The sequence below is a fragment of the Ceratotherium simum genome, chromosome 9 (genome assembly GCF_057802395.1).
Source record: "Ceratotherium simum simum isolate JZ-2026a chromosome 9, ASM5780239v1, whole genome shotgun sequence".
NCBI classification, from domain to species: Eukaryota; Metazoa; Chordata; class Mammalia; order Perissodactyla; family Rhinocerotidae; genus Ceratotherium; species Ceratotherium simum.
Window position 1 is genome coordinate 58,057,136 of NC_141908.1, and position 288,358 is coordinate 58,345,493.

The following is a 288,358-nucleotide window of genomic DNA, read 5'->3' on the forward strand; positions in this document are numbered from 1 at the left end:
CTCTCTGTTCTCTCACTCCAATGTGGGCTGCACGGCCAGTTACCTGGGAGTCCTCTTTGTTGCTTTATTGCGTTGGTTGCATTTTTCCTCACATTTCATATTTTCTTCTTTTTCGTTTTACTCCCTACTTTTGCTGGAGCCCATTCTTCAGTGGCTCCTTTCGAAAGAGGTCATGGAAGGTAAACTATATTATCCTCTGCATATCCAAATATATCTTTATTCTATGCTCATCCTTGATTGATAATTTGGGAGTGAAAATTATTTTGCTTCATCATTTTGAAGGTGTGGCTCCATTGTCTGTTAACTGACAACGCTATTTCTTGAGAATTGAATGCCATTCTCAGCCCCAATCTTTTTTATGAGACCTAAAGTTTCTATATTGGAAACATTTAGCATCTTCTCTATTCCTGATGCATTGTTGTGGGTCTTTTGCCATTCAATGTGTCGTGCATTTGGTGGCCTCTTTCAATCTGGAAACTCATATCCTTTCATTGTAGGAAATATTCTCATATTGTTTCTCTGACTATTCTTCCTCCACAATTTTCTCTGATCTCTCTTTCTGGAATTCATCTCTGTCGGCTATAAGACTTTCTAGCTCTATCTCTATGCTTTATCTTTTTTCTTATGTTTTTTTACCTTTTTATTTCTTTAACTTTCTGAGAGTTTTCAATGACTTTATCTTCCACTTCCTTGAATTTTGATAGTAATATTTTTAATTTCCAATATTCTTTGTCTTTTTTTTCTTTTTCATATAATTCTTTTCTTGTTTTATGCATGCACCATTTTCTTATTATTTTGAGGATTCTAATTACAGGTTTTGATTTCTTTTTTCAAGTTCTTTTTTGTTCCCTGCACACTGTTTTCCTTACACATTTTTTTATTATTTTTATTTTATTGAGGCCATAATGGTTTATAATGTGAAATTTCAGTTGTACATTATTATTTCTCAGTTACCATATATATGTGCCCCTTCACCCCTCGTGCCCACTCCCCAACCCTTTTCCCCTCTGGTAACCACTAATCTGTTCTCTTTGTCCACGTATTTGCTTATCTTCCACATATGAGTGAAATCATATGGTGCTTGTCTTTCTTTGTCTGGCTTATTTTGCTTAACATAATACCCTCAAGTTCCACCCATGTTGTTGCAAATGGGACAGTTTTGTCTTTTTTTTATGGTTGAGTACCTCATACAATTTTTTCAAATGTCTGTTTTTAATTTTTTTTTTTTTTTGGAGATGTCTTAACTGGTAATCTTTTAGCGTTCATTCACATTTAAGAGTGAGGCATTACAAAATCTGATTAAAAAGTTCTAAAAATGTACGCCCTCTCTTTTGGCAGGTTTTACTTTGTTAGATTTGAGCAGAGATCCAGCCATTTTACTGAGGGACCGCAAAATGCCAGTTCTCTGGGTCTACGTGGTTTCTTTCGTAGAAAACTCCTATCTCCTTTGTGGGATGGGATATTCAAGTTGCCAGCGTTCTGCAGAAAGATGTAATGGGAAGGGGTGTTGGGTGATCCACATAAAGCCTGTCAATTAATTCCCTAATATCAATCTCATATCTCATCTCTGCCTCTGGCTGTCTGTGAGACCTGAGAACCTCTCCTCCAAGTTCTGTAAAGAAGGAAGCTTTAGTCTCCTGACTGGGGATTGTGGGGGGTGGCTGTGTGGAAATGAAAGATTTCTGGAATTCTGCTTGTGAGCAGTCAGGGGTGATTGACCACTCCGTATGTTGACTTCAACCCATATCTTTTCTTATATCTCCTCACCTTATATCCTTTCCCTCATTCATGGCAGCTGATTTCAAGTCCTTCCAGATATTATCACTTTCTGCTCACTCTTTAGACTTTGACTTTTTCCAACCAGATCATCTGTTTTCATTTCTCCATTCGTTTTTGCCTTCCAAAATTTTATTAAGCTCTGTCATCTACTAATATTACTTCTTCCATTCTGGTGATTTTGGTCAGTTTATTCCCTTATCTTAGCGGGGTCTTGGGAGGGAGAAAAGATAAACATGGGTGCTGAACCCCATGTCTTTAATTGAAATCTTACACCGCTTGTTTTCCATTTGGAAAATTGCTTCCCACCCTTTCCATCTGCCCCAATTTCATGTGGCTCTGTTGGGATCACCAACCGTAAGAGGCTTCCTCCTGACCACAGAGGTGAGCATGTAACTCAGGGCTGGTTACTTATAGACTCTACACCTTTGCAATGTAATATTTTCAGGTGTAGATATGACCCAGGAAGGGATAATCAGATGACTTGGCACTGGAGGAAATATAGCCTTTCTTCTAAAGATCATAGAAACTTGATCTGGATGCAATTCTGGAACTGTTGGTGGTCACATTATCTCCACATGGAGAAAACTGTCTGAGGTCAGAGAAAATAATGTCAAGCTGAAATGAGGGATTAATGGAGAATTAGTGTGGTAAAAATAGTGTTTGAGTTCTGTGATCCAGTCATGCCTAAGCTTGCTTCACCTCTGAAACCTTACAGAGATCAGCAAATAATGAGACAGTTCCTTTCAACTTAGACAAGATTGAAATGGGTTTCCATTCCTCGTAATCTAATGTGTCCTGACTAAGGCAATGTTGTTCTATGGGGCATATTTAGGATTTTGGTAGTAATATCTTGCCTTTTTCTGAATGGAAATAAAATATTTTAAAACAAAATAAGGTACTGAAACTCCTATATTTATACAAAACAAACGTGATTCAAGCTGGTCTAAGCAAATAATTACTTTCACAGAAGTGGAAAGTTAAGGGATTGATCAGGCACCACTGGATCTAGGTGTTCAAAAAAATGTCTTTAGAATCTGTCTCTCTTGCTCCTTTTGCTCTGTTCTCTTCTGTGGCTGCATTGTCCTCAGACAATCTCTTCCTGTGTAGTGGTAAGATTCCACGAGGTCTAATCTTAAATCCTATCCACCTAGAAAACCTGAAAGAAGGCGAACTCTTTTTCCAGACTGACTCAGCCTGGATCTTGTACCTGTCCCTGGACCAACTACCGTGACTGAGATGAGGGGTGGTGGTGGAGTCAGCCCTGCCCGAACCACATGGATGCAGTCAGATATGATTTTGAATGGAGCTAGAAAAAAGCATAAGCCAAATGTGGCTTAAGAGGTTTAGACATGGGAAAAAGCCTAATAAGGATGAACTGATAAATGACTGTATAGAAAGGCTATTAAGAAAGTGATGACAAAGTAGTAGAAAGAACAAAGTAACGAAAAAAAAAAAGGAGACAGCGGAAGTGCTGAGCTGAGGCAACTCCCGTGTTAAAGTTATTAAAAAAGGCAAAAAGAATTTTGTGTAGAGAATAAAGATAGGCCATCCTTGCTTGGACGTGTGTTTAGATCATATATTGAATATAGACAATATTTTGATTGAGGTTAATTTCTTCTGTAAGATGCTTCTCTAAGATGCTTCTCTGGTCTACCCGGAAATGGATACTGAGGGAAATTTATAATTATATTTGCTGATCCATCCAAGTGGCATACATACGAATGATGGCCAACTGGGGAAATTGTGAACTAAATCACAATTTATTTATAATAGAGAAGGGAAATATTCAATGAAAGAAAAGGGTGAATATTTCCAGTGCTCTGGAAATAGAGTTCTAATTAATTTATAGATTTAAAAGGCCACTCTGACTCAACCTCATAATTTGAGTAATAAAACTCTTCTAATGGCTTTACAACAAATTTATAAAATAAATGAGCAAACTTAATCAAACCACAATGCTTGGTCAATACAAATGTTTCTGTTGTTAGCAATTTACTCTGTCAATTGAGAGATTTAGCTGTGAATTTGGGTGGATACATGCCTCATCTTCTATAAATATATTAGCTGGACCTTCATAAGTGCATTCCCTATAGTAAATTAAGAAAGGCATATCCTTAGCAATCAGCTGAAATAAAAAAAAAATTATTCTTTCTTCTTTTTTATAATAACGAACAACAATTTCTTTGAAGTTCCATAGAGATATATAGTAAATGAATTTTTTAAAGACTCTCTAGGATATTATACTTAAAGGAGTTAATGTTCCACCATTTACTATCATTTCACTTGAACAAATATACAAAAGTGTCCATTTATTAGATGTTTTATGTATCTGTGACTTTAACTTAGAAACACAAAGGCAGACAAGGTTATTGATTTATAATTTACATTTAAAATTTATAGACCAGAAAGATAATTTAATCGTAGTCTATAGTGTGTAGTTGTTTTGTTGAAGAAATAGAGCTGGACAGTGCAAAGGGGCTATCTATAGTGAGGGAGAGTTACCAAGGAACCCCTCCTGCTCATCAGGCTCCAGTGGGGCTAACTTTGTCCATATATACCTAAAATTTGTTCTATAAGTAAAAAGTTCCTGATACATTATTATGGGGTCGTGGACTTCTTTGAGAATCTGATGGATGTCATAGACCTTCCCCCCAGTAAAATGCACATATGCACATACACAGTATATGTGATTTCTGAGGGTCAGCTGTGAAGCCCAGAATCTTTGAATCAGACTAAGTTCTTCTATGTACAAAACAAAGGATATTTCCTCTAGAATATAAGTGTCTAAAGGAACATGTAAAACAAGACCTTTGGTGAGAACACATAGATTAATGTATTGATTTAACTTGGGAAGTCACTTGTGTAAAAATTTGAAGAATTTTATTCACAAGAGAATTGCCTTTAATAAAAGAGCTAGAAAAGGAGACAAAAACTACATTTATTAGTCAGTTGGGACACTTACCTCCATTGATTCAAGGGGAGGTGGGAGGTAGTAGAGCCACCAAGTACTCCTGCTGTCCTAGAGGCTTTCAGGCTGCGGGAGTAGAAGACCTGGAGGATGGTGAGAAGACTGTGTGGAGATCTGGGAGTTGGGACTTGAGAGGAGGAGAGATTATTTGGTGAAAAGGCTGCAGTCCATGTGGAAGCTGAGAGGAAAGCAAAGGGGAGAGAGAATTTGTGGGGTGTTTACCGTGCATAAAAGAGGCCCTACCTGTAGATTTTATACAGCAACTTTGAATAAATTTGTTAATTTTTAGTAAAGCTAAAAATGCAAATGCTCTACAACTCAGCGTATCTACTCCTACAGAAACTCTCGTACACATACACAGAGAAATGTTTATAACAGCTTTGTGAATGGTAGCAAAATAATCAGAAATATAAATATCCATCAATATGAGAATGGATAATTAAATTGTGAAATGGCCACAACACCAGTGAAAATTAATGAACCAGAGCTGCGTATATTAACATGACGCAATCTGAAAATATGATGTTGAGTAAAAGAAAGCAATTTAATGTGATATTATACACACCCGCACACATACACACATATAAAGCTTAAAATATGCACAATCATGCCATTAGGATATTTAAGTACGTAGTAAAAGAACAAAAGTATGCATAAAAATAATCAACACCAAATTCATGAAAAGGGTTACCTCTGGGAGGGAGGGTAGGGTCTTCCATCAGAGATGAGTACACATGTGGCTTCAACTCTATTAGTACTTTTTTCTTAAGGTGGATAGTGGATACATTTGTGTTTGTTGTATTAGTCTTTGTTCCTTTACGTATGCATTAATTATTTTATAAGAAAAATTAAAGATAAACTAGCAGCACCCATAAGACTGAATGAGAAGTAAAACGTAAAAAAGAAAAAAAAAAGAATTCATTGATGAAACTTCTGCCAACGTTGTGAACTAAGTTAACATGGACGGGTTCCCATAACATAACTCATAAAAATGTTGAATAAAAGGTACAGTTAAAAAATTTGTGAATATATAATCAAACTCAAAATAAAGAAAGGGAAGTCTTTAGGTGGCAGACACGAAGAGAAAAATCAACGCTAAAGCAATAAGCAAAAGCTGAAGTTATTCTGGAGCTGTGGGCTGGGATTCTGAGTCTCTATTGGAATAGAAGTGGCCTCAGTCCTGAGAAGATATAGAAAATGGAACTGAGACCACTGAGAAAGGGCTGGACTTTGGATAAACTGCCTCATTTGTTAAAAGGGGACCAAGGGGAAGTAGTGAAGATGTTTTTATTTGTCCTGTGCCTTGAGTGGAAAAGAAAAGCCATACATAAGAAATTATAATTCTAAGCTTAACACCACCCCAGATATGGGGTACAAATTTGTAATACTTCATGGCTCAGGAACTCACAAGCTGAGAACATCACATAAAAATGTATTTAGGATCTTTGAAATCTGTTTGGTTCTGGGAGAAACAAGTACAAAATGATTATGTAAGACACTTATGACAAAAGAAACTCTAAAATAAGATAATAATAATTCCTTCTATAGATTAGCTCACAATAAAAAAATACACATCACACAAAAAATAAATCAGTTGAGTGAATATCAACAAATGCAACAAACAAGATAATTAGTATCCCGAGAATTGCAAATAATAGAACAATCTAAAAAAATTAAATAGGATTGTTCAAACTGTTTAAAGAGATTTAAAGAAAAAGGAATTGGAACTATCATGAAAAAGGATACTATGAGAAAGAAAAGAGAGTGATTTTTTTAAAAGAACCAAGTAGGACATCTAGAAATTAAAAATATAGTCATACGAATGAAAAACTCAAAATACAAACAGCAGATTAGACACAAGTGAAGAGATAATAGTAATCTGGAGATGAAAAAACAAGGAAATTATTTGAATGCAGCACAAAGAAAGAAAAATATTAAATGGAAAGTAAGAGAAATGGAGTGCAGAATAAAAAAAGTACAACATATACTGAATAGTGAGAATGTTCCTGAAGTGATAAAAAACATAAATTCTCAGTTTGAAGAAACCCGACTTGTGACCAGAATAAATAGAACAAATTCACCCAAGCACATGGTGAGACTATAGAATACAAAGAGAAAATTAACCTGAGAGAAATCATAGATTATTTATAAAGGGCTAAAAATATGATAGACAGCAGGCTTCTTATCAGCAACCAAAAATACTAGAAGAAAATGAAACAATATTTTTAAAGTTCTAAGGAAAATTTTCTGTCAGCCTAGAATTCTATACTCATCAATCATTCAAAATAAATAAATACATAAAGATATTTTCAAAGACAGAGAACGTATTTTAAGAAGAAAGAAATTAAACCCAAAAGGAAGGAGTGGAATAAAAAAGCAAATACAGTGGTAAGTCTAAAGGATCTTCAACTAGAAATAAAAAATAAAAATAACAATTTGGAATAAAATTCTAGATAATAGTAAAGTGGAGGGAAAGTTGTCAGTGTGACAGTATTCCAAGATCCTTGTACCCTTTGGAAGGAAGACAGAGTGATTAATTTTGAAACTTGTTAACCAAAAAAAAAAAAAAAGCACAGACATAAAATGTATTCCTTTAAGCCAGTAAACTAAAAAAAGGAAATAAAATGCTACCAATTCAATAGAAAAGAGCAAAGAAAACACACGATTACAGAAAAACTAAGATGTTAGAAATAAGTTCAAATGTATCTGTTAATGCAACAAATGTAGAACATGATTTTTAAAAGATAGAATTCCTTATTTAGTTTTAAAATTTAGCCATATATTCTTATAAGAGACATATCTAAAACATGGAAGTTGAAAATAAACACGTGGAAAAAGATATATCAAATAAATTCTGATGAAAAGAAAGACAGTAGTAATACATTTTTTGGGGGTAAAAATATACTTGCCCCACTTCGTCTTGGCGCTGGTGATATACGCATAGATTACCTGTCCACCACTCTCCTGCCCTAACAGACACCAAATTACCGAGCATGTTTGCTAAGTGATTACTTTCACACTTGAAAAAATGATATGCTTGACATCAATATAGTTACTTTAGTTTTTTAAAAAAGACAAGTATCTAACGTGCAGCTTACAGTTATGAAAATTCTACATTTACACTGAAAGTAGATTACACAGCAGTTTTAGAAACATCGCTTATTTTCAAACAACAAAATGACAATGATTTACAACTACAGTTGAAGGCATGTCAGCGTATTTTAAAACAAGAAATAGACCAAGTTCTAATGCTGTTCACGCTTTAATTTTCAATTTATTTGAAAAATTCCTCTCATACCTACATACAATCTAGACTTCGTAGGTTATAATTTCCACTGGAGTCATTACACATGTATCCTGTCAGTGGAACCAAGACTTATGGAAGCTCAGACTTGACAATTTCCTGTACTTGCAAATGGCAAAGCAAAGGGATCTGAATGGACAGTATGGGTAGGACCACGCAAAGACAGTATGACATGGGTTGATAACAGCTGAAAAACCTGATTCAACAGTTTCTATGGGAAACACTCATGGATTTGTCAAGAAAGTGAGGAAACCAAGTCTATTCACTTTAGGTGCACAGATATGAAAAATAAGTGTTACTGCTTGTGAGATGACAAAGCAAAGAAAGAAAGTAAGTAACCTATGCCCAGCATTATGTTAAATGTTCCCCTGGTTGAGTTGCCCTTTCTGGACAAAACTTTGACCAAAAGATCCTCAGCTGGGAAAACACAGTCTCTGAACTGCCAATAAGTTCTCACAAATGTTTTTCCATCACATCCTACTGCACATACAGCTGTTATGGGTATCTACAGTCCAGAAGAAGCAAAAAGATGGTCGTTAAGGTTGAACAAAGACGTGGGGAGAGGCCAGCTAGAGCTGTCTGGCAAAAAAAAGAGGTGATCACTGCCAGCAGTTGGCATGAGGGAAAGACCATTAAACCAAGGTCACCAAAAAGATTAAGCAGTCATAAATGTAGCCTAGCATAAAAATTTTTTTCCTTTTGATTTTCTCCAGTGGAAGGTAGTAGTTTCTCATTCTAGCTTTATTAATATAGTCAGAACCGAGGGCCTTCTGTAATACCCAAGGGCACCCACAGTGCAGAACACAGACTGGGATGTCATTTCTGAATGCTGTATTGATATCAAGGAAAAGTTGAATTTATGTGTTTATGGTGAAAGATAATAGTAACATTAATATCACACCAAGTAGGTCCGGCCCTGTGGCTTGGCCGTTAGGCGCGCGCGCTCCGCTGCTGGCGGCCCGGTTCGGATCCCGGGCGCGCACCGAGGCGCCGCTTCTCCGGCCATGCTGGGGCCGCGTCCCACATACAGCAACTAGAAGGATGTGCAGCTATGACACACAACTATCTACTGGGGCTTTGGGGGAAAATAAATAAATAAATAAAAAATCGTAAAAAAAAAAAAATATCACACCAAGTAGACTTTAAGACAAAAAGACTGCCTTTATTAGGGCAAAGAGGGTTATTAGTTTTCTTAAAAACAAATTTATTAATTTATTTCTTTGGTTGTACAACATAATTGTTTAACATGTACAATGTGCTGATTTAATATACATTATGAAATGATGACCACAACCAATTTAATGAACTCATCTGTCCCCTCACATAATTACCATTTTGTGTGTGTGGTGAGAACACTTAAGACCTACTAAAGAGGGTTATTTATTAATGACAAAAGGTACATTTTGACAAGAAGCTGTAAGATGTCTAAGACTGTATGCACCCCAGAATGCCTCTCTGCTTTGGTATAGTTTCCACCGATTTAATGAAGATTTAGTATGTTTAATTGCTTTTTATTTGCTGACTATTTATTTGAACGAGACATGGCATTATGGTTGCTTTTCTTGGGGCTTCTTGATTTATTTGTACTAATTTTAAAGGCTCTCATCTGAGGTTTTGGACTTAAGGCAGCCCTTTGGATTAAAGTCATTATCCATTTCCAAATGAAGAATAAAATTTCACCACATCTATTTTAATTACCTTTTACATTCAAGTCTTTAATTCATTTTAATGGATTTTTGTGGGCACTGTGAAGTAGAGATAAAATTTCTTCTCTTTTAAAGTGGATATCCAGTCACCGCAGGCTCATTTACTGAATGGTTTATTCCTTCTCCAGGCATCTGTGATACTAACTCTGTCACGCCATTTCCAAATATGTGATAGGTCTGCTTCTGAGCTCTCTTCTCTGTTCCACTGCCAATTTGCTAATCATTCTTTGGCTTTATAAGAAATCTTGATAGAAAAGTCTTCCACCGCCTCCCCCTCTCCTCATCCCCCTCCCTTGGAACATCTTGGCAATTCTTGGCTTTGGCCTTTCCATAAGAATTTTAACATTTGTAAAATTCCTAGAAAAACCCTTAGGGAAATTTGATCATAACGCATGGATTCTATACATTAATTTAGAAACACTTGGGACTTTTAGGATTTGAGTTTTCCTACCTATTAAAGTATCCTTTTTATTTATTTAGATGTTCTTTAATGGCTTGCAATAGTTTTATAATTTTCTTCATAAAATTTTTAAACATATTTTATTAGATTAATTCCTAAGTACTTTATGTTTTTGTTGCTACAGAAATTAGCATCTTCTTTAAAAGGATGTTTTCTAACTTTTTGGTTTTTGCTGGTGTATGGAAATACAGTTGAAATTTGAATATTGATTTTATATCCAGTCACTTTGCTATATTCTCTTATTAATGTGAATAATTTAAAAAATATTTCTATTTTAATATCACTTACGAATAAATTGAATTCAGTTTCTTCCTTTCCAATCCTTATATCTTTTTATTTATTTTCTTCCCTTACTGTGCTGACTAGGACAGGAGAATAGAGGTGGGCTAGGATGGGGTAACCCAACGCACAAGAGCAGAAGTACCATGTTGAATATGTGGTTATAGTAGTTCACTTTTTCTCAATGTTGATTTTTAAATGAAAAATTTCTAAAATTTCTCTACTAAGAATGATACTGCAGTAGTTTTTGCTAGATACCCTTTATCAGATAAGGAAGTACAATTTTTTTACATGAATTTTCTAGTATGTGGTTGCATTCTAGTGGGGGCAGGTCTTTAGCCAAAATGCTTGAACTTTTATTTTTATTACCCGAACACCACACTCACCTAGTTCTTAAGAAATAGGTTTCATTTCTGGAAAGGAAAAGGAGGTCGGTGACTGAACTGCTCTTGTAATTCAAAGTCTGTGGCCAGCCCTCTTGCTGGGGACTAGATCTCCTAGATGCTTAGTGGTTGACTAATTGCTACTCAGAATTTTTTGCAAGAAGTAGCATGCCTGGGACTAGAGAAATAGACTTTCAGTGGGCAACAGAAAGTTCTATAAATAACATAGTGATGGAAGATGCCGGTGATTGAGAAATACCATCAGCTAAATGAGAGTCTAAACTTCCTAGTCTATGGCAAAATACCTCACTGCTCTAGAGAGGGCATACATTGGGGGGGTCAGTTACTGGGATTAATATATCAAATCAATAACCAAGCTTGGAGAAATACTCCAACTAGGTGTTCAGCATGGAGAAGCTATTACATCTTGTCTTCCACCAGAGGGCAATAGTGTGATGCTTGGAGCCCCCAAGTTCCTGAATGCTAGTGCTGAGAAGTGGAGTTGGGTTCCAAGCAACAGTACCACCTTGGAGCACAAGGAAGGCCAGTCCTCTTCCCCTCCGCTTGACATGGGACCCTCAGGTAACAGCCTCAGCCCTCATCAGGCTGACAGTGGGGCAGGACGTGTCACAGCGGGATCATACATTTCTTCACTACTCATTACTGGGCATCTTTTAAACTCTTGTATGGGAAGAAGAGATTCGTTAACCACTCTTAGGCTGCACAGAACTTTAGAGGTGGGAAACAGTCCTAAGTTTGTCTCAACTGTGAAGAAAAACATGACCTACAACTGTAAGGAAACAACCAAATCACTTTCTAGACAGGACCTGTAGGGTGCCAGGATTGGGTCCTCATGATTGCTTCTTGGGAAGTTCCCTTTTTCCTGGCTCTAAAGTTTGTGAGTAGGGCGGGCATACCTGAGAAGACTCTGGCTCACCCAAGAAGGAAAAAGGAGAGGAGAATGAACAGATATAGCGAACTTCCCTCTCTGAAAAGAATCAGAAAGGTTTAACTGGGGCACACAGTATTTAATTCACTAGAAGTTAGAGTTTTAGGCTGGGAGTGAAGGTTGGTTCTTGTTAATCCCTACAGTAGGTGTGAGGCAGGACAGGAAGGTATAGATGGCTGGGATGGAATATCCTAATGTGCAGAAACGGAAGCCATGAGAGTTTTGTTTCCTTTTCTAGTGTCTAGTGGGTATGAGATCAAAGGGTCTGTTCACATCCTTGTTAGAATAATCCTAAAATGTAAATTTAAAGACATTTAATCTACTTATTCTTTAAAACAAATCAATTACTTTAGCATTTCAGCATTAATTTTGTGTTCTAATGCGTACTCATCTCTCTTGTTGTTTTCCCTTCTACCTTTTCCAATTCTTCAGTAACAAGTTGAAACTTGGTGACTGTGGAAGGATAAAAAGCTCTAGATTGGCAAATAAATAAGGAAAAAACTTTTGTCACAGTCAGAATAGGTAGGAAACTACATGATTTGTGAGGCTTGGTGCAAATAAAAATGCAAGCCCATTGTTCAAAAAGCAGGAAAAACGTGCTGTTAAAAGTATGAATATATAAAGCTTTTTCTTTTAAAACTATTTTATTACTTAGACATAATAGGGCTAATCACCATGCTAAATAAAGAAAAATTAAAATTTTGAATTAGCATGAATTTTACTATTCATCTTTATATTGTACGGTGCCAATTTTAATAAGTATTTAACTCATATGTGTAATCATGAGTATTTCACAGTTCATAGGTGCATATGTATCTCATTCTTGCCTGAACAATTGAAATCACAAAACTGTTTTATTCATTTCTTGTTACCCACACATTCTATTAACACTCTCCATCTTTTCCTTACTGATAAGTAAGGAAGAACTGAAAGGAAAAGGGAATATGAATTGTTCTATCTTTCCTTTTCTTTTATATCAATTTTTAGCATAAATTTTAGCTAAGTAGTGTGACTAAAAAAGAATTTGATAGGGTTCTTTGGATATTCGTGTTTCTTGGAATACCATTACTTTCTTCATTTGAGGCAAATTCTGGTTCAAATGAAAAGCATGACCTCTTGGGGCTGTCAGGGTCCCCTCTTATTCAATCTTAGGTGTGTCAGTATAGAATGAGCACAGAATTCTGGTGGACCCGCGATGCATGGGAATTCAGTCACTCAAAAACTAGGGCCAATAGAGGATCCCCACTAAGTTCCACTAATTGTGATTAGTTGCTGTGTCTTATATGTCTCCTTTAACCAATAGGTTTCCCATCAATCTTATTTTTTTCGTACAATTTATATGTCATGGTGAAGAAACCAGATTATTTTATGTGAAAGTTCTCACAGTTTGGATTTTGCTGATTGCATTTTCATGGTATATTTTAACATTTTCTTCTGTCGTCTCTCTTTTTAGTAAATTGGTAGTTGTTTTCTTGAGGCTTGATCAGATGCAGGTAAGAAGTTTTTGACAAAATTGTTTGGGTGCAAAACAATTTATAGGTGGAGTTTTGTGGTTCCTTGAGATGGCAGGTAGTCACTGGTTGTCTCTCTCAACGCATGTTCAACTTGTCATTTTTATCCACTGGCAGCCAGTGATCTGATCCACCAGGACCCAGACCTATTCTTTGTATTTCTTGCTAAGGGTCAGACACTTTCTGCTGGAGATATTATCTGTGTTCTGCCTCCTCTAGGCTTCTTTCCTTGACAGTCTTTGCCCTGTTCTCTATGGTGACATGGGCTCTGGAGCTGACTTTGATAGTTTTATATGTTTATTTCCTAATTACATATGTATTAATGCTTACAATATTCTTTGACTCATAGTTATGCTGTAGGCATGGGTTATGGGTGGTTTCACTTCGTTTCCTTGTTGATTTTTGGAGAATATGAGAAGAGATCTGGATTTAGGTGGCCCTTATAATGCAATGTTCTGTAGAGTTAGTTGGTCTAATCTACCCCCCAACCCCCCCCAAAAAACCCCTACTCCTTCTTGCATTTTATTCCTTTCTTTTGGATTCTGTTTCTTTTTTGCTGAAGCACATCAGTGAAGCTCATGTGTCAGTCAGGGTAGGCAGGGTTATGATGAAGTAATTCCCACGTGGACTTAATACAACAAAGATTTATTTCTTGGACAACCATGTTCAATGGAAGTCGGAGGGAAGCTCTGCTCATTGCAGTCATTCAGAGATGAAGGCTGATAAAGTCTCCGTCTCAACATGCTCTTGCATGATTATGGTGGCAGGAGAGTTGCACACAGGCTCCTAAAAATTCCACCTGGAAATGACATCTATCGTTTTTTCTCGTATTTTATTGGTCAAAGCAAGTTACCTAGCCATGACTAACCTCCACAGGGTTAAAGGAGTGAATCAGGATAGTTGAGAACAGTCCTAGTGACTTTCCTTGTCTGTACTTAAGTGTGTATATCATTAACGAGAGTTCAATATTTGTTTATGTTTTTGAGGTAAGATTTATATACAGTGAAATAAAAAAAATCATAAGTGTACTGTTTGGTCCTTTGATGAATTATGATAAATGTATAAACCCGTGTAACCCAAACCTCTAGCAAAATATAAAACATTACCATCACACCAGAAAGTTCTGTTGTGTCCCTTCCCAATTAATTCTGCAAAGGCAAACGCTGTCCTGACATTTTTACCACCATAGATTAGTTTTGCTGATTCTGGAAATTCATAAAAATAGAATTATATCATATTTACTCTTTTGTGTCTAGTTTCTTTCACAAAGGATATTGTTTTTTTCTTTTTTATCTGTGAGGAAGATTATCCCTGAGCTAACATCCGTTGCCAATCCTCCTCTTTTTGCTGAGGAAGATTGGCCCTGGGCTAACATCCGTGCCCATCTTCCTCTACTTTATATGGGACGCTGCCACAGCATGGCTTGACAAGCGGTGTGTTGGTTTGCACCGGGGATCCGAACCTGCGAACCCCGGGCCGCCGCAGCAGAGCGTGCAAACTTAATAGCTATGCCACCAGGCCGGCCCCCAAAGGATAATGTTTTTGATATTCATCCATGTTGTCGACAGTATCAGTAGTTTGTTTCTTTTTATTGCTCAGTGCAATTTTGTTGTGTGGATATTCCGCAATTTATCTATTGTCCTATTGATGGGAACCTGAGCTGTTTCCAGTTTCTGATTCTTATGAATAAAATTGCTATGAACATACCTGTGAAGATATTTTTGTGGACACGTGCTTTTATTTATCTTCCCTTAAGTACCTTGAAGTGGGATTGCTGGGTCATATGGTAGGCATGTTTAATTTCTAATGATATTTCCAGATTTTTTTCCAAAGTTACCACACCATTTTACGTTCTATCAACAATGTATGAGACTTTGGAGTTGCTCCACATCCTTGCCAACATTTGGTATTTTCAGTCTTTTTATCTTTAGCTGTTCTGGAGTTGTGACTAAGAGGAGTTTTATATTTATTTTATCCTATTTGGAACTTGCTGCGCTTTTTCAATCTAAAGACAAGTTTCATCAATTCTGCAAATTCTGTCATTAGCTCTTCAAATATTGCTTCTTTCCCATTCTCCATAGCTTTCCTTTAGAACTTCTACTAGATGTATGTTTAAACTTTCCATTCTATTCCATATGTATAAATTTTCTTTCACATTTTCCAACTCCTTATATCTCTATACTGCATTTCAGGAAATGTCCTGAGATCTATCTTTAAGTTTACTAATTTTTTATTCAGTTGTGTCTTATTTTGTTTAACCTAGTCATTGAGTTTTCTCTTGTTTTGACTCTTTTTCCTCTGACTTTTTCTATTCTAAAAGCTACATTTTTTTTTTTAAGATTTTATTTATTTATTTTTCCCCCAAAGCCCCAGTAGATAGTTGTCTGTCATAGCTGCACATCCTTCTAGTTGCTGTATGTGGGACGCGGCCTCAGCATGGCCGGAGAAGTGGTGCGTTGGTGCGTGCCCGGGATCCGAACCCGGGCCGCCAGCAGCGGAGCGCGCGCACCTAACCGCTAAGCCGCGGAGCCGGCCCTAAAATCTACGTTTTTAAAGTGTATTTATTTTTAAGTCTCTACCTATGTTTGTATTTGTTTTGCCTGCTGAATCTCACTCAGAGTCAGTTGTTTCCCTTTTTGCAAATTTGGATCTTGAGCTCATCGTCAGCAAAACCTCATCTGTGGGAATTTTATGTAGTTTAGTTTGTTTACTTTTCCTGTCATGGAGGTTTTGTAATTTTTATGCTAGATTCCCCAGGATGTCACTGGGTAGGGACCACTTTTTATTTTAGTTTCCTGTCCAGGAGTCTCTGGACGTTACACAGAGTATGTATTTAACCCCAGATTCACATTAGGGCTGGCCTGAAGTTAAAAATTCTTGGGAGAGATTTTATTTCTTGCAGAGCTTGGAAAGAGACAGTAAACCTGTTTTGTCATCCTCCTGGATTGGTGTTTTCCAGCCTATCCTCTGAGGGTGAAGCCCTTCAAGAATCATGGCTTTACGTGGGATCTCACTTGCAACTTCCTACCTTGATGGGACCCCAACATCATCTCGTATGTCCATGTTGTCATTAGATCCAAGCTCCATGTTGCTGGGACTGGTTATTCTCCTTGTCCTATGGCAGCCACAGAATCATTACATTAGTTTTCAATTTCTTCTTCGTTTTTTGGCTTCTAGGGTTTTTAGTACTTTGTTGAGAACTCAGATCTTCATTTAAGTAGATGTTTATTATGTCTTACTCTGTATTTCTAGGTGTTATAGCAATTAGGAGGGTTTTAAAAAAAATGTTATAATGGTACATAATCTCCAAATATAGCACTCAACAATTCTTTCTGTTCCTGTATGCTCATGCTGCTCCTCACATCAAGAAGCTGAGTCCATTTCCCCTTCCCTTGAGTCTTACCAATAGGATGTGGTGGAATAATATTCTGGGACCTCTGAGCCAAGGTCTTAAGAGTTCTGGCAACTTCTGTTTTCTTTCCCTTGGAGCCCAGCCACCATGCTATAAGGAAATCTAGGCTAGATTAATGAATGATTAATGATCACAGGAAGGGAAGCCCTGGGAGACGGGAGTGCATCTTTGGACATTTCAACCCCAGTCCAGCTCCCAGCTAAACGCAGGTACATAGTAACCCTAATTGACATCATGCGAAGCAGAACAAACCAGTTGAGCCATGCCAAATTCTTGACTCACGGGATCATGAGAAATAACAAATTGTTGTTTTAAGCCATTACATTTTATGGTGATTTGTTTCACAACAACAAATAATGAGATAGTGTTACTTGCCAGAAAACATGAAGGATCTTTCTAACATGCAAATCTAATATATTATGTCTTTGATGCATCTCATACCTACAGTATAGTGAAAAGGGCAGACATGAACACATATAATTTAAACATGATTCGATAAATACTATAACAAAAGCATGCACAACAATACTATGTAGGTCACCCAAGCCAGCCCTGCGGGAGGGGAAAAACGGGTCAGTCACTTGTAGAGTTATTCATAATCTTGTGTTTGACTAACTCTCCTGTTTCTTTTCAATGAGTGACTACATCTCATCATTGTGGAATGCCCATGTCCTAGTATGGCTTTGGGTACATAGTTGGCGTGTAATTGGTGAATGAACTTAATATGGTCTAATTTGAAACACATGTAAGTCACTTTGTTCCTAATCTCAACTTACTAAGGGTATACAATTGATAACAGCATTAAAATAAATTTTCCACAACTCAAGGCTTGACGACCCATAACTAAATAGTGACATGATGTGATTTCAAGTGCCTTATGAAATAAAACCCCTAGTACTCTTTCTCATCCTCTGACTGGAGTCTCAAATTTCAGTGTAAGTACTCTATTCCTGTAAATAAGGGCTTTGAGGCTGGCCAACAAACACCTCACCATTCCCAGGGGAAGAGTGTCACTTTAAGCTGTGATGAGTTATCTCACCCAATGATAGGTTTCATATCTTTCCAGAGAGCTTGTTTGAAGGAAAAAAAGAGGCAGAGGAAATCTTAGAGTATGAAGGTTGTTGCTACAGATGATCATTGCCTACCTACAGTTTAGCTGAGGGACTGGTCCTGACCCTCTTGTTAAAAATGAAACAGAGAAAAGTAGATAAAAAGACAGTGCATTTTGTCACACTCGATATACCCACACATCTACCCAAACAAAGGACAGAATATTCATTTATCCTAGAGTTTAAAATCTATTATTTTGTTGAAAAGTACTCTGCATACTTTTTCAAAAAGGATGTATAGTTCTTCTTTGTACGTTGGTTTTTAAAAAATTATTTTAAACTAATTAAATAATTTTTAGAAATTGTGGTAAAATACATAACATAAAATTTAACTTTTTAACCACTTTTAAGTGTACCGTTCGGTGGCATCAAGTACATTCACGTTATTGTGCAACCATCAGCACCAGCCATCTCCAGAACTTTTTTCATCTTGCAAAACTGAAACTCTGTACCCATTTCGCAATAATTCCCCCATTTCCCTACCTCCAGCCCCTCCAACCATCATTCTACTTTCTGTCTCTATGAATTTTATTACTCTAAGTACCTCATATGAGTGGAATCATATAGCATTTGTCCTTTTGTGATTGGCTTATTTCACTTAGCATAATGTCTAGAGGTTTCATCCATCTTGTAGCATGTGTCAGAATTTCCTTCATTTTTAAGGCTGAATAATATTCCATTGTATGTATATACCACATTTGGTTTATCCATTCATTCATTGGTGGACATTTGGGTTGTTTCCACCTTTTGGCTATTGTGAACAATGCTGCTATAAACGTGAGTGTATAAATATCTATTCAAGTCCCTGTTTTCAATTCTTTTGGATATATACCCAAAAGTGTAATGGTTGGATCATATGATAAGTCTATTTTTAATTTTTTTTTTTTTTTTGTGAGGAGATCAGTCCTGTGCTAACATCTGCCAATCCTCCTCTTTTTTTGCTGAGGAAGATGGCCCTGGGCTAACATCCGTGCCCATCTTCCTCCACTTTATATGGGACGCCGCCACAGCATGGCTTGCCAAGCAGTGCGTCGGTGCGCGCCCGGGATCCGAACCAGCGAACCCCGGGCCGCCGCAGCGGAGTGCGCACACTTAACCGCTTGCGCCACCGGGCTGGCCCCTATTTTTAATTTTTTGAGGAACAGCCAAACTATTTTCCGTAGTGGCTGCACCATTTTACATCCCTACCAGCAACGCACAAAGATTTCAATTTCTCCACGTCCTTGCCAACACTTGCTATTTTCTGTTTTTTTTGATGACAGCCATCCTAAGAGTGTAAAGTGGTATCTCATTGTGGTTTTGATTTGCATTTCCCTGCTATGTTGGTTTTTATGACCTTCTTTCCAATGTTTGTTATTACTTCTTCTAAAAGAGTCAGACATCTCAAGACATAGAAAGTTAATGAGCATAGAAAGAAAGATAACCCCTTTATATGAGAAAATCAAAATGGGTGTTGGTGCCTGATGGTGAAAACTTGAGATATATATTTTTTAACTTTAAACACATGTAAAAGTGAGGTTCTAAATCTCCCTTTATAGCCTTTTAGAAACTGGAATTCCTTGCATGAAGAGGTACTGTGCTGGCAGCCTCCAGGGAGCACCAGAAGGCTGTGGGTTTGCTTGCCTCAGGCCCTGGCCTACAGTCCTTGGTGGCAGGTAAGGAATAGCAGGTTACTTGGGTCCTGTTTTCGGTCCCATTGACTCTCATTACTGCACAGAATTCCTAGCTGGCGCATTTGAGGAAGGAAACAATTTCAGGGGTTCCTGTTAATTCTGCTTGGAGGCCTGGAGAGCAAAAAAGAAAATTATAATTCTCTTATATCCTTTGAACTCAGCTTAACCCTCAAGAGAATGATGTGAAAAACTGAGGGCTCTAGGATCACACCAAGGTTATAGAATCTTTCACCACAGGGCCAGAGGAGAGGACATACTTATTATGTGCTAGGCATTGGGTTAGATACTTTTCACATAATAGCTTATAAGTTATGTATACTTTGTTTTACTAACAACAACAACAGAAAGGTTAGCAATTTGTCAAGGTCACATAGCTAGTAAGAGCCAGAAACAGAACTAAAATCCAGGTTGAATTCTAAGCCATGCTACCACTAGGAATGTCTATTTTGCATTGGGCATAATTATGGTTATTTTTATTATATTCCCTTTAATGACTGAAAGGAGACCATCTTTGCAATTCACAGATTAGATGACTTTGGTATCCTTGGAAGTATTATGGAATTTTGAAATACTCTAAAAACAACCCAGCTGAGAAAGGATGCTGATTCTGGCTTGATGCTTATTAAAAAATGAAGAGCTGAATGTTCTATGATTTACTTACAAATGCTTGAGCCTGTCTAAGTCACAGAAGTAGACTTGGCATGGCCTTGTTTATCAGAACTAGATTCCAGAAAATGTAAACCACAGAAAAATTGGAATATTTATCTTTCAAACTCTTTGTGCAGTGAGTTGACTATAACAAGGCAAGGCAAGCCAAGAGGCGATTACACCACCATTTATGAGTGTCTGTCCTGACACCACTTTGTTTACCTCACCCCACATGTTGACCAAAAAAACATTTAAAATATATTAAAAATATAAAACCTGCCCTATAATAACACTCAATTGCCTGTAATGTGATAGCAGTGCTCAGGGGCACCTTTTATCTAAGGATTTCACAGTTCTTTATATACTCATTAACTCACAACCCATCTGTTTTACTTCATTTTATAGCAGAGAAATGGAGGCACCACGGAAATCACACAATATGTTGGTGCAGTAGCTTAATAGGAAATTCTTCTGATTCTGAGCATTCAGAACGTTCATTCCTGACTCAGTGTTAATTCACCAGACATGGGGAGCAAGGAACAGAATAGCTGATATTACTGCAAGTTTTTTTAGTTCTAGACTCTGTACTAAATGGTTTATATGCCTTAGCTCATTTAAACCTATAAGAATTCAATGAGGTAGAAGCTAGTATTATTAGATAGGACAACTGAGGACCAGAGAGGTTAAGTTACTTGCTGTCAATTTACCGTAAGTGATGGAGCCAGGATTTAAACTAGGCAGAGCCCATGTTCTTGCTCATTGTATGACATTGCTTCTCACCAATAGAAGTACGTGTATCGTTAAACAAATCGAAGCTTAGTGGTTCCAGAGAAAGTGGTCATTTTGTTCTTAAATGCATAAAGCTGTGTAGTAGGGTTCTCCAGAGAAATAGAACGAACAGGATGTATGTGGATATAAATATAAATTAAAAATGTATGTGTATATACATATATATATATAGAGAGAGAGAGAGAAACAAAGAGGCAGAGAGAGAGACTGATTCTAAGAAATTGGCTTACATGACTATAGAGGCTTTCAGTCTTTGGTAAGTCCAAAATCTTCAGGGTAGGCTGGCAGGCTGGAGACCCATGGAAGAGTCTGAGTCCAAAGACAGTCTTTGGGTAGAATTCCTTCTTGCTCCATGGAGTTCAGTCTTTGTTTTATTAAGGCCTTCAACTGATTGGATGAGGCCCAGCTACATTATGGAGAGTAATCTGCTTTACTCAAAGTCTACTGATTTCAATGTTGGTCTCCTCTGAAAAACACTTTCACAGAAACATCCAGGATACTGTTTGACCAAATGTCTGGGCACCATGGCCCAGCCAAGTTGACACATAAAATTAAACATCATGATCAGATAATATCAGGGAGCAGTTTTCCTGATGATTAATAAGCCCTCGTCTGATCCTCCAGTCAGAATGAGTCAGAAGTTCCAGTTTCTGTGTGTAAATCAGCGCCCGGAGCCTTGCCTTCATAACTTCATGGGCTGTGGGAGATATAGGGCTGCTCCTAGGACAAACTGTTTGCTGTTGGCTTTACTTATCTTGAGTGCACTGTTGGAAATCTGGCTCTGCACTCAGGGTTCATCTTCCCTCAACTAGTCTATTGTCATAGCTCTGGGTTACTAAGGACCTTCACTGTGGACTATCTCAGTCGTCTGGAGCATGTGTCAGTACCCTCCTCCATCTGACCTCCCCTCTGAAACTCACCAGGTTTTGGTTTCCTGTCCTCTATGGTTGGTTCTCTCTACTTCTCAATGTGACTAATCCAAGAAATCTAGAAATTCTAAGCACAATTCCTAACTTCCAAGGGAACCAAAGAAGCAAAGCTAAGTTGTTAACTCTTTTAAATTCAGGTCTTCCATTTTAAGACCCCCAGAGACCATGCTGGGCACTTGCTGGTTGCTCAGTAAATTGAGTGTGTTTGTAACTTTGGCCAACCCTTTTAGCTTCTCTGTTTCCTTATCTGTAAAATGGTGATAATAGTACCTGGTTCTTCAGGTGTATTGGGAGGTACGCATGAGACATTCACATTAAAATGCCTTGAAAAGTAAACTTATAGTGTGTGTGTGTGATGTCTGTATTTTCTAGAAGCAGTTCCTTCCCTATGGCTCCAAAGCAGTGACCTATACCTTGGTCACCAAAAGTCACTGTGGATATTTCAGACTACATAGAAGAAGGAAACACTGACACTGGTAAGAGTATGAAGTGGTTAGAGGGATCTATTTGTGGCAGGTAGGGCTCTTAGTGCCTCTTAAGTTTCACTTGATAGGTGCTCAGCCATTTCACGTCCATGGAAGAGGAGCTATGTTCCATGTATACAGTGACCTATTGGCTGGATTCTATTTATGAACAAAATAAACTACTTAAGAAGTTATGGTGCCAGTCAAATGGTTCCATTTGACTGGTGCAAATGGGACAAAAGAATAGTTACAAATGAAATCACAATGAGTATCAGCTTCAAACAGTATCCTCAGCCAACAGTTAAAAGATGCACTTAAGTTGGCCATCACAAACTCAGATTTATTAACCATATTAAATAATTCCACAAGAGATGAAATAGAGCCAATAAAAAGATGTCTAAGAAAATAGCAAAGGAGAGAAATCAAACTAAAAATTAAAAGGAGGCACTGACCCAGATATGGATTAAATTAAAAAATAAATACAATGAACATTTATATTTATTGAGCAGTTATGCTTTACCAAATATGGTTCTAAGTTCATTATACATGACAACTCATAGCAATCATATGAGGAATTTTTATTTTATTTTATTTCCATTTTATGGATGAAGAAACTGAGACACAGAGAGGTTAATACTTTGCCCTAGGTCACACAGTTAGTAATTGGTAGAGCCAGAAGTTGAACCCAGGCAGGCAGTCTGACTCTAGAGCCTGTGCTCTGAACTAGGAGGCTAGATTAAATGAGAGAGAGTGCTTTGTGAATATCAAAGATCCATACAAAATCAAGGCATTATAGTGATGATTATGATTAGAAAGACTCTCTCAGAATGCCTCATCCAGCGCCTAAGGGAACAGGACTGGTTAACTGGCCTGCTTAAGTTCAAGGGTAGGCTCAAGCAGAATCTAAATTTGCTCTATTTCAGGCATGTATATTTTCAGCACTCCTGCAACACCGTCATCCCCCTCCTCATTATATTGAGAACGTAGATCCTCATAACAATTGTGTTGCAAATCTGTTTCTTGCCAATGCTGCCATAAGATAGTTCTATACATTGAAAGAAAGAAAATGCTGGTAAACTTGGAGTAGGGAGTTAGATAAATGAATACAGTAGCAAAAAGACAACAATCTCTCAATTACTGAGCCTGCCTTTTGGGGCAGATTTATTCCTGAGATTAGGCAAGTCCATGTGGCTTCCAGACACTGGGCTTGGGGGAACATCTGCATACGAAATGACTGCCCCCCCAATCCCACCTCCACCACTGACCTACTCTTCTACTTGCCCAGCCCCTTGCAGAGCTCTCAGCTTGGAAACGCATCCACCCATCCGCCACACATCTCCTTTCTGAGAGTTGTTGTGTTAGGAGATGTCTACTTCAAGGCCTGTGTTCAGTACTTATTTTAACCATCATGACGTTATTAAATGAAGAAGTGTTAAAATAAATTTGTTTGATAAACTGAGGTTTTGAAAGCCTCCCTCCTTTTCTCCAGAAATGCCCTTGTGTCTTTTCACTAACATTTTCCAGTACCAAATCCCAAATAATGATTAAAGAGGTAACTATTAGATATAACTTGAATGTCCCTGGGCCTCACCAGCCTGTGAGAACAAATGAGCTTACTCAAGTGTTTATGCCCACCTTGTACTGTCTCTGTGCTGGTGCCCTGGCCTGGTGGAGTCCCCAGCTCCCAAGGCTTTGGTGGGCTCTCCCACGAGTGTTCCACCTGTGGCACTCCATGTCGTCTGTGCTCCGCTGGGCACAGATGTCCAGTGCTGGTGGTTGTTCTTCGAGTGTCAGGGGTGGAGTTGGTGAGATTATCTTTCCCCCTGGAATGAAATCCAGACACAGGGTGTCAAAGCAATGTCACTTGGTGGCCAGTGTATTGTAGAACTGAGTATAGCACCTCCTGTCTGCCCAGGACCAGGCCTGCATCCAGGGCTTTGGCTAAGGGCTGCCGTGCTGTTCTCAGTCAATTCTCAAGAAGCAAGAACTCTAAGGAAAGTGCCTGAGTCCATGGAACCATAGGTGGTGATCCACAGATAGGCCTCCAGAAGTCTGAGAATACCCCCGGGATGGGGTAAGAGATTGAGTGTCGTAGGTGGGTATGTACATTTTTCTGTGGAGAGGGTTCAAAACTTCCAGCAGATTCTTAAAGGGATCCGTGAGCTGAAAAGATTACTAACTATCTCTGCAGCCAAGACGTTGCCATCAGGTTAAGCTCCTCATCCCCGTAGCTCTTTCCTCCCTCCCCAGAGGCTCCTTAGGTCCCTCTGCATTGGGGCAGGTGGCAGGGAGAGAAGTCTGTGTGCTCTGCTCTTCACATAGACTTTTCTCCCACCCCCTCCTCCAAAGCTCTCAAATATGCTCTCATATGCCTGAACCCAGTAGAAGACTATGGCTCCAAAAGACATCCTTGCTACATGAGTTTAATTAAATTTAGAAAAGGTAAGTTTGCACATTTTCTTGCCAGTCCTCCTGCATTTGTAGCAGAGGTTGTATTACCATTTTAAAACAGCCTTGGGGAAAAAAGTCCTCTTTCTTAGAGAGAGTGACAACTTATTCTGGGGAAATAGGAGGAGTGGTAATGGAGAGTATTGATTTAATTAATTTTACTGCCTATCTGCATTGCCTGAGAACAGGTAGAATAACCAAGTAAAATGGTAACATTTCATCTTCTTGAATCCCCACAATCAAGTCAAGAGGAATTTACTAAATTGCGGAAGCCACAATTGCAAGGCACAGTTCAAAGAATACTAATGAGATTTTGAGGTCCCAGGATTCAGAGGCACCCTCCATGGGCCCCCTGAAATCAAACTCCAGTGGGCTTTCGGGCAACTGGGAGAGGGCACCCTTAGGGTAAGGATGGTCGTGGGAGGGGGAGAGGGGCCAATATGAAATTTGGGAGGAGGCATTATCTCCACAGGAGCCTCATACTTCTTATAATTTGTATTGATTCATACTTAATTCCATCCTTTTCTTATTGTCTTTTGCTCCAAAGTGGTTCAATTAATTAACAAATGGCCTGATTACCTTTTCCTGGAACATCTCATTTCCTTCCAAGCATCTTTGGGGACAGTGGGAAACTGTTCCCCACTTACTTGTGGGGGCAGCAAAACCACAGGCTTTCTTCTTCCCTTGGCTCCTTTTGTTGTAATGGTTCCCATCTGCTCCCCAGAGAAGGAAATGAAAACTGCATGGCCTTCGACACGTGCTGGATCAAGGTTTCCCACAGCTTCTGTGAACAGAGCCAAGCACATTTGCAATCATTCCAGACCGTTCTCTTTATTGAACGAACTATCCTGAGGAGGGAGCTGTGTGGGCCAGGCAGGCTTCCCAGCCTCAGAGCCCTTGCAGCTGAAGTAGTGCCCTGCTCGTCAAAAATAACTTCTGATCTTCCTACAGGCCAGATTGCTCGTGACCCTAAGGATTTTGACTCATCCTAAACTGTCGAGTTCCAGCATTGCCTAAGAGCTTAGCTCCACTACCTGTGTTTGCTTGCAACAAGCACTATTTTACCTACTTTTGGAGAAAGTGACAGTGGGCGAGCAGGCCCTGGAATCAAACGCTGAGCCGAGGCTGCAGGTGATTGCGTCAGAGCTCAGAGCCCAGGGGTCAGTCCCACAGCTGCAGCTCCACCTGCCCTGGGATGCCGTGCCCATCACACTCACCCGCTTTGTTAGTTTTGCAAACCCTGCTCGCCTCCTCCCCACGTCCTCACTCATAAGTGATGGCTCTTTCCTCACAGGTGAGGGAATGAAACACGAGCAGGGGGCCCTCCATTACCTGTTGGTTTCTCTTCAGCGCCTAGTTTGGGCAGAGCTACCAGGTGGGAGAGGCAAGACCTGGAGCTCTTGGCGAGCAGGATTGCTTTTCTGCCTGCAATGCGTGCTTTTCACCTTTGGTTAGGACGTGTTGTAACAGACGCGGCAAAGGGAGTCACCCTACTGACTCTGAGGTGTTTCTGGTCGGAGCACAAGATCTTAGTCATCAGTGGCACCCATAAATGAGAAAGCCCTTTGCCAAAGGATTTGTATTTGGCTGGCAAAATGGGGTAAAATTCAAAAGAAGGAAAAAGAAAGTAGAGAGACCGCCCCCCGGATCTCTTTCTGTCACATAAAACGTGATTCCGATTCTGCTGTTTTCTCCAGCTCTGTTAAGTGCGTACGGCTCTGTGTGAGGACCCGTCTGTGGCTCACTTTACAGAATCTGATGATAATGACATGAACTCTCAGAGCAGAAATCAGATAACATTATCACATGGCAGCTGGCAAAATTCGCACTCAGAGTAGATAAAGATCCTTTATAACATGCTTAAGACTGTTCAATGTATGTCATGGTTTGGAAGCATCCATGAATTCTTAGCATTGGTGTCTCTAGCCATCGTCATTATTATTTTTATTATTTACTAAGTATGTGAGGTCATCTTTCCCCACCCTCATCATTGTCAAGATATAGCAGATGTGTCTAATGCATCCAAAAACTGCTATTTGATCTGAAAACCATCCTGACCTGAGTTTAATACACGACAATTTCCTATGGCAATTTTGGGAGCCAATCATACAGGAATTTGTGTAGACTGTGGGCAGTTAAATAAAATTATTTTGCTCTAGCATCAATGGTCTAACTGTGCTAGATAACTCTGTGTCACTTTAGGAATTGCATATTTAGATAAGCAATTTTAGAAGATTTACTTCTGGAGTTTATTCTTTTCCACCAGAAGTTTAGTAATAAATGATAAGATTCTTCTCCCCAGATCTCCACAAACACAGTGTCAGATGACAGTTCAGACGGTCTGGAGGTCCACACATAGGTGGATCAGGCAATGATTTGATTGAGAAAAAAAGACATCGTTTAACCAAAATAGTCTCCCCTCCCCCCCCAACACACAGACTTACAAAGCTGGTTTGTTTTGATCCTCGGGCTTGGGAGATGTATTTTGCCCTCAAATAATAGTGATCAGCTGGGCCGGCCCTTGGCTTAGCAGTTAAGTGCGTGCGCTCTGCTACTGGCAGCCCAGGTTCGGATCCTGGGCGTGCACCGATGCACCGCATCCCTGGCCATGCTGAGGCCGCGTCCCACATACAGCAACTAGAAGGATGTGCAACTATGACACACAACTATCTACTGGGGCTTTGGGGAAACAAAGGAGGAGGATTGGCAATAGATGTTAGCTCAGAGCCGGTCTTCCTCAGCAAAAAAAAAGAGGAGGCTTAGCATGGATGTTAGCTCAGGGCTGATCTTCCTCACACACACACACACACACACACACACAAAATAATAGTGATCGGGGGCACCAAACTCCTCTTGCTTTCATATCTGCGGTCCCTCTTCAGCTCTAAATAATTAGTGGATCTCAAACCTAGCTTCTTGTTAAGATCACACGGAGAGTTCATTTGTTTGTTTGTTTTCCTCTCAATGTCTGGGGCGAACCACTCGAGATTCTGATTCTGTTGACATGATGTTGAGGGCATGGCTCTGACATTTTTTGAAAGTTCCTCAGGTAATCCTGAGCCAGATTGAAGTCCTCTGGATTAATTCTTCTCAGCATTATCAGAAATGGAATAAATCAATTCAAGTTAAAACAGACAGACACATGTAAAAATAGACCTACTGCTTGAGATTTTACTTTCTTTGAGGGTCTTAATAATCTCCTCCAGGGCCAGGTGGGAGTCTCATTTCAATATTCTCAGCACAGTGTCTGCAACATAGTGGTTTGCAGAATGAATGAAGATGATTATTTATTCTCACGGTACAATAGTGATTCATAGTATACACCCAGAAGTCATTTCCATGACATCTTCAACTGGCAAACACTATGGAACACCTGAAAGTAAGAAAGGAAAAAAAAAATGCTGCAGTTGAGCAGCTAAAATAGATGTCAAAAAGACTATGAATGATTCTAGTCTACTTTCTTCCTGGGAGCATCCCTCAGGCTGCTCTGGGAGCCCGGTCTCGTTTTACACACAGTTCTAACAGTCTTGCTCCTCTGGTTCTCCATTCACGGAAACTGAGAGGGTGAGGAGCGATTGCTTTGCAATTTGACACTAAGGAAAATGACACATCAAAAAAGTAAACAGTGGAACTCAGAGAATATTATAGTCTGGGACTATTTAGGAGGTGGGCAAATAGTTCTACACTCCCACCATCTCTGACCCTGTGTCCATCATTCATTCATTTATTAGGATTCACTAACACAAGATACCAGGCTGGACGTGTGGAGATTACAAAGGAGAACTCTTCCAGGGAGTATGGCGTGAGACCCTACTTTATTCTTGCTCTTGAGCTGCTTAAAGAGCAGCATCATCACACTGCTGCTGCTGCTGCTTGGTTTCTGTATAGCGGGTTTCGCTGTCCACGATATTTCATAGTTTTTTTTATTACTGAAGCCCTAGTTCAGGTCATCCTTGTGGTCTCATAACTGTCTCTCTGGTCCAGATAACCTTCTCCAAATCCTCCTTTATATTTTTACCAAAAAGATCCTTCAAAAAGATCTTCCTAAATGCAAATCTGATCATATTACTCCCAGTGAAAATCCTCCAATGATCCCACAAGCGACAGGATTTCATGCAGACTTCTATGTGAGGGTCTCCATGACTGATCCACATCTACCTCCCAGCCTGCTCTCACCCCTCCTGCTTCTCATTTTAGGCTCTATGAACTGCTCAAGGGTCCCTCCACACACTGTATTTCATGCTTCTGTGCCACTGCTCACGCCATTGCTTCTCTTTGGAATGCTTTCCCTTCTTGCCATCTTAGCTCTTCTGTTCTCCAGGAAGTTTTCCTTGGCATCCACTCTCTCTGCCCATGTGCCACCCCCTACTGGTTGGGCTACTTGTCTTTCCTTTGCTCTTATTATATATTGAAAGATTGTTCACTTGTGTTATCTTCACAGCCACTTCCTCTCTCTACCGCTCCCCTCCCCCTAGTTCCCAGCAGTTTAGGCAACCTGAGGGCAGGAACCATTCTTATCCATTCACTGTCTGTCTAGTGCCTGACATCAACACTAAGTGGCTGTTAAATGGGACTGAACTGAAAGCTCTTTCCCATTCATTTTCCCATTTTGTTGCTCGGATGTCATGTCTCAGCAGGAACTTCTGTAAGTAGTTCACAAGCTCTGTGTTTCTACAAATGGATCCCAGGATGTGGATGTGGCATCTGGTGCTCTGACAGTAGTGCAGCAGTCGTGGAGAGCATGGAGGGCTGGTGGGAGGCCGTCTGGGATAAATTTGTGAGTTACCCAATCTCTGTGATTAGGTTCCTCATCTGTTTCTTGTGTATGTACAGTGCCTGTCATGCCAATAATGCTATAGCTGAAAATTTATCGGGCACTTATTATAATTATTTTTATTTGATCCTCACAATACATTTTGGTATATGCAGGACAAGTAGTATAATTTGCCTTATATAGATGAGGATACTGAGTTTCAAACTTGCTCAAGGTAACATGCCAAGTAAGGGTAGGCTCTGGGGACTAGAATTTTGGAATTCTGATTTTTGGCCCATTTTTCTTTCCATAACTATATACATCTTCTATACATGTACCACAAATGATGGTTTTATTGATGAACTTGAATCATCAAGAAAAAATTATAGCCAGCATATCATGCTTAAGAAAGCAGGATAATAGGTAATAAATTTTAGACAGGGTTCCATCCAAAAGTTTAAATAAAACCAAGAAAATGTGGTTCTAAAGGGACTAAGGTTCATGTATGTGAAAAATAAACTTGTGTTGGACATCTTATCCCCTGACTTATAAATCAAGTATTATTGTAGACATATTTTATCATAGTAGGTTTATTAGAAATTAGGATCATGGGATAGAAAGATTCCTTGAGATGTATTCTGGAGTATTCGCCCACGTTTGTATAAAGCCATGCTTTCCTAGTCCACAATAATAATGGATAAATTTTAGAGTGCTTGCTTTGAAAGCCACCCTCAGTGATCCTCTTACTTTTCTAGAATTGCTACGTAAGAACCAGGTAGCAATCTTTCCTAAACAACTAAGACCTCTTTTCTCTTATTTCTCTTCTTAAAGTAGATGTAATCTGGTTCCCCCACTTTTCTTGAATCACTAGGTCCTCTTCCATATTTACAAACTATTTCTGTTTTGTTTTGTTTTGTTTTGAAGTAAGGGTTATATGCAGGATTTTGTTTGCAAGGGGGGAAACTAGTGGATTAATTCCTAGGGCATTTACAAATCGTTATTGTTTGCCTAAAAGTATTTGGTTGTTTGGACCTTCTTGGAGTCTTAGTCTGAAGTTTGGTCTATTCAATACGATCTTTGGAAATGTTTATTGCTTTAATCTGGACTTGATATGCAGCACTGCCTAGACCCAGGAGTCTAATAGGCGTCCTGAAGCCAATACAGGTTTCTTCAGTTTTATGAGCCAAACGGTTCTCTGTCTTCTCCATGTTACACTGGGAGGGTAGGGGGAAACGTGTGAGGATGCAGATCTCTGGGTATCACTCCTGTTCTCTTGAATACTAATCTCTGGGGGTGGGGCCCAGGAATCTGAATTTTAACAAACTTTCCAGGTGATTCTCCTACACATTACCCTTTGAGAATCTGTGGTCCAGGTTGTACTTTGCACCTCAGTGAAGATGCAGCAGTCAGTTCAAGTTTTTTGCCTGTAGACAAAGCAAAGCAACCACCCTATCAGAAAAGCCCTGCTTTCTGGCTTGAGATCAGTGGTGCTTTTCCACTCTTGCTTGGTGTTCTCCTGCCAAACCAATTTCAGTGCTTAACCAGTCAGTATATTGATTTAAAATGGGCTCAGCCATGTTGCAAATTGTGAGTGAGAGTCAAAGCTAGCCTTTTGTTTTAACGAAGGCGTGAACTTGACCACCAGTGATCCCTAATGATACTGCATCTCTGGAGAGCCTCCTATTATCGGGAGCCACAAGGAGGAGCCTACTGATCTTTTTCTTGGAGAGCCAGAAATCAAAGTGCAAAGTGTTTCTTCACTACAGGGTTTTCCTATTTATTATGCAAGCTTCAATTGTAACGTTCAGTCTGATACGTGCCATGCGTTCTTATTTAGTGGAAAGTGAAACAGTTATTGGCATCTAAATAATGAATTCTCTTAGAGAGAGTGTCTGTATGGGATTCTGACTCTGACGGGAAAGAGAGTTTGTGTTTTGCATCATCCTTTTGTCATTTGAAACTTCTGAGCCTTATAGGTTAAATGCTGTCAGTTGCCCTTCAAGGAAACTTTTACTAGCTAGTCATACTTATACAGTCTGTACTCTTTTCACATGTATTTCTTCCCCACTCCCTAAACTGCAGAGAATAAAACATTAGACAAATATGCCTATGACGGTGGTCATCTCATAGAGGGAAAGAGGAAGGCTACCTTTTCTTTTAGTTGATGGCCTATTCACCAAACTCTGTATTTTATAGTAGAAATGCTCTTCCAATCAATAGTGAAAGACAAATGTGTTTTGATCTTATAATAATGTCTTTACTAGAATAAACAGGCACAATTTTTTCAGTTTTAGAAAAAATAGAGCCATATGAATCTATGCATGGGTTATGCAATTCCCAAAGAATTGGCATTTACTAATAAAAGACACAGAATTGGTTGAGCAACTGAAGAGGCCAGAACATAGGAGAGAGATGGGAAGCATCCAAGTGAGAGGCGCTGAGAATCATAGACCTCAAGATGCTATTTATAGTATTTAAGCAATTGGGTGTTTCGTTTTTCAAAGTAACCTTATTACAGTTTCTTCACATGTCAGGAAAATAGTTTTTCTCAAGGCGGGAAAAAAATCTGAAATAACACCAAAACTCTTTCCTTGCTTTTTATTTTTATAATTAACTATTCTTACTTGATATTTATTATACATAGATTTTCCAATTATAATTTCTTGGTCTTTTGAAATTGTCTCTCTGTCGTTATATAGTGGAGGTCATTTGTTTTGATTATAATGAGACAACTGATTATATTTACATGGTTCTGAAGCAGCGACATGTGTTCATTGTAAAAAATTCAAAGTATACCAAACATTATTAAAAAAATATAAAGCCATATGAAAATCTACAACTCAGGGTGACTTCTGTCAGTCTGTATAATTACTTTTATTAGACATGTCTCCATGTATGTATACAAACTTAGAGATATAGTTTTAAAATTTAGTATGAATGTGATCATACTCAACATGTTCTGTAACCTTTTATTTCCCTCACTTGGACACATATCATGGACATCCTTTCATGACAATAATTATAGAATTATGTCATCATTTTAAATAGTTGTGCTGTTTCCCACTGCATATGGATTCCATAATTTATTTACTCATTCCCTTTGGATGTACGTTTTTTCACTATTTTGAAACATACTTGTACATAAATCTTTTTAAATTTACAGGATTAATGTCTTAGGATAAAGTCTTGGACATAGAATTCCTGGGCCAAAGGCTATGGATAATTGAACTGAGGATGTGTATGACCAACCATCCTTCCAGAATTTTCATTACTACCAACAGTGCATGAAATGTGTCCATTTCCCCACTCTCACCAATACAAGGTTTAGAAAATTTATAATTTTTTGTCAGGATGCTAGATCAAAAAATGCTGATTTCATTTGTATTACTTAAGTGACGACAAATATCTTTTCACATTTATTAAGCATTTGTATATATTTTGTCTTTTCTGCATTGCCTTTTTGCCTACTTTTGTATTGGATTGTTTTTCTTTTCTGAAACGGTTCCCCCACTTCATTTTATATGAGTTTGCTGTATAATAGATATGAAAATTTATATGTCACATGGATTGTAAATATCATTCTTAGTTTTTCTGGTATGTTTAAATCTTCTTTATAGTTTTTATATTTTTTACATCAGAAAGAAGTTTTTAATTTTTTTATAACTGTACTTGCAATTTTTTTACAAGATAAAGAGTTTTTTGATTTTTTACAACCTGAAATTCTGTTTTTGTTATATGGAATTTGAGACATAAAATTGAAACATATCTGTGATATGCGAATACTCTGCATTCACTTCGGCTCAACTGTCTTATGATTACTTCTATTTGAATTATACCTTCACGAATAGGAACGTAAACTTAACAATTAATTAATTTACTATTTCTTCTCCATTACAGATGTATTATTATCTGAGTCTAGGTTAATGCTAAAGACTCAAAATTGGCTAATTTGAGAGAATCTTACTTAAAATTTAGAAATTTAAAATGAGAAAAATTGATTTTATTTATCCACTTACTATGAAAATTTGTATAGCAGCCTATAATTTACAGAAACATTTTTACATGTTTAATTTTATTTGCTTCTCAGAACCACCCTGTGAGTCGGGCACCCTCATATCTGTTTTATATATGTGAAAAACTGAGGCTCTGGGAATGTTACATAAAATCATTTTCTGACATACAATCACAGAACTAATGAGTGTTATGACATGACCAGGGTTTGAATTCAGGTTTTTTGAGTGCAAATTGTGTATTATTCTTATTTAATTCTCCTCTATCCTAATTTTACTTTTTCACTCTAACAAAAATGAACAGCAGATGCTTAGTGACAAGCTTGTCCAATCATCTGGAGATAAGTACTTCTTTAAAATGAATAATATGACATGAAGATATTTTCATTGCATCCACAGAAGGGATGTATCTGACAACAAGAGATTTGACGCAGTTTGAGCACTTAGCGAGGAAGAAAAGAGTACATTCTACTGACACTCTGCCTTTAGAAATTTTAGCCAAAGAAATCAGGGCAATTCCCTACAGTCACACTCCATAGTTGCTGAGAACCTGCATCGTGTCCCTGATGAATTCTCCCATGGAGCTGATTACCTGGAGGAAGGAAGAAGGCAAAGCTGAGTATCCCCTGTGGAATTTGCTCTTGTACTACACAGCTTCTCAACCCACCAAGGTACTAGAAACTGGTATTGTAACAAAGAGACCATGTCACCTCTGATATTAATTGAGGGCAGTCACATTAACAAAACAATGTTGGAAGGAACATCTGAAGGAGGAAACACTGTAAAGAGAGGCCAGAATCCACACAGCAGAACTACAGAGGTGAAATGAAGTCTTTCCATCTGTTACCTGAAGACACTTGTGCTTATCAAGGGCGTATGTCTCGTTGCTGACTTAATCTGTCAGAGTTCCTGGCCATCTCCCCTCCCGCCATGGTCCCTCTCTCTGATGGCACCCCAGGCAGCGGGCGCGCATTTCTCAAAACATCCTCAAACTCAGTCTCCTCAGTGAGTCTCTTTAGACTCCCAAGGGGAGTCTTAGAGCATCAGGTGGAAATCCTGTTGGGCTAGCAGCTCTTTCTTCTTTGTTTTTTTCCAATGGGAATACCCTGGTTCTCTTTCTCGGCTACATTAACTGTAGTTTTCATTAAGGCACTTTCTGGGAGAAAATTCTACACGATCGTAACCATTTCTACTCCAGAAAATAAGAATTATCTTAGGGCAGAGTAGGAACAAATCAGGGATGATGTGTTTGGTGCATAACACAAATGAAAATTTTGGTTTTTTGCTTTTATGCTAGTTTAATTTTGTTAAACAGGTATCAGTGCAGCTTTCAGTTAGAGGTGTCTGTAGCTACATTTTCCCCTGCCCTCGTCCTATCCAATGTCAATGTATCATTTGACTTTTACTTATTGCAAGTTCCTTTCTCTGCCTATTTGTGAGTGCATTTCACAATGTGCCTTTAAAAAACTCATTATTTAGTTTTTAATACCCGAGAGGTCACTTGTCTCCGGAAGAATCACGGTACTTGAAATGAAGAGGAATGCTCCTGAGACAAAGGTTGCCAGATTTAGTAAATGAAGATACAGGCTGTCTACTTAAATTTGAATGTCAGATAGACAACAAATATTCTTTTAGTATAAGTATGTCTCATATATTACATACTTATGTATGGGACATACTTATGCTATGTACAATGTCATACCAAAAATTATTAAAATATTATACTTAAAATTATTATTTATCTGAAATTCAAATTTAACCAGGTCTTTTATATTTTATCTGGCAATCCTACCTGAAATTAGTTTTCAGATTCTACAGAGACCAGAACTGGATTATGTCAGAGTAAGCAGCACATTTTTTAACTTTCCCAATTTGTGGAGGAGTAGAGTGGTATTATTTTCTCACTAGAAATGGCATAGGAATGGGTCTTAGTTCAAATATGTCTATCCCCTCAGGATTGACCCACTCTGCCACTTCCGAATCAGAGTGGATGAGAAGATATATCTGTTCAATAGTGTTTTATAAATCATTGCTTGAAGCTACTCATGGCTTCTTTTGGAGGCATGCATTTTAATTAATTGCTATTCTTTTATATTTCCTCCCCGAGGTAATTTTTAAAAATCTTAAACTCTATAAATCTAATCAGTAAATTCCTGGGTCTATTTAAATATTGACATTTAAAAATTTTTGAGACGTGCAATAAGCTTTAATGAGACAGAGGATGATACAGGAGAAATGAAATATATTTGCCATTGGAGTCCACAAAAATTAAAAAACTCCCAAGTGTTAAAGTGAAACACAATTCCTTCAGAGCATGATGTCTATAAGCTTGGTGAAGGTCCAACCAAGGTTTGGTATAACTAGTATTGGTTACAGTTCAAATGAATCATATTAAAAAAACCCCCAAATTCTGAATGTCAAACTGGAATCTTAATAGACTCTAAAACTAACCTGATTATAAGCTAGAATATTAAGGTCAACAATTTTCAAACAGTTGGATAAACTTTTTGATAGAGGAAGTCTATTGCCATAAATCACAGCTGCACTACCATCCACTGGCCTTGATGTTTTAGAAATGAGGATTTAGGCCCTACCTCCGCCCCAATTCTTCTCCTTTTAAAAAACTGACGTGGTTTGGGCTTAAGCTGGGGAAAAGGAGATCTGTAATAGCTTTGTTACCACTCCCCTCAAAATTCTATAATGAAGTGGCAGACTAAAGACGGCCACAAATTCTTTGCTTTTCTTCACATTGAAAAGTGAATGATTTCCTTCTCCTTGAATCTGGATTGGCCTTAGTGACTTGCTTGATCAATAGCATGCAGCATAAGTGACATGCTGGGAGTTTTGAGACAATTTTATAAGAAGCCTCGGGACTTCCATCCAGGCCTCTTGAAATGCTCTCTCTGGGACCCCTGAGTTACTGTGTAACTACCTAAGACCATGTAGCTGGGGAGACCACATGTAGGCCCCCTGGTAGACTGTTCCAGTAGAGGTCAGCCTTCTAGCCATCTCCATCCAGGCAGACATGAGCAAAACCATCTTGTGCCACCAGACCAGCCCACCCACCAGCTGAACACTACAGCAAGGGACCTCTCATTGATGCCTCAGGGAACAGCAGAACAGCCCAGCCAAGCCCTGCTGGAATTCCTGATCCCTGAAAGCGTGATACAATACAATGGTTTTATTTGAGGCCACTAAGTTTTAGAGTAGTTCGTTAAGCAGCGACAGATAACCAGAACAAACAGTGATTATTGATTCTTTACACTTAGAACAAGGTGGAAAAAAAGAACGATGGGTTGATCAGAGAGGGAGAAAGAGGAGGAGTGGAATAAAATTCTCTAACAAAGTGATCATAATTGCCATGGACATGAATGAAAGATGGGCTAGGGATTTAGAAGCCTCACAGCAAGTTTAAAAAAATCAGAGTCACCAATTTTTAGCAGGCTGCTACTGTGATTTTGGGCTACACTCACAACTTTGACCCAACTTCTTAGAGATTCAGAAGGAAAACAGCAGTACAGTCTCGCCTCATGCAGATGCTGTGAGCCGTAATGAATAACCATGACAAATAAATATGCTGCAAATAAGAGCTGAAAATGTTAAATATGCAAGAAGCAATCTTTGCACCTACTGAAAATCTTTCATCAGATGATTTCAAATTGGAGGTGTCTCAGGAGAAAATAACTTTGAAAATACAAACAGATGTTTATTTTTTGTACTTTTATTGAAAAGGTACATTTAAAAAAATACACAGACATTTTACCATTTACAGATTGCAGATATAGATGCTCTAAAAGAGTTCACTCTATTTTGTTGTTTTCTGATACCTTTTGCCCCCCATATCACAAACATTCCAGTCTTGTTGATATCAGCTTAGAAAGGGGGGCATGGAAGCGAGACCTGCAACATATTCAGTGAACAGAAAGACAAATTGTTCAGTTATAAATTTTTTATCTTCTGTACATTATTGCATTAGGGAGCCACAGAATTATGTAGCATCAATACAAATGAAAACAGGTTACAAATGAAGAAGATAATTGCGTAGAAATACATGGATTCATTGTCTCCTTGCAGAATGCACAAGAGGTGCAAAAATGTGCAATTTAGGAAGCTCTTCTGTTTGTACACATTTGCTCAGCAACTCAAACTGGTGAGGAAGCTACAAAATAAGTTAAACAAAAGGAGCAAACAGGTAGTAATTATAGCTATGTTATATGGCTTTCTATTTCGTTTAAATATCACCAAATAAAATGTGAAATAAAGAAAATACATTACTTTACCTTTTGTTCTCTTAAAGAGAAAATTCAAAGCTACTTTGCTTCCTAACAAACATGTACACAGCAACTAAAAATGTTGAATTCAGACAAGAAATACGGAGCTAGTACTACACAGGATACAACAGTACTGGGGTCTAGAACAGTACACAATCCCTGTCAACAATAGTACACCAGAAAGAAAACGCGGTGATCGTTGGTGAGATGGTGTCCACAAGTCAGCACTTGTGTTCATCTATTTTTGTTCCACACTAGAATGTGCCCAGTTGGATTCCAGAGTTATTTACAGACATGTGAGGAAGACCCTAGTTTTCAAGTCTGTCAGGAAAATATCCCATATTGTTTCTAAGCCAGATCACACCCATGGAAAAATAGTCAGAGAATGATATATTTATATATATATTTTTTCTGACCAATACGTTTGCAAGAAACCAAATGTCTCAGATACACAAGTTGAATGGGGTAGGGCAGGGAGAGGGACTAGGGAGGTAAAGCCTGTGCTGCTCAGATTCCTAAATTAGAGGAGCGGTCCCTAAAAGCACTCTCGAGTCGAGCGATCTGTTCTTTGGAGTCGGGCTCGGCGTGGTATGCTTGCTGCATTTTGTGGCTGCATGGGGGCACTGAACACAAAATGCTTACATCGCTGAATCCTTCTGGCTTTCCTTCTCAGCTTTCCTACTGGCCTCAACGGTCTGGGGCTTGCGGACGTTAGTAGGGAGCAAAGAGGATGGAGGCAGGCGTGGCGCGGATGGGCCCGTGGCCCGGCCTCAGGAGGGCTGGAGGTATGGCTGGAGCCTGGAAGAGCGAGGCAGACGGCCGGGGCGGCAGGGACAGCGCCGAGGACACTGCCGCCGCCGCCGCCAGGGGCGAGGACAGGAAGGCCGGGGCCAAAGGCTTCATCATATCTTTCTGGAATGCGAGTTTTGCCTAAGAGAGGGAGAAAACCGGGAATGGGGTGGGGATACTGTTTTAAACAACAGCACCACAGATGTCTTTTCGTAAGTAAAACACAAACATTAAGAAGTCAAATTTTAAAAATCTTTACTCTCGGAAATGATTATTTTCACAAAGCTGGTTTCAAAGGCTCTTGGCATACCTTTACTTTGATTTGTTTCCATTTCAACTTTTCTGGTGGTCTTTGCCCCTGAGGACTAGGACACAGGACAGCCTCTCTGGATAGACACTAAAGCTATTTTGTGCTACGGCTCTCAAGGTAAAAACAAACATAGCCAGAAGGTTTCCTGCTTAGACAATGGAGCTCACTTCAAAATTCTGACTTGTCTTTAAACCACCAGGCAGCCTTGAGAGAGGTTGCTTTGGAGAATATGCATGACCCTTCACTTCACTTCCTCGAGCACTGGGTTAGGTAACCGGGGTTCGGGACATGAGGGACCCATGATGAGTCAAGAAAACAGGCAGTTGACATCTCTCCCTTTGGCCACTTAAAATGTATTCCTTGAAAACCTGCAGCTAACTCAGATTTCTGTCATTGAGAATGACTGTAAGTGGGCTAGAAACGTTCTCTATTGAAAGGAATTCCAGGGTGGAATCTTCCTGCGAAGTAAGAAATCAATCCCTAATTTCTCTCTTTTGCAATCAGCAGGAGCTTTGCAAGCTGGATTTGCTTAATACAGGTAACACCTGCTTGGGGCATCAGATGAGGCTTTGGAGAAACTGGAAGGTAATCTCGGCATCGCCTCCAGCTGGCCAATCCCAGCTTCAACCTCAGACAGAATGCCACACGAGTCCCAGGGAGATTATGAAATCCATCCATCTGGGTGTTTATATGACATCTGTTGCTGGAGCCCCTGGGTATTTTTGGAAAGAAACTGAAAGCAGCACATCCTGAGAACAGGTAGGACAGGCTGATTACCAACATCCCCGCTAGACATGGAAAGAGAGAGCAATACAAACACCCTCCTTACTCTCTGGCAGTGCAAAGAGAGAGAGCGCGCGAGACAGAGAGGAAGAGGATATTAAATGGATGGATTTTTAAGAAAGCAAACTCTATTCCCAGATTCAACACATTCCAGAATTCCTCAGGCACTGCTTGCCCTTGTTCCTGATCTTTTTCTTTATAGGCTAAAGAAGGTAGTCTTTTTAAAAGGTATTAGCTCTTAAAGGGGTTCAGTGTCTCTTCTCTAAGGAAGCTTCCTTCAAGTGTCCTACAGCAGGAATTAAGCAATTCATTCTAAAACTTCTGTCTATGAGGGCTATTTAAATTCAAAACCTTTCAGGACCAATTAGTCCCTGGGCTCTCCTTCCCCACAGTCCCTGCCCAAGCCAGCAAGGCTGCCCCACAAAACAGGTGAGCGGGCTTGGTGAACTTACTGCTAAAATGCTTGGGCTCCGCTGGAGTTTGTTGTAAGGGCTGTATTTCGGCTTCAATGGTTTCCCTGCAACTCGATCCTTATGCCTTCGGCTAGAAATGTGCTGAAAAAAGTTAGATGCATTAGCTGAAGCTAAAAGTGAATTTTATTCCATGTAAAATGTATTTCCTAGGTAGAGGCAGCTGGTTTCTCCATTCCCAGTTCTAGGGCCACAGTTCCAAGGTGGTGTGGGTAAAATCAGCGCACTAGAAATTAGGACACGCTCCTCACTCAATTGTCACGCCTCTCCGCCTTCCTTTCTCTGTAGCACTTATCTGACTTTGCCTGGTATTCCCACTCTGACTGAAGAGTCTATCAACCTACCCAGATTTTGGGTCCTTGGAAGACAGGCTGAACATCTCACTTATCTTCCAGAAGTTCTTGCTCTACTGTAAGCTCCAGATGACCACTGTGCTCATCTGTCTCTAACACTTAGCCTGCAACCTGACATATAGTAATAGTAGGTGCACAAATATTTGGTACTTTTTCTTCCACACAGCACCTGTATATTGTATATTGTATGCATCCTGTAAAGGTTAGTATATTTAACTGTGAGCACAGTGGAGAATCATTATATAGATTAGGAGATACGCAGTCAGGGGGAGACCCCAAACATCAGTGACTACCAATTTAAGATACATTACCTGTTTGAGCTGAATTTCTGAATTAACGTGAACATCACAGATTTCACAATGAAATGTCTTGTTCTGTAGTCCTGACCCCTTACTGCCATTCTGCATCTTTAATCTTGATCCAGGTCTAGGATAGGACTTAATTGGACCAGCCCCATTACGAGCTTCAACCATGGTCTTGTGTTTAGATCCTAACATAGAAAGAGACATATATTAAACAGCTATTTAAGAACTATGTAAAGCTCTTTGTTTTCTTATCCTTGAGAAGTTTATCTTCCAGCTGAATTTCCAAGTACTTTTTTTTTTTTTTTTGGTGAGGAAGACTAGCCCTGAGCTAACATCTGTTGCCAATCCTCCTCTTTTTGCTGAGGAAGATTTGTCCTGGGCTAACATCTGTGCCCATTTTCTTCTATTTTATGTGGGACACCTGCCACAGCATGGCTTGATAAGTAGTGTGTAGGTCCGTGCCTGGGATGTGAACCTGCGAACCTTGGGCCACGAAAGCAAAGTGAGCGAACTTAACCACTATGCCACCAGACCAGCCCCCTAGTACTTTTTTTTTTTGAAATGACCATAATGCTGATTATAAATTTAACACATTTTTATTGTAAAAAATGGGAAAACATGAGTATATAAAAAAGGAAGTATGGAAACTATAGAGAAGCATGAGGAAATACAGATTGCCTATATTTTCATCACCCAGAGATAACTACTGTTATCATTTTAGTGTATTTCTTTTCAGGTTCTTTTTTTGGTGTACTAAAAAAATAAATATTTTCAAAATTGGGATTATGCTAATTAAATATCCTGAAAATTTTATGTATCAAATCATATATGTATTTTCTTATAATTACATTTTAATGGCTGAGTAATATAGTTTATCATTTTGGGTTACTATGATTTATTCAACATTTCCCTACTGAGGGACTTTTACGTTGTTTCCATATTTTTCTCTTATAAGTGTGTTGCAGTGAACATTGTGCATAGATATTTGTCTTCATTTCTGTCACATCATCATAATGAGTTTGGGAAAGTATTAGATGCTTTTGAGAAAATAAAGAACAGAACAAGTTTTATCTCCAAGCTGCTTTTGTCTTGCTGTTCCCAAAGTCATTATATCAGACTTTTCTTAAAATCACTCCTTTGAATCAGAAAACTAGAGAAGACATTGAACAAACCTAATGTTTGAAGAAAGAAAAGAGATGGTATTCTGATGGGAAAAGTTGGGTTTTGTTATAAACATTATTTAAATTCAAATGATGGCTGCTAACCTGTGTTGTGCGCCTCCAGCTGTGACAGGGAGTTCACAGCCACTTTGCATAGTGAACAATAAAGTAATTTTTTGGCCTTTTCTTCTTCTGATTCAGAAATGGTACCAGGAGCTCCATTGCTCTTGGAGGGAGAAGTGGCTGTTCCAGGTGGCAGGGGTGTTGTGCCAGATTTGAGGAGAAATGGGCCACCTTCAGAGCTTGACGGCTGACTGGAAGTGTTGACTTTTAACTTCCCTTTATCTTCTAAGGGAGATACAGAGAGACAGTGTTAAAGGCTCATATATCATGTAAACACAGATGAACTGACATAAAGGAATTAAAAATAGAAATTTGATTGCTATATGTAATTTTTACTACAGCAAGGATTTTAGTTCATTGAACTTTATTGAAAAAGAACTCCATGCCATCAGCTTCCATGGCAGGTTAGCCCCAAATCATGATGACTTACGAAAAATGACTTTGTTCTCCCACCTGCAGCAGGTAACTTTCTATCTGATGTCCTTGAGTCGTAAATTACGCTCCAGGGAAGTCTTCAATATATAGGAAAACCAGCTACCTACCAATATGATTATAGAATATGAGGGTAACATGAAATCAGTCATGCAATGGTGGTTTCATTTGACTGCTCATGTTTTAATTATGACATGAATAAAATTCAATTTTTACGCCAAGTTAAAATTTTAACTTTGGGGTAGAGGGGAGGGAAGAAACATGGTTAATTTTGGTTGTGATTAGTTAAGTTTTTGCTGCTCTTTAAATGGCAATGCAATTTATCCAAAATACAAGATGCAAAGATTCCATTCATTATACTTATTAATTACTGCCAGTCTAAATCATAAGTTTTAAATAATGACATTAACCGTAAGCACAATATGAGGATTAGCCAAATCATTTACAGACACATCTTGGCATTTTGAACATGTAGCTATTAAATGCTTATAATCCCCAAAGCCCATGTGCAGGTTATAAGAGGGGTCAGAGTGACTTGAACAGAATCTAACACTTTCGGGTTCATTTGCTATTCAAGACAGGCTCTGTTCAGTGGCTCCTTTGGGAAAGAAACTGGAACTTCTTAAGCAATAGCAAAATCCATTACATGTTTAAGCCTAGTAGAGCTGGTGCTCTTAGAAAAAGTCTATAAATATGCTGATAAACTCTCATTAAGAGAGAAAGGGAATTAAAACTGAAAATTTTTATTTGTTAATTGTCCTAGCTAATTTGGAACTGTGTACCCTTGGCCTTGATGCCCAAGATGGAAGGAGCGACTAGCGGAACAGCAACCTGGTAGTGTGTGTCTGTTCTTCACATGGGGCAAACCAAAACTTTCACACACATCAAAAATTATGGGAGATCATATTCTTACTTAATTGATTTAGGGATCAGCAGCTGATTTCCATCCCTTTCTCTGCATTGGGGCCATCCAGGTCAAGATTAGACATAGCAGGGATTCTATAGATGAATTCCATGTCTGGGTGGTGTTTGAAATAAATGAACCCTTTTTATCCTTGGGTTCCACAATCTATATTCTTTTTCAGCAAGTTTATTAAAACTTCAGGAGGCCATGAAATATATGGAAAAGATCTTAGACTTTTGCCAAACTGACCTCAATAGTATAAGAGAAGGAAAGAAAATCATTCTTCTTAAATGGTCATAGTGAATAAATTAGATTGAAGCTTACTCTAGGCTTGGAACTCTCTCATCTATAAGGATTCCTCAGACTGAATTTGCAATCTTATAGAACTCACAAAGCAGCAAAATACTTCAGTAATCTTAACATTTGCTTCTATGAAATTACTCAGTTTCTTGTGATGGAAGTTAAGTTATTGCATAACAAAATCTTTCCTTGCTTCAAGCATTTCCTAAGATATTTCATATAAATTTGACCCAAGGAATCTGACCTATTTTAGTCATTTACTCACTCATTCTCTCTTATTCATATTGCTACTTTAACGTCCCTTATATTGACTTCCTTCATATAATCTTACATTTACATAGAACTTTACAATTACAAAGTGCTATCACTTACATTATCTTATTATCTCTCACAACAAATTTGTGAAATAGATAAGGTCGAAAGTGATTATTCTTTCTTAAAGATGAGAAAACTGAGGCTCATCAAAGCTAAACAATGTCCCACAGATTAGTAGGTAGCACAAATGAACATGATGTTTTCTCTGACTATTCACTGTGTAGTGTATTAATCTTCCTGCACAAAGGGAGGACTTCATATGGCATTAACATTAAAAAAGGCATACAATAGTCACCTGAAGATGTGAAAAAGCTGTTGCTTTGTTTTACAATTACAGTTTAGTTTTAAAGCATATTTGCCTTAAGTGAAAATATCTATCCTATTCAACAATCATCTGATTCGGGTTACACTGAGAAGATGGACAAAATTATCTTTTTCTCCATATCCCTATTTTTTTAAGAAAAATTAAACATGGGCCGGCCCTGTGGCTTGGTGGTTAAGTGCGCGCGCTGCAATGCTGGTGGCCCGGGTTCAGATCCCAGGTGCGCATCGAGGCACCACTTCTCCGTCCATCCTGAGGCCAAGTCCCACATACAGCAACTAGAAGGATGTGCAGCTATGACATACAACTATCTACTGGGGCTTTGGGGGGAAAAATAAAAAATAAATAAAATCTTTAAAAAAAAAAAATTAAACAGATTTTTCATATCTCCTTTTCATATCTCCTTTTCAAAAGAGGTCATTTATTAATTAACGAATGCATATTAACAATACGCTAATTGCTGACAATGTGCTAGACACTGAAGGGAATAGTAAATAAAGTAGGTATAGACTTTAAGAAAGTACAGTTTAGCAGGGGAAATGAGATAGTCATTCAGAGATCTCTAGTTTATGATAGAAACTGGTAAGAAGCATGAGAGCATAGAGCAGGAAATGCTTACTTTTGGCTAGGAAGAAACAGATATTTTTCATAAAGGAAGTGGCATTTTGGCTGGATTTTGAAGGTCAGATTTAGATAAGCATAGAATGGGGTGAAAAAGAGTAGGAAGTGAAGTGGAAACATGAGGAAATGCCTTGGTGTTAGAAAGCTTGGGGTTTACTCGATGACATCCGGTAGTTGAGCATAGATGATGGCAACAGATGTAGTGGGAGATATAATTATAAAGGTGGATTGAGTCAAAAGGCAGAGAATATCTTAAAACTATTAAAATAGATAATAACAGTAGCCATTTCCTTTTTAAAAAATATTAAGAGGTATGGTGTGTTTAACATTTACGTGATCTAACATTTAGATAAATTATGTTTTAGTTTTTATCCCCTTGAGAGGCCAGAGTCTTAATCTTTGAGAATATTAGGGATATAGTTTGACTTTGGAAATATTCAGGGAATTCTGCCATTGGATTAATACTAGCTAGTCAATAAGACAGATCCTAAAAGCAGGAAAGTCACTGACGCAGTAAGATATTTAAATTGTGGCATCCTTTCTGGATGTGTAAACTTATAAGCTTCAAAGCCTAATTTTATTATATCTCATTTTAATTGCTTGATATTTTCATCCAAATCCATGATATTATTTCTCTTTCATTACTGGCATTTTTAAAGCCTCCTTATTTTGTGTATTTGAAAGTTTAATTAATATACTGTTTACTTCTGTTTCTTTTAATAAAGATGCATGTCATCCGGAACTTCTGGTTAATACAAATTCCATTTTCAAGTATTCCCTCACCTAATGTTAATTAGCACGTCTTGTGCCTGTCTTAATTATTTCCTGATTACTCAAACACCTTTTTAAGGTTTTATCCTACAGGATTTTGAAGCATAATTTACTCAGAACTGCCCTTTGTAACAAATATCCATAATTTATGCATCCAAGTGAATTTAGTTCTTCAAAGTGGCCTCCTTGGGAGGTTCCACATTGATTCACTTATTTTCCAAAGCTCTAAACATTTTGAAAACCTCTCTTTTCGGAAGTGTTTTCATATCTAGTTGATAACATGTGAAGGAAATCAGTCTGTAATAAGTTGTCACCTTTATTTTTTACTCCAAAAACATTACTCAGATTAACCCACCCATTCGTCAAACTTAACACTATATTACTCAAACACAGCCTCAGAGGCCTAATACGCTAACACAGAAAATGAAAAGAACATGCCAGAAGATGAAAAGAACATACCATTTCAGAAGTTCTGAAAGCAGTTTTCAGAAACTAATCCTGTTGGTAAGTAGAAGAGCGGTCCATATATAGGTCTCACTTTTAAAAACAAAATAACATCCTACATCATAGTTCTTATATTTTGAAGTAGAACTTTGGAAGCTATAATGAAATTTTTATGATTCCAGTCGTAACGTTTACTCTTGAGTTTAATATTATTAATATAGTACGTTTTTCTAACCTAGGTTTCAATGGTTTAACAGATAAGTATTTTATACAATAAATTTATGCTCAATGTAGAAAATAAAGTCAGACAAAAATTTTTTAAAAATTAAAATCACCCATGAATCCATTATCTAAAATAAATGTTGGCAAAATTTTTCTGTAAATTACCAGATGGTACATAGATTAGGCTTTGCGGGCCATACTCTGTTGCAACTACTAAACTTTGCTGTTATAGCAGGAAAGCAGCCACCAGCCTGGTTGTGAGCCAATAAAACTTTATTACATAAATAGGCAGCAGGCTAGATTCAGCCTGCAGGTAGTAGTTTTCCAACCCTTGACCTAGAATGATTTTGTTTTGATATATATTACTCCAAACCATTTTTTATGCAGTAGTAAATATGAATAGACAGAAATATATTATTCTGTAACTAACATTTCTCACTTAGCAATAAATCAAGAATATCTTTCCATGTCAATTGGATCACGATTTATAACACCAAATGATATTTACGTGTATGGATGTACTCTTATTTATTCAATTTATCTTCTTTTGATATTTGGGTTATTTCTGGTTTGTGCTTTTACTAACGTTAAAAAGATACTGAATGGGACTTCTGTTGTTTCAGAATGAAGGGCACAACCCAAAACTGAAAGCAACTGTCAGAAGTATCTCAGCAATGTTTATCAATCATGTCTGTACTCCACGAAATTCAGCATCTTAGAGAAAGTCCCCAAGGAACCCCCAGACACATACCTGTAGAATTTATATGAGGGAGTAGAACTTACCCTGCTACCAACACCCTATTACCCACATCCCTGAATTATATAAGGATTGTAGGACTCACTGGTGTGAGCTTCCAGCCTGCTTGGGAGCTTCTGAATCCAGCCAAACAAGGAAAGCTAGAAGTGCATGTAAGAAGGGACACTGGTATTCCATTCTCCAGTCAGACAACTTCTGATCTTAATGATCTGCCCCTCATAACAGTTGAAGTAGGGGGAAGGAAGGTTAGAGACAGATGGGGCTGGACCAAGAAAGGGTCAGAAGTCCAAGAACCTGCAATCTCAGTTTGGCATGTCAAGGTTGAATGAATTTTCTCTGGGTCAGTAGGACATCTTGAAAGGTAGCCAGGCTTGAGCCGTGTTGTTAGCACCCAATACAAGAAGGTTGATCACCATGACCCTGGCAGCAAGAAGCTGAGGAATGGACCTCTGGTGGCGGGGGCTGAGGAAGGATTGGAAGAACCACATGAAGACCTTACATGTGGTCTCAAGAAGCTTTTGGACACCTGCTATGCAGAGGGCATCAAAGATTGTGTTAAGTACAAAAATATTTGCCTTTGTTTGCCCCCCTAAGTCCTTCTATCGCTAACAATTGGAAAGGGCAAAATCAGAAATGATATGTTGGGGAAGAAAAAGAGAGCAGACTATGCCCCTTCCCATGGTCCAACCTGGGCCAGGAGGAAGGAAGTGTTCAATTGGATAAGAGCCTAAAGTTTCAAATAAGACCAGACTTTCTGATATCTGACAATGTCTTTGAGGAATGAGAAAGGGAGATATAGGCAGTCATGTTTGTACTCCACTGAATTCATATACGTATTCAGTAAACCAGTTATATAAACAGCATTGTGTATAGACATCTCTGTATACTTGTCTGATAATTTCCTCAGGACCTAAAGTTTCCCTAAAGAGGAATTGCTGGGACAAAGAGCATGTACATTTTTGAGCTTTTAAGGCACATTGCCAAATTGTCCTCCCAACAGTTACACAAATTAGTACCCTTAGAGCTTTGTAAGCGATTGCTGGCTTCCCTCTACCTTTACCAGCCTAATCATCCATTGTTTTTGCCAATCTGACAGATGAAATACAGTATATTATTGTTAATTTGATCTGCATTTCTTTTAATATTAAAAGGGGTTGAATATCTTTTCATAAGATTAATGATGATTTTTATTTCAAAGTAATTTTAAAAAAATCTTAATTCTGAAAGGGAACAAAACTCTTGAACTAAATGCTTTTTGGGGAGTTAAAAAATTTTACACTTACTAAGAAGTAAACTTTACCATAATAACATGCTTCCTTTTATACAAAACTAGTAATGTTAAGTTGTTTGGAGTGTGGTTTTTAGAAGCTGATTTCAGAGGCTCGATTTAAGGAAATTTGCTTTTATGTAGAGCCAAAAAATTGGCCTAATAGCTGCTCCAGGCAGTTACATCTTACAGTGATAGTAAAAGTAACAATCATAATCACAATCAATAGCAGCCACTAATTGACTACTTACTACAGACCAAGCACTATGTTAAGAACTTACATTCATTATCTCATTTATTTTTCATACACTCTAGTGAGGTAGATACTGTTACTATGTGTACCTTTGAAATTTTTTTTATTGAGGTATAACTTACATGCTGTAAGATACATAAAATTTAATGAATTTATACATATGTATACATTTGTATAAACACAAGATATAAGATATTTAGAAAATATAAAATATTGCTATATAAGATATACAGAATGTTTCCACCACACTGGAAGGCTCCCTTGAACCCCCAATAAGTTGATGCTCCCTCTCCCCCCAAAGGTAACGACTGTTCTCATCTCTATCAACTTAGGTCAGTTTTGCTTATTTTTGAATTTCATATAAATAGAATCACACTATGTATTCTTTTGTTTCTGGCTTCTTTCACTCACCATTATGTCTATGAGATTCACCCATCTTGCTGCACATAGAAGAAATTTGCTTTTTCCTCATAGCTGGATAGTATTCCATTGTATGACTATGCCACAATTTATTTATTTTACTATTGATGAATATTTGGAATGTTTTCAGTTTTGGGCTATTTTGAATAATGCTACTATAGCCATTCTTATACACATTTTTGGCAGACATAAATACTCATTTATATTAAATATATAAAAATGGGAGTAAAATTGCTGGGCTTTAAGATCTATCTATCTATCTATCTATCTATCTATCTATCTATCTATCTATCTATCTATCTTTTAGTAGATCCTGAAGACAGTTTTCCAAAATGGTTGTACTGATTGATTTTCCTATCATCAATGTATGAGAATTCCAATTGTTCCACATCCTCTCTAACACATGGGGTCAGTATTATCAGTTCTTTTTGTTTTAGCCATCCTGGTGGAGGTATGGTGGTGTCTTATTGTGGTTTTAATTTATATTTCCCTAATGACTAATGATATTGAATACCTTTGCATATTTTTATTGGCCAATTGTATATCTTCTTTTATGAAGCGCTTGGTCAAATCTTTTGCTCATTTTCTTCAGCTGGATTCCCAGCTTTTTCTTATCAATTTATAGGAATTATTTATATTGCCCAAACAAGAGTCCTTTGTCAGATATATTTATTACAAAGCATCTTCCAGGTGGTAGCATGCTTTTTTCTCTCTCTAAATGTTGTCTTATGATAACTACAATTGTTTAAAAAGAAAAACAATCAATGACAATAGTCATTCAATTAATAAGTGGTAGAGCATGGATTCAGATACAGGCGTCTGAATCTTGAGCCAGTGCTTCTTCCTGCTCTCCTGCTTTGTGGGAGACTAGGCTAAGAATGCTCAATGTCAGTAATACCTTCTTGAAGGCCTGACACTGTTGAATAAAGGTAAGTGGATAGTAGTATCTTTGTATGTCTTAGTTAAATGATGCCATACAAAGCATAGGACGTTATAGGAAAAACTTCCTGAGAACCAGATAAGTAAGTGTTTTACTACAGTTTCTTCAAAGATTGCAACTTTGCATGTAACTTAGGAAAGCAAATGACAACAGCCTTTAAAAAGTCCATTTCAAGCAAAAGTTTACTTAAGTGTTGTTATCCCTGAGTTTTCACTACTTGGTTAATTTCTCAGCAAGATTAATGGACACCCAAAGAAGGTCTCTGATTCCCTATGTGAAGTAAAAATTTCCTTGCATTTTTGCTTTTGATAACATGTGTCATGATTTATCAAGTTGTACAAATTAAAATTACTAAGAGGTATCATTTTCTGCCTCTGAGAAATGGTAAAGATTTAAAAATTACAGTAAGAGGGGGAAGACAAGATATAGCACCCATATATCCTGCTTGGTGGGGGTGTAAAGTAGTATAATCATTCTAAAACATATATGCAGTTCATACCCTTTCACTAAGAAAGTCCTCTCTAGGAACATATCCTAAGGAAATAACCATCCATCCACCCATCCATCCATCCATCCAACAAATAATTATTGAGTATCTATTATGTGCTATACACTATTCTAGGCACTAAAGTTAGAGGTGAAAAAGACCAAATCTTTGATTCAACGGAATTAATTATCTAGTGGGGGAAACACACACATATATGCTTATTTATATAATATATATATTTATAAAGTATAAATATATATTAATATAAGCTATTTTATATATTTTGTTTTATATATTTTATATATTTATATGAGAATATGTAAAATTATATATAAAGTATATGTATGTATAATATATACATATATTTTTTATATATATGTATAATATATACATATATTTTTATATATATGTATAATATATAGATATATTTTTTATATATATATGTATTCTCTTAAAAATATATATTTTATATATATATATATTCTCTTAGTAATAAGTGTGCTAAGAAGAAAAATAAAGCAAGGCATGATAATAGAGTCAGTTCAAGCCTGTCTGAAGAGGGAATATATATATTTATTTATTTATTTATTTTTTTTGTGAGGAAGATCGGCCCTGAGCTAACATCTGCCAATCCTCCTCTTTTTTTGCTGAGGAAGACTGGCCCTGGGCTAACATCCATGCCCATCTTCCTCCACTTTATATGGGACGCCGCCACAGCATGGCTTGCCAAGCAGTGCGTCGGTGCGGCCCGGGATCCGAACTGGCGAACCCCGGACCAACGCAGCGGAGCACGCGCACTTAACCACTACGCCACCCAGCCGGCCCCTGAAGAGGGGATATTTGACAGACACTGAATGAAATAATAGGAATTCTCGGAAGAAGAGCATTCCAGGAAGAAAGAATAGCAAGGACAAAAACCTTGTAGTGAAACAAGATCAAGAAGGCGAGGGCAGAAGGGGTGAATGCAGGCTGTGAGGTGGAGGAGCTGATGAGGGGCCAGATCACGTACAGTCTGGTAGAGCATGAGAGAAATTTGGATGTTATCTAAGTGTGGATACTGAGTAGGGGAGAGAGGTGATCTGAGCCGTGTTTTCACAAGATCATTTGACTGCTATGTGGAGAATAGACTGTGAAAGGATAAACACGAGGAGATCAGTTGAGAGCCTCCTGTAGTTGTCCACGAGAGAGCTGATGGTTACTTGGGCCAGGATGGCAATAGAGAATTGAGGAGTACTTTCTGAATATATTTGTAGGTACAAATGACTAGACTATTGACTGATTAGATGTGAGATATCAGAGAAAGAGAGGAATCAAGGATCACTACTATGGTTTTGGCATGAATACTTGGTGAATGGTGGGTAGGGCCATTTACTGAGATTAGAGATAATGGTATTTAGGATGCTAGCCAAACTTCCTTGTCTCTCAGCCAGGAAAACTTGGCTATTCCTAGTTCCATCCCTGACCGATTAACCTCAAGCAAGTGACTTCAGTGATTGGAACCTTAATTGTACGTGTGCAAAATACTACCATTTTCTATTAAGCTTTAAGAACCAAGAAGATTGTAAAGGTGAGGCAAAGGCTTCAGGTGGAAGACATAATGAAATGTTAATAGTTCTGGGGCCTAAGCTCAAACAAGTCACAGTTAATGTTAATGAGATCAAGGTCATGGGATCTGTTCCATACTCAGAGGCTGTGGATATCTAAATCCGTGCCTTTTGTCACTGAGGACTGAAGAAAAAAGCGGACCAGTCTTGACGAGCAACTCACCACAACTGGACACCCTCAGCTCACACCCCATGCCCTAAAGCAATGATTTTAATTTGGGGCGGGGGGTGCAATATTATTCATCCATTTGCATATTATTTTTTATCATTATGATTTTAAAAGACTAAAATTTTAGAGTTTTAGTATGTATATTTTGCTTTAAATGAAAATGTAACAGGTTCTCTGCTTATTGTGTAGTCATTTACCATTTGTCAAAAAGAGTCTGAAAAACTAGGAGCCTTGCTCATTGATACCTACTAATGTCTTTCCAAGACAAGCCTTCCAGAATAGCAAAGGAGCCCCAAAACTTGAGAAAAGTGCTCAGGAAAGAAAGGCCACAATTTCAATAGAATCATACTTTGTGCTTTCTGAGGTCACTGAAGGATACTGCTTGTCACTTTTTACAATTAAATTTCCTTTTTATACTTAATATTGCACTAAAAGAACTAGGCAACAGACGCATGCAGTGAAAAGACTCCTGGTCATATTCTTTCCTGTGTTCACAAGCAGCTTGTCCAATATCTCATTATTATTCCAAAAAACAAAGCAACGCCCATATTACTGCTTAACACTCAATAAACCAAGTTAGCTCACTTTGATAAGGAATTCTGAAATCATTCTCTTCTGCTTTATCTTCCCACTTTCTGAATAATGAGAAATGAATGGGTGTCAGTCAGAGTACCTAATTCCTTACCGGTTGTGCAGCCTTGTGAGAAATGAAGCTGAAAGGCCCATGGGGCTCTGCAGCAGATGAAACAACACTGCAAAGCTGTATGTATGCCCATTGGTGTGCTGCAGAAGACTTCTTAAGCCTTTGCCTCATGTGTCCCCTTCTTATCTACACACAAGTGATAGAAACCACCAACTGATGACAGATATTTTAAAGTTTAAATTAGAATTCCATTAAGATTTTTTAAATTTTTTTTGTGAAGACGATCAGCCCTGAGCTAACATCCATGCTAATCCTCCTCTTTTTGCTCAGGAAGACCGGCCCCGAGCTAACATCCATTGCCAATCCTCCTCCTTTTTTTCCCCAAAGCCCCAGTAGATAGTTGTATGTCATAGTTGCACATCCTTCTAGTTGCTGTATGTGGGACGTGGCCTCAGCATGGCTGGAGAAGCGGTCCGTTGGTGTGCGACCGGGATCCGAACCCGGGCCGCCAGCAGCGGAGCGTGCGCAGTTAACCGCTAAGCCACGGGGCTGGCCCTCCATTAAGATTCAAGTTAATGGATTTGGGGAAAAAAAAAAAAAGCAGCAGTACACAAGCTGCAAGATGAACAAGCCAATTTGGCACCTTGGAGTTCTTTGCAAAACAAAATGTAGCAAGAGGTGATGCTTAAGATGATGCTCGAGCATCATCACTGTATCGGTGGATGCACAAAAGAGAGGGTGTTCATTTGTAGTCGAATAGGACTGCACCTGTCTAAAGGAGCGGGTTTAAGACCAACATTGCAGATATCAGTCAGATACAACAGTCAGTTTGCGTCCCTTTATTTATTAGAAAGATGATGTGCAGAAAGATCTTGGAAAATTTAGGAATAATTTGAATGCACTATTTAAAAGATTTTTTTTTGAAAGCAGAGTTGTCTTCGCAATGCAATAAACACATACACTTATTTTAAAATTCTGTAATCTTATAGATTAGATTTTCTTAAACCAGGAACGTATATACTGAAAAGTTATATACCTGAAGAACAGGTCAATAAATCAGACAAACAAATGAGAAAAAAGTGATTCTATAAGGGGAATATACACAGCCAGTCAGCTTCCCCATGGAAGCTTTATCCTTAAGTTCCCTGCCAATACTGCAATTCTCTCATTAGCCAATGTCTGCTCTCCTATTGCTTAGAGAAATGGGGAAGCTGGATGAGTTTACCCCTGATGTTCCAATTTCTTCCGTCTGCACCTATTTTCTTGACATCGCTGAGGAAAAGGTATACGGTTCCACCTAGACTCTCTAGCCTGTAAATCCCTTCTCTCTTTGCTATAGCTTCGACTGCTTTCTTTCCATTGGGTTCTTTCTTTCTGTTTACAAAATGCTGAAACTTCCATGTTCCAAAGTCATTTCCTGACTTGGTTTGCTCCTAGAGCTTTCCACCTACCTTCTCTATGGTGCTGAACTTGAAGTGGTCGTGTGAAGTGGCTCTTTCCACTTCCTCTCTTCCTGTCCATCCTTACCCTCCTGCAAAAGCCAATGGTCTCTCTTCAGTATTCTCTTGCACTGGGCACAAGTTCCTTCTAGAAATGACTCTCCCATTGATGTCCACAACACTGTCCTTGCCTGGTCCTCCTTCAGCCTCTACAACAGCTCTTTCTAGGCCCCCTTCACCAGCTCCCATTCTTCTGCCTGACCCTAAGTGTTGGCATTCCTCAAAGTCACACTCTTGTCCTCTTCTTGGGCATTATATGATCTAATTTAGTCCAATGACTTCCTCTGCCTCACTGACATAGATTCCTAAATCCACAGGTGAAATGTCTGCCTCCCCACAGGTTCCAGACCCTTTTTTCCCTAATAGTCTATGGGATATCTATTTCTAGATGTTTCATGGGTATTTCAAACTCAACATGCCTGGTACTGAATGGATGAGCTGCTCCACATAAGGGCCCTTCCAAGTAGTCCCCATATCAAGTAATGACATTACCAGTTGAATGTTAGAACTGCCAGTAATGATTCTTGAATTCTCCCTTTTCTTATCTTCTACATTTAATGAATGACTCAAGTTTATTGATACTATCTTCTAAATATCTCTTCCATCAGCTTTATTCACCATTCTATCCAGCAGACATTTATTCCACATCTGCTATGTGCCACGGCCTCATTTTAGGCCCTCATCTATTCTCTCTGGATTACCATAAAACTTCTTTACAGATCTTGCTACTTTGAGTCTCTGAGCCCACCTCCTGTCTCCTTCTCTCTCTATGTGCTCATAGTCCTTTTCATATAATTATATTCTGATCTTACAGTAACTATAATAATTTTTTTGCACTTAAAGTTATTACCAGGAAAGAGAGAATCTTGAGTTCTGGAACAATGTCTTAATTTACCTTTGTGCCCCATGTACAGAAAACCGTAGGTGGGCAATAAATTCATTGAAATAACAAATGTTCAATTCAGTGCAGTGCTTTCTAGTCTCACAAATAAAAATACAAGAAAAATTCACTGTTAATAGCTGAATCAGGGCCGGCCCTGTGGCTTGGTGGTTAAGTGCGCGCGCTGCAATGCTGGCGGCCCGGGTTCGGATCCCGGGTGCGCATCGAGGCACCACTTCTCCGTCCATCCTGAGGCCGAGTCCCACATGCCGCAACTAGAAGGATGTGCAGCTATGACATAGAACTATCTGCTGGGGCTTTGGGGGGAAAAAATAAAATAAATAAAATCTTTAAAAAAAAAAAATAGCTGAATCATAACTAGTGAAATAAATATAGAAAGAACAGACAAATACATTTCAGCTGTTGATTATGTAAAATACGTTTATCATTGTAGCCAGAGATATATATGAGCAATAAATATTTAATGTCATTAGAGGTTGAAACAATGCTCTTAAGAATGAATCTCCTTGAGATGTATTAGGACAGTCATAACAACAAACACATTCCTTTGTGCCAAGTCCAATATTTTGATGTTTGATAAAATGAACAAATCTGTGGATTTCATTATCTCCTTTATTAGGAATCCTACACAAACTTACATATAAACAATAAGCATATACCTCTGCCAAAAAATCTAAAGCACAAGTGAAAACAAAATGTCACCAAAGTATAGCCAGTCCTTTTTGCAGTTAAACTGCTGTCCTGTTCTCTGGCAAGGTTTCTCATGGAACTATAGGTGTTCTGGTTGGAGATTCATCAGAGGCTTGTAGCCCAAAGACCCATCTTGGCAATGTTGTAAGCAGTCAGTAACAAACTATATCATACTATATTCATCTGCGTTATCAACAATTACATGGTTGATATATTTATGCAATAATACTCTTTAAGAAATTCCAAACACTTATGTCTGTGGCATTATTTAATTTTCCCCACCCTTTTGGGTAATAGATGTCCATCACTGAAGGTGTCATTATGCAGGCTTTGTGTCTTAAGTGATGATACCACTTATGACCAACCCAAACCCCAAGGCACATAATCTTTTCACCAGGTGGCCCGAGACTGACCCAGTACACCGGGAGTCCTTTAGTCACCCGTTTAGGTTTCCTCCAACTGGATGCCTCATTTTGACTTAATGTAATTCCAAGTGTTCCCAAGAGTTACCCAGCATAGTATAGTATAGGCTAGTTTATCTCACAACACCCACTCATTAGCTGACTTGCTTTATTAGTCATAGGGCTTCTTGTTGGAAAATGTCAGATCTCAAGGCCCCTCTTAAGGGTGAACTGCTGGCCCACCTTTGGAAACTGAAAGATCTCTATCTGGCTTATGCTATTTTGCAGATGTGGAAAACAAAACACAGTACCTAACTGACAAGCCTAGAAATGTCAAGTAGTCAAGGACAGACATAGAAATTAAAGCTAGTTTTTGAAATTCTCAGAGCATGAATATATCACACACTGTGCCAATCTGATGCTGGCGGGCCCTTCACATCCAGTGCCACATTAGCATGCCTCCAGCTAAATTCCAGAAGCCCTGTCTCTTCAAGAGTAGTTGATCACTGCGAAGCTTGCTAATTCCTAATTAACTGTGTTTATGTCTAATTTTCATATCTTGGCCTTTACACTAATCCTGGAAGCAGGAAAAATTCTCTATAAATTAAAATGACTCTTCACTGAATTAGAATCTGGTATGTCCTTACCTTAAAAAAACAAAAAAGCTTATTTGTTTTAAGTAATTTAGGATCCATGAAAGTCAGCTGACTAATTTCAAAAGTTCAAAACAGTTCCTGTACTGTCATTTTCTGCCAGGCTACTGGAATCCTTTGACAGGATATCCTGCTCTTTCCATTTGAAAGCCTATGTCAGTCGGGTTCTGGCCATTGGGCTACACCCTATAGTGATTTCCTGGTCCAAAGACATGACAGTCATTGCCCTCCCTGTCTGAGCACCACATGACAACTGCCTGTTCCTTGTGCCACTTTGTTGGGGAGCAGAAGCTGCCAGTCTCGCACTCAGATAAAACTGTGGCATCTCCAAATACCACCATGTTGAAAGCTGGCAGCCTACACTCTGTATCAAGCAGCTGGCACTGAGATTCGTGAACTTGCCACTTTTCTAAGCGAGCACAAAAGAGAGCTTGTTTGCTAGAGTTTGAATCTAATGAACAGCTTTTTCCAATTTTGTGTAGTTTTACAGCCATTTGACTTGTACAATAGAGAAATCATATTTCAACTTTTTCAGATTGAAAAATTGCCCCTTCTTCAATTTGTCACCAAGAGATGTGAAACAGTTATTTCTGAGGCAGCTTTATTATGGAAAATAGAATAAGTAACTCATGTCACTCAAATCAAGTCCCTCAGGGAGTAGGTCCAGTAACGATTCAAAAGCCAGGAATAAAATTAAAAACTAATTTTCTAGGCAGAATGAGGAGCAGGTTCTTTTTCTTCTAAATGAATGGCCCTTTACAGAGGAAACATAGATTCACAAAGTACAAGGAAAACATTTGAAGTCTGTTCCTCCCGCCTCCTTCTTTTCTAGATGCAGAGTTTAGGGTTAATGATGCTCCAGGCAGGGTGAGGTGCACACTGACAATGGAAAGGTCAGCCTGAGAGGTATTGAGGAAACTGAGTCTTTCTTATTCTAAAAAATGTATCTTTATTTAATAGAGAAAATTAAAAAAAAATTACTGTCAGCAAACAAGCTTATTGCCTCAGGCTGCTCCAGGGAGACAGGTATGGACTCGCACTCTTTATAGACCTAACTGGGTACTGCCTGCCCTAAGAAGACTGTGCAAACATTCAGGGGCTGGACTTCCCAGCTCTAAGAAAGCTACCAATCCTTTAAAAATATATTGCTAAAAGCCAATCATACTTTTACATTTCAAATCTAGCATTTGTGCCAAAATTCAATCTGCTGCTTTATTACAAAGTTGTCAAAGCCAGCTTTATATTTAAGACCTATAGGTTGCAGGAGAAAGTTTGTTGACCACAGAAAGTCTCCTTTACAAAGTGATATTAATTCAAGAAGCCTGGACCTCCAAAGGAGTTTGTCTGGGGTTTCTCATCATGCTAGGTCCCTTAGGAATGTTGCGACATGGGGACTTATGACTGTGACCATAAGAGAATTGAGCAAAGAAGAGATATGACATTGCAATACAGACTGTGACCCTCCCAACTATAATACAAAACAAGTGGCTAAGAGTTTCTTTCCCATCCTACCTGTACCCTGAGATATATAAACCCTATCAAGTCATTAGAAGAAGTTATTATGCAAATAACATAGCATGTGGAGAACAGAGGAAAAAAGAAAAAAGCAACGATAATACTATCAAAAGAAACAAGAGTTTTTAATCTGGGGTCTGTGGACTTCCAAGGGGCCCATAAGTTCACAGGATCCATGAACTTGGATGGAAAAAAAATGTATCTTCATTTTCATTTATCTCTACTCGAAATTTAGCATTTCCTTAAATTATAAATGAAGGCAGCAAACTACAGCAGTTTTAGCAGTATCTGTAACTTTGTTACCAATAGAAATCAAATATTTTCATCAGACATTATAGTTTTCATAGAAAACTTGAAATATCATTTATGCTCATTACCACTTCAAAATGATGGTAGATATTAGACCTGTTGCTAGATCTTGTTTAATGCATTATTGCTATATCACTACATCACAACAAAAAATTGACAACTGTATTTCAATATGATTGGTTTTCTTTGTAAAACTATAAATTTCATTTTATGATTTAGAAACATTATTCTGAGAACAGGCTTCACTAGTCATCCACTGGAATCCATGGTACAAATAAGGGTTAAGAATCTGTGTGTTTATGCCCATCACTTCATTCTGCCTTCATTTTTGTCCTTAGCCACCACTTCAACTACTTTCTTACCAACACCCTAAATTCCCTTGCTTGTCCCCAAGTGTATTTTCATTGCTTAAGTTATTTAAACAGGGCAGTCTTTCACATCTCAAGTCTGTGGAGTACGTACTGGTTCCTCTGATGAGAATCCTCTTCCCCTTCACCCCCAAACCAGGGCCCCTGTTTGTCTGGCTAACTTCTCACTCATCAGGCATAGAGAGCTTAACCCATGCCTAGGCCTTCCCTTCCTTCCCAGACTAGGTCAGCATCCTTTTCTTTTCACTCATCAAGCTTGTCATCACTTGTTCAGTATCATCCCTTCCAGACATATTCTCACGAGGACAAGGCCCAAGTCTTCCTGTTTCACTGTCATCTACCCAGTGTCTAGCATGACGCTGGGTATTCAGTGGTGGCTCAATAAATATATGCAAATACAATGCATGAATAGACCATTTTGTAACTCTTGATTTAATGTATTTTGTAACTTTTTGATTTAATGTATTACATGCATTTTTCATGTTGCTCTTTTATTTACTTTAAAGCTGCATTATATTTTATTGGGTATAAATACTTTATCTAAATAATTTCCCTAGTACTGATTGTCTTGTTTCCAGTTTTCATTAATACAAATAATGCTATGATGGGCATCTTCATACATAACATTTGATTTTTCTTGCTTTGTATTTAGGATTATTTCCTTGGTATAAATTACAGGAAGAATTAACTGGTCTAATGGAATGAACATTTTTATGGTTCTTGATTTATTCTATGACATTGCTTTCCAAAAGGGTTCTCTCAATATAAAATGCCATTAGTAATACAAACAGAACATCTGCTAATGACTTGCAAAGTACTTTCAAAAAAAGTACTTTCAAAGTACTTACTGGATAATATTCATTATGTCTTATTGATTAGTCAAAGGATTGGGTAAAATTTTGGTGGAAAAGAATAAAGTAAGTAACTTTTGCTAAACTCAAAATGCAATATGCTAGTTAATTTCCACATTGAGTTAAAAGATTTTATTTGTTATTAGAGAACTAAGAACAAAGATATTGTGCTAGGGAAGACATTATTTTAATGTAGATATGGCCAATATGCTAGTTAATAGGCAAAAATCATCATAACATTCTGACAGAAGTTCAAATATTTGAAAGCAAGGAATAAAATAATCTCTATTGTGACAAGAAATTCTAGTATTTATGTCATTTCATATTTGAAAGAAAACAAAGCACGTATTTTCTAGAGGCTAAGTAATTAATAGCAAACAAGAAATACCAAAAAATTGTACACTAAGAAAATTTTTTTTGCAAGAAGCTAGAAATAAAATATATGGGCTGACAGGTTTTTCCTTATTTACTGACATAAATGCCAGCAGGGACTTGTCAGGCAGGGGCGTCTTTCTCAGTCTGATTACACCCTCCTCCCTACTCATTTGATCTCAGTAGCCAACCTGGCTCCAGACAACTGCTTCTCCATATGTAGCACCCAATTTTCTCCCTCAACAAACAGATGGGTTATCCCTTCTTTTGATACTGTAGCTGTGCATAGAGCAGACTGTTGACCTATGAGGTGGGGCATCCACCTTATTGAATAAGAAAGAAAAGAGCTAATCAGTGTCTTCTTACTCTGATTGTATTCTAGGGAGGGCACCAGAGCTTCCCCCATTAAATTCTACTCAATGATATTAATTTAATATATGCTAACATATGACTACCATGTAGAGGATGAAGTACCAGGAGTTGCAGAGGACATGATGGATGAGATACATTAACCAGTGGGAGAATGAGTAGAATGACATTTCCTCCATTACACAAAAATGGAGGAAGACCAAGAAAGTACTTCCATCTTTAAATGTCCCACTGGGAGAGTCAGGCTCATCAAACCTTAATGTCCTGGAATGAAAACACAAGTGCAAATAATTACTACGAGGGAACAAAGCACATAAACAGGAATCTAAGTGCAGGTCACTGTTCCATGGCAGTATGGCATGAAGTGATTGTAGAGTCAAGATAAGGATAGGGTCTGGAAGTTTCTTTGAACAAAAGATTGCTTTTTATGGCTATCATTTATTGAGTGTCTGTTAGGTGATAGGCACTGATCAAGGCATATTTATTAGTTCCTTAATCCTGACAACAACCCTGGGAGGTAGCTATTAGCCCTCCCATTTTATAGATGGGGAAATAGGTCAGTGAACATGACTTGGTCAAGGTTATACGGTCAGCGTGAGGTAGGGCTAATCTGTTTGACTTCAAGCTCATGCTCTTTTTACTATGTTATACATGCAAAGTAGGTAAATGGCACTCAAGAATCATACCTTGGTTAATATATCCTTATTAAAAGCCACTAAAAACTTGATTTTTTTTTAAAAAACCAGTTGTAAAATAGGGTGGGGAAAGAAAGAACACATCTTTCTGAGATGTCAGACTTCTAGAAGTGTCACCTAGTGAAAAATAATCTCAAAAGCCTTCAAAAAGCATGTGCAGTAAAGTCCATGAACCTTCATCCAAAGGTAGCATTTCATGGTAGCAAATTTTGGGGACTGCCCAGGTGAGAATATGACCTTGAAACTACTTTCTATCTGAATGACTCTGAGCTATTATTTCCCCTTTTTAGGTCTCACATTCTAGTATTCATCAGAGGATTGTTATAATCATTAAATAAGATGATAGTATATATAAAATGTTTAGCACATTAGTACCAGGCACATAATGATCATTCAAACATTAATTATTATTAATACTACTGTTAAAATTATTTTTTGCATATAAGTGTAATAAACTTGGATCTGGTATTTAAGAATGTACTATATTAGGTGCAGCATAATGGAAGATGGTGACGGCTGACCACCACCAGGGGCGGCTGTCACCTTTCACTGACAGCAGCAGGAAGGGATAGCTGAAACAAGACACCACATGAGGACCAAAAGCAAAAAACCAAAAAACTGTAAGAACATCAATAATAGGCATTTTTTATCATGCTTTACATTTTGCAAAGCTCTTTCACAATCATTTCATTTGATCCATACAGCACTGTTGTGATGTAGAGAGGGCATTATTCCCACTGTACAGATGAGAAAAGAGAGGCTCAGAGAATTTGATGCCTTCTTTGGAGTCATAGCTAGTCAAAAGAGCAAAGAGTATCACAGTCTATAGATGTGCTGTCCAATATAGTAGCCATGTGTGGCTACTTAAATAAAATTAAATACGCAGTTCCTCAGTAGCACAGCCACATTTCAAGTGCTGACTAGCTGTATGTGGCTTCTGGCACTCATGTTGGACAACACAGATTATAGACCATTTTCATCACCACAGAGTATTTCTTTGGATAGTGCTGGTCTAGAGAAATGAGAGAGCCAAACTGTTACTGCATAATACTATGCCCAGAGTCCAGAATAGTGAACCTGATTATCAAGAAAGAAGTCAGGAAAGAGAAAATACTTTAGAAATGTTTCTATGAAAAACACTTGAAACTTTATACTCTGAACCTAAATTTGTGTGGCACCAGACTGAGCATCATCAGAATTGGGCCCAGAAGCCCCCAAAGTGCCTAGTACCAGTGCCCTGCACAGAGAATCTTCAAATATTTATTGAGTAGTTCCATTTGATCATCCGCTCATTTTAGAAAAATATGTCACCGTAAGAAAATTCTTTCTGAAGCAAATAAGTGGCATATCATAAAAATGTAAGTAATAACCTTTGTTAAAATCTCAGGGGCATTTATGGTCGGGTATTTACAAACTTATTCAACGTACATACAAAGTCCTTTTATATTCCAATATCTTTTCAATGCAGAAGGTTGTAAATAAATGTGATCAAAAGAGACAAATGCCAGTTAAAATAAACATGTCTGAAGACAAGAAAAGTTTTTAATAGTGATATAAGCCTTAACAAGGGGATAGCCAAGGTTTTGCTTTTTGAAATGGTTTATTACATATCCCCAGTAAATCATAAGTTAACAGATCCTCAGTAAATCATAAATCAATCTCAACTTTGGTTGTGTTTCTTAGAGCAACACTAGGAAATACCTTTCAGGTGTGGAGAACCTAACAGTAAATACCCAGTATTATTTTGAAGCAATATAAAATGCTCAAAAGTTTCAGAAGTCAGTTTCCAAGGATGACAAACACTTAACTACCTAACAATCTTCAGCCTCGCCTGGCAGGGTGCTGTTGTCAAATTCAAGGTGCATGGGCAAAGATGGAGGCAGTTGAATTTTTTAAATTGACTTTGAAAGTCTTAATGATATATGTACCTTTCATGAAAATATGAGCCTTAGTATAATGGTCTCTTTAGACAGATGGGACTCAATTTATGTTCTACATGATTGTAGCCCAGAATTTTAGGCTTAAGATGTTTGTCATAAATACAGTTAATCTATTATTTTATGAGGGACACTAAATCCAGGGCCTCCTGGATTTGGATAGATGAATGCCAAATTTATAATAGTGCTTGTCTATAAACGACAGATGCTGCTAAAGCAGAAAACTATCATTTTCTTCTACTCAACAGCACAAGGTCCTGTTGCTAGAGACAGAAAGGGGGGAAGAGGCAGTTATGAGGACCTTGTTGGCTAATTGATGGAGTCCTGCAGCAGTCAGAGGAAATGAGAAGTTGTCATTCGGAAAACTTGGCCCCACTTGTAACAACACATAAAAATTGTGAAACACACAGGGGAACCTATAAAAATGAGGAGGCGAGGATCTCCAATTGTATCCTTAGCAGAAAAACTCTTCTACAAAATTGAAAATACCCTTTCATAAGGTGACAGGGTGACCATAAAAAGCTGAACTGCAGCCTTTCCAGGCAAATCATACTGATCTACTAGTTAATTGCTCTGGATTCACACTCGAGCAATTGACACCATGCAAAAGCACAACCCACTGAAAACTAAAATGAGCCGTTTTGAGGTATCCTATCTTCTTTCCTTTCTTCTGTCTTTTCTGACACTGTCATCTCCTGGTCTCCATGGTGTGGTCATGGGTATAGGATAAACAAAACCATCTCCCTGTCCCCAGTGGAAACTTTCTAGATGGACTGATTCAAAAGGCTACTGAAAACATAGTGTTCAGGACAACCCAACTGGACCCTGTAGGAGGCAGTTCAAGGCTTCTGCCATACTGGCGATACCCTTCCCAGTGTTGACCTCTATCTCAGTGAGTATATTTGTCTCTAGACACATAAAGTCTACAATCGTCAAACTGGAGCACTGAGCAAATTTGTAATTTACCTGAAATGAGTGTTTTCATTCAAACTTGCCCTTGAAGAGATCTGTAACTTCTAAAGCTTTGTTATATTACAGTTAAATGCTAAGGACAACACACTGCATAGGAACTAAGGATTATCAATAAAACAAAGCCTTAATGGCACTTTCACTGCCATAGCTCCTACTAAAAAATATCAACAGTCACCAAGCAATTTAAAAGTAATATATGGTCCTACTACTAATTCTTAAAAAAGTAGTTTAGTGGTTTCTGACTTTGCCCATTGGGATACTTATATTTATTCCTCCAATCAGAGAAGTTTAGAAGTAATGGGAATAATGGAATATGCATGGAACAAGAAGCCCTGAGTTCCTGCTCTGATGCTACTGGGATATGAGTTGTGCAACTTCACGCAAGTCATTTAAGCTTTCCAAGACCCAGGTTCTTCGTTGTTACCATATTTTTGGGAGCAGCTTGAAGGTGGTGACTATATATTATTTTTCTTCGTAGCCCTAGTATCCAACACAGTGAAAAAAAACCAACACTAGCTTGGAAACTCTTTGAAGGCAAGAAAATGTCTTCCTGTTCATTGTTGCACCCTAGTATCTGGCAAAATATACAGTAATACTATACTATTTAGTATAGATAATAAATATTTGTTGAGTTAAGAAGTGGATGTAAAGTTTGTTGCATGAATGAATGAAAGATGGATACTAATTTCAGCCCTACCTGTCACAGGGTTGTTGAGAGGGTCATACAAAAACATATATGTGACTGGATTTTGTAAAGTGAACAAATTTAAGGTGTTTGTATTGTCGTATTTCAAGCAGAACATGCTGGTTCCATCGTCTTTGCTCTTAGTTGCATTTATAAATATATCTATAGTGTTTTGAATCATTTCATCTGCTTTCATCTGTTTAGACAGCACTGACTAAAGGCTGTTTAGCTCGAAATAGCTTTATATACTTTGATCTAGAAATGTTTTTTTTAAAATAATTTTATTTATTTATTTATTTCCCCCCCCAAAGCCCCAGTAGATAGTTGTATGTCATAGCTGCACATCCTTCTAGTTGCTGTATGCGGGACGTGGCCTCAGCATGGCCGGACAAGCGGTGCGTTGGTGCGCGCCCGAGATCCGAACCCGGGCTGCCAGCAGCGGAGCGCACGCACTTAACCGCTAAGCCAGGGGGCCGGCCCTAGAAATGTATTTATACCCATCTTGATATCTAATTAATTTTTTAAAAAACACCTAGTACTAAAGACTAGACATATGGACTATTAGGTTGACTATCACAATATTTTATCATTAGGTTGATTATCACAGTATTTTATTATTTTCAAGAAATAAGATTTTTCGAAGGCTCTTGTTTTTTTGAACCTCTTATGAGCGGTTAAATGCTGTCACACAAAAGCACTCAATTTGATATAAAGGCCATATTATCACAGGGAAATGTACTGTCATATGGCATTATGACACTTGAACTCCAGGGAGAAATTTGGATAGAGTGTCCAATATGTTTTAGCCAGCTTCCTGAAGCTGCCTAATGCTTGCTGTGTTTTGACCCCAATTCTCCCAAAGCACATTTCTCCTCCCTCCTACCATGTTTTGAACTCCCATTGATGCATCATTAAAAGTTGGGAGAGATCCTGGGAGACCATAAGGCCATTTCTTTGGATCTTACATTTAATTCTACCCAAACTTCTAAAAAGTAAATGGGACAGCTATTCTTATTTAACTGCCTTTAATGAAACATATATATTTTTCCAGTCATGTGGTCAGAGCTTTTTATAATAAATGAAATGCCTGCAATTGTAATTTAAACGCATTTTGTTTACTGACTTGAAAGAAAAAAAAAGCTTGCCATGATATCCTGAAATGTTTTATCTGATAGCTCTATTATAACAAATCTTTTTGTATTGCACAGATCCAGATACCAGAATCCATGAACCAAATTATGTCTCCAAAGGTGACATAAGAGAAAAAAGTATCTGTCCCAAGGGCCAAAATAGCAGGTAAGAAAGGTTTTCTAGCTCTTGGAAGACTGTTAGGCAACTTTTTAGAATTAATAATCTGTGTTCTAAGGAGCAGAGAGAGGTCATCTGAGGGTCCCATGCTCCTTGTCAGATACTCTGAAATCACATTTTTTCTTGACAGACGTTCAGTGAATCCCAGGATCTGTTCTCCCAGAAGCTCCCTCCCTTAACATCTAGCTATTTCCTCTCCCTCAGGATTTGCCCTCCCTGAACAACACTCTATTGCTAAGTTATTGATGCTAAAATATGAAAATGGAAATCAAATTAACTAATTCTATAGATGTTGCGAATGCCTGGATATCTGAAATCCAGCAGCTGAGACCTCAAGTAACTAAGATTTTCACTTTTCATATTTAAGAATCATGTAGATATTGCTTAAGCTCACTTGACAGGAGCTCTTCATTCAGAAGAAAAAGGTCAATGCTAGGGAATTTCAGTCTCATAAGAATTGCTAGTCAACCATGACTTTTCACTGTGACTTTAATTTTTGGCTGACTCCTTAGAGGCAATGTTGTCGGAAATAAAACATTTCATTCAATTAAGTGCCACAGTCACCATTCCTCCTCCCTCCTTCTTCCTCTCTACATCTCACCTAGACCATTTATGGAGGACAGGTTTTCATCTCTTCTGTTCTTCTAAAACAGTTTTTAAATGAAATAAAAAGCAGTTACCAAAAAAAAAAAAAAAAAAATCTATGACTCTAAAAAAGCTGTGGAAGATTTTCAAGGATTTAGAAATAGGTGCTTAACAATAGGTTAGATATCACGTTGTTTAGACTAGATTTCCCATCCGGGAAAAGCTTCCAATTTTCCAACTTGAATATTCTACAAAACGCATGTGGGAATTCTTGCTTAGAAGCTACCCTTCAGTTAAAGGCGACAAAAGAATATGTATCTATTAGCAAATACAACCCACTTTATTTTTAAACAGTGCCGTCTTTCAACAACTTTGGTATCGCTTTTGTGGAGATAATAGAGCAAATAAAGTATTTCATTAGTATTAATATTTATATAAAATGTGGAGAAACAAAAAAAGTAATTTGAATGACCCAACCGATGAATTACCAAATACTTTATACAGATTTTGAGTAAGGAAACATGGAAAATGAGGTAACCCCCAAATATAGGTGGTTCCATTACTTCTAGTCCAAGTCTGGACAGTGACATGGTGAGTGAGGCCAATACTGTTAGACCACAGGTACTCTGGGGGTGGATAGGGAAGTGGCAGAGGAGGCAGAGGATGCACGACTAAAGACGACCACATAGCTACTGGGGAAGAGATTCTGTGCTTAAGATTTGTCTTCCTCTCTCTCCACTCTCAGCCCCTGTGGTTCTTCTAGATCTCAGTTCTCTTTCCTTATTTATAACTCTGCTATGCTTGACCCTGCTGTGTTCCTATTGCTCACAAGGCAAATACAATTGCTTAGGAAGTCTCTCAGTTTCACAGAGCATTCACTAGCATTTGAGGGTTGAAATAAAAGCCTTGAATTCCTAAACTGTCTTTTAACGTAAGCTCATCGGGCACATGCAGGTACAATACATGCTCTGATTGTGACCTAGGCCCCTTTATTTGGATTTTCTATTTCCATACTGCTCTTTCCTTGGGTCTATCCCCTAATCTTTGACTTTCTTTCCTCTTCTTCCACACTTTTCCTTCTCTCTTTAATTGCCTTCTATTCTTTTATTGATTCTTCTCTCATTGATCCTTCTCTATTTCCATTTTTAACAGTTTTTTCTGCTCATTACTTTTACTACTATCCCTAGAGCAAACCCAATTCCCAAATAATAATACAACTTAAGGGGAGCATTGAGCACATGCAATAGCAACGTTGGAACATTTGTAGTACCTGCCAACTGTGCTATTAGCTCAAGACACAAAATAAGCTGAAAGAATAGAGTGACACTAACCTCCACTGTCGCATCATTTTGCTTATAAGTACTGCTGCAGGTAAAGAGTATAATTCAGGTAATAAAACCTTTGACAGAGTACTGTTTCACAGAGGAAACAATATTGTGTGGAAAATGAAAGGAGGCAGGAAGTCAAGCGATAATGGATCTTGTTCTTCCAAACACCAAGTAACCTCCAGCAAATAACTGCCCCAGTTATTTGCCTTGGTTTGCTATTTTGTAAACTGGAGATAATATTTGACCCTAATATCTGATCGATCTGGGTTAAAGATTAATTAGATAATGTACGTAAAAAGGCTTTGTAACTTTAGAAGGGGAGAGTGCCATGTAATAATCCAGTATTTATTATCTATTCATCACATAACATGATTTAGTAACTCTGTCATATGAAGAACAAAGAGTCTTTATTACCAAATTTGGGTTAGCTCACTCCTTCTAGGCTGTTGAGCTTTTGGAACCAGCATCTATGGGACCTAATCAATAATGGTCCCTTCCTATATCGTCTCTCTGTCTGACTAGGCTTTTCTGAAATTTCCTCTTACAGTAATGGATTTGCTCTTTTCCAAAGGCCCTGGGCAGCCACAGGAAAGCCTTCTTAAGTCTCCTCCTCAAATTCTACAATGATTTGAAGAGCAGAAGAGAATCAGAAGAGAAGGCTCTGTGTGTGCGTGTGTGTGTGTGTGTGTGTGTGTGCGTGTTTCCAACAACAGAGAGGTCCCTAAAGAGAGAGTCAAACATAAGAGAAAGGGATACATTCTCTTAGTCTCCTTTAATAGACACTGTTCCTCAATTAATCATGGAAACAAGATGACTTAACCATCTTGGTCCCTAGGGGCAAAGATGAGTGTGTGAATGCCTATTAAACATCCAATTTCATGGTATACATGGTAGAAAAATGAATTTTTTCTCTTTTCTCTGAATTATTCAGTTTGAACCTACTCAGAAAACCTGCTGAGTCATTGGAATTATGAAATACAGACTCTTCTTAAGAGGCACTTCCGCTGTAGCCCATTTCCAATTATGTAAAGTTCTTTTGTTAGTCAATAACTTTGTAAACAGTTCCCTTAAAATCCTCGAGTTCATTTGTAACTCTGAGAGGAACTCTATGAAGGTCTTCAAAAATCAAAATCTTTTATTGAACACATCTCCAGATTCATTTAATAATGCCACTCAGAAAACTTCCCCTTTCTGCCTCTCCACTACCTTTTAACTGGGGTGAGAGGATATAAAAATGCCTATTAGTAAACAAGCTTAAGAAAAATCTATAGTAAAAACCAAACATGAAATGAATAGAAAGGAATAATAAACTTGGTATTTTAGATCCATTTCTTGATTTTTGTCTAAACACATTGTGACCAAGTCACCTCTACTTATTTTCATGCTTATATACTTATATAGATATATTTACACACACACATATATACTTAAATGTATATATTTAACAATATGGAATGGTAACATATCAAATGCTTAGTTTCCGTGCAAACACATAACCCTTCCTGTGAAGGAAACATTAATATTATAAAAACAGATCATGGAGAGTAACATGCAACAGCTGAAGGGAGGAGAATGGGGTTGGGGCGGGGGACCAGGAGGAACACAAAGAATGTAAAGAACAAAAAGTGTCATTGACCTGATTTGTCAGAGCTGTTGCCTGTGATTGGAGTGATGGAGCAGCTGGGATTAGCCTTTGCGCTGTCCTTGGAAGAAACCATTTTGGGTTTATTTTTCGTTGCCTCTAGTGCTTTGACCTTCTTGGCATGTTTACTTCCTTTGTAGTGGGCCTCGGCCTGGCTCTACAAAGGAGAACAAATCAGGCTCATTTTTTGCTACTTACAAACACCACAATGGATGATCATGCAGGAGAAAAAACATTCAATCATAGGCACCACAGACATTTACAACTCAGCACTCAACTATGTTTTTGGCATTTAATTATAGACCAGCATCTAAGAGGTTTTTGCGTATTGAAACCTTCTGTACAACACAGAGGACCTGCCCTTTAAAAACCAGACATTACATGAGTGGACAACAGGGTGAGGGCAAAATTGGGACAAAGGTGAGCTTCGTCATCAGTGCCCTCCCACCACTGCCCCTTGGGGTTACTTTTCAACCATTTGGCTGGCAGCAAGCTGCTTGCTTTGAGTAACCTACCCGAACACGTCCTTCCATAACCATTCCATTTTGTTTCCTTTCAGCTACAAACCTGTCCGTCTGCATCTACTTTCTTCTGGGCTCTGCTCTGAGAGCAACTGGTGTGACAAAGCAACCTGCTAGTGAGTGGAAATGGCACTACATTTTGGAGTCATCTACACATGCTTCGTGCATCATTTTGATGATTCCAGTTCCAAGAACAGATGATATAAGCCACAAAGGAGGTAGGGACAGTCTTTGTTGCTGATCTCAGATGTGATTCTGAAGTCAAAGCTGTTAGTGTTACATTCACTCGTGCACAAAGCAGAGGTGGCACTGTGACTTCAATATTAGATCAAAAGGAAGAAAAGAGATCAAGACAAGTGACAACTAAAAATCTTCAAAAGACAAAAACAAATTACAGCAAAACAAGAAAACATTTGGTCAATTTACTGACACCTGGAAAATTCCCCTCTGCCTAAGGAACAAGGATTTTATCTTTTTGGCATCTCATACTAATGAGATATTAACAAAAGAATCTAAGTATACTCACTTCAATTTTATTTTAGATAGACCCTGAAAATATAAACATGCATTTGGTAAAAAAAAAAACAAACCAAAAGATATTTTATATATTAGCTTGGCTATAAAGGTGAAATGGAAGATAAATCTATAATATAAAATGAGTTTTTCTTAGAGGATTTCTAAAGTAATAACTTTTTTTACATCAGTTTTCCTTATACACTTGTATGTTCTTGAAGGTGATTATACTAATGTTTTCATCCATTTTCCTCAGCAAGCGGAATACAGGTGGAGTGTGTGTGTGTGTAAGTGGGTAAGTAGAAGTGACAATGGACAGAACAAGCCAGGTTTTAATTCTATACTTCAGCTAAAGATATATAAGTGATTTTCCTAGCATATAACCCCAGTCACCCAAGGTCAGTAGCCTTGTATTGACTGTACACAATCCCTAACTTCCTGAATCTCTTTTCATAAACATCGTTTTAGATCATCATTGACTTATCATTGTTCTTAGCTGGTTTGCTCAACAACTTTTCTTGTTGTTCTCTGTCAAGTTGGAAAAAAAAAAATCTCAAGGGAGGAGAAAAATGTAATATTATTTTAAGTCCTTTATTTATTGCCAACCAAGAATACTTAAATCCAGCTAATATAGTTGGGTATAATATACAACATAATACGGTATACAATATAATACAGTTTCTTAGATACAAGCTAAAAATATATACAAATAAAAATTTAAAAATTGATAATGTGAAATAATAATAATAATGACTAATATTATTGAGCCCAATGACTAATATTGAGCCTCTGCCAAGCATAGTTCTAAATGTGTTAGCTCATTTAATCCTCATAATACCCTGTGAGGTAGGTACCATTAGTCAGTACTTTACAAACAGAAAACTAGGCATAGAGAAGTTAAATAACTTATCAAAAGTCACACAGGTAGACGCAGAAGCCATTTTGTAGATCTGAAATGCTTACATGTGTACCCCTATTTAACTATATACTTATACATTTATGTTCACACACTAAGTTAACATTATAATTTTATTAGAAGTGAAAAATTACACACAAAAAAAGCACACTGCTTTTAATGACTCCGTGAAGGATTATATTTTAACAGAAGTTTGAGTAGAGAATATCTACCTAATTCATGGGACATTTACTAGCATAATACAAGGCCTAATCCTTCTGGTGAGTAGCTAAGAAATTCTCATTTTTTAGGTATATAACAGTTTCTAAAAGATATCAGGAGACCTCCTAATAATTCATCTTTCCGAGTATACTAAATAGTGCAATGTTACTTTAGTGCCCTTTGGCTAAAGAAACATATGGTTCCCTAAATAAAACCTCCTAGCACAAGATAAGCAGAGTGTCATTTCCTCATTATCATTTCCTGGCATCACTGCAGAAAGTTAACAGCGTCAATTAGCACTTGGGTTAAAGATCCTGCTAAGTGACACCTCACTGGATGCCAAGATGGAAAGAACACTGTACAGCCATGTTCCACTTCCCTTTTGAGTTCTGGGGCATGGAGAGAGGTACAACAAGGGTTCGTAGCTGCTCCTGACTGTTGTTTGGGAAAGACTGTGGAAGAAAGACAGTGGCAGGCACTCACTCACAGTGGGCATCTTTCCCATTCCCCTGTGGTATTCTTAGTAGTAGCACTTTGCTATCCTCAGTACTGTATCTGAGACAGTGTCAACACCTTCTAAATCCTGGGCAAATCTTCAAGTGAAACTGAGACACTGTTAAATAGTAACATGATTAACCTGACTTCATTATCTAGGAATCTCCTGAATAGAGGAGTGAAAGACACAAGGAGAAGAGCCAGAAAACCCATGAACTAGGCAACACAATCACGCCCAATCAACAATGGCTCTTGTGTCACTTCTAAGAGACGTGGTTGACCAAACTGACTTATTTTACACCTCAATGACTAATCAGCAGACACATATTTCTCTAGCACTAATGGCTTGCTTTCTGCTTCTCTGCCAAAAGTGCTGCTGTGCCCCCAACTGGCAGTGATCATAGAAATCACTTGCCAAGAATTGCCAGAATTAGAGTTGCCTAAATCACCATAGTGACCTCCACACAAGAATTCCTGGTTATCTAGGTTCTACTCTCAGAGATTACTCCAGTAGCTACCTGACTACCCACCAGTAGAGGTGTAACTTTGACAGGAAATTACATCCTGGAATTTTTTTCTTCCATTCACCTCCATCTTTGTTACTAAAGCCCTTCACTTTTCCAAATCCTCTACATCTCTCAGGACTCTCCTGGTCCAAACAAAAAAGATAAAGAATGAGATAATGTATTGCTTTAAAAAAATAAAAACGTAGTAATGAGAAATTCTAAAATTCACTTTGCTCTCATTTCTATTTTTTACTTTATTTCAATTTGGATTTCAGGGACATGGCTAGGATCTTGAAACATGATGTTAAACTGTGTTCACTTTGTATGTATAAAAAGAACAGTCCAAACACAGACTTACAAAGAGGCTTGGGGAGGGCAATGTTGATGGAGAAAGTCCTCCACTATATATTTACTAATAGAACTAATCTTGTTGCATTTTAAAAAGTAATTAGAACTGTTCTCTTAATTAAAGAAAGTACATCATTAAACCTATTGGCATCTGTTTTTTCTGAGACCTTAGATGTCAATGCATTAAGCAGTGTTATATGGGAAATAGTCGAGGTCAGTTAATTTTCAGAAAAACTCTATATACTAAAATGCCAAGTAAAACAGATGTCAAATGAACTACCATAAAAACGGGCTAAGCTAACAAGGGGAAACCTGATTATTTATTCCACAAAGAATTATTTAGCACCTGCCATGTGCTAGACGTTATGAAAGATTAAAAACAAAGACCCCTACTCGCAAGAATGGTAGATGGAAGAAAAGACGTGTGCAAATAACTATAACCCAAAGCAGAGATGGAACTGTGAATGAGAGGTCAAGAGCAACACAGAAGTCTGGAAGTCAGAGGAGAGCTAACTCTCTGAATTGGAAGGGATCACGGGAGCTTCATGGAAAAGGGACATCAGAGTGGGCCTGGCTCCCGGGGCAGGGTTCTGAAGTGGCAGTGTGCAGGGGAGGTGTTTCAGCAAAGGGGCCAGCATGCACCAGGGCAGTGAAGTCCTGTGAACTATGCAGTGCTCTCCAGGCACATCCACTTTTCAGTGTCACTAGAACACAGAGATATAAAAGGAACGACAGGGAAAGGCTGCCGCATCGCACTACCTTGAAAATTATTATCCCCTGTAAAACAGAAAACAGATAATAGTGTTCTACAATTAAAAGAACAAATGCTCTATTTGTAGGCATCTTGTATAGGTGGTTATGAAGTAAGATGTTGCTTTTACATCACAGATTTTATCCTGTGCTCCAAACTATAATCCTATATTAAAAGAACAACTAAATTATTTATATTGAAGCTTTAATAATTATTTGAGATAAAAGCATGGCACTTAACATACTATAGTTAAACATATTAAGAAGCAAAGTAAAATTACCAAGTAATAGCTAAATAATTACTTGAATCTTTGCTTTAAACTTAGACTATTTTTAATGATTAAAATGCTTTTTGCATATACTTGTTGCATTGACAAAATCATATACTCACAGAGACAAAGCTATAACTTAAGAAACATAAAATGCACCCAAGAGAAAGGCTTACTTAATCTGAAGATTGCTAGTAAGTCTTTCTGCTGATATTTGCAATTGTAAGGCCTGCAATATCAGTAATGACATACTCCTGGATTCGATATTCACTTTATTCAATCCTCATCTACTGGGATCTGTTGAAAACAAAGTCCAGACGAAATTATGACCATCATGAGATTTTTAGCTTAAAAAGACACAAAGTCTTTGCTAATTTCTAATTTACAGCTAAGTGAAACACTCCAGGTTCCTGTGGCACGTCCAGGGTCACCATGTAGCATAACTCCAGGGGCAGTGGAGCATCATTCACGTATAGTTCAATGCAAATGGTGTCCTCTGGATTCCTGCAAGGCCAGAGTTCTGGCTATGGCATTGCATATTTACTGTTTTTATAGTATATATATAAAAAAGCCATCAACTCTAAATGTTTCCATGTTGCTAAAGAGAAAAATGGTGGCTCTCTGGGAAGAAAATGATGTGCACTCTGGACTGCTAATTCTCTTTGGGCCTAAATTAGGTTCTATCAAATATCACAAGCCAGAAGTAGAATTCCTGGGTTGCTGCTGCTTTAAAATGTCACTTTTGAATACATGAACATTACATATATATTTGTTTATATTATAAAAAAAGTTTCATGTAGGCAAATTAACTCATTTCTTAAAATGCTTTACTGGGCTTCAAGTTAATTTTTCAAATGCAGCCTATCAGTCGGCTAAGAGTCTTGATGCTCACGTTTCTGGTGCATGATTCACTGGTGGAATTACTTTACACATTGAAACATAGAGAAGCTATAAATGAACCTAACGACGATGACAGAATTTACATGATGAATTAGAAAAACACTGAAGTTAGAGTTTAAAATCATCTAGAATATAGTAAAAAGTGGCTTTGTTAATAAAGTGCTTTAAAAAAAATTGTTTCTTATAGAGTTCCAAGTGAACAAGATTTTGCTTCATTTTCCCAATGAGGTTATATTTCAATTATGGTGGATTATTAATTTTAGATGATTTCCAGAAATCTAAGATTCTTTCCCTGGATATCCAAACATATACCCTGTTTCCAGTTCAGGGTTGAGCAGAGTGGGGCATAAGAGACAGTTATTTGAGCTTGGCTATAACAACTGTGATCTGAGCCCCAAATCCTTCCATTTGTTCAATTCTACTCTCTCCTCCTGTTCTCTCCTTATTTTCAAATTAGTCCACAATTAAAAATGATCTCCTTTTAAAAATAAATTTATCATATATATATATATATGTCAAGGTAAAGTTCATCCCAGAATATTAATTTCTTAATTCTATTCATGAATACCACAAATTATAGAGATTGTATTTCGAAAAAGATTTTTTTCCCCTACCAACCTAATGGAAGTAGATTTATGTGAATTTTTTCAATGCAGATAATAGAGTTTTATTTAATGCACAATTTCTTTAACATATCACAATTGAGCTAACAATTCTGCAAGAAGTATCTGACATGCTTACCCTAAGAAAATAAGACTGCTTACTTCTCCATTTTATATTACATTGCCATTTTTGAAAGGTATATTTACTTTGTCTTATGGGTTGGGGGTCAATATTTGAGTCAATTTAATGATAAATGTATGTGTAAACTCATACTATGTGCACTAGAGTTTAAATGAGGCAAAATGAAGTAAATGAATTCTGGTGAAATATGCCCTTAATCTCTTTTCCAAATTATTTAAGGGAGAGTAAACCATGAACTCCACACAGAATGTACTTGATAACCCATATTCTCTAGGTTATGCCCAAAGTGGGAAAATTAGTGCTCTGCACACTAACATAATCTTGAATATGAAATAATGGAAACATTTATAATTTAAAAAAATATCTAATTTTCTCAAAGAATTATGCAACCTAACCTGTTAGAACTTCTAAATCTTAGAATTTTTATGAAACACATGGATCTTTTATTTTTATAATACATTACAAAACATTAAGGATTTATTAATAATTACCTAATATTCTTGAGTCATTTATTTTACGATTTTCCCAAAGTATTCAAAAGTGGAAATTATCCACCTCTCTCAAATTAATTTCACATTTTATACTAAACTGGGAAATTTTAGTTAGTAATTCTCAGCTACCTTGAAATATAAAGAAGGGTATCTCAGAGTTTATAGTGATTTCGCAGTTAAATTCCAAGTTTCTTTCTAACATGTTTGAGAGTGCAGCTATCTTTCAGTAGGGAAATAGATTGCCATTATGTGCTCTGTAAGAGCCATTTTTGTTACTCAGTGATAAGTAATGCAATATAATTCAGGTCTACGCATTAAAGCTGTGACTCTACAGCTAACTAATTCAAGTCTTCTGATGGTCTTTTAAATTAGGCTCCCAGGCTTCCACACATTAATTTTTAATCAGTCTAGAAGGTATTACATTTACTTCCATTTCCATATTAAAGAAATTTACATAAATGATACAAAATAAATCTAAAATTAGAATTTGCATTGTGTCTCCTTATGTTTGATATATAATATGCTTAATGTAGACAACAGTGGCAAAACAACTTTGAAAGTGCAATGCTTGGAAAATTGGTTTAAGAATGGCTTTAGTAATATTTTATATATGTTTAATATATTATTTATTTATCATTACTCATTTGAAAACCTTTTTTACAAAATAGGTTTTTGTAAAATTCATACCTCAAAGCCCTAAACCAATTTTTAAAACCCAGCAGACATTTTATAATTCAAAATTAAGTGAAATATGTAAATGTGACGATTAATACTATATCTTTTCAAAATGTACATATGCATACATTCATACATTCATATAACTAAGAGAACGTACATTCATATAACTAAGAGAAAATAAAGAAACTGCACATCTTTAGTAGTCACTTAGCCAACCCGGGACATGTTAAGGCTGTCTCTACACTAAAGTACCAGATCAAACTAGAAGTTTTCACCCCAGATTAATCTGGTCAACCTTCCTCACGTATAAGAGATTGGTCTACTGGAGGCAGAACTAAAATAAAAATGCCTGTAATTTTGATTCACCCATAAACACCAAAATATTTCAATATAATTAGCAAATTCTAAGTGAACTTCCAATTTCTGATTCTGTGTGATATTGTCTAAAAGTTCTACTGACCAATAATAGTCACAACAAAGGGTATTCATACAATATACGACATGATCAGTGTGAACACTGTCTTACTCATCTTTGATTCTTCTGACGCACCTATTACGTGGTACACACTCAATAAAGAGTTGTTGAATTGAACACAATATATATGGGACAGAGTAAGAAAAATCTTAAAAAGCAGGAATTTAACACTTAGGGTTCATATATTCTTTCTTTCAACAAATATTTATTGATTACCTATTATGTTCCAGGCATCATTATAAGTGTTGTGGGATGCAGGTCCAGTGAAACTTACATTCTAGTATGGGGACATTCACAATGAAATATAAATTTATATATATTTTAGATAGTAAGTGTTAAGTGATGTGATACATTTATGAATATATTAGGCAGTGCTAAAAAAAATAAGAAAAAGTAAGAAGGGTAGACTATGATGGGATGGGGTGCCATTTTAGGTTTAAGGAAAGCCTTTCTGTTGAGGGGGCATTTGCACAGAGACCTGAATAAAGTGAAGGAGTTAACCAGGTAGCTATCTGGGAGAAGAGCATTTCAGGTCCAGGAAACAGCAAATGGCCATTGTAGGGATTTTGACTTTTATTCTGAGTATATGGAAAATCCCAGCAATGTTTTGAACAGACGAGTAAGCTTGTTTGACTTCTATTTATAAAATGATCACTCTAGTTACTTGGAGAACAAGCTATGTGTGTACAGTGGGGAGGTTGGGGGTGAGGCGAAGTAGAAGAGGAGGCCATTACAATCATCCAGGCAAGAGATGAAAAGGGTTCAAAATCAAATCCCCCTGAAGGATCAGAAAGGCTTCAAAGGAATGATTTTCTTAACCAGTACTTATAATATTTGGTAGATCTTTGGACTTGAATCATCCACAATTTCTATAGAACTTTATTTGTGTCTAATTAGCTAACCAGTACTTTTGTTTCAAGTTTTAAAATTATATTTATTTTTGTCTAGGTAATCCAATCACACAGTTCAACAGTATAAAAAAAGTATACACAGTGAAAAGTCTACCATTCAGACTCAGCATGCCTATCAAACAATTATATATGTATATGTGTATTTTTCCTTTCTTCCATTTTTAGACAAATGCCTACATACCACATATGCTGTTCTGCATTTTGCTTTTTCTGTTTAGCAATAGACCTTAGAAATTTTTTAAAATGAGTAATTAGAAAGTTTTCTAATTTTTTAAATGGTTGTGTATATTTATTCCATTATATGAATGAAGAAAATTTATTTCAATGGTATCTTATTGAAGGATATGTTGTTGGAAACAAGGAAGGTTGTTTCCGAAGTTGTGCTGTCATCCATGATGCAAAAATAGGCATTAAATGATTCAAATGATTATTTTTCTTCTTTTACAACTAGAAATGATTTTATTTTTTTAAAGTACTTTAATTGAATTGAAGCAGACATTTAAAAATTTCCTAATTAGTTTCCATACCCTAATGTGGGTATATTGTAGTTATATGTCCTCCTAAGCATATTTATGGGAATCAGGCAACAAAATGTGCACCCCTGCCCCAGGTTTAATAAAATGGTACGAAAATTGGAGGAAAGAGAAGGCCTTGAGATGGGCCTTCAATAATGGAAGGGATTCCAAAGGCAAGAGATACATACTCCCAATAAGGTGAAGACTGATAAGAAAAAAATGTTTGGAAAAACAAATTTTTGTTTAGGAAAATGTGAATAATCCAGTTTGAGTGAAATATCGGTATAGGTAGAGTAGGAGTGGAAGAAAAGATTAGAAAGGCAAATGTCATATTATTTAGGCCTTAAATGCTAGGCAGTGGGAAGGTAGTTAACAAAGAGCACACTTAATTAGTTAGGTAATGAGAAGCCACTGAGGGCTTTTGTACTAGCACAATCTGATAGCAGCAAAGACCCACTAGAAGGAAAGAAAAGACAGGAGAGTAACTGGAAGGTTCTTACCACAGCAAGTCAGGGAGTAATGCGGTTCTCAAGTACACAGATTTCAAATTTTAGGGGCACTATAAACCAAAAGCCAGAGCTTTTATAGAAAAGGAGCTATTCCTCCTATTAAGGCACGTCTCCCAGTCCAGAGATGCTGTTCCTTTTTGCCTTCCCCAGTGTCTACTATCCCTTCTCTTTTTTACATTTATATTCAACCCTCCCCCCACAAAAAATCCTTAGCATCAGTGTTTAAACAAGTGTTTTGGGTTAAACAACCCAAAATAAAACATCCCTCATCTTGAATTCACCCCTAGCTTTTCACCCTATCACTCTGCTCCCTTTCACAGATTGTATGCACATCTCCATTTTCTCTTCTCTAATCTGTCTACCTCAATCCCCTAAAACAGACATCACCAAGACGCCAGCGTCCTAAATCCTAAAACCAAGAACATCTTTTATTCCTCATCTTGCTTGATGAGGCATCAGATGCATCTGATCCTGCTGACCTCTCACTTCTACTTTGGAAGGCACTCTTTCCCAGGCTCTTTCCTAGGTTGGTGTTCCCCCACCTTCACTTCAGAATCATTTACAGGTTCATTCTCCCCTGCCCGAGTCATTGAATGTTGATATATTCCAAGGCCCAGTATTAGGCCTACTTGTCTTCTTACTCCAAACTTTCCAGTCTACTCCCTACTCAATCTCACCCACACTACAACTTCCCCAGCCACCTCTACACCAGTAATTTCCTGGTTTCTACCTCTAGTCTCGATTCCTCTTCTGAGCTTCAGAGTCCGAATACCCACTTGGATATCTCAAAACATCTTAAACATAAGTTCAAAACCAAACAGCTGGTATCATTTGTCTTTGCTGCCAAAACTATCTAGTCCTCTATCTTTTCTGCAAAGCATCACTCTACATTTGTTGTAAAAGCCAAATCCAGGGATCAACCTCATGATCACACTCTACCTCCACCACCACATTCAATCAATCACTAAGTCCTATAGATTACCTCCTAAATATTTCTCTAATCAAGCTTATTTTTTACATCTCAACCATAACAACCTTTGTCCAAACTGCCGTCATCTTCTGCCTGGACTACTGCAACAGCCCCTTTAGTGATCACCCAAAGGCCCCTCTTGCTCTCTTACAATTTGTTCTCCACATGGCAGCCAGAGTGATATTTTCAAAATGCAAATCAGATCAAGCATTAGTCCAAGTTTACAGAGACTCTGAAAAGTCAAATAATTGTCTAATATCACACTGCCGGAAATGGAAGACCCTGGATTCAGACCCAGGGTTAAAAGATTAGGCTCTTAACCACGACTCCACTGAAGCAAGCCCCAATCTCAGGGTCCAAATAGCTTTCACAGGGAAAGATCCAAAACAGAACAGACTCTCTCCCTTAGCCACTCTGATAAAAAAAATGATCTTAATTTCCTTAGGGAAGATGATCTGGAGATGGAAACAGATCTGAGACATGACCTTTAAGGTCACATAAAGTATAGTTTTCATTGTAGAGAATGAATTCATTAATTCTCAACTAATCCTTGGGTTGTCATAAATTAATGATAAAAAAATCCCCGTTTGTGGCTGGCCCGGTGGCGCAGCGGTAGAGTCCGCATGTTCCGCTTTGACGGCACGGCCTGGGGTTCACTGGTTTGGATCCTGGGCCCGGACCTACTCACCACTCATCAAGCCATGCTGAGGTGGCGTCCCATATAGAAGAACTAGAAGGACCTACAACTAGGATATACAACTGGGTACTGAGGATTTGGGGCGAAAAAAAAGAAAAAGAGGAAGATTGGCAAACAGATGTTAGCTCAGGGCCAATCTTCCTCAAAAAAAAAAAAATCCCCTTTAGGACCATGTATTCATTCAAGAAATATATATGCACTGTGCTAGGCACCAGGGAGACAGCAATGCACAAAACATACTCAGTGCTTGTCCTTACAGAGCCAACAACGTGTGTGTGTGTACTGGAAACAGATATTAAACAAATAGTTCCATGAAGAAAGACATCTTTACAAACTGATACATTTCATAGAGGAAAATTACTGGGTGGTATAAAGTTGTTATTGGGAGTGGGGCTAGTTTAGACTAGGAAGTCTAGAAAAGCTCCTCTGAGGAAGAGACATTTAAGGTGAGACCTGTAGGAGGACAAACTAGACCAAAAGTGGGAGGGGCAGACATAGCTTAGCAGATTTACGGAAATGAAAGAAAGCCATCGTGGCTGAAGCCTGGCAAACAACGGGGTGCGTGGCAAGAACTGGACTAGAGCAGTGTATAACTGGTTAGAAGCCTGCATTTTGAGGATGCTGGGTGACTAACAGAGTGAGCATTTTGGGATCAAGAGTGGACATAATCAAATGAGTCCTTCCTGCTTCCTCCAGATTCCTCTCTGACTTCTGCTTGTGATTGGAAGCAGTGGAATGAAGCAGGGGTCACCAGTTGGTATGATTTTTGGGGTCTGGCTGCTTGATTAGTCTCAGTGTGGAATGAGCAAATTCATAACAGACAAATTGCTCAGTTATTGGAAAAACAATTCTTAAATACAATGGTTTACTCACTTGTCTATCAAGATAGACCGAGGTCAGAAGACAGAATCAGTGATTTATTGATCATTCAGTTAATTTGATCAGTGTATGTAACTAAATTGGATAAATCATCCCTCAAAACAATGTCTGTTTGGCTTGACATATAAAACCTAGATATCTAAGTTGAAACACTTGACTCAAAAGATTTTCAGAAAATATTGTTAACCAAGTCACAAATATAGTCATTAGCTTTAAAAAAAAGAATAGTATTAGATATTACTAAATGGTTATAATTTCAGAAAAACCTCATTAATATAGACTAATTTGGGTGAAGGGCATAATGAAATGGTAAAAGTAGAAGTGGAAAAAGGGAACATTTTTGAAGAAATGCTGTTAGTTGATAACTGTTAGCTACCAAAGATTCTTAGGTGATTTGTTAAAATACATAAGAATTATTTTAAATTTTATCATTGCTTGTATTTTAATGAGTGCCCTTAAAGTGCTTAAGTGAGCTTGAAAAAATTGGTTCCTTTGCTATTCTAAATCTCTATGCTTCAACCTCCTTTGCAACACTCATTTGCATTATCTTTGAAGAAAGAATTTGGATCAAACAAAAGTACAATTCAGCCCATACCTGAATTATCACAAATCCCTAATTAATGTAGTCCAAATTAATAAGAATTTACTACATTTACAAAAATGGAGATTTATGCAAAAGACAATTATTCAATGTCTAGATCTTTAGAAAACTAGTTTGAAGATTGTCTTTCAGATATTCAAATTTTGTATTTTTTAATCTACATCTGCAAATTCAGTAATTCTGTTCTGGCCTTTTACAGATACAGACATCCATCATTTCCCCAACATTTACAGATGTTAATGAATACCCCTTTCTGTGGCCATCTGTATAAATGTATGAATTAAATCTTACAATGTTATAAGCCAATGTTACTGCAATAAATAAAAAATTAAAAAAAAAAAGAATTAAATCTTAAAAAGAGAATGTTGGTATTTTTAGTTTAAAAGTGCATATAGGGCCGGCCCCGCGGCTTGGTGGTTAAGTGTGCGCGCTCCGATGCTGGTGGCCCGGGTTCGGATCCCGGGCGCGCACCGAGGCACCACTTCTCCGTCCATCCTGAGGCCGAGTCCCACATACAGCAACTAGAAGGATGTGCAGCTATGACATACAACTATCTACTGGGGCTTTGGGGGGAAAAAATAAATAAAAATAAAATCTTAAAAGTGCATATAGGGCATTTTGTTGGTTTAAACAATTTAAATGACAAAACTATAGGAAATTAACTATCCATTTAGTGAATCTATCCTTTTCTATTCCTCTCAAATGATATAAGAAAAACCCATAAATATTCATGATATAAACAAATAAACCATCACATAAAAGGATTCCATATGTGTCTCTCAAATAATATAGGATGTTATTTCTTTCTAGTGCAAATCAGGTAACCACCTCAAGCTCACAGTTCAGAGATAATGAAAGCTACATTTCAGAGAACATTCCGTGGGCATTATCAAAGATAAAAAGGAAACTATTTGGTGATTCTGAGTATAAATCAGCACTATGCATCTCCATGCTAAATGTAACATGTATTTAAAGCAGAACTAGAATTCCTATTAATTGAATAACAAATGTCTGTGGTATACTGAAGGTGGGGCTGTCCACCTCAAGTGCAGGAAATAAGGAGTTGCACTGTCTATAGATAATTTAAAAACAATAACAAAACTGACTAATAATCAGTTTGCTTTTTATTATCATTACATGCTGGCAATTCTAAACTTAGTAATAAAATACTCTTCCCTGAAAAAAAAGTTGTTGGTCTAAATTCTAAACAATTGCTCTGGTTACTATTGAATTTTAATAATATATATGTAAATTTAAAATTAGTGCATTTTTGTTACTTATCTTTAAATTAACTACATGGAAGTTAATACAGAGAACCTGCAGTTATATCATCAAACTCCCAATGCACGATGACTCTGCTATAGCTACTCATTTTGAAGGTAAGTTCCTAATGGTTAAAAATCATTTGTGTTCGTTTCAGATGCAGTTCAAGTTTGTAAACCCTGTGCCACTCACGTTCTAGCATTTGAATAGTTGATTCAAAATAAACAATAATAGCACAGCGATTGTAAAGACAAAGAAACAGAACTTGAGAACCTTCAATTCTCTCATTTTACATGACTGCTTAGAATTTTTACTTGTGTTTAAGAGTGAGACAGTGTCAACTGTGAGTCTTATTCTTGTGAGACAGTGTCAACTGTGAGTCTTATTCTTGTTTGGTAAATATAAATTTTAGTGTATACATGACATATTTTACTGCCTTTGGCTAGTATCTTTAAAATTTAAATTTATGCTTTTTTTTTTTACTCTTAAATTCTTTATTACTCCTAAGAAAATCAACAATAAAGCCCTAATCTCATCTAATATTTAAATTTCCCCATTTGTTCTCAAAAGGTCTTTATAGCTGTTTCGCAAAATTAGGATTCAATCGAAGTCCACATGTTGCACATATTTGGCTATTATGTCTCTTAATCTCTTTTAATCTTAAATATTTTTATCTATCCATTTTTTTTTTTAAACAACATTGACTTTTTGCTGATCCCTGGACAGTGGTCTTGTAGAAGGTCTGGGAGTTTCCACCTTCGGGAGTTGTCTGATTGTTTTCTCGTGGGGTCATTCTATCATCATGAAATTTATGCTTTTTAAGTTATGTGCTTTAAAACTAAGGAAGGAAGAAGAAAATAAAATATCACCGGTACAATTTAGTAGGTATATAAATTGTATCTTTTGTGCAATTTTGATTTTATTAAAATTCACTTATTTGTTGCTGTTTTTATTCATTACTGCAATTACTGCAACAGAATAATACATAGGTTTAAATATTTTTCTCACATAAAAAATACATTAATGTAATTAAAAAGGGTTAATCCTTTATTTTTTTTCTTTTTTCTACTATAATATTAAGTGGTATAGTAATATATTAAAACTTTAATAAAAAGTCTCTGAGTTTCCTTTTTGGCTTTTGCTATTATTCAAGGAATTTCACAATTATTTCTGAAAATGACTTTGTCCTATAGAGGGGATATTAAAAATGATCTGCTTTTAGTGTCAAATATGTTAGGTATACCATACAATTATTATTTCTAAGAGCTAAAATATACTTCTATCTGAAGGAAATGCAAATTAATGAGTCAAATCATATTCTCCGCCCCCAAAAGTCAGAACCTTAACAGAGTGATGTATTCTTGGGAGTCCTTGTTCCTCAGATCTGTTTTCTGAGGCGTGAATACATTTATTTTCCATGTGCCCTAGAAGACAGAACTAAAGTAGAAAAAAGAAGACCAAAGTTTCTTTTCTTTCTTCTTTTTTTTTTAATTTAAAGATTTAGGTACGATGAAATCACTAAAAATGATTAAATCCGGGAACATGTTGCCAAAGGTATCTGTGGAGCATTCACTCTGCAAGAATGGAAGATTTAATCACTTTCACTATCATCTTAAGTGATCATGATTTCAGGTGTGCAGACAGGCAAAATTCCGTATACTTTTAGGGGGTTCATGGAACCCCTGCAGTCTATCCATAGGCCACATCCTTAAGAAGCCCTATCTATTTTAGCTCTAGGATTTTATAATTCTCCAGTTCTCTCTCCCTCAAATCCTGACTGTCTCTCAAGACTTTCATGGTTTCACCTCCTCCATCAACCTCTGTGCAAGTACAGAGATAACATTATGTGGAGAGTAGCTGGTATAGAGCCTGGCAGAAGAAAAGGCATCCATCAAATGCTAGCTTTCTGCCTGTGATTGTTCTAGCCCACATGGTGTCTCCTTTCCTAAATTTATATTACTCTACAGTTAACATCATATAGTTCAGCAGTGTTTCTAAGCATGTAAGTTTTGTTTCCTTAGCTAGATAATCAGGTCTATGAGGGTAGGGAAACTGTCTTATATTTCTCGAATCTTCCTTTCTAGGCAAGAAATATTTTGACACTCTTCTCCTGTCTCTGGCTAAGATCACTGCTTCTTTATTTTCCTTGAAGAACTCACATTAACCAGCAACACCATTTTTCCAACAAAGATTCCTAGCTTGAAATTTTAGAAACTGGCTAAAGCAATACTTCCTCATATGCTGTCCTTTCCCCCTCTCCCACCCTAGCCATGTATCATCAAGTTCCTTATGGCCAGTCAGTTTTTCCCCAAAAAACTGATCTTTATGCTGACCTATGATATTTAAAGTTCTTTGGCTTCCAGGGCAAATGCTGTCACTTTATTCAAGTTGCTGCTTGAGAGATGAAAGAAGCTAAAAATTATCACTTTTGTAGGATGTTCTGAACTGTATTAAATCAGCCACTTGCTTGTGATGGTGCTCAGGGCAGGCAACCCCAAGATGCACCACTCTGGTTTGTGGATTATTTTGAGCTGAAGACAATAAAGAGTCAGAAGACTCAGGAAGAACATTTTAGTTTCCCCTCCCAAACTGCCTAAAGAATTTAACATAGAAGACCTGTTTCAGGAAGGAGTTACTATCACGATGGCTGTAATATAATGTAAAATAGATGTTACAATAGGAAAGGCACCAAGCCCCTCTTATCAAAAACTCTGTCTCTCCCTGGCCACATTCTCTATAGGTGGCCCTGAAAAGAGTTGTCAGACAAACATTTGCATTTCTATCTCCATGTGAATTGTCTTCTTCTCCTCTGAAATCCCAAACCACTACCCACCCCCAACAACATCCTCGCCTTTAGCTACAATACTTAAGCAAGCAGCTTAGACAGAAGGACGAGCTGCTCATTTCTGAGTTTCTCCCATGTATACATGTTATTAAACTTGGTATTATTTTCTCCTCCTAACCTGTCTTTTAATTATTTGGCCAGCCATAAGAACCTTAAGGGAAAGGGCAGAGAGGGATTCTCCCTCTTCCCCTATACTTGAAAGCAATGGAGTAAACAAGATTACATTTTGTTGCATACAGCTTTTGTTTTATTTTGTTTTTGTCTTACATAAGCAATACTTTTTTTTTTTCTTGTTGTAAAGGTTGTGAAAATTATAGCCAATTGCCTATTTAAGCATACAAAATAAAAGACAAGCTATGGAAAACCAAACATGTACTAAATAAGCCTGCATATAAACTTTAAACAAGCAACTAATCATTTAGGACACTTGCAGGTGTTCAGCTTAGAAATTCTACCTGATTGCTAATTATATGTTGAATAAATTTTTAGCTAAAAAATCTCAAACCACAAAAACCGAGTGAAACACTATCTTATTGTTATGGATTCCACAACCAATCCTAACTAAAGAAATCCATGCCAAGCAAAGAAGAAAAATACACAAGACTTCAACAGTCTTTCCCCAACCCCCAAGTGGCAAGACAACTTTTAGATGAGAAAAATCACCAATAAAGTGAATTGAGGAATCTTTTACTTTTGTCTAAAAGAGTTATTAAAACAGGAATTTTACACAGGAAAAAAATAAGACATAGTATTTTTTAAAAGATGTTATTAATGTTTGATCAGAAAACCAATATTTAATGGAAATGTACCACAGCTTGCAGTATTGATGGTGAATCATGGATACTTAGTGGTTTTCTGTTGAGAAGGTGTTCTGATATGTGGGTGTGGGTTTTGGTACTTTCCTTGTAACATTTATATTTACTGTTCTTCACAACATCATATTAGGCTAATCCTACTAATTTTGAATATTATTGAATACATATAAATAGCTAAAGTAACATGTCATGTGAGGCATCTATGTGTTTTAAGAAAAGCCAGAAAAATATTGAATTATGTGTTGCATAGTTGCCCCATTCGTTAAATATAGGATCTGATGAGTCTTTATAAATCACAATGTTCACTTCTTTTTTAATTTCACTTTTATCCTAGTCTTTTCTTTCAATGATGAATTTAAAATCAGTCCTACATTATCCAAATTCCCATTTAAAATAAGGTAGTGCTGAGAAAGACTGTGACATTTTCGTAATATTATAGTGCTACTTTGGAGGCAAGTTTATTTTTTAATTTAATAAGTAACTACTATATCCTTCAAAAAAGCTGACTAAACTTTGTTAAGAGCTTTGTTAAACAGCAGCTATTGAAGAAAACTTTTAGCATGGTATGTTCCTTCTTCCTCTAACCACACTATATTTCTGTCATGTTGAAGCAAAAAATGTTCATCATTTTGTCAGCTCTGTCTGCAAAGCAGAGAACTACCTTCTCAAGCTCCTGAGATTTATGCTTTTAATTACCTCCTGTCTGCTTCACTACCCTCCAAACTTAAGAATCAATATAAATAGTCTTATTTATGGGAAAAATGTAAAATGTTTGACAAAAGCAGGCTATCATTTTCTAGATTCCCATTTGATGCTATTGATTCCTTCTATCTTCAGTACCTTTTTTCTTGACAGAATTAGTTGGTTTTTCAAACTTACAAAATTATTTATTTATCTAATAATTTGTACTGCTTAATAGCAGATGTAAACTTTACAACTAGCTTTTCAGTTCCCACTCAGCAATGAGATTATTATCACTGTGGAGTCTCTTTAGTTAATCATCAGCTGCAGAATTCAGTTTAAGTGTGGCTTTCTCAAAACCCCTTCATCATAAACTCACTTTTCAGTGAGGACCAACTTCCTTGGCTTATTTCCTTTCTGAATGGGAGGCCACTATTAGCATAGATGAAACCTAGCAGGCTCGGCACCAGCACTCTTAAAACTCTGCCTCTCACATTTTATCAGCACCAATTCTTCAAAAAAACTCAAAAAATTATATATATATACACACATATATACTTACACATAATTGTATGTATACAATTTATATATGATTATATAAAGATAAATATAGTATAAATTAATATACTCAAGTATCTGCTATCTATCTCAAGAGCTTTTTAGAGACATAGAGTAGATGTGTATGGGTGGCAGGCAGTGATTGTATATGTATATGTGAATGGAGGGAACGTTCAATCTGTAGAATTAACACGGGCAGATATTTGCTAGGCATATCTGGCAGTAGTGATGTAGGGAGGGTCAAATATTGGAAGATGAATGTTCAAAGTTTTCCTTGACATATCCATTAGGGTAACGTACCATCAAATGCGATGTCTGAAAATTCAGGAAACATTGGATAAACTTATTTTTTTTAACAGTATGTTGGTTAGAGTTTTAAATAATATGCTCAATATATTTTTTTTAACCTAGAGGCCTTTTCAAGTGAAGTGCTCTGAATTTAAAGCAAAGGATCCAGTTATTAACCTAAAAAAAGCTTAATAAAGACACTATGAATGTCCAAGAAAGACAGCAAAAATAGTATATTTGTTGTACTTTGTGCTGGAGAAAGAGGAAGAAGGGGAAAAGAGAAGAGTTAGAGGAGAGAAGAGAAGAGAAGACAGAATAGAGAACAAGGAAAGAGGAATGTGATGGTTTAGAAGAGAACATATTTTGAACGGGAAGAGAAACACCGATAACTCGTGGACAGAATTTCTAGAGTTGAAAGCAAGCACGAGGCAGCCAATAGCAAAAGGCAGAATCTCTTAGAAGAATGTCACATGGTGATGAATAAAAAGCCTGATCCTTTAGGAAATGCAAGCAGGCGTCCTTGCAGCTGAGTGCCTCTTCCGCTTTTGCTGCAAGGAACATCTTCAAACGTGGTGTCTAATGGGTTCCTGTTTCCCAGCTGCTCTGACTTCTCAGGGAAAGAACCACAGCTGCTGTAGGGACTCACTGCCCCATGGCAGCTGGTGGAGAGGTGGAATTAGGCCTAGTGGCCAAAGGAGATGGAGGGTCAGCCAACAGCACGTGGAAAGGGCGTTTATGTGGGACCCAAAGTTGTGGCTTTCTCCCTAATCTCCTGACTGCTGAGATCTCTGCTGGATGACAGAGAATGCCAGGGCCTCCAGCAGAAACGGCACTAAAGCCTCTTAAGTGGCAGATGGCAGATGGGGGCAGTTTGTTTATGCAACATAGAGAATTCGTACTGTATTATATAAACTGCTAAAGAAATCAGCAAGTGGGCATAAAATTAAAACTAAAACAAAGAGATATAGGCAGAAAGACCCAGGAGGGCATACTTAAATTACTTTATCCAAATGAAAACGGTTAAAATGGCAAAGATGCAAAATGCAGAGGGAAGTGGTACAGTGGGTGTATCAATTACACACTATTTGCAGTCATATGGGAATTGAAGATGATGAACGATCTTTCTGTTGCACTTTCTGAAATTTTTAGAGATTTGTAGAAAAGAATAGGAGAGTCAAGTCACCCACAGAAATGTTTACACAAATGGTTGGTCACCCTGCCATTTTAATTTCTAAGCAAACCCTTAATATCCTGTCCATTTGTACTTAATCAGTCTAATGTAAATCAATGAAATGAGGTCATCTTCTTATGTCTTGAGACATGAGGAAATAGAACATAGCAAAAAGAACAGTGGCCTATAACCAATACCCAAAACAAAGACAAAGAATAATACAACAAAATTAAAAACCTGGAGGAAACACAAAGTAAGATAAAGAAAATGTGAACTATAAGTGATTCAAAGTTTATGATGCTATTCAAAAAGTAATGGTTATGCATCGCTTAATGAAGGGGACATATTCCAAGAAATGCATTGTTAGGTGACTGTGTCATTGTGTGAAAATCATGGAATGTATTTACACAAATCTAGGGAGTATAGCCTACAACACACGTGGGCTATATGGAACTAATCTTACGAGACCACCATCCATATGCAGTTCATCATTGACCAAAATGTCGTTATGCGACGCATGATTGTACCATAAACTCAAAAAATCAAATGGGTTAGCTCCAAATGAGTAATGAAAGCCTATGGGGTCAGCCATTAGGGACACTGCATCTCGTGCTTAATCAATTGTGGTATTAATGCTGAGTATCGAAATTTCAGGGTCAATTCCTGAATTAGAGTATATAAAACTTGATTAAAAAGATCATTATGCTCTCATTTCGATTTGCTTATGAAGCATAAAGGACCCAGTCATATACTAAGGATATTTATGATTAACTGTGTCCTGAGACAATAATAATAAAAGAAGATCATCTCTATTTTTAAACAGTTAAAAGAATGAAGTTGCTCTGATTTTGTGGAAGAATCTGTTTAAAGATCAGTTTCCTTCATCCTTCTGCTACTATTCTCCAACGAATTGAAATTAATATGCAAATTGGAACTTATCTGGGATCTGCCAACTTTCAGCCTAGCCAAAAAGAGAAACGTTTGCCTCAAAAATATCTTAAAAGTGTATGTTAGCTTTAGTTTCTGGTCTTTTAGTATGAGAACTGAAAGCCCAATAAGTTTGAGAGTCTTATTTAAAACCAACTACAGAACAGTATAGAAGACCTATCTCCCCGGCAAGGCTTAACTCTAGAAACAGTATTTCTCAGCTAAAGGGTGAATTTCCAGATTTACGCTTATCAATTTATGACCATACTAAGTTGCAGTGCGCTCATTCACTGGAGAAGAAAGGGGCATTCAGGACTGGGAAAACTTCGTTCAGTGCTCAGCTTGAACCATGTTAGTCAAAAAAAGGGATGGCCAAGAGGAAACTAGGGATTCAGGTGCTGCACACATTTGTGCAAATGTCTGGGGCTCAGATGGAAAGATGTATTACTCCTGGACTGCAATGCCTGCCCCCTGGCAAAGTTAATGGTGTTAATTTGTAAAGGTTCATTTGGGAAATGTTTGTGATTAATGCTTGCTCATTTGCATAACACTGTATTGTGTAAATAAAGCTGTAGGCTTTTGCTTTCCAATAGTGGAGTTCTACTGAGATGATAAAAACTGGACCGAAGGGGCTATGGGACACTTAAACTAGGTCACATTGAATTTTAATGCATGAGGCCTGCCTTGGTACATTTTATATGGGTAGTGGAGGACTGCAGAATGCAGTCTGTTTATTGTGCAAATCTGCCTTCCAGATTTTTCAATAAACATATTTTCTACACTGAAGAGTGAAGCCAATTCAGTCTCGGGCTGATTTAAAAATGTTATTAAAGAAAATAAGGATGAGCATCTTCTTAATTCTTACATTAAAATGTAAATAGGGTAATTATAAAATAATAAACTCTCCCCCAAATAAAAAATGCTCAGTTTCAGAGCCCACTTATGCAGATTATAGCACCATTACTAAACACTGAGAACATGTATACGTCACACTTGTGAATTTGCCATACAGACTTTGTGGCTTTACTGCCCAGAGTCTAAGCATGACTCAGAAATTTAATTTCTTTCTCCATTAACGACAGAGCTTTTGAGTGGTGACAGGAAGCTGCTGGTCACGCGCTCACGTGTGTACACTCGTGCATGTCCCTATTAGTAAATACAAAAAATTACTGACTTTGAATGAAGCTCAAGTCAAAGGTGAACCTACTCCCAGAGCAATTCTGGGTGTAGAAAGAAGATTGGCACACCTCTCCATGCCCAACCCATGACACAAATGAAAAACAAACTCATAGTCATTCTTTCTGGGCCTTAGCTATTCCATTTGTCAGATGGCGGTGCTTATACCCTGTCCTGCTAAGAGAAATGCCATGGAAATGATTTTTAATCATGGAGCTGGCATGGTCCTCCCAAAGATCATGCAGTCTATTTTAGGTTATAACATAGAAGAGGACACCGAGGCCCACAGTGGTGAAGCGATTTATCAGGTTCAGAATTATGACTTAAATCATGTTCAAGGACTCACTCCAGTATTCTATACCATGTGGCCTCTCTACAAATGGAATAATAAAAATATAGAGCAGAAGACCTGGAACATGTTCTAAGAGGATCTAATAAGGTTAATCCTTAGATGTCTTCATTCACATTGTTTGCTAGAAAAAGTTGCTGCTGGACTCTGGAGCCTAGTACAGTTCTTGGCATTAAACAGGAGTGCAATAAATGCAAAGAAAATGAGTAAGGTTATTATATGAGGCAACATAATATAGTAGGAAGAGCTGTGGATTTAGAGGCAAGAGACTTGAATTTATGTCCTAGCTCTGTTACTTATTGACTATGAAAATCTATGTAATTCCAAATGATCAGAAACAATCTAAGTGTCCACCAATAAGGGACTAGTTAAATAAACTGTGGCACATCCACACATAGACAATTACACAGTCATTCCTCGGTATCCATAAGGGATTTGTTCCGGGAACCCTCTCAGATACCAAAATCTGGGGATGCTCAAGTCCTTCAGTCACCCTCCGTATCCGCAGGTTCCACATCTGATGATATGGAGGACTGACTGTATTAGTTTTCTATTGCTGTTGTAGCAAATTACTGCAAACTTAGTGGCTTAAAACAACACAGATTTATCTTACATTTCTGGAGGTCAGAAGTTTGACGTGGGTTTCATTGGGCTAAAACAAAGTGTTGGCCTGACTGTGTTCTCTTTTCGAGGCTCTAGGGGAAAATCGATTTCCTTGATTTTCCAGCTTCTAGAGGCTGCCCACATTCCTTGGTTTGTGGCACCTTCTTTAACCTTCAAAGCCAACAATGGCCAGTCAAGTTGTTTTCACATCATAATCACTCTAACCTTCTCTTTTTCCTCCCTCTTCCACTTTTAAGAAACTTTGGGCCCACAGGATAATCCAAGCTCAGCTGATTAGCACCCTTAATTCCATCTACTACCTTAATTCTCCTTTGCCACATAAGGTAACATAGTAAAAGGTTCCAGAGTTTAGGACGTGGACATCTTTGCCTACCACATCTGTATAAAAATAGTGAGGGAGCTCTCTATGTTCTAATAAGCAAAATTCTCCAGTATGTACTGTTACATAAAACATGCAAGGCAAAGAAAAGCATGACTAGTACTCTACCTTTTGTGTAGAAAAAGGAGAAAATAAGAATATATATTCATACTTGGTTATATTTACATCAACAAACCCAGGAAAGATAAGCAGGAAATATTATAGTGGTTACAGATAGACAGGGAATGGCGTGGAGGGTAGGAGGATAGGGAATAGGATGGAGTAAGATTTTTCAAAGTATCTTTTAAAATTAATTTGCTTTTGAACCACGTAAATATATGCTATTTTTTTTAATTTAAGGGATTCATAATTTCCCCCAGAGTCCCTATTACTCACTTACAGTCAAAACCTTTTATTTTGAAGAGCCTATCTATCATCAATCTTGTTACTTTTCTCTTCTTAAATTAACTCCCCTAACAGGCAGATCCTCATTTGTCAATGGCTTTGTATCAAGCACTTCTCTAACATGACATTCACGGACTTCATGAAATTCCACATCTTTTGCAAGATTTTTGCAATTTCACTTTGCAATCTATTTGCATTCTATTCTGTTTTCAACATTGAGCATTGCTGCAGTGGGAATGCTAGAACTAAGGATGGCACATGTCTTCTGGTGGGCATTCATTTGGCAAGTGGTCAGTTAAGGAGCAAACACTTTCATTTTATATTCAAAAAGTTACAGAAAGTTTAACTTCCTTATGTGACTGTAGACATTTAGATAATAGCTACAAAACTGTTAAATATATTTGGATCTATTTCAGTCTTTATTATTCTGTCTTTTCTTGCAAAATTCCTTTAATTATTAAACCTTAAATCTAGTTATAATATTGTAGTTTAATATATCTAGTAGTTATGTCTCTAGCATTAATTAGTCCTCTCTTTATAAAATATTTCATGACTCATATCACATTGACTTTTTCTAGTCAGGTTTACTGAGATAGACTTTACATCCAGTAAAGTTCTATCATTCCTTATTTAGGTATTGAGTTCTATGAGTTTTGAAAAACAAAGGCAGTTGTGAAAGCACTACAACAACGAAGATATAGAATATTTCCATCCTGAAAACGTTCCCTTGTGCCCCTTTGTAGTCAATTCTCTAACCCCACCCTAGTCCCTGTGAACTACTGATCTGATTTCTGTCCCTGTAGTTTCGTCTGTGCAGAGAGTTCTGTAAGTGCAATCATGTAGTTTATAGTTTTTGTGTCTAGCTTCTCTCATTTAGTATACCGGCTTTGATATTCATCCACGTTGTAGCACGTATCAGTACATCATTTCTTTTTATTGCTGAATTGTAGTCCATTGTACTGCTATACCACATTTTGTTTATCCATTCATCAGTTGATGGACATTTGGGTCAATTCCAGTTTTGGGCAATTATGAATAAAGCGACTATAAATGGCACATATATATGAACATATGTTTTCATTTCTCTTGGGTAAATACCTAGAAGTGGGATTATTGAGTTGTATGGGGAGTGAATTTATAACTTTATAAAATTTCTTGTTAATAACTACCAAATTCTTCTCCTGGACCTTTAACAATGTACTGTATAACAGTTGCAGATGCTCCTCATCCTTGCCACTTGGTATTCTCGATTTGTTTAATTTTCATCATTCTGATAGGTGCAGTGGTATCTGACTGTGGTTTGCATATCTTCAATGGCTAATGATGTTGAGCATCTTTTTACATGCTTATTTGTCATTCATATTTCTTCTTTAGTACAGTGCTTGTTCAAATCTTTTGCCCATTTATTATTGAGTTGTAAGTTATTTATATTTTTATACATGTCATGTGTTTTACAAATATTTTCTCTCAGTCTGTAGCTTTTCTTTTCATTTTCTTAACAGTGTAACAGGGCCATTTGAAGAGCAGAAGTTTGTAATTTTGATCAAGTCCAATATGGCAATATTTTTATAATTCATACTTTTTGTTTCCTATGGGATCTTTGCCTAACTCAAGGTCACATAAATTTTCTCCTAGAAGTTTTATAGTTTTAAGTTTATAGTTATTCATTTGAATTAGTTCTGTATTTTGTGTGAGGCAGCAGTCAATGTTCTTGTTTTTTTGTTTGCATATGGATATCCAATTGAACTATTTCTTGCAAAGATTAGCCTTTCTCCATTGAATTGTCTCTGCAACTTAGTTGAAGATAACTGACCATTCAGTTGTGGGTCTATTTCTGGACTCTCTAGTCTGTTCCATTGATCAATGTCTACTATTCTTTCACCAATATTACAGTCTTGATTACTGTAGGTTTTATGGTAAGTATTGAAAATCAAGAAGTATAAGTCCTCAAGATTTGTTTTTTCTTAAAAAAAATGTTTTGGCTATTCTAGGGCTTTTCTTTTCCACGTGCATTTAAGAAATAGCTTGGCATTTTCTATAAAAAAGCCCTCTGGGATTTTGACCTGGGTTGTGCAGGGTTTATAGATCAATTTGGAGGAGAAATGACATCTTAACAATACTGAGACTTTGAATGAATTGATACCTTATATTTCTCGATTTCTTTAGGTACATTTTAATTCTTGAATATGGAGTTAAGAAAAATTTTATTAGGTGCCAAAATAAATACATTGAACTTTTGACTTAAATTGCATCAAATATAATTTTATAAATCTTGTAATAAATGTATCTCCTCTTTTCCAATGACTATAATTTTTATTATATTTCCTATGCAGAATTATCAAAACATCATTTAATGGTATATGCAAACAAAGGTATTTATTATTTTAATATTTCCAAAAACATGAATCCTGTAACATCTTTGCAAAATAGTTTCCGGGGTGGATTAACTCAGGAAATACCACATATACAGCGTCCAGATTCAGATTTGTATTAGTCATTGGCTTTACTTGGTAATTGGGATTATAAACATTCCAATATTATTTATTTTGATTTCATGCTGTTTTATTTCTACATTTTAAAATCTACTTTCATAGAAGATTGATTTGTACCCTTTTCTTGTTATCTTTTTTTAGCAGGATGGTTATGTTGGCTGGATAAAATAATTTACAAAGCTTTCCCTTGTATTTCCATGTTCTGGGAAAATATGAATTGTATAGTAAATTATTCTCTCGGGTATTTGATATGATTTGGCACACATTTGATATGATTTGGTACAACATGAAATGTGACACTTGTTATCAAGTGTAATAACAATGTTTTCCTTTAGCATTCATTGCATTTTATTTTCATTGCATTTTAAACTTTTAATAAATATTTTCGGCTATTCAAATATTTTTGAAAAGTAAATATAATTGGTGGAATCAAGTGTAAAATGGTATAGGTAAGACTGATTACCTGGAGAAATTCCTGCAGAAATCACTGATTTTTTACATTAGCTACTCGATTGCTCAAGCTTCTAGTGTTGAATCCAAATCCCTTGAAAATCTGGTGCACTGAAACAAGTGGGCCACCTATAGGAGTGGCTGTGAGTGAGTATGTAAATATGAAGAGAGATACATATTCAGAACAATCAGACTTTCAGCTTGAAAACGACAGAGAGCAATGAAAAGGTGATACTCACATCCGAGTTAAAGCGAAGCTGACAGACATTACAAGAAATAACTTGTTTCTTCTTTGGGGGAATGGACACTCCAAATGTGTGGTTAATGACTGCTTTTTGCACAGGATCCATCTGAAGAGCAAATGATAAAATAGTCAATTTGTAACTTCAAAGGATAGACAATAGTGTGAACAAGTAAAGTAGCTGCATGATTTCTTAGGGTTTTAACTTTCAGTTCCCAAACAAGGATAATAAAGAATCTCATTCAATAGTAACATACTTGTCTCCAGGAGTTAAAAACTAAAACAAAAACAAAAAAGCTGGTGTGAAATCATAACACACACCCAAAAAATCACACGAAAATCACCACATCCCAAGGAATCTTATATCGATATTAGGAGCCTTGAAAAACCTTAAAATGATCATAAAACAAGAAAACTTAAGACCCAACGGTCAGGGTTAAAATTACCTTGTTAGTGTTTTCCCTATATTAGGTGACAATACTTAAGATGGTCTCAAATGACCTCGATGACAATTATTTACAAAATTATTTTAAATTTTTGATTTATGGTAAAGTCATACATGACAGCCTTATATCACAGAACAGAAAATATTGATCTTAATTTTAAAATAATTTATGACTTTTCATGTACTATAGATTGAAATTCATTCTACTGGAAATGCATGTCACAGTGATACACTCAAATGCCCACAACAGATTGGTTAATATGCAACTCTTGTTCAAATATTGATCAAGTAAAGTTTTGACGTATAACCTACGATTTTCCTCCCTTTGGTTTGCATGTACCACATAAATACAGAGAAATATACAGTGATAAAAGTCTTCAACCATAGAAAAAGTACGGCACAAAGCCATTAAAACGCTTGGAAAAAGAAAGAACTCTATCTGCAGGGCCTATAAAAGGAGACACAGCAGTGATTCTCTTGTGTACTCTGGATAATAATCTTGAGCATTAACATCAGACAACTGGCAGTTCAAACAACAATGCGGATGATGAACAAAGGATTACTTATAAACAGATGTAACATGAACAAGGACAGATCCACTAACATGACACCATCGTCTAGGAAATCTCCTGAGGCTCGAGTTTAGGACTGGATTAGTTGATGATATTTGGTAGAAAGGAGAAATGAATACTATCCCTGATCATGAGTATAAATCAACAAAGTGCAAAGTTAGGAATTAGAAGAACTTAAATACCTTAGAAAGGAGGGTGGTTTACAGAATTATTGAATCGTCAAGTAGCCTATTATTTGCTCTAAGTTTAAGAGAGATGACAGGACAATGTATTCCCACTATAAGTGGTTTGGGACACTTAAAAAATGCAAACAGGGGAGTTTTCTGGAGTGATAGAACTATTCTATATACTGACTGTAGTGGTGATTACACAAATTTATACATGTGTTAAAATTCATAGAACTATACACACTCCCCAAAAGTCAATTTTACATATGATAATTTAAAAAGTAAGAAAGAAATTGGTAAGAGTATTATGTTTAACTGCTAAATGTAAAATAGCATTCTTGGAAAATCTGAGGATTTATTTTGTTCAAGGTCATAATTGATTGCATTAAATTTTATTTTATTTTTTTTACTTTTTATTTTTTTGGGAGGAAGATCAGCCCTGAGCTAACATCTGTTGCCCATCCTCCTCTTTATGCCGAGGAAGATTTGCCCTGGGCTAACATCCGTGCCCATCCTCCTCTACTTTATATGGGACGCCGCCACAGCATGGCTTGACAAATGGTGCGTCGGTGCGCGGGATCCGAACCTGTGAACCCTGGGCTTCCAAAGCGGAGTTCGAGCACTTAGCAGCTATGCCACCAGGCCTGCCCCTAAATTTTATTTAATGAGGATAAAAAACCCACAACCCTTCATGGGCAAAGAAAATCTCAAAAGGTCAGAAAATAAAACCCTAGTTCACTTTCTTAGTTTACTCATAAGTGCATACACTTAAGTCTCATTCGTCCATTTGCAAAACGTGAAAGTATACTTTTTGATTATTACTGGAGATGGCAAATTGGTTTGGATAAGCTTAAAAATAAAATAGCCTAACTATATTTGCAGGATGAAAAAACTACACTGTTTTGCAAAGTTATAAAATAGGAGCATTTTATTGAGAGATTTTCTGTTCTCAGGCCCTGAAAAATATATGTTGGTTATGTGTGAACTACATGGCATAAAACTATATTAATATTTCCCAAACACCAGTTTTCTGCATGCCATTATTTCCTTATTTTTTCATATACATATACTATTGTGTTATTATTTACTTAATATTTTTTCTTTGAATAAAATTAAAATCAACTTTTTAAAAACATAGCAGTAATATTCATGAAATAATAGTTTTAATGTACATTCTTTCCTTTTACTCATTTCAAAAAATACACTGAAAATTAACATTAAAAATTAAAACTTTTATCATCTAAAATAAATACACATACCCTAGTTGTTCCCATACCACAATGTAGAAACATAGACAAAAGATACATCTGCAAAAATCTAGTTCAAAGTTTTTCATAAACCAAATCTGTTGACAGTTTCGACACAGCTCTGAATATAAATGTTCCCTATAAATTTTTGAAATTGTTAGCTGCCTACATACTTTTTCAAATAACTCCTGATATGAATTTATTCTACTCAAATCTCAAATTTGCACCGCATCAGCCTGAAAATATCCGTTTATATTCCCAAGGCTGAGAGCTCTCTGTCCTGAAAGGCGAATTGTGGCGGAGCACTCCAGATACAAAGGTAGGTGAGCTCCCATTCATCTGCTCCCTGAAAAGCAAAACAAGGAGGTTCCTTCAAGAAACTCTCACCAGAATTGGCTTCTTTACTTCACATACGTAATCCTACTCATCCTCATAAAATCAACTGAATAAACACTGCCTCTTTACCCCATTCTTTGTCACCTGTCATTAACTCTTGCTATCTTTCCCTTCTTTGAACGACCTACTGCTAATCATATGAAAATTTTATCCTCCATGTTTCTCACTTGGAACAGATTTCCTCTATTTTCCACTTGACTCTCCACATTCTTATAGGTATTTTGGGGAAAGATCCACTTGTTTTTTTCCCATCTAAATCTCTTTCATCTTCCTCTGCTGTTTATCATAGAATTCTATAATTATATTTCTTATTCAAATGTCATTTTGGGGAACATGATTTAGTTGAAAGAAGACTTTAAATGGTATAAAAAAGAATGTTCTTCTTGCCAATTCATCTCATACCTTGAAACAGACACAGTCTAGCTTAAGGTTTTTTTGCCATCTGACGCAATAACTACAAATACCTGAGTCATTTCGGTGGGATCCAGACTTGGCAATAACATAGAAAAGGTTTTCAGATCTCTCTTTTTTTTTTAAGGTGTAAAGTGGTAAAATCCTGAATTTTTTTCTTAGCATTCGTACAATATGCTAAAAGGTAGATGAAAATAATAACTACAACGTTAACATATTAACTTACATTTTTTCTTTCACTAACGCAATGGCAGCTCTCTGTAACTGTGAGATATGTAAAACTAAATCAATGGTAATTCTTTAATTCAATCACCAATTTTCAGGATGAATAAAACATTCAAGAAAAGTAAAAACATTCTCATAAATCCTAAAACGTGATAAATGCAAGTGATTCAATTTAGTATAGTTGAAACTATATATCTATATCATAATGATTTCACACGTAGAACACTCAGGAAAATTATTGGAGTTATTGCAATTATCCAACACTCTTATTTTTAAAGATTCAATTGGCATTTTATAAACATTTGATTGTTAAAAATGAACAAGTGTTTTCAAATATCTTTATTAAAATGTTTATATCACTTTTAAATGAACAAATGCCTTGTTAAATATTCATATTAAATTAGCTCATGTTAGTTCACATTGCACAAGAAAGCTGTCTGTGGATTAAGATTGTAATTCATTGGTAAATGATGCTAAAAAAGCTTTTTTTTTAAGGGAAAAAAAACTACCACATAGCTCTAGCTACCAATATTCCTTACCTGGCAGAATTTATTGGTCCCAAATAAGCCTCTTCTTTTCTAAAAAAGTAAAAGTTAGAAGTAGTCATCTGGAATTTTGAGGCTAGCAAGTACATTTATATGAAATTTTTAAAAATCCATTTTTTTTTGCTCATCTCTGGTTAAAAAGCGTGAAATGCTTACTAACTAAAAAGCAGCAAGAGTTAACACTTGCCATTTTTTCTAATGAAAATTATGTAGAAATAAAAAGCAGAACCTATTAGTGCAATTAACTGGTAGGTAATAAAAATGAAAGATGGGTTGTAGCTGTTACCAGGAATTGAGGAGATAATTGGAGGCTATGAATGGACAAATTAACTATTACATTATAGTACTTGTAAAAGGAATTAATGAAGCTGGCCTTATCACACCACCTATTTTCAATATCAAAATAAGAACAAACAGGTATTTTTGGTGTATTCACCAAGATTATGGAACCACAAATCCGTGTGAATTTTTTGAAAGATCATTGCTTTTACTGAGTATACCAAAAAGTAATTTACATCTGCACAGTGTAAGCGATCATAAAAACATGCAGCTGCAAATCAAACCTAGCCACAGGAAAAAGAAACACAAGGCAGCACTTCGCCAAAGGCCAGGATGAACGCTGTGGGAGGGGAGAGACTCTAAGGCAGAGGATACATGGTCAAATGAGTTAATACTTGATATTTAGATTCCAGATAATTTTGCTAGATGGAGCGTTAGGCAAAGAAAATAGAATTACAGACTTTTCAACTATCTCAATAATTTTCAAGAGGCCTGCAGTTTGAGGTTTTTTTTTTTTTTTTGTGAGGAAGATTAGCCCTGAGCGAACAACCATTGTCAATCCTCCTCTTTTTGCTGAGGAAGATTGGCCCAGGGCTAACATCTGCGCCCATCTTCTTCTCCTTTATATGTGGGACCCCTGCCACCTCATGGCTTGATAAGTGATGCATAGGTCCATGCCCAGGATCTGAACCTGTGAACCCCAGGCCACCAAAGTAGAGTGTACGAACTTGACCACTATGCCACTGGGCCGGGCCCTGGAGTTTTATTCTTGTAAGAGTCTTAAAATGATTTCACTAGCCCTTAAGTGGGGCTGGGTATGGGAGTAAACTGAACACCACCCAATTATAAAGCAAAAAGCTCTGCTCAAGAATTATACAAGGCTTTCTCCCATGTGGTTAAGTGACTGGGTAGCCATACTATTCTTAAAGATGGAGAAATTTCATCTTAAACTTAGCCATCTACTTTAACCAATGCTCTAAAAAGCACTTGGTAAGCAATTAGACAAGATAGTAGGCCGTACTAGCTTTTCTACTAAACAGAAGTAGAAACCAGAAATTTAAATTTAAATTTAAAACCATTTACATTTTGAATTTAAAATGTAAAAACCAATCATCCAGCAAGCATTTCTGGAGGCCTAATAAGTTTCGCATGTTGTTCCAGACTAGCTGGGGCAGGAGGAGCCAAGCAGAAGAATGAACGTAATTGTAAATGTTAAAAAGTGAAAAAGAGAGTATAAACTCTGTGTAATTGGAGGTTAGGAAAAGAAGTGACCATTAAGCAAAATAATGGGCATGAGAAGGCACATAAAGGTCTGTCTCCTCTGCACCACCCTTACTTTGGATTTTTTTTTTCTTTTCTGATTTTCTCACACTTTAAGCATCCAGATCCTCCCTTTAACAGTGATGTCAATGTGTTATCCTCCCAGGGGTATTGGGCCTTTTAATTCCTTTTTCTAGCTGTGTAATAACAATAATAAACATCATACTAAGAGCAGCTTAGATTTACAGAGCTCTTACCATGGGCCAGGAACGGTACTAAGGGATTCTCTCGTGTCGTCTCCACCATCACATGAGGCAGACACGATTATCATCCTCCTTTTACAAATGAGGAATCCCAGGCTTTGAGAGGTTTAATAACTTGTCACCCTTGCGTTTGTAGGTCTGAAGCCAGGATTCAAACTCAGGCAGGAGTCTCGCCCACATTGTTCCCTGCTAGCAGAACACTGAGCAGGGATGATGGGTATTGCATGTGGCCCTGCTGCAGGGTGTGAAATTTGGGAAGAAAGAACAAGTGTTCCTAGAATTTCTGCAGCCTGGAGGGCAGCTACTTAGTCAAACTACACATAAGGCCTACTTGGTGCTTAAGTAAAAGTTACCAGGAGAAGTAAGTCTTGGTTTTTCTCTTTCTAACCTATTTATGCCCTTCTTAGGATAAGCCCATTTCTTCGTATGCAACTTCACGAAAGCCATAAATAAAAATCGGGGCTGTCCTGTCCTCTTTCCCCATTGTAACTGTTGGGCTTGCACACAGAAAGAAAAGAAAGTTCCAGGAATACTTAGAGATTACACATAGCAAGTGATGGTCATCAATTGCACCTGGTCTCGATTTACCACAAAGAGGACCTCAACTACTGAACCCTGTGACTTAAGGCTTTCCGGAAGTTTGGCAAAGTGTCCGTTTTTTAACTGCAGTATTATCGAATTACTGTAGTACAAAAAGAATGACTATTTTTCTTTCTTTTTTTTTTTTTGTGAGAAAGATTAGCCCTGAGCTAACATCCGTTGCCAATCCTCCTCTTTTTGCTGAGGAAGACTGGTTCTGAGCTAACATCTGTGCCCATCTTCCTCTACTTTATATGGGACGCCGCCACAGCATGGCTTGACAAGCGGTGTGTTGGTCGGCACCCGGGATCCAAACCTGCGAACCCTGGGCCACCGAAGCGGAGCGTGCAAACTTAACCATTACCCCACTGGGCCGGCCCAAGAATGACTATTTTTCATCCCTTCCTTTTTCAATATCAGATTTATGGAAAAGAATGTGACAATAGGGTCTCATTAGAACTTCAATTATTCACGAAATGACATATTAAGGGTGACAGCTACGTCATTGAAGAGCAATATTTTTCTGAAGTTACTTTATAAAAGGTTTGCCTTTTGTATTTAAATACCCTGACCACATGCCTTTATTTTTGTTTTACTTTTTTCAAATCCTTGAAAACAAATAGGAACAAAACAGACACAACTATCACAAAGACAAATTTGTCTTCTCAAAGATCAAGAAATATAAACAATTGCTTATGGTTGGCAACATTAGCTCAAGCATACACCTTTGTACTGTTTCAGATTTCAAGTCAAAAGCCTCAATAGAAATAAACCACATGGAACGTTATACTGGCATGCATACTACTGTCAGTCCTGCATTTTTGTATCTGGAATGAGTAAAAACTGAGACATGTCATACTGACTCTGCTTCTCCTACCTAGAACATCCTGAACATCATCATTGTCGCTGAAATGAAGACAAATGGCATGTTACTCTCTCCACAGACGTTGATTCAACCCAGAGCCATATGTCTGGAAAGGTGCTTCCCTCACAAATCCCCAGCTCTTTTGCTAAAACCACACATTGGCTGTGCCTTGCAAACAAAATCAGCTGTACCCTTGTTCCACTGGGATACCATTACTCCACCAGGAAGTTAGCCAGTCATTCACAACACACACTTAAGAAAATGCTAGGTCACATTGTACCTATATCTAAGACTTAGACCCAATAAAGCTATTATTGTTACTACTATTACTATTTTATCAAAATGTTGTAAGCTTTTAAGTATTTTGAGGCTGGTTGACAATTAGCAGTATCTGATTGCTACAGAAATTAAGTGGGATTCCAGGATCCCTTTCCAGAGCCTTCCTAGTGCTGATCAAGATTTCCTATAGAAAATATAAGTGGAGTCAGCCTAAAGATTTGAAGCAGCCTGTCAGAGTAGAGCAGAGATTAGAATTTCCTTTTTTTTTTTTGTTTAAATGAATCTAGAAAGCTTGATATCTTTCACTCAAATTCCATACTGTCAGGCCCTCTTGAGAGCTCCGGGATTCATCAAACAAGAGTTTATATCCATTGACAAAAAAGGTGACTAGAGTAAGGAAAAAACACCTTGTGACCTATTTTGAATGGAAAATTAAACTGTATTTTCCAGTAGTTTTTTTGGAGAAATTCCACCTTGGTTTTACTTGTGGAAGAATAAAAAGAAACATATACAGGATGCTAAGAGATTTGTGTTTCTGCCATAAAATAATGTCCTCTGTCTAGAACACTCTGATAGCAAAAGATGTAACCTGTTTAGAGGTTAAATGTTTCATATCAACTTAGTTCTGTCCTTGGGAATTTTTGCTCCTTTCCAACACATCACACTTTTATAAATGCATGATTTTCAATTTGCACAAACACTATATTTTCCCTGAAAATGGATTCATTTAACAAAAGTTTATTAAGTAGCTATCATGTACTGCTTTAGGAGCCTGACATACAGTGGAGAAAAAGCCTTCAAAAGTACAATATTCTTGTTGAGGAGATCTATATATCTGAACTACTAAATGAGGTATTTTCAGAGTGTTTTAAGCACCATGAAAAAATAAAACAGAAGAACGGGAAAGAAACAATATTTTACCACAGATGATTCCTAAAAACATTTTGGTTATCTCAATACAACTGTGATTCAGATACTTTTAGACGTAAAACCATACCTAACATGTAAAAATAAGGACATTATTCTACTACTTAGAGAAGTTGATATAGAATTCAGAATCATACAACTTGTAAAAACTGTAGAGAAAGGGGCACACTCTTCAGCTTTAAAAGTGGTCTGTGAGATCTCTGCAGAGGATTTTCTTCAACTACAAAGCCCCAGGACAACAACCAGATCTCAGAGCCACCACCATCATCACCTCCCCAAGGAGAAAGGGAAACTAGAGTGATCCGCATTTTGAAAGTTCTCTAAGGATGAGTGCTAAGTGCGAGATACCTCTTACCTGCAGACCTTCCTAGTGGATTTCTGTACGGTGTGGTTGGCCTGGTACTTAGCAAATAGCAAAGTGACCATGAGTTAACTTTTTTTGTTTTTCAAATAAGTACATATTTTGTCTAAGACCTAACAGTTATTTGTGAAGATATTACAAGAAAATAATGTTTCCGTTTTAACACTTTTAGAATGTAAAGAGTTACCAATGCTAAAAGCTAAAAGCAAATGAATGGGTAGTTTCACCATCTCCCTCTTTTTAGTGGAAAACCAGTTTAACACTTTTGACAGATAATTAAATTGTTCCAAGTAGAAGGAATAATTTTTAAGTTCTTTTTCAAAGAGTAGTTATTTTGTTAATGAGAGATGCCATAAGATTAGACCTGTGTACTTTACTGAAGCTGAATGTCTAACTCTGACAGTAGATCCTTGTATGTAATAAATATGGTCAGTACAAATGTAAAATGTTCCATTTTCCTGGCTGGCTCCACATGCCTGGTGATTTTCCATGCTGCCCGGGATTAAGAGTGATGCAGCAAAGCTGTAGTTATGCCGCTGGGTAATTTAAGAAGCCACATCAAAGAGCATTTCAAAAAGTTCAGTTTAACAAATAAGACTTTCAGCTTACGTCTGCAATGGGTACGAGACGTAATTGAAGGTTCACTCACACCTCATTGCATGGAGACACGCACACCCAGCAATGTTTTGGGTGTTAATGTTCCTATTCAAACATCAGATGAGTAAGCTAAAGAACTGAAATTCAATTGCATATGTACTTACATTCAGGTTAAAAAAATGCATTTTGAAAGGTCTAATTGGTTAATGTGATGTATTATGGGAGCTCAGACCACCCTCAACCCCAATCGCAACTGTTCCTTTTTTTTTTTTTTAGTTTTTTTTTAATTTGGTGAGGAAGATTGACCCTGAGCTAACATCTGTGCCCATCTTCCTCCATTTTATATGTGGGATGCTGCCACAGCATGGCTTGATGAGTAGTGCATAGGTCCACGCCTGGATCCGAACCTGTGAACCCTATGCCACTGAAGCAGAGAGCTCGAACTTAACCACTACACCACTGGGCTGGCCCCTGCAATTGTTCCTCATAATGGAGGGAAAAAGCATTAAGGTAATGAGCTGAATTATGTCTCCTAAGGAAACTCAGTGCTTTTCTTTGTTTCCATTTTTGAACAAGCAAATGCTTAGACGTGACTGGAAGCTATTAAGAAAGAGAGGTGTTTTTCCATCAGGACACAAAGAAAGTTCCTGAAAGGATTTTCATTTTATCTTCAGTATTTGATGTTCCTATAACTAAAATAATTTTTGGCCAATGGATGCATATGGATTTGAAAGACCTGTAACATCTATCAAAGACAAAGTAACAAAAAGTTCATATGAAAGTTAGATGTTCTTTTGAGGGAACATGAGAAAAATTACAAAATTTTTACAAAAAATGAAAAACTACCTGGAATCTTTTAGGAAATTAATAAGAATTTAGCTCTATTGTAAATTTTTATAGCACAGAAGAAAAAAATAAAATGATAACAAATAGTATTAACCTTTTTTGTCTGTGGAAAAGTTACTAGCCTCGAAGTATGTATACTTCATATTTCTCAATGAAGTATATGCATATTTCAAAAAAACAAACAGCCCAAGGCGTACATAGTTGACAATGAACTATGTTACCCAAAGAAAAATACCAACAAAGCTGGTTAGAATACACTATTTAGAGTGATAGGAATAGGAACGGGATTCACCAAGAGAATCTAAAATAAATGTCAGGTGTTTCCTATGTTATTTAGTATTGTGTCTCCTCAGGGTGAAATAAAATAAGAAATAAATCATTTTGGGAATATGGACTGAAGAATAGTTTTTCAATAGATGTGCAAAATACTAAATAAGATAGAGATTCATTTGAGAATAGGTCATGGAAAGTGATTCTTCTACAGTACATTGGAAGAAGCCATCCATTCTGAAGTTTGGAAGGATGGGCTAATATCTGAGATAGAAGACAGTCACCTAGTTCTTGACCTTTCCTTTTGTTCTTTTTAAAATAGTGACTTTTAAACAACCCCCCAAAACTTGTCTCCAAGATTAAATTTCCACAACATGAAATTCAGTGCCAAAAATAAGTCTGAGAAACATCTTTTAAAAAAATAGAATTTTTTGTTCTTTAAGAGGAAAAAAAATGGCACACAAGTAACCAAAGACTACTTACTGATGATTATGAACGTATTTCTAAAAATTATTGGTGCTAAGATTCCAGATCTAAGTAAGTAAGGATATGTTTGCCTGTTTTCTGGTAAATGGGCTAAAAAATGTTAGAAGGGCTTTCTAAGAGACTAGGGAAGTAATGAGCTTTCTTGACTTAAAAATCAATACACCTCCTGAACAGCCAAATGCATTAACTTACATCCTTTCAAAACCATTCTGTCAAAGCTAAGTTTGAAAGGCTGTTCAGTAACTAATCAGATACATCCTGATGCTGAGGCAAAGCAGGTCCGTGACACAAATTAAAAAGGTATAAGATGAAAAGAAAACTCCACCAGGCAGGAAGACGTGCAAAATCGAAAACCTGGACCTGTTTGAACGTATTTTTCATTCTGCAAAGCAAATCGGAAATGAAGTGTCTTTTCCCCAAATGGAGGACAACATATTTCTTACTCTTGCACTTAGAAGGAACCTGACAGTGAACGACTGACAAGGCTTGATGCAGGGCAAGTCTGCAGTGCTCCGATCCTAAGCATCTTGGGCTCTTACTCTCCATGCCACACTCTCATTACACATGGTAAAATGTCAGAGATCATCCACATTTTCAAACTGATTTTTTAACTGTTTTAGTTTGAGCCCTAGAACCCTCCCCCCATGCTACCCCAAAACAGAATCCTAACTGGAAGTTCAATATAATAAAACACTGAAAACAGTTCTAGTTAAAGCAGGTAGGTCAGGCCCCAGATCCACCAGCCTGATTTTAGTCCAACTTCCTTACTATAAATATGTGCCAAACACTGCATAGGATATTCTTATACTAAAAATGATTTGTTGTTTATCTGAAATTCAACTTTTTAACTGGGCATCTTGCATTTTATCTGTACCCCCCTTCTCCAATTCCCATCCAAGGATGTCACAGCTGTACCGATGTTGATTCTATGATCCTCCTTCTCCTTGCAGGTTCACCTGTCACACTTCACATTTTAGGACTTTAATAAGGAAAATGGTCCCTGAGTGGTTTTGTGGACAAGTGATATCAAAATATTTTACGTCATATATTCATCTTGCTATTGCCTTTTTGTATGGATGGATATGTGTATACTCTTCACAGCAAAAAATATTTTTGGTTCAACTCTGCATTTGTAGGATACAAAATATACCATACTTGTAAAGCAAAATAAAGAGCTTTAATAAAGTGCCTTACTCTGCTGGCTGCAGTGATAATTGCTTTATTGAATAAGGCTCTGTTAATGGTAGAGCTTGACATTTAACATTTATCCTTTTGATTTACAATTATTTTTACATGATTGCAAGGAGGCTATAGTTCAAACCAAAAGTAGTTTAAGCTGAAATGTTTTCCTTTTCTTTTGAATTTGAAGGAAATGTAGTCACTTGGCAAAACTATTTTATTCATCAAATTTATTTCAAATATATACAAAGCCTTTTCTGTTTCTATATGTTCTGAATAAAGCAACATCTATATAAGAGAAAAATAAATATAGCAAATGAAATCATCAAATTAAACATGTGTCCAGTTTGCTTATATTTTGGCCATAAATATGGCATCAAGATTTCCTAATCCAGCAATGGAGAAAAACCTACATGAACCACATTGCAAGTTGTCATGAAACACAAAATCCCTCAGTGACATTCACGAAAAGTTTTAATATTTTGAAGCAAAAATCATTTGTATTTATAATCCATCTACTCCTTATGAAGATTTTCAGAAATGTTTTTGAATTATTCTGTTTTCCATTCTGAAATTCATCCTATCAGGATGCTTGGCACTTCAAAGGCTTCATAACCATCATTTGATTTTTTTTTTCACCCTTCCATCTCCCTAACCTCTAACACTTTTACTGAAATCAGACAAACACCTATATCAACAACACGAGAAGCTATGTCACTTTATTTAAATATTTCATATAATTAATCAGGAATCACCAAATTTCTGCCTCACAACAGAACAATATCACAATAACAACTGTTGGCAGTTATGAAACCACTGCAGTCCGATTGGCCTCCCGAAGCCGAGGTTAAAAGCTGGCCTCTGGAAATCAATCATGCTGTCGGCAGAGAATAATATTTCAGTGATATGAAAGCTGAAATGGAGACTATAATCTTTTGTGATTACCCTCGAGGGCGAAGCAAACGCAAAAAGGAAAGTCTATGAATTGCTGATAATTTCCTGTGATGACTGATTCCCAGGAAATTCTGATATTATTCTTGCTCTGTAACAAAATGATGGTTCCCCAGAAGTGTAGTTTGAAAGAACTCCACATCTGGGTGTCACAATGCTTCTTCAGAAGCTGCTCACCCATTAAAGGGGCCAGGCTTGTGAGGCAGCAGCCATCTCTCTGAAGACAATGGAGGATTTGATTGCATAAGGAGTGATGAGCTATGTGATACAGGCTGTCTTTCTAGAAAGTTCTTTCATGAAGGAACTGATTTAAAATGTATCTGTTTTAAACCTTTTATTCCCCTCACAGAAGTCTAAAGATTGATGCATTTCTCTGCTGTTTCTAATAGCTATGGAGTTATGAAATCTTGGCTTGTATAATTTTTAAAGTTTTATTTAGGTTGATATTTGCTTTCTGAGAAAAAATAGTTTTCATACATATGTGCATACCCTTAAGGTCTATATGCTATTTTGAGATAGAATATAAAACTAGTAATCTTTTTTGAATAATTATCAAACTTACAGTTGGATGTCACTGCTCAGAGTACAGGTTAAATGGGCCTTCTCATATGATTAGCAATTTAAATTAAAAAAAAAGGTGGGGGGGGAGTCAGGGTAAAGGGTAAACTGTAACAGTCAAAAGTCCAAAGAATTTTTAGAATAAATTTCCATTATCAATACTTGAAGGATAATTCAATATGTTGGCTAATACAACTGAGTTTAAAATATTTTTAAAAATTGCTATTTTAACTAATGTCAGTTTGATTAATGAATAATGTAAGAATAAAGGTTCTATGTTTGGAAGTCAACAGTATTTTAAACATATAACAGAAAACATTGTTATGTCTTAGGAGTCAATGACAATGTGTCATAGGTACACAGCTCTAGGTTCAAAATACCTTCATACGTAGCCTTTAAAGTCTAAATATCATTGAAAGTAAACAGGGAAAAATGGAATGCAATCAAACCGGTTGTGGTTATTCCCAACCTCCACTCAATATACCTTCTCCCCAGCCCTGCTCCAAACTCGGTTGCAGCCTCTCTTCACTGCTTTCAGGCAGTCAAGTGATTCTGATTTTTAAGTATGCCCTACTATTATCTCATTCAGCTAACATAAATTGAGCATGTGCTTAATACCAGGCACGACTACTCAAACTGAGCGTAAATTTCTTAAACTCAAGAACCAGGTCCTAGCCTTATGTACATCCTTAGCATCTACCTTAATTAGGATTGCTGTCATGCACAAAGCCAGCCCCAGGGATAAACAAAACTAGGTTTATTTAAGATAACTGATTAGGAAGAAGAGATCAATGGGATAAGAATATTAATAAAAATATTAATAATTATAAGACTGGAGCTTTGCTGTTTTAAGAGTCCTTTCATAAACATTATCACATTTGATATTCATGGATATTTTAAATTATTAAAAATAGTATGTGATATGTTATATAGTTATGATTTTTTCACAGATTCTTACTAAATTCCAGAAATTTTCTAAATATTCAGTGATATCCTCAATTCTCCATAAACATAATAAACTCAACTTTTCATGGTATAATGATATAGGCTAGGAAGGTATTATCACCTCTATTTTAAAACAAGAAAAAGTGAAACTAGGTGACTTTCCTAAGATCAAAGAAAATGAGTCCAGATATGGGTCTTCTGACTCCTGGTCCAGTGCTTTTTCCTTATGCAATACAGTAGATCGCTCTCCTCTATTCTCCCCTACACGCTGGCTCCTGCTTCCCCAGGTGGCATGAAGCAGAGTCAAGGCCAGGTAGGACTGTTAAAGGCTTACTTTGGAACAAGTCAAGCAGACTTACTTCTCTGAGATCAGACAGAGTACTCCAAGTGGCTTTTGGGAGGAGGTGGGATATAACCAATGAATGAATGACTCACTAAACAAATGAATGCCACCACCTCCTTTAGAAGGTAAATACTTCAAAAGTTGAAACTTAAGTATATACCATGTGATAGTGGCTATTAGAAATCATTTTAGCATCTAATAGCTTCAGCTCATTTTGGGAAATGGAGATTTTGCGGGTTTGATTATACTATTATGATAATGAACCATCTTACATATTATGGATGTTTGGTGTCTACATAAGGAAAATAAAGAAATTAGACTCAGACACATGTTTTTAATTATTGGAGACTTTCTGTATACCTCTGATTATTTGTAAATCATAGCCTGTGAAAGAGATCAGATATATTTTCTACCATACCACTCAGATCTTTACTTGGCTCTAGAAACTTCACAATAAGAGAAAACAAGAGACTGACAAGACAATTCTGTCTTCTAAATAGAACATACTGCAAAGGAGAGTTTTTCAACCTGACTTTAGGAGCTGCAAGAATTTATTGGGTACTTAAAAAAATATGTCCCACATGAATAACCTGTGAGAAATTCACACATTTAAATTAAGGATATGGGAGGGTGGAGACAGCTCTTGCTTGTCTGATATTTAGCTTTGTTCCTTTTCAGTGGCAGAGCTGTCTACTGGAAGAAATGAGAAGACTGGATTATACTCTTCAATCTTCTGATCTGCATAAAGGGTACAACAATGAAACATATAGCCTATTTCACATGTGGGTGTGTTAAAAGAATTAATCGTAAAATGTCTTTAAAATACGCTAAAGCCCTCTGATACTAGAATTCCATGAAAATAAGGTATTGTTCATATAATTTATGCTTTTTCATCTATTTCAAGCATCAGAACATAAAAAGGAAGGTAAGAAAACCTAAACTGACAGCTAAATCTGTGAAAAAAGTATTTTTCCAAGATTCCTACTGAGCTGCGCAAAGATGTTGAAACTTCACAGATTGCTAAATAGCACTCCCATTCATCTTTAGCACCCTCAACAGCAACTATGAAAGTAAAGGGACTGGAATATTCCAAAACATGTTCTTCCTTCCTCAAAAGAGATTTGAGACCTAAGTCTGAATACAAGAATCTAGAGGGAGAGGGGAAAAAAAAAAAAAAAAAGTCTGTGCTATTGGATGGGTTCCCAAGTTTTTGATAAAAGTTTCTCAGGGAATACCACCATCAATTAACATTTATAGAGCAACCAATTTAGAAATACTTTTTTGGGCTGGAGGGAATGTTCTGTACCATAATATTTTGCTACTTTTTTTATATTTATTAAGCTCTCCTACTTTACGACAGGCACATAAAGCCTTGGTCACTGAGAGAAGCTAAGAACAAGGTTGTTGTTGGTTTCTTCTTCTTTTAATTAACTGGAGATTTGTTAAGAATAAGATAAATTTTTTAAAGAAGTGACATGAACACTTTTTCCAAGTTGACTCTACTCTTAAAAAATGCTGACCTGGGACAGCACCAAGACTGAAGACCAGTCTTGCCAGAAAATTTGATGTGCCCTCCAAGTACACATAATCCTTGAAATTCTAGCACTGAAGATGAGGTCCCAGAGCCATGTGAGGTTGAGACCAGGATAATGAAAGGGACACACAGGAGGACATAGCATGGTGGGACTTCAGACGCCTCTTTTCACAGGCTCCTGAAACCTTATGTTCCCTCGTGTCCCCATCAAGTCTTAATCTGATGTTTCTTGGCAGCTTTTATCAACCGAATTGACTATTCACTATGAGCAGAATCCTCTATTATGTTATGGTGAATTATACAAGAAGAGGAAGCAATTTCTATCAGACAGTGAGCAGCTTCTGTCTTATTCACATAACCCCTCCTTAGCACACTGACTGGCGTATGTAGACATTCAGAAAGTGGTTGTGAATAAATGCCTTTTCCTAGACATCCTGAACAAATAATTTTATTCGCAAGAGAGGACACATAGGACCACATATTATATAAAAGTACATGTATACATACATACGTATCACACAAATAATATCTACATATTCTAAATTTCAAGAGTGAGTAGAGAAAAGGGAGATTTGAACACGAAGTCTTTAGTAGATACATCTTGAGACCTTAGAATGAGGCAAGGAACATGAGTTAAATTTAAAAAGGACACGTTTGTGGTTTGAAGAGGAGAGGGAGACAATAGTACAGATGGTCACTATGTAGTTTTTTTCCTCCCAGTGGTTATGTTAACATAATTTTTCTCTCTGTCATGTTTAATAAGGATGTAAAAATTTCTAGGCAGGAAGCTATGCTTAAATATTTGTACAAAATCTCCATTAATTTTGAACCAAATTTCAAAGATTTCCTATAACCATTTTATCTAATGATCTAGGGAGTGCTGCTGTTGACTTATCTAAGTCCAATAATAAGCTATCATCCTCCTCCTCTTCAAGTAAATTTGAGTAACCATGGAAAATTTCAACTCAGCATACTTTAATACTATATATTTCTTTAGAACATACAAAAGAATATGATCCATCAATATATTTTAAGCATATCACAAAAATAAAAATTCAACTATATTCTCTTTTTTATTTGACTGCGATAAACGTGTCATTTCAGGTAGCTAGACATACTGATATCCTAGGAAATATGGAATATATAACTTTTTAATGACAGCAAAGCACTACTAGAGAAAAAAGAAGACTCAAATGGCAAAAATTCACATTTGGGTTGCATTGGAAGAGGTAAAGTGTTTTATTTAAATTACGTTAAAGAAAAATTCAAATAAAAGAAAAATATGTATCCAAATGTTTAAATAAGGACTTCCTTAAATAGGTAAAGGTATTAAAGGCAAGAAAAAAGTTAAATGTTCTAGCTTACTTATTTCAGATTTCCTTATAACAACACCTCATGGGAAATATGGCATGAATTAACAGCAAGGTAAATGTGATTTTGATTCCTAATTTCTTTATTTTGGACCTCCTTGATAAGTATATTATTATTTCTACTACAAGAAAGGAAAATTTTAAATATTCATTGATAATTGCCAAATTATGCATGACCGAGAATCTCAAAGAGTGGAGCAGCATAAAATAAATGGTAAATATATAAATCATTTCACGGCTTGACATGGATGATTCAGAAAATCATACAGGGATTTGGGACTTTAGAAATTATCTTTATTCTGTTCCACATATTTGTTCATGTGTCAGGAAAACAATAATTTCAAGGTAGGCAGTAAAAATCAGATTATTTTTCACAAAAATAAGATCATTGAGCCTCTTGCAAGAAGCAGCAGTGACCTCTATTGTGCTTGTGCTTTCCTGGAGCAGTTGCAAAAACATGGCAGGACTCATAAAGACATCTGAAATAAATAGGCATGGAAAACACCTGTCAATCAGCAGAGAAACTGACAGGTGACTGTGGTCTTGAGGCGGCTGTCGATCAGAGCTACAGCTCTGGAGAGTCACACAAATACATCTGTGCATGTACCCAAAATATGGCTGTGGAAAAGAGACCTGACCTATGTATCATCACATACAGCACATAGGTTGCATATGTGTCTTAGTATGCTCAGGCTGCCATAACAAAATGCCATAGATTGGGTGGCTTAAACAATAGAAATTTATTTTATCACAGTTCAGGAGGCTAGAAGTTTGAGATCAGGGTGCCAGCATGGTCAGGTTCTGGTGAGAGCTCTTCTTGGCTTGTAGATGGCTGCCTTTTCACTATGTCCTCACATGGTGGAAAGACAGAAAGCTGTCTGGGGGTCTCTTCTTATAAGGGCACCAATCCCATTATGATGTTCCCACCCTCACGACCTCATCTAACCCTAATTACCTCTCAAAGACCCTGTCTCTAAACACCATCACATGGGTATTGGGTTTCAATACATGAATTTCGGGGGGAGGACACAAACATTCAGTCCATAACAGTATGTGTGTGGATGTGTCTTCTAAATGGACGTATTTTATCATATTAAATTGATGCTATCCGAGTATGCAATTTATTTCAATTCTGAATAAGTCTCTTCTTAAGAAGAATTCAACACAAATATTATCTGGGTTGAACAGAGATAAAAATTGGAGAAACAATTGTATATATTTTGGCAGCTAACAAAACATTATGTACAATAATTAAAGGATGACCATGGAGCATTTGACAAAGTTAAATAAAGTGAATAACAAAATAATGAAAATAGCTCTACTGGAATACAAAAACATTCATTCTTTCTGTCCTTTCTTGAACACTATAAAGGTCAGTAACTATCTTCACTTTGCCTATGGTTTTTATTATCTTGCCTTTTCTAATCTATTTATTCTATTTCTTATAAATTTCTTGGACACTAGGGTGTGTTTTTTATTTATTTATTTTTATCCTCTTCCTAAAACCCAATACTCTTTAGTGCATATATTACGTTTTCAAAAAAGTTCAGTAACTAATGACTTTGTCTTTTGATTAAATGCTCTTTAGAACCAAGGACAAGGAACATAGTAGATACTTGCAAAGTTTCCACACCACCCACCCAGAGAAAGATGGAACTACAGCTGGAGAAAAATTTGTAACTAATTATTACCTTTAGATTAAAAAAGGATGACAGTTCTTGAGAAAATAAATATAAAAGTAAAGACCTGGGCTTATCACTTCATATTATAAGGGGCTCAGATATGTTGATATTCCCTTTGCTGGATAGGGGAGCATCAACATTGAAAACCAAGGAACTGGAGCCCTTTTTCTGTCCTTTTTTCCCTTCCTCCCTTCCTTCCTTCAAAGAAGTTTTATTGAGCACCTGTACCAGACACCAAGCATACAAAGATGAACAAGATACAGCATTCTGTCCTCAAGGGTCTGACCTTCTACTGAGGACAGATAATCCGGTAATTAGACTATGGTGTGACAACTGCTATAACGGAGGTAATTTTGGAGTACTTTGGAAATATAGAGGATAGGCACTTAATTCAGACTTGAAGAGTCACAGAAGACTTCTTGTGAAGGAGATGATTTCTATGTTGAGCCCTGGTTCACAAATAGTTGAAGGTGAGGAAGTGAGCATTAGTGGGTAGCCAGTCGGAGAAGCCAGTCAGAAGATATAGAGATCTTTAAAAATTTGTTTTGGTTTGAACAGTCTTTTACCTGTAAGTGGCTCAAAACAACCCCTCTGTAAAGTACAACTGCTAAAGTGCAGAGTCAACATCATCATTCTCCAGACACATATAGCTCACCGTAAATTATCAGTGATCCAAACTCTATCTTCCATAGCATGTCTCTTCATAACTCTGCTTGGGCAGTATCTCAAATTATTTGCTTATTTTTCACATATAAACACTGAGAGAGATTTTGTCATTTGTAGAGTATAAGACAAGACAGCCACTAAATGAACACTGTGAGGCCTGTATCTTCATTGTATACAATTTCGTATAGAACAGGCACGTATTCTATTTTGGCATATGACAAAATCCCATTTCATTCTTGCTATCATAACATTATCATAGTCCACTATAAAAACAAGAGGAAACCATTACTTTACATATATATATGTGTGTATATATATATATATATATATATATATACACACATATATATATTTTAAAACCACTTAAAGAAAATAGCAAAACGTCGAACTTCCAGAACTTCCAGCTATGGTCTCAGTGTATAGTGTTTTCATTCTTCTGATAATAATTATGAGTTAAATTATTTCTTACATTTACTAATAATATCCCTGGTTAAAAATAAAGTGATTTTAGTAGCATTCACCTTGGTTTTCAAAGAATAAGAGGACTACTGAGTAGAATATACTTTTAAAATTTGCTAACAAGAGTTATAACTATTTTTAAAATATATTCTGCTTCATAAGTATTGTTTGTAGAGGGCTATTTTACACATTGAAAAAATCCTTTCCTCTTTATACTTAATGATTCTGCTGAAAATTGTCTAGCATTCTTCCAGAAAAGAGTACAAAAGATTTCTGATTGAGCTTTGTTCACACTGAATGAGGTGGGAGGTGACATGGACCAAAAGAGCCAAGGACACAGATGAGCCAGAACATCAGTTTCGAAGTCAGAAGATTCTAATTCAAGTCTCAGTTCTTCTTTTCCTCTCTTTCTTCCTCTAGACAATGGAAATAATAATCATGGTCTACTAAAATGTTCAAGCTCTGAGTCCTCTGAATGATGTAAAGCATCACAAATATACAATAATCTAGTGTAATTATTATTAGTGATAGAAAAATGTTTTCTCAGGAAAATGTGGACAATGACCTTTATGAAATCGCCCTAGGAAATCTATTGGGTGAGTTGGACACTTGAATTGCAAAGCCTATATGAAAAGAATTAGAGTCATTGTAACTGCAACTCAGTGAAAAATCATAGGTAACCCAATGATCCTACAAATTCATTTATTTACAAAATTTGCAAAAAAGTAAATGAATTCATCTTGAATGTTTTAGAAGTTCAACATTTTGCTATTTTTTTTAAGTGGATTAAAAATATGTATATATAAATTAATGATTCTCTCTTGTTTTTGTAGTGGACTATAATAATTTTACATCAGAAACACAGCAAAAATGAAATGGGATTCTGTCATATTCCAAAACAGAATAGGTGCCTGTTTTGGTTTGCACTGTCTTTTACCTATAGATGTAAAGGTGATAGAGGGTCCTACTTGCAATGACTTAATTTTTAATATACTACCAGAAGGGATCTCTGTCCAATAAGTGCCTTGGCAATAACAGAGAGAGAGAGTAAATGATTATTTCACGTGGTTCTTTGCTACATTCTTCACCTTAACCAAAAAGTATTTTCATTTGAAAATTACAAGTTTATTTTCTTCCAAGAGGAAAAAAAATAAACCTCATTATTAGAATTATTCTTTGGGTTTTCTTAAATATATCATAAAGTTGATTGCTATGTATAATAAGCAGAAAGGCAAGTTAATGCATCTGTCAGCTCTACACAACATTAATAAGCCATTATAAAACTATATTTTTATCTTAAAAAAATCTTATGAAAATATTTTTTCCATTTTTGTTTTATAGCCTTTAACAACAGAGAGGAATATGTAAGACATTTTGATAACTGAAAAAAGTGACTTAGAGAATAGTACTAATCAGATGATCAAAGTTGTGAAAAGACAACTGTAATTGGGTTCCTATTAGGTATGTATAAAACATACTTCTAGAAGGGGTCAGGAAGGATGCATACCAGCTGCTGAGGGCACTTTCCTCTTGCAAAGGGAGTAAGTGTGTATGCAGGGGCAGGGACTGGTGACTTTCACGTTTCGCTTTGAATGTTAATGTTTTATTTGAATCTTTGAAATAAGTATCCATGTATTACTTGTGTTAAAAAAAATACAGAGAGGTGAACCACAGTAGGAGCCATTTATGCCTACTCACATCATCAATGCTACTTCCTGACAGTGACTGGATTTCTGCAGTGGTGACAAATTAATCAAAATACAACTATCTAGTAAATGTTCTAAGAAGTATGTCTTAGTTCAATTATGTTTGGAATGTATCACCCATGTTTCAATAGAGGATACAACAGGCATGCTTGAGTTCAAGCTCTCTGATACGGCACAATGCGGTGCTTTGGGGTGGTCACTCCTGATGCATTAACGTGACCAGAACAGGCGTGATTTATCTCACCAAGCTGCTCCACCGCACTAGAAATGATGCTCATCTTTTTACACCTTTTTTTTTTAACTGTCTGACTTGTCTCTGAAAAACCCAAAGAAGACAAAAACACTCAACTGTTTACTGACTAAGTCAAGACCAGTGCTCTTTAAAAAGTTGGCTGATCTCCTACCCCCTAATTACCTTACAACACTAAGCCACAACAGAAGGCCTGTCAGCAGATTTTATTCACAACCCTTGAGGAAAAAACCTCTTGCTGTTTTCATTTCATACAGAAGATAAGTTTGCAAAAGGAAACATTTGGCAGTACTTCAGATGCTCGCTGTCTGACGGTGTTGATAATGCAACTCTTTTTCTTGATTAAGGCAGCTTCTATAACACTGTATCATTCATGTAGAGCAGCATGCCCCACCTGACTGTATTTATTGACTGAACAGATAATTTATGCAATCACCTAAACTATTTACCCTTTTCTCTTTCTATAAGCTTACAATTTGGCTATGGACTGATTTTACGCTGAATTCTATTGTTGAAAGATGTCATGCTCCACTTGGCACACCTAAAAAATATCTTTCATTCAGATAAGAAAAGGTCAGCTGACTTGAATGAAGAATATTGGTAATTATAGGTAACTCACTAATATTTACCGTATGTTTTAAAGGGAATATCAAAGTATCATGAAGACAACTCATATGTAGATTTAAAATGAGTTTTTTCTTTTTTTACTGATAGAGTCAGATTCACATAAACCCCAATAGCCTCCAAATAAAAATTCTGTTTGTGTTAAGAGTCTTTATCCAAAATATCTCTCAAATAAAAATATACCCAGGAAGATAAGTGTACACTTGTTTTCTTTCTAGTAGTAGGGAAAAATCAATGTGGCTCGATATCTCTAAATTATGTTCTTGAGCATGTGAGCAGCATCCCAGAAATGATATGGGTTCTCAAGCCACTGAAAAGTCTATCAATATTGTACAAAGCAACAGGTGAAAAGTCACCTGTGGAAATATTTGGAAAATAAACATGTTGGTCGTTGTTTGGACTAACTCCCACGGGTGAAGCAAAATCTTCCATAATACAGCTAAGAAGTGTAACCAATATTCAGTGTAAAATTACACACTTTGGAAACAGGCTACATCGATTGCCTATTCACAACTGCAATGAAAGAAAGAGATTGAGGAGGACACACATAAAATAAAAATGCATTTACTCACTGTGTTAAAATTTGGAAAGAGCCCAACAGCAGAACTACTGTCCACTGGAAAAGACATAAATGGTTTGATGTCCAGTGAAGGCTGCATCATCAGGGTAGGTGTGCGCACAAGAGCAGGAAGGGTAGTGGTGTGGCATGTACTGCCTGCCAAGAACAAAACAAAAATGAATTCAATCTCTCGCTCACATCCATCTCCCTCCCAGCCTACAGTGTAAAAACAAGACTGCTGAGCTGCAATCTGCAAGCAAGAGAGTTACAGGGGAAGTAAACAAATGGCACAGGAGGAGAAAATACAGTTGCAAAGGGTCTCCTTGCTTATTGTCCAAGACAGTGGTGCAGAATGCTTTCCTATGTATGGCAAGGGCCAAGGGCTGCTCGGACTCGGCCCGGATACATAGTACACAGATCCTGCTGGCAGGTGGGGCAGAATGAGATCATCCTGTTGTCCAAACATTGCCTCTGACTAGCCAAAAACATAGGCCAGAGGAGAGGAGGAGCCTCTTAAAGCCAGAGGCTCCTTACTATTCAGTTATTGAATGGCTAGTAGGCATGTTTTACACAAATCAGAGATAATTATGGGGGTTTTTACAAGGTGGGGCAGAAACCTTGAACTCTCATAGTTACTGTCTGCTCCCAAGAAAGTTATGACTCAAACAATTTATTCTCTAAAAAAACAAACTGAAAGTTGCCCTTACTTTGAGGGAAATAGGTAGTCTAGACATTGGATAGTTAGAGAATCAAAAGGGGTGATTACAGCCTGGGTTGGGCCAAGGTATTGGGGGACAGGGAGTAGTTGGGACAGAAATTCAAATTTTTCTCTTCAACTTTTATTTCTAATGAGCCTTGTATTATTTTAGCAACTCTCCTTTTTAATAATTATATTAGCTGTCATCTCTTTAGAGATCTGGGTTAACCCATGTGTAGGCAACTAAAGCATTCCTTTGCAGGAACGAGCATTCTTCTGTAGCCTCCACATACTGCAGATAAGTACCTGCTGGTGCAGATGGCTCTCTGGAAGGCAGGCTCTGGTGTGCCTTTTTTTTCTTTTTTTAAATATAACAGCTTTATTGAGATATAACTCACATACCAGACAATTCACCCAGTTAAAGCATACAATTCAATGGTTTTTAGCATAGTCACAGACTTGTCCAACAATCACCACAATCAACTTTAGAACGTTTTCACTATCCTTAAAAGAAACTCCAAACCATTAGCAATCACTCCCCTTTTCCTCCCAACACCCTCAGCTCCTGGCAACCACTAATTTACTTTCTGTCTCTATAGATTTGTCTATTCTGGATATTTCACGTAAATGAAATCCTACACTGTGAGGTCTTTTGTGACTGGCTTCTTTCACCTGGCATAATGTTTTCAAAGTTCATCCATGTTGTAGCACGTATCAGAATTTTATTCCTTTTTAAAGCTGAATAATATTCCATTGTAGATGTACCACTTTTTGCTTATTCACTCATCAGTTTCTGGGCATTTGGGTTGTTTCTACGTTCTGGCTATTATGAATAATGCTGCTATGAACATTTGTTTATGAGTTTTGGTGGATTTATGTTTTCGGTTCTCTTAGGTATATCTCTAAGAGTGGAATTGGGGATTGTTGGTTCATTTGACAATCACATGGTTTAACCTTTTGAGAACTTCCAGACTGTTTTCTATTTTACATTACCACTGGCAATGTATGAGGTTCCAATTTTTCCTGGCACGCCAATACAGGACCACACATAATTATATGCCTAAAATCCCCTTCTGACTTCAAGGAGAAATGAACAGTATGGGAAAATGCTCCAACTATTAAATTTTCCACAGATGTTCTTACATAGTGTCCCAGAATAATTAAAATTGCTATTTCAATGATATTTTTTTGGTAATGAATTTCCTTAATAAACTTTACATCATATTTCAAATCATTCCAGAATATTATTGGCAATAGTGTTTAATGGACTGTCATACCTCATTTACATTGATCCTAAAAACAGAAAAAAAGAGAAAGGCATCTGAAGCATTTATCTGTAATGGCAAGTCTTTAGGTCAGCTCCATCCGTTAGAGAATACACATACATTAGGACTCAGCAAAAAGAGAATCAGTCAAAAGTATAGATCAAACAGTAATTTTTTTTCTGCTGCCAAAGTAAATACTCTGATCTCAGCCTGGCATTCACATAACCACCTTGTATTTAATTACACATTATTCTTCTAATTAGATAACGTTACGTTCATTGCTAACTTCAGAGATTGTAGATCAAGATGATGTATTATATCAATACGTCAAATGCTGCAGAGGCACTTATTAAAATATTTATTTTAAAAGCTTTGCTTTAAAATTTTAGCTTCAGATATTATATTAGAATATATAGCCTTTTACAATTTACAATTATTGTTATTGTTAAAAATCTAAAGTATCAGAAGTAAACAGAACTATTCGACTTAAAGCTGCCTGATGAACAAATGTCTAACTATTTTGCCATCGTGGGGCTCCCAAAGGGAAGCAAAATTCTTTCTCTAAGCCCACAATGGTGGTTCTGATAACAATGTGTAATACATGGCCCCAGAGGGCCTGGGGAGAGTCACTTTGTACTAACAAACTCAAATCAAATAGAATGCAACATGGAACTTAACAAACAGATTGCTCCATCAACAAAGGTCAGAATGCACAATGATCCCCCTTACCCAATCAAATCTCTATGCTAATAAAGACAAGGCTGGAGAACTACTTAGCTGCCACCGTTCATTAGCATAAAAACTTAGCAGCTGTTTACCATTTCATTAGCATTTTAATGACAGACAATTTGCCATGTTAAACACAGATTGTTTTAAAGTACTGGTAGATCTTCTGAATAAATATAAACTAGGCTTTCATCAATTCCCTCACCTCAACCTTGCTGTTTTCACTTTTAAAACCTGCTTTTTAATATTGTTTCACCAAGACTGATTGCTTCAAAGGAAGTTTTTGCAAATGGGAAATGAATGGGGATAAAGTGTATTTTTTGCACAGGTTAGTTCTTACTTTGATCACTCTGTCACCTTATTTCAGATTTTGCTGCTGCTGGGAAGCATTTCTCCTCACCTAGAGATGCCCAAATCAGTGGCAGATACAAGCAGAAATTTGGCCAAAATGCATTGCACCCTGCAAGAAAATGCTTAATTTCTCTAAAACTCAAGAACTTGTTGAGAAAAAAAAAAAGGTTGAAAATATAATGAACAGGTATTTCAACACAAAAGGTGGTATAATGTATGTTTTACATTGCTGTTCTCACGGGACAGGACCAACCTTTGTCTTTTGTACGAACTATTTGGCAATATTATATAAGATACCTCCTATATGTAGTTCAGTTTCACAGCATGGGATATAATCTTGTATATATCATAATGAATCAAGCCATAACAGGGCTCCACCTTATTTGATAATAAGGCTTTTTATATGACTAGATGTATATATATTTATCAAACTCCCTGTACTAAAATTAAATACACACATACAAGCATGCATGCCCCCAAAGATCTAACAGTCACCATCCTTACCCTGGAAATTCCACATGTCCATATAGTCTCCCATAAGAAAGCAATTAACCCTTTCCCATAAATTTCATTTTGATGGTAAAATCCAAGTTGTATTCATCTAGAGCTATGAAACCCATAAAACGTGAAAGACAACTCACCACTATGATCATAAAGAAAACTATTATTTCAGCCAACTGCCTCTGTAACATAATAGATGCCTTATTATGTCAATGGATTATGTCATAATCCATCACAATAAAACCTCATTTGAGGACCAGGTGACACTTGAAATTATTGCCTTAGTCTTTAACCTTTAGAAACATAATCTTGATAGTCTATTTAGGTTATAGCTTTGAGGCTTTCTAGTGGCTCTTCTTTATGTACCATGACACAAACAAACAAAACATCTCATTCTTTAAAAGGAGAGTATGCCCAAGTCACAGAAAATCTGCATGGAGAAGCATTTACAGAATGAGATGAAATCTATATATATTCTATATCCTGAGGAAGTAGTTTCTTCTTATGCCATTATTATGTGTGTCTGCTTTAGTGAATACCGAAATAAAAAACTTAACATGTTATAAAAATCTATTAGACGAAGATAATACCAATTATAGAACTCCCAAAGATTTCTTTAAAGAAATTTAAATGACTGGCATTTCAGATTTTCCAAACTCAGTTTTCTCTTTTTATTGCTTTCCCAGCTTTGTTGTCCCTTATACTGACTAACTTTCCCTCTTTCTGGACAATCATCTCCACCCCTTACCAGCGTCTCCTTCCCCCTGTGAAAGATGACATGAGTGGAGCCATATTAAAATAGAGCCAGAGCTGCCATTCCAGAGGAATTGCCTTGCACATCTTGTTTTATCTTCCAAAGTGGACCAAACTGCCAAAATTCCAAGAAACCAGTAAGAACAAGAATATCCTGTCTGTAAGGACTGATGAAATTGCACTTTGCTGATGACCTGATTGCTAACCAATTAATGAAGTACAAATCTAGCCTTTTGCCTGATCACTGAACTTCAGGCCAATCTATGAAGTACAAACCTAGTCTTACCTTATCTAGCATGAATGAACTGTTCTTTAACACAACTCACCTCATCCTCCCTTTTTCCCATAAAAACCCTAAGTCCCTCTCCTGTAATCAGGACACTATTTGGGTTTCTAGTTGAATCTGTACTCCCTGAATTGCAACTCTTTGATCCCCAATAAACGCTTTGTCTCTTAAACTGGTTTCTGTTTTTGTAGGATGATATATGGTGTCAGAAAGCAGAACCTGAAGTGATCTCACCTTCCTGGATGGGTGTCCCCTGGAAACGGGTTCAGTACCAACAGGAGCCCCCCTGTGTGCTCAGCCACTTCCACGGACAGCCGACTCCTCCAATCATGGGACCTCTCGGGCTCAGGCCTCCCTCTCTTTGGTTGAGGTCAGTGCCTTGTTTTTGGGACGGGTGGGCCAGTGCCCAGGAGATTAATGTCTTTGTGCCCACATGACGGTCATTGCCTTGGTCGGGGGGTATTCCCTCAGCAGTTTTCCTTGGCCCATGAGAGCTATAACCAAATTAAGAGATTTTCCTATTGCCATTTTTGTTTGCGTGCTTTTCTTTACTAGGAGACTTTCATTTTCTAAAGTTTCTCAAGAAGTTCCTCCCTTGGGAACTCCAGCTGGTTTTATATTTAAGAACTATAGTCGTTCCTCTTGTAAATTTTTGTCCCAGTGGACCAATAATACTAAAGATAATTTAAAATTACAGTGGCCACTTTGGGGCTCCTTTGAGGTTCCAAAACTTGTCTTTTTGTGCACTAGATTTGAGAACCGTGGACCAGAGAAATTAAATGCAATCTTTAATTTCTAAAGAGTCAAGCACACCACCTTCCAGCACACCAGCTTAAAACTATGGTCTCAGAAGCTGTAAATACTTACAAAGAACAGCAAAATCTTACTAAGCTTGTTTTGTGTCCTGAGAGCTTGGCTTGGTAACCATCAGGTTGGGGGCCCTAAAATACGGTTGGACAGAAATGTGGGTTGCACCCCATTTGCAGTCAAATATGGCTGGACAGAAATGTGAGTTGAACTCCATTTGTAGCTAGGTCCTACCAAACTGCCACCAGCCTCAGGGGAATTACATTGGCCATTAGAAGGAATGTTCCAATTAGATAAGATCACTTAAGAAGTGCACTTAAAAGTAAAGGCTTCAAAATTCCAAAATAACATTATTGAAAGTTTCGTTGCAAAAAGCTAATAAAAAATCAGGATATAAAAACTACCTAAAAGAAACGACTACACAGAAAAGTCTGTTATACAAACTTCTGTTAAGTTAATGGCTTTACAGACACCCCCATATCTACCTTTGAAGGAGGGCTCTGTAGGAGCCCATCCCAGAGTTAACAAGATTCTGAGAGATTTCTGGTAAACTGCTGCATTATTCCCTTAAACAATCAAGGAGAAACAAAAATTAAAAATTAATGGAGTTGTTTAATACTGCCAGGAATATTTATTGTTTGTCCCAGCTGAAACTTGACAAGATATTTGAAAGGATTTAATAACTTGTGATTAGAAATTTGCCCAAATTGGAAGCTGATATTCAGAGCCTGATAGGAATTTTTTATAGGCCTTCTTCCTTAAATTAAAATAAAACCATGTACCCACAGGGAAAGAAGCAAATTGGGGATATGTAGTTGGACAGGTGGATCAAATATGATAGTTACAACCCAATTTCTGAGGAACTGATAGCAACTGTCCTTATCTTACAAATCTTTGCAAAACTGGAAATGCAGCTCTAGAGGCAGTTCAGATTTCACCCATTCTCTTTCACCAATTCCCAAAACCTCCCCTATAGCTTGTAACCTCACGGCAAACTGTAATTCAGACCATCACCAATTCCTAAGACTGAAGGAGGAAAAAAGGAAAAAAGAAAAAAATGGCTATAGAAGAAGCTTTGCCCAAAATCTAGCATCTTAAATGTCTTCTCCACAAATATTAGTAGACAAAAACCTTTACCCATCTAAGCAGTTAACCTTAATTTATTTCATCTGCCAGAAAAAAAATTGGATTCAATTATTCTTTCATAACTAGTGAGCTTTGTATTACTGTACCTGATTCACGGCAGTAATTTTAAAACAATAGCTATGCGGTCTCTATGTATGTGTGTCTATATATATGTATGCTATATATGTGATATTTTTCTACCTCTGAATGGTATAATTTCTAAAAGAGCTCTATTTAATTGTCTTAAAATAAGCACTTCTATAAATTATTTCTAAATATAATAGAAATTAACTCAAATGAATTTCAGGACCACATGATTTATGAGAACATTTGGTATTAAAGCTAATTTAAGTTTGTTGTCTTTAGAGTTATAAGCATTAAATATAAAACTTTTGTTCTACCTAGGTTTACTAAAAGCCAAACAAATTTATATTATCTCTGTTACAAAATTTGGCAGCAAAAAAAGCTGATGGCTGACTTTGTCTAATGACTTATGAAGTTTTTGTAGGTAATCTAAATATAATTATTGGGAACAAGTAAAACTAATTAGATGAAAGATTAAAAGGTTTTTAGGTGAACTTTTTAACAATAATTACTTGTTATGGTATATGTAGTTCAAAATAACTTGAAAACCTTTTGGTAATTTGAAACCTTAGACTTTTGCTAAGTTAAGTTAAATGATGGAAAGTCATTAAGTATCTAGATCATTTCCAAATAAGATAAAGTATTAGACATTAATTACTAAACATAGGTTTATCTACTTTTGGTTTCTTATTATAGAAAGTTAAAATATCTGGGTTTATTAATAAACATGTTTTGTTCCACGCTGAAAAATATTCTATGAGAAAGCACATTTCTAGAAAGTGTTTATAAGTCTGCCAATGCACAGAATGCTAAAGTAAAAGACAATTCATAATTGCTTACTTCTTAGTTTTCAGTAAAAATTAAGGCTTCTAAGGGTTAAGAATTCTAATTAATATATGAGGTTAAAGCTACTAAAAGTTTAAAGGAAACTTCTCTACATACAAGGAAAGTAAGATGCATGTTTTCAGTAAAGAAGGTATAAAGAATGGAGATATTTTTGTTTGTTTGTTTTGTTAAGAAAGTATCCTAAAGTACTAGGAAGGAGGGAAGCCATGGGACAAATTCTGAATGTAAAAAAGAAAGTTATAGAAAGTTTGTGGAAGAGGAACCCTGAGAAAAGAGTTTTGTGCGTGGTCAAGTTGGCTAAGATTGAAATGAATTGAATTAAATAAATGAGTTTTTCTTTTTCTTTTTTAATTGTGGTAACATTGGTTTATTACATTATATAAATTTCAGGTGTACATCATTGTATTTTGATTTCTCTGTAGGTTATATCACGTTCAGCACCCAAAGACTAATTGCCATCTATCACTGTACACAAGTCCCCTATTACCACTTTCACCCTCCTCCCCCCCCCACTTTCCCTCTGGTAACCACCAACATAGTCTCTGTGTCTATGTGTTTGTTTGTTGTTGTCATTGTTTGTATCTTCCACTTATGAGTGAAATAATACACTGACCTTCTCCATCTGACTTATTTTACTTAGCATAATACCCTTAAGGTCTATCCATGTTGTCACAAATGGCAAGATTTCATCTTTTTTATGGTTGAGTAGTATTCCATTATGTGTGTTTGTGCGTGTGTGTGTGTGTTTGTATGTACACATCTTCTTTATCCACTCATCCACTGATAGGCACTTAGGTTGTTTTCAAGTGTTGGCTATTGCGAATAATGCTGCACTGAACACAGAGGTGCAAATACCTTTTCACATGCATGTTTTTGTGTTCTTTGGATAAATATCCAGAAGTGGAATAGCTGGATCATATGGCAGTTCTATTCTTAACTTTTTGAGAAATCTCCATACTGTTTTCCACAGTGGCTGCACCAGTTTACATTCCCACCAGCATTGTCTGAGGGTTCCCTTTTCCTCACATCCTCTCCAACACTTGTTATTTCTTGTCTTGTTAATTATAGCCATTCTGATGGGCATATGGTGATATCTCATTGTAATTTTGATTTGCATTTCCCTAATAATTAGTGATGTTGAACATCTTTTCATGTGCCTGTTGGCCATCTGTATATCTTCTTTGGAGAAATGTCTGTTCAGATCCTTTGCCCATTTTTTAATTGGGTTGTTTGATTTTTTGTTGTTGAGATGTATGAGTTCTTTATATATTTTGGATATTTATCCCTTATCAGATGTATGATTTGCAAATATATTCTCTCAATTGTTAGGCTGTCTTTTGTTTTGTTGATGGTTTCCTTTGCTGTGCAGAAGCTTTTTCATTTGATGTAGTCCCATTTGTTTATTTTTTCTTTTGTTTCTCTTGCCTGGTGAGACATGGTATTAAAAAAGATACTGTTAAGACTACCTATGTTTTCTTCTAGAAGTTTTATGGTTTCAGGTCTTATGTTTGAGTCTCTAATCCATTTTGAGTTAATTTTTCTGTATGGTGTAAGATAACAGTCTACTTTCATTCTTTTGCATGTGGCTGTCCAGTTTTCTCAACACCATTTATTGAAGAGACTTTCCTTTCTCCATTGTATGTTCTTGGCTCCCCTGCCAAAAATTAGCTGTCCATAGATGTATGGGTTTATTTCTGAGCTCTCAATTCTGTCCCATTGATTTGTGTATCTGTTTTTGTTCCAGTACCATACTGTTTTGATTATTATATTTTGTAGTATATTTTGAAATCAGGGATTCTTTTTTCTCAGGATTCCTTTGGCTATTTGGAGTCTTTTGTTGTTCCATATAAATTTTAGGACTCTTTATTTTATTTCTGTGAAAAATGTTGTTTTGACTTTGATAGGGATTGCATTGAATCTGTAGATTGCTTTAGGCAGTATGGACATTTTAGCTATGTAATTCTTCCAATCTATGAGCATGTAATATCTTTCCATTTCTCTAAATGAGTTTTAATGTCAAAAGTAAGCTAGTGCAAAATTAGAACTTGGTTTACTCTCTGTCTTAAAAGAATAGTTTTCTTGGGCTTTTGGTGTGCTCTTGATAAAGAGATTATGGAAGATTTTTTTCTTTACCTTTGAGTAGTCTATGAAAAAAGGCAGGGATTTTATGTTTTATCAAAATAAATTTCCTGTATTGCTTTCAAAAAGTCTTTAATCACAAGAGATAAAGTTTTTCTTACAACTATATAAATTTCTGTATTTGACTGAAAATCTTTAATTGTCGCCATGTTTAAATGGATAACTAAGCGTTGTTTCACAGTGATCTGTGATCCAATTTAGTCAAGTGTCCAAACTTTTTGACATTTTTGACAAACTTCCCAAAATCCAAATCCTAAATAAAGTCTTTCTTTTGACCTGAAAGTAAGTTTGAGAAGTTTTACTGGGCCCCTGGGACTTCTCAAGGAATTTAATCTCCCTTATCAAAAGGGAAATATTAAACTGATAAGGTTTATTTGCATGTTAAACTGCATGGAAAGCGTTGTCAAATAAGTGATGGTAAGCCTTACTTATGGATATCCTTGCATGCATATATGTTATTAATATGTGTTCTAAAAATTATATAAAATTCTTAAAAAATCTGATATGTCCTGGTATAATTCTAGTCATTACCTTAAAATGTGTATTATAGAAATAAATAAATTTCTTTGTCAATTGCATTGTAATCAGATCTTTAACCATGCCATTTTAAGTCTTTTGCCATTTACAGACAGTTATTGTTTTACTCTGATGCTTTTGCAGATATGTTTCATCTTCAGAGAGATTCATGGCAAGGCCTCTGACACTCACTCTAGAAATCAGTTTTATGATAAACTTTCAGATCATAAAACTGAGCTAGGTAAGAAATTACAGAACTCTAATGCAGAAACTGATGGCTTCATAAAACTGCTAACAAAAGATCGAGATCAACAATTAATAATACATGGGACTACATGAATCAAGGAGTATGCTCTAATGTTTTACTTTTCCAGATTTAAAGAAGTCTTTTCTCTTAAGCTATCAACAATCTGGTAAGATATACCTTTATGAACAAAGATGAGATATTTACTTTTTCTCCCTACCTGATCTCTCCAGAATTCAGAAACTCCCAGTGAATACTCTTATTTTCACTTACATAAATAATCAGCCCAAGTTTTTAATATAAACAAATTAGTTTCACTGTGATTATCTTTGGTAAAAAAATGAGGGTAATTGTGAAGGGAAAAATTATGTTGCAACTTGGTAGATGCTGGATTCCAGTCCTGTTGTCTTTGAGGTTTGGACTGGGCTCCCCTGGCCTAAGGCATTGCCTTTGATCTTGATGACTGCTTGCAGTGCCCTCTTTGGAAAACATGAACTGACTTTCACATGGGATGGTCACTGGCAGATCAGTGTCTGTTGGTATACAACCTTCTGCTGATCCCTTGTTGTCTTATGCTACTGTAAGTCTCTCATGTCTTATGCTTGAGCCTATCATCAACAGGTTAAAGAAGCTTCCCTGGATTCCAATTTAAAGGATTCTGTTGGTCGCAGTCCAGAGTCTGGTGACTGGGTATTCTGGAAATGACATCAGAAGAAGACAGCCCTTGATTCCCATTGGAAAGGACCTTACCGAGTGTTCCTAACCACTGACACTGCTGCAGAACTAGAAGGCATTTAACTGGAGATACATCTCACAGTTAAAGAAGGCTCCACCTGACATCTGGCCTAGTACAAATGCTGGAGGCTTCCAAATCAAAATGACTAGGAAGAGAAGCAACAGACATCTGAGGCAGACGGCTTTCCCAAGATGGCTGCACCAGGCCTGTATACTATTTACTTGTTGTTGCTTCTTACCTCATTTTCTCCCTCTCTTTCTTGGGAAGACAATACTCTTATCTGCATCTCCCAGTCTATTATAAAAGGGGGAAATCTTTCTGTCAAGTTTGTCATCAGAAGCCTCATAATGTACATTAATCTAGAAAATCTTTTAGTACATTTAATTACCAATCTCTCCTCCATTCCCCCTCTAATTCATTGTGCTAAGTGTCTAGAACTTTTTGACTAACCAATCAAACTTCCAGAGATTTAAGAGGTAACATTTGTAACTGTTATAAATACCTCTTGTTTTACTTGGGTAATCACATCTGGCAAGGTAGAGACAGAACTAGATAGAATTTGGGCACAAGCTGAATGGTTAAATGCAGTGCCCACTGATGCCCTCTGGTTCTTTGATTTCTTTAGCTGGCTGCCCTCATGCATTGCCTGGTTCTGATCTATTCTCCAATTTGGGCTTAGCATTTTGTTTGTTATTATAGGAATTCTCGTTGTTGTAAAACTTTATCTCCTTTACATTGCTTGATGTTATAAAAACACCACTTGGATGATAGTCACACAGCACTTTGAAATGATTACTAAGGCTTATGAAACTTCACATGAAACTTCAAGGAACTGCAGAAAATGCTTGCCCTCAAAAGAACTTGACAGTAGAGCCTTCCTCTGCTCTGGCACTCTTGTTGCTCAAATGTGGCCTAAAGGCTCCTAAGGAAACCACTTTCCCTCCTGTGTGGGACATGACATACCAGGAATGACCTTCCTGGCAATGAGGGACCAATGGTGCTTTGATAGCTGATCAGCAATGCTTCCCAGTGTCTGATCAGCGATGCTCTCAGAGAAAGATCTTGATCAAAAGGGGAAAAATGTGAAAGATGACATGAGTGGAGCCATATTAAAATAGAGCCAGAGCTGCCATTCCAGAGGAATTGCCTTGCATGTCTTGTTTTCTTTTTGTGTGTGTGTGTGTGTGAGGAAGATCAGCCCTGTGCTAACATCTGCCAATCTTCCTCTTTTTTTTGCTGAGGAAGATTGGCCCTGGGCTAACATCTGTGCCCATCTTCCTCCACTTTATATGGGACGCCGCCACACAGTATGGTTTGCCAAGCGGTGCATCGGGGCACGGCTGGGATCCAAACCGGCGAACTCCGGGCCGCCGCAGCCAAGCGTGCACACTTAACCGCTTGCGCCACCGGGCCGGTCCCTGTCTTGTTTTCTTTATCTTCCAAACTGGACCAAACTGCCAACACTCCAAGAAGTCAGTAAGGACAAGAATATCCCATCTGTAAGGACTGATGAAATTGGACTTTGCTGATGACCTGATTGCTAACCAATTAATGAAGTACAAGTCTAGCCTTTTGCCAGATGATCGAACCTCAGACCAATCTATTAAGTATAAATCTAGCACCAATGAACTCTTCTTTAATAGAACTCACCTCATCCTCCCTTTTCCCATAAAAACCCTAAGCCCCTCTCTTGTAATTGGAACACTATTTGGGTTTCTACCTGAATCTATGCTTCCCAAATTGTGGTTCTTTGATCCCAAATAAACACTTTGCCTCTTAAACTGGTTTTTGTTCTTGTAGGTTGACACCTTTCTCTCATAATTTCCATTCTTTTCTCAGTCTGCCATGTGAGGAAAACAAATTTACCAAGAGACCATCAAGCATGGTCAATGAGAGGGGGCTATGTGAATAGGGGTTGTGACTGATACAGGGTTTTGCTTCTGAAAAGGTCACGTAATAATAATAACAGAGATAAGATTTTTATACTGCATACTATGTGCCAGGCACTACCCTAAGCACATTACATATGTGTGTACGCATGTACACAGACATATAAATATATATACATATTTGTATATATATACATATATACTCATTTTATATACATATTAAATGACTATATATACATATATATTGACAATAACCTAATAAACAAGGTACTATTACTAGCCCCATTTACAGATGAGAAACTGAGGCACAAAGAGGTTAAGTCAAACTTCATATAGCTCGTACATAGATGAGCCAGGATTCAAACTCAGGTAATTTGACTCCTGAATTCTGTTCTTTACTACTGTGCTGTGGTCACCAAACTACACACCTGAAAACACTTGAGTTACAAAGCCACATTCTCCAGCTGTAGATAGAAGCATTTTAACATCAAACTAACAGATTTAAAATGTTGGATCTCCTTTGCAGCTGGGAATTAGCTGAAACTTTTATTTGACCTTAGTGTAATATCTAATACTAAAATAACTAAAATATATAAGATTTTTTAATGCTCTATAAGACCTGCTTCTAGAATATATTTATCTACAAATAATCTTCCCCAAATAATAGTATTATTTAATTCAATAAACACTTATGGGGCTCCAACTGTATAAGGCACAGTGCCGACAACTACAGGGATTACAAAGTGAGTCAGACAGAATTTATTTTACTTATTAAGAGAATATAAGAAAGTATTAACAACTACTAGTACCATTTACTGAGAATGGCACCTCTATGCCAGGCACTGTGCTAAGTGATTTGTGTCCCTCATTTTATTAAATTATAATAAAACTCTATGAGGTTTGTATTATTATCCACATTTTACAGATGAGAAAGATGATGCTTAGAGAGATTAAGATCACTTAGTACGTGGTAGGGCCTGGGTCCAAACTCCTATTCATCTGACTCTAAAGCCTGTGTTACCATTCCATAAAATAGGTTACATGTAAAGTTGTTACATGAAAAAGATTCTGTCATCAAATACATATAGAAAATGCTGGCTTCAATAAAGTTTAAAATGGTTCTTTTCTGCAAGACATTGTGGAGCTTTTAATATACTAACAGGTACCGCGAATGTCTAGGCAGATATAATTTCTACCCTCAATTTCTTGAGCATGAATCACCTTTTTTGTCTTCACAGAGCTTCTGGGACCACCATGATGCTATGGCATGTCCTTCAGACAACATGTTCTACACACGTTAAAAACATCAATTCAGGAGAAAGCTGATAAATTCTGGGTCCACCACTTTCTTGTTGTGTAACCTTGAACAAGGTTGATTTTACTTCTTCAAATCTCTATTTTGTTTTCTATAAATTGGGCAAAATAAGAGTATCTACATCACAGGACTGGTTGGAGAACTAATGGAGATTTTTCTATGCAAAGTGCTCAAGCCTGTGCCTGACACAGAGCAAGTGTTCAAGAAGCTTCAGTTACTGTAGTTATGAACTATTTTGACTCTTCTTACACTATGCCATATCCCAGGAGAGCATAGATAGTTAAATCCAGTAATGCTTATAATAGGCAGGCTATGCCAGGGGCCATATATTATCAACAAAATGTTTAGGGGTTACATATGGTTACATATGGTTAAGAGTTGGGTTCATAAATATTTCCATATGAGCTATCTCTTAAGCCTTAAGCAATGGTTAGTATTTTGAGAGGTGGGTATGGGAGAATGGTGGAGGGAACTGCATAAGCAAACAGCATAGGAAAATGGAATGTATTAAAATTCAAAACTTTTTTTGTGTGTGTGAAGAAGATTAGCCCTGAGCTAACTTCTGTTGCCAATCCTCCTCTTTTTGCTGAGGAAGATTGGCCCTGGGCTAACATCCGTGCCCATCTTCTTCTACTTCATATGGGATTCTGCCACAGCATAGCTTGACAAGTGGTCTCCCCGCTCTGGAACCGAACATGCAAACCCTGGGCCTCCGAAGTGGAGTGCGTGAACTTAACTGCTATGCCATCAGACCAGGCCCCAAAATTCAAAACTTTTTACGCACCCAAGGTATTTGTAATGTTTTGGGGTTAGAAGGTAAAACAATAAAGAGAAAAGCAGATCATCTTTGTGACCTTGCAGTATGCAAAAATTTCTTTTTTTTTTTTTCTTTTTTTTTCCCCCAAAGCCCCAGTAGATAGTTGTATGTCATAGTTGCACATCCTTCTAGTTGCTGTATGTGGGACGCGGCCTCAGCATGGCCGGATAAGCGGTGCGTCGGTGCGCACCCGGGATCCGACCCGGCGAACCCTGGGCTGCCGCAGCAGAGCGTGCGCACTTAACCGCTTGTGCCACCGGGCTGGCAAAAATTTCTTAAACAGGAAACAAAAGTGCTAATGATAAAATTAAAAAATTGATAAATATATTCTATTAAGAATAAGAATGTAAGAATAAGACACTATCAAGGGAATGAAAAGGCCATCCATAGAGTGGGAGATGATATTCATTATATATATATATAGAGAGAGAGAGAAATGAGTTGAATCTAGAATACACAACCCCTACAGATCAATAAGAAAAAGATAACACAATAGAAAAATTGGGCAAAAACCTTTAATGAACACTTCACAAAAGTAGATACTAAAATGGCCTGTAAACATATGAAGAAGTGCTTGACTTCACTAGACATTAGGGATATGCAAATTAAAACTACAATGGGCTATCACTTCACACCCACCAGAATGGCTACAATGAAGAAAGATGAAGATTATCAAGTGTTGACAAGGATATAGAGCAACTAGAATTCTTATCTGAAGTGTAAATTGTTACAACTACTTTGAAAAACTATTTAGCAATATCTACTAAAACTGAATATATACATACCCTATGACTCATTCCACTTCTAAGTATATACCTAATACAAATGATATGCACTAGAATGTTCATTGCAATACTATTTATAATAGCCCCAAATTGGAAATTAGCCAATTAACCCATCAACAATAGAAAGAATAAATAATTTTGGTATCTTCATACAATAAAACATTCACATAATGGAATATAGCAATAATAATAAATGATACATAATTACATGTAACAACAAATAGACCTTGCAAACATAATGTTGAGAAAAAGAACTAAAATAAAGGAGCATATCGACATACTGTATGATACCATTTATATAAAGTACAAAATTAGGCGAAACTACTCTGTGCTGTTAGTTAGGATTGTGGCTATCCTTGTAGGAAGGGTGGGATGGGGTGGAGTGGAGTGACTGGAGGGGAGCATGAGAAAGGCTTCTAGGGTGCTGGAAGTGTTCTTTTACTTGATCTGAGTGTCAGTTACACAGGTATGTTACGTTTGTGTACATTCATTCAACTGTACACTTTGCACTATTCTGTATGTTATATTTTAATAGAAATTTTTAAAAAGTAATGTGTTCAATGCTATTAATTTTAGTAAACTATGTTAACGAACATAGGCAAAGTTCTCATAAGAAGGACATCTTCAAATACTGTCAAGTTTGTGTATTTTTAGGATGAATATGATGTTTTTTGAGTTTTTTTCCCCACTCTCAGCTTGATTTTGCTCAAAATGATTTGTGAGAAAATACAAGCTTCCTTTAATGCTAATGCTTCCTTGCTGAACTTTGGAAGTGGGTAGAAGAGACTGACATAGAATCTGGTGATGCCAATGAGAAAAACGTGTATCTGGAACGCTGAGCCTAGAAAATCTTAACAGTTGGCAGGTCTGTGCTGAATCTCCCTTGGGGCACTTAGGGTTCCCCCCAAAGAGCTCCAACAGCAGCATCCTGGCAGAATGTTACATTTAAAAATAAATCCTTCTGAGTACCACACTGAAGTTTATAAGCAATAATGAAGAGCTGCATCAGAAAACAGCAGTGAAGCCACATCACGGTAGGTTTTAAGCCACAATGTCCTTTGAGTTTAGTAGTAATATGCCAGAAAACGATGAATCTTGCACTAAGATGCAATGCTTTTTAGATGTGTGGCAATAGAATCCAGACAGCAAAGTGGTGATTCATTTATATCTGAATATCTTGCCCAGGCACTAAGTTTCTTATATTTAAATGTTGAAAAAAACAGGTACAATTTATTTACTATATAGTACAAAATATAGTTTGGTTCAACATGTGACATACTTCATTAGCTGCAACTGTTTTTAAAGCAGCATTGAAAAATCTGAGAATTTCAGAATTTAAGTAAAGAAGACTATTGGTTCTCAAAAAAAAAAAATGCTTTGAGGACTAACTGTCTTCTTTTAATCTGAATTTAAAACATTTTTGCTTTGTTACAGTTTTTCGTCTTGTAATCTGATAGTGTTAAGCATGACCATGTGAAAACGGAAACTCAAAGAAGGGAAAACAGGGTTCTGACAAATGCTTTGTCAGGTTTTTTGGAATAGTTTTTAATACACCTGACTTATCAAAAGGGAATGTCATATGCTTAGTTCCTAAATTACTAAGTCTTTAGAGAAGCCAAAATTATCTCCAGACAGGGCTTTACTAAAATTGTCTGAGGTCGAGAATGGATTGGGAGGTCACAGCAGCCTGATGAAATTTTCTGGCAAAAAGACCCTGGGGTCTGGTCCTGAGCTACATTTGCCCAGTGACTCTTGTCTGTGGCATCAGGATGCTTTCATGAGGACTGAAGCCTCTTTCTGTTACAAATGGGGGAACTATTTGCTCTCCCCTTACAGCATGCTAGGGACGTAGGACCTAAGCGCAGCATTAGAACTATGACTTATTTTAGAAACCTTCTTAAAAATACACACTTTTCTAGGAAAGGGCACAACTATGTTTCTCAAGCCACTGAATATTTCTAGAGGAATTATATTTCATAAAATTTTAGAGGTAAACATAATTTAGGAATCTATCCTTTATTTTATGTGAGAAAAATGGGATTAGGAGAACTTAATCCAGCATGCTACCTGACTGATGGTGGGATCAAACCCAGAGCTTCTTGCCCAGGGACACTGTTTCGAATATTTAAGTACGTACAATCAAAGATGTGCAAGACTCATATATTGTGGTTGTTATCTTCTTTTTTTTTGCTGAGGAAGATTCGCCCTGAGCTAACATCCACCACCAATCTTCCTCTATTTTGTAGGTAGGACACTGCCACAGCATGGCTGGTGAGCAGAGTGGGTCTGCACCCCGGATATGAACCTGTGAACCTGGGCCGCCAAAGCGGAGTGCACAAAACTTTTAAAAACTCGGCCACAGGGCTGGGTCCAGTGGTTGTTATCTTCTTTAAAAATTTAAATAGGTTAGTATTTGGTCTGTTTTCTTTTTATATTTTGACTGAAATTTAGCAGTATTCATTTTTAAGTGATTTTTTAATTTTAAAGTTTTATTAATGTGAATAATGGAAGAAAAATTAAATGAAAGAGAAAAGCCTGTGTGGCCAAGAGCCAACATTTCTTTCCATTTTAAAGAATGCAGAAGATTGATTGCAACACTTCATTTTAAATAATTCTTTTAATATTCTCAACGGGAAAAAAAAGAGAACAAACCCTATTAAAACTACGCTTTTAGCCGTACTGTTTGGATGGATATAACTAATTCAAATAGGCTCATAGTAGGAGGTGCACTCACATTTCTGTTGGTGGTTTTTATACTGAAGTACTATCAGAACTGCAATAAAAATGCTATCTGAAAAGACACGTTTTTCCAAGCAATGGCAACTGACTTTCCGTTGGAGCAGATCAAAGCAGCAGGGCCATTGAGGCCTCCGGCTATGTCTTTAGGCCTCTCCTCTGCAGCTCACACAAAGGGCCAGGCTGAAGGGGCCACATACAGCAACTCAGGAGGTCAATGCACCCAGCTGCTGCTATAAATTCTAGCTCCAGGACACAAAATGTTTTGCCCCCTGGTGTCAGAAAATTTCAGCTCTTGTATTCAGTGTTTAGGTTATTTGCATTGAAGAACCAAAAGGAAAAAAAAGAAAGAAAAAGGAATAGTGGTTTACTTAATGGTCTTTTTAAAAAGATATTTTTCCTCCAGAAGCTTGCTCAATTTAAAGAAAGAGAGTTCATATTTGCTTTGCCAGTGCTCTGTACTCCCACCTTGGTAGAGAAAAGAGATTTCCTTAGCTTAAATATTAACCGAACATTTCAAAGCTATTCAAAAGCTGCTGTCCAGGTTAAAAAAAAAAAAAAAAGTAATAGGCTTCTAAAAAGCACAACTTGGGAATAAATAGAAACAGTAAAAACTGTGCTGTAACCCTTTTTCCTTTTTGCACACATATCCCACAATTTTAATACATTATAGAGTACTCAGAAAAAATTCTAGTGGAGTATTATAATCATGGTGATCACCATAGAAGAAGCCACTCTTGGTTCTCCATCAGCCAAGAAACAGTTTTCACCCAGGAGCAGTAGAGGTGGCTCCCAACTGGCAGTCAGGGCTGCTGTGTGAGCAACACGAAAGCCACCATTCCAGCCCTGTGGAAACCTGGTACGAGCTGAGTAATCTGGCCATGCCAGGGATGGGGTGAGCAGAGAATGTGAGTAATGGGGAGAGAGTGGGGTTAGGACGGGGAAAAGGGTGAGGGGGATCTGGAGAGGGAAGGACGAGTGGGGAGTTGAGCTTAATTTTGCAGGGTGGACTAATGCACCAATTCCTTATTTGGAATTTCCTGACATTTCACTCCTAAAATAATTTCCTTCCCTTTTATCTTTTGACTGTATGGCAGAAATCTGTATAGAATGAAGTAGAGCAGAGCAAACTATATGAGCAGGAAGAACTTAGTTAAGCAGGGCATGTAACTCCCTCAAACAAAGAGGCTGGGCAACTGGGAGACAATGTGATATCACCCTTATCCTGAGAAACACCGAGTGTCCTGTGACCCAGGGGATGCTTGTACTCTAAAAGGTCTTTAGTCAATACTGAACAGAATGGCCAGTCCCTGGCCTGGCTTCTTGGAAGTCTGCCATTGTCCTGACATCCTAGAAATTGATGCTACTTGCTTTAGTCATGCAGGTAGCTTCTGGGGCACTAGTGATATGCAAAACAGCATCAGATAAGGCCCTCCAGTGAATGCCCGAGGATTCTCTCCACTGGAAGTGATTTATCTTAAATGACTGCCCCTGTCCCTATGTCCCTGTGTATCGTGTTTATTCTTGTACTATTATACTAACTTTGTACCAGTTTTTCTTCTGTGGAATTTCTTTTTGGCTTCCCAAATAACTCCTTCTCACTCTCCCAATGAACACCAAAAGTCAAAGACATAATGGTTTTTTAACAAGGAGCCACATGGAAAGTAGAGAATTTAATCATAACATTCATCATTTTCCTTTTCAATGATTTGCTTTATAAGGAAACAAAGGAATGGAAATATTTTCTTTTAGAAGAACGTTGGTTTTGACTCTTGGTGTCTCCTGAACTTCAAATAGTCTTTCAAGCTCCCTTTGCTTTAAAGGACACGAACGGAAAGTAAACAATTCATAAAAACGGACCTGGGGCTCAATGTATTTAGTTTGACAAAGTATGTTTCCTGTGAAAGAAAATGCAAAAAGAATTCAAAGTTCCAAAATTGCACAATCATTCTTTCCATACTTTGATTGACTTGTGTCTGTCTTTTTTTCTCTAACCTCACTTCCCACCCTTGTCCTTCTCTGTCTCCCTAGTCTCCCTCCCTCTCACCTGTTGTCTTTGCTGCTTCTCAACTCTCTTATCTGTCTCATGTCTCTGGGATCTCTCTGTCTCTGTCTCTATCTCTGTATGTGTATGTGCCTGTCTATCTCTCTCTCTCATCTCGCAGTCTCTGTCTCTCTTTCACACTATAATATTGCTGGAGAACTAGAAAGCACTCATAAAATTAGTCATTTGCCTTGTTTTGCAGCTATATTGTATTAATTTTGTATTCAATCTTCCTTCTATAAATCAAAAGATTAATAGATGTCAGGACAAGTTTATCCCTATGGCAAGATAAAACAAATTAAGGCCATATCTCCGGTTATGTCTCAAGTAGTCATGTCAGTGGCAATAAGTGAGGATTGTTTTTATGCGTGCTCACATGATATATCTCCCATGACGCATGACATAGTGGGACAAGAACTTAAATCCACCATAGAATTTAATGGTATATTTTTGTAGACATTCATCATCAGGGTCCTGGGTTATACAAATACTGCAACTTTTTATTGGGGAGTATAAGGTGCTTTTACATATATTAAGTAGACATAAACTGTTACATGGCTTACAATCATCCCACATTTTTCTGATGAAGTAAATGATGCTCAGGGATAAATAATTCCATGACAAAGCAAATATATGAAAGGAAGCCAAGGATGGACCCATGGCTAGAAAAAACATGTCTTCCAAAATCAGGTACTAGCCTAATTGTGATAACTACACTGAACAACAGTATCTGCTAGGAGGTCCCACATCACAGAGTCTCTAGGACCTTGGAAAAATTAATGCACTTTGGCTTTAATTTATTCATTTTTGCAAGAGTCTACTGAACCTTCAGTGTTTACATCTCTAATGCACCAATGAGGTAGAATAAAACAAGTCGATACTCTTTCAATATTTTCCAAACCACCTGAAATCCCACTGGGGACTATGAGATAAAAACATCTTCCTAGTGCCAAGAGTTTCTAAGCTCTTTTCTAATAGTAATATTTATTCAACGTTTAAAAATGGCAAAATTGAAAGAAAAAAGAATCTTAAGTGGGGAGAATTAAAGTGATAATATTAAAACAGAAATGAGAATTTCACAAATATCTATTGTATACATACAAAATGTATCTATCCTCATAACAAACAATACTCCCCCTTGAGGAGCTAAACTTACCTGGTTTCCAGGCAGATTTCTATGCCCAAGGGTCTAAATAAACATGAAGCCATTGAATTTTGACTTGAACTAGATGGAACGTTAAAAATTTGAAACATGTCTATCATGAAAATCATGTGACAAGAGTGCAAATCACCCACCACGTCACTCAATTTTATTACAGGCTACCAACCACTATTCTGTCAGCCTGAATGTGAATTCTTGAACATGTACGATCATCGACTTAAATATACTTCCTGAAGAGGAAAGAGAGTGAGGGTTCTAACATACTTGGATTAAATATGAATTTCCAACTAGTAGTTATTCTGAGACAAACTTTGAAAGAAAAAGGAATTGTAGTTCATAAAGATAAAGGGAACGTGAGAAATCAGTCACATCTTCATTATATTTAGCAAAGTGACTCAATATCACAATTCAAATAAAAATAAGTTAGGAAAACCAAGATGACATTGGACAAGGGAGTCATGAAATTAGCAAATTCTATTTGCTCTAATTCTGATACTTTTCTCTTTTCTGAAATTGATTTGAACTGTTTTACATTTTTGTTACATACTTCATGAAAAAGTTCCCTGAGGTGTAAACGCTAATCAGCCAGCAATGCTTACCTTCGTTTTCAAGATTACAGTCCACATTCACTGCTGCATTCGAACACCGGACGAGGTGTTACACTGAGAGAGAAATAGTTCCATCATTTCAACCTGGTGCTCCTGTGAAACGTGGTGCTAGGAAACAGCCACAGGCAGTGCGTCTGAACAAATCATAGGTGCTGTAATCGCCGCTTAGCTCTAATTACTATTGAGGATAGTGTTTGCAACTTGATTCCAGGGAGAGGGCAGGCTACCTTCTGACGACACTGAACCAAATATATCCTAAAAGACTGACAGGGGACTTTTTTCATGTAATTTTTCTGAGTATCTTCCAGCTACTCAGAAACGACCACTCTGCCGTGGTAAAAACGAAAATCGATCACCTGACACCCACCTCTCCTTCCCAACAAAGCAATTCAATTCTCTCAAAATATTTATTTATAATAACAGTTTGGAATTTTTGGTATTAGACTTAGGGGGATTGTTTTTTCCTTTTCTAAGTGGGCAACTAAATCTTTATTTTAAAATTGCTTTTATTTCAAGTGAGAATGTGTTCTTAAAATAAGAACTTTATATTCTGTTAGCCCAGAATAACTTTTGCATACCATTAGGCCTAAAAATTCCTTTTCTGTGGACTTTCAGGTTTTTAAATAAAGATTCACAGCATATAATCCAAAAAGACTAACGCAGATAACAATTTGATGTTGATAACAACAGGGATGTTTATGCATTTCAACTCAAAAACCTAATTTAAGTTATATGGAAGAATTATCATGGTGAAATTAGCAGTTGTGTAGGCTTGGAACCAAAATGATGCATTATTTACTCATATATCTAAGTAATTTCATTTTCCATCTAGTGGCATCTGACCGTGTGATCAGAATAAGGCTTCTGATATATCCATGTTACACAGTGTGGTTGTGCTTATGCTAAGCTGATTGTCATTGATACTGATGAGTTAGCTTAGTGGATATTTGACTGAATGAAAGAAACTTGAAATGACTGATGTTTGCAAATGTCAGGAAGGATTTTGCACCTTTGGTTGTGCAACTTAGCACATTTGCCAGCCACAGCCAACACTTTAGTGACGTAGAGAACAAACTGACATCCACTCAAATTCAGAGTTTTGGTGTATCTGCTTATGATTTGCACAGTAACTATCAGGAACAGGTAAACCTAAGGGAATAATTAGATGCAGCAATCAAAATGGTAATTATAAAACCAGCTCTTAGAAATGGTGCATATCTCCAGGCCCAATGATCTCAGTTGTTATGAATAATAACAAAACAGCATTCTAAATGGAACACAGTATGCTAGCTCCATACTTATTTTCCCCCAAATAACAATTGTGCACTTCTTCCTCACATAATATTTAGTTCTTCATGATTAAAATAAAATTATAGTCACCGATGTGGTTTTCACTTTTTTATTTTTTAATTTTACTTTTTAAAATCTATACCTATGATAGACCTCTCCTAAGAAAACTCTTTGCTCAGTAGGGATTATGTTGATGCTTCCTTCAAAGTACTTTTCTTTCATGGAGCTAGGCAAAATATTCCATTCTTTTTTGCCTGCCCTTAAATCATGCCTGATTCTTAGAGTGTTTTTCTAGTTTCCATGTCTGGCACACTAGTCCATCCTCAAACTCCCAATTCTTTATTTGTACCTCTCAAAGGTCCTTAGTTTAGTTCAGCAGTATACAAAATGTGGTCCCTCGACCAGCAGAATCAGCGTCACCTGAGAACTTGTTAGCGAAGCAAATTCCCAGGCACCACCTCAGACCTGCATAATTACAAACTTTGGGGGCAAGACCCAGCAATCTGTGTTTTGACTAGCCCTCCAGATGATTTGAAGTCTGCTGATGGTCCATGGTGCATGTATGTACTAAGAGCAGTGGGAGAATGGGATAAGGAACATTTAAATCTCTATGGGGGAAAAGATGGGAGAGATAAAGGCTTAGCAGAGAGGTGGCATTTAAGTGGTGATCTAAAGGGTGGGAAGAATCTGGATGAATCTGAAGGAGGCACCAGGCATCCCTCACCCCACTCACCCATCACCTGTGCCCTTGAGTTAATGCAGCCCCACCAATTCCAAGATCTTACTCCATCAGTCATCATCTTTCTTCAGTCATTCTATTCTTAAGGAAAACAAAGAAGACATGCTTGATTCTTGTTAGCCTCTGAGTCTACCAACTATTCTCTCTTTTCCCTTAACGTGAAACTCCTTTTACAGTAGCCTACACTTACTTTTTCATTTTTTTACTATCCCTTCACTTCATAAATCCTGTGATCTGGCTTCTGATTTCTCCAGCCTAATAAAACTATGCTTTTGAAGTCCTTTATCAGTCCTTCTTGACCTCTTTACCACTGGTAGAATATGATTCCACATCTAAATGACCTCTTTTCCAAGCTCAGCTTTTGTATTTCCAAACACCTGCTGGACCCCTCCCACCTGTATCTCATTGTCACCTCAACTTCAACTTGTACAAAATTAAACTAGTCATCCCAGCTCCTCAACAAGGACGTTCCTCCTCTGGTGGTCTTTATTTCACTGCCTGGCACCACAAGTCTTCCAATTACACAGACTCTAAAATTTGACGCTGTATTTGACTTTTCCCTCTTCCTTGCTCCTAAATCAAGTTAGTTATCTTTATGATATCTGTCACCTCCTTTCCCTTTTCATACCCATTACCATTACCTTCATTTAGGTCCTCATTAGCTGTTCACTAGCATAATCCTTTAATCACTGTATTCCTCAGTAGTCATATGAATTCTTAAGGAGGACAGCTTGAATCAATCATTTTCCTCTTCAAATATGTTCCATGGCTCCGCTTAGCGAGTTATGGCCTCTGAAATCCAATACGTCTGTTCAAATCCTGACTCTACTACTTACAAGCTGGGCAACATTAAATGAATTAATTGAATTGCTAAGCCCCAGTTTTCTCAGCCGACAAGTAAGAATAAAACAGTAGTCATATCTCATGAGGAGACCTGAAGGAACTAATGCATGTAAATTCTTACTAAAGTGCATAGACCACTGAGGGAGTTAGTAAATGATAAGCATTATTATCACCATCACCAAAGCCATTGCCATAAAATACAATTCCAACGCCTCAGTTTAGCATCCATCACCATCTTCAAACTTAACTGAAAACCGTTTTCTTACACTTTCAAAGATATGCTAAACTGAATTATTTCTCAAGGGCAAGGACCAAATCTTATTTTTCTTTCTGTCTCTGACTCCTAAGGCAATGCCTTACACCTAGCAGTTGCTCCAGAAATGTTCACTGCAAGAAGCACTGGCTGGTTCTTGTACATACACACTTCCTTAGTTCTACCACTTTGTTTATGCTGTTGTGCTTTCCATGACACCCTTCCCGTTCTGTCCCCTTTCAAATTCTCTCCATTTTCAAGTGGCGTTTTAAATACTGTCTCTTCCAGGGATACTTCTCACTTTCATCAGAAGAAAGTAGCTTGCTCTCTTCTGAACCTGCAATACATTTCATTTACACCTCTCTTACAGTACTTAAGACATTCTATTGTATATGTGTCTTCTTCCCCAAGGAGCTCTAAGCTCTTCTGGGTCACGGCTGTTTGCCTAGTGCCTTGCTCAGAGAAAGCACTTAATGAATGTGTTGAAGGAATAAATGAGGTAAAAGGAAAGTCATCTATATTCTTATTATAAGAACTGTGCTGCTGCATACCACCTGATTAAAAGTTTTCTTTCCCATTGATAACTATGATGGTCTTCAGAGTGAATGGGATTATGAGAATTACAGAAATGAGTTTAAGATGACCCTTTATGAATGGAGTGTGTTCCTAGTCTTGGGTTTAAAGTTAGTATTCTAGAACTCAGAAGCATTTTCCATAGAAACAAAGTCATAAATGGTCATTGGATTCTTGGGATAGTCTTCCAAACTTAATTAACCCACAGAACAGGTGTACTAGATAGAACATTACACTAGCAATGGCACCTCAATGCAAACATTATTATAAGGGGTCTTGAAAAGGAGCCAGTATCCTATGAGTGTTTATGAAAATGCTCAGTCTTCCTTGCAAAACATAATACCATTAATTTTGTTTCTTCTATATGCTTTTTTTTTTTTTTGTGAGGAAGATCAGCCCTGAGCTAACATCCATGCTAATCCTCCTCGTTTTGCTGAGGAAGACTGGCTCTGAGCTAACATCTATTGCCAATCCTCCTCCTTTTTTTTCCCCCAAAGCCCCAGTAGATAGTTGTATGTTATAGTTGCACATCCTTCTACTTGCTGTATGTGGGACGCGCCCTCAGCATGGCCGGAGAAGCGGTGCATCGGTGTGCGCCCAGGATCTGAACCCGGGTCGCCAGTAACGGAGCACGAGCACTTAACCGCTAAGCCACGGAGCTGGCCCGCTTCTTTATGTTTTAAGACATACTTAGAAAGCCATAACCAGAAGCCAATTTTCTTGTGTATTCAAATTATTATTTTTCATTGCCAGGATGAACGTGATCTGGTTAAAGAATCAGTTTGAAACTGTTGATTATAAATTTTAAATTTAGAAAATGGAAGTCCTCTATAAAGCTGGGTATATGTTTGAAATTTTAGAAATCGGAACTTATTTTCTTTTTTACTTCTAATTCTAAATTTCAGCTCCTTTGTCTTCATTTTGGATAATTTAAAATTGACTATGGCCCCTGATACTCTAGCTTCAGTTCCTTTACTAGCATCCCCCAACAAATACATAATGACCTAACAAACTTTTAATTACATTCATTAGGGGAGCCCGTTATTTTAAAGTAACTCTTGAGTGAGTAAATAATCCTTTTATAATAGAAAAATGATTGCCTTTCCAATTATCTGAATTGCAATTTTAGATTTTCACAAATTTACTTATTTAAAATAGGCAAGCCTACAAATAAGAAGTTATCTATGAAAAAGATATATTTTCACTGTTACTTTTGTTCCCCCCAGCACTGAACTAAACATTATGGTAAACTAAAAACTGGAGTCCCTGGTCCTTAAGAACGTAACTGTCCATTTGGAGAACAAAAATAATATATCTGAAATAATTAGAGACTAATACTAAGACACATAAAATTTAGTGTGAATTACAGGCACAGACAGAGAAGTAATACAGGAAAGAATACAACCACCACAAGGCAGGGATCTCTGTTTTGTTCACTAATGTATCCTAGGCACCTGGAACCATGCCTTGCATGTATAATGAACTCAAAAAACAACTGAGACACCAAAAGGAGAGACAAAAGTGGGTTAAAATGGCTGGGCATAGTTTCACTGTGAAGGCAGGACTTGATCAAAACCTTAAAATATGTGATTCCTTGGTTCTTCCTTTCACTCACCGCCTACATCTGGACTATTAGCAAGTCCTGTTGTTTCTGCCTCCAACATATATTGCAAATCTTTCTGCTTCTCTCCATGTCACTGCCATGTTGTAGTCTAAGCCATCAACATCTATCTGGACTACAGCTAATGGCTCTTAACTAATCTTTCTGGGACCACTTATGGTCCCCAAAACTTGGTTCTCCACACAGAAGCCAAGCAAATGGTTTAAAAATATAAATCTTATCATGTTACTCCAGTGCACTTTGAATAAAATCAAACCCTGACCATGGCCCACAGTTACCACAAGATGAAGCTTACTTTCAAAACCTCAACTTGTACCACCTCCCCTTGTCTCCCTGCCCCCAACCAAGATCTAAGCTTCCGTTCTCTTTCCCAGACATGTCAAATTCATTCTCAAAGCTTTTTTCCTTCAACATGGAACTCTTTTCCCTGAATTCAGTTGTGTTGAGACACAGTTGAGGCCTTCAGCAAGGCTTTCCCTCCATTACATTGCTCTGTTTTATTAACTCATCCACTTCTCTACCTCTAAAATTATCATGTTTTATTTCACTTGTTCATTGTCTCCTCCACTAGAATATAATGCCTATGACAGCAACAGCTATATTCTAGGTGCTCCATTCCCAGCTTTTAGAACAGGGCCAGGCCTGTGGTAAAGCACTCAATACATATTTTGAATGAATGAATGACTATAGTTCCTCAGTCTTTTCAAGTATAAAGAAACTTTTTAAACAACAAATGGTTTGAAGAACTCCTCATATATTACTTTTTTTTTTCCTTAGTATTCACTGATTATCTACAATGCTCTTATGAAGTCATTAACATTTAAAATAAAGATATTTCATTATCATAGTAGGGCTGATGTACATTTGGCAAGAGTATGTTGGGTATATGTGAGACATGGTGTTTATTCAATCTACTGAATACTCGGTACAGATTTCCATTTATAGGTACTCAAGGATCCTCAGCCCATAGATGTTATGGGACCCACTGATTGATATGCAGACTTGATACAAGAGCGCAGAAGGAATGGCAGCCGTCCTGGTTAGAGCCTTCTCAAGACAGAGATAAGAATAAACTCAAGGTAAAGCCTTATCCTGAACTAAGGATAAACTAACTTATTTTTTGAACCATCTAACACTAAAGTAGATTTTATTTGTCATCTTTACACATTTGTATAACAATGGCTAACACACATTTTTTTATATGCCAACACTGTTCTAAGCACTTCATGCATATATTAATTCACCCAATCTTCAAATTAACACAGTAAGGGAGGAACTTGCTATTATCTGCATTTTGTAGATGAGGAGAAAGGACACACAAAGATTATCTTGCTCAAGGTCAAAAAGCAGGTAGGTGTCAGAGCTGGGATGCAAACACACATTGTTTGGCTCTAGAGTCTGTACTTTAACCACTATGCTGCCTTGCTGATAGAAGAACAGGGTACTATCTTTACACTAGTAGAGAATCTCTTGCACCATACGTAGCATATAAGAAAAATTACATATCAGATGTCAGCTACATCTAAAAATGCATGTTTTACTCCCATTTTCAAGCAGTTGTTTTTCTCATTACTGCCAAATAAAGGTCTGAAAGGCTTAGCAGCAAGTGACTTCATGGAGCAGTTCTATATCATATGGGAAATCACCAGGAATATCTAAATCAAATACCAAATCTCACTGTGCCTTTAATATCACTGTGAAAACAGCATGATTTTCTAGGACACACTGTGAAGTCTGAGGTGATAAGATAGCATATCTTAAAATGACTTGAAACCAAAAATGGATTTGTGAGTGTTATTTGCAACTCACCAAGAATGCTCTATTTTGATAGGTTGGAACACAAGGATACAGACCTCACCTTAATATATATAAGGTCTTTAAGTGTGTAGACCTCAGTGATTTCTGCACAGTATTGGGTCAGGCTGTTTATGAAGAAAATCTAATATTAGCTTATGGAATCAAGACAGAATTCCAAAAAGACTCGGAATTCCAAGACGACTCAGGTTTTGTCATTCATATAAGGCCCTTCATTATTCCTCCATCTATTCCCTCCTTTTTAAGGAGATTAATTAGCTATCCTGTGAAATGCAAATGAATCAAGGAGGAGTCCAGTCTACCGAGCACAGTGCATGTTATGCAACATGACCCTTATGTAATAAATCTTTTGGAAAGCAGGTCTTCTTTTCCATTGGGGCCTGTCTTCACTTTTCTCATGTGAGACTTGGCAAGTGGGACATTCTGAGTCTGACAGGCCACTTCTCTGCTCCTCAGCTGACAACTCTTTTACACAGATGTCAGCTGAAACCTTTACTGGGGCACGTAGAGGATCAGAACTTTTGAATCACCTCCAGCCAAGAGAATCCATTATCTCTCAGCTCTGCGCCTGCCCTGTCCTATCCCAACAGCAGCACAGCATCCCTGCAGGTCAGCCCGGTTCCATGAGATGGCACAGAACACAGGAGAGGGGAAGGATTAGCTGTCAACTGAAGTGGGCAAATATTTACATACAATTCTTTGAGAGAAGGGGTCCATGGACCCTAATTTAAGAATCTCTGGCATAAAGCCAAAACAAAAACAAAGCCCCCAAACAAATGCTTATTTTGGGGAGAATGAAATCAAATATAATCAATTCTCAAAGAATTCCGTGACTCAAAGAGATTAAAAATCTCTGTATATGTTTCTTTTCTTTTCTTTTTTTTTTTAAAGATTTTATTTATTTATTTTTTCCCCCCAAAGCCCCAGTAGATAGTTGTATGTCATAGTTGCACATCCTTCCAGTTGCTGTATGTGGGACATGGCCCCACCATGGCCGGAGAAGCAGTGTGTGCCCGGGATCCAAACCCAGGCTGCCAGCAGCGGAGCGCGTGCACTTAACCACTAAGCCACGGGGCCGGCCCTCTGTATATGTTTCTGAAAAGTTGTAGGCAAACTGGATATATTTTTGTAAATCAAATTTTATTTTTAATATACTGGGAGAGCCAGTGAATAAAGGAACTCTAAAATGAATATTTCTATAAAGGGAATACTTGTTTTATAAACTGCTTATTTAATGTAGAGTTTTTTCAGTTTTTACAAAAGATTCAGATTTTCAATATCAAGTTTGCTTAAAATAGAACACATAGTGATACTATATGCATAGCTAACTTCCATTAACAATTTGCAACGTAGCCTGGGGGTCAAGTTCAGGTTTAATATAGGCTGAAAAAGAAGGAACTCCAAAAAGTCCCTGCTCTTAAGTGGACAGAACCTTAGATATCCTCTGGCTCCAAAGACCTCATTTTATGGATGAAGAAATTGAGGTTCTGAGAGGTTACGTGACTTGCCCAAGGTCATTGCAATAGTTACATACAATGAGGAATAACAGCTGTAAAAATAATGACAGTGATTATGATGATGATGACAGCACTATGATCTATTGAGCTTTTACTTGAGCTAAGCCTTTTAAAGACTTTAACCTCATGTACTTTCACTACAACCCTAGAGGAAGATTTTATTACCTCCACTCAGCAGATGAAGCATCCTGCCCAGGGCTCCACAGGCACTAAAAGAACAACTCAGAACTCAAAACCTACTCACAACTTTTAGCTTGAAAGGCCATGCTCTTAGGCACTAGTTTAAACTGCTTCCCAGAATACAACAGAACAGAGTCACAGGGTCTGGAATTATAAACAATTAAGAGGTTAGTTAGCAAAGATGTATCTACAACCTTTAAGGTATAGTCATATATTTAAATGGATTTTTAAAAACGGGTTTTTAAAATTTAAAAATACATACTAGACAGTCCTTGCTAATGCCATACCCTCACAGATATACACTAGGAGTACACTAGGAGTACAAGATCTAGAATAAATCCAGGTCACCTGCTTGCAGTATCACTCTTAGACACAACCCTCTCCAGCCAGGCCTCTCCCCAGCCTGCAGGCCAAGGGGATCGGCCCACATGGAGTCTATGGTCTCCCTCCCCCACTTCTAGACCACATTCTGGGTACCTGGGATTCCATATATCCATCCCCTAATGACCCTGGAACTACTTCCAGGGACTGTGTAGGTCTCTTTTCTAGATCTTTCCTTCTGAGGTGGACAACACCTCGTGTGGGCCCAGGAGTGGCCTTGGGATGACTGTTTTCAGGAAATGTAGATGGAGCTTGGCAGTGGGCACTGGGGTGTCCACACTCCCGCAGTATAGACCTGGCTGGGGCGGGAAGAAAAGAGAGTGGGACAGGAGCCACTTTGTGCTTCCATGATCTGGCACAGAACTTTGAGGTATCTGGGAATTCTAAAATAATATCTGGCCTTCTCAGCTTTTTATGAAGATATATTTGTCAAGGTGGGGGGATAAAATATACTTTATTTAGCAGCTTAGTGGCTTGACTTTTAACTTTATCATAGTTAGATATATGTGGGCCTCAATTTTCCTCCTGTTTCAGGCCTTGACAATGGTAGGACAGGGCAGGGCAGGCCTGCCTGCTTTCTATTCCCAGCGCTGCTCTCTCGCAGCCATCTTAGTCCTTTGACATGGCTCCATACCTGCCTAGGCTCCTGTTTCCCTTGCTCTCCCTTTACTGGTGACCTGGTATGAAATCTATTTATCCAAATATCATCTGACATTTAATGACATCTGACCATAAGCCACACACTGTACTAAGTGCTACAGATATAACAATGGACAAGAAACCCTCAGTGCCTGTCCTCATGGAGCTAAGTGCCTGGTGAAGGATCCACTTGCATCTACAGGCATTTAAAGGGCAGAGTGATAAGTGTGATGATAGGAGTAATCCCAGGTATGCTGAGGGAATATAAGCCTTTCATAGGTGCCCCGTAAGGCTTTCTTGAAAAAATCAGTTCTAAGCTGAAAACTTGAAGATTAGGATTTACCTAGGCAAAGGGGAATGAGGTAGGAGAGAAGGAAGAGCTGGTTCTAGGTTCATTTTAAGTAGAGGGAACTACACATAAGGCCAGGCCTGGAGCTGGAGCAAGCATGGTGCCCTGAACTGAAAGAATTTCAATATTGACTAAAGTATGTCTCTGGGGTAAGAAATGCTCCTGGAGAGGTAAACTGAGACTAGTCCAATGCGGGTCTTATAAGTCATCTTAATGTGTTCAGACTTGACCTAAAGGTGGTGGAGAGTCAAAGGCAGATTTTAAACAAGGGCACGATATGATGAGATTTTCATGTAAGGAACATCAGTGGGTGGAGAATGAATTATGTGTATGTGCAAGAGGAGCTGGTGGGGAAGGGGTGGGAGGGAGAGGCAGAGGCTGATGGAGCTGAGGAGTCCGAGTAGGAGACATTATAGTAATCTAGGTGAGAGATAATTTTGGCCTGAACTGAGGGTTAGGCTGTGGCGAGAAGAGAAGACAGATGAAAGAGCTAGAATCAATAGAACATGACAACTGATTGGCTATGGGGCTTATACTCCATGGACTAAAGCAAAGCTCCCAGCCTGGGTAGATGGAGGGATCAATCACAGAGAAGGAGCACAGAGGGAGGGGTAAGCTGGAAGGGAAATGTGGTTTCTGAGCTTTGACCTCAGAACCACGCCAGGTCAGGGTTTTTGGTTTTCATCTTTCAATCTCACACACTGGGACTGAGGGTCCAGGGCCTAAGTGCTGGACTGTGGGGGCCTCCCCTTCCCACGCTGCCCTGCTGCTTCTCCACCCCCACGAAGAAGGGCTGACAAACAACAGCCATGAAAAAGGCAATTCTTGAATGAGGCACTCATTTATTTCTCTGTAAAAGATAATCATTTGTTTAAAATATTTGGCTATCATAAAAGTTACCAGGACTATTTAATAAATGACAACGTCTCTGAATTTCCACAATTATATTTGATTTTCAGGTATCTCAAATATTACAGCTAGGATTCAGATTTAGTCAATATATCAATATTTTGCTCTCGCGTAATTAATATTATCCTAATAAATGTTGATCCTTTAAGGATTAAGAAAGTTACTTAGAGAAAGCTAATTCATATTCCTCTCTAACATATCTTCTCAGACTTTACATATGTATTTCATAGTATATCTATAGTAGAAATTAATCCTTATCAATATACCTGAGTTATAGTCTTTTTTCAATTTCTGAGAATTTCACATGGGCTATTAATACCAAAAGGAAAATTTTAAGTAACAGCACTTAGTTTCACATAAAAGTAATAATATCATTTCTATTTTTTATTTTGCCAGACTAAACATCAACAGATATGCTAACAATCTTTTGTGACGTTAGCAGCTACCAGGAAAAAACAAAACCAAAACCAAAAAACAAACAAAAACCCCTAAAGGATGGGTTCAGTTCTTGAAAACAAACTTTGCAAAAGTTAAGTGTATCATTTTGCTCAATATTGATGAATATTAGTCTGCATTATTCATTGGCTATATCATATGCAGTACAGTTGGATCTTTTAAAAAAAATCTTAAATTTAGGCTAAAAGCCAAATTTAAGAAAGTAACTTTTGAATTTTTTACCAATTGTGCTACATGATTTTTTGAAGTTAAACAAGAGAAATCAATACTATATAAGGAAAAAAAATGGATGAGAGAGCTTTCAAAGGCTCCATCAATATTTTAAGCAAGCTTAGAGGAAAAAGTCAAGTTGTCCTGTCAGCAATGCCAAGGTTACTCAGATCTAGTGTCTATGTGGCTTTGGATAAAATTCTTAATTTCTTTATATCTCAGTTTCTTCGTGAATAAAAGAAATAGAATCAAAACAAAAACCAAATGCAATGGAAAATAAAGTTTATAATGAGCTCTGACATTCATCTGATACAAAATATAGCATTATTATTAGATCCATCTTACTTTATCTTTATACAGACCTGTATCTTTGTGAACCAAAGGGAATGATTTTTGAAATCACTTCTTTATAGCAATGATCTTCAAGCTTGATAACAAAATCTCTCCCCAGGAGGAATGGGCAAATAAAAATGAACAAAACAAGGGTGCTTTAATAGAAGTACTACCCATGTTTAGATTTAGGGGTTGGAATTCAATACCGGAACTGCGTTTTACAGTGGGGGACACATAGCTAAAACACAATCTATCCCAGAAAAACAGAACGGCACCTCGCTGTGGATAAAATACAGACCAGAACTGATAGAAATCGGACAGGCAGCACTGTCCTTGCTCAGACTGCTGTACAAGGAAATGAACTTTTCTGTTTACCCTTCTCAAAACTCTTCTCTTAGTGCAAACAACAAAGGAGAGAGTCCATGGAAACAGAATCTAAACTATTTCTGTTTGGCTCTGAGCAAGGTATTTATCTGTTTCCTCCTGAGCAAGGAGCAGAGTAGACTAAAAAATATCCCTGCGTGAACAATGGTAAAATCTGCTGGGTAACCACGAAAATCATGACTATTGAAACACTTGCATTATAGTCAAATTAATTGTAGCTACTTACAGGAAAAGACCAAAGCAATGCTGAAAGAAGCTAAGCTAAAGTCATGCTTGCACCCAGAGGAAATTATATTCTTCACATGGCATAAGTCATCAACATTCATAAGTACAGACAAAATGATTAAGTACCATCTTCCTTTATGGTTCAGAAGAGTTGGTTAAGGACAGAGGACTGTGAGGGAGGCAGGGTAAGGAGCATGAGAGAGAAGTGGATTTTGCCTGAGGAGCTCTTTGCTTTACTTGTTCTCTGTCTCCATCCTTCTTGAATTTCTCTTTAGCCCAGTCTTTCGGGATATGTCTCTCCAGGCCCTCTTCTGGCCTCTCAGATCAAGTTGGTTTGTCTCTTTGAGGCCTACTTTTCCTCTTCTGTTCTATGTATGTGGATATTCAGGTTTCAACATTGGTTTTCTGCTGATGGCCCTCTACACTCTCTCCCTAGAGTATCCCTGCCTCTCAGGGCGCTGTCTCTGCCAACGACTGATACTCAGAGCCTCGGCCTCTGCCGCAAACCTCAGCTCTGTATATCCAGATACCCTCTGGGTATTGCCAACTGGACGCCCATAACCATGTCTGGAACCGAACTTATTTGGGCTGAGAGATTTTACTCGGAAATGTGAGAGAATGAAGTTACTCATTCTAAAGGAATATCCTGAGATAATAAAAGATATATTTAGAAGAGGAAGAGAGCCAGTGCCAAAGAGTGAGAAAGGAAAAACATGAACAATATTTTTCTTATAAATCTCAGTGTACAAGAATTAGATATTTTAACAATACTTTTAACTAACTGAGTACAAATTAAAGTTAACATTATTTGAAATTTAAGTTCAAATGAAAGATGGTCCTTTCTTCTGTTGGGTGTGTTTTGCCCCCACCAAATGTTAAAACCAGATTGAGAAACAGTAGAAATTCTCCATTGGTAAAACAGTTCATTTGGAATTCTCCTTGGCCTCCAAGCATTGCTCCTTTCCTATGCAAAGTGGAAAAGCTTTCAAAGGCCACTCGTCTGGCAGTGAGGCTCCCTCTGTTAGCTGATTCCCCCCCACCTTCACTGCAGAAAGCTAGACCCAGGGGAAGAATATAAAAAAAAATAAAAAATAAAAAAAGAGCAAAAGGGAGGAAAGAATTAGCAATTACTATATTTCTCTCCTTACCAAAATATCTGTGTGAAGAATAAGTGATAATTAGTATGTCAAAATGTTTTGGTATCATTGAAATAAAAAAGAATTTTTTTTAAAGGTGAGGTGCCCATGTATTTAGATTACGTTCTCAACCTAATGCTAATGTTACGCCCACATCACAGTATATTTAAAAAATGTAAAGTGCTGCAAGATTTTCATTGAAAATCCATACGAATTTCTTCATGGGTTCATTTTTAAAGTAAAAGTTGAAACAAATTTAAATTCCAGTGTATTTGCAGAAAAACTTGAAGTTTATTCTTTCTATAGACAACTCCTCTTCTGGTATTCTTTAAGTTAAACGATGGCAATGCTACCATAACACGTCTCCTACCTTTCCTTTTCTTCTCACAGCCACACAACCAGCAGGTCCTACACGTTTAACCTCCAATATGTCTCAAATTCATCCCTGTGACTGACCACTGCCCTAGCATAGACCCTCATCTCTTCCCATCATTACTGGTCTCCTTCACTCCAATTTTATTCTCCTTAGATCCATCTCCCAGGCCGCTGCCAGAGCAACATATCAAAAATCCAAATTGAAACACATGACTCCTCTGCTTAAAATTCTTTTTTAGTTCATCTATTCAACAAATATTTGCTGAAGGCTAGGACCTGTGTGTCAGATCAATCGATGCACAATGTTGGGAATGTGGCATGAAATGAGACCGACAGGGTCTCCATGCCCACGGAGCTTCACCCTCACCATTTGATTTACACGAATGTGGCTTATACGGTCATCCACGATGAGACCCCTAACTACCTGAGCTTCATAGATAGCCATCCCAGTCTTAAACATTGCGTCAACAATACACATCTGTTTCTAGTTCCCCATATACATCATGCTATTTCTCACCTCTGTGATTTTCTCCTACTGATTCTTTGCTCTCCTCCCCCACTTTCATCTGCCTATTTCTATCTATTATTTAAGAAAGGAAGTCTCTCTTTGACCAACTCAGGCTGGGTGAAGTATCCCCCCACTGTGTTCCTATAATACCTACATTCCACATCACTATACCCACCACATTGTGTTGTAAATACTTCTCTGTGTGTGTGTGTGTATGTATGTGTGTGTGTGCATATATATATATGTATATATAATTGTTTTATGTACACCTAGTTCTAGACAAATTTATTTTACAATTACTGAACTCAAACATAATGATTCATATATTCTATAATTATTTCAGAGAAAATTGGTGGCAGAGAGATACTGATTTTACAGAGAGTTATAATTCAGGGAAGAGGGCAGGAGGCAGGAGGTGTTTGAACCCCAGCTCTAATCTCATATCCATGATGGGCTTGAAAACTTCAGGGAGTTCAACAAATATAGAGTAAATCCAACTGACTCTCTTGTTCCAGTAATCTCTGCTGCACTAGCATGTTTGCCTTCCTGATCAAGGTATTAATAATTGTGTATTATGATCAAGGCTGATCCTTTACTAGAGAAGAGGGTGTGAGGAAAAGTTCTTAACAGATGGCTTCAAGCATTCTTCACATGAGATATAAGCAATCCAGGAGAAAACAGGATAAGAAAATATATTGAGGCAGTAGAAAGTAATCATTACCTGCAAAAGGACAATTCTGACATGGAGAAGAGGCCCTATACCATTGGGCCACCAGAGTAAAAACTCAGACTTTCTCCAAGGCCTTCAGAGCACTCCATGAGACAAAAAGTAGGTTACCCAGGCCTAGTCAGATTGAATGGATCTTGTTTTTTAAGGCCAAGATTAGTGGGGAGTAAGCCAAAGCTACCTCCTCAGCTGAGATCTTGGAATAATGTTTTTCCATTGTAAGCTACTTCTAGTTCTAATTAGAGTAGATAATATAAATTTGATTATATAGCAGATACATAATCTCACAGCGAGACATAAAGTTTGTCTAATAACATATGCCAAAAAGTATACACGAATATAGTTCCTTTCCATCTGTAAGACCTATTACTGTAATTCTCTAATTATATAGAACTGGTATCTACTTTAAATAGAAACTTTGCCCATGTATGTGAGTATATTTCTAGCAGAAAACGTGGCAACTGGACCTGTGCTCTTTTATAATTACTAATCTCGGGGGAAAAAAAGGGTTTACTAAAACCTTATAAATTGCATAACTTCTTATTCTTATTAGAAAAAAACTATAATAGCTTTTTATCAAAAGTTTGGATAATTATATTTCAATATTTTTAGTAAATTACTAAGATGAATACTAGTTATGTCTATAGTAAGGAAAACAATGAATAAAATAATTTCTTTGTGGTTTGCACTGACATCTGTCTTCGTTTAAAAAAAAAACCAAATAACTGGTGACCATGAATAAATATCAATGTGCTTGAATTTCTGTAAGTGTTTTGGGCTTATATGTTTAACTCGCATAATGTTTTTAAACTGACATATGTCCATTTTTCACATTAAGAAATCAACACGTTTTTAAGATTTTTATTTATTTATTTCCCCCCAAAGCCCCAGTAGACAGTTGTATGTCATAGCTGCACATCCTTCTAGTTGCTGTATGTGGGACGCGGCCTCAGCATGGCCGGAGAAGCGGCGTGTCAGTGTGCGCCCGGGATCCGAACCCGGGTAGCCAGTAGCGGAGCTCGCGCACTTAACCGCTAAGCCACGGGGCCGGCCCAACACGTTTTTAAATTAATTTTAAAGTTTTAAAATTATTTTGTTTCAGCAATTACTCATTATTTAATTACATATTTATATGGTATTATTGTTAGCTAGACACCTTAGACATGAATTACTTTCCTTAACTAGTGACAGTACTGTGAATGTAGGATGTGTGTATGTGTGTGTGTTCATCCATACATACATCGATAGATTCTTCATATCATGTTTATATTTATGTATGTTGCCTATTTAAGTACCACAGACTTCCATTCATAAGCTCAAATCCACATATGCATTCATTCAAATATTTATTATTCTCCTATGAGCCAGGCCCTGTGTTCATCCTGAGTAAGACATGGTCCCTGCTCTCAAGAAGCTAGCAGGGAAAACAAAACAAACATATCTTTCAAGGACAATGAGTGAGTTATAAAAAAGGTAATGTGTAACTCTCCTTTCTGAGTACATACCATAAGTTAAACCATATCTTAAAACTATAACAATTATACACAAAACCAACTGATATAGTAAATATATTCATCTTGCCTTCTCAAATCAAAATCATCACAGAGTGTGTGGGTGTTTCTATCTATGTGTGTATAGTCATTCTGAGACCATCTATGGGGTGTAGAAAGAAAATAATTTAATGTTACCATCCACCTTACTCAGCTGTGTAGACATAGTTGCCCTGCCCAGATACTAAGAACTATTTAGGATCAACTCAAGTCATTAGTATTATTAATTCCCAATCAAGGCAGTTCAGAATTGACTAACTTATGCACCTAGTGGGAAGCAGTTCTTTTACCTTTCAAAGTCATCACACTTTGTTCTTGAAGCCTGAAAGTCATACTGGCCTTTCACTGTTCGTTCAGCTGATCACAAATCAGAGGTAATGACATTTACAATGCTAATAGAGTTTGCTCCAAGTGTGTTAACTCCTGGTTTAGTGTAGTTTCTCTTACCTGAGAAAAGCTTATTTGATCTCCTGCATGAAACTTTAGAACTAATTATCTGAATAAGAACATTCCCTTACTCATACATCCACAAACATGCACACATATTAAATCTAGAAATGTGTGAAATTCTCTAATTACCTATTCAAAAGAGAATCAGGACTGATGTGCAAAACAAATTAAAATATGTGTTATTAATTTACCCTGACATACACATTAAATTACTCGACAAATCTGGGCACATTAGGAAAGTACCTTCCAGTCATTATGTAGACTTATAGACATAAGCGTATGTGACAATGACCTCTTATGTTAGGCTTTTAGAATCAGATTAGTAGAAAAATATGTATTTCAAGAGCGATATACCAAATTTCAAGCAGCTAAATGTTTGCTTCCTTAATGTTTCTTGGATCATAATTATTATCAAATGCTGACTGTTATTGGCTTACTGGTATGAAATGAAAAATAAGAATGCCAAACTCAGTTTCCTTTATTAATGAGCACTAAATGACCTCAAACTAAAGCCAGATAACTAAAAAATCCCACTGGCTTGCTTAAAGTGTAACTGGTAGAGTTTAAAATACCTGCTAATTGTTAACTATTTTAATCTGTTGCTTGACCAGGCAAGAATAAATATGCACACACAGAGACAGATGTTGAGGTGACAATTAAGATGCTCGTGTCTCAATAAAATCCATATTATGAATTTTATGACACATAAACTTGTAAAGTGTTTTGAGATCAGTCAAGAGTTTACATAATTTGAATAATAGTTTATCCTAAAGTCCAATAAAATGTATAAATTTGGCTTCAGAGTTAAATTCAATGCAATAGAATTTGGTATGGGCTTAAAAATAATAACCAACAATTTTGAACAATTTTCTATGCAGCAGGTGCTATGCTAAGTAATTTATGCATTATATAATTTAATTTTCATTAGAACCCTATGAAGTGGACTCCATTATTTCCACGTCACAGAGAAGATTGAGGAATTTTAGCGAGTTAAGTAACTTGCCCACTTACTGTTAATAAGTGACAGAAGTTGGACTGAAACCAAACCTTAGTGACTCCAGAGCCAAATTCCAGCTCATATTTGGTCTACTGTGGATTAGAAATTAGAAGGCCTGGAATGGAGTCTCAGTGTCAATCAATCATTAGCCCTGAGACCTTAGGGAAATCACTGAACTTCTTCAAACCTCAATTTTCTAATATATAAAATAGAGCCAATAAAATATCCCAACCATTCTCATGGAATTACTATGTGGATTCAAGAGATAAAGTAAGCAAGAAATATAAGCAAGAGCTCTGTACAGTGCTCTACAAATATCATTTCATTACATTGTAATATCTTAACATTTTGTAACTTCCAACGTATTTTGTGGGGCTAAACAACAACATTAAACCATATATCTCATTAGAGAAAGAGACTGTGGGAAGCCACTGGAGCAATCTTTCTTCTACTATAGGAAATTTTACACAGGTTGCCCAGGATGGCACAGGGCAAGCACTAGAAAAAACATTCACTCTCTATGGGTGCTGTTTATATTATAAATGAAAGGGAGATTAGTGTTATGGACTGAATGTTTGTATTCTCCCAAAATTCATATGTTGAAGCCGTCACCCCCAGTGTAACTGTAGTTGGAGATAGGACTATGAGGAGGAGTTAAATGAGGTCATAAGGGTGGGGCTGTAATCCAAGAGGGCTGATGCAGTTATAAAAAGGGGAAGAGATACCAGAGTGCTGTCTCTCTGCCATGTGAGGACAGAGAGAGAAGGCAACCTCCTATAAGCCAGGAAGAGAGTTCTCACTAGAAACTGTATCAGCCTGAACCTTGATCTTGGACTTCTCAGTCTCCAGAATTGTGAGAAATATATGTCGTTTAAGCGACTCAGTCTATGGTATTTTGTTACGGCAGCCCAAGCCAACGAATACAACCAGTATCACGTTCACCCCTCATGTTGCCAATGTCACCCAAAGAACACGGCCAACTGAGCCCTGTCCAGCTGCCAGCAGGACAGCAGTGTGTTCTGATCGGTCACATGAGGAGCTGAGAACCTTCAGTTAAGGCCCATGAATTTAAGAATGTCCTAGGCAAGCTTAGCATGAATGGGGCTCAGTATAAACTGCTTTGCCTGGAACAAAACTGTCCAAGTTCAGCACATTGCCGTAAATATCCTCAGGAAAATAATCAAACCCAACTAAGAAAAATGAAAAAAGTTCCTAAAGATGCAGTCCCATGTCTGTAAGTATAATTATTGCTAAAAGCTTATAACTGAATCCATGCAAAGAGTTGATAGTAGAAAAATTCTGATTAACAAAATTACAACTGAGAAAACAAAATAATTTCTACATTGAAAATAAGTAACAAAGTTCACTTTATATCTTCCCTTTTTCACCAGAGCACAGTTCCTTCTACATTAATATACCAGAGTTTTCTGAGCTAGAAGGGAAGCTAGCTGAAGTTATTACACATAAAAACAAGTACCCTTTGAAACATTACTTCTGCAGCCTCTTTTCTTTATCATGAATATAAATCTTATTTCTTGGGAGTTGTGTTTTAAGAAGATAAGTAAGTTTTCAAATGCAAACATAGCTTCCTTGGGAGGCCTATCCTAAATTCTGAGTAATGCCAAAGTCATAGCTGATAAAATGTTTCTACCTACCTTCTCCTTTCACACTAATCCCCTTCCAGATGATGTAAAGAGAACATCACTTGGGGAGCATTTACTCCCTGTGACGTACTACTCCAGGTGCTTATGGCAGGCTCTGCTAATTTTCTTCCCAATCTCCAGGTACCAGAAGTATTAGTTAAGCAAACTGCTTCCCAGCTAAAGAAAACACTTCCCAGCTTCCCTTGCAGCTAGCTGGGGTCACATGACTGGGTTCTGACCAATGAGATATGAGCAGAAGTAATAACTTCCGGGTTGTGCCTTTAGAAGGAGAAGTGTGTTTCCTCTAGATTCCTCCTTCCTGTGTCCTGGGGTGTGGAAGTAGCGGTAAGTTGAACATGCAAAAAAAAGGAATGCAGACCAGAGGTGGCTAAGCAACAAGATGGAGTAGCCTGGGCTCCTCAAAAGCTGTTTTACCATTCCTGGATCGTTAGATGAGACAGAAACAAGCCTCTGTTTTATGAGAGCCACTGTATTCTTGAGCTCTTGTTATAGTAATCCATTCTGTATTTTCATTAATAGATGACTATACATACACTTTGTGAGGTATTACTCTCCCAGTTTTACTAGAGAATTGAGGCTTAGAGAGATTAAGAACTTTCTTATAATCACATAGGTAGTAAGTAGTGAGGCTGGGATTTTAATCAAGTTTCTTTCCCATTAGATCTTTCTTATACTAATAGAAAATTACTAATTTATAGAAAATTAGTACCATGCAGCTTTCTAATCCCTGATCTATTAATCTCATAGGATTATAAAAAGGCTTCAGTTTCCTTGAATTAGAATCAGTGCTACAAACTCCTATTTTTCTAATAAAGTACCTGATAGTCACTTACCAACCTCCAGGATTTACCCCTTATAAAATGTCCCATTAGGAAAATTATGGAGAAAAAGTATGCTGATTTTCCGAGACTATGAAATGGAGGGCTAGTCAGAATGCCCTAACAATTTAGAAAATAATACTCTGGAAAATCACAATATCTCAGAACAGATCAGAGGTTTTTGTGTGTGTGCATTTTCTTCCTTACTATTATCCTTAGGTTCACACATAAATTTGGTCTGAGAAGTCACCGTATGTGCATTCATTCAACATTTAAGAAATATTTATTGGGTGCCTACTCTATGTCAGGCACTTCTTTAGATACTGGGGAACCAACAGGAAACAAACCACAGTCCCCCACACATGGAGATTATACTCAAATGCATTTACTGTAGATAATGTCCTACACAAACGAATATAATAGGCTTTCAATGTGTGCCAGTAATTTGCATTTTTAAAATAAACTTTATGCTTTTGGAATAATTTCAAATTTACAAAAAATTACAAAGATAATACAGAGAGTTCCCATATACTCCTCACCCAGTTTCCTCTAGTGTTAACATCTTATATTACCATGGTACATTGGTCAAAATCAGGAAACCAATATTGGTCCGTTTCTCTTAGCTAAATTCCAGATTTTATTTAGATTTCACTAGTGTCCTTTCTCTGTCCAGAATCCATGCCTGGAATACCACATTACATTTACTCATCATGCTTCCTTAGTCTCCTCTAGTCTGTGACACTTGCTCAGTCCTTCCTTTTTTAACATGACCTTGACAAGTTTGAGGAGTACTGGTCAGGTATTTTGTAAATGTCCTTCAATTTGGGGTCAATGTTTTTCTCATGATTGGATTGGATTTATGAGCTTTTTGAAAGGATACCACAGAGGTAAATTACCCTTTTCATCACTTCATACCAAGAGATAAATAATAGCAATATGACTTATCACTGGTGATATTAACCCTGGTCTCCAAGGATTCCTAGTTTTGTTTATTGGAGAGTAGAATTCAGAAAACCAGATCTGGGTACTGGGTGTGCTTGTTGCTACCGGGATGTTATTTTTTCCATGCCCTCTCAGTAAGTAATGTGATTTTAAAAATTAAAACAGTTTTGGAATGTCAGAACTAATGAGCACCATTTCTATAAGTCTGTATTAAAATAGAGTAAATTTATTTGAGAATACATATATATACATATACATAGACATGCACATACACACACACACGAACTTAGAGGTGGTAAAACAATGTTAGGTATACAATGGTAAAATGAATTCTGAAGTACTACAGCACTTCTGTCCTTTATATTCTGAGACTAAATCTTAAGAATTTACACAGGAGCACAGTCACTGTAGCAGAAAGGCATTTTGGAAGGCTCCTTATAAGAAGAGAGAGGGCATGACCTTCTTCACTTTGACCTCTAATCTGCTGCTTAGCACACAGAAGTGGTGACTGGTGTTGCAGCAGGCATTTTGAGTATCAGGGCCGTACTTTAGGATTGGTAAAGTGTTGAGCTAAAAAGAGTCTGGATTCCTTAACAACTTTGTGGAGGCATCATACAAACCCTGGGTTGCAGACTTCCAGACTTCTTTTGTGTGGGAGAAAAATTAACTATCTGTTTAAGCATTTATTATCTGGCCTTTGTTTCTGAGTCAAATGCAATTCCTAACTAATATGGGCAGTTTGGAGAAGAGACAAGAGAAGTAACATTTATTGAGAACCTACTGTATATCAAGTACTTTATAAACTTTAGTTCATATAATCATCAAAACACTATACTTATAGTTGAGAAAATTAAAAATTGGTGACTTTAAGACTCTTGCTTAGGTTTACACTGCTCAATACTGAAACTAAGCCAGAACTTAAACCAAACCCTGTTTTCTCATCACAACATGCTCAAATGTCTTGCTTATAGTATAGTATAACTTATAGTATGAAACTATGTTGGTTACTAGCAATGGGTGCAAATACATACACTGTTATACCTCACTCAACAAGTAATATAGGACAATATCCGAACAAATAAAATAACATACATTTAAATATGTGACAAAACAGAAACACGCATCCATAGTTTGATTCCCCCTACTTCTCTCCATGATCAGCACCTCAAACAGCGGAAGTGGCATAAGGGCCACTTTAGGAGTGAAACCTCAGAACTTATTGCCCTCAGTCCACATACAACTAGTTTCTCTCTGAGCTAGAACGAGAAACCATTCAAACCATCCCTTCATCTACCCACCCACTTACGCCTTCATATTTACTGAGCATCTACTGTATCACAAGTAACCGCTTATTTCTTGCATACATAGTGTTGAGTAAGATACAGTCCCTGTTCTCCAAAAGCTTATAGTCTAGTGGGAGAGGCAGAAAAATAAATATGCAATTACAACAGAATAGGGTTTCTTAACCTCAGCACTAATGACATTTTGGACCAATGGTTCTTTGTTGTGGGGGTGGGCTGCGCGTTGTAGGATATTTAGCAGCATCCCTGGCCACTAGATGCCAGTGGCACCCCAACTCTTTGCTACAACCAAAAGTGCCTCCAGACATTGTCAAATGTCCCCTGGGGGCAAAATCACCCTCCTACCTCCTACTCCCTCTCCCCCTGCCCCCGGCCACCTTGAGAACTGCTGCAATAGAGTATAAGCCACCATAAAACTACAAAAGAGGGGCATCTAACAACAGGGGTCTGGGGTCAGAAAAGTTTTCTGGAGGAGGTAACTCCTTCACAGAGGCCTGAAAACTAAGTAAAATTCAGCCAGATTAAATAAATGATTGTATGTATCTGTTTTGATATGTGTATCAAGAAGGCCTTCTAAGCGTGTGCAAAGACTCAGACTACAATACATCTGGGATACTAAAGGTGGTTTAACATGCTTATAGTGGGGAGGTATATGTGAGAGGAAGTATGAAAAGGTACATATGCTTACAGAGGAATGCACAGGTCTAGTCAGGACAAGATAAGAGATTGTGATCAGAAAAGGCAAACATTTGGGGAAGAAAGAGTTTAGTTTGAATGTGTTGAATTTGAGTTGCCTAAGGGACAATCAGGTGAAGATGCCCAGTAGAAAGTTAGATTTTTGTTTCTGGGACATACAAGCATGACTCACGCCAGACAATGAACACCATTGACATATAGAAGCCATACATGTAGATGAAATAACCCAGGGAGAGTGTAGAGTGGGAAGGAGGAGCCCATGGACCTGAGAGTGACAAAGTGGACAGAGGTGAGGGTAAATGAGGATGATCCTGGTGTCACAAAGGCGAATGAGGAAACAGTTTCATGAATATGACATAAAGGTCAAATAAGATGAAGAGTAAGACATGTCCACCAGAGCTGGCAATTAGGAAGACATAGTGGCCTTTGCGATAGCCACCTTATTGGTGTGTTTTGAGTGGCAGCCAACTTACAGTGGGCTGGAGTGAATGGGATGGGATCAAGGAGAGACACTTGCAAGAAGTTTGCAGAAAGTATTGGAATGATGGTGCTCATGATAGGGTAACTGACAAACACACTCAGAGTCAAAAAAATTAAATCGAAGGTGGGTGGGGATGAGTAAGAGGAATTTTAAAGCATGAGTTCTGACTTTAGGTTGGCTGTAGACACTGCTTACAGGCTCTGTTCTTCTTTCCAGCTCTCTGAGTCTCCTGGGTATTTATATTAAGCTACCTCACGGAATTTCTGATCCAGCACAACTGGGTTGTTTTTGCCTCTTCACAGTGCACCTCATGATTCAGGGTAAATTTATAGTATCTATTTACTTGTCTATGGTATGTCTTCTGAATAAAGGATCAATTTTAATACCTCACTGATTCTATACTAACATTATAGAGCTCCCTTTAAACACACAGAGAATCCAATAGTCTAAAAGCAAGAATTCAAAACAATAAGCCGTTTTATAAAGATCTAAAAATATATTTCCATTAAGAGTGTTTATGAAAATCTTTCCTTGAATCAAGAGGTTTTGATTTAGCAGCCCTGGAATAATTGACTCATGAGAGGCGAAAGCTGGAAAGGATGCTAGAAACCTTCCTCACCCCTCGTCCCTTCAGTGATTTTAGAGGAATCACTTTTCTCATGTCTTTTGGTTCTTTCCTTTCCTCTCCATAGCTACTTCTGTCACCTTCATCATCTCTCCTTGTACCTCTGGTATAGCCTCCAAACTGGCTTCCTTGCCTCTAATCTTTGCCCTTTCCAATATTTTGCTAGAGTGATCTTTCTAGAACACACATATATGAACAGCTCTACTTGGAACCATGCCACAGCTTCTCACAAAATACAGAATCCTTATGTCATATAAAGCCTTTTCCCTTTGTTCCAGCCCTTCCTTGCATATTTCATCTCATACTTGAATTCCAGCCGTACATGACCTCTATTAGGTCCTGAGACTCTATGTTGACTTACTCCTACAGGCCTGCGCTCCTACACCTTCCATCCCCTGTTCATCTGGAGAATGATATTCAAACTCAGTTCAAGCATGTTCTCTGTTAAAGTCTTTGTCAATCTCCTCTCCCCCACCTAAACCCAGACAGGACTGTCCGCTCTTCTTTTGGTGCCCCCCATATACCTTATACAAATTTCTGTAATAGTATCCAAACTGCTTTATGGCATGCATTAGTTTTTATGGGTGTCTCTTCTATTAAACCTTCAGCTCCTTGAAGACAGGGGGCTGATTTTTATGTCTCACTGAAACATGGTACATATCAGGAGCTCAGTAAATACTTGTTGAATGAATCCAGTCCAAACCTCTATTAATACCAGTGAGGAAAAAAGCCCAGAGAAGTTAAATGACTTACCCAAGGCCACCCATCTAATGAGTGGCAGAGTGGGGAATAGAAGCTGTAGACGTTGCTGGACATTAAACTAGGGCTCTTAGCACCATACAGGGAGGCCACCTCATCTGTTTGAAAAGAGGGCACCCTAGGGCCACCTTTGCAGGTTGCTAACTTGGTTGAACAAAGTTTTAATATCAAATATTTCAGTGAATATTTGATCAGGAAATAGTATTTTTTTCTGCTGAGAGAAAGAAGTGGGCTAGATAATTTTAAAATGATGTATTATTTAATTTTATTCTCACCTTCTTCTCTACTCTTTGTCCCCTCTACCCGGTTGACCTCACCAATGAACATTTACTTAGATATTTTCAAAGAGTTAAAAATCCCTAAGTACACACCAGCTGAAGACAAACTGTTACCACATTCTTCTTGTTGACAGAAGGGAAAAACCCTGTCTTGGATTAAAAATTTACTGTTAAGTATTTCATATTTAAATAATCACTAGTAGGTTGAAATCATTTTTGTTTGCCTGTTTCAAGATTTAAAGATAAGAATCAAAAAGAAAGAGTAATAAATTCTAGGCTCCTTTGGAATTATGTGATTAAGTTGCCTGATATGAGGAGACTAAATTTGTATTAGTTATAATTTTTTTTCTAAATGACCAGGAAGATAACTAGCTTGTCCTTTTCATTAATGATCACAAATAAAACAGAACATTTAACTGGTGAATATGTTTTATTTGGAATGCTTTAATAGTTCTTAGTATACAACATTAATATGTAAAGGCTCTAAAGAGTCCATTAAAACTCTGCTCAACAAGCTGCATTTTAATAATGCAGAGACTATGTGAGATGGAAGCCAATTTCTGCAGTTTAGGTAACATAAGCAAAAAACAATTTCCTGAAAGAGCTGAAGCTTGTAAGTAAAAGAGGTTTAAAATGCACATGTCCTACAGATGGCAGAACATAACATCAGCCCAAAAAGCACAGGAAAAAGAAAGGATTAAAAAAATTCCCTCCATACCCAGGATTCTTTCAAGTCTTGTGCTCAGAAGAGGATCAAGGATACTAATGAATATTCAACTTCTAGTTTCTTCTAATAATAAATTCCATTTCTAAATCTATGAAGTAAAGCAAACTTGCCCTATGTTTAGGTTCTCTCAAAAGATAAAGGGGTCTTTCATATTCCTTTAGGAGTTGATGGTGCTTGAATATAAAAAGACTTGACATGCCGAGGAGAGGTGAAAACCGAGCGCCATTTTGTCAATGCCAGTTTCTAACCTCCATTGGAAAGGCCAGCTTTTGCAGGCCCTTCTCTCTGGATCAGCAAAACTTCTGATATAAAGAAATCCTGTTCTGCTTGGGTAAATTTTCATTTCAAAGAAAGGGAATGAATAGGGAGGACGATTTTTCTCATCTTTATATTGAGCATCTCATAAGTCAAGACCCAGTCCTGCCATCAACCCTCATACAAGCAGAGAGGTAGGGGTTGGTATTTGAGTTCTGTTGGATTTATCCACCATGATTGCTAAAATCATCTTCCAACTTAGTCTCTCTTGGGAAGGAGCCCGAGGCTGTGAAAACCACTCATTCATCACCTGCCACACCACAGTGATTCTCTGAGCAGACATCCCGGGCTGGCATAATTTGCTTGACAGCCCTGAGGTCAGCCTCCCTAGTGACAGAAGAATCTTTTCTTTTCCATCTTCCAATGTTATAATGCACTATCCTTTGTGTACATGGGTGATGTTCCTGACCCACCATCAGTGGTGGATCTGAAAAGCAAAAATGTGACAATACAGTAGGGCTGAGCTTAAGGGCTATACAGAAAAGGAAAATGTCACAAAATGACAGGAACTTGCAAAACCCTGCCCAGCACTGCAGAGATTGCTCTGCATTAGTCTGCATTTTAGGCTTTCAGAAACCTGCTCCCATCTGACCCCATACCACCAGCCTCTCTGGTATTTTTCGTATTTTTGTGTTAGTTTTTAGGCAGATTTCTATTATCTGGAACAATTTCATATGTTGACTGGTACCTCATATATTTATAGGGCCAAAGAATAATAATAATCACACTTATACATCTTGGGAAGAATTAAGGAAGGCACGTCAGCTTTAATTTTGAATTTTCTTGTCACTTGTCAGTTTGCCTCTCAGAGTTAGTGCCAGGAGAGAATAAAAATCATCATTACTCTTTAGCTGTTCAATGGCATACATGAAATGAATAGGGGGCTTAACTCTGGTCTAACTGGCTCAATTTCTGCTTGTATCAGCAGAGAGCCAGGGACTGAATGATCCAGTTTCCTGTCCATTCTCCCATCAAAAGCAAACCAGGTAGAGCTGCCCAGACAAACATTCCATAGGGAAAGGAGAGCAGCAAAGAAGAGCACAAAAGAAAGTTGGGAAAGGGAGAGCATGAGTATATTTCTAAAGTGGGCTAATTGGGAAGCTGTATTGGCATTTCTTTAATTCCTGCCCCCCAGAGAGGGGGTGAGAAATGGCAGTTCTCTCCCACCCCAGTCAAAACCCAGATTACATATCTATTTCTTACTTGTGTATATCCATTGACACTGGAGCTGATATGTGAAGAATGTTTTATTATAGCTTCCCAGAATTTAGAAATAATTAATCAAGCCTCACTTTACCTTACTAACTCCATGAATAAGAGGAAGAATGTCACTGAGACACCATCAGTTTAGTCATTGCAATACAAGTGGGTTTAGAATTGTGAAAATGTCCCACTTTAGTAATAGGAACTGATTCTTACGGAGAGCTATACAATAGGCCAATTTGAAAAAAAGGATGCTACTGTGATGTGAATACTTATTGCTACTGTGAAACCTAGTGTTGATCTGTTGATTTTTCTTTTGTGAGGCAGATCTAATTATAGTCATATATCCAATTCAGCGTTCATTAAACTATCACCACAAGGAGAAAAATTATGAAGGCCAAAATTTAGCATAGTATAGTAGAAAGTACATGTGTAAAAACGGCTGGGTTAACCTCCTCGCTGTTGTGTAGAGTGTCTGTGTAACCCTAGAGAAGACACCTAACCTCCTATAATGGGGAAACTGTTATCTACATCACTGGATGATGCCTATTTTACAGGGTTCTCAGAATTGAGTGAGAGAAGGATCAGACCCTGGAGACAGATGACTGGGGTTTGAACTCATGTTCCACAACCTCAGTAGACTTTGGGCAAGTGAGCGAATTTGTCTGTGTCTCAGATCTCTCATTTGTAAAGGAGTTCAGGTTAGAATTTGTTTCATAGGATTACACGAGACAAGGTGTGCATAGGTTTAAGCCCAAAGCGTGGCATCTAGGACTTTAACCTGCACCCATTTGATCTGTTTTTCCTGTGACTGTTGTTGTTGTTGTTGTTATTATTAATTACCTTTATTTTACCATCCAGAATGTGATAGTGCTTAATATATAGTGACTTCATTTCTCCCTTTTACATTCTCCTTCTGTGCCATTCTGAGAATTTTACATGTTTAATACTACATACATATTCTTTGATTATTTCAGCTTTCTCTTTAGATAAATGTTTTACCTGACTCACACTTACTTATGGTGACTGATGGTAGCAACAGTCCTAGAAAGTTGTTTTAATGAGACCTTAGAGATTCTCTAATTATGTAGCTACTTATTACAAAGATAAAGTTTCTCATTCCCAGAGTGGTTCATTCCCTCCAAGAAACAAAATATAAATATATCGCATATATATCTAATATTTTTATATAAAGTATATATTTATATTTTGTATATATTTGTGTGCATATACTTATATACACACACATACATGTATATATTCAAATTCTTAGAAACTCTCTTTGTGAACATACGAAGCTCTTTTATGTTAGTATTTTTTCTTCTTTTCATTGTACATTTCCTATTTGTCCCACACAATTAAAAATGCTCACTCAGTCCTTTCTACATTATCTGTATAGTGTGGTTTCAAAATGAAATTTTTCAGCTTTCCAGTGGTCCTTGGATTAAGGAAAAATTTGAACATTTTTATTAGAAGATGTTTTACTTTGAGTAAAATATATACTTTGTTGACTAGGAAAATGTAGCAGCAATTAAAGGGCTTTGGGGGATCTGACTCCCAAGCAGACAGTCAGAACCCAGTGGGAGGCAGGGGATTGGCCTAGCTAATAACTCCTTTTCCTTTTCTAAAAAGACTCTGCTAATAATCAGCCCTAGAAAGTTGCTCCCTTAGTGAAACTTGAACTTAATCCCTTGTAAGCAGGACTAATTGCAAAAGCACCTCAAGACTGTTCTACCCAAATGGTGAGACCTCAGCACCTGGTGGGGCTTTAGGGTGGAGAGTAAAACAATTGGCTCTTCTCTCTGCTTTGGCTTATAGTTCACTCTGCCTACTTAACAGAAAGAACGTGTTCTCCTTGGGGGTTCACATAGATTCTCTCTCTTGTCCTCATACATTGGTTATGATGGAACGTGTAGACTGATCTCATTAATAGATAAACTGAGGCAAGGCAGAGCCTTTCAGGGATTTACCTAGTGTTGGAGCTGTAGGCTGAACCTCAGGTCTCCCTCCAGGGCTCATTCCATAAGGTCACTTGGACCCTAAAATCCCTTCTATTCCCATGACTCTAATTATGAGCTTAATAGCTTTTTCCTTAGTGGAAAACAAGGCCCAGAGCCTGCCCAGTGGTCTATAATGTGAAAATGTAGTGGTATTAGCAGTAATGTGATTAGGTGTCTTATGATTACAAGGATTCCTGGGCAGGAACAGTATCTTTTCAAAAATTAAACCACGAAAACTTGGGTTTACATATTTCATTTATAAAGGATAAACAATTATGAATCCCCTTAAAAATGAGACAGATCTGAGACTGGCAGATCTTTCTTTGCTCTTCCTCTCTTTTTCATTGTCTTTCTAGAAAACAAGTTGATCCCCAAGCAGTGATGCAGTTAAGAGCTCTCCACACCCCCTTCCTCTAGTTGTTCATAATGTTTAAGACAAACATAATGTCTACTTGGGAAAAAAACTGTTTCCTTAAATAACTTAACTGCCATTTTTATTAACTCAGAAGTATAGCACTGACCATTGTGATTTAATAGTGTCTAAGTTGGATGGCTAAAATACACAGTTCAGTCATAGTGATCATAACGTGGGCTCCACTTTTTTCATAGAATGCTTTCCTTTGGAAATAAGTACCCTTCACTAAAAAACTGAGAATGAAAGCACGACATTGTGATTAACCTCGGGTTATCTTTATAATAGCAGAACACCACAGCAAATTTCATCTTGTACAAGTGCTCATATTTAGTAACTGGGAAAAAGAATACTGAACTAAAGTACACTAGAAGATCTTTGGACAAGGTTTTTACAGAAAAAAATGTACTATAAAGACTTCTGGAATTTTGTTCTCTTATTTCATGGTCCAGATGGGGTTGTTGTATTATGTTAATTATTAACAAGGTAACAAAATATTAAACTGAAAGTATGTTAGCTCTAATTGAAAATTGTCTAAACTGCTTATGGAAGGTATTTGGTAGATTTCATCATCAGATATTTTACTCCTCTGTGTCTTTTTTTATTGATCACAGGCTTTAATGGTTTCTCAAAAATCCCTACAATCTTATATTAAGTATATTATAAGTGAATACTGTGAATTTTCATATGGAAATACTGTCTATTACAACCTACTTGGGGATTCTGAAACTTAGGTCTTTGCAGTAAGCTTTATGTATTCAACTCACCACAAAAAGTTATTGTTATAGGGAAGACAAAGGAAATAACTTGTCTGGGATTCAATTAAATTTCTCCAAATATTAATATCACTTTCAATTATGATAAAAATGAATTACTGGCTATCACTGGGAATGAAAACCTGGTTTGGGGCAAGAAATATTTTCTTTAAACTATAATAAACACTAAAACATAACAGAAAATAGCCTTCAGAAATTATATATGAAAAAGAATATTAAAGTATCTGAAAAAATCACCACTGTATTAATTTTATCATTTGCTGAGCATTTCAAATATTTTCCATTTAAATTCTTTTTCTTTACCCAAAATTATCAGCAACAATAGCATCCTTGAAAAATTTTTTATAAATCCATCATGAATACATTTTATTAAATCTCCATTCATATTTCTAAAATATAATTGTAATAATTTTTATTTGGAATATTTTTAAAATTATTGAATGGAAAATATTCTCATTTATTATAATTCCATAAGAATCTTGGTAGTTCAATTTTCATGCATATAAACAAGAACAATTGCTTATATATTTGAAAACACTCCCAAAAGATAACACAGTTCTGAAGAGTGCACAGAGACCCCAGCATCAAGAAAGGCAATTCTGTCCTTGCTGTTATTAATAAGACATTAAATTAACCTGGTTCTACCGAAATTTCAACTACTGTCAACATTTTTAAAAAAAGTTCCTATGTTTTTCTATACTATCCTATAGCCCATCTTAGTTTTAACTAGGGTGACGATGTAATTTACCAAGCAAACCAGGAGAGTTTTGAGAATGAAACGCTATGATATTAATAGGCATAGACTGGGACTGTCCCAAGCAAACAGGGATAAATGGTCACCTTAGCTATAGCCATCTTCCTTCACAATCTTTCTGCTGTCATTAAGTGAAAAGAGCAGGCATGTAGTAGCCACCTTCTCTAAATTACAATTTCCACTTACAGGACACATAAGTAATGCTGGGAAAGGGAAGAGTGGAAGTAAAACAACCAGACAGATTTCTTCAATTTTGAAAAGGAAAAGCAGGCAAAAAGGAAGAAAAGACCAAAGAAAACAAAATCAGCTACTACGGGAGGGCAAAGGTTAAAAAATTTCAGTCTGCTGCCACAGTTACTAGCTTCTTGCTTTCCTTTGAGCCCTTAACCTACTAGTACAAGTTAGTAGTTTGTTTAGATTAATTTGTTATTTTTATTAATCAGCTCTAATTCAACTTAATTTGGCAGTCACACAAATAAATCTAAACAAATATTAGAATAAGAAGTGGTTAATTCCATCAGGTTTCATTTATGAACAATGCTCAAAGCTATTGTAAAGGGTCCAGTGCTCTCAAGTGACAGCTATGCTCATTTAGTCATTGTCAGCTCATCAACATACACTTCATAATACCTACTTTTTGCGTATGTTGCAGCAGGGAAGAGACTGTTCACCACTACTGGTTTCTAGTCTTCTTGGTGACTGCCTATACCTAAGCCCCAATGTTCTGAGTGTAAGTCACAGAAAATAATACCCTAACATATGACTCGAGCCAGCTAATGGCACTTGGCCGAAGGTTGACTCAGTTACTAAAACTATCATCACTACTCTAAGCCCATTGTAAGCTGATGTTATTTTTGACGCTAGTATTTTTGAAGCTAGTTCAGATAAAGAGGAGGCACAATGCCAAAAAATGCTTATTAAGTAGGACTCTCATTTCAGGACAATATCTTATACAAACCATGATACAAAGCCACTGTCTCAGGTGATATAGGTGAACTCTTACTATGAGTTAGAAATGACTAGCAGACTTTGCAGATCTATGATAACATGACAAAGCAGATTTTATATAAGCATAAAATAAATGCCAGTGAAAAATAACCTGATTTTTATCTTCACTTATTTAATATTAATCACTGAACATCAAACTTATACTGTAAAAAGTGAAAACTACCATTTAAGATTTTTAGTGAAACCTAAAATTAGGATGATTCAAAGAAAAAAATCATCCTCTCAGTATCTGATATTTTTATTCCTACCTCCCAAACAGAGAATTTTCTTAATTTAAATATTAGGCCTCTGTGGGGGACACTGTGGGTTGTTTAAGAGCTATGTCAACCTTCTTCTAATATTCCTTCCTGGAAAGCTTAGAAGCTACATTTCCTATACGCTTTTGCTGACAGGGTTCCAGATATGATTTAGGTTCCACCAACTCAGAATGCTAAATTAGGTCACCTGAGGGGTTTAGGGCATCTGGTTGTGATGCTATGGGTTGCAGCAGAGGTGCTGGGTGGTGATGCTTCCCCATCGTGGCAGTAACAGCAGCTCCGTTGGAAGCCCAGTTCTGTGTTAGGGCTTTAGGAGTCACACCCAGAAAGTCAAGCTAAAGGTTATTTGTTTTTCAGCTATTCTAAATATGCCAGAAGTCATTTAATATGTACTAATAAATCTCTTTCTTATTGAATTAGCTAACGTGGATTTGTTCTCTGCAGTTGAACCCTGACCAATGCATTATCCCTTGAAGTGGGAACACAAAATTACTATTTTCCTTACTTAAAATTTTAAAAAAATAGTACACATAAATTTCTTCTTAGAAATAGAGTTTTAGTCTTCCCACCTTGGCCTATCTCTTATCTTTCTCCAGTATTTTAGAAAATTCTTAGCACACCATACAACTCCCTCTCCTACCTCCCTATACCTTCTTTGCTACTCTTAAAGAAAAGAAAATAATTCAAGTCGGTATGTTCTGGAATATTGATTTGGCCATTCTTCCAATCCCTCACCTCCACCCATGTATGTTTAAAACACCTAAATATGGGCCACACGATTTATTTCCATTTGGAGACTTAATTCTGTTCTTATGTGATAAAAGCTAGAATAGAAAAACAAAATTTTCCAAAATGGACTTTTTCTTTGAAGTGATACTTCAAGTTCAGGTTGATATATGAAGTTTCTATATAGAGTAAACAATTCAATGAATGACAATTAATGGGTATGCAAGAAAGGTAGGAGACGGAAGATTCCACAACGCCCTGTGAACAACTGTGGCTCTGAAGGGGAGACTTGAAATCTACTTCTGTTAGTGTACATTGAGATGAGTATGAAGTAGAAAATAACTGGTGAGTTCCCGGAGCCAGGAATATATGCATTTATGACTTAATAGAAACCATATAGAGGATCTAGCATTTAAAAAAACTGTTTCCAGAGCACTCATTTTGTAAACAGTTTAGGAGTGAGTGTATATAAAAATCTCAAGGAACCACTTTGTTCTCTCTTCTAAACTATATAAGCTAAATTCTTTAGAATCTTTTAGTGGCTCTAGTTATTAACATTTGTGTTAGATTTCTATTGCTGCATAACAAATTACCAACAAACTTATTGCTTAGAACAACACCCATTTATTACCTCATGGTTCCATAGGTCAGAAGTTTGAGTGGGCTTGACTGGATTCTCTGCTTAGGGCCTCATAAGGCCAAAATCAAGGCATTGAACAGGCTGGACTCTTATCCAGAGGCTCTCAGTTCTGCCCTCTGGACTACTGGTTCTGCCCTCTGAGTCATCTTTCCTTTTTCATGAATAGTAACATATGTTTGCAGCTAGTAGTATTATTAGCCTACTTTCTGTAAGTAGAATTTTGGGGTTCAACAGCCTCCTTTTACTTTGTGCTCTCTTCGTTCCCTTCAGTTCAAGCTGGTAGCGTTTCTACTAATATAATTTTCTTAAGAACTTTGTGAGTCTCTTGTGGATGGCACAGCAGTGATCTCCACTAGATAGAAACCACACCCACAAATCTTTTTCAGATAATCCCTTATCTATCTTTGGCTCCTTTTGAGATGGCTGAGGGCAACAACTTCCCAGACGCCCTCTAATTTAACTGAGAAGATCTATGAGGCATAACCTTAATCTTTTGTGACTGAACACTCTGATCTTTTGATCTTTCAAAGCAAAAAGTTGTATAGCCACTCTTGGCTTTTTTTTTTCTTTCTATGCCACACTTTCAGAGGCGATCTCTTATTTTTAGCATCTTCTACCATCTGAATGGGCTAAGTATTTCCCAAATTATCATGCCATTTTTTGTTTGTTTGTTTGTTGGTTTAACAGTCCTTCATTCGGTTTATATCTCTCCTCTTGTATTTTACTCCAAGTAGAAAGAAACAGAACACATCTTCAACACTTTGCTTGGAAATCTCCTTAGCTAGATATCCCAGTTCATCTTTCACAAGTTCTGTTTTCCACTTAATGAAGGGCACAATTCCACTAAAGTTTGTCATTATGTAACAAAGATCTCCATTCTTCTAGTTTCCAGTACCATGTTCCTCACTTCCTACTGAGCCCCAACAAGCAGCATCTTTAATGACAAATTTTCTACTAAAAGTCTGTTCAAGGCAATCTAGAATTTTTCTATTATACACCTCAAAATTCTTCCAGCCTCCATCCGCTTCTTGATTCTGAAGCTATTCCTACCTGTTTAATTATTTGTTATGACAGCACACCACTTCCAGTTACCTAATTTAGCTCTTCAGAAAGATCCTGTTTCCCTTGGTTCTTGTTCTTTTCTTGGTTCTTGTGTTTTTCGGGGTTTTATTGGTGAGGAAGATTTGCCTGAGCTAACATCTGTTGCTGGTCTTCCTCTTTTTGCTGAGGAAGATTAGCCCTGAGCTAACATCCGTGCCCATCTTCCTCCATTTTGCTTATGGGATGCCACCACAGCATGACTTGAGGAGTGATGCGTAGGTCTGTGCCCAGCATCTGAACCCATGAACCCTGGGCCCCCGAAGCGGAGCACCTGAACTTAACCACTATACCACTGGGCCAGCCCCATGATTCTTGTGTTTTTAACTACAAATTTGGTGTTTATGTTTTTATGGTTGGTTTAGTGAACCATCTTACCTTAAAAGGCACAGCAACACTTTGACACAGTTCGGTAGTAGCCAATGTCTATGAAGTATATATTGTTTTGACGGTATTTTATAGATAAGATGTACTACATTAGCACCTATGTTTGGATATGTACATAACTTAATATGATGTCAATGACTGCAAATGCAAAGCTGATCTGTATCCTTCACAGTTATCGTCCAAAAGTCAGTAGATTCACTCTTGAAATTAAGCTTCCATTAGTCTTTTGTGTTCCTTCAATCCACCTTTCTTGTGGTCACTCCATCTGAGCTTATCAAACAACTGATGCATAGATGTCTTTGTGCTAGTCATTCATGGGTCCTGTTGATACAAGATATATCCTAATACATTTTATTTTGCATTTTAGTGTGACTTGGGAACATTGGAATATTTCATGAGATAGATGTGAAGTATATGTTATGTTTATGTCATGCAGTTAGGGAAAAGAATTGGATATTATGGCTTCATAGGCCTTTTTTTTTTTTTTGGTTTGAACTTCAAGTTCTAAGTTGGAATGTCCCGATACAAAAATTCAACACACACAAAATTCTTTTAAAAGATTAATTCAACTTTTCACAAGGTGGAGAAGCAAAAAACCATCCCCATGAAAGCTCAAGCATTAAAAATGTCAGTCCAAAGAAAGAATCTTGAAAAAATTCCAAGTTAGCAAAAAGAAAGATTTATAATATAGTTGCCATGGTAACTGCAAACTAGTATGTGGTTAGTAAAGTGCTTCTGTATTAGATTCTTTAGAATGAAAGACATTCTGTAAATACAAAGTTTTGAGAACTCAAAAATAATACTAGTAAATATTGAAATGCTTTCAAGAAGATATCTTAAAAATACAGCCAAACCTAAAATCCATTAAAATGAGCTTGTTTTCTTGATATGCCTGAGACTACTCAACTGCCTCTTCTGCCATGGCTGTTTCTGGAGCTGTAGTTCATGTGCTTCATAGTCTGCATCCTGCTTCACTGTGGTGAGAGATACTACATTGGGTGGGGTATGGACAAGGCTTTTCCATGAGTGATGCTAATAGTTGTTATATTATGGAGCTCACCATAGAATTTTCCTTGTGCTGTATTCTCCCCATCACGGCATGGTTCTAATGTATTTTAGTTTTAAGTGTGCAAAACATGTTAGGGCCTTTTGATGAGTAAATTATTTGATATATTTGAATATGTCAAAGATGAAGTTCATTTAAAATATACATAATATGAAAAATTTTAGTATGTGTTTATTAAAAAACAAAACCCGTATGTACGGGGGAGAGTGTAGGAATGTGCACGTGGTGCATCAAAAGCATGAATCATATACATTAGCACAGTTTTGGATTTGGATTCTGAAAATACCATAAAGTTGTAATAAATGCCATAATAAATTCCTTGTAATTAAGGCTTTGTCTGCATAACACCTTTCAAAAATTGTGACATCTTCTAATACCTAGTTGTTTGGCACTTTGAAAAAATTAGCCTTAGAATTAGTGCTTATCCTTTTAAAAAGAGTTTACTAAAATTCTTATGGTTAAGAAACTTTATTTTGCAAAAAAAAGCATTTTGTACTCATTATTTTAATAAATTAGTGGGACACTGCTATAAGCAACAAATTTTTATATCAAATGCTTTAGATATATACAGTGTAAAGAGGGAAATGATTCCTAACTGAAGACACTTACTGTGAAGAATTCTAAAATACGGGAGGAATCATAGTTTAATCCATATATAGGGAAAGCACATTATTTGACAAAAGGTAGAAAGTAAGTAAAAGAATGTTTTAATAATTGTATTAGTAAACATTGTGTGTGTGTGTTTTAACAGATAACAGAACACCTCTGCAGGAATGAGTAAGTATTTATACCTTTCTGAGTAACAGATGGTATTTACTTCTCCAATAAACTGTCTGGCTGTTATACTTCTATGAAATCTCTTGAGCGATCTAATTACTGGTACATTGTTTGTGGTTCAAAACATACCACTTTATGGATTTGGAACCTGAGCCCCAGGAAGGCTAAGAGACTTGCTTAAAACTATGCTGTTTGAGTTTCAAGGCTGAGACTCACCCAGATTTTCTGATTCCAAAAACCCAAGGTATTCACTCCTTCATACAACTTAGTGCCAAGTTCATGTGGATGGAAAGTATTTAAAATAATGAAAATTAGTAGAAACAAAGTGAGACTTCCTAATAAACTTATGTTGCATACTGTCACATCAAAGAAAGAACAGCCAGATGTTTCATTTCAACTAATTGCCAAAATTTCCAGGCAGAGCTGAACTAATGGCAAAACTTAGAGAAACTTTTTTTTAAACTTCTTTACTTAATATTTCCCCCAAATAATTTAAAAATAAGAATACTCTTATAGTTTTATATGGAAGTATTTTCTCCCTAAGCTTTTTGTCTGTTAACATATCTCCATCAAAGGAGATTCTATATTATTTAAATGTTATTGCATCACATGTTAGTACAGTGTTTTTCCCAAAGTGGTACCCAGTAAATACTTTGGATGACAAAACCAGTTCATGGGCATTTCTTAAACCACAAATAAGTATATCAGCAGTGATTAGATCAACCAAAGGATTCTATGGAATAAACATGGGATAGCAAAGCCATCTCCTGGAAACTCAAATACCATTCTGAAGACTGGTGGTAGCCAGGTTTGACTCTTATAAAAAAAATAAGAGTATATAATGGTGATTCATGGAGAAATTCCTTCTATGGTGACAGGTAAACAAGTTTCCCCCAGCCTAACAAGCTATGAGACAAAGCTGCTGGTTCTGGGCTGCTCTGTCCGGGAGGATTGCTCATAGTGCATGGACTGCCTTGACCACTTTGAATATGCCTCCCCTGAGGAACAAGGGAGGCGTCAGGAAATGTGTCCACTAACCTATACCTTGATCTCACATTTGTTGTGCTGTTTGTTGGTTCATTAGTAAACTTAAGTGAAAACAACTCTAAGTGGAATCTGAGTCTTCATTTGTGCCAATCTTCCAGCCCAGATCAGATTTAGCGGTCTGCCTCAGTGTAAGGCCCAAACATCATCGCAGTGAATGTCTCCAAACATAAGGGTTATAGAGTAACAAATCCAATCTGAATTCTAATAATGGTTTCAAGAAAGAAACTAACTCCAGCATACAGGGCACTAAAGACATCAGTCAAAAACAATGTGGCATACCATTTTCATATGCAATTACGTAAAAGGGTTTAGCATTTTGACTGAAAAACTACAAATATAAATTGGACACTGACAAGTTTGACAATATGGTAAATTACTTCTGCTGGCAAGTCAACCAAAGGAAATCTAATAATATTCTAATCAAAGGATGTTGCATAGCTTCCTAAGGTGGCTACTCCAAATGAGAAAATATCTGAATATGTAGTCTGGGGAAGTTATCATATATCCATCTCTATATCTTTTGGATCAAATATTTTATCTCAAATATTTGAGCAGGTATACTCCTTTATATTTACAGAATAATTCATGTAATTCCTTATGTTGGTTCTACGGAAGGACATAGCCATTTAAATTGCTTAAAACTAAAGTGACTGTCTTGCATTTCTTGTTTTGTACGATGTTGCTTGTTTACTCCACAGTCTTGACTACTGCACTGTGCGATTCTTAAAGACAAGAACCAATCCTGTATTATTTATTTTTCTTTCCCCATCACAGAAACCAGCACATGGTGAGTGCCTAACAAAAGTTTCCAGAATTATATCACTCTCTACAAAGACCCACATGCCGCTTAGGAGAAACTTTTCCAACTCCCACTTTCCCTACATAATAGCAGCATTTAAACTCCCACTGGAGAAGGAAATGGTGAAGTACCGCTGAGTTTCTCAAAAGTTTTATGAATATACGTGGATAGAAAAAAAAACAGATAAGGTGAAAGTGACATTATAAACACATAGGCCATTTCATTCTTGGATGAATGAAGGCATATAACCCACTTGGGAATCCCAGTCAGCACCATTTTCTTTGAATATACAAGACAAAACTGCATATTCTTACAATCCTTTGAAAGCATTAGAGACTCTGGGTAGATTTCTTCAGCAACATCCAGAAACTGCATTTAGGTTTGGGGATGCTGCCAGCTCATCTGAAAGCTTTGTGTGGAGGGAGGAGGAGTAAGAGTTTTGGGCTGGGTGAAGCAAGAATAAGAGATTTTGAAGTTCACTAAGCAAATTCTGAAAATATCCCAAAGCAATAATAAAATATCCACTTCATGTATAAACTGTTTGTTATAATCTAGGATTGTCAGTTTTATGCCTTATGAAACTGGATAACAGGTACAGAGTAAACAATTTTTCTGACATAACATAATAGTAAAAAAGTTTCTACATCTAACTATGGTAACAGTTCTGCAGTTTTGTGTTGCTGATTCTATTTTTTTTATAGCTCTGGCGTTACGTGAAAAACAGAACCTGATATAAAAAACTAATTTTGTCTTGTGCCCAAGTGATTTGAAGAATCTTCTACTTTAAAACTCACATTTACCACTTGAATTTGGGACACAGTTATGACCGATGGGCATATTTCTGAGTTATTTGAAATTCTGTATTAATTGCAATACACCCATTACAAATATTCCTTGGGGTCAACAGTTACAAGGCCCCTTAGAACCAACAGAGCTGGATGTTGTTACATTAAAATGTCATGATCAAAAGTTTCAGTTTTTAAACATCTTTTCCCCCAAATATGCCATTAGGACAATTTGCTTTTTTATTATCTGTTTCTCCACTTAAAGCTATGATCTGCTGTACCTTTTACCATGACAAGATCCAAAGAATCAGCAAGAAGGAGATTTCCTGAGCAGGATCAAAATGATTTCATTTTTACTACTTAGTGAGTAATCTATAATTCTCATCACATTGATGAGAGATGTACATAAAGTCTGTAACATCAAATGAAATTAAATGCCTCTTTTATAGTAGGTTCTACCACAAAGAGGGAATATAACAATAGTATAGTATATCAGGATCTTCAGGATTATTGACCACTGGCTTATTGCTTAGACTCATTCTAGAAGTAGCTATTTTATTCTAAAAAATATCTGATACTTCATTAGAAAATACCCTGAGAAGATATTTATGCAATACTTGAAACTGTCCACTACTAAAATGTGCAATTAGGATCAGACTATTTTTATGAGCTTATTTTTAAGACACTGAACAATAGATTCAGAGTCTCATTAACCAAAATACAACACACAAGCTTTCTTTTCTTTTTCAAAAGTGTTACAATAATTATAAACATTCTACTCAGCAAATCACCTAAGACTGCCAAATCGGAATTGCATTTTTGAATATGTCAGAGTTTCTCTGTTAGCTCATCTAGTTATAAATTATGTGATCTTTTTCTTCTATAATGTTAATTAACTTGTAATTTTTTAAGAGAAAATATCATATATATTGCCAACAAATGAGAGTCTAGGAAACCAGTATGATTTTTCAAATGGAGTAATATTTTTTAAAATGGAAGTTATCATAATTCAAATGTTACATTAGAGAACAAAATCCTGACATTATAACATAAATTACATATTTGGAAAACTCATGCATTGCCAACAGGCATGTCTTAAGCAATAACTCATTAAAGTGTATTCTGATACTTAGTTTTCATTGTTGATTAGTATTTTAAAAATTCTTTATGTATAAAGATGCTAATATTTTCCTTAACTACCTCTAAAGATCAACGTGATTCCACAGGTGTCTTCAAACCAATTTGAGATTAAACAATGTGATTCTCACTATTTAATTTTCTTCCTCATGGATTTGGATTTCTAGAAAATTGATTGGCCTTTGGCTAGTAGTATTTCCAGGACAGAAAAGAAGAAATGAGCGTTGGTGCTGGAGTAAGACGAATGTGGATTCACGTCTGGCTCTGCCCTTTTGATCTCTATGGCTTCAGACACTTTAGTCTATCTAAGCCACACTTTCCTCACTTACAAAGTGAGGATAATAATACTGCCCACCTTTATAGGGCAGTATTGAGGATTAAATGGGATGGTGTGCCTAGTGTTCAGCAAAGTACATACACTCAATATACATTAGCTGGTGGTAATATAATCAAGGCAGCCCAAAATGATAGTTTGGTTGTCTGGTTCAGAGTATAAGCACTGGTAAAACTTGGATCTTTTAAATAGGATTTCCAGCATCTCAATTTTTCAAAAGAAATTATTTTCAATCCCAAAGACAATACAGTGGCCAGGGACCTTAGAACAACAATATTACTTGATAATGTTCAGTGTATCACGGCAAAGACACAGTATAATCATACCGTGCATTTTTACGGTACTCTGTACTACTCAGAGTGCCATCTCATACATTATCTCATGTGATTGTAGCAACAATTCTATGAAGCAGGCCAAGGAAATAGTATCTCCAATTGACCCCCGACAAAGGCAAGTTGACAGCAGCTGGTTACTTGAACAGCTCAGAGGGCTAGTCCCTGATAGAGCTGCGATTAGAGTTCAGTTCTGCTTCTTAGTCTGTTACTTCCTTCACACTCCCTCCCCAAATTAACTGCAATAATTCTCTATTTATAGGAGAGTTAAAAAATACTACATTATAAACCAATATTTATTGGAAGTTAAACACAAGTCTCCCTTTGGAAAATGCCTCTGTGGTAATACGTGATCAGTTTTAAAGCTGAGTCCATTTAGAACACTTTTATTGAAAGCCTTCTCTAAGGATTGGCACCGTGGGAGATATCAAAGTGAGTTCACAGAGACTCTGCTCTCAAGAAGTTTAAAAGCCAACTGGAAAAATTGCCAAAAGGCAAAACAAAACAAAAACAAAAACACCCCTAAAGTATAGGGCAGACTATAAAAAAAGAAGTAAATTTTTAAAAAAGTGGAACCAAAGAAAAGGCTAATGATGAGTAGGTAAAAGGAATGATCTCAAGAAGGGGATCACAGAAAAGAAATAATAATAAACATAATTCTGTCCCAATAAGAGAATTGTCTCATTATCTAGAACTTCTAAGTTAATTGATAATAGATAACTGTAGTTAGAATCCAGAACTTCCATTAACCTTTCTTACAATTTAAAAATATTTATGTTGGGGGGCCAGCCTGGTGGCGCAGCGGTTAAGTGCGCGCGCTGCGCTTTGGCAGCCCAGAGTTCGCGGGTTCGGATCCCAGGCGCGCACTGACGCACTGCTTGTCAAGCCATGCTGTGGCGGCGTCCCATATAAAGTAGAGGAAGATGGGCACAGATGTTAGTCCAGGGCTGGTGTTCCTCAGCAAAAAGAGTAGGATTGGCATCAGATGTTAGCTCAGGGCTGATTTTCCTCACCAAAAAATTAAAAAAAAAAAATTTATGTTGGTAGTCTTTATTGAATTCTCTTCATTATATAATTCAAATGCAAATAATATACCAATAGGTCCTAAATCCAGAGAGGTTTTTCCAAAGTAAATATTTTTATATATTGTAAATATTCATAACTATCCTGTAGGGCTTATTCTATGGAGATTTTAATTTGTTGCAAAGTGAAACAGCAAGATTGTTTTTGAGGAAACTTTCTTGCCTACTTATAAATACTATCCTTGTCAAAGTGGTTTCTGGAGGAAATGTCTCAAACTATATTTCCAAAGAGTACTATAACATTTAACATGTAAAATGTTACTGTGCCTACACATACCTTTTAACTGAATCCAAAAACATTTTATGTTCAGAAGCACAAGGGAATAGTAAGTATTTTCTTTTCTTACAAGGTAGATAATTGTGAAGTGACTTTTTTTCCACATTGCATATTTTAAGAAATACTCAGATGATGTTATTTTGTTTCTGGCTCTATATCTGTTGAAAGTGAATCATATATCTTTAAGATAACAAAGCCCCTTTCCCCATCTCAAGGATTTCATGTGCCTAATAGAAGCATGTTTAAAACACAGAGTCTGATTTTTAAAAATGCAATGTATTCTGACATGTTAAATGTTAGTAATAGGATTTTTTAAAAAAATATATAAATCTTTTTAATTCCACCACATACTACGTTGCTTACCACTCTTAGGCTGACTAGAAATACTTTATGAGTCTTCTTTCTGGGATGTCTACTTTCTGATTGAAATAGGACATGAAGACACACTACTTCCTGTGCTAATTCATCTATGTCGTATGTTTTGGTTTATAAACTAACCCAAGTTGTCTACCAATTGCAGAATCATTTTCTAAGCACGAAACAACCGAAAACTTCATTAGAATCACCAGCTGCTAATAAGTAGTATTTTTTTAAGTGAAAGAAATCAAGACGGGTCTTTAAGTGTATTTATAGGTAGTCAGTCATGAAGGTGGGACCTAAAAGCAGTCATTCACGTTGGACCACCAAAGAGAATATCGTAGCCCACTGTTTAACAGAGTGAATTCTTGAACATGCTTGGAAAATGTGTGCACTGGCAGGCTCCTAAGCGAATACTTAATGAGTGATTTGGTTCAACGTGAAAAGTGAACAGTCAGGAATTCTTATCTCTTAAGATGCATTTATTTTCATACATTATCAAATGAGCTTAATAATTACAGAGTTCAAAGGGCCATTAATAATTCACATTCTTAAGTATAGTATTCTCAAGTAAATTAACTGGTTCTACCCAGCAAACATCAATGGTATCAGAGGCCTGAAGCCTCTAGTGTCCCAGGAAATCAGTGCAGCAAATACAATGAGAAAGTCAAATTCTCCTTCCTCTCCACAGAGATTTTAGCCCAAGATCTATGAAATATTCTGAACATTAATATCGAGGTGAGGAGGGCTTTTCAGTACCAATGAATTCTGAACTGATTTGTAAACCACCTTTAGAAAATAAGGATCCACTATTTTGTAAATCTGAGTAGAGAGAACTTTTCTTTTTGGAATAGCATAAGAAGTATAGTATGGAATACGGTATACTATATATTCCATATATAGCATATGGACTAGCATAAGAAGTAGCTAGTAGTCAACAAATTTGTAGGAATAAACTAACCATATCTGTTAATATCGATTAACAAAATTACCTCTAGCATGCTGATTAGAGTTGACCAAATAGTGGAAAACATGTTTCTGCTAGTTGTGCAGGATACAGGTTGAGATTAGAATTTGAAGTAGAATTTGAAAAGGATCTCCGTGTTCAGAGAAAAATTAAAAAGGTTAAGAGGACCCTGTGACACTGAGCGCCTCCCTAAAAGGTGTCTAGAGGTGAGCTGCCCACCACCACAGACTGACATTTTTAAAGGCCCTTCTCATTACTGTAGGGCTGGACAGCAGAGTCTAGCTTCAGCACTACATGGGAGCTACAGACACATTTGAAATGCCTCATTAGACATTTGGTAGTATAGTATTGCCTTCTGAAAGCACAGTTTCTGCTTTCTGAGTCTTCATATATTTCTTCTCTTTTGCTCTGAGAAAAAGACTTTCTCCTTTAGGTTTTGGAAGCTGTGGAAATCTAGTTTTCTAAACTCTAGACTGCAGTTTAGGGAGATTTACTGAGTGTCTATAAAATATGCAAATAGTTTCATATTTAATGGCTGCCATGTCATTCTGGCTTTTCATTATTCTATTCTTAAAAGAGTTGCCGTGACAAAATACATTATTTTATAAAAATAATGGAAGAGTTTCTTTCTCATTATAACAGCAGTACAGCTTTATCATAGAAATTTTGAAAAGCAGAGGAAATGATAAAAATGAAAATGAAAATCTATATTTCCATTGCTTGGGGATAGCTACTTATGACATTTAGGTATTGGTCACATTTTCATAATTTCCATGGATTCCAGACAGAGTGAAGTCTGGATGACCTGAAGGAGAATTTCTCATACTGAGAGCATTCTGGGAGGGCACACACCTGGGACAGTGTGTGCAGTGGTATTTGCTGGGTCTTGGATCTGCCTCACTCTGGGACCTGTGGCTTCTTTGATACTTCATACATTTTGCTTATCTAGATTTACTGATCCAGATTGTTTGGTTCTATTTGGACTTAGTTTCTGGCTTGTCCAAGGATGAGGATGTGGCCACGATGCTATCAAAGCAGAGATGTGTGTGATGTGGTGTGGGCCAGTATACTGGGTGAGTAGGGATGGAACTGAATATTTGAGAGTCAGAAGATATTGATAAATACACCACAGGTATCAATAAATGTGGGGAAGAAGGGCTATAAATCTAGGGATGTGGAGGAGCTAATAAAATAATAGATACATGAAAATCCTGAGCGCTCTCAAAGGAACAGTAGGTCATAAATCAAGGAGTCATTGAGTGACTAGTGAATTAAAAAAAAACTCGGTATCTCCCAGTCATGATGACAAAATTTAACATTCAAAATTCTAGGGTGAATTACCTTATCTGGCAGAGGAGTTTCTGTGTTTCTGGTGACTGACAAATAAATGTCATTTCTATTCACTTCTACAAACTTATCGTGATGGAATTTTCCATATATTGTGTTTTGAGACACGAACATTGTGTGTCTTCTTAGAAACCCTTAACCACTCCCTTCTTTTTCTCTTTCTTGATCTGCACCCACCCCTCCACTTGCAGACTTGGACACTGTAACCCAGAACTGCAGGGCTAGCACCTCCCACTGGTGTGAACCTCCAAGAGCAGAAAGCAGGAGTCAGCAGGGAGTCAGGTGTGCGTCTTCCTTGCTAACTGTCCCGTGAAGCTCCTTGTGCTCAGCAAATCCACCTGCTGAGTGAGCTGCTGTGCCCCTTGCAGATTTGTTCTGACTTGGTAGCCAGCACAGATCTCATTGCTTTGCAGCTTCCCTTGCCTGACTTCCCTTTTCGCCTTATGTGTACTCTCCTGGGCTTGCACTCTCAAAATCAGAACTTTAATCTTGCTTCAGGCTCTGTTTTCTAGAGCAACGATTCTCAAATTTTAATGTGGATACAAATCACTTGGGGATCTTGTAAAATAAAATACATATTCTGTGTCAGGAGATCTGGGATAGAGCCTGAGATGCTGCATTTCTAACGACATCCCAAGTGACATCCATACCATTGGTCTTTTACATAGCAAGGTTCTAGAAAACATAGAGTAAGACAGAACTCATCATCACCACAATGTAAGCTCCTTGAGGGTCAAGACTTTGTATATATAAGTGTGTGTGTATGTATATATATATATATATAAAGAGAGATCTTTATATAGATATATAGATATATAGATATCTAGAGAGAGATAGACATTTCACTGTTCTATCCCCTGAATCTACAACAATGCCTGGAATATAGGAAGTTCTCAACAGGTATTTGTTGAGTGAATAATAAATCAATAAATTCTCCCAGATGACTTCAGTAATTCCTAGTCATGATGAAAATTTCTAATTTTGACATTCAAAATTCTAGGGTGAATTACATTATCTGGCAGTGGGTTTTCTGTATGTCTGGTGATTGAAAAATGAATGTTTGCAATAGAATGAATCTTTATGTCTCCCCAAAATGCATATGTTGATATCCTACCCCCCAAGGTAACAGTATTGGGAGGGCACTTTGGGATGTGATTGGGTCATGAGGGTGGAGCCCTCATGAATGGGATTAATATCCTTATTAAAGGGACCCCAGAGAGATCCCTTGCCCCTTCTGCCATGTGAGATTACAGCAAAAAGACAGCCATGTAGAAAGTGGGCTCTTACCAGACACCAAATCTGCTGGCACCTTGATCTTGGACCTCCTGTCTTCCCGAACTGTGAGAAATAAATTTCTGTTGTTTATAAGCCACTCAGTCTATGGTATTTTGTTATAGCAGCCTGAATGGACTAAGACAATGTTAAATGGCAAACATAGTTATACATTTCTATTACCCCACCAGCAATGGGTTAAGGCCAAAAGCCAATTAAAGGTAAGTTACATTTCAGAAATTGGTTGCTGGTTTGGAAGCATAGATGGACAGTACTGAGGGATCTAGTTCAGGAAAGCTTCTGTTAGGTTTCCAGAGGCCAACCCACTTTTCAAAAGCCTGGTTGTCTTCTGTCAGGTGCTAGAGAGCAAAGAGAAGTGTGCTTAAGATCCATTATATTGGTAGCATCTCGTGTTTACTCATCCAGCACTTCACTTTTCATATAATACCTTTTATTATAGAGGGTAAATGGCAGTTTTCCGCTGAATTTTAAAATAGTGCATCATGTATAATTCATAAAAACTGCCAGTGGCATCAACGTCCTCCTCTGGTGTTTGTCCTACTTAAGAAACGTCACACATTAGACTTCTGTGATAGCTGTTATGCCTACTGTTGGATGTAATTGACCTTGTTCTACTGTCCCTTCCGTTGCTACCAACAATCATTTGGACATTTAAGACTTTTTAGCTGACAATGTCAGTAGCTATTCTTTCCTCGTTACACTTTACTGTTGGCATAGAGACACAGAAACAGCTGAAGAGTTTTCACATAAGCAGTTCCTGATGAAGGGGTGATACTACCATGCTACTATATGTCACTGAATTTGTTTTTAAATGACAGCATCAAGGTCAGGCTCTTGCCCTTGAATTTGATGGAATTTCCAAAGACCACAAGAAGAGTTTCTATCTACAACTCTCATTTGGAAGTATGCTCTATTACAGTGGTTCTCAAAGTGTGGTCCCTGTAATAGCAGTGTCTGCATCACGCTGGAACTTATTAGAAATGCAAATTTGGGGGCTCTGTAGTGGTTTACCAGCCCAGTTGTCTGGTAAAACATTATTTCTGGGTGTTTCTGTGAGGGTGTTTCCAGAAGAGGTTAGCATTTGAATCAGTAGACTGAGTAAAGAAGATCTGCCCTCATCAATGTGGGCGAGCATCAGCCAGTCCACTGAAGGCCCAAATAGAACAAAAGATAGAGGAAGGGTGAATTCTCTCTTTCTTCTTGAGCTGAGATGTTCACCTTCTCCTGCTCTCAGACATTGGAGGTTCTCAGGCCTTCAGACCTGGACTGAATTATACCACCGGTTTTCCTGGTTCTCTAGCTTACAGACAGCAGATCATGGGACTTCTTAGCCTCCATAATTATGTGAACCAATTCCTATAACAAATCTCCTCATATAGATCTCTATTTATCCTCTTGGTTCTGTTTCTTTGGAGAACCCTAATAGAGGCCATTCCAGGCCCATTAAATCAGAAACTCTGTAGTCTGATTTAACAGTCCTCCAGATGATTATGATGCATGCTAAAGTTCGAGAACCACTTCTCTATTAGATATCTTCCAGTCTCTAAAAGATAGTTTTGATGAGAAATATTAAGGTACTCTAGAATCCAGAGATAAATTGAATACAGAATATTTTACATAGTGATATTTCAAAATCTAAGGTATAAAACAGCATTTTCAGAACTCGCTTGAACTATATATAGTACCATCAAGAGGTACTTATTAAAAATTCATAAGGCTTGACCCCACTCAGACCTAGCGAATCAGAGTGTTTGGGTTGGGGCTGATTGCCTCTTAAAGGGCACTCCAGACAGTTCTGAGGCACCGAGTATGATAACTGTAGAATAAAGTATAGCTAATGTTAACACCAGGTATCTCCGGGTGATGGGACCAAGCATGATCTTTATTTTCTATATACTTTTGAACCTTTTGAGTTGGATATAATGATCATATATTACTTTTATAATCAAAATAACAACAAGGCAACTATTTTAGAAGGATAAAAGCAGACAGAATAGCATCACATCATCTTAAAGATCTGAGAACTTGAGGGATTTATGTATTTTCCTTATATTATTAACATCAGAGTGATGAAGAGCTTAGATTCTGGAGTAGGACTGCCCGAGTTCAGATCTTAGAGGCCTAATTACTAGTTGTGTAACTTTATTCCTAAAAACCTCAGTTTCCTCATCTCTTAAGCAGAGATAGTAACAATAGTGTCTATTTCATAGGGTTGTTGTGAGACTCAAATGAGAGTACTTAGTACAGTGTATGTGCTTAGTACAGCACATAATGACAACTCAAAACATTAGCTATTAGTAATACAAGGATATCTAAGTTTTATGGCTATTTTTAGCTCTATTTTCTGTAAGAGTCATCTATTAATCAATCAATCCATTTTTATTGTAATGCTTAAAAAAAAAAAACTGGCCACACCTCTAGGTAGAAGATGTCCCTCTTCATGGATAGTAACTCTTCTTCCTCACCCTGGACTCCCATCCCTCTCATCTGACTCTTGTCCTGCCATGACTCATTTTCCTTCCTCGTGACAAAAAGCCATATCTTAGCTCTTTTTCCGTCCATTTCCCAATGCCTTCATGTTTCCACTTCTCCCCTATTAGTGCGATGTCTGTTACCTTTACCATATTTATTTGATGCCCAAAGGTTGCAAGAGCCATTTATCTCGGTGCATTTAATAAATGTTTGCTAAATTCTCTTAGATCTAAAGTTCAGCATCATCAGCTATTTTTTTTTTCATCTTGGACATAACTAATGATTTGGGTTTCTGAAACTCTATCAAATAGAACACGTCTGAGTCTCAGATTAAGAATTGATTTTTGAAAAAAATCATTCCCAGGTTTGTACGTCCAGGTCAGGGACTGATGCTGTACCTGCTGCAGCCCTGCGGGGTGCTCCTGCAGCTGCTGTTTGTAGGAGCCCAGCTACACTTCTCTTTTTCAAAGAGAGATTCATATGCGTCAAAAGCTTAGCACCTAATTGGGATTTTTCCTCCCAGATTTAATCAGAAAATTGTAAAGCGTTGAGAAAAGGAGTTTAGGAGAGAAACTTATCAACTTTCTACTTTCCGGAGCACTTTTAAATTGAAAACTTTAAAGCAGTGGTTTTCGGATTTTAGCATGCATGAGAATCACCTGGACTGGTGCTATAGCTTGAATGTTGTATCCCCCCCACAGACTCATATTTTGAAATCCTAGCCCCTAAGTGATGGTATTAGGAGGTGGGGCCTTTGGGAGGTGATTAGGTCATGAGAGTAGAGCCGTCATGAATGGGATTAGTTCCCTTATAAAAGAGACCCCACAGAGCTCCCCAGTCCCTTCTGCCTTGTGAGGTTACAGTCTATGAGGAAGTGGGCCCTCACCAGACACGACATCTACCAGTGATCTTGGACTTCGCAGCCTCCAGAATTGTGAGAAATAAATTTCTCCTGTTTGTAAGCCACTCAGTTTATGGTATTTTTGTTATAGCAGCCCAAATGGACTAAGACAAGGGCTTATTAAAACATAGGTTGCTGGGTCCCAGCTCTGATTCAGCAGGCCTAGGATGGGGCCTGAGAATTGCCATTTCTAAGAAGTTCCCAGGTGCTGTTGATGCTGCTAGCTCAGGAACCTCATTTTGAGAAGTACTCTTTTTATTTTTTGTGAGGAAGATGAGCCCCGAGCTAATATCCATGCTAATCCCCCTCTTTTTGCTGAGGAAGACCGGCTCTGAGCTAACATCTATTGCCAATCCTCCTCCTTCCCCCCCCACCCCCAAAGCCCCAGTAGATAGTTGTATGTCATAGTTGCACATCCTTCTAGTTGCTGTATGTGGGATGCGGCCTCAGCATGGCCAGAGAAGCGGTGCGTCAGTGCGCGCCCGGGATCCGAACCCGGGCCGCCAGTAGCGGTGCGCAGACACTTAACCGCTAAGCCAGGGGCCGCCCCCGAGAAGTACTCTTTTAAAGAATCTATTTGTAAGAATCTTGAGAACTTGGTCCCCCTAAAGAGGGGAGGAAAGTTAGTATTAGTTATGTTAGGAGCCCTCCAGTCTCTCCTTTCTTTGTTTCTCTTGCTCTCTCTTTTCTTTTCCTGTTTATTGAGTATTACTCAGATTTGCCAATTCCAGCCTGAGAAAGTATTCATTTCCATACCCAGTAAATTTCAGAGAACCTTATCAAAGAAGAATCAAAGAAATTTCTAACCCTTGGCTTAGAAAGACTGATTACCAGTTTACCAATGATTATAATTTTAACAGCAAAATGTAAAATTTAGCTCTACTGATGCCAACCTCTGTATTTTTGCCTACTTATTTCTCATCCCTACATACCTGTCCATGGTCGATATCTGTGGTTCATCCCCACTTTAAGCTTTTGCACTTGTAGCTTCCCCTGCCCTGAACATCACTCCATGCCCTGTCGCTCCATGTTCGTAACTTCTTTCAAAACATAGTTTCCTAAGATTCAATGCCTCCAAAATGCCTTTCTTTAGAAATTTTGACTCACAAACAATTCACTTATTTTGCTTTCCAGTGGGTAAATACAGTTCATATATTTCTATAAATACAGTTCTTATATTTCATTTTCTATTATTTTCTAGTATCTTCTGGCCGATTTGTCTTCTTATTTTTCATTTTGCTGTCTTCCTCTGACCACAGCATCCTTCCCCTAAAACCAGCAGATTACAAGGAATCAAAGCTAACGTTAGCGTCTCCTTTTACTGCCTGAGCTTCTCCGCAAAGGACGCAGGGGGCGGGGGACAGCCAGGTTATCGCTGAATGGGAGACCAAGGGGAAGCAGGAAAGCATCCATGCTGCCATTTCCAGCAGCGACAAGGCACCGCTAAACATCTCGGCTTCAGTGGCCCCCAGATCCTCAGTGTAACCTGCTCATTCTTCCCTTCCACTTAGAACAGACACAATTACCATGCTTAAGAAGGTAGCACAGCCGGAGGGTACTGGCTTTTATATTGCGCTTAATTTTTGCTTCAACGTTCAGAGAACATATTATGCAGCTACCATGAAACAGCGCCTGGTCTGTTTACTAACACAATATTATAAAAGTAAAACATAATTAAAAAAAAAAAAAAAAAAAGAACTGGATGACTGAGTCCCAAGACAAAACTCAACCACAAATTATCACCTCACACTCGTAATTACCACAATAATTTGAGTGTAGAATAGATGCCAAATGATTCGGGCCAGCCAGGCGAGAGTCCCCCGCTGCGCGGATGAACCTATGAGTGCATCTTAACGCTGCATTGCTGCGAGTATTGAAAGCACAGCGAGCGTCCCCACGAAGCTGGCAGCACCGATAAACTCAGGGACTCACAGGCTTCCGAGCAAAATACAGTCAGCATTTGTTTTACGGAAATGATTTATTCTATTAGATCAGTGGTCTTCACGTTTTTACTACCTTCTCTAGTAACCTTTCTTTTACTTTGATGTTCAACATGTATACTCAGCAGCTCTGGCAGAAGCTGGGGAACCAAGCTCTTTCTGATTTTTGTCTTGTCCCCCCAGCCAGCCGAGAACCTCTGTGAGGCTCTCAATGCATGTCCTGCAAATCTCTGTGGCCCCACAGAGCAGAGGTGAAAAGGCAACAATGATACCTTATCGTTCATAGCAAGAGCAATCACTAAACATTAAGACACTGGGGTACAATCCCCAAATTTTTCCTTGCTCATTCACTTGAAAGGTAGATTTATTTATGGCGAAGAAGGCATAGTCTTATTATAAACCAGCCTGTGAATAGATTTCTGTCAATTCTAAACATTTAGACCTGGTTTTTTGAAGGCTATTCTCTCCAAACTAGGTAGTATGTATGAAAATATACATATAGAAAACAAATGAAAGTTCCATTTACCTTAAAAATTACTATTAAAGCATTCATTCAGCATGATGTGAGTATTGTGGCATAATAAAAAGAGAGTTGGAACCAGAAAGACATGAAATTCCAATTCTGTTATTTATTACCCAGTGGCCTTGGCAAGTCTCTCAAACTGTTTGAGTGTCAGTTTCTGATTTTTAAGAAAGAAATTTTTTTTAAATGCTGATAATGGTATATTTCAGAGTAACTGTGAGGTTTAGATATTGACTTAGTCAACTTGCTGTTCTGTGTCTCATCAATGATTAGCTAAGATTAGAACTGCTTTCCCCTGAAACTATCTAGACACAGAAATAAACACTTACTGTTCACGTGAGATTTCCCCCAGTTGCAATATCCCAGCTATAAATACCCCCACCTGTAATTTGTCTACTCCTTCCTGTAAAAGACTAAGGCAAAACTACTCTGCAGAGACACACTCTGATCTTCCAATCTGGGGTGCTCTCCCTACTGCAATAGCCTGAATAAAATCAATTTCCTTACTTCTCTGATTTTTGTCTCTGACAATATATATGCAAAAGTGCCTGACACAAAATTGGTCCTCAGTAACTGGAAGCTTTTATTAAAAACCTTCTATAAACAGTGCTCTGAGTATAACCTATGGAGGGGACAAAGATGAGCAGAATATATCTTCTGCATTGGCATCTGCCAAATCTAGTAACAATTCCATATATTTATGATGTAAAATCTTATTTTTTTAAGTTTTCCTGACTCCCATGATGATAAGCTAATTTTGGCAGATCAGTAAACAGTACGAATTAACTCACAATTTTAACATGAACTTTACAGTCATCTATTCATAAAAACTATAAATAGAATTGAGCTTAATATGCACACCAATTCTTTAAGACTTAGTTGAGAATGCTCCATCTCCATGAAACCTTCTCTAACTTCTGCAGTCAGAAATAATCTCTAGTCTCCGTGGTCCAGCTTGTATTTTTCTTTGCTTTTTCTAATACTATCTTTCACATTATGCTCTACATTAGTCTTAGTTGTGTATATGTCTGATTTTCTCCCTAGATTTTATGTTGCTTGAGACCAGGCACTGTGCCTTATCTTCTCTGACACGATGTCTTAGGCAAAGGAGACATTCAATTAGTGTTTGCTGAATTGAGTCTTTAATACTCTTTGATGCCTTGGATCATACTAACCAGGCAGTGTGCATATGAATACTTCATCATAAAATGTCGAAGTCTACACTGAGAAGACTAAGTAATCAAGACAACATAATAGAGAATGGGGTAAAAAAAAGAGGAGGGAGGTGAAAAGATAACAAACAATGCATTGAGAGATAGAACAAGGCAAAATTACGGAGGAAACAAATGCATCCTGAATAACTTTTAAATAGAGAACATGTTATTTCAACTCTACATATCTTTAGTACACAAAGGTTTGGATAAGGCAGACTATAGTCAAGGTCTTTAGAAATTTTACCTACACCGACAAGTCAGAGTCAGGAAGTGATAATAATGGTAAGGTTGTGATACACAGTGTTCCTTTCACCAGCAGGTCACCAGTGGAATGCTAGTAAATGTTAACAACCTGCTCTCGGGGGAGAGGGAGCCCTGGTTTGTAGCACAGCCAGTTTCTGTGGTGTAAATATTCCCACCATGGTTGATTTTAAGCCATCAACATGACACTTAATGTAAGTTAAGGAAGAGATGCACACAACTGGCTTTCCCAAGCCAGTGAGAGCTGGTTCCATCATACTACTGCCAGTTCCCTCTCTCCTCATTTTCCTTCCAATGAAGAAAAACAAAGCTATAGCAGGTCTAGGGGAAGGTCCAGCCAAGGAACAGGGCTTCACATGGAGTTTTGCCCCTCAGTTTCCCCTTTGGGATTGCGTTTTTGAGACAATGGATCACTTCCAAGTCACACCCTCCATCTCACTTTTCAGTGCAACATGAAAATCTAAGAATCACTTTGGAAATAAAATTAAAACCCACCATCTTCTTTTAAGCCACTGATGAAAATGTTAGGAAGATTTGCTTCATGATAAATGTTACTCTCAATTTGAGAAAATGATGTGAGTTTAGCTTCTCTGAATCTTACAGAAACTATAAAATTATACATGAGAAAGACTGAAGCCACTGAATTGTTAGGAATTTTAGCTTCTGCACTGTTATACTAAGCTGTAACTTTCTAGCTACAAGTTATACCTCATCAGTTGAGCCAACATTTGCTTATAAAAAATTGATGTGCTTGTTTTCTCTTAACACACAACATGCTGAAATAAAATGAAAAAATTAGCATGGTTCTGAGCACTTACACAAATTAGCAAGGGCTCAAAGACCCATGCCTGACAATGAATCAGATCTCAAGATGTGCAACTATTAATAAAAATGTAATATAGCAGCCCATCCCCGGAACTTGTTCAGGGTCATCACCATCAGATGCATCATCACCCTGACATCTTTCAGCCTAGCTTGGGCTGGTATAAGCAATAAGCCCATGGAGTTGCCTGGATTTATCTTCAAGGATATGCAGATGAAATCCAGATTTTTGCAGCACATGCTCTGCCTGTGGCATTTAATGACAGTGAAAAATCCCTAAGAAAACCTTCCTGGAATAACTCAGAGACGTACTAAAGTTAAAAATAAACCTTATTTCTAAGTTTAGCTAGAATGGCTTGGGAGGGCACCCTCCCAGGAAGGGTTATAGAAGTTATTTTGGTTCCAACGCTATATTTTAGAAACTTACAGGAGTTGTGTTCCTAGTCTGCACTTTCAATGAAACCGATATCATTTTAAGCTACATATATATAAGAATAAGAATTTTTAATCACAACCACTTGGATAATCTTTCCATGTCCCCACCTGTATAACTGCTCCACGGAGTGTGGTCTGGCACGATTCTCTGTAACTGGCATTGTCAACTAACAAGAGACAAAGAAGACCGGCCTGTGCTCTGGAAGAGCACAGCTGTAGAAAGGACTGAAGTGGCTGGCAGAGTGCCTGGTGAAGAGAGGGACATGTCTACACAGCTGGCGCCTGCAAGGGCTAGTTTGTGTACTACCATCATTATTGAACTGAAATGAAAATGAAAATACGACGTGCCAGAATTTATGGGCTACAGCAAAAGCAGTTATAAGAGGGCAGTTTATAGCAATAAAGGCCTATCTCAACAAATAAGAAAAATCTCAAATAAGCAATCTAACAGTGCACCTAAAGGAACTGGAAAAAGAAGAAGGAACAAAGCCCCAAATCAGTAGAAGGAGGGAAATAATAAAACTCAAAGCAGAAATAAATGAAATAGAGACAAAAAAAGCAATAGAAAAAATTAGTGAAACCAAGAGTTCGTTCTTTGAAAAGATAAACCAAATTGACAAACCTTTAGCTAGACTCACCAAGAAAAAAGAGAGAAGGCTCAAATAAGTAAAATCAGAAATGAAAGAGGAGAAATTACAATGGACACCTCAGAAATACAAAAGATTATAAGAGAATACTACGAAAAGCTATATGCTAACAAATTGGATAATCTAGAGGAAATGGATAAATTCTTAGAATTATACAACCTTCCCAAACTGAATCAAGAAGAAATAGAGAATTTGAATAGACCAATCACCAGTAAGGAGATCGAAACACTAATCAAAAACCTCCCCAAAAATAAAAGTCCAGGACCAGACGGCTTCCCTTCTACCAAACATTCAAAGAAGACTTAATACCTATCCTTCTCAAACTCTTCCAAAAAATTGAAGATGAGGGGAAGCCTCCAAACTCATTCTACGAAACCCACCTCTCCTTTTGAAGAGTCTACTTTCCCTCCAAGTAAATTAAAAGTAAAATTTACCTGATCATCCCTATATACCTTTCTTAATTCCTCTTTTCTAGGTATTTGCCATTCTTCTAACACCCCAACCTAATCTGAGGTTCCAGTTCAGCACCCTCCATCCCATCACCTGTGTTTAATCACAGGCTTCTTACAGTGATTCCTCCCAGAGGTGTCTAGATCCTCCCTTGTTACCTCGATTTTGGTGGCCCATCTCTACCTGGGATACTGTTTACTACGAACTTTCATGTTGTAGAAGTGATTCTTCCACCACTGCATGAAGAGGATGATTCATAAATACCTGAACATTCTTTTTTTGTGTGTGTGTGGGGAAGATTGGCACTGAGCTAACATCTGCCAATCCTCCTCTTTTTGCTGAGGAAGACTGGCCCTGGGCTAACATCCGTGCCCGTCTTCCTCCACTTTATATGGGACACCGCCACAGCATGGCTTGACAAGCGGTGCGTTGGTGCACACCCGGGATCCGAATCCGCGAACCCCCGGCCGCCGCAGCAGAGCGCACGCACATAACCACTTGCGCCACCGGGCCTGCCCCAATACCTGAACATTCTAATGGTTCTATTTGGTGCCCCAAACACTAGGTCCTCTGTCTTTCCAGTTCACTCTCAAATAATTTGTTGATTTTTGTATGAAAACTAATAGGACTCCCTGACATACACAAAGCCTAACAAAACAAGAACAATAATACTGGATTGAACAAAAGCTGGTGATTGAATAGCAGTGATATAAAGAAAAAACAAACAAAGCAAAGTATAGGCAAAAATTATTCCCATATATTTTGAAACTGCTCTAGAATGATACAGTGGATTCAAGGCTTCAAAACATTCATCACAGAATAGCCCATCTTTGTGCAGAGGTGGAATGGCTCATCAGATAGGAACCTTGGTAAAGTTGCCAATTTCCACCAAAGAATATTGACCTCATCTGCTAATTAAAACTTTTCTAAAGCAGATGGATTTGTTTCCAACCAATAATCTTAAATGCCTATCATCTAGGCCCTTGCCAAGGAATGTAATCTTATACTCTCTACCATCCAGTTTAGTTAAAAATCTGGTTGAGATAAGTGATATTTGGGGATGATTATTTAAACAATTTCTTCTAAATATTTCTAAGTGATATCTTTAGAACAGGCAAAAGATTACCTTATTGGACCATAATTTCCTGTATTCTTACAGATTTACTTTTGCTGGGTTTTATCATAAAGCCTCCAGCCTTTATGGAGGAGCATAAGTAACAGAAATAAAATCCATTACCACAGTTTCTTCAGGAGTGGTAGTGTGGATATTTTCTAGTCCAGATACTCATTGTCTCCTACATGAAACTTCATGTGAACTCAATAACAAAAAATAAACAACTCAATCAAAAAAATGGCAAAGGATGTGAACAGACATTTTTCCAAAGAAGACATACAGATGGCCAATAGGCACATGAAAAGATGTTCAACATCACTAATTATTAGGGAAATGCAAATCAAAACTACAATGTGGTATCACCTCATGCCCGTCAGAATGGCTATTATTAAAAAGACAAGAAATAACAAGCCTTGGAGAGGATGTGGGGAAAAGGGAACCCTCAGACATTGCTGGTGGACGAAAGGAGTGAAAGTGCACATGTGGATGGTGATTAACAGCAATTAGACTTTGGGTGGTGAACAAAATGTAGTCTACACAGAAATCAAAATATAATGATGTACACCTGAAATTTATACAGTTTTATAAACCAATGTTACCCCAATAAAAAAAAACCCTTCATGTGAGAAATGCCTTTTAGTCATGTACTCATGTATACAAAGAAACCTTTGCTTTCCCAGAGAGTGTTTCTTTTTCTTTAATAATAAGAATTATAGGGGCTGGCCCCATGGCTTAGCGGTTAAGTGCACGCTCTCCGCTACTGGCGGCCTGGGTTCGGATCCTGGGCCCGCACCGATGCACCACTTCTCCGGCCATGCTGAGGCGGTGTCCCACATACAGCAACTGGAAGGATGTGCAACTATGACATACAACTATCTACTGGGGCTTTGGAGAGAAAAAGGGAAAAAAAGGAGGAGGATTGGCAATAGATGTTAGCTCAGGGCTGGTCTTCCTCAGCAAAAAGAGGAGGATAGGCATGGATGTTAGCTCAGGGCTGATCTTCCTCCCACACACACACACACAAAAGAATACATAAGTGACATATATTTCTTTCTCACTTTGCCTGCTGCGAAGTTCAGATGTAAGGATGAGGCTCAAAGAAAGAACTATGAAGGAACATATCACCTAATTATTTGTATTTTTTCCTCTGACCTTACTTATCTTTATGATGTGTGTGTGTATGTAAGTGTATAAATATATGTTTATAAATATGTATATTTATACATATATTTTGGTTCTTTATTTTTATTTATAATTCAGCCATTATTATTTATTCATCCCATAAGCTGCAGTAAATCTTTTGTGAACGGTAGAATATGAGTTAATATATAAACGTATGAAAAAATGTGGCCAAATAGTATGTTAGGGTGAACTTTAGCCATTATCATTAACAGTAATTACTTAGTAAGCACGTACTACGTGTGTGCAACCCATGTGATAGGTAAGAAGATAAGAGAGCCTAAGGGAAAGTTCCTGACCTCAAAAGTCTTAAAATCTGATTGAGATAATAGGGCTGCTACATAAGAATACAATATAATAAATATACTATACTATAATAAATTATATATATGCACACATATATACATGTGTGTGTATATATGGATAGCCAAAGTAGTAGTACCCTTCCTGCTTAACAGAGGAAGAAATAAAAACAGACAGAAGGTCATCTCCACAACCACGTCCGCCGCAAGAATGCAACTCCCCTCTCCTTACTGATCTCTGCTGTCCCCAGTGAGGCCCAGACAGACTCACACCTCACCCGACCCCCCTCTAAATCCACGACGATTTTGTTTAAATAACAACAGCAACATTTCAAGATTTGTTAATCTAGCTATCATTTTTATATGTACCACAAAAGGGAGAGTTGTTATTTTATTTTCAGGGACTTTTTTATTATAAATTTTAAAATTTTATTATTTTTTTTACTGTGACTCAGTGAGAAATAAATTTTACTTCACAACTTAGAACGTACACACACATACCTGACTGAAACATATCTTTCAAAAGCACTATTGATCCTTCCTATGTGTGACAGACTCCATTTTCTACTCCCTTTTGTTCCATTTTACTTCTTAAAACATTATTATTATGACCCACTAAATTAAATTTAGTATAAATAGCATCGTTTTAACAAAAAAGGAAGTCAAATTTCCAAGGGGAAAATGTTTTAATTTTCTGAAGGAAAACTGTTCTTTTAAAGATCAGATGAGATTGGGTCAACTTCAGTTGGATGATACAGCATACTGCTTCTTATCTCATAAGTATTTGCTCAGAAATCCAAAATATGTGGAGTTATGCTTCATACAACTCTCTGTCAGAGGTGAAAACACATCCCCAAGTTGTATTCCCAGTGGGAACACAACAACCCACGCACGTAAATCAAATTTCAAATGTCTTTAGTATTAGTGTCTCCAGATTCTAAATATGGGCTTGATTTATAATTCAGCTTCTCTCTAGCCTTGGTTATAATGAATTTAACAAAGATTTTTATATGTATACATAATTCAGTAATTCTGAAAATTGCATCATTACTGACTAGTCAGTGATGACTTTAATCTTAGATTTCTATACAGAAAAAATAAATTGTTCAGGATACAAAGGATAAAAATCCTCTTTCATTAACTGATACCTGGTTAATCACCCAACTTAAATAAAGAATTTGGAAAGTAAAATGCTACTATTATTAATAACTCTGCTCAAACAATAATCAAAATTGTGAATGGAAACATTTCCAATTTGCCAACATAATCCTTAGGCTTATTCATGCCAGAAACATCTCAGCTGGGTCTTAACATTCCCTAGGAGAAGATTAAGTAAGTTATAGGCTTTTTACCACGTCAACTCTAGGATAATACTTAATTCTTACTGTGTATTTGCAGTGCCAGATCACACTGGGCAGAAACCCCTACCTTTAACAGATACTTCTGTTCTAGCCACAACCATATCACATTAACTCCTCAGCCTACCTATTAATATCCAACCAAATTAGAGCTGGGTGAGCTTCTGGCAGGTTTGTGACACTGTGCCTGCAACCTGCAATTTTAACTAATTATAGAAATTCTGGGCAGGAAGCCCTCTGAAAAGATGATCAGTTTCATTCCTTTCTTTTGAAACTTTGAAATCACCCCAAACCAAGAGTTCTCTCTTCTATTTTAACTTGAAGAGAAGAAAGGATATTAGCATGAAGGATCACTCACTATGTAACTGGAACCATCCTAGATCTATTATATGTGTGATCTCATTTAATCCTCACATCTTAATGTAGTAGGAATTATTATCTCCACTTCACAGAGGGGAAACTAAGGCTCAGAAAGACTAAGTAAGTTGATCAAGGACAGACAGTGCATTTTAGAGTTGGGATCTGACTGAGAGTCTGACTCCAGAAACTAATTCTTCTCTATTTTCTCTCCCAGCAGTGGGCTGCAGCTGGCAAAACAGGCTCACGGGAGCTGATGGTGCACATTTCTTCCCAGCTCCCCATTCAGTGACATCACATCAATAGCCTGAAATCGGTATTTACAACGTGCAAACTGGCAAACACTACAAATCAGGGCTTTTTTCTTCAGGGAGTCATTTACCAGCACATCACTACCTAAAACATTTGTATTTAATATTTCACAAATGTCACGATTGGATTGTTCTCTTGGTCAATTTTTTTTTCATTTTCAAAAACAAATAACAACAAGAGTATAGGTATAGTATGTTTTGGTATGCATTTCCCACATTTACTTCCCATGTACCTTTGCCTATCATTAAGTAAAACCTCAGAGTTATGTAAAAGTAGTTACAATAACGTAATAAATCCCCAGGTTTCCATCATCCAGATTTAATAATTATCAACATATGCCAACCTTATTACATTTATACTTCCCCAACACTTATTACCTCCTCAGCTAGATTATTTTTAAACAAATCTCAGATATTATATTATTTTATTTGTAAATATATCAGTTTGTGTCTAAGAGATAAGCTCATTTTAAAATTATCACAGTTTAAAATTGTCAGTAATTCCTTAATATCATCTAATACTCTGTCCATATTCAACTTTTCCCGATTGCCTCAAAGCTGTCTTTTACAAAGTTGCTTTGCTCAAATCAAGAACCAAAGTCTACGTATTACTTTTGGATGAAATGTCTCTTAAATTTTAATTTATCTTAATATGTTAATTAATTTAATTTTTTTATAGTCTTCCCTTTTTTTCTCTTGCCACTTATTTGTAGAAGAAATTGAGTCATTTGTCCTGTAGAATATCTTATACTTTGGATTTTGCTGATTGGATTCCGTGGTATCATATAACATGTTCCTCTTTCTTCTGTATTTCTTGAAAATTGATAGTTAGACCTAGAGGTTTGAATAGATTCGTGTTCTACTTTTTGGCAAGTATATTTTGTGGGTGAGATTGTGTACCTGCTACTGCATTCCATTAGAAAATACATAGTATCTATTGTCTCTATTTTTGTAATTAGCAGGTTTTGGTGTTCCCATCTGAATCCATCTCTTATAAAGATGCCCTATCGACCTTTCACCAAATAGTTTGGGCAGCATTGACGATCATTTCCCAGATTTATTATTTCAATAGGGGTTGCAAAATAGTGATGGCTTAGTTCTTTCATTCTTTCTGCATGTATTGGCTGGAATTCTTTCATAAAGCAGATCTGATCAACTGTTTGGTTAACCTGAACTACAGTTTGTCAGGAAAGGCGGGATAAATGTCTATTTCTTTTGTTTTTTCTTTTTTGTGAGTAAGATAGGACCTAAGCTAACATCTGTTGCCAATCTTCCTCTTTTCTTTGCTTGAGGAAGATTGTTACTGAGCTCACACCTGTTGCCCATCTTCCTCTATTTTGTATGTGGGACGCCACCACAGCATGGCTTGATGAGCAGTGTATAGGTGCGTGCCTGGGATCTGAACCCATAAACCCCGGGCCACCGAAGTGGAGCACGCAAACTTAACCACTATGCCACCAGGCTGGCCCTGATAAATGTCTATTTCTTTTCCTTTATCAGCCAATTTTTTGAATGAGTTTATGCCCTCATATCCTTCAAAAGTGATCAAGGAGGATTTGGGGTTTTACTTTTTCCTGTCATTACACATTCATGGATTTTAATATATTTGATGTTTCAATAAATTCTAGTCATTATTTATTTTTGATTCTTTCAAATTGGTTTCTGTATCTTTTTTGACATGGCCCCAGTAGTATTTGATTGCTTCCTTGCTTTCTGGTATATTCTAGGCTCTTGTACATTTCCTGCCCCAGTCCTAGAAACAGACATTTTTCTGTGGAGCCTGATTTCTTGTTGTGGGAAGTGGTTCTGCCCACTATTTAAACGGATTGTCTCACTCAGGACAGATTCTAAACCAGAACACTCTGAGCACTTACAGGATACAGATGAGGTATGAAGAACTGGCAGCAAGCATCTGAAATTTTACTTCTTAGAGCAAAATTTGCCATCTTATAACAGGATCCATCAGGTTAAATGTATACAATACAGTCTTTACCACAAACTAACTCATTACTGATTGCCTCAAGCATATAAATGAATGACTATCTACAAGAATACACTCTTCACACACTTTATATATTAGCAGTGGATTGGGCAGATCCAGATTTTGTGGAACCTAAAGTCTAAACAGTTGGGAGGGGACTCTCTTTTAGAAAATGAATATGAAATTCCAAATACAAAATTAGACAAGAAAGTGAATATTTATTTAGGTTGAGGAAAAAATCACTACAAATTACAAACATAAAAAAGCTAAAAAATCCCAAGAAAATCACAAAATATGAAAAATAACATATTTTTATTAATTTACTCCTACACTTTTTGGTTTCTTACTCTTTGATCACCTTTTCACATAATAATAATTTTGTGATATCATTCTATAGAGAGATCAGAAAGATAATTCAGTCTTTCCCCTAGTATGGTTGACCAGACTTTCTTTTAATTTTCAACAGTTGGAGTATTTAAAAACTTGTGACTTAACACACAAACGTACTCTTATCTGTAGAACTACTATGGTTTGTGCCTTACTGAGGAATTTTGATAAATTCTATTTTCAGCAAGTCCTATCAAAAAAAGGGGAAGTAAGGGGGCTGGCCCAGTGGCATAGTGGTTGAATTTGCATGCTCCACTTGGGCAGCCCGGGGTTCATAAGTTCAGATCCCGGGCATAGACCTACACACTGTTCATCAAGCCATGCTGTAGTGGTGTCCCACATACAAAGGAGAAGAGAATTGGCACAGATGTTAGCTCAGAGACAATCTTCCTCAAGCAAGAAAAAAAGAGGAAGATTGGCAACAGATGTTAGTTCAGGGTCAATTTCCTCACCAAAAAAGGGAAAAACATATGATACATTTATAATTCTACACACCAGTATGTTATTTAGTATATTTTTGATAGGAGAGAACTTGTATTTTGACTAGGGATCAATTAGAACTAAATCATCCAGCTACAAGTTTATATGTCTGGTGATTGAAAGAAATTTTACACAGGTTAGCTTCTAGTTCTGTACATTGCAATCATTATTTCTCTTCTCCTGCCTATGTACTTCCAGGGCTGGGTACTGTAGGACACACTAACAACGCAACACAGCCCCTGGTCCTGCTGGGTAAATCATTTGAGTATGTGATAGGACCCAGAAGTCATTCCTTCCCTGGGATGGCTGGCTATAACTCAATTATGCACAGAAGCGATTGCAAACCCCATATAGAGCCCACTAAATTCTGAGTAAATATAGCTCCAACCCTTTGCTCTCTATGCCCAAAGCTATCTCCAATTCCATTCAACACGAGGAAAAGTGAGATGGAGGAGAAGTTGGAGTGGAAGGAAACAGTGGTCTTAACCAACTGCGGTTAAAATATCTTACTTTAGCAAATATTACAAAAACACACGACCACCTGAACATGCTGCTCAGATGCTCCTAGGGCCTTGAAAGGGCCCATACAAGTGAGGAGCCCCAAAGTTTAAGCTTCACAGTAATTCTCTATCTCGAGAGAATCATCACCTCCCTGCTCAATCTTTTCTTTCCCAACTGTTAATCAAGACATTTTAACCTTTCTGTCTGGAACCTTTTCCCAGTTCCTTGAACATTTATGGAGCTATGCTTTGACTCTCCGGCCCCATGCTCAGGTGATCCCAGTGCACACAGAAGTCAGTGCTTTCCATGCTCATCACGTGTTCTTCACCAAACCCTCCCCACGAACGCAAAAACATCATCATTTTGCACTATCTTGGAAGTAATCCCTATGTGTAATGAAAGAGTAATAGGGTCAGATATAATTTTTCTCTTATCCAAACTCTTCACTGGTAGAATCAATATGAATCTATAGTTCATAAGAAGCTGTTTGTGGAATAAAAACACAGGACATCTATATAAATATATGTGGCCACTCTTGGCAGTAACCCAAGAGTACTACGAGTAAAAACACAAAGAAGTCGTAGCAAATGATTTCTAGCTATTATTCTGGTTAGTGCTATAGCATACTTGCCAACAAGAGTGCGAACAACATACTCGCTTTAGTTACAGTATGCTGTGCCTGTCAAGCCTAGGAGTTGCCAGCAAGCATTTCAGGAAAATTTCCAGAGCTATTATTAGCTATAATACAGACTTTCCTACCTAGTTTTCAGCTCTGAGATCTCTGGCAGATGCCTTGGTGATTACTGCACCAGTAATGTTCGGCATCCTGACAGCCAGCCTGCCCTGGGACCAGCAGCAGCAACTGACCGGGGTTTTGCAGGAGGAATTTTTATTTTTATTTGTCAGATACTTCAAAACCAGGACAAGGTCATTCCCAATGCCGGAACTTCTAACTAAGCCATAACTGTTCCTTGTGTATCATAAGTACTGAGAGAAAAAAAAAAATCAAATACAAAAACCAAAACAACAAAACCCTCAAAAAACCCAGTTACCAAGAAAATAAATTTCCAAATTTAGTATTAGGAACTCTGGATATCCTGAAAACACCATTTCAAATTTAACACCAGCATCACCAAAAATCACAGGTAATATCTATTTTGCACTTACTATTCAGGCACTGAGCTAAGTGCCTTATATTAAACTCTATTCAAAAATAGATTAAGTTAACAACATTGGAAAATACATTTTTAAGTCTGTTATATTAAAAAACAAGTAAACTGGGGGCCGGCCCCATGGCCTAGTCATCAAGTTCGGTGCACTCCGCTTTGGCGGCCTGGGTTCAGTTCCTGGGTGTGGACCTACACCACTTGACGGTGGCCATGCTGTGGTGGTGACCCACGTACAAAATGGAGGAAGATTGGCACAGATGTTAGCTCAGGGCCAATCTTCCTTAGCAAAAACCCCCTCAACCCCCCCCCCCAAAACCAAGTAAACCTAAACCTACATCAAGCTGATAAGACAAGAAGAAAAAGAATTAATCTACATATAAGCTATTTTTTAAAAATATTCTGACTATACATAAGAGATACATATTCTAAGGCCTAAAAGAATTGTAGGAAATCTTGAACCTGAAACAGTAAGTTTGTTGCTGGTAGCAGTATTGATGTAGCAGATCTGAAACTATTTTGTGTGCATTGTAGGACTGAGGAAACAAGAAAATATAGATACGGTGGGGTATGAGGATTCTCACTTGGGAGAAGAGGAATACAAATATGGAATGGGGGAAGGAGAGGAAGGACCCTATGATACTGGAATGAAATTGATGGTAGCAGCATAGCAGTACTACACTATGTAGCTATAACAGTACTATATACATATAAGTACATGTATGTGTTTATATATATATGTATGTATATGTGTGTATGTGTGTGTGTGTGTGTATTCTAGTATCCACTGAAAGGGCCTAGAAGCAATGGCACTCCAGGAACAATGAGCAAACCTAGTGTCCAGATCTGGGTCTTAGAACTAGGCCTACTTCTAAAAGGAACTAGGCCTCTTGGGACAGGAAAGTAAAAGTTAAGCCTGAAGCATCTGGATGTGCCTTAGAGAATGTGCTCAAATTGATGGGGGAACATCAAAAAGAAACAGAAGAAGAGCTCTCACTGGTCAAATCTGGTACAATTTGAGCATCAAATGGATAATGAGAAGAATAGATTATAATAATGTTGAGTTGAAAAAGTATATTCATAAGTACAAAGTGATGCTAAAAAATTTTTTTAAGGGGAGAAGGAGGAGAAGGAAAAGCAAAGCAAATCAACTAATAAATGTAAAAGTAATGACAGAAATAGAATACCAGAATTTTATAACCACATAGTAATAACCAATTCAAGTAACAATCATCAATGGACACTAAAACCACTAGGTAAAAAAATTGGGCAACAGGATATTCACACAACCTCAAAGTATCACTGTGGAGATTATATTTGAATTAAAAAGAGAAAAAAGTTGCTTTACAAAGGAAAAATCATGCAGACACTACCTTTACCTTAACATCACCAGTAATGGCACACACTGACCTCCTATGTCGCCTGAGAAGGACATTGGGAAGGACACAGCATTACCTGTGTAGATATCCTGCCCAAAATGCTGAATCTGAATCTAATCTTGAGGAAACAATCAAACAAATCCAAAACGAAGGACATTCTGCAAAACAATGAGACTAGACTCTTCAAAAATATCAACATTATATAGAACAGTAACACGACCAAAAAAAAAGCTGGAGACCCGTTTAGTTTAAAGGAGACAAAAGAGATGTGACAACTAATGTAATATATAATCCTGGATTGAATCCCAGATTGAAAAAAGAAGAAAATGACTGTAAATGATATTATTGGGACAATTGGGGAAATATGAGTAGACTGTGTTATATAACAGTACTCTATCAACAGTACTGCTCTATCAGTTCTCCCAGGTATTTTGCAGAGAATGTTCTGGTTCTTAGAATATCCATGCTGAAGCATTTAGGGGTGAAGTGTCTTGATGTCTGTAATAATTCTCAAATGGTTCAGCATGAGTGTATATATATATATATATATAAAATATGCATATTAATAATATATAAATATATGAACATAAATATGTGAAACGTAAATCAATATTCTATATACTTTAGAGAGTAAGAGAGCTAATGCAAGTGTGGAAAAGTTAATATTCAGTGAAGTTAGGTGAGAGGGTATACAGGTCTTCCTTGTACTATTTTTGCAGTTTGATAGAAAACTATGGAAACTAGAAAAATATGGAACTAGGAAAAAAATTTAAACAACATTTTAATGTTAGCTTGATTAGAATTAAAATTTTAATTTTTTCTTTGTGAACACAATGTTATGATAGCCATCACCTTAGCTCAAACTCATAGATTATTTGGTCCAAAATTCTCTAATTTCTAGTTTAAAAATTATGAATGCGTTTTCTCCCTTAAAAGATTTATTTTCCCTTAACTTTTAGTATAGCTCTATTAAACATGAATTTTCCTAAATCCTCTTTGAATCTCTCTCTTTTTTTTAGAGATCTGTACCACCTACCTTGGCAATGATTTGCATAATGTGACTACCACATGAAAAAGTGATTCTTTTTTATTATATTTTATTTGCCTCTTTAGAACTCCAAAGGTTTCCCTTTGTGGTACTTTTCAGGGATTTGATAAACAAGTGTGCTTGGTACTAACCATATGCAACAAAATTTTATAGTCTGCAATCATATTCCTTTGATTTCCTAGCCTGAAGAAATGACATCCTAATCTTTTTAATCAGTCTGGCTATTGCCACTTTGATGTCACCTCACTCACTTTTAATTGCCCTTCTTCCATCTTCCCCATGCAGTTAATTATATTTTTCTAGAAGCAAAACAACTGGAAGAGAACGTACTTCTGTAAACCTCTTTGTACAGACTAAGATACATTTACAGTTTCATTTCTGAGACCTTGATGATGTCCAGCAGTTATTTATTTTTTTTAATGCATGATAACGTTTATTTGCAACTGTACTTTGGCTTATAACTTCAAGGGACAAATTGTAGGGCTTTTCTTGAAGCAGATATGGACTCTTGGAAATTACGATTTTATAAATATAAAATATAATTTTGATTTTCTCCCCTGAAAGCACTATGTTACAAATGCATACAGCAAAATTGAACTTCTGTGGTCTCTAAAACCACATTCAGAATCTATTTTTGATACGTTTAATTCTATCATAAAATCCCAGATTCAAAGGGAGAGAGGGGGTCAAAAACATCAATTTACAGCCTGCTTGTCTCCGTAGAGAAATCTTGCCAACCAGAGCAAAGCCTGTCTAATCTTGCAGTTGGTGAGCCAAATGAAGGCCAAGCTCTTTCATCCCAGGAGCCGCAGTGTAGAACAGACAGCACCATGTCTGACCAGGCAAGAGAAACAATAGAAAAAATAAACAAATGGGACTACATCAAACTAAAAAGCTTCTGCACAGCAAAGGAAACCATCAACAAAAAGAAAAGACAACCTAACAATTGGGAGAAGATATTTGCAAACCATACATCTGATAAGGGCTTAATCTCCAAAATATATAAAGAACTCATGCATCTCAAGAAAAAAAAAACTACCAACCCAATTAAAAAATGGGCAAAAGATCTGAAGAGACATTTCTCCAAAGAAGATATACAGATGGCCAACAGACACATGAAAAGATGTTCAAAATCACTAACTATCAGGGAAATGCAAATCAAAACTACAATGAGATATCACCTCACGCCCGTCAGAATGGCTGTAATTAACAAGACAGGAAACAACATATGTTGGAGAGGATGTGGAGAGAAGGGAACTCTCATACACTGCTGGTGGGAGTGCAAACTGGTGCAGCCACTATGGAAAACAGTATGGAGATTCCTCAAAAAATCAACGATAGAACTACCATATGATCCAGCTATTCCACTGCTGGGTATTTATCCAAAGAACTTGAAAACAGCAAGGAGTAAAGATACATGCACCCCTGTGTTCATTGCAGCATTATTCACAATAGCCAAGACTTGGAAGCAACCTAAGTGCCCATCAAGGGACGAATGGATAAAGAAGATGTGGTCTATATACACAATGGAATACTACTCAGCCATAAGAAATGATGAAATCCAGCCATTTGTGACAACATGGATGGACATTGAGGGTATTATGCAAAGTGAAATAAGTCAGAGGGAGAAGGTCAAATACCATATGATTTCCTTCATTAAGTAGTAGATAATAACAACAATAAACAAACACATAGAGACAGAGATTGCATTGGTGGTTACCAGGGGGAAGGGGGGAGGGAGGAGGGCGAAAGGGATAATTCGGCACATGTGTGTGGTGATGGGTTGTAATTAGTATTTGGGTGGTGAACATGATGTAATCTATGTAGAAATAGAAGTATAATGATGTACACCTGAAATTTATACAATGTTATAAACCAGTGTTACTGCAATAAACAAAAAATTAAAAAAAACAACAACAACAGACAGTGACCAGAAGCTCTCGTGGCCTGAGATGCTTTCAGTGTAGATGGGAAGAAGGCATAACTGTCAAAGATTATCTGCCCTCATTCATCCTTGGCATGTGTGTAAGCAACATGTGGCTCCCCTAGCAGCACTGACAGTCTCAAAGAATTTGATTCAATTCTAACCTGCAGGTTATTAAGAACATCATCTTACAAAGGGCTCTAAGAAACCATATAAAACTGAAGACTGATTTAGAATGAAATTGAGTTTTCAGAGATATTGAAAACTTAAGTCAGAAAAAAATGTTTGAAACAGAGACAACTATACTTAGAGATATTATAAGCCACACATCCTTTGGGACAACAAAATCATAATATTAGAACTTGGAGGAATGTCAAGAAATCATTTGATCTGGTTTTCTACCTTCAGTCATTTGAAATAGTGAATGTTTTAAGAGAGTAAATAGGATTCTGTTTTGAAGATCTCTAGGGTGTAAGGCACATCATCCTCACTTCTAATGGTCAATAATGTTCTTCCCCTTTACCCACGTCTTCTCATGCCTAAACAACCCCATTCCTTTTTTTTTTTTTCCCCTCATAGGACGTGTATTCCATAATGATCTTAGTTATTCTTCTTTGAACCAATATGAAGCACAATCTAACTAGCAATTCTTCAGTGTGGTCTGTAGACCTCTAAGGGTCTTGAGATACCTTCACGGGGTCTGTGAGGTCAAAACTATTTTCATAATAACACTAAGACTTTTTTTTTTCTTTTTCACTTTGTTGACATTTGCCTTGACGGTACAAAAGAAATAGTGTGTCAATTTACTGGTGCCTTAGATGAGTAAAGGCTGTGGCAGTAATTATATTAGTAGTCCTTGACTTTACCACCATACACTCACAATTAAAAAAAAAAAAAGCAAAAGAAATGTATCTTAAGAAAGTCCTTGATAAAGCAGTAAAAATGATTCATTTCATAAGTCAACTCTTCAGTAAACATCCTTTGAATATTCTGTGTGAGAAAATGGGAAGTATGCATAAAACACATCTGCTGTATATTGAAATATCATGGTTGTCTTGAAAAAAAGCCTAAGTAATTAAATTGTGAGTTGAACTAGACACTTTTTTTAATGAAACACCATTTTCACTTGAAAGAGTGACTGACAGACAAACTATGGTTATTCAGACTTGGCAATTTGGAAGACATTTTCTTAAAAACAAATGAAATGAATCTATCACTTCAAGGGGAATTAACAGTATTTTTTTTTGGTCAATAATAAAATTCAGGATTTCGTAAAAATTAAGATTTTTGAAAACTAGTATTCACCACCATGAGCTTGACAGCTTCTAATACTTAGAGACTTTTCTGAGAGATTGATAATGATATTAATAAATGTGATTTTTTGATATTGCATAAGCAAATGCATCAATATTTGGAAGATCTGCTTATCTCAGGAAACTAATATTTTCCAAAGATGCAGGATGTTACAGAATCACGCATAGTTATAAGATCCATTCAAAGTACAGAGAAATCAATGCATTTCTCATAACATAGTATGAAAAAACTGATATGGTTTCAGACTCCACATTGCTACTAACATTTAAAAAACTACCACTTGTCAAATTCTGGCGTGATATCAAATGGAATGGAATAGTACTTAGCAAGAAAAAGGAATCAAGTTTTGATGCAGGCAACAAGAAGGATGAATCTCAAAGACTTTATGCTGAGTGAAAGGGGCCAGTTTCAAAAGGCTACACACTGTTTGAGTCCATTTATATAACATTCTGGAGAAGGCAAAACTACAGTGATGCAGAACAGCTCACTGGTTGCCAAGGGTTAGGGATAGAGGGTGTGACTAAAAGGGTGTAGCACAAAAGACATTTTTAGGGTGATGTAACATTTGAATCATGATTGCGGTGGTAGTTAAATGAATCTATAGATGTATTAAAACTCCTAGAACAAAAAAAAAGGCCATATAATTGTATGTTAATTAAAAATAAAATTAAGTGGGGGTGGCCCAGTGGCATAGTGGTTGAGTTCGTGTGTTCCACTTTGGTGGCCCAGGTTTTGCAGGTTCAGATCCCAGGCACGGACCTACACACCACTCATCAAGCCATGCTATGGTGGCATCCCACATACAAAATGGAGGAAAACTGGCACAGATGTTAGCTCAGGGACAATCTTCCTCAAGCAAAAAGAGGAAGATAGGTAACGGATGTTAGCTCAGGGCAATCTTCCTCACCAAAAAAATTATATATAAAAATAAAATTAAGAAAATGAAAAAATCTTATAGTACAATGTTAGCTCACAGAAGATGCTCAATAAATGTTAGCTTTATATACATATATGAGATTCAAAATTCTGGGCATCATTCTTAACCCACTTACTTAATTTGATTCTTTGAGCAGATGCTACACTTTTAAATAAAACAAACCCCAAACTATAGGAAAGCAGATATACTCCATTCTATCATCACTATCCTAGATATCGTGAAGCTCTACTTGTTAGTGCTGCCAGTGTTTCATGAAGGTAATGCTAGTCGTTAACGTTTATTGAGTGATTGCTATCTCCAGGCCCTGTGCCAAGACCTACACCCTGTTCTCTCATTTAAACCTCAGAACAATCTTACCAGGTAGGTCATATCATTTCAAGATCACAGAGCTCACAGTCAAATCACAAAATGCATGCACTCAGCCACCGTGTGACGCAAGCTCTGCATCTAAGTTATCAAGACGAAATATTTACCAAAAATAGACATGACAGGAAAGCTGCCTTTTATCCTATATCCTGTAAGTCACAAATATTTTTAAACTTACTTTAAGAGAGATTTCTATTCCAAACAATTTCTGGTGAAAGATTTACTTTCATGATGAAAATTCAAATCAAGCTGCCAAATTATTAAAGATAATTTTGGCAACTTTGTATTCTTATCATTTCCTGGCTTATGGGTAATAAGATGGGAACATTAAACTAAAATAAAACATGAAGAAAGTCTAAGCTCATCATCTGATCAAAGAAATCTGCTCATTACTCATGGACTCCATCATACTCTGCATCTCCTCTGTCTTATTTTCCTACAAGTCATTCCTTTTGGCATCTTTCGAACCATAGTGTGTTCGAAATGGTAATTTAGGATCTCACTATCTAAACTTCCTGACTTAAAGTCCCATTTTTGTATGCTCTGTCACATCTTATGTAGACCACAGAATTTTTAAAAGTTTGTTATAAACTTGTAAAAAAATGTACTATAATTTCTCATTATTGTTTATTGGCAAGAGGATAGTTTCACCTGAGGCAGTGTCATCCTTCTGTATAATTCGTGTCAGAGAACAAGATGTCAGAATTTTAATGGTAGAGAAGTTTGGGAAAACATTAGAATACAATCGTTGCACCCCACATTACCACTTTATTAGATTTACAAAGCAAATGAGAGAACCGCCTGACTTCAGTGTGGCTCATCACGGCAGCTGGAACAACTTCCGCCACATGTACTGTGACACCCAATCTTAAGAAGGAGAAATTCTGACAGCATGGTAGAAAAATGCTGAACTTTTCAGGACTGGCTCTTATCCAGTTTTTATCCCTAATTCTTGGACCGCTGATACAAGTAAGCCATCACTATCAAGTAACCCTCTATTGATCTGGAGAAACACAAACATGTCTTACTGTCTTTTATGTATTTTGATGTACTTAATAAGAAGAACTGAATTTGACTGGTCTATGTATCAAGAAATATGCTAGGGGTTTCATATGCACCATCACATAAGATAAGAGGAAGAGTTTCAAGATAGCCCCTGAATAGCAGTTACTCTTGAGACTCAAGCTTTATGGTTCCCCAAACACAGTTCATGAAGACCAGTAAAATGCCAAAAGCCTGGAGACTGCTTATGCCATCCAAAATGGCTTCCCACCCTGACCTGTTCAAACCCCCTCTTCCTTTAAGTCCCAATCATGTACCACCTCCTCTGTGGAGCCTTCCCTCATCAGGCCAGCCTGACATGTGTTCTTCCTTCTTGAAGTCCTATAGAGCAGGGCTCACGGACAGGTGTCCCCTGAGACCTCTATGGCCCCAGGCCTGTCCCCACCTTCCTGAAGGGGACCATGAAGGGTGGGTTTGTGAAACTGTACTTGTATACATGCCCATGGATTTTTAAGAACCACATTGGGTCTAATCTGTTCCTTCCTTTCTGTCCCACTGTCTTTGCCTCATGTCAGCATCTTCTCCCTGAATACTGCAGTGTTTTCTGATCTGTTCTCCTGCCTTTGTCTCCCCCGCCTGTGTTCTATCCCCCACAATGCTGCCCGAGTGATCTTTTTCAGTTGAAAACATAAACCTGAGGTCATATTCAACTCTGTATCCTGTTATATACTTAACAGTATGTTGAGCACAAGAGGTGCTCAATAAATATCCACTGAATAAATGAACGGATAAGTGAACTCCTGCTGACAGTCTATGGAGTCCTCAGCTCAGGACCCAAAAATAAACCTTGACTTGCTCCCTGTGACACCCTAAGAACTTTGAGCCTGCGGGCTTGGCACTATATTAGGTATAATGAAATAGACTCTAATGTGCCAAATTAAAATCACAATCTTTAATTTGTGAAATGAGTACATTACAAAAACACGCTCCTAGTTTAAATGTCACAGATACACAGATTACAATCAGGTCAGGAGGTATGTGGTATTGAGTTTGTGTAGAATGGCCAGGAATATCTTCCTTTGGGGAGAAGATGTCAAAGAGCTATTACATAAACAAATATACTATTTAATGCAATCATAGACATAAGCAAAGCTATAATCTAGGAGCAGAAAAACTTTTAGGGATTAAAATTTCATACAAACATTTTTTTTCAGTTATCAGTGTCAGATGTCACAGCTTTGACTTTTAGACAGAAACAGACTGCCTGCCCTCCAGGTCAGGCTGACACAAACTCAACTTAGAGTCCAGAAATACAAACTTCCCATACTATGTTTTATCTATGTGCTAATAGAACACTAAACAGCTGCAAACTTCTACTATAGTCTAGAACATTCCCCAGAGAAAATTGACTAGGCTCCCTAGTTAGCACAAAAGAGCCTAAGAAACCCCAAGTTGGCTGAAGTTGTCCCTAGAGTAGCCTAGAACCCTCAAGTTCCCTGAGCCCTAATGCTCCTTTAATCTTGAAGCCAAGCCAAACCATGTCCAACCTGAAGCTCTCAGCCTAGAGCTACTCAGAGCTGTCTAGAACCTTCCCTAGCTCCAGGCCTGCGTACCATACTGCTAAATCTCGAGTGTGGCCCAGAAAATTACTAAATTCTAAATCAGCAGGAAGTGATCAATGAGGCCCATAATCTCCTGCTGTAGTGGCTGTGGTATTGCAGTGAGGTTTCCTTCAATAGCAGCTATACCGGAGACAAAACACAGCAGGCATGTGGCTGAGGAGATCCCAGGGATGGAGGAAGCCAGAAGAGGATGCTCAGGTATACAGAGTGTTCATACAAGGCTCATAAGTTAAGGACTACCCACATTAAAAAGCCAAAACATGTGCTAACAGCATCAGTAATCACAGGTTGCAGGGCAGGGAGAGATTCAAAATGGGAGGTGAGGTGGTCTAAGCTATGATATTAATTAAAACATTTAGTGATTATATTTTTATTCCTCCTTGATAGTTATTCAAGTTAAAATATTGGTAGCTAATAATTTTAAAAAATTCTCTCTACATCTTCTTGAATAATTTCTTTCTAAACCTATTAGATGAGGCAATAGGTTTAGAAAGGTATAGTCTGCATCAGAGTGGGAGTGAGGGAACCTTGGTGACTCAGAGCAGGGTGTCAGAACAGAGCAGGTGAGAGAGGCGTCTGTAGCAGAGGATTGTCCAGTATGGGGAGTCAGTGCTCCAGAAGAGTAATGAAGGTGTCCCCACATGGCAGCAACCCAGCGCTAGGCATTGCAGCCTGAGGGTGGTGAGGAGGGTACCTACACTGGGACATGGGGCTCAGCCTGCACTGGGATCTTGGGGAATGGGTGGAGTGAGGAGGACTTCCACATGGGGAGGCAGAGTGGGCGTGGGGGTGCTGGCAGCCCCTTGTGGTGTGTCAGAGCCCAGGTTGGGTGAAGAAGGCACCTGCATGGGGGAAAAGTGGTAGTGGGCAGTGGGAGAGAAATTGATCAAATGTGTAAATATATTAAAGACAAGCTCCAACAGTGAGCTTGTTTCTCACTGTTGGAGAAGTGAGTTACAAGTAGGGAAAAGGAGATACAGAAATAAATGTAGATGTACACGTGTATATGTGTGTGTGTTTGTGAGCATGTACATCCACGTATGTGCTTCCTAGCACTGTCCACTGAGAGAGCTTGAGAGCAGCAACATCCCCAAAGGCAAGGAGCACAGCTAGCACCCAGATCATGGTTTCTAAATACCATTCTCCACTAAAGAGAACCAGCACTCCTTGAAGAAAAGGCTGAAATCAGGGCTGGGGTAAGGAAAATACAAGATGAGCCTGAAATATCCTACTGTGCCAGAGAGCAAGGAGGTGTTCAAAAAATGATGTCTCCTGAGTCAAAAGGTCACAGGACTCAGCTTGAAAGAACATTTCTGGCCTAACTGCAACAATTTGTGCATCAAAACAAATGATGATTATGAGAGATTATAGCTCATTAAATAAAATAGGAAACCATGATCCATATGGATGGAAATAAATAAATGGAGAGTCTTACGAGGAATGGGATATTTTTATGGTTTCAAAGTACCTTCCTACAAAATGCTTATTATTTGTAGAGGGGAAAGAAAAGAGTAACTCTATGTAGAAGAGCCTGGCAAACACCAACTTTATCAAAAGATCAAAGTGAACATCATCACTAATGAGAGAAATTAAAATCACCTGAGACATGATAGGATCCAATGAGAGGAACACAGCATTGATTCCATGATATTCCTGCCCAAGATTCATAACCTGAAGTTAATCAAGAGGAAACATCAGAAAACCCAAATTGGCCTGTGATCTTCAAAAGAGTCAAAATCATGAAAATTAAAAAAAACCCCAAAACATGGAGGAACTATTCCAGCCTACAGGAGACTACATAGATATGGCAACTAAATAAAATGAGTGATTTTGAAATAGATCCCTTGACTATAAAGCTCATTATTAGGACAACTGCTAAAACCTGAATGGTGCCTGAGGAGGAGAGGAAGGAATGTATAATTTCCTAATTCTGATGATTGTATTATAATTTTGTAGGAGATTGATTTGTTTAGAAAACAATTTATTTTATTAGAAAATAAATACTAAGATATTCCAGGGTAATAGGGTAACTCACTCAGAAAAAAATGTTCTTGGTACTATATTGCTAATTTTCTGTAAGTTTGATTTTGTTTAAAAAATTTAAAAATGTCTTCAAAAAGAGAATGAGGTAAACATGTAAGTCTTTCTATGGAAAAACTACAAGATACACTGGATATAGTACTGAGTAAAAATATTAAGGTATAGAATACATCATATGATACTACTTGTGTGCATGCAAACATATATATATATATGTATGTTTGTCTGTCTGTTGTAGCTTTTTTATTTTGTTTTACTCTGAAACAAAGCAAAAAACTCATTAGCAAAGTTTGGAAGAATGAGGATTAGGGGTTTAGGGGAGAGGAAAAAAAATTTACTTTTCATTATATACCTTTCTATAGTCTTAAGTTTTACCATGTTATGTTTTACTTTAATTAAAAAAAATTAAAATATTTAATTAAAAAATTAAAATAAAATCAGTACAAAATAAAATTTTAAAATGTAATTCTAATCATAATATCTATTTGCATTTCTCAATACTAGTATCCTTCCTTTCCACTTTGCTAGGCTAAGAGAAAAGGAATATCACCACTGGAGACTCAGTGCAGAGCCTGGTATATAGGAAGCAATAATTACATATTGCTGCATAAATGCATGAGCCAGAGGGGCTGGCCTGGTGGCGCAGTGGTTAAGTGCACGCACTCTGCTTCGGCGGCCCAGGGTTCGTAGGTTCAGATCCTGGGTGCACACCGACGCACCACTTGTCAAGCCATGCTATGGCAGCGTCCTATATAAAAACTGGAGGAAGATGGGCACAGATGTTAGCCCAGGGCCAATTTTCCTCAGCAAAAAGAGGAGGACTGGTGTCAGACGTTAGCTCAGGGCTAGTCTTCCCCACAAAAAAAAATAAAAAAATAAAAAATTAAATGCATGAGCCAGTAATTCATACACATAGCCATTTCACAAATATATGATTTCATCATGGTTTTCTTTTTTGAGGCATGGATACTGGTGTTTATTGTCACCGTAAATACTACGTATTTACTGTAATACGTAGACTACACTCAAAGTAACAAAGTTCCTATTGATGAAGATTCTAGAAGACTAAAGAAGCGAGTGAGAGATTTCACTTGGAAAGATTGTGTATCTGTAATATGATTTGAAAGGGAGAGTGTTTGAAGTGTGAGAAAAAGAAGTAAATTCTGATTCACATTTAGCTCCATGATACCAAAGCCCCATGTTTAGGACACTGGTCTATGGAGAATTTTGCTTGATAAATAGTGTTTATATAATCAGGGGCAATCACAAACAATGAGCATAAATGAGAGAAGGCGTCATACATTATTCAAGATAAGGGATGCTTGAAGACAAATGAAAGCTCAAGTAATAGATATTGCTGAATGCTGAAAGGATAACATGATATCCTTCATGCTTGAACTTGGTGCACAGGGTGTGGGTCTTATTGCTGAAAGAGGAATCCTGTAACAAGCTGTCATTTTGCGAGTGGCACTGTGGCTTCTTGAGTCATTTGGCTATATCAGTAACTCACATTTATTCCACACATAGTGGATATTTCACTGCCTTTATCAGAAGTAGAGGAAAAGCAAATCAATAAGGCAGGAAGGTGAGAAACCAAGACACAAAGTCTTTTGTAGTTATCTATATAACATTATGAATTTTCTTTGAATCGATGTGTCACGGCACAAGACTTGGTTGACTGATAGCTAAACCTTGCCATGTCTTACTAGACAGCTAAGAGGCATTAAATCCACTAGACAATTGGTACAGTCATACCTTCATACAAGGTAAGAAGTGATTAAGGCAAAACAGCAGCATATTTATCTTCAGCATCAAAATGGCAAACATTTGGAAAAAATGCCTATTGCCTAGAAACACAGGGAAAATCAGACTTTGGTTGTATTTTTCAGATTAATAATTGGGCATATTGCTCTACATTTAGGGATCCTTCACCTAAAAATGTGTCTAGAGGCTGAAGAAAAGTACACTGAGCATAATATTTTAAAATATAGCTAACATACAGTATAAAAATAAGTTTATACTCTTTCCCAGCCTCATGAGCACACTATATTATACAGTACATAAACTGCCCAACCTCTTTCACCACAAATAAATAAATAAATAAATAAATAAATAAATGGATGGATGGATGGATGAATAAATACAAAAACAAAAGTCCAATAAGACAGTCCTCGAGACTAAGTTTTTTATGAGAATTCAAATATGATCTGTAAGTTGATAAAGGAGAATGTGAATATTGCTCTGTAGAGTCCCCCCAGGTCTTTGAGTGCTAAACCATCAGCATGGCACCACGTGTATGGGCTGGTGTTAAAGTAGGAGCTGAAGTGTGAACCTCGTCACTGTGAACATTGTGGTGCACCTAAAGAAGACTGTCCTCCTCATGGAAAGTGGCTAATATTAGGCTCCCTTTTCTTTATCAGGGACACCTCTTTTCAAAAAAATAAGAGAAAAGAGAGTCAGAAAGAAATGAAAAATACATTCCATAGGAGTGTTTCTTTCTATTGTTTTAGAAAAATAGAAAGAGCCTTATTGCGCATGCCAAAATTGTGTTGCCAGAGAAAAGATTTAGTCTTAGTTAGATTAAAAATAGGATTTCTGAGCTTTCTTTTCAACATGTCAGAGAATCAGCTAACTCTAGACAAAGCATTTTAAGGTGGAGATTTGGAAACATGACAAGGGCTATGACCTCCTAAGTAGTTCTAGAGTCCATAGTTACAACTGTTAAGATGTATAAATAATGTCAACCACTACTGGGACAATGTTTTTATGGTTATGTGGTTTCATTTTTCACAGTTCCAATGAATATTTTTCCAGAGTACAGGTCTACACTACTAGTATAAAGTATATGTTCAATGATCTCTAAAACTATAGTTTCTACTGAGCCCCTTAATTCAGAGTCATATGGTTCATCCCCAAACAGTGTTAATACTGTGCTTGGAACTGTTTCATGTGTGTTTCCAAGAGGGGAACAGTTTGTGCCAATGGATTCTGGGAAACGCTGCTTTTGCAAGTGAGTACTTACGGGACTCCTATTAAATAAAAGCACACATTACTAACAGTGAGGCTTTACACTGCTCCCCTGAGCAGCCAGGAAATCGGGCATTATGGTTATTAAGTCAACTCTCATAGTCACCCTCATCCAAAACAATGGAATCATTTGCTAGTCCCACAGCCCTTGACATCCTGCGCTTGTAGTTATTTGCGTATCTGATTCCCAACTAGATGAGCAGTATCTTGAACACTAAGATGTTTTATTAATTTCTGAGTCACTACATATACTAGCATATAGTAGATGCTCAGAAATTATTTTTTGAGTGAATGAACAACAATGATACTAAATGGAGTAACATAAATACCTCACCTATTGATTTGGTAAACTCAACAGTTCAGAGTTCAGCAAAGCACCAGAAAAACATGCCTCTTCTCCCTCACCCCAAGAAAAGTATCAGAAGATTAAAGATTCTTAAGAGAGTCCCTGAGGTCTCAAAGATTTAGTTTAGGAAAAAAAAAATGGAGACATAAACTCCTTAAGGAGAGGAGACTTTTCTGCTTTGCTCATCTTGATATCTTCAGGGACTTTATTGAGCATAAGAGATGCTCAATAAAAATGTGTCAGGTGAATAACTACAGTAATGGGTATCTCTTTTCTAAATACAAAGAGGAATGAAAATAGTTGAATTCAGAACTAGGAGCTAGAGCTGCTATAGACATGGACAGCTGTGACACATGCCAGCTGATGTCATAGAACACCAGTAGTCCATAAAAAAGCATGGTCAAAAATGCCAAAGCATGACAAGTTGAGACCATTTCTTTTAGGAGTAAACAGATCTCAATCCCTCACTAGACCCTGTACACCGCCACTGTATACACAACAATTAATATTTGCATTAGGGATCCTGAGTTAAAACAAAATTTTAAAAGCTGATCAATGTCTAGAACATTAAAGAATGCACAGAGGAATACGATGCACTAAAGGAACACTTCCATCAATTATTGTTCAAACTAAATATTGGGTGGGGAAGATGTTTCGAAATAAGTTCAGGAGACCATGTGTGCTGGTTGTTCTCTGCTCCCAGATTCTTTCTCTACTCTTTGCCCATTCTGTGTAGGAAGAAGAGAGAAGTTGGAGTATTTCTTTTGGTCTCCCTCCTTGTCATTCTGGCAAGTGGCATCTTTCTATAACAGCTCCTGTTGAGTAGTCTCCCTTTCAGCCTCCAATTTCAGCTCTCACCAAACTTAGACACCTCCATTACCTCCTTTTCTGCTTCAGGAATAGGGGAGCTAATGGTTGGTAAATAGGAACCTCGACATCTACTGTTGACTCCTCTAAACCTTATCACACCTCTGCAAACAGGTCTTTCATTAAATTCTCTTTGAAAATCCTGGCTGATTATGCTTTCTGTGTTGAATCAGAACTCTTTGACTGATACACCATAGAATACAGTCAGGTCTTTCTTACTTTGTATGAGATTTAGAACCAATACATCAGGCACAAGTTAATTATCAAACCAAACCATCTCTATTTCCTCCTACTACATGAAAGTACCCTAAAAGGCTCAAGAGACTGGTAAAGAAGGAAAAGACAAAGATAATATGTGACCAGCAGTGGCAAACATTCTCTTGTTTCAATAATACCCCAACTAATGAACAAGTCTAGACTGGCCAGTGACTTCTCCACATCAGCCAACGCCACTTTAATCTTTCTAAAGGGATGAAAAATAATTGGTGATGCAAATTACTTTGAAATATTTCTGTAGAAAGAAACAGAGAAATGCATGAGTGAAAGGAGGCAAAAATAGTTTTAATGGAGAAAGGTCATGGGTCTGGCTCCACTAATTTTCAAGTAGACTACAAAGAAAGACCTTGTATGTGGTGACCTAGAGATGCAAATAGAATTAAGGGACAGAGTAGAGGACATTACATGACCTTCCAGCACAGGTGGAAAGAAGCCTGTCATCTGAGCCAGGGCTCTTCCCCACCCTACCTGGAACAGAGGGAAGCATAGTGAATGAATGGGAAGAAATACGGGATTAGGTTCTAATTCCATCTTTCCTAAATGAGACATCTTGGTTAAGTCACTTTGGCTGTTTTAAGTGAAATAAATAGGGATGATGAAAAATACCATATTAATTCTTCATGAAGCTGTGGTTCCAAGTATGTGAAGATTATTCTAACCTCTGGGGGATGACACTTTTAGATTTCCAGGTTTGGAGAAATTATTTCACTGGTCAGCCCTCAAAGGGTCTATTTTACAAATCTCACTATTTGTGCTGAAACATTTGCCTCCTACTACCTTGAAAACTCTCATATTCTTCCACTGGAATGGCAGTAAGTGGACTAGAGACAATTCTATATGGATTAGAGAATACCTATGGTACACCAGAACTGCCAGGGTGTCATTTAGTATATATGTATTCTTAATCCAACTTTGTAGCCTAACGGCTTTTGAAAGTCAAAACTTCTTCCAACATCCTCTTTGAGTATGATTTTTAAAGCATATGGAGACAGAATCTGCGCCAAGATATTTTATTCCAAATGAGACTCTTTGATTTCTCATGTGCTTTTGAAATGTGATGTTTGTCTACCTTGTGAAATTCTGTTCTCTCAGCTCCCTGGAAAGCTAGGAAGAGTCTTAATTACTGAATCTTTGGTGCTTCCTGAATTCTACTACTTATGGACTATTTCTGCTGGATAAACATGTGCCTACCTATAGAGGAATGAAACCTATAGCATTCTTTTAACTCTGCTCCTCAAATTCCTTTTTCTGCTATTAAGGCCCAAAATTACAAAGCCAGACTCTGGAATGGAGAACACTTCTCCATGGTTATTCGTCATTAGAGGACTTCTATCACAGAAAAGTGGAAACATTGTTGACAAGATAAATTACCTAAAAAGAAGATAAGCTGAAAAGGCAAGGGGGAATATATCACGTATTTCAGAGTTGCTCATTTATTCTATTTTTCCACATCGCAACCCTCACAATGAAAGCACTCCTCCTTCTCCATCAAATTTTCATCTGTAGATGTGAGTATTAATCTTACAAAGTAAAAGAAATCAAAATAGCCTGGGAACAGGGTTGGCAGTTAGAGTTTTAGTAGTATATCACCAAAGCAGAACAATCATTTTGGGGAGAGAGGATAAGAGAGAGAGAGAGAGAGGATAAATGAATTATGGACACTCCTTCCAAGGAAACAAAATCTTCCACAGAGTTGTATCAATACTGAAATTCACTCTGCTCCACATGAATTCTTAAGTTTGTAATACTGGCTGATTCTCACCATTTCCTTTCAATCAACTTCTCTGTCCTACAATTCCATGCATGTTGGTGGAATTAAATGCAAATACCATCTATAAAGAGAAAGGGAATGATAACATTCTAGGCAAAAGTGATGTCAGAAACAGACATGAATTCCAAATGATACTGAGTTCTCATGGAACTAGGGAAAATAAAACAATGACTTTACAGCTGAGTAAGCCCAATGGAGTATTTAATGAAAACATATTTCAATAAAACTGCCAGAACAATTAATCATTCTACACTTAATAGACTACATTAGCATCTAGAGATGTTAAAAGTTTAATTAGCAAAGGATTGCCTCTGAGCAAAAAAAGTTTAATTTAGATTTTATTCTGTATTTGGTTTATGTCAATAGGTGTAGTCGCTGGTTTAAAGAAAAACTAGAAGTTTATCTTTCTTTTTATGGATAGTATTAACATTTGTCCTAGAGAGACTTCTGTATTTTATGGACAATAATATTTTTATCTCTCAAATTTAAATCTCTTTTTCTGTAATAATTTTAAAAGACAGTAATTGACAAAAAAAGACATGACATAAAATTATAGCTACTAGCTGGCATGCATTTATCATGTACTAGGCAATGTACAGAAGGTTTTATGTACATTATTTTGATTGATCTTTATGATACTGGAATTCCACAAGGTGGACATTATGATCCCCAAGTAAACTGAAGACAAGGAAACTTAGGCTTAAAAAGAGTAAGTGATTTGCCAAGGATCACAGAACAAAGAAGAGAGGGAGCTGGAATTCAAATCGAAGTACATCTTGTTCTCAGGTCTCTCCTCCTTATTTCCTCTTATAACTAAAAAGAGCAAAAGGTACACCAAATGACCATAACTGACTTATTAGAACATAAACACTGGTTTCAAATATAAGGACTAAGTCAGACATAAGTTACTTCATACTGGAAACATTTAGAAACAATTCAGTGAAATTTGTACTCTATAGGCTTATAGAGTCCTTTGAGATCCTCATCTAGAGCTGTGTTTCTCAACTTTTGGTTTTCATTATTGCCTCCCTAAAGGGTTTCCTTGATGTCTTTTTCTTAATCGCCCCCCATAAAATTTTAATATCACAGATATACCATATGTCTGTTTATATACTATATGTGTATCTGTGCTTTATGTATAAATAGAGTTAAACATTTTTTTACCTCCTGGAATGAATTTTTGTCCCTTGGGGAGCAATGAGAATGTATAATCTAGAAGATGTACCTCTTTGTTTTTCTTTCTTACTCTAAAACCTCCCAATCCACTGGCCATTTTCTAAAATTGAATGGGATTAGGGCTTTAGATTTTTAGCTAAAGTGTTACAGTGTGTTAAAATGCAAATACATAGAAAACATTGATGAACCACTAGAGGCCATTCATATCTTACTGTGAATAGAAGATAGGAGAGCCAGTTTAACAGGGGAAGGAAGGAGAAAGTGAGGGAGCAGGGGAAAGGGGAGAACAGAGAGCCTCTGGTGCCGGAATGCCTGTCAGTCTAGTCCTGTTGAACAAGTTAACACGAAGTAAATCCTTTAAGATGCTAGCTCCCATTCATGATGAACAAGAAATCTTAGTCATAAGCCACCTTAGTGACCATCACCCAATTGATTAGTGTGTAAATATTAGGTTTCCTTCCCGTGAAGAATTTTCTGTTTGGTTCCTTTCAGCCCTGTTTGCATATTCCCATCTGCTATGTGGCCAAGAACAAGTAAGTTTATGTAATGTTCCAAAGAAACTTCTTGACACCATGGCTCATTTTAACCCAGGTATGAATAGAAGACAGAGATGAATTCACAAATACTTCTTTCACATGCACTCTAAAATATAACTTTTCACTCCCAGAGGCCAAAATGGTCTTAGCCATTGAAGTAATTATAGCTCACAACTATAATTGAGAGTTAGCTCTGGTTGACTCTAAATTCACACAGGAAAATAATTCACTCATCTTATTGGAACACCGGAGTAAATAACTTCATAAAACCCGTATAGTTTCAGCAATCTTAGAAAGTATGGTGAATCCAAATAGAAATCAACCGTTGATAATTTAATAAGGCAACAACAATAACTGTCTACCATTTATTGGTCACCAACTTGAAGGCTCAAGTACCACAGTTGACATTTATAAATATTACCTGTTTAATCCTTACAGCTATCCTACGAGATAAATATTTGTATCCTCATGTACAGAGGAAATGAGTTCAGAAAGGACAGGCGTTTTTCCTGAAACCACTCAGAAGTGGAGGAAGATAAATTCAAATTCCTGTCATCTGAAGCTCATGCTTTGCCATCTCAGCCACAGTGAAATTATCTCTGTGAAATGAAGGAAAGACTCAAGACTGCAAACTTTTCATTTCCAATCAAATGTAGAAATCTGGAGCAAATGGAGTGGTAGTGGATATGGTGTATGACATATTTTGAGATTTTGCATGTAAGAAGTTACTGTGCAGATGATTTCAATTGAAGGATCACTTTTTGTGATAGACATTGGTCTTCAAGATGAACATTGGTCAGAATTTTCTGACTTTGAAAGTTGTGAAACATATGCATGTGTGTTAGGATAAACAAAATGGTGGCTACTTCACACAAGCATAGGTGCACTTTCCAGAGGCCAGGACCACTGTTCTATATTGTCTACATCACTCATTCCCCACCAATTGCATTGAACCTTGTGATCTGAAGGGAGCTCTCATGTGAAAGGATGGCCCTTGTTCAAAATTTCCAGTGTATTTTATACATGTATATAGTACCTCCAACCTGACAGGATAAGGAAAACTAAGACGGCAGAAGTAGAATAGCAAAAATAAAGTAAAACTCTAAGAAGTCATTTATAGAGGAGATTCCAATGGTTAGAAGCAGGTTGAGGAGCCAGGACCCAAACTTGGGTCTCCTAATTCCTACACCAGTATTTTCTTCATAACAGTACACTGTTACCAAGTAGAATAATAAATAGGTCTGAAATTACAGCAAAAATTGACCCCAAAAATACATCTTCAATAATAGATGTTCTCTGTGCAGACTGACCTAATATTTAAACACACTGACAATAAAGTGAAAATATAATTTATATTTTAAACTACTAAGATAGTTATGTTTACTATGTCACAAATGGATTATCAAACATCCCTAAATAGTGACATTATAAATAACTCCAAACCAAAGACTGAAATTGTTCTCACTTGGGAAGTAATGCGTACAACTGGTCAAAGTATAACCATTGCAATAAAAGATGTTTTCACTTAATTTCCTGGAGGTTTTCGATGTTTGTTTAGCCTTTATTAACTGGAAAATTCCTCAACTCATCGTGCACTTACTGACATATTCTATTAGGAAAATGTTGTTTTCCAAATAAATAATCCAAGGCATAAAATCCAGCCAGTGTTTCACAATATTAACTTGACAGTAAATGAAGCATTTTATCAATGATGCATTTTAAAAATGTTTATGTAGCTTCCAATGAAATTCTTATCTAATTACAGTCCTCTATAAAGTGATAAAGCTTCCTATATTGGATCTTCTTTGACAGGTTTTGCCAGATTTCTATTAAGACTAAAGCATGCAAACACTGTATTTAAAAATATCTTATATTCTATAAGATATAATTATGAATATTACTAAAAATATGCAGCATACTAATACTTTACCTTTTCAATGTTCTACTACTTGAAACTAAAACTGACAATCTAGGCATTTCCATATATTTTAAATATTAATAAAATAATCTTGTAGAACTGGCCCTTTTTAGAAGACTTTTTAAACAACATGTGGAAGTCCAACATATTTTTAAACCAGAAGTCATGTTAACATTTAGATCTTGAAGACTTGGTTGTCTATAACAACTACTGATTAAACCCCAAAATGTTACGTTCATCTTAATGGAGGGAAAAAAGTATGGTTATGCAAGTCACGATTGTGTCTTTAACTTACACACACATTTCTAATATCATTCTAAGTTGTCAAACCTCATCACCTAAAATCCTCGTAGGTCAAATGATACTAATCATGGCATTGCCAAGTACTGTATGAAATCCGTATAAATCTGGAAAATACAGCCAAAGCCAAGTATACCTCTCCTTATATATTTCTATCACTTTAGAACAAATCTACCATTTGTAAGTTATGTTACTTACCGAGAAGCATGTTTCTTAGCAATAGTCAATTCAGCCAGTCTGTAATTTCCGTATAACAAAGGTATCAAGAGCTCAGAAGTATGCTAACCTGCCACACGTTTTATTACAGATACAGTGTGAGCCTTCACAATCTCTTCCTTGTACCTTAAGGCTGCTGGAGTACTGGACCAACTCCACTTGCTCACTGTGTACCTCGTTGAAACTAACAAACAATACAGTGACTGTCAGTAGATGCTGCCTCCTCAGCCTACAGAGCCAAAAAAAATGATGGAAAAGTAGGTTACTTCACCGGAGTTGGAGACATAAATTCTGAATTGATCATGCTGTTTCTCTAAAATTCCAAGTAATATTTTCTACTAAATTCACAAAGAAAAAAAATTTTAACTTATGCAAATAAGCTTATAAAATCGTATTTAAAAAACGTAACTACCCTCTTTTTCCCCGGTGGTTTTTTTCCCAAGAATTTAAAATCCATCTCACTATAAACTAAAAAGAAACTCTGCTACAAAATAAACTCTGTATAATATGCACGTTTTAAGGAAAGACTGAACATTAAAATTATATCACCCATCAAGGATCAGAGAATGCAAATATCTTTATTATTTGATGTTATGCGCTTCAGCCTCCAATGAGATTTCAGTTTCACAATGGATTGTTTGTTTGACTCCAACGCAAAGATAATTATTTCTGAAATAGGTTTCTCCTGAGAGAACAAAGCTTACAGTTTTAAAGCAATGAGGAAATTGCAGTAAGTTCCATTTAACAAAGGAACATCTCGTTTCTTTTTATGTTTCTACTGGAAGTGTATTAACAATTTAAAAGAGAAAATCCTATCTGAGTCCAAAGGAGGAACACACAGCATGCCAGCCAGCACTAAAGCCAATAAGTTGAATGTGATTTCTGAAACTGTGTTTTATAAAATAGAAAACAAGATGACATGTCCAAACATTACATATTTTAGCAGTTGTTTTTAAGTTACCCTGCAATAATTTACATATTATAATGACAGAGGGCAGCAGTTAAACTATATCTTCCTGGGTGCAAATCCTTGAGCAGTGCAGTTTTACAGGCATTTGTTCATGTTTCTGTGTCTATTCCTTAATTTAGGGATTCAACTTTTATACGACCAGCTACTTTTATTTTGGTTAAAGTAAGGTTGAAAAGCTAAAAATAGAAAAAGTGAAGGAGAGAGAATCTGAGAAAAGTCTAAAATGGAAATGAATCTAGATGATAAAGGGAAAGTGGGGAGAGACTATGAAGATAGGATAGTTTGGAGCAAAGAGAACAAAGGGAGAGAGACAGCTAAGGATGATAAGAGTAAAACACACCAAGGTCTGTTTATTTTTGGCCATTATAAAATGTAGGCCTTTTATGTAACAAATATATATATTTGAATGTAGTGATCTGAAGGACAACACATACAAATTCTTATATTAGGTAAACCCAATAGAAGTAGAGGGGTGTGCGTGTGTTTATTTATACTGATAAACATTTCTCTAATAACGTGGAGGAAGGCCTCCTTCCCTGCCCTGGACTTCCCATCCACTTTATCCTAATGGTTCTTACACTTGAGTGTGCATCAGAATCCCCTGGAGAGGGGCTGACCAGGTAGTGCAAGCGGTTAAGTGCGCGTGCTCCACTGCAGCAGTCCTGGGTTCGCCAGTTCTGATCCTGGGCGCACACTGACGCACTGCTTGGCAAGCCATGCTGTGGCAGTGTCCCATATAAAGTGGAGGAAGATGGGTACGGATGTTAGCCCAGGGCCAGTGTTCCTCAGCAAAAAAAGAGGAGGATTGGCAGATGTTAGCAGAGGGCTGATCTCCTCACAAAAAAAAAAAAAAAAGAATCCCCTGGAGAGCTTGTTAAAACAGATTGCTGGGCCCAATCCCCAGAGTTTCCGATTCAATCTGTCTAGGTTGGGCCTGAGAATTGACATTTGTAACAAATTTCCAGGTGATGCTGCTAGTCCTGGGACTACAGTTTGAGAACCATTGTTCTAGCTCATTATGTTACTCTAGCATTTAGCATGAAGAGTTTCCATTGTAAATTGTTTTATCATCATATTCCATAGATTTTAAGATCTCCCCCCCACAACATTTTCATAGCTCTGAATCAGGATGTATCTATAATTAATCACACCTTATGATAACGATACGCAAGGCAGCACTCTTGACTGAGTGGTCAATGTTCGTGTTTGCATGGACTTAGTCACAGCTGTTCATATTGTCTCTTCGGTTGAGTGATATTTTTGAGTGATACCATGTGTTGAGTTTAACTACCATTTAAAAATGTTTTTTAAAACCCACATTTTTTTTTTAAAGCCACATCATGATTTGGCTTTAAAAATAAAAGCCATCGCATACAATGATGGCATATAAACAGGTGTGGGGTATATATTTGTTATTAGTGAAGCAGATGTTCATTATTGGAGGAATGACAGTCATTTCAGATTTTCTCGGAAAGCAGCATTCTACTGTATTAGAGGATGGAAGAAAGGTAACCACAAGGAGAAGAAGCTATAGTACAAGTTTTGCCTGTCACAGGCCCAGTAACGCAACTGAAGGTAGACTAAATTGCCAAATCCCTCTGAATAGAAATTTCAAAGTGGTGAGTTGCTGGTGTGAATAATTCACAGGTCCAAAGGGACTCTCTTTAAGGCTCTGTGTCATAGTTTATTGACAGTGTTTTTATCTTTGTGAGACATAAAGTAGTGTGATTTTTTTTTACTATAAAAAAATCATAGATTTGAAAAAATATGATATTATTGGGAAATAAAACAATCATTCCTAGTAGCAGCTATTTAAAAATTGATGATTAACATGTTGATTTAAGGCAGGTTTTTTCTGTTGTTGTTGTTCAACGTGTGGTGTGAAAACTTCCTAAAACATCACTGGGATATCTGCTAAAAATGGAGATGTCTGGGACTACCGGAGATCTATTGAATCAGTATCTTTGGTTTGAGAACCATTGACTATTTCACCTTCAAGTAAATAACAATTTAATAAGAATAGTACCACTGGAGGACAGCTAAATGTTAGTGGTAATAATACATTTCTTAAAAAGCTACTTTTGATTCCAAATCAATTAAAATAAACCTTTGTTATTGCCAAAATGATTAAAACAATATAAGGACAATTCTGTGACAGTTCATCTCCATAGGTAGTTTTAAAAACCAAAACGCCAAGCTGCATAAATATTCCAGTGGAGCTCTGTGAAGGCGGAGGAAAAAAAGCCAGAGGCAATGGTGAATGCTCATCCGATCAGGCCCAAAGCAAGTAGTGCTTGATAGGAAGGCAGGATTCTGGGAAGAAGAAGAATATAGGAGCACCACCTCTCCTAGTAGAGACTTCACCATGGGCCCAGTGCTGACCGGAGGCCCTGCGGAGGCCTCCAGTGCTGTGAAGAATTTGGAAGAGGTGATCGCAGAAAGCCAAGGTATAATTGACTGACTGGAAAGTTACCCAATATCGCTAAGCTTGGTTTCTGAGTAATAGAATAAAGGTATTATTAGAGTAGATTTCTACGGTCCATTCCAGCTCTAAAATTATGTAATGTTTAAAAGATTTCAGAAAAGAGTGTGGCCTCTTTTTTTTATTAGGATGTTTTATTAGGATTTTTTATTAGATGTTTTATTAGGAAACATCTCATGAAAGCGAATACCTGATTAATCAAAGAAAAAGGACATCTGTTATGGTTTGAATTGTGTCCCCCCAAAATTCGTATGTTGAAGATAATAAACCCTAGTATCTCAGAATGTGACCTTATTTGGACTGGGTCTTTATAGAAGTAATCAAGTTAAAATGAGGTTATTGGAGTGGGCGCTACTCTAATATGACTTGTATTTTTATAAATAAGCAAGAAATTTGGATACAGATAGGTACCAAGGAAAGACGACATAATGAGACACAGAAGATGGGAGAAGATGGCCATCTACAAGTCAAGGAGAGAGGCCTACAACAGATCCTTAGAGTTCTCAGAAGGAACTAACACTGCCAACACTTTGATTTCAGATATCTAGACTCCAGAACCGTGAGAATAAATTTCTGGTAAGCTACCCAGTTTGTAGTAATTTGTTATGGCAGCTCTAGCAAACTACTATAGCATCTTTACCAGGTAGTTGATATTAAGCATATGCTAACTTCATAAAAAGAATTGGAAAGATGATTACCACTCACTGTCTCTTTCTCTAAGGAGTTTGAATAGCAGTAGGAGTAGCTATTTTTGGAAAGTTAGTTAAAACTCAGATGTTTTCTATTTGTATTTTATTTTTCCTTAATCAAGTTGGTTTTGCATTTGTCTATTTAAATAGATTCCCCCCCAAAGAACTAGCGGTTGGTTTTTTTCATACTTGCTTCATTTTTGTCTGTGTTTTCTACTCCACTAATGTTTTCTTTTATCTTTATTAATGTCTGTTTCCTAACTTATTTTGATCAATTTTGATACATTTTTTCTAGTTTTTAAGATGCATACATGGCTCATTTATTTTCAATTTTTGTTTTTTAATACTAAAAAACACTTAAGAGCACAGTTTTTGATAAGAAGTTTTCTCTTCCATTAACATTTAAATAATCTATCATTTTAGTTTTGATTTTTCTCTTCTCCTCTTACTTGATGGTTAAAAGAACTGAGAGAGAGAAAAAACAAGATATCATTTATTCTGTTTTTGTATTAATTATTTAGTTTGGCCTCAGGCCAATCATTCACCTTCCAAGAGCATCTGTGATATTGGCTGTGTGAGGAGCAAACCAACTAAATATGACAGTATTTGAAACCATAAATTGCTATACAAATTTAAGTCATTATTTTAATTATTTTTGACCAATTAGCAATACACAAAGAAATTAGAGTACGCCTGGGGAAATCAGAATTGCTTAACTTGGGAGTTTTAACTTTTCATTTCTGTTTGGTGTACTATTAATCATCTCTCAAATTGTCTATATTTTTCTAATTTTATGGAAAAATGGCAACCATTCACTTACTGGCACAATTTTAGTCGATAACTTTCATTACAGGAGAGAAATTATTTTAAATATCCATCTCTTGAAATAATCTGTCATTATCATTTAAAAGCAGGAGCAGAAGGAACACGCATTTTCTGAGAGCCACTTCTGTGTCGGCTCGGCACTCTTCAGTGCTTTACATCCAACTCTCATAACAACCCTTGTTCTCATGAAGACATTTAGACTGAGAGAGAATAAGCAAATTGCCCGAGGTCACAAATCTTCCAATCCAGTGTTCCTTGCGAGCTCCTTTCTTACAAAAACCAGTGAATTGAGATAGCGGGGTTGAACTAAAGTATTTTTCTAATGATTTCCAGAGAATGTAAAATATTTAATATTTTTTTTGGAATTGAAAATATAAATCATTTTTAAGTAAAAGGAAATTTGTTTCAACAAAGCAAGTGGTCCTTTTGTTTCTCTTTGATTTTTTTTTGTGTGTGTATGTGAGGAAGATCAGCCCTGAGCTAACATCCGATGCCAATCCTCCTCTTTCTTTTGCTTAGGAAGATTGGCCCTGAGCTAACATCTGTGCCCATCTTCCTCTGCTTTATATGGGAGGCTGCTACAGCATGGCTTGACAAGCAATGTGTCGGTGCGGGGCCGGGATCCGAACCTGTGAACCCTGGGCCGCTGAGGCGGAGCGTGCACACTTAACCGCTGCGCCACCGGGCTGGCCCCTCTCTTTGATATTTTTTTTTCCTTCAGGGGAGAATGGAAGTATCTGAGAGTAATCATTTTACTTTAAACTATACCATTATTTCAGATTTTTCTATCATGCTAAATATTAAGTTCTAGCACATCCTATGTATTAATTCAAGAGTCCTTATATTTAGTGTCTAAATATATGTAAAATTCTTTAGCAGCATTCATTTTTAACACTTAGTGCTTAGTTTTTACTTAAGACCACCTAAAGGCATTAACTGCTATTATTTCTGGTGAGATTATGCTTAACTGAGGAAAAATTGTAGCCTAATCAACTTCTCAATTTTCCACAAGTCCAGCTCTCTATACATGAAAGATAATTACTATTAACTAGGCTGCCACTTATTTGAATAGAGTGAACATTTAGGGAGTTATATGAGTTCTGAGTTTGAGAATCCAGAATGGACCCAGAAAAGAGAAATAAAGAATAAAAAGATTTAAAATTGTTGTAGGAATGAAGATGTTCATTATATTATTTATAATCACAAATATATAGAAATATCCTAAATCCTCAATAGCAGAGGAATGGGCATGTTGATATTATGAAATATTATAAAATATATTTAGTGATATAGGAAAATGTTCACTGTATAACGAGTGGGGGAAACTATGTAGAAGTGGGTATACAATAGAGGTCATATATGTAAAAAAAGCATATTCTATATCTATGTGAATATTTGTATACGTGCATATCTACAGAAACATGTTTGGAAGAAAATACTCCAAAATACATTAACACGGCAGGTGTACGGGAAATTTTACTTAATTCTTTACTCTTTTCTGTATTGTTACATTTTTTTGTACTAAAAAACTCATCTTAAAAATTGTACTGAATTTGTACTTAAAAAATTATACTGAAAAACTCATCTTAAAAATTGCAGTGGAAGGGATTTGGCATTTAAAAGAAAATTTATATAATTTATAAAAATCTGGAGGCAGAACTAGCTAATTTAGATAATCTCACTTAGAAACCTTATAGAAGTAAATGTTGAGAATTCATCAAGCTCTCGTTTCTTTTGGGCTCTAACAATCCTGATTTGACTAGAGTAAGATTATAGACCTGGGCAAGCATGTGGACTAAACACACGCAGAGGCTCACATTGATCACTGTCACAGTGCAAGTGTATAGTAAGTGATGTGAAATAAACAAGATAAAAAGGGAATGAGGATAATGGTAATACAATATTTATAGTGAGCTTCAGCCGTCAATTCTCACAACTCCTCAGGAACTCAATCTCTTCACCTGTAGTATCTGTATGCCTATAGATGAGCGTGGAGAGCCTGCAGAAAGGTGATGGCGGGAATCGAGCCCACAGGCACGATTTCTTTCAAGGCATTAAATCTTTTTAACCACTATGGTAGCATTGCCATTTCTACCCAAGTGTTTAACTTATATGAAGGAAATAATTCATATACTGGAAAGATATGGCTCCCCAGAAACCTTTTATAACATGGCCCTCATTAAACTATTGATTCTCTAATCAATGTCATCAGAAGATTTCCATGACAACTCTGTGACATATAATTAACACAGTTCAGACACATCAGATCTCTTCACAACAGGACACCTCAAAAGGCTTATTATGTCATCAATGATGCTACCAGACAGAGCACCTGCACCCCTCCTACACGCATAGCAGATGTTCCAATAATGCAATGTAGATTTTCTTAAGATAGATGCTCAGATGTGTCAAGTTTTTCAACAGGGTTATATTAGAAATGCCATCAATTTTTTTTTAAATCTCTACCTGCCTAATAGGCAGCCACCCTAACTTGCTTATTTTTATGCAAAGCCAGCGTGTCCTCTCAGGCAGAGTTCGCCTAGGGCAGCAAAATGCTCTGTGACTATTTATCCCATGTGAGTGATCATCACCTGGGAGGAATGTGCTTTTTCTAGCTTGCCTACAGCATATATTTGGAGGGAGATGGACAAAACCATAAAACCTTGGCAAGTTGGACAATTTTGAAGCGAGATGATATTCTGCAAACAATAATGTTTAGGTGCATCTAACTCTGGGAGGTGAAACCCCAAGGGATTTTAAGGTTTGCTCTCCAGTAACATAAAATTTAAAATGAATGAATGAATAAATAAATAAATAAATTACCAACGGGTTTTGTTTTCTTTCAAGAGCTGGTTACAGTAAGTGTTTGAAAACAAGACTAGAAATCATTTAAAATATTCTGTAAAAGGTGAATTTACCGGAGTCAAAACTGCTGAAATCAGTTTTAGAGGCATATGCATACAGCTTCCCCATGTCTGATCTATATTGTTGAATTAGCTATAAAAATTTTTTTATCAGTAATATACTTTTCCAAGATAATTCACATATATAAACTCTAAACCATATTTATAAGGAAAAGAGAAAGGATTTTGCCTTGTCTGGGGAATGAGTTTACTTGCTTTAAAATGCAGTTTTAAGAAATATTTAACAAATAGATGCTTTGAAATTTTGAATACATGTCATATAATCATAGAATCTCAATAGTTAAAATGATTCCAAAACCACTTCATTTTATTCATGGAGAAACTGAGACCCAGAGGGACAAATTACTTTGCTTATTGTCACCTAGCTGGTGAAGGGAAAAAATCGTAAGAGTATTTATTCATTTTCCAAATCTTTATTGGGTCCCATTCTGCGCCAGGCACTGTTCTGAGTGGTGAGGCTACAGAAGCCCTGATCCCATGAGACTTACATTAGACTAATGTTTCCTGATTCTGATCACAAAGCTCTTTCATTTGCTCATATATTTCTCTCTATACAACTCATGAAAAGGCTTCAATGTCTGATAAAAATGCCTGTGGTTTTTGTTGTTGTTTTTTGCACCTAGATTCATCTACCATGGTTGTTTTCTTGACGATCATCACATTTATCCATACTAAAAAGAAAACCCCCAGATCTTTATGTTATGTGTCTTTCAATGAACAACTTGCATAATAAAATCTGTATTATATTTTTTATTATATCAATGTTACATATTTGGGGCTATAATGGCATAATACAATTTGAAAGATTTCAATTTTTTATCTCTGTAGGGAAAAATCCTGAGATTCAGAGATAATGATTTGCTATTTCTTCCCCAATGTAATATTCCTCCATTAACATTCAGCAGTCATCATATTATGATTCATGCGAATGATTTAGAGAAATATCTATATAATATCAAGTGACCTTTTAACAGTCTGCAACTGCAGCAGTAGATCAGGAAGAATTCTAACTTGTGGTTTTATTCACTGATATTCTGCAGAAATGATGTACTGCATATGTACTACGACTTTTAGCAGGAACAGCCTTAGACAACCCCATTTTTAATTAAGGCAGAATACAAAGCATGTTTCTAGGGCTTGCCAGCTCCCAGCCTCTTCTGCCTAATGTGACCCCTCTTTGTACTACATGACTCTATCCCATTCCAGCCACGGCTGACTGGACCAGGATCAGGTGTAGATGACTGATTTAGGGACAGCAAATCATCAGAGACATACGATTGGTGGCCTGGTTCCAAACAATGTGCCAATCAATGCTTTTGGAATTGGGAAGATGAGAAACTAGTGACATAAGCACTGGAGACTGTCGAGCTCTGACCAGGTTCACTGGGGGTCATGTTCAAGCCAAAGTTTATGGGAAAGAAGGACAGTTGACTAGAGAGAGGAGAACAGAGCATAAAATGCTAAGAAGGCAAGAGACTATGAGAGGCAGAGATTGCCGCTGAGAGAAAAGACAGTTCCCTATGGTTTTCCAGGTCACTGACACCCGTTTCCACAAGGCCCAGCTTGCTGCAATTATTGGGCTTGGGTTTCCTGATTCACTGTTATATCCTCACAACAAACCTACTCTTCCCTAAGTTAGTCTGAGTCTATTGCCTGCAACCCAACAAATCCTGGCCAAGAGAAATGGCCTTTCAAGCAAATACACTTAGTTTTTACCACAACAAGAAAAGAGCAAAAGCCAATCACAAGTGATGGTACTCAATTCCTCTTGAATCTCTGAAGGATCACCCTATCCATAAGTCAGTTTTGGGCACTGGTTACTATGTCATTAATATTTAATAACACGGTGATATTTAATAAGCTAATTTCTATAACCTTCTAAATATAAAATCATATGGAGATTATGGAAAACCACAGTACTGAACTAATCTTTTCCAACTTCCAACTTCAAAATAGTTTTTGATGATACTCGTAATATCTACTTACCCCACCTCTTTCCTTTTCTCCATCGAAGGCACTGGAAAACAGGCACCCAAGGAAATCATAGTAAGTAATAGTCTTTTGGTTTGCCAGGGCTCCGAATTCTCCTCTATCAAAGTGCTTTCTGGCTATTTTTCCCAATGAATTTTGCTCCTAAAGTAGGGTATTCCTGAGGATCTTCTTTGTTCTCCATGTAATTATTCATCAATCCCCCTCAAACTGGGTGGATGGAAAACACATTTTCTCCATTGTTTTGCTTTTAAAGATTTCATCCAGGGGCCAGCCTGGTAGCGCAAGCGGTTAGTGCGTGCTCCACCATGGCGGCCCGGGGTTGGGTGGTTCAGATCCCGGGCGCGCACCGACGCACCGCTTGGCAAGCCATGCTGTGGCGGCGTCCCATATAAAGTGGAGGAAGATGGGCATGGATGTTAGCCCAGGGCCGGTCTTCCTCAGCAAAAAAGAGGAGAACTGGCAGATGTTAGCTGAGGGCCGATCTTCCTCACAAACAAACAAACAATAAAGATTTGATTCAAGTAATTTGCTCCACTTGTTCATCTTTATCACAGTTCCTGAGGCAAACATGGATTTTTTTTCTTCTGTATTTGTTTTGCTTTTGTTGGGAACAGGGTCTATAAAAATTATTTTTACTACATCATATACCAGAAAAAAATGTTTTATTCTTTATAAATAAAACATCATTTTCAGTCAATGAAAATCCTTTAATTCAAAAGATTTATTAAGATGATACAGCAGATATTGTTCAGCTATGGCTTTGAGCCATCTGAAGTACTTTACCTAACCTAGAGTTTTCCAACTTAAGGAAAAATGAAAAATTTTGGATAGTCAAAAGGGGAAATACTGATATGATTATAGGCTAGAAAACAATAGGAAAGACAAAAGTATAGTAAAAAGAAACAGATGCAGCCTTCAAGTATGTAAATGGCTACATGTTACAAAGCATGGTGATGACAATATAGAACTACTAAGAGTGTCTTTAGTAGTAATAATATAGCAACAAACACTTCAATACCAGATCCTTCTCTAAATGTTTACCTGTGTTGACTAATGTAGTATTATTATTCTCATTTTAGACATGAGGAAACTGAAGCACACAGACAGTAAGTAACCTATCTGAGGTAACACAGCTGGGAAGTTGAAGAGCAGTGATTTGAAAGCAGGAGTTCTGGCCCTCTGGCTGGAACCCTTAATCATAGGCTGTTTGCCCTGTCTGTAAATACTTTGACTAGCAGTTCTCAAGTCAGTTGCACATTAGAACCAACTCAAGAGCATTTCAAAGCATCCCATCACCTAGGCTCCACCCCCAGAGATTCGGATCTAATGGATCAAGGTGGGGCCTGTCATCCATCTATTTAAACAGTGTCCAGGTGATTCTAAAGTGCAAAGGCAAGACTGCTAAGCCCAAGCCACCTGGCTATTTCGTGATGGAGCCAGGAGCAGAATCCAGCACTCTTGACTTTTACTTCTACACTACAGCTGCTCCCACTTTCAGCAAATTGACAGAGAAAATGGAACAAATTTTTACTCTGGAGCGATGAATTTGAGTTTCTTCAACCAAAAAGCCTTAGCTCACTGGGGATCATGAAACAGGATGGTGTTTCTTTTGGTGGTTATTCAAACTAAGATGGATTCTCAATTTTCTGAAATAATTGTGTTAAGGAGAAACTGATGAACATTTCCAAACTTCCTTTATTAAGTATTGGAGCACTAATATAATTTAGACACAGAGGTCTCTGCTATACAATTTAAACTTTCTATATAATACAGAGCCCTCCTGAGAATCAACTTAAGGCAAAATGTTTTAAAGAAGGGATGAAGGGGGTGGTGTAGTAAGTGTTGAACAACCAGCTCTCTGGGGAAAAAGCCCTAACTTGTAATATTTACCAAATCATGGTGTAAATATTCCCACTATTGCCAATTTCAAGCTACCAATGTGACAGATGTTACTGAATATGGAGCTAGGAAGAGCTGCTCAGCGGCTCACCGTTATGTAGTATTTCCACCATACGTATACAACAGACGTAGACAACCTCAAGAGCATAGATAATAGTAAAATGTAGTTAAATAATTAGCAAGCCATGGGTTTTGAATATTTATTACCATTGTTTTAAATATAATTCATTTAACGTACATTTATATAATTTAATTTTTAACAGCACTGTATTTAACAACTGGCTTGCAAAATTCCTGAAAATTTAATAATCAGCTTCTACAAGCTGGTCCAACACACCACTGAGAAGGCATCCATTCAATCACATATTTTTCTTAGAGAAGGGCAATATTTAATTAAATAAAATGAACAAGAATAAGTCAATTTCTATGGAACATAGAGTCTATAAGGGAGTAAACAAACTTTCTTCTTTTATGTGGCTTTTTCAGGAATGAGAACTTTACATCCTTCAGAGTAAATCCAGCTTTCTAAAGGTGGGCTCTGGGGTCAGAATGCCTGGGTTTGAGTCCTGGCTCACCTACCTGTAACTCTATGACCTTAGGAAAGTTACTTAAAAAGTCTGGTCATCTGTAAAATGGATTGATAATACTATCCACTGCAGAGGACTGTTGACAGAATTAAATGAGTTCTTACATGTAAAGTACTTACAACAGTGCCTGACACAATGCAAGTGCTCAGTGAATGTTAGCTACCACTATCATACAAAAGTGCCTTCAAATATGTAAACTACGTCTATTTGAGAGGGCTACTTACAGTTAGCTACTTAAAGTTCTCTGAACACACCAAGAGCTTTCAAGCATCCTTGCCTTTTCTCAGGCTCTTCCTTCCACCTGATATGATGAAATTTTGCTATGTCTTTTTAAGTTCAGCTCAAAATTATTACTCCTCTTAACTTTCTCTGATTAGCCTGCATCATGGATGATTCAATATCCCTTTAAGAACATGCTTAATTTATTCTTAATATGTTCCTGAAAACATGTTCTAAGATCAAATATTGGAAGACAAAATAGACGCATGCATGTCATGAGGTAGGGTGAGGGTGGCATCTTCCTTCCTCAAGAGCCAACCACTTTTCACTAGAACTTGCACACAGATGAGCAGCTTCCTCAGGTGATAGCTCAAATCCTCCTTGACTACTAATATATAAAAAAACCTGACTACTAATATATAAAAAACACGAAAGGCCTGGTTCCTAAAGTTTTGGGACATCTAAGTATTATGTGCAAAAGTGAAATTTGTATTAAAGTTAAAATTATTAAATTTAAGGGCCAGTATACTTCTATGATATCTGTGTCTTCCCTGTTTCCTTCTGGAAGAGTCTTAAAGGCATTGTATTTCAACATATTTGTATCTGCAGAGCATACAGGTACATACCAGGCGATCAATAAATGTCAGTTGTATTTAATTAGTTACTATAATTATTAAAAAATCCCAAGTTTAGGAAAAGAATAGCTTTGGTGTCTCCTGTCAATAGAATATTGTTTGTATAATGAAGGAAGCTATATGACTATAAATTCCCTTTTCCTTCCAAGAGTAGTTTTGCAGTTTTATTTAAATGATCAATTATTTTATATAGACAGATGTAAGGGAAGGAGGAAGGGAAAAAGAAAGGGAGACAGGGAGGGAGGGAAGGAGGATGAGAAGAGAAAAAAAGGAAAGAAGGAAGGGAGGAAAGGAAGAGAATTTGTTTTTTTTCCTTAAAAGAAGTATCTCTTTAAATAGAGAATCATTGTTGCACTCTATTTCCGGCAATATAATGAATTAATTAGATATCCTAAAAAAACCCTCCCCTTGCAAAATGGATAAAATTACTCTAAGAATCCTTTTAGATGCATAAGAGACTTAAGAAAGAAAGTGCCTTTCTTAAGAAAGAAACTGAGAAAAATCCCCAGAGGCCAAAAATGGAAAATCAGCTTTGTAAGATGGCACTACTGCCATGGCTGCCCTGAGAGCATTTGACAGCATGGGTATCCTAGTGTCTTCGGTTCTGACAACTGAATGGGAGCAGAAATCAAGTCTCTTCTCTGCAAGATGGGGAGTGGAAAATGAAACTCAAAGCCAAGTCCTTTGAAGCATAACCCTGTAGAAAGTCTGCTCACCAGCAAAGGGGGATGGCAAGGAAAATTGTCTGTTCTGGCCAGAGACTGAGGAGAAAGGGTGGCTTTCTGAGAATTTATAACCATAGTCCTACCCTTACATGGTTCAGGATTTAGACAGTCTCTATCTTCCTGGTCCAGGAAACCCCAAACCAAGACAAGTAACACACATGGTCCAGGATTGGTTGCATCCTAGGGCACGTAGAAGAAACTAAAATAATTCTTCCTAGAGGGGTGTATCCTCAACCCAGGCCTTGCAGAGTTCCCACAGAGAAAGCCCAGGGACACATGAGCTAACAAACAGAAATTATAAAATATATAATGAAATAAGCCACCATGAGCAAAAGACAGAAACAAACAGCATACTTTAAACTTCTTCACTGATCTCTTAGAGTTACTAAACACAGAATATAAGATATATCTGATTTTGTTTAATCTCCACATATTTGTGGCTTTTCTGATTTTCTTCCTATAGTTGATTTCTAGTTTCATACCATTGTGGTCAGAAAAGATGCTTCATATTATTTCAATCTTCTTAAATTTGTGGAGACTCCTTTTGTGGCCGAATATGTGATCACTCCTGGAGAATGTTCCATGTGCATTTGAAAAGAATGTGTATTCTTTGGTTTTTGGATGGAATGTTCTGTATATATCTACTAAGTCCATCTGTTCTAGTGTGTCATTTAAGGCCAATGTTTCCTTATTGATTTTCTGTTTGGATGATCTATCCATTGGTGTAAGTTGAGTGTTAAAGTCCCCTACTATTATTGTGTTATTGTCTGTTTCTCCTTTTACATCTGTTAATAATTGCTTTATATATTTAGGTGCTCCTATGTTGGATGCATACATATTTACAAATGTTATATCCTCTTGTTGGATTGTTCCCTTAATCATTACGTAGCGCCCTTCTTTGTCTCTTGTTACAGCTTTGTTTTAAAGTCTATTTTGTATGATATGAATATTGCTACCCCAGGTTTCTCTCCATTGCCATTTGCATGGAGTATCTTTTTCCATCCCTTCACTTTCATTTTGTGAGTGTCTTTAGGTCTGAAGTGTGTCTCTTGCATGCAGCATATATAGGGGTCTTGTTTTTTTAATCCAATCAGCCACCCTATGGCATTTTTTTTTTTTTTTGTGAGGAAGATCAGCCCTGAGCTAACGTCCATGCTAATCCTCCTCTTTTTGCTGAGGAAGACCGGCTCTGAGCTAACATCTATTGCCAATCCTCCTCCTTTTTTCCCCCAAAGCCCCAGTAGATAGTTGTATGTCACAGCTCTTCATCCTTCTAGTTGCTGTATGTGGGACGCGGCCTCAGCATGGCCAGAGAAGCGGTGCATTGGTGCGCACCCGGGATCCGAACCCGGGCTGTCAGTAGTGGAGCGTGCGCACTTAACCACTAAGCTACAGGGCTGGCCCACCCTATGCCTTTTAATTGGAGCATTAAACAAAATACTACTGAACAATGATTGGGTCAAAGAAGAAATCAAAGAAGAAATAAAAAAATACGTGGAGACAAATGAAAATGAAAATATGACATGCCAGAACTTATGGGACATAGCAAAAGCAGTTCTAAGAGAGAAGTTTATAGCAATGCAGGCCTACCTCAACAAACAAGAAAAATCTGAAATAAACAATCTAATAGTGCACCTAAAGGAACTGGAAAAAGAAGAACAAACAAAGCCCCAAATCAGTAGAAGGGAAATAACAAAAATCAGAGCAGAAATAAATGAAATAGAGACTGAAAAAACAATAGAAAAAATCAATAAAACCAAGAGCTGGTTCTTTGAAAAGATAAACCAAATTGACAAACCTTTAGCTAGACTTACAAAGAAAAAAAGAGAGAAGGCTCAAATAAGTGAAATCAGAAATGAAAGAGGAGAAATTACAATGGACACCTCAGAAATACAAAAGATTATAAGAAAATACTGTGAAAAGCTATATACCAACAAATTGGATAATCTAGAAGAAATGGATAAACCAATGTTACTGCAAGAAAAAAAAAATATCTGAAATATTTGAAGAATTGTAGATAGTAGAGTCCATAATGGTAATTAAATGATTCAAATAAGTGGTATTTATGTTCCATAAGGAGGTTGGATATAGAGAGAATTTGAGAACATGTGTTCGGAATTGTGGAAGTTTTCAAATGAGATGCTGAATAGAATTAAAAAGGCAATTATTCCTTCAAGTCCACCTGTTGCCCCCATCCTTTCTGCATACTTCACTTGCCTCTTCTCCATCCCCTTTAGAAAGCCTGGAGTGTTCACCCGGACTAAGTTTAGATATAGGCCAACCCTAACCACACAAGCATCAGGGCCAACAATTAACTAGAATCTTTATAATCTAGAGACAATACTGATATTCTAGTTTTATCTGAAGATATTATTTTACAATATTAATTTAAAAACACTCTCCTTATGGCATATTTCTTAAACTTGACAAAGAACTATACTTTTTATACAACTTAAAACCACACAAACTTTTACCCGAAAATTGAAATGTTGTTTGGTGTAACTATCAAAAGACTAAGTTAAATATCTTGGTCTTAGAAGGACAGTGTCTCAGCAAATGCTATGTACAAACTCTGTTATATATTCTTTTTGCTTTTACAGAATCAGGTCCAGAATTATCAATAGCTTTCTTAAGGCCAGGAGCTCCTTGCAATGTCATTATTATATATTAGAAGGCTAACACAGCATTTTTAAAATAAAGTATTTATCTATTAAACAACATTTAAATGAACATTGTGCCTGGTACTTTGACATGCTCTATGGATAATTAATGATCAAAAATGGTCACAGCTCCTGCTGTGACAATCGAGTGAGAGACACAGATTATTCACTAGCGTATTCACCAAATAAATGTAGAATTGCAATTGGGCCACTATGACATACTCTTCTTGATTATAGTCAACAAATACATTGGTCTTAAGACTCTTTTAAAGAATATTTAATTTGTCAAAAGTTAAAGGGCAATGAGTGCTTTGGGCTTATTGTGGATGTATTCTTCTTATAAATATAACCCAAATTTCCTATGGGAAATCTTCACCTGATACTGATTGATACCTACTGAATCCTTTTAAAGTCATTATCAATTTTGCCAGTATTTTAGAATTTTTAGGATCCTTTCATTATAATCCCAAATGACAAATTGCTGAATTCATTAATTTCAGCATTTTACTAAATTTTGTGTCTTTAATTACAAACTTTGAAGCAATACAGATTGTATGGGATATTTTCATAGATTTTGAAGATTTCTGCTTTTCAATGTGTTATCGTAACTGCATTTTAGGAAATATTTAATTTGATTTTAACTTCAACTGCCTACTAGAGGAAAGATGGAGACACAGGTCAGCAAATTGGGTGGGCTGATCTGCTAGTCCCAGAGAGGAAAACTGAATGGGGGGACAGGGCTCATAGATAGGGAGAAACCTGAAAACCTCAGAATTCCCAAGTACTCACTCTTTGCAGCCCCCGTAGCTCTCTAAACCTAACCCATACAAAACTAATAGTAGGAAATGCTACAAATAGTAAAAAAAAAAAAAACCCACAAGGATTTGTTAAATCTGTATATTTGGTGAATAAGTTTAGTAATTTGGTCCTTTAGTAAACTGGCTTTTAGATGATAGGCTTTAGTCCAGTTGGCCTAGAATTACCTATAGCAAGTGAATCTGACTTGGTCCTAAGTCATCCGATAAGAATATCTTAGCAGCTTGAGGCTAGCCTGGAGCCAGAACTAATGGGTGAGTGTGAGTCGACCAGGTGGGCAGAGAGGGGTAGAGCAAGGTGAGAGCAGGGGGAAGAAGGGCAGGTAGAAGGGCCTGAACCGGCAAGAGAAACTGGGTTGAGATGAAGCCCAGGGGTACTCCAAGTCCAACTAGGCTGAATGCTGTAGGCTATTTTTAAGAGTTCTATCTTTGTCCTAAGTCACTGGGAAGCAGTGATCGTGTCTTAAAAGGGAGTAACACGATGAGATTTGGGTTTTAAAAAGATCATCCTGGCTACAATATGGAGAATGAACTGGAGAATGCTGAGGCGTATGCAGGATCCAGCAGAAAACCACTGCAATGGTTTGCTGAGAGATGACAGTAGCCTGGACTGGGGCAGAAGTGAAGGGGATGGAGAGCAGTGGACAGATTAGAGTAGTGGTCCTCAAACTAGGGGTGATTTTGCTCCGCAGGGGTCATCTGGCAATGTCTGAAGACAGTTTGGTTGTCACAACTGGGGTGGAGGAAGTGCTACTGGCATCTAATACATGGAGATCAGACATGCTGCTAAACATCCTACAATGTACAGGACAGCCCCCTATAACAAAGAATTATCCAACCCCAAATGCCAATCGTGACCAGGCTGAGAAACCGTGGACTAGAGAAATTCTTAGGGAGTAACATAGACATCATGTCAGAAACTAACTTTAACTTCTAGCCAGATTTATCAAAATAAAATGCAATGACCACATGAAAAACAACACAAGTGTCCCTAACTGCTTTACAGACGACAAAATTTAAATGAACAGGTGCAAATCAAAGCAGGCATTATATACATATGTAGAGTTATTAAAATGCTTAGAAGGGATGGAAGCTATAAACTGCACTCCCAACTTGACAGAAATACACAGTGACTAAATCTAGCATTGTCTGCAAAAGAGGCATGCACTTCACTCTGGTAACAGTCAGCAGGATCTAAATTTAGTTTATACTCTTAGTGCGTTAAAATAGCGTCAAGAAGCTCAGGAAGTCTAACACCATCACACTCCAAGTTTCTGTCTATACTGTTAATAGCTACTTGCCCAGATCCCTGTTACCCCTGTGATTACAGTCTATTAAAAACACGTCTTCTGCAAAGTTCTCCCCCAAAACAGGAAATGAAATTAAAGAAATGATTCTAGATAAAATAATTGGCAACACAAATATCACAACGTAGGAATTCATAAGGAATATATCTTAACTTCTGAAGTTTTGTGAGAAGCTTTATGGGCTTTTTTTACTGTTTACTATAAAAGTTAAAATGCTTTCTCTCAGAGTTCCAGTGTCACGATGGTAAATTAGAAAAGCAAATAAACACTTTTATTTGAATAGAGATCTACTAATTGCCTATCATACGACTTGGATAAAAGTCGAACTGGGGAAGAGCTGAGCCAGGCCTATTAATGAAAATGGAAAAAGATTAAGATTGTGCCTTGCTACCTTTATTTGTCTGTTTAATCGCTCTTCTATTCAAAAAAAAAAAAACCAGACAGACTAACCCAAAGAGATTCATTTTTTTCACTTCATTTTACAAGATCTAAAATGCAGTTTGAGATTTTTAAAAATTGCTTTATTTTCTGAAATATTAGTTCAAGTTATAGTCCTTCTAGTAAAGTACTCTCTATTGCTGCATTCAGCAATCACCTAAGCAGATACATACCACTAGAAGAACGAAGCTAGAAAGAGTTCAGAATTAATGTTCTACAGCAAGGATGATTGTTTTTTTTTTTCCATCAAGGGGCCATGAACCAAAAAGAAAAAAAAAAAAGATCAGCAGCTTCATAGTTAAAGTCCAATTAAATAATGCTAGACTTTTCTTTTAACAGAAATACGTATAATTCCCCCCACTCGTGGCCAGCTCCCTTTCCTCTGTTAGATACATGAGATACAAAAAGTATCTGCTCAGTCACTGTCTCCTCCCGCTTGTACACTCTTCCTGCCTGACACTACCATGCTTATGCCTGTAAATAGATCTTTAGCTAGGTACTTGGCTACTTAAAATAAAGTCTACATTTCCCAGCCTCTCTTGCAGCTAAGTGTGGCCATGTGACAAAATTCAGGCCAAATAAGACTTCTGGGTATTTCCTTAAAGGGAGAGGAAGCCACTGTGCTTCTTTCTTCCTGTTACCTGTGATGTAGATATAATGACTGATGGCCGAGAAGCTGCAAAGGACATTGAGGCGAAAGCTGTGTGCTGAGGATGTCAAAGCAAAAGAAAGTAGAAGCTTGGTTCCCTGACACCATGGAATACCATACCAGACCTGCATGACCGACAAACTGTGTTTAAGTGAACAGGAAATACATTTCTATCTTTCTTAAACCACTGTTGTTTTGGTTTTTCTGTCACTATAGGTGACTCTAATCCAAGCTAACACAATGCCTTCACAACCCCACATTTCTGGTCAACTGTGTCCTCTGTCTTACTCTCTGTGATTCTAAGTTTTATATAGTCTTGTTTTTTTTTGTTTTTTTTTTAAATCTTCTCCTCAATCCTGCCTTTAATGTAAGGTTATATTTTAATTCCACCTCTGCCCAATTCTCTAATCTGTTGGCTCTATTCTCCCTGAATCCTTGATCCCTTAATTAATTAATTTGTTTTTACTACTTATTTTTTAAAATTTTTTGTTTATTACAGTAACATTGGTTTATAACATTGTATAAATTTCAGGTGTACATCATTATACTCTATTTCTGCATGGATTACACCATGTTCTCACCGTTCACCACCCAAATACTAATTACAATCCATCACCACATGCATGTGCCTAATCACCCCTTTTGCCCTCCTCCCTCCCAATTTTTATATAGTCTTAATGTTGTTCAGATTATGTGTTTTTTAGGAACTCTTCCAACTGCCCATTCTCACAGAAATTTCTCTCTGTATTGAACTTGGACTTGTTGTTTACACGTTTACACCTGATCTGGAGCTTTAACAACATTGTGTATAAAAATTTATTACTTTGAATTTACTCTATGCCCTCACAACTAGATGATAAATTCGTTAAGGTTAGGAATTGTGCTTTGTACCTCTTTGTATTCCCACTAATTTGCAAGAATTAGTAGCTGCTCACACATCTGCTAGTAGTTTAATATATAGGAAGGGGAAGAAAAATAAACAAAGGAGGGAGAGAGGGAAGGAGGGAGAGACAGAAAAGGAGAAAGGGACAGAGAGGGTCAAAGAGAGAGAAGGACAGTCCAACAAATTATTAAAAGCAATGTAGTAATGATGTTTCCCCTCAAAATATACTTAATAAAACCTTTTTCATTTCCACACCTGTGAGCATCAATGGAACATTCATTATAGGATCAATTTAAGCACCTATTTGGTTAAACATTCCTGAACAGTACTTTGGAAAGCATAACTGGGTGGAAATCTTTGGGGGTGGGAAGTGACTCAACCTGACATAATAACTCCCCATGAGTCTAGAGAATAAGAATCTCCTCAAACCATTTTGCTGTTCTGCTTTGCTGAAATAATAACAATAATAATAGTGGTAATAATAACAATAATAACTGTTAATAAGAAATGAAACTGAAAAAGGCTTAGAATTTTGCTAGAAGCTCAGAGTGATTACTTTCTGAAATTGTCTCTTGAGTCTGAAGAAAAGCAAGAAACCAATCCAAGGATATGTCTATGAGCCAGAGTCAAGTTAGGACAGAGGCTCTCACTGGCGCTGGCAAAGATTAAGGAGCCCAGTCTTCTTACAGAATTTGCCAGATTAGAAGTATCTTCTTGTACTTGCTTGAAACAAAATCAGTTCCTACATTCTCTTATGTATATAGCTTTCTTAATCATGGCTTATCAATGATTTTGAACTTCGGAGTCTTGACAGTTTAGACTGTGTACATTTCTCATTTATACTTTTAGCTACCCCATCAATCTAAACCTGATTCCTGATTTCTCTCCATTTTGCTTTAATTTTGTTTGAAACTCATGACTTTAAAAAGTGAATTTTAACTACAATTAACCCTGGCAGATAAGAAATGGCTCCACCTTCTTTCTCATTTCTTTTGTTTTTAAAAAGTAAGCTTTTGAATACTACTCAGCCATAAGAAAAGATGAAATCTTGCCATTTGCGACAATATGGATGGAGCTTGAAGGTTTTATGCTAAACGAAATAAGTCAGATGGAGAAAGTCAAATGCTGAAGGATTTCAATCATAAGTGGAAGATTAAAAAAACAACAGCAAACACATAGATATAGAGATTAAATTGGTGTTACCAGAGGGGAAGCAAGGAGAGAGGAGGGCAAAAGGAGTAAAAGGGCACATGTGTACAGTGACAGATGGTAATTAGTTTTTGGGTGGTGAACACGATGTAGTCTATACAGAAACTGAAATATAATGATGTACAACTGAAATGTATATAGCGTTATAAATCAATGTTACCTTAAGAAAAAAATAAAATAAATAAAAAATATTCTTTTTACTTTGCAATACTTTTAGATTTATTCCATTTACTTTTGATAATGAAGTTGTGTTTATCCTAGGAATGCAAGGTTGGTTAAGCATTCTAAAATCAATCTAATTCTTGCCACTTTAACAGGAGAAAAATCATGCAACCATCTCAATAAGTGTAGAAAAAGCATTTGAAAAAATAAAGCATCCATACTTGACCAAAAAAACCTTAGTAGACTATAAATAGAATGAAAGTTCCTTAATTTGAAAAAGGTTATTTATAATCAAAACAGTAAAGTACTGGCATAAAAACAGACATATAGACCAATGGAACAGAATAGAGAGCCTAGAAATAAACCCACACATATACAGTCAAGTAATCCATGAGAAGGTTGCCAAGATCACCCTTTAGATTCCAAATATAAGTGAGATCATACAGTATCTCACACAACGGGGAAAGGATAGTCTCTTCAATAAATGGTGCTGGGAAAACTGAATATCCACAAACAAAAGAATGAAATTGGACCCTTATCTTATACCACACACAAAAATCAACTCAAAATGGGTTAAAGACTTAAATGTAAGACCTGAAACTGTAAAAATCCTGGAAGAAAACATAAGGAAAAGGTTCCTTGACATTGGTCTTGGCAATGATTTTTTGGATGACACCAAAAGCACACACAACAGAAACAAAAATGAATAAGTGGGACTACATCAAACTACAAATCTCCTATACAGCAAAGGAAACAATCAACAAAATGAAAAGACAACCTACAGAATGAGAGCAATTATTTGCAAACCATACATCTGATAAGGAGTTAATATCCAAAATACATAAGGAACTCATACAACTCAATAGCAAAGAAACAAATACCTGATTTAAAAATGGGCTGAACAGACATTTTCCCAAAGAAAACATACAAATGGCCAATAGGTACATGAAAAGGAGCTCAACATCTCTAACCATCAAGGAAAAGCAAATCAAAACCACAATGAGATATCACCCTACACCTGTTAGGAGGGCTATCGTTAAAAAGACAAGAGATGGGCCGGCCCGTGGCTTGGCGGTTGGGTGCGTGTGCTCCGCTACTGGAGGCCCAGGGTTCGGATCCCGGGTGTGCACCAACGCATTGCTTCTCCAGCCATGCTGAGGCTGCGTCCCACATACAGCAACTAGAAGGATGTGCAACTACGACATACAACTATCTACCGGGGCTTCAGGGGGAAAAAAAGGAGGAGGATTGGCAATAGATGTTAACTCAAAGCCGCTCTTCCTCAGCAAAAAAAAAAAAAAAAAAAAAGAGGAGGATTAGCACGGATGTTAGCTCAGGGCTGATCTTCCTCACACACACACAAAAAAGACAAGAGATAAATGTTGGTGAGGGTGTGGAAAAAAGGGAACTCCTGTACACTGTTGGTGAGAACATAAATTGGTACAACCATTATGGAAAACAGTATGGAGGTTTCTCAAAAAATTAAAAATAGAACTTAGCATATGATCCAGCAATCCCATTTCTGGGTATATATCCAAAGGAAATGAAATCAGTATCTTGAAGAGACATTTGTACTCCCATGTTCATTGTAGCATTATTCACAACAGCTAAGATATGGAACAACCTAAGTGTCTACCGACGGATAAATGGATAAAGAAAATGTGGTATATATATACAATAGATATCAATCATCCATAAAAAAAGAAGCAAATCCTACCATCTGTGACAACGTGATGAACCTGGAGTACATTGTGCTAAGTGAAATAAGCCAGACAGAGAATGACAAATACTGTATGATCTCACTTATATTTGGAATCTAAAAAAGTAGAACTCATAGAACCAGAGAATAGAATGGTGATTACCAGGGGATGGGGGTGGGGAAAATGGAGAGATGTTGGTCAGAGGGTACAAACTTTCAGGTATAAGATGAATAAGTTCTGGGAATCTAATATAAAGCATTGTGACTCTAGTTAATAATAGTGTATTGTATGCTTGAAATTTCCTAAGAGAGTAGATTTTAAGTGTTCTCACCACATCAAAAAAAAAAAAAGGTAACTGTGAGGTGATAGATGTGTTAATAAATTAACTTGATTGTGGTAATCATTTCACAATGTATACGTATATCAAACCATCATGTCATATACCTTAAATATATACAATTTTTATTTATCAAATACTTCTATACCTTACTATAGGTAGGGAAATAAAAGAAAAAGATTATCTACAGCAAGATTCTAAAGCAAATATCATAATTAAAGATTAAATACTGAAAAATTCTCTCTGAGATTGGGCATGAAACAAGAATGTCCTTTATATTTCCAATTAATACTATGCTGAAGGTTCTAGCTAATGCCATAAGACAAGAAAAAGAAAAAGAAAGGTTTTAAGAATGGGAAGAAAAAAATAAAGCTGTAATTATTAGCTGACGATGTGATCTGTGTATGTATAAAAATTTCAAGAATTTGAGATAAATAATAAATATATAAAATCTATCAAGGATGCTAAATATAAACACAGTCAATAATATCAATTCAGTGTCTATAAAAGAGTTGGAAAATAAAACTTAAAAAAATTAAACTACTTATAATAGCATAAAACATCAAACACCTAGGAATAAATCTCAAGAATAACATGCAAGACCTCTATACAAAAAACTATAAAACATCACTGAAATAAATAAATAAACATCCAAACAGCATGGATATACCATGTTTATGGATTGGAAAAACTCAATATTGTAAAGATGTTGATTTACCCAAATTGACCTATAGACTTGATGCAATCTCAATAAAAATTCCAGAAGTTTTCTTTTTTACTTTCTTTTTTTTTAGTGGACAATATTATTCTAAAATTTATATGGAAATACAAAGGACAAAGAATAGGCAAGACAAACTTGAAGAAGAACAAGGTGGGAGGATGTGTTCAACTGTATATCAACATTTATTATGAAGTTATAGTAATTAACAGTATGGTATTGGCTTAAGGCTAACCAAATAAATCAATGAAGCAAATAGTTACGATAAGTCCAACATATATGGACACTGGATTTATAGTAGCAGAGCAGTGGGGAAAGAACTGTCTTTTTAATAAATGGTGCTGAATTAATTGTACATACATATGGGGGGAAAAACATCCCTGATTCTTGAACCCTGCCTCACACCATACGTAAAACTGAATCCCAGCTGCATTGCAGCTCTAGACATGCAACAGAAAATAAAGTTTCTGTAACATGATAAAGGAGAATATTTTCATGTCTTTGGGGTAGGCAAGGATAGCTGAAATAATAACAAAAAGTCCTAACCACAAAAAAAGAATAAATTGGAGTAGGTTAAATTAAAGACTTCTATTTATTACAATACACTATTATTAAGAAAGTAAAAAGGCAACCTACAGAGTGTGAGATATTTGAAATTCATATATCTGACAAAGGACTCATATTCAGAATCAACAACTTTTACAAATCATAAGAAAAGGACAGACAAACTAATAGAAAATGGGCAAGAGACTTAAATGGGCAAGGCACTTCACAAAAGAAAATATCCAAATTTTTATGAAATTATAAAAAGTTGCTCAACCTCATTAATCATCAGGGAAATGCAAATTAAAACCAAAATGAGATGCCACAATACACCTATGAAAGTGACTAAAATTAAAAAGTCTAACAGTACCAAATATTGATGAGGATACAAACTAGGACTCACTCACTATGAATTTTCCAATTGGGAAAAACTTTTGAAGAAATCTCTTATTGCTGAACATACACGTACGTTTTGATCAAGTAATTCTACTCCTAGGGGTGTATATGTGTAGATGTATGTATGTACGTATATATGTATGTATGTGTACATATGTGTGGATATATATACATATATATAGAAGATATATATATTCTATTAGATATATATTTATTTATAGTAGTATTCTTTGTAATAGCTTCAAACTGAAAACAACTCAAATGTTTTTCAATAGATAAATGTATTATGGTATATTTGGAATATGAAATACTATTCAGTAATAAAGATGACTCAACTATAGCCATATACAACATCTCAAAAGAAGCCTGTTACAAAAAAATACATACTATATGATTCCACTTATAAAATTAAAAATAGGCAACACTAAACTGTAATACTAGAAGTCAAAGGATGTTGGTTATCTTTGGGAAGGAGAGTGGTGGTTATTGGTTTAAGATGGGGCACAAGGAGGCCTTCTGGGTTGTTGGTAATGTTCTATTTCTTGACCTGGGTAGTAGTTACTTAAGTGCATTAACTTTGTTTTAATTCATTAAGGTAAACACTTATGATTATGAATTCTTCTGAGCTATGTTATACTTCAACATACATTTTCTTTGAAATATTCATCTTTTATAAATTTTCTTCTATTTCCCCACCTATCCTGTTTTTCACTTTAAAATGTTAAATATTAAAACTTGAGATCTTGAGATCTTGAGAGAAAATATATTGCTATAATTATTAAAAGTAGTAAGTAATGTTACAAGTATATAACACTTCAGAAATTTTCACATCCATTATCTCAATACTCATAACAACCCTCTGAGAGAAAAGAAGCAATGAAAGTTGTTTTTTTTTTAAATAGATGTCTCAGTTGAGACTCTGAGGTGGTCAAATTTCGTTCCCCAAGTTCATACATCTAGAAAGTGGCAGAGTTCAGTCTAAGACTTCAATTCTTTATCTCTAGATTGTTGCTTTTTCTACGGCACTTGTAGCCATCTAAAATAATATGTAACTAGAATAAATGAGCTATGATTCAGATAACTGGGTTTTCTATTTGATTCTGATTAGATTCATTGTGAGTCTTCAAAACTGCCACTGCTATTTTCTCCCAAACCTCTTTGTTTTTAAAAATAAATGCATTTATTGAGGTCAATAACAGAAGGACAACATTTTCCACTTATTTATATATTTTTTCCACATCAAATGTATGTGAACAATGTTTCAATACCTTCTTCAATACAGCAAAAAATTTCAAATGTGGGTAAGATTCTGTTTTGGATGCTCTTTTAAAACTAAACTATAATAATATTACTGGGCTGTTCAGGGACCTTATATTCTGAAGTTCTCTAGCTGATTTTTCTTGTCTTAGGGAAAGGAAGAATTATTAGTTTCCTTTCTAGTGGCTATACAATTAGAAGGACAAAAGACAAAGAAATATTTTAGACTGTAGTCAGAGAAATAGGTTAGAATACTTTGCTAATAAAATGAGTATGATCACTCTGTATAGCTTAAATATTCTTTGATCACCATAGAATATAGCTCTAACTTCCAAAGGTATTTTAAAATTGCATACTTTTGATTACAATGGATACCAGGAAAAAGAATTCACATGATTTAATTGACATCATTTATACTATTAGAAACAACATAACTCAGAGATTTATAAAACTGATGATGTGTTAGGAGTCTCACTCTTGAATGTGGGAAATGGCGGTTGTTCCCTTGTTGATGGCAGTATAACATTGGTACAAACTAGGCTGTATCAACAGCCTAAAATGGGAACTCCCTAAGGCCCTGTAACTCAATTTATGGTAATTATTCAAAGGAAGCAACTAATGACACACAAAGATTTACCTACAAGATATTTGCTGTAGCATAATTTATAATACTAAAAAACTTACTGCGGCATAAATGTCAAATAATGAAAAATTATGAAATTATCCATGGCATATTCACAAAATGGGACACTCTGGAGCCATTAAAAATAACATTGTAAATGAAGAATCGTTGTGAGATGGTATTTGGCCAGGCAAACAAGTAGTATTCAAATCTTGTTCTCAACCAGCCGCCTTTCACCTGTGATGCTATCGAAGGACATATACGCACACGTGGCAGGGTCAAACAAAGCAATACATTATGCTAAGGCTCCTGTAACTTAATACTTCAATGACAGCAGAAACAGCTCTTTCTGACACATTTTTCCTGCATCAGCAGGACCTGACTTTACTTATTATAGTGTCCACTTCCCCACCCTCTCCCCACTTTTGTGACTCTACTCCCTTTAAGCAGGTCCAGAACAATTTTTGAATTTCTGCCCTGCTTTATTTGATGACTTTTTTCCCCTCTATTTCCATGTGCAGGGCTAACACGATTGGATCTATGTGTCCTTCTCCCTGTTTCTTTCCACTTCCTACTCTTCTTGTTGTAACTACAAAGTAAACATCCTTTATCTTTAAAATGGATCTCTTTTATCCCTTACTTCTGTTTCCTCATGGTCTGATTCCAAATCCTAGCAATAGTTTGCTTGTTCATTTACCACATTCTGAAGGCTTTTTGCCTTCTCACTGTGGTTTAACTGTCTCTGAACAAACCTGTTCACTAGAATTTAGACTGATTATGGCACAGGCCTGCATAATCTCCTTCTTAGCCCTTGGGTTTGTGACAATTTCACTGAGTTTTTATTCCTCCTCAACCCAAGAAGAAAACCTAAACCCCCATCCCCCATTTAGTAGAGGCCCCAATTCTATCATCTATTTTTTGTATTATTATTACTATCAACTCCACTGCCCCATGAGATTGAATCAATACTTCGGGTCTCTGAAGGTCATAGCTGAGATCAGAGCTTATGTATTATAGGCTAAGGGTCCCTGATCAGGAAGGAAAGTTATCCCTAAAGGGGTGGAGAGCAATGGGTTGGTGGAGAAGCAGCTGAGTATGCAGAATCTCAGCTTCCTTTTCTCTCATTCTCTCTTTTTGAATGTCTTAATGACTTATAAAGCAAATAAATAATGACAAATAATTAAGTGGGACAAAAGATACCTTCCAAATAGTAGGTACAAAAGCATCCCATTTTTGCTTAAAATAATGTCCCTGGAGCCACACACAGAATTAAGAAGGGATGCACCAGTGGCTAATCGTGGCTCTCTGTGACTGGTAGGAGTAGCACGGTGGGGGCAGTTGTTGGGGTTTAATTTCTCGTATATTTTCATGTTTATATTTTGGAAATGGCTTACAAAAAAATTATTACTTTACCATTAGAGAACATTAATGTTGATTTCTATTTTTAAATGTGGCTACTTTATCTTGAACACCATGATCAAACCATGTTAAGGGCCTAAGTTTTTTTTCTGTTTTCAATTTTGCCTGATTCCCCAACTTCATCATCTTTTAGTACCATTCTCATATGACAGTCCCTTATTTTTTATTTTAAAATAAGAAATATTATAGATTTAAGAAAGAACGGTTTTTCACATTTTTAGAAGATGGAACTTACAATCTCCTAATAATAATAATAATGGACACATATAATTTGGTCTTCAAGCCCTAGGTTTCCAAAGCTTTCAATTTACATTCACTGTCTGCTAGCAGGAGTCTCCATTAGCAGACCAAAATCATGCAAAATGCCAGTGACTATTTCTAACCATTCTACGTGTATGTTCTGTATCACCTTTGTGCTCAGATTAGAAATAATTCCTGGACGGACACATACTCAGAGTGCAGCTTGTTGGTGGGCCATGGTTGTAGAGCTGCTTCCATTTACCCTGTTGAGGTAAACAGTTACATCTTCACTCTCTGCGTAGCAGAAATAATAAGAAACACTATATGATAAACAAAAACGAGAGAGATTGAGGTCACTTCAACTCATCTTCTAAGCTTCCTCCACTTCCAAATGGTAAAATAAAATATTCATGTGCTACCATTATGTGGTTGAACAAAGAGGGAGGCATTTCCTCTTATAATAATCCATGATTGCCCATAGCTCCATACCAAGTCAATCATTTACATCCACATCTACCTCATATATGAATGAGGAAGGTAGGAAAAAATAATGGTCATGCAAACAATGCTTGTCCAATAACATTAGAATCAACAAGTGAGACAATTAATCAACCTTCCCAACAGCATGACAAATATACCGAATCACATTTCAAACATTCATTGGCACTTTGAACAAAAAACTAGTTCATCCACAGAATAATTTGTTTCCCCAAGGGATGTCCAAGGATGCCCAAGGCAAGATACCCTCCCTTAGAATTTAGGAAACGTAAATGAATATTGAATACAAGTTTATTTTCTGAACTAAAATTTTAAGCACTTTAAGTGAAATAGCAATACCCAAAGTAATTTAACATCTTTTAAGATAATTCAAAGTGCTTATCTCATTTAATATAATTATCTCTTAACGTTGTTATATAGTCTCTATTTTTCTAGTGCTCTTTAGAAAGGACAAAATACCCTTCCTTTTACCATAATTTTCCCCTTGTCTATATCTAATTGAAGAGCTTTCTATCAGTAAACTTGAAAAATGGATAATTACTGCTCTGGGGCCTCTCGTCAACTATGAACTTGGGAATTAGAGTTTCTGGCCTTGCTTAATGAAAAGTGGCTGAATTAAATTTTCTTCATCTAACAAGTATCTTTTTTTTTTCTTTTGGTAAAAAGTTTCCCAGAGAATGTCTCTTAATAGCCACTGGCAAAGCCCATAATTCTACTACTGAAACAATGAGATCTATTTTCCAGATCATCAATCTTCATTCTCCAGACAGATACAATTGTTTGAAGAGTTGCAATTACATTATCCCTTGGTGCTTCTTCAGCCTCCACATTTGACTGATTCCACAGTTAACAATTAAAAGGCCAAAGGAATTGAGGATTAATTTTTATCTCTAATAATAAAAAGTTCATTGCATCGAATTTCTTGGTATCAGCATCATTGCCCTCCTAATTAAAAGTGTAATAGTTATATAATCTTGCAAAAGGAGAAATGGCAGTCAATATCCATTCATGGACTGTGTAATTCAAGAGTAATAACTGCAATCATCCTGACTGTATGGACAGCACAATCTTTTACTACTTATAAATGGATCAATTTAAAGTGCTAAGCTTAGCCTATATAGCTAAAAATTAATCCACCCTCTAATGTTAAACATTACATGTTTTTGAATAGCAAACTATATTTAACAAGAAATAGGTCTGGTAGATTCTGAACCAAATGAAGATAACCAGGTTGAACCACACACAGCATCACCATATGTATGTTCTAGTTTAGTTGGCATCAGCAGCCAGCAGGATGCAGTGCTTAGCTGCCTTCTAATAATCAGAAAGGGAGTAGAGGCCACCTCTTCCTCACATTCCCTTCTCTTCCCTTCCAGCACTACTGCTCCCTTCATCTTATTACATTAGCATCAGTTCTGTTCATGCTGGTGTTCCCCGTAATGGCTCTAGCGAGAGATGCCTCCCCTCCCCTGCCCGCCTCAGAAGTTCAGATTCCACAGGCCTCTGCTGGGACCCAGGAATCTAAATTTTTCACAAGCAGCCACAGCAGTGATGAGGTGTCATTTTAGGGCAATTTTTCAAGAAAAAATTGCCCCATATGGTGAGCTTCTGGAGTACTTCAAGGTCTCTGTATTCTGAGTACTTGGCACAGTGCCTCAGATGTGATAAAAATTCAAGAAAAATAACACTGAAGAAATATTAGCCTGGAAAAAGCAGGGTTTACACTAGAAATTGGCTTGGGAAAAGGAAAGCTCAAGATTTGGGTCCTATTAAGTGATCTTTTACACACTATGTCTCTGGGTCTCAACTTCTTCACCTGTAAAGTTCGGCTGTAGGGGAAAGAGAAGGTAAAGAATGTGACTGATAGGCTGGCAGAAAGGACAATGTTTTGAGCCTATGATGTAGAACAACTTTCCTTGATCCCAAAAGTATAGTCCCCTCAACTTGCCCTCCCCTAAAATCAGGAAAGAAAAAAAAAAACACTCCATGAAACCACATCAGAAATCACCCAACAAATATAATATTTATATCTTAACATTAAAAATTATCTTAATCTGCTAAAAACTGAATGGCTTTTATCTAACAAAATTGAAATTTTGTTTAAAAATATACATCTTAGAAAATTACTTGAAGCCTATGGAAAATTACCTGAACCAGTTCGTCTGTGGGCTTCTGAGAATTACTTCACAACTTTTTTTTTTTTTTTTGTCAATTCTCTCACGAGCCGACTAGTCAAGCTAAAATTCGTATTGCTTTATCAAAACATCTTCATATTTTACTCACTTAAGAATTCAGTGTCAGGACTCATCTTCCACAAAACTATCACAGTCATATTTTCAACTAGACACGGTATACTTCCCTCACATCCCACTCCGATATCACTTGGTGTGATTGAGAGCTATCAAAAATAACCATGAGTTCTTGAGTTGAGTCCTGTGCTAGATGGGAGCTAATCATGAAGGAAATGACCCAAACTATTGGGAGACTCCCTGGGGAAAGATGACTATTGCTGGATTTCCTTTAAAGGAATGAGCTAACTAGTAAACATCGACTTGAGGGACCTGCGTATTGTAATCTGTCCTCGGGTTCCTGTTTCTGCGTCAGTTGCTATTTGTGATTCTCTTGATTCATCTCGTGAATCCCAAATTTCTCTATTTCAAAATGATTGGCATTGACCATGTTGCTCCACCCCAGCATTCACTAACTGACCGGCCCTGCTCCAAGACGTATCTCAGCAGGTCCTGCCATGTTGATTCTTTCTCATCTCTTAGAAATACTCCCTCACCACTGAATTATCCAGAAAAGTTTTAAATAAGAAGCTGCTATATTAATCTTACCACAATGCTCCCGGAATATAATATTATAAAAGAGGCATCATGGGAGTATAGGTCAGTGATTTAGAGAACACATCTGGAGTCCAATGGACTTGGGTTCAAGTTACGACTTGGATGAATCCTAGCTGTGTGACCAACAAGGTGTCAGGTCTCTCTGACCCTCAGTGTCCTCATCCATAGAGTGGTGCTAACAACACTACTACCTCATTGGGTTTATGTGAAGATTAAAAATGCTGCATGCATGACACTTAGCACAAGGACTGGTGCAAGTATTTGTTCAACTGCTGGGAGCTACTATATCAGTGCTATTATTAACGACAAGGGCACATGCCTTAGAGCCACAACTACTTCAAATCACGGCTCTGCATTTCAATGTCTTCATTTGTAAGGTGGGACTTTTACCAAGTACCTTACAGATTTGGTGTGAATATTAGAGATAAATATATTAAAATCCTTCGTAAAATGCCTGGCACAGAGTAAGCACTCAATGAATGGCAGTCATTGTAATAACTACACATAGAAAGTGACTTTGGTTATGAGACTGTAATCCACGTGCCGTAAGTATCAAGCTGTTAAAAGTGTAAAAGCCTTTTGATAGCTTTTGGTGTTGCTGTTCTTACTCCATCATGATCCTAGCACTGTGGAGGAAAAATTACTCAGGCAGGCGTGCACCCAGCCTTTTCCATTCTCTACGAACAAGGGCTCTGCCTCTACCAGCTCTGTATCTTGCCTTTCTCTGCCTCATAGGAGGGTTTTGTTTCCAGGCAAGTTCTCCGGGACTTCTGTGGTCTAGAAGTGAAAGAAAGGAGGAAGAGTAGAAAGAAGGGAGATACGTGGGTTAGAGTTGGGGAAGGGGTTTGGGAAAGACTTTAGAGAAAAGATGCTTGAGGAGCCGAGGGATGGCGGGACAGTAGCTGAAGGGAATTTCCTGAAATACTGTTTTGTTTTATGTATCCTCTTCTGAATATTCAAGGAAAGCATGTAAAAGCCTTCATTTAAAAAAAAAAAAAAAGAAGAAAAAGAAAAAGAAATAAAGAAAACCCTCCTGTTGAACTATGTTCTTTGAACGCCAGTGCTCCAAGGCTGTGCCAAGTGAGTTGTGGCTTCTGCTGGGTAATAAATACTAGGGGGTGAGGGACTTCTGCTGCTCCTGGGGGCAGAAATGTCATAGGGAATCAGGAACTGTGTGGAGACAGGGGCTACCTGATTTCCTAGGAGGGTGGCCATTTGAGGGAAATGCCTTTAGAACTCTTAACACTCTGGAACATCTGGAGGCAGGTAAAGAGTTTGCCAAGGATGTGACAAGGAAGAAAGGCTTCACAAATAAAATCAGAGAACCAAGGAGTCAGGTGACCAGGGAGGGGCCTTTCAGTGAGAACTGCCCCAGAGGATGTGTCCCTCAGGGGACCTGGAGACAGAGCTGGGAAGCACCAGGAGCTCCACAGAAACTGGACCCAGCACAGGGATAACACCATCTAAGGGCAGGAAGTAGCACTAGGTGTCCCAGTGCAGAGCAGTGCATGGAGAGGACAGTGGCAGGATAGAGAACTGGGAGAGAAAAGGAAGAGAATATGGAAAAGAAAAGTGCAGGAGAAGGGAAAGGAAGTTTATCGGGCTGTGTAACCATGGCAGTGAAGCACTGCACAATGGATATTTTCCATCTGCCCTTCCAGAGCCGATATGTCCCATTCTCCACTCTGTTCTGCGCCCTGGGAGGCTGACCTTTGTGGACTAGATCAGTGGCTCCCTTGTCCTCTGGCTGAGTTCAGTTAACCTTGGCCACCAGCAGGAGCCTGGACTGCAGGACAAGAGGGAGGGCAGGGGTTTGTTGGCTTCTTTGATTGTTTTAACCCTAGATTTTGTTTGGTTTTACTCCTTGCTGGTAACAAGAAACTGGCCACATCCTTCATGGAAGACAGCAGCTTCTAACCTTTTGGTGGTCCCCCTCCTGTAACTGCAATTCTCTCTGGCTTCTGCTCCGTCCCCTTGCTGCTTCATGGTCTCGGGACAGTAACTGATTCCAGGTGTTGCTAGTTCCTGGCCCTTTATTTTCTCCCATTTGTTCTCTTCACGCTGCCCATAGCTTTGAAAAGAGTCCCTTCATTAAACTCTCTTCAATTACCCTGCTTGAGTGTACCATCTGCTACCTGCCCAGACACCAACCAATAGACCCAGGTAAGATGATAACTGCACAGTGAGAAAATGAAGAGGGAGCACATTACCCTCCTGAAGAAGGCGGAAGGGGAGAGTGGAACTGAAACACTGGACTCATGACCTCAGGTTAGAGGTTGTTTATTAACTTCGTGTGAATCCAAAGCTAGGTTCATAGTAATATGATCTATTTGTAATTATTGTCAGTGATGATGTTTGGTAATAAGGCAATACTATATTTGCAGGGTTCTGCTATTCTTAGAATGAGTTGATATGCATTGTTGCACAATAGAAAGAGACAGGTTCAAATCCCATTTTCACCACTTACTGTGTTAAGTTACTTCATCCTTCTATGCCTCAATTTTCTAACCTGAAAAATGGGGGTCATAATTCCTTCTTCACAGGGTTCTTATGAGATGAAATGGAATCCTGCTGGATGCATGCTCGCTCACAGTCAGTCCTTAGCAAATGACAGCTGTACTTGTTATTCCTGTACTCCATCAAATCTTTTTCTACCACAAGTCTCAGTTTAAGAAATCTAACAAGGTTTTAGCAAAGGTGCTTAAATCTGGGGGAGCCCAATCAGTTCCCTCAGCACTGATTTGGATTGAGACGAAGATTACTCTGATCCGCTCCCCCTGCACTCACCTCGCTGCCAGGGAAGCTGTGGCCAGGTTCCAGGAATCAGCACCTCTGTCATTTTTCCCTTTGGTGAAAAATGAGCCCTTATGTATTTATTTTTTCAGAAAAACATTCCAAATCACATCAATTTGTGCTACAAGCCACACTTGAAATCCTCAAGTTATTAATCAAAGTCCTCAGAATTACTCTTGAAAATTCTAAGAAACTAGTGACACAGAACTTTCAAACCCTAAAATGATCCAAAAATTCATTTTCAAAATCTTATCTTTACTTTGTACCATATTTGCCATAGTGAACATTCTTGGGAAGTTTGCTCAAGATCTGCTCTGCCGAAAATATGAAATAGCCAGAGAGAATATCTTTATGAACAAATGTCTAAATCTTAGTTCTGTTCTTTTGTATATTAAGCATCCTACATGCCACAATATTTCTAACATTACCATACCTTCACTCATTAATTCAACAAATATTTATTGAGTGCTATGCACTGAGCTAGATTCTGAGGAATTTCCAGGAAATACAACACAAAGAAACTCACACTCTGATGGGGCTTACACTCTAAACACAAAGTTAATGTATTTTCCTCATCTTCCCTATATCTCTATTTACCAAAAAGTACTGAATTTTCAACAAACCTAGTGTTTCCAGATAAAATATAGGATGTATGGTTAAATTTGAATTTCAGATCTACAACAAATAATTTTTTTAGTATAAGTATGTCACAAATATTGTGCCTGACTAGAGGTGTTCATTGGAAATATTTATTTTAAAAATTATTTTTGTTGAACTGAAATTCAAGTTTAACTGGGCATCCTGTCTTTTTATGGGCTAAATCTGGCAATCCTGAAGGGGTCACTACTCTGCTCCCCACTTGCTGAGTGACTTTGTGCAGATGTTTTAGCTTTTCTGGACCTCAATTTGCTCATACGTAAAATAAGGGATCTGGTCCAAGGGACATTTAAGATCCCTTACAACTCCCTGGTTCCATTTCTTCCCTAAGCAAGAGATCTTGTCATCACATTCATCCACTCCCTTGCCTCCATTCATAGACTTTAAAACTGGCTGTCCATTCTCTGGCACTACTGCTCCAATCTCTTCTTTCCTCAGTATTCCTTAGTAATAATCTTTATCTTACCCCCAGCCCCAGGTTCACTGACTTGACTAAGGCTGTCAGTATAAACGCCAAATGCCCTACATTTGAGTAGCATTTTACATTTCATAAAGTGCTTTCACATACATTACTGCATTTTGATACATTAATTTCTCTCCTATGTTCCATTCAAAAAGTTTTGCTGAAGTTGTCTTTCATACCACTGCATAAACAATCCTTCTCATCTAACTCGGTGAGCATTAGCAATCTTCTGAGAGACTTTCTCTCAATTAAAAGAAGTCTGCTCTCATCTCTGAAGACTTTCCAGGGATCCTGGCTGTATCAGCCTTCCATCTTTAATGCCTCTCCCTTTGTATTCACTGGAGCTTCCTCCTTGCCCCTTCTGTTCACAGGAGCAATGTGAACTCATGGGAGTACTTGCCTCCTCCCATGACAGGCCCTATTATTTCACCTTCTGCCTCCAGTACCCTGAAAGGCCCACTGCAAGCCTGGACCACATAGGCCCTGGCTACTCAGTGTGGTCCCTGTACCAGCAGCATCCCATCTCCTATGAGCTTGTTAGAAGATACAGTCTTGGACTCTATCTGAGAGTATTGAACCAGAACTTGCCTTTTTAAGCTTGAGAAGCATTGGTTTAGAACACCTTTAGTCAGGCACAATTTTTCCATATTTTCCCAGGATATGTGAAGTGCACAATTTGGTTTATATTTATTAGACTTTCTCAAGAGCAATGGTTCCTAACCTTGTTTCTGCCAAGGTACACCCACAGGATGACACAAACTCCCATAGAGATGAGAGGCTCACCTCTACAGTGATTCTCATCCCACCTACGCTGCCCACTCCTCTTGTGAGTCACTCTTTAGCATCAGCTGGGACGCTGAATTACTGCAGTGAGGATTGGGCAGAAACACCCCCTCCATGTCGTGATATCTGTAACACTGTTCCCTAAGTATATGAGCAACAGGGAAGTATGAATTATGATCTTCCATCCCTTACTGGCTGTCTGACACGACCCAATAAATTGACTCATTTTGAAAATGGAGAGAATAATGCAATAATGAATTATTTCTGATACAGAGAATGCTTAATGAATAATTTAAAAGCACTTTACAATTTCAAAGTTCTCAGAGATTGATAACTAATAAAAACAATTCAGAGTTCCACTGGCTAAGTTTCTTACATTACTGCTCTGCTTCACAGAGCTGTTCCTGAAACTGATAAACATGTAACATCATTCAATTCTTTGAATAAGAATACCATGAAATATGAAATAATCATTGTTACAGAAAGATTGACAGAACCAACAAAGCAATAACTGCCTTTCTTGGTAAATAAACATTTGATCATTACATCTCCTTCAGCCCCAAGGGACAAAGCCAAACAAATGTGAAGAATCCAGGTTTTTGTCTGACTGTAATATTAATCTTTGGATAATAAGACATCAAAAGGCAGGAAAAGAATTCTTCTATATACTGAATCCCCAAATAACCCAAGTTTGCAGAATCAAAAATAAGAACACATTGCTTTTTTCTTATAAGAGTAATGTCAAAAAAAGTATCAGTGGCCCAAATACATATGAAGGCTAAAATATCAGCACCATGATTAGTGAACTCATTTACATTCAACTATAGAAGTTTATCTCTTTTAGTACTATATTCAAGGATTAAAACTCAAAGAAATATCCAATTACTGTTAAAAGAGATAAATGAGAAAATAATTCTTAAAGATCCAAATTCATTATTATTATTAAATTCTACATGAGAGTAATTCCTAAGTTATGAGTAGTATAGCCACTTTGGAAAGCAGTCTGGTAGTTCCTCCAATTATTAAATATAGAGTTACAGTATGACTCAGCAATTCCACTCTTAGTTATATACTCAAGAGAAGTAAAAACACAGGTCCACATAGAAACTTGTACATGAATGTTGACAGCAGCATTATTCATAATAACCAATAGGAGGAAACACCCAAATGTCAATTAATATATGAATGGATAAACAAAATGTGGTATATCTATACAATGTAATAGTATTTGGCCACAAAAAAGAATGAAGTTCTGATACATGCTACAACATGGATGAACCTTGAAAACATTATGCTAAGTGAAAGGAGCCAGTCAAAAAAGAGTACTATATGGGGGCCGGCCAGGTGGCGCAAGTGGTTGGGTGCACACACTCCGCTGCGGCAGCCCAGAGTTCGCCGGTTTGGATCCCAGGTACCTACTGGCGCACCGCTTATCAAGCCATGCTGCGGTGGTGTCCGTATAAAGTAGAGGAAGATGGGCACAGATGTTAGCCCAGGGCCAATCTTCCTCAGCAAAAAGAGGAGGATTGGCAACAGATGTTAGCTCAGGGCTAATCTTTCTCACACACACACAAAAAACTATGGAAAGAGGCTGTTTTCATTTCAGCATAAATATTGTGCATATAATACCTGAAATCCAATGGAAATCAACATCCATATGTCAGATTTAGAAAGTTTAGTATGACTTTTATTTTGAATTATAATATTCTCAGTGCTGGGACCATCTACAGGTCCTAACCCAGCCCTGTGAAGAAGGATATGTGGACAGCGATAGTCAAAGAACAATGTCCAGGCTCAGCACAGGCACAGACAGGAGGGTCACAGCAAAGACAAGTGAGCCTCAAGCAGCACTCCCATCCCCCACTGTTCCAGTCAGTGTAAGAACCTGGTTCTTTAAAATGACTCTCGGGGTAGGGCAGCCCCCAATTAACTGAGATTAAATGTCCCACCACCTTGGAGTCAGATTTAACTTTGCTTATGAAAATAAACATATATGCCATTTTTTTGCACAACTGATTTTGTGGAGTAAAATTCATACGCACTTCACTATCTATGTCCATCTAACCATGAGTTTGAGCTAAGCCTTTTGGCTTCTCTACAGTCCAACTGGAGATTAGAATGTAAGATCCCTACTGACGCTATGGTTTTAAGACGATTCTAATCACAAGAATTTATGTGCTCTTTTCCTTTTTCAGTAAATTGAAACAATATTCGTAAATGTGTGAATTGTACAGCTGAATTCGGTAAGAAATGGAATCATTAAAAAGAACTTGCTAATCAGATTACGATTTATATAGATGAAGGGAGTTTTCAGGTAGTATTTTAAGAAAGAAACAGTTTGTTATTAGGATACACAGCTATCTTTCAAGAAATCACAGCTAAGGCAATAGGTATGGTAAAAATTAAAGTATTTATGTCATCAAGGCTTTAAATGGGTTTTAAAATAACCATCATATATACAAAGATTCTTGAAGGCAATTATTATTTACCCAACTCTGACATCTCACAAAAGCATTTCAGCATCTGAGAGGACAGAATAACTTAGAGTATCACATAAATTCCAGAAACATTTATTCAAATCAAATATCCATTTTTACATCAAGGGCAACTACTTCTTCATAAAAGAACAGTGTAATATATTACCTAGAAAAGAATGTTACATATTTATAACTCGGGCTGGTAAATCCCAGTCATACTATTATTATGCCATTAAACTGGAAATATATAGAGTTGAAAAGAGGAGTGATCATAATAAAAGCACTTTATTCTGCACATAATACCTGAAATTCAATCTAATACAACTTCCAAATACCAGAAGTTTAATGTTTATAGTCTTTATTGAATAATCTTCTCTTTCTTTGACTAAAGTCAATAAAAAGTCATCTCTAAACTTTTCAGTGAAGCTAGAAACCACTACATTAAACTACAAGGTCATCAAGCTAAGAATAAAGTCAAGAGATCATCCTTCTGATCCCTGCTAGCTAATGCTTTAGTGTTTTTCTTCTCAATCCCAGTACCAGTTTATTTAAATATTTTCACTGGATTGAAGTTTGACCAATGTGCATTTATGTTAATGCACTTTTTACTTGCATATTCTGATTTTATTTAGAGTTATTTCAAGGAAAATAATGTTATCAAGTAACATTATAAATATGCTGGAAAGCCCTTTAGGTTTGGAGGAGACAAAACAATTGTTTTTATTGCACTAAAATATACATAAAATTTACCATTTTAACCATTTTTAAATATATAGTTCAGTGGCATTAAGTACATTCATAATTGTTGTGCAACCATCACTATCATACATCTCCAGAACCTTTTCATCTTCCCGAATTGAAACTCAGTATCCATTAAATTCCTATTTCTCCCTCCCCCCATGGAAGAGACAATTTAAAATAATATGTTTTTCAAAAACATACATTTATAAGTTGGAATTACACTCTTAAGCAGAAACCCTAAGTTAAAAGGCTCTAGATTCTACCTTGCACTTTAGAAACAATGATTGAACATCATCATTTGTTGAAATATTGCTAGTGTTAGTGACACATGACATCATAGGCAGATTTGTTGATGCTATAGAGGAGTCATATATTTTGGATTTTGGCTATGCAATTATTTTAAAAATTCAATGGAAATACTGTAAATATTACCAAATAATAAGTTCTCACATGATTAAATAATTCCTGGTTTTAACAAAAGATTCAGAATATATATGGGAGACATGGATATCAAACAGTATGTTGCATTTGTGTACCTACATGACAATGTTGATCTGCTTGAACAGAGAAGAGTTTTGTGTAATTTTCCTAAGGATGGCTATGGATTTATAAGGATTCATCTATGTTTTCATATACTGTATCCTCTGTGGGCAGGTAATGGTATATATTTGTGAGTAGAGGAATATATAAAATGGTATATAAACAGGGAAATTCTATAATTAGCATTAAAATTAATTTAAAAAATAAATTAGGAAGAAAGAATTGCTTGTAAAGGTCAACGAGGAGAAAATAAACCAGATCTTGAATAAAAGTTACCATTTTAGGCAAAGAAACTTTCAAAAAGCACCTGATTCAGATGACCTGACCTGATTGTAGGAAATGTATGCATGTCTGTCTGTCATAAATGACCCTTCTCTGTTTGCACTTACTCCTCAAGTTCTGCAGCCCATGACTCCAAAGTGTAGCCTTGTATAATGAACAGATATTCGCTGACTGCATCCTTGAAGGCCACATTTGTTTCAATCCATATTCCATTGCCGGCATGCTGTGGAACCCTTTCCACGAAAATTTTTCGATGCCAGAGTGTACCATATTTATTCACCCTAGCTTTTCCACTCTTACTCTCAAATTCAAACTACCACATCAATATGCCAAGTGCCATGGACTCCCTGCCCCCATGCAAATTCTGCTCTTTTCCAATGTGAGCTCCTGGTCTTCAGATTATATATCTGTGCCTGCAAAATCCAGAAACCCTCAGCGATGATGATAGATAGTGGAATATGATAGCAAAGGAAAATGGTCAGTTTTCATGGGATGGTGAATGACTTCAGTTTGAAGAATGGTAAGACTGGGAAAGCAGAGACAATGTGGCCCAATTTTCATGGTGATCATGAATGTTCCTCTTGATATCATCAGAGGATCATATTTACCTCATTTTTCAGAACAAACTAAAATTGATTACAATACTGGCCACCTTCTTAACTTTCTAATATGTTATTAATATTGATAAAAGATCTTATGGCTCAAAAACTTTGAAAACCTCACATGCAGTTTAAAAATCCTCCCAACGAGCTTCTGGCAAGAATATTACTCACCCATCGATGAAAATAAAACAGTACAAGAATAGCCAGGGTAAGGATTCCCCTGGAATTATTTTCTTCCTTCACTTTAACACAGTCTCTTCTCAATATGCAACTTATATGTACACTCAAGAGTTCCATCATATGCTTAGACAATAATAACAGCTAACAATTATTAATTTTTTCTTTTCCCCAAAGCCCCAGTAGATAGTTGTACTTCATAGTTGCACATCCTTCTAGTTGCTGTATGTGGGATGCGGCCTCAGCATGGCCAGAGAAGCAGTGCATCGGTGCGCGCCCGGGATCCGAACCCGGACCGCCAGTAGCGGAGCGCATGCACTTAACCGCTAAGCCACGGGGCTGGCCCAACAGCTAACAATTATTGAGAGTTTACAATATGATAGGAACTATCCTAAGAGTTTTATATTAAACTATTTAAACTATTCATTTAATTCTGACAACAATCCTGTCGGGTAGCAATAGCTATCATCTCCATTTAATATACTGTGTAAAGAAAGTAAAATAGAGATTAAGAAATTTAGCCAAGGTCACCCAGACCTTACCCAAGGTCTCTAGAGATACCAGATCACACTCTTAATCACTAGTTTTAAATATCAATGTTGTTTTTTCACATGTAACTTGTTTACATTTTCCAGTTTTACCTATTTATAAAAAGACGGTAAAGGGGCTGGTCCAGTGGCATAGTAGTTAGGTTCACACGCTCTGCTTTGGTGGCCCAGGGTTTGCAGGTTCAGATCCCAGGCGCGGACCTACACACTGCTCACCAAGCCATGCTGTGGTGGCGTCCCACATACAAAATAGAGGAAGATGGGCATAGAGGTTAGCTCGAGGCTAATCTTCCTCAAGCAAAAAGAGGAAGATTGGCAACAGATGTTAGCTCAGGGCCAATCTTCCTCACCAAAAGAAAAAAAAGACTGTAAAGAGGTAAATGACAGTGCATATTGTTCCTCTGAAAACTCTGGCATTTGTTAGTCGTGTCTGAGGTTTCTGCCATCTCAGGGCACTGACTGCCTTTGCTGGGCACCTTGGACACTTCAATTCCATAACTGTATCTCAACAGTTTTTCTGCATACATTTTATAAGCAATTCACTGCTGAACCTTATAAAAGTGTCACTTAACTTATACAGTTGGTGGTCACAGTCCTGCCTAAATGACTTCTCAGGGTTTAAAGCCAAAATTGGAGAATCCTCTGGAAAAACACAAGGTAGACATTCTATCCTACCTGGAAAATGGGCGTATCTCTTACTCTTCCACGAATCACTATAAAAATATCCCATGGAAAAGAATGGGCACTGTGCCAAATAAAAACGGATTCTTTCATCATCAGCTTCCCAGAGGTGAATCCTCAATTCATAAATGGGAGCAGAAGCACACAAATACCAGTTGTGTCTAATAGTGCTCTAAGCGGCTGGTCTGCTGCCTCAAGAAACTCTATTTTCATTAAAAAAAAAAAAAAAAAAGTGGCGTTCCCTGTGTTAAGATGATTTTTATCATTAATTTTTAAATATATCGTGTTCAAATTATTTTAAAATTCATGCTAGTGCACATCTATTAATATTACCCTATATTTTAAGATTTATAACTCTATATGACTGTTCTGAATAATCAAAACAGAAAACAATCAGATTATTGTAAGAACTTTATTTCCATTTATAGCTATCAATGTAATCACTAGAAAACTTGTGAGTAAAAGGCAGGCTTGCTTTAGTTATTAATTCATTTAGTGTCATCTGGACTCATTTACTGAAGAGCGATCCAGGTGCTAAGCAAATGCACTTGCACAATTCAGGGAAATTTTATTACTAGAGCACTATGCTCCAAGAAATTTTATGATAGATATTAAAACTGGATTTGGGTACTTTACATGATGTGCTTATCAAATAATGAGACTGATGCCTATAAGACCCACATACACAGATGAGTCTCCTCAATTCATAGTGACACCGTGTAAACAAACACAAAAATGTTCAAATACAGAAAATTCTCTCTGAGACAATTTCAATTAAATAGGGCTAGGATGGGTTAAGTGTGAGTCTGATATTAGGCCAATGGGGCAAAAATAAGTAATTTCTGGGCAAATAGAATAGAATTTTTATGTTTTGAGAGATTAAGAACCTTGGCGTTAACTGTGATTCTGTTCTTCCTCTCACATCCCATATCTGGTCCATGAGCAAACTACCTTCAGAAGAAATCCACAATTCAGTCACTTAATGTCACTCTCACTGCCACCATTCTGGTCCAAACAACAATAATTTCTTGTCTGAATTATTGCAGTAGCCACCTGACAGTTCACCTTCAGCCTCTTTTCAATGTAGTAGCCAGGGAGATTCTGTTAAAATCATACTATTCTGTTCCAAGTCATACTATATCACCTCCCTGCCCCCCTGCCAATAGCTTCTCTTTTCAGTCAGAGAAAATGCCAAACTTCTGACGATGCCACGGCCATCTGGTTTTCTATCCCCACCGTGACCTCATCTACTCTCCCTCTAGTTCTCCCTGATGTAGGAACACTGGCCTCCTTGCTCTTCCTCAAAAACGTCTGGCATGTTCCTGCCTCAGACCCTTTGCACTTGCTCTTTCCTCAGTCTAGAATGCTCTTCCCCAGAAACTGCATGACTAGCTTTGTCCCTTCTTAAGGAGACAAGCTCTCCCTTCCACCCTAACTAAAATATCAATATCTTTCCCTTACCCTCACAACATACACACACTTCAAAACTCCCTTCCCCACTTTATTCTTTCTTCTTAGCATTTATCACTCTCTAACACAGTATACATGCCACTTATTTACCTTATTTATTGTCTGTCTCCTCATTAGAATGGGAGGCCCAGGGGGGCTTGTTCACAACTTCCCAGCACTCATACAATAGTAACTGGCACTTAGTAGGTGCCCAATCAGCTTTTGTGAAATGGAATGAACAAATGAATGACAAGACCAGTAGAGAACATAAACTGTGACAAAGAAAAGAGAATACTCCTTAAAATAGTTACAGTGAAGGGGAATAAGAGATAAAGAAGAAAATACACAAGTAGTAGTGTGCAGTCATTCAGTATTTCATGCAAAGAAACAAGTACGAGTGCCTACATGTAACTCTTCCTAGAAGATAAAGCACAGAGTCCCTCAAGGAGTTTAGAGTACAGCTGGGAAGATGAAAAAGTCAACACTCATTGATAATACACTGTGATGGAGGCATTTTGGGGGCACCAAGCAGGCATCCTGACCAGAGTAGCAGGGGCAGGACTATTAAGAAATCAGGACGGAGGCGCTGGCCCAGTGGCATAGCCAATAAATTCACATGCTCTGCTTTGGTGGCCCAGGGTTTGCCGTTTCGGATCCTGGGCGCGGACCTGTGCACCACTCATCAAGCCATGCTGCGGGGGCGACCCACATACAGCAACTAGAAGGATGTACAACTATGACATACAACTATCCACTGGGGCTTTGGGGAGAAAAAAAGAGGAAGATTGGCAACAGATGTTAGCTCAGGGCCAACGTTCCTCAAAAAAAACAACAAAACAAAATTTCAACCTAATATTAAAAAAAAAAAAAGAAATCAGGAGGGAGAGGAATCAGGCCTAAACTAGGTTACAAATGACCTTTTAGTCATGCTAAGTGATTGCATTTAATCCTGAGGGTCACAGGCTGGAGAGCCACTGAAGAATTTCAAGCATGAAATTATAACGATCCGATTTTTTTGTTTTATGAAAGTCAGTCATATAAGGATGTTCATTAGATTGTTATATATAGTAGAAAATAAATATAAACCCTATCCAACAATGTGGAACTGGATAATAAATCATAGTAAATTCACAGAACAGAATACTAAGTCTGCATTAAAAAATGATTTAGATAAGAATTGACTGATAGAAAGAGTTCCATGATATATTGTTAGAAAACAAATTTTAAGAGAGCACATATAATATGGTCCCACTAAATTAAAAAGAAATGTATCTCTGTGAAGAGAAAGTCTGTGAAGACATACAGCAAAATGTTACAAGTAATAATCTCTAGGTTGTAGGATTTGAGATAATTTTACGTTTTCTATCATGCCTTCTGTGTTATCTGAATTAATATTACAGTGAGCATGTATAGATTTTATAATAAGGAAAAAATGGCTTTTTTTCCACTTTTGAGGGTAAAAAAGGAAACAACTCCAGGGGACTAGACTGGAGGAAAGAACCCTATGAGACTGATGGCAGCAAATCCAGGGGAATGTGGAGAAGGAATAGGGAGAAATCCAGAAGGTGAATGGAGGGGACGGTGAGGTTTCTGGCTTGAGCAGCCACGTGCTTTGTAGAGTCATTGACTATTGAGCAGACGCCAGGGCCCGAAGGTACTCTGAAGAAGTCTGAAATTTCTTATCCACTATGGCCTCTAGTTAGATTGTAACACTTGGTTGGAATACTGGGCCTTAACTAACACCGTGGCCTGCCCGCTCACCTGGCTGGGATTTACACATGGTTCCATCACTCCAGACATTACTGAATACAGTATTTTCAGAGAAACATCCTGTTCCTCTCTGTCCACCAGACAACTCCTGGTGCCAATTCTTTACAACATTTGCGGCAACCTAACCCTTGTTCACCCTCCAACGGTAAGCACCTCCTGCCACCTATTGTTTCCTTTACTCTCATTCCTGTACTACTCTGTTCCCCTTCTCCTCTGACCTAAATCCACAGAGTTTACCTTACTCTAAAATCATTCTATTTTTCATTTCAGAATTCCCATTTCGTAGTTACAAAAAAAGAAAGAAAACAGCTTTCTGCTACCCTCAATCTCTGTCCTAAATGCTTCCTCCACCTCTCACGCCCAAAGGAAACTTAGCTCGCCTCTGAAGACATCGCTCCCCTGGAATTCTCTCAAAGATCACTGCTCATTCTCTCAGGGAGTGGTTGGGAGTAGGTCATTATCCTCCTTGCTCCTCAGTTCCACCTTCAGAGCATTACTTCCCACTCTTTCTTTAAAGTTCATATGAACAGGCTATATTTCCTTCTATCCTTCCTTGTTTCTGGTTTCCAAAGCCTTACCAAACATTGTTTGTTTGTTTCCAAGACTTTGGTGTTGGGCTCACTGTCTTTCTCTTGACCCCCAAACCTGTCATCATCTTATGTGATTTCAACATCCATATGGGCAACATCCATTTGATACTCGCAGGTCTTCTCTTCGAGGAAAAATTTGAGGAACATCAGAGACTCAACTTCACCTCACCTACACACTCCCCCAAGATCACCCTGGGCCTTAGCAACCCCTGGACACTGGATCACTCTGTCCTCTTCTACCTCATCTTCCCATCCTCCCTTCTCTTTGACACTATGTCTGTTCTTCGATGTCAGTGAGAGAAATGAAGAAAGTAGAATAATTCAACTAGGGTTTAGCAAACTTCGTCCGTAAAGGGCCAGATAGTATTTTAAGCTTTGCAGATCTACTGTCACAACTACTCAACTCTGTCATCATAGCACGAAAGCAGCCACAGAGGACAAATAGTAATGAATAGTAAACGAATCGGTGAGCCTGTGTTCCAGTAAAGGTTTATGTACAAAAACAAGCAGTGGATCAAGTTTGGCCCACAGCCATAGTTTGTTGACCCCTGAAAAAGACCTTCATTCTCTTCCCTTTCTCTTTCCCCTTTCCCCCTTATCTCCCTTATCCTCCTTTTAGTCCGCAATTCCACCATTCTTTCCTTAACATTGACACCTCCACTGATACAATATCTTTGGTCATCTTCCCCAGAAAAACTCACATCTTAGATTAATCTAACTATCTACATTCTCTACTCTTGGGTTGCTAAATAGAGAAAATAATTATTTCTCCCACTGATAGTACTAAAATTCCTAGTCTTCAATCCCCAACTTTCAACACTTCATAGTAAACTTTTACATTTCCTTAATCAGTTTTCTCTTCTATTCTCTCCAGTAGCAACTTCAAACGTTTTCCATTTTCCTCAAGAAATCTACCCTACCAGCATCCTAGTTCCTAGCATACTTTCACTTATCTTACTTCACAGAAAAAACAGAATATGTCGAAAGAAAACTCCCTAAACATTTTTCTCTCCCACCTACAAATGTGCTATCATCTGAACCTATATTTCTCTCCCTCCTATCTTACTGGAAGAGGTTTGTTTCCTTCTCGCCCATGCATCTGCCTTCTTCTTTGTCTGCACTGGCTCCTTTCTACCATCATTTTAATGTGCTCAGATTTCTCAGAAAAGATCTTGATATATGGGTGTGTTTATATATTATACACACAACTCAAACCAGTTTCATGAAACAGTACTTATCCTTACTACATATGATGTACTCTAATATTATCTATTCCATAATATTTCATTTTTCCATAGCTGGCCAAGACCAACTCAATTGATTTCACACCCAATTAATGGGTCTGCCTGAGAAAAACTTCCCTGTGTGCAAAAGGAGACACATATAAGAATTCGTATTGCCACATTCCTTATAGTAGTAAAAAATGAGGATAAACTAAATGTTCATTGACATAAGAATGGATACATAAACTGTTGTATGCTCCTCAAATGAAATACTACACAGCAAATAATAACTGCAGTTACATGTATCGAATGTGGTATACCTCAAAGATAAAGTCTTGATTGATATAAATCTGCAGAAGTAAAACTATGAAATGATACTGTCTTAATACCTCCCAAAGGACCCACCTCAAACACCATCACATCAGGAGTTAGGGCTTCAACATATGAATTTTGTGGGAACACATTGAACCAATAACATTCCACCCCAGCCTCCCCAAATTCATGTCTTTCTTGCATACAAAATACATTCATTTCATCCCAATAGCCCCCAAAGCCTTAATTAGTTCCAGCATCAGCTCTAAAGTCTAAAGTTCAAAGTCTCATCTAAATAAAATCTAGATCAAGTATGGGTGAGACTCGAGGTATGATTCACCTTATGGCAAAACTCCTCTCCAGCTGTTGGCAACCAGCCAAGTTATGTGCTTCCAAAATACAGTGATGGGATAGGCATAGGATAGACATTCCCATTCCAAAAGGGAGAAATAGGAAAGAAAGAAGTGATGGTCCCAAGTAAGTCCAAAATCTAGCAAGGGAAGTACCATTAGATCTTAAGGCTGGAGAATAACCCTCTTTGGTTTGATACTCTGCCTCTCAGACTCACTGGGGCAGCAGTTCCACCATCAGGACCCACTGGGGTGGGAGTCACACGCCCCTATCCCCCTACCCCTAGATCCCTGTGGCTCTGGTGGGTGGTTATTGCGTGCTTTGGAGGTTCTGCCAGGCAGCCCGACTGGCTTGTTGTAACTGAAGTGACGGCTTCCCCTTTGAAACTGAGGAGGGAGTTCTGATGATTTCTGAATCGCCTTTGGAGTCATTTTTCCATTGTCTTGAAGAATAGTGCCCGTTTACAGCTGAATAGCTCTATGGGATGGTCCTGAAAGATCTAAGAAGTTCAACAGCCTTCCTTCTTTTCATCCTGCTTTCTCTGCCCCCTTTAGTTCAAACTGGCAGTGTCTTTGCTAGTATAATTACATCTCTATTCCTGGCCTCTGTTGAAATGACTGATTAGGTCCATTTCTCACACCCACACTAATCTCACTTATCAAATGGTCAGTCAGCCACACCCTTGGTGTTCTCTTCCAAACACCCTTTCTCGTTTTTTGCAATATGGACAGGCTGAGAATTTTACAAATATTTAAGTTCTGGTTCCTTTTTTTTTTTGTGAGGAAGACTGGCTCTAAGCTAACATCCATTGCCAATCCTCCTCTTTTTGCTGAGGAAGATTAGCTCTGAGTTAACATCTCTGCCCATCTTCCTCTATTTTGTATGTGGGATGCCACCACATCATGGCCTGATGAATGGTGCGTCGGTCTGCGCCAAGGATCTGAACCCGCGAACCCTGGGCTGCCAAAGAGGAGTGCGCGAACCACTAGGCCACCAGGCTGGCCCCAAGTTCTGCTTCCTTTTTGCTTAACAATTCCTTCTTCAATTCATTCATTTCTCTCTTTTCACATATTTTGTTGCTGTTGTCATTGTGAGGACGATCAGCCCTGAGCTAACATCCATGCCAATCCTCCTCTTTTTGCTGAGGAAGACCGGCCCTGAGCTAACATCTATTGCCAACCCTCCTCCTTTTTTTCCTTTTTCTCCCCAAAGCCCCGGTAGATAGTTGTATGTTATAGTTGCACATCCTGCTAGTTGCTGTATGTAGGACGCGGCCTCAGCATGGCCGGACAAGCGGTGTGTTGGTGCGTGCCTGGGATCCGAACCTGGGCCGCCAGTAGCAGAGCACACGCACTTAACCACTAAGCCACGGGGTCGGCCCCGTCTTTTCACATTTTACTATAAGCAGTTGGGAAGAATCGAGCTGTTTTTTCAATGCTTTTTTTAGAAATCTCCTCAGCTAGATATCCAATTTCGTCACTCACAAGTTCTCCTTCCACTCTTCGCCACTTTGTAACATTTTCTCCATTGTCCAATAACATGTTCCTCATTTCCATTTGAGACTTCATCAAAAGATGAAGTCAGATTTTATCATCTGTATTTCTACCAACATTCTATTCATGATTATTTATGTAGTTTCTAAGAAGATGGAGGCTTTGTCTTCAGCTCTCTTCTTTCTGAAGAAGGCAAGTCTAGACTTGCCTTTAGCAGTCCCTTCACGACAACCTCTGCTTTTTCTAGCATGTATCTCAAAACTTGTCCAGCCTCTATCCATTACCCAGTTCCAAAGCTGCTTCCACATTTTTAGGTATTTGTTACAGCATCTCACTTCTTAGTATCAATTACTGTCTTAGCTTGGGCTGCTATAGCAAAATACCATAGACTGGGTGGCTTAAACAACAGAAATTTATTTCTCACAGTTCTGGAGGCTGGGAAGTCCAAGATCAAGATTCAATTCTTGGTGAGGGTTCTCTTCCTGGCTTGCAGATGGCTGTCATCTTGATGTGTGTTCACATGTGCTCTTCTCTGTGTGTACTTGAGAGAGAGCTCTGGTCTCTCTCTTCGTATATGGACACGAATTCCATCATGGAGGCTCCACCCTCATGATCTCATCCAAACATAAATACCTTCCCAGATGTCCCCCCACCCCAATACCATCACATTAGGGATTAGGGCTTCAACGTAGGTATTTGGAGGAGAGGTTGGGGGGATACAAATATTCAGTCCATAATAAATATCAATTATAAAATTTGACAACATGAGAACAATACTATGTTTTTACGGTTGCATGGATGGAAGGATGGAGATACACACACATATCTCAAGTATAAAAATATACATAAAAATAACAAACAACAAACTCAAGATAGTGGTTTTCTCTAGAGAGAAGTCTACAAATGGTTTCACCTGTAATGTATTTCTTGAATACATGAAGCAATATGGCAAATGTTAAGATACAACAAAGCTGTGTGGTGGATACACAGGGGGTTGTTGTATTATTCTGTATTATTTTAAGCATATTCAAAACATTTTATGAAGAATATGCTAAGGGTGATAGGAGATACACATCTTAGACTACTTAATCAATGTTCATGTTCATCAAGTCTCACTCCCATGGCGCATTTTTTCACTCTACATCCTCTTCCCGGGAGATCCTCACCCAGGGTTTAATCTATGATGTATGTGTGTCTTGACATGAGTACAGCCATGTTTGGCCGCTCCATTGACCTATAGCCACCAGCACACAAAGAAATACAAAGCTGCTTTCTGTGTGGTGAGAACTGGCCTTTTCCCGGGAACTGGCCTTTCTCCCATGGAGGGAGTTGCAAGTTGTAACAGTTCAAGGCTCTTGGAGCGTCGTAGCACGGGATGGACTGGCCATCTGTGCCGGGCTAACACGATAACCAAAGAAAACAATGCACGTACACAACCACTGGGCTGGGACGTTAGCCAAGGGGCTCAGTGCACATATGCCACTGATAACTGTTTTGTGCATGGGAACACTAGATGCTTGCTCTGTAAACTCTGTAACTGCTGATATAAACTGCTGGAAGCTGAGACCTGGTGAGAGTTCCACCTGTGGAAGGGACACCTTGCCCAGGACGTGTGATCCTTGCCCAGCTGCGTCGATTGACAGGACTCTCCCGGCAGTGGGGCGTGGATGTTGTGAGTAACTGATTTGATGTGATGTAATTGATTTGATGTGTAGTAAGTGATTTGATGTGTTCTCTTTTCGGTCAACCTGGTGTTTCTCTTTCCGGTTGATTTGTGTCATTTCTCTTCAGCCGATGTGGGTGTTTTCCCTTTCCAGTCGGGCTGATGTTTTTTCCCTCTTAATATTTGACCTATTTGGATCAGTTTGCAGACTGTCGCCTTTACTATCCTCTATATAATAAAATATACCTTCAGTTCATTTGTTTGGAGTGGAAAGTGTCTTTTACGTCTCCGATCGAATCCCCGAACCTCTCATAACAATGTGCTGATGACTCAGGTTTATATTTCCAGTCCAGATCTCTTCTCTGAGATCTAGATTCATATATCTCACTGCTAAGTGACTTCTCCACTTGGAAGTTTCAAAAACACTTCAGCTTCCAAGTGCCAAAACAAAACTCATGATCTTTTCTCCAATCTGGGCACTCCTCCAATGTCTCTATAGTGATTAGCCCCACCCATAGCCAGTTACACAAGCTAGAAACCTAGAAGCCATCTTCTGCGTCTCCTCCCTTCACCATCCCTCTCATCTAATTCTTCACCATGTCCTTTCGCTTTTGCTTCCCTAATCTCTCTGGATTCTGTCCTTTTTACTCCATTTTCACCACCACCATAGTTTCATCTGGGCTCTCGCTACTCAAAGTGAGATCTCTGGACAAGAAGCACCAGCATCACTGGGAGTTTATTAGAAATGCAGACTCTCAGGCCCCACCCCAGGCACACTGAATCACAGATTGCATTTTAACAAGACCTCCAGGTGGTTCATATGAACACTAAAGTTTGGAAAACATTGTACTCCCAATGGTCTCCCTATATGCTCTTCTTGCCCTCCTTCCAATCCGTTGCATTTTCAGATGTAGGAAACAGGATGACTGGGTTGGAAGAAATGGAACTACTTCCTTGACTATATCTACCTCTTCAACATCATTTCTAATTCCTGTCCCTCTTTCTCTTGGCTCCAGCCACAATGGGCTTCTTTTAATTCTTCAAGTGCATCATCACATTGTCTGCCTTTGCTTGAAATGCATTTTTTTGTTTAACCAGTTAACTCCTATTTAATAATCTTCAGTCTCGGCTAACTTCCTTTCCGACCATCATAACTGCCCCTCACCCCTGACCAACTAGAACTAGTCTCCCTGCTATTTACTCTCATTTTTCCTTAGGTTTTTCCTTCACAGTAAAATGTACATATTTATGTGATTATTCAATTAATATTGATCTCACTCATTTCACAGTAAGCTCCATGAGGACAGAGTCCAAATCGCCTTACTTACTATGTATCTTCAGTACCCAACATAGGTCTTGGCACAGAACAGGTGCTCAATAAATATTAATGACTGTTGGCTGAATAAACAAATATTATAAAAGGAATGCCTTCCTTTGGGTGAAAGATGGGACTAGATGACCCCTAATGGTTACCTAAAAAGTTGAGCTATATGTCTCTGTTTCTTGTTTGATTCATAAATTTTCACTTTGGCCCACTCACAGTATAAGAATCTTTTATAATCCTAGTTTCTCCTACCTGCCTTATGTAAGGTTAGGACACATTAATTTTCTTCACAATCTAGCCTCCAGAATAGACAACATAAAATAATATTCCTTGATAAATATTTGCCATGCCAGGAAAAGTTCTAAGCAAAGGGGATAGAGTGATGAGCACATGAATATGGAAAGTCAAGCAAAATGACAAGTCAGTTTACTCTGCCCTGCAGGGAGCCAGACCTAGTCAAAGAAACCTGCTGAAGATTGAACTTAGAAAGTCTAAAGCAAAGGAGGAAGGGCCAGAGAGCAAGTGAGGGGCTGGAATAATAGTAATAAAAATGATAACAATAGTGATGATAATTAATATTTATTGAGCATGTGCCAACGTGTGTTACTTTAGTAACATTATCTCAGTTAATTCCATGTTAACTTCATAAATAAGGACTATTATTATTCCTATTTTACATATAAGGAAACTGAGGCAAAGGGATTTTATATGACTTACTCAAGGATATCCAGTAAGTAGATGGTGGATCTGGAATTTGAACCCAGCTGTCTGCTTTATTTTCAACCATGCAGTGATGCTTCTTTCACAAAGGAGGTAGGTTAGGTGGAGAAGATTCAGGGCAAGTATTGTGGCTTACAATAGGAAAGGCTGTGCGGGTCACAACCTATGGCTGTTAAAAGGTTAAAGTAACAGCTAGGAGTACCGCCCCTAGGGAGATGGAAGTGTAGAACTACATCTATGGTCTCCACAAACCATAAAGCTTCTTGTTCTTAGAAAAGATAGAGCTCTGTGAATGTAGAAATGGTCTAATGCTGACAGTTTTCTTCATCTCCAACATCTGTTATAACTTTTCTGCTTATACCTACTGCCCAAACAATGCACACCCAAGTCATCAGTTATCATTGCTGACATAATTAACACATACACACATGCAAACCATGAAGACAAATAACCTCACCCAGAAGAATAAAGATCACTTTTTTTTTTCCGAGAAACTTTGCTCTACAGCAGTCAATCCCAACTGAGCCTCTTTTCATGCATATTATTTATTTATTTATTTTATTGAGGTCATACTGGCTTGTAACATCGTGTAAATTTCAGGTGTACCTTATTGTATTTCAGTTTCTGTATAGACTGCATCATGTTCACCACCAATAGTCTAGTTTTTATCCGTCACCATACCTATGTGCCCCTTTACCCCTTTTGCTTTCCCCCTATCCCCTTCCCTTCTGGTAACCACTGATCTATTCTCCTTATCCATGTGTTTGTTTATCTAAGGATCACTTTTACTCAATAACACTTCATGCCAAATTCCTGCACTTCTTGTGCACCAACTGATGACTTCCACAAACTGGCCATGTCCAACCATTGTAGCTAATAACCTCCAAACTCATATCTCACTTCTCACCTGGTAATCCCAGAATCCCTACTCCACATCTGACTTCCAGCTGTTTACTCTTCTTTAGTCTAATTACCTAAGTCTAAGATATCATTTACAGAGTAAACAACCACAAACCTATAGATTTATTCACAATCATATGATTTAGAAGAGTGTTTGCATGAAGACTGTAGGTAGCTCTAGATAGAGGGATTTACTAAGAATACATTGGAATCAAAAGTACATTTATAGCTGGTTCCTTGAGTCAAGAATGCACACTAATGTATTCCATGCACCTAAAACTTACTAAAATAATTTAGTTCAGAGCCTACTGCAGTTACACATCACAAAAGCTAGAACACGTGAACAAAATCTCTTCCTCCTGCCTAAAATGGAGGAATACTAAATTGAAGTTGATATATGCAAAATCTCTTTTAGTTTTTGATGGGTAAATAATGAGTTTATTATTATTAAGTATTTCCTTTATGCTTGCTTTCACTTAAA

General features: G+C 37.2%; 1 protein-coding gene across 3 annotated transcripts; it reads right to left on the reverse strand.

Moving 5' to 3' along the window:
• Positions 1 to 37,285: 37,285 nt before the first annotated feature.
• ZNF385B (zinc finger protein 385B) lies at positions 37,286 to 232,964 on the reverse strand. 3 transcript variants are annotated; one of them, XM_014784660.2, is made up of 9 exons: positions 232,675 to 232,964; positions 121,481 to 121,623; positions 101,624 to 101,662; positions 97,620 to 97,730; positions 70,084 to 70,246; positions 42,121 to 42,363; positions 40,862 to 41,040; positions 40,180 to 40,281; positions 37,286 to 38,775 (listed from the first exon to the last, which is right to left on the reverse strand). In XM_014784660.2, the coding sequence occupies exons 1-9, from the start codon at positions 232,682 to 232,684 to the stop codon at positions 38,557 to 38,559; spliced, it is 1,209 nt and encodes a 402-aa protein (XP_014640146.1). In that variant the 5' UTR covers positions 232,685 to 232,964; the 3' UTR covers positions 37,286 to 38,556. The 3 variants fall into 3 exon arrangements, with proteins under 3 accessions (XP_014640146.1, XP_087291573.1, XP_014640147.1); XM_087435447.1 differs by lacking the exon at positions 232,675 to 232,964 and adding an exon at positions 143,891 to 144,058; XM_014784661.2 differs by lacking the exon at positions 101,624 to 101,662 and having other exon boundaries at positions 232,675 to 232,960.
• Between the last annotated feature and the right edge of the window lie 55,394 nt (positions 232,965 to 288,358).

Coding starts and splice junctions, on each gene's coding strand:
- ZNF385B (XM_014784660.2), bottom strand. Junction 97,731..101,623: donor GGACCAATAAATTCTGCCAG/GTAAGGAATATT, acceptor TTTGCTCTTCAG/ATGGATCCTGTGCAAAAAGC. Junction 42,364..70,083: donor CAACAGCTCTGACAAATCAG/GTCAATGACACT, acceptor TATCTCCCTTAG/AAGATAAAGGGAAGTTAAAA.